The sequence below is a fragment of the Lacerta agilis genome, chromosome 6 (assembly GCF_009819535.1).
Source record: "Lacerta agilis isolate rLacAgi1 chromosome 6, rLacAgi1.pri, whole genome shotgun sequence".
Lineage (NCBI taxonomy): Eukaryota > Metazoa > Chordata > Lepidosauria > Squamata > Lacertidae > Lacerta > Lacerta agilis.
In genome coordinates this window covers 77,680,750-77,969,107 of record NC_046317.1, presented here as the reverse complement: position 1 = coordinate 77,969,107, position 288,358 = coordinate 77,680,750, and the positions used below count along the sequence as shown (strand labels likewise).

The 288,358-nt window shown below is 43.5% G+C and overlaps 5 protein-coding genes across 7 annotated transcripts; 3 read left to right on the top strand and 2 right to left on the bottom strand.

Moving 5' to 3' along the window:
* The first annotated feature begins 133,362 nt into the window (after positions 1-133,362).
* On the top strand, positions 133,363-143,308 carry KCNG1 (potassium voltage-gated channel modifier subfamily G member 1). 2 transcript variants are annotated; one of them, XM_033153548.1, is made up of 3 exons: positions 133,363-133,580; positions 139,145-139,953; positions 142,136-143,308. In XM_033153548.1, exons 2-3 carry the CDS (start codon positions 139,195-139,197, stop codon positions 142,904-142,906), a joined length of 1,530 nt encoding a protein of 509 aa, XP_033009439.1. In that variant the 5' UTR covers positions 133,363-133,580; positions 139,145-139,194; the 3' UTR covers positions 142,907-143,308. The 2 variants fall into 2 exon arrangements, with proteins under 2 accessions (XP_033009439.1, XP_033009438.1); XM_033153547.1 differs by lacking the exon at positions 133,363-133,580 and adding an exon at positions 133,938-134,174.
* Positions 143,309-167,891: 24,583 nt separating this feature from the next.
* On the bottom strand, positions 167,892-169,396 carry MOCS3 (molybdenum cofactor synthesis 3). Its single transcript, XM_033153544.1, has one exon. It carries the CDS (start codon positions 169,313-169,315, stop codon positions 168,002-168,004), a length of 1,314 nt encoding a protein of 437 aa, XP_033009435.1. The 5' UTR covers positions 169,316-169,396; the 3' UTR covers positions 167,892-168,001.
* Positions 169,397-169,471: 75 nt separating this feature from the next.
* DPM1 (dolichyl-phosphate mannosyltransferase subunit 1, catalytic) lies at positions 169,472-182,157 on the top strand. The gene is made up of 9 exons (XM_033153545.1): positions 169,472-169,621; positions 171,661-171,760; positions 173,013-173,046; positions 173,548-173,624; positions 173,745-173,770; positions 175,038-175,133; positions 175,612-175,680; positions 176,360-176,474; positions 181,812-182,157. Exons 1-9 carry the CDS (start codon positions 169,518-169,520, stop codon positions 181,914-181,916), a joined length of 726 nt encoding a protein of 241 aa, XP_033009436.1. The 5' UTR covers positions 169,472-169,517; the 3' UTR covers positions 181,917-182,157.
* Positions 182,158-198,274: 16,117 nt separating this feature from the next.
* ADNP (activity dependent neuroprotector homeobox) lies at positions 198,275-240,003 on the top strand. Of its 2 annotated transcripts, none has more exons than XM_033153542.1 (4): positions 198,275-198,393; positions 228,567-228,682; positions 230,887-230,979; positions 235,789-240,003. In XM_033153542.1, the coding sequence occupies exons 2-4, from the start codon at positions 228,575-228,577 to the stop codon at positions 238,921-238,923; spliced, it is 3,336 nt and encodes a 1,111-aa protein (XP_033009433.1). In that variant the 5' UTR covers positions 198,275-198,393; positions 228,567-228,574; the 3' UTR covers positions 238,924-240,003. The 2 variants fall into 2 exon arrangements, with proteins under 2 accessions (XP_033009433.1, XP_033009434.1); XM_033153543.1 differs by having other exon boundaries at positions 198,286-198,393; positions 228,570-228,682.
* Positions 240,004-242,782: 2,779 nt separating this feature from the next.
* Positions 242,783-287,796, bottom strand: BCAS4 (breast carcinoma amplified sequence 4). Its single transcript, XM_033153540.1, has 5 exons — positions 287,476-287,796; positions 278,873-278,944; positions 272,567-272,668; positions 271,830-271,964; positions 242,783-243,453 (listed from the first exon to the last, which is right to left on the bottom strand). Exons 1-5 carry the CDS (start codon positions 287,680-287,682, stop codon positions 243,349-243,351), a joined length of 621 nt encoding a protein of 206 aa, XP_033009431.1. The 5' UTR covers positions 287,683-287,796; the 3' UTR covers positions 242,783-243,348.
* Positions 287,797-288,358: the final 562 nt, after the last annotated feature.

The window sequence follows — 288,358 nt, the reverse complement described above, 5'->3', positions numbered from 1 at the left end:
GGGGATTATTGGGGATGGGGGGTTGCACATCCTATAAGCACCACAACTGCATATTCCTCCTACCTATTTAAAAACAGCATCACTGTTGCTGTTTATTGCTGCAGGGAGAATGTTTTGATGATGTATTGCCAGTGGAGACTGGGTCTTCCAGAAAGCCTCCAAAGAACAGAACGTACCCAGTTGTGCTTCTGCGTGTCTCTTTCCACACCTTCTTCAAGCTTCCAAATGCAGCGTGCAGAGCTGGGATGAGTCCATAAATATCCCTCCTTTCCTCCTCAAGGAAGGCCTGAATATTGGTATCTCAACAAAACAGGGTCATGATTATGAGCTGCCTCCAGGAAAAAAAAAATGCAGTAGGTGGACAATTAGATAACAGATTTCTGTCAAAAATATATTGCCAGGCTGCCACAAGTGATATGGTAAGGAACAAAGTTTTGTGAGGCTGCAGCCTCCTCCTTTTCTTCTCTCTTGTTTGCTGTTAAAAAAAACTCTCTCCCACCAGCAGTCCCAAAACTATATTTTTCTCTGTGCTGTGCACACCCTCTCTTTTATCCTTACAACAGTCCTGTGAGGTTGGATAGGCTGAGACTGAGAGATAAAGTGGTCATTTATGCATGCCGCACAAAAAAGAGGATACAGATTGCCATAAGATGTGCATTGTGAATTTATATGCATACCCTCCAACATTTTTTGATGAAATTTTCCTATTCCATAATAATAATATTAATTGTATTATTTATACCCCACCCATCAGACTGGGTTGCCCCAGCGACTCTGGGCGGCATGCAACATATATAAAAACCTAATCAAGCATTAACTTTTTTTTAAAAAAACAAAAAACCTTCCCTATACAGGGCTGCCTCCAGATGTCTTCTAAAGGTTGTATAATTACTTATCTTGGCTTGAGGGGGGGGGTCACATAACTCCATACCCTCCAGCATTTCTCCAATGAAAATAGGGACGTCCTAAGGATAAGTGGAATGTTCTGGTATCAAATCAGAAATTGGAATGGCTTCTGTAAATCTGGGGCATACCTGGAAAATAGGGACCCTTGGAGGGTCTGTATATGTAGAGGTTTGCATTTAGAGACAAAAAGATTACATCTCACCATAGTGAGGAAGACTGTGACCAGGTGTGCTGTATGCCTGGTCAGTCTCACTGTTGACGGGCAACTTCAAGGTCCCTCCTGCTCTCTCTTCTTAGGGTTATTGTTTTTAACTCATACTTGGCCCAGACAGCCATTCAAATAGAGGACACCATCAAAGAGAAGACTGCGCAAAAAAGGATGGTCCTCTACTTTAGGACATACACCTACTCTAAGGCAGAGACTCAAAGTCACCCAGTGAGTTTTGTGAGTAAGGATTTGCACTAGTCCTCCTGCTCCGGCTCAAGCACTCTGACCACCACACTACACCGGCTCTGATAACCGTTGCTATCTATGCACACCTTTTCCCATAAAGTAAGATTGGAACCACAACTTTCATCTTTCACACACCCCACAACATCATTTTTAAAGTATGAAAGAACACGAATTACCTGCCTCAGAGAGGCCCACTCCATATTTCTTCATGAACTAATGACTGTTCATAGCCTACGTCTGGAATGGAAGGAATCAAGTGTACAGCTGCAAATCACTCAGAGACAGAAGAGAGCCCAAAAGTGAGTGATTCTGCTGCATCTCTGCATCAAGACTGATTGAGCCATCCAATGACAGATGATTAAATGACTTGACAGATTACCTACCACCAGGGGAAACAAGGCCAGTGAAATGCATCACACAGAGGTTTCTTCTGCACTAGTTCTTTCGTCTGTGATTGCTGTTCTTCAGTCAATCATTTTTGAAGAAACCAGATGGTGTTGCTACCACTCGGTTGCATCCTGGTGCTTTCTGTGTTGTCCTCTATCTCTCCTACCACCACCATCAAATCTGTGGTGTTTTTTCCTCATATGAAGCACAGTTGCAGTGCCAGCCAGATGAATTAGCAAAATGCTACTGGAAGTTTTCAAGGCTGGTGTGCCTTTCATGGGTTCCTCTTTGCAGTTTCTACTGTTTTCTCTTTGGTGCATGTACCATGCTTTGTGAATAACTGGTTACCTGTTAATTGCCATGCTATTTGACTAAAAAAAACATAAATAAAACAAATAGGGGAAACTAGTAATTAAAGATCCCCTCCCTGACTGAAAACAGTGCAATTAAGGGACAATTAATCACCATCACCAGTAATTAATTCACCATCACCAGTAATGCTGGCCAAAAACATGGGCAGAAACTCCAAGGAGGAAGTTGTTAATTAACATGGCAGAGGATCTTAGGTGAATGAGACTTACTGTTGAGTGTATTATTTAAGGATCTTGGCTATGGGAACAGGTGTTACTGGACAATATATTTATAATGGCATATAGAACTATCATTTAAATTGTGCTTTCAGCCGTTTGCAGAAATGCCTCAGCAGCAGTACTAAATTATAGGCCAGTGGCTGCCAAACTCCCCATCCTACCCCACCCCACATACCACTTGAAAATTGTTGCTGGTCTTGGCAGACCACCTAATGGTTTTTCTGCCTTTGGTAGCAATTTAATGCACTATGCCAGATACTGCATGATTTTAATTGTATTTTATGGCTTCCTCTATTTCCTGCATTGTATTGTATCATATTACAATTTGCATTCCATATAATTCAGACTGCAATACAATAAAATACAATGTAAGAAATAGACGAAGCAATAAAAATCAATTAAAAATCCATGGACTACCAGTTTGGGATCCCCTGGAGTAGACTCTAATTTTATTTCCTAATGTGGAATTAACAAGAGAAAGAGTAGACAGCTCCCTCCTGGGTGATGTAGGAGATGTACCCATTATTTATTTCTCACAGCATGCTAGCTTTTCATCCAAGGTGAATCAACACCCTGTCTAGCAGTGTTGCTCCTGAAAAAGGTTCCACCCCAGTATAGAAGGACAACTACATAATTTATTTAGTTACTGTTATAGAGTGGCCTTTGGGGATGAGCAGATACTGAACTTGAAGAGCATGAGGAGGAAGCCTTTTTTTCTTTCCTGTGGAGAGGTAGAATTAGCTCAGTAAAAAGGAACGCTATTCCAAATCTATTATTTTTGTCTACGCCTTTCCCATTGCATGTGAGCCAATAAATTATATAGTTGGGCCTGCTCTCACTCTGTCCCTAAGCTAAAGAGGGTTATATTTATGGATAAGGTTGTTGTCTACTCAGAAGGAAGTTTCATTGACATCAATGGGACTTACTCCCAGGTATGTGGAATTAGGAGTGCAACTTAATTTGTTGTTGGCATCTGTTGTCTCAAGAGACAATGTAGTACGCCTCTGGGGGGTGAAGTCAAATGCTCTCCCAAGGGCGCAAGCCTGAGCAGTGTGTATGGAGTTCCTGAGCTGCCCCGACAACAAGATACATCCCCTCTTGGCCTTGCTGATGTGGTTCAAAAGAAAGAAGAGCAATACATTTGGCACCAGCTTGGATGAAGGAGTTGCCAGAAGGAGGCTTACAAGACACCACCCAACCATCTTAGGGACCCCACTCTGGATTTGTGTAGGGTTCCTCCTTGGACTTTTCTTCTCCCGAAGATGTCCTGCAAGGCAGCAGAGGTTTAGGATCAGAGTTTTCCTTCTCCTAGAGGGACTACATTCCTAGGTTGATGTGCCCCATCTGCCCCTCACTTTCCTCTACAGTACGTGAAGTAACCTCCTTCTTGACTGTTGGGACCCACTATTGGTCTTGTTCGCTCAATCCACCAGAGCCTGTCTTCACACGCAGGGGAAGTCCTTAACTCACAGAAGGTTTCAGATCTATCAGCTACCCTCCCCTGGTTTTGCTCGTCAGTCAAAGCTGTTTTCCGGGTTGCGGCCGCTGTCACATGCTGACAGCTTCTAGGAGCCACAGGTGAGAGCTGAGTGCAGGGTGGGGAATCAAAGCTGGACAAAGTATGCCAGAAGAAGCATGATGTGTCCCCTGCCAGAGGTGTTACCTCTCTCCTAACATCCCTAATAGTGCTATCCTAACTCCCACCACTTCCGGCAGCAGGGCTTTGTGAAGTGGCAGAGCTATTGCCGTATCCACAGCCCTGTTCCTCACGTCAGCCACATTGGAAAATCGAGGAGTGAAGGTGACTGGGCCTGAATCAGATCTGTCGTTGTCACATGAGAGCTGTGATACTGGCTCCACCTCTTCCCACTCTCAGAATGCCCCATTTGTGGGGTTCCACTGGCCCCTGCCAGTGGGTTTCCTAACCACCCATACATTTAGCAGTCAGAGGGAGGTCAGCTGACTAAGGGACAACTCTGTATTGCTCTGCCAGTATAACAGAAAGTCAGCTACAACACTGTACAAAACCTAGGTGCAAGAGTTGCGTGGGGCTCCCCGATCTTAGGACATATTATCAAACGACTAGACTAGCTGATAGAGATACTTGGAGTTTCTTCTCCCCGCAAACAGGAACATCACATACCATTAAATTTCAAGTGCAGTCATTAAAAAAAAAAAGAACATGATTGTATCAGACACAAATCTGTGTACCTGAGCCATTTTCACAGGAAAATATGTGAAAAGCAAATTGATTTCAGAATTATCTCCTTTTCCTGTATTCTATCATAATGAATGAACAAGTAGTTCAAAAAATATACTGGAGGAATATCAGACAGTAGCTGCACAGTAATCTTGTTGAATTAAAGTATCTTGTATAGAATTGCATAAACTTATCAGACTGTTGTAATGAAAATAGATAATTACAGACCTTCTTGGTACCAGAGTGCTTTTTTTGGATTAGACATCCTCATCTCACATTGTTAAGGAAATACTGCATGCTGAAGGAATAATAACCCTTTTGGGAGAAAAAGAAATTAAACCTTCAACTTCTTATAAAGAATTCCTGGAAAGATCTATCAGTGCTCCAGAACTTAAACACTGATAGTGATTTGTTACAAGTGAAATAGGAGGATAATTTTGTTACAGTAAATGGAAATGGATAATGGATATGGATTTAAAAATTCCTAGGGCAGTGGTAGGGAACCTGTGGCCCCCCAAATGTTGCTGGACTGCAGCTCCCATCAGCCCCATCCAGACTGGCCGATGGTCAGATGTTGTAATTCAGCAACATCTGGAGGGTCTCAGACCACTGTACAAGAACAACTGTATGTGCACACTGCAGAGAGAATTTTCTTCAAGAAGCAAAATCAGTAGTATCTGACTCTCTATAAATTACAAGAAATGAACTAGATTGGGAACATTGTTGAATGTGCATATTTTGCCCTGTCCTTACATCCACAAATTGGTAATTTATTCTAGGTAAGATAAAACAAATGACAGGAAACATACCATTAAACTCTTTGGTAGTTTCACCTGGTTACCTAAATTGGTAAAGGTAAAGGTAAAGGGACCCTGACCATTAGGTCCAGTTGTGTCCGACTCTGGGGTTGCAGCGCTCATCTCGCTTTACTGGCCGAGGGAGCCGGCGTACAGCTTCCGGGTCATGTGGCGAACCAGAGCAGCATACGGAAACGCCGTTTACCTTCCCGCCGGAGTGGTACCTATTTATCTACTTGTACTTTGACGTGCTTTCGAACTGCTAGGTGGGCAGGAGACCTAAACTGGTAGTGCTAATTGTACATTTATAAATGGGAGAAATAATAGCAGTGAAGCAAGAGCTTTATTGAATGAAGAGATTCTTAGAATCTAGGCTATTGCTGTCATGATAAAGCTTACAAATCCAGTATGTGTTCAGGACATAAGACAAGGCAATGAGACATTATTGGGGAGGAAATGAGTATTTTTATTATGCATTGGAATGACAAACATCAAGACAACATCAATCCGTATTTTTTGTTGGCACCTTTATGATTTTTGCTGTAAGCTACTCTAAGTTTTATAGATGTCATTATGAACACTGTATTGCTTTTTTTTTAAAAACAAAAACAAGTATATTCCAACTACCTTGAGAAACGGCCTGAAAAAAGGAAGATATCTGGGCAGTGTTCGAAACTCTGCATTTTGTGACAGGGAATTTCATTAGCACGGGCAGTTTCTGAGCTCTGGGTGCAGTACTGCGCCTAAGATTTCAGATTAAAACTACAGAGTGGAAGGAAAGGAGGACCTTTTCCTGCCTCCTCACTTCCAGCTACTCTCTGAAGACTGGAGGAGAGACCCTCTTAAGAATATTAGGAGGGTGGGCAGGGGAAGGACCAGACCATGTGAAAAATGAGCATAATATTTTAGCTGCAGTTGATTCATTTTCATCTTTGTACCGTTGTTGCACCCATAACCTAGGTTTAAGGTGCTATTTGTCTCCTAGCTTTCATATCTCAGTTTCTAACACTGTATCTCTGTATGTAAGACTCAAACTAGGTTTGGCCATAATTTGTAGTGAATGTTAGCTTTGGTGTATCTTAATACTTGAGATGCTCTAAAATATCTTGGAAAAAATGTTCCCAGCTTTCTCATTAGAACTGTCCTGAGACATCTGGGTATAGGGCGGTATATTAATTCAATGAATGAATGAATGAATGAATGAATGAATGAATGAATGAATTAGAACAGTGATGTGGAATTGGCAGTCTAGGGGGCATATGTGCCAGTGTGGTGTAGTGGTTAAGAGCAGCCCGCAGAGACTCCCGGGCCCCTTGGGGGAGCTCAAGTCAGGGCAGGGAGAGGGGCGGGTCAGTGAAGAGGGGTGTCACCCCTCCTCGCTGGCCCACCCCTCTCCTTGCCCCGGCTCCACAAGCCAGCCAGCGGCACAAAAAGCAGGGGCTATTTTGGCGCTGCCGGGGCGGAGCTGCAGGGGTGGCCAGTGAGGGGGTGACACCCCGCCTCGCTGGCGGCCCCTGTGGCTCCACCCTGGCAGCACCAAAAATAGCCTTAAAAAAAAAAGCCCGGGGGCAGGGCCACCGCCCAAAGTGTCACCCCAGCAGGGCGGTGTCCAGGGCGGGCCGCCACCCCCGCCCCCCCTTGCTACACCCCTGCCTACAGTAAGCCCACAAGCAGGCCCTGAACACAGCAGCGCTTTCCCTACTTATGATATTTGGCACATGACTAATTTGAGACCACAATAATGAGGTGTATAAATACAGAAGAATAAAATGACCTAATTGTTTCCAAACCTGGGTCTCCAAGCTGTTTTCGGACCACAATTCCCATTATCCCTGACAGCTGGTCTTGGTAGCTAGGGGTGATGGGAGTTGTAGTCCAAAAGCAGCTGGAGACTCAAGTTTGGGAAACACTGATAAACCTGATTCTGGGATTTAAATCATACTTTGTTTTGTTTAAAAACCATAGTGAAAATACTGATTAGTATTATTGCTGTTATTGATTGCCTTTGTATCCCATTCTTTTTCTTCAAGGAGCTCAAGGTGGTGTTCATGGTTCTTCCTCTCATCATTTAATTCATACACAACCCTGGGAAGTAGGTTAGGCTGAGAGGCACACAGTACGCTTCATGACTGTGTGGAGATTTGGTCTCCTGGGTCCTAGCCCAACATTGGCTCTCAAGCAGAGACTAAGCCGCGCTAGTCAAGTGCTTTGTACTGCAGAATGGCAACTGTAGTCCATATTAATGCTTGAGAACATCATGAGGGGTTAATATTTATCTTGAGTATGTTACCGTGCAATCCCTATGCATGTCAATTTCAGAATGAAGGCTTACCTGAGTCAATGGGGACATTTCCCCAGCTAAGCATAGAGAGATGGGGGGCCTTAATGCAGACTAGAAGAATGCAAGCATTTTATTAGCTCTATCGACAATGCCTCAAACTTCCAGCTGCACTGATCAATGACAAACTAATGATGTGGAGCAGCTGCTGACGTTGTTTTTTGACAGCTCAGCTGCAAAGGCTAATGCAGGACCTGCTTGAATGTCAATGATGTATTTTAGCTGGGGAGAAAAAAGTTTTGCAAACGCAAAACCTCTGCAAACAAATGCCAAGTAACATTAGTCACCGGAGGGAGTGTAGAAGCCGAGGAATGCAGCAGTATTTCTTCCTGGCATTCAGGGAGCTCCCACCATGAGCTTCAAACTCTGCGTGGTAATTGGGTGTCAGCTGATTGCAGTGCAGCCACCAATCAACTGCGGGCCGAGTTTAATAATGGGGAGCACAACCACAATCAAAAGTGTACTTTCCAATGCTGGCTGCTATAGACTGCTAATGAGAATACACAGTCAGGGAATATTAAATCCTTGATAAGCAGGGCTGCCAGTTTGAGGAATCTCACCTGCATAATATGAATGTTTACTAGGAGTCTCTGCCTCTTTCCACATTATAGTGGGGCCAAAGTAATCTAATTTATTGTCAATTCGTTGTCTACTCTTGTCTGATTGTTCTAAGGGTCAGCGGCGGAGCAAGCCGATTGGGTGCCTGGGGTGACGCATGTACCCTGTGCCCAGGGGCGAGGCCAGCCGGGGCAGGACGCTCCACGGGGTCTCTAAGGAGTCTGCCTGCCTCGTCCCACTCAGCTGCCCTAGAGCTGAGGGGGAGGTGGCAGGCAGACCGTTTGGGGCAGCGCAGAGCCTGCGGATGCCCAAGGCACCACGTCACTCCCAGGAGAGACGCATGGCTCAGGCGCGCTGCAGGCCCCGCATGAGTGCCACTTGGCATTTTGTCACACACCCCCCCTCAGTGGTGCCACCGGGGTCTACCGCCCCCACCACACACCCCTTCCTCCGCCCCCTGCTAAAGGTAACAGACCTAACCCGCTAGTCATCTGTCCAGCCCCTTAGTGAGGTCTTGCAATGTTCAAGGTGCCGAGGTCTCCCATGTGCTCCATCACATCGGTGCCCAGGAGGCACACAGATGAGTTCTGGTCCCAGACCCTATTCATACAGCACAGCAAACCAAGGAGCCCACAAATCCTACTCTCCCCTCCCCAAAGGCCCCAGCGTTTGCCTGAATTTGCCATGTGGTAATATTAGGCTGATAATCTTAAACAAGTAACAGAGTTCAACTAAAATCAACAGATTTCTTCACAATGCAGCCACCTTTTGGTTTGAAAAAAAAAGAGTGGGGGTTCGGGGGGGAAGCAAAATTTATGTTTCCCAGACACACGCGCACACAGGATTTAAAGTTCCCTCTGGCTTTTATTATGTTGGGAAAGTTTCAGGAAGAGTACGACATTTGTGGAGTATTGTCAGAACAATGCAGGTTTCTCCATCCACTCCTTCAGGCAATTATTTGGCTTCTGCAGCTTATCTTATGTTCTCACTCTGCATTTCAATTGCAACACAGTACAGATCCACAAGTCCCCAACACTTTGGCATTGATTTTCCCACTACTAACTGTGCAGAATGCATTTCACAGCAACAAACTTTTATTTTTTTATTTTTATTTTTAAAGGAAGAGACAAAAAAAACCCTTCTACAATCCCGCAAAAGGAATCTCTGAACAACTTTCAGCATCCCTAAAAAAACTACAGTTCTCATGATTCCTTTGGCAGCAGTCAATTACTACACTCTCCAAGTGTCCCTATTTTCCAGGGATGTCCCTGATTTAGAGAAGACGTCCGGGTTCCTGATTTGATCCCAGAAGTTCCTGCTTTTTCCTTAGGACATCCCTATTTTCAAACATCAGTAAATACAAAAAGAGGGTCCCAAACCCATTGCATAAAAAACAGAACAAGGTAAATATTGTTGTGTATTATTCAAGGATTATCATATCTGTATTACTATTGTCTGTATTCACATTAGGGGAAAGTAACTGCCTTCCTGTTCCCGAAGGAACAGCTACTATTGGTTCATTCAAGTTGCTGCATTTGGATCCTCAGTTCTTATTGGTTCCCACCAAAAGGCAGCTTGTGATTGCTTGAGATTGTTCCCTCCAAAATGTATCCTTTCTAGCCAGTCTTTTGTCTCTATAAATGTAGCTTCCCTCTCCTCAGTCTCCAGTCTGTTTGCCGTGAATAAGAGTGTTACATGAAGAAGCTGTCTCCTGCCTCCTGAATAATGGCAGAAGTCATTATACAGACTCTCCAAGTTGTCCCTATTTTCAGGAATGTCCCTGATTTAGAGAAGCCGTCCGGTTTCTGATTTGAACCCAGACGGTCCTGCTTTTCCTTAGGACGTTCCCTATTTTCATAACATCAGTAATACCCCCCCAAAAAAGGTCCCAAACCACATTGCATTAAAAAACAGAAACAAGGTTAAATATCATTTAACATATTAAAGTACAGAACATTATACTGTACAATGCAGGGCTCTCTCCTCATACTCTCAAAATAAGAGGACTTGGCTACATCCTGAGGCCCACCCAAAATAAATTGACCCTTCCTTGGCTCTCCTGTGAACCTGCTCTGGATTCTGCCACTTGACCCAGAAGCGTCTGTTCCCAGACCCAATACCAGAATTTATTTCAAGAGTTGACAACCTTAGTTGGCAGCCGTGCTAGGTTCCCTCTCTCTTTCCTCCCCCTCTTCCCTCCTTCTCTCCCTCTCTGGACTCAGTGCCATGTTCACATCAGTGGCTTGCATTGCAGCAAAGTCATCCCCGGCACTTTCAAGCCTAATTTGCATCGAGTTGTTTGCATCAGAGAGGGTGTATGGATGTCTCAACTCTAGTACACATGACTTTCCTGGTTTCTGGCCTCTCACAACACCTCCCCCACACCAAACACCTGCTCATTCAGCTGTCACCTGAGCTTGCACTTTCATCTGACACTGCGCAATAGATGTTAGGGTATGTTCACATTGCTCCTTACTCTGCGTCCAGATTTCTAGTCCGAATAACAATAACCACAATAATAATGAATTATTTATACCCTACCCATCTGGCTGGTGTTTCCCCAGCCACTCTGGGCGGCTCCCAACAGAGTATTAAAAATAGAATCAAACATTAAAAACTTCCCTAAACAGGGCTGCCTTCAGGTGTCTGAAGCTGGTTTGATGGGGAAATGCGGTTCAAACGCCGCATTTGTCAAGAGGCTAAGGCTCAACATGGAGAGGCAAACGTCGCATGCATGCAGTTCCAAAAATTACCTGTGGGAGTGTGCTGGATACAGAGCAAGCAGTAATGTGAACACACCTGTCTGCAAGATTCAGTACCACCAGGCTCTTCACTACCTTGGCTCTTACCTGTAGTGTTGTGTTCAGTATAATAACTTTTGTTTTACAGCAGAGGCACATACAGGCCCTCTTCAGGTAATCCACTGTGTAAGGCAGGGTGCTGGTACAGGCTGCCACTTCTTGCCCCCCCACCCACCATGGGAAGCTGGCTTATTCTGAGCCAAGCCGTTGGTCCCTCTAACAGCATTGTCTACTGCCTGGGAGCAGCTCTCCAGATCTTGAGATAGGGGTCTCTCCCAGCCCAACCCGGCGATCCTAAGGGTTGAACTTGGGACCTTCTTCATCCAAAGCAGAAAGTCGACCAGTGAGCTAGGGCTCTTCCATAAGTGTATGAGTATTCATTCTACAGATGGGGAACCTGAAAAGGACCAAAATAATTGCTTCTGTGGAAGTTGGATGATGAGATTCTGCCATAACTAGTGATCTTTCTCCCACCCGTCTTGTAAATTGAGACGGAATCATTATTATTCCAGAACAGCATGTTCCGAGTCCCTTATAGCTGTTAATCAGCCGCTGAGCAAGGCTCCCATTACATTTTATAACAATTGGCGGTAAAGCGTCACCATTAGCACTCCACACAGTCTTAATATTGTTCAGTCCATCACGACTGCTGGTTTATTGTGAAGGCAATCCAAAGTGTTCCCTTCGTTCCATGTAATTTGCCCATTTTAAGGGACAGTGGCATCATGCCAGAACTCCCGCAGCTCGTCCCTGTCTGGTCACTACTGCTGCTTCCTCCTTCCATCACCTGGAAGACGAAAGTGCCGTCCTACAAGGTGTCTAAGATGGACTAGCAGCAGGATGCTCTGTTTCCTAGCCAGAAAAGGGAAAGTGCCCATTAAGTTGTCAGCCAAGTGAGTAAGAGAACAGCAACAAAAAAAAAAAAATCACATATCAGCATTTGATTCACTGATGAGACAGTGAGCTCTCTTATAATATAACATGTGTTGCCTAAGATACTCTCTCTAGATCCCACGAAAGCGGTGGAAACAGATGGCGCTGTTACCTTAGATTTATGTCTAGCAATTATGCCCAGCCCAACAAAACAAAAGATGGCTGTTTCCATATTCTCTAAATGCCATGTATCGCAGTGTGGCCCATCTTGAATTTTATCTTCTATTGTCGACATCCTTCTGTCTCAAGAGACAATGGAGTGTGTCGCCTGGGGGGTGTGGTGTGAAGTAAGCAGCTGTATTAGCAGCACCGACATGACCTCTCAGGGCACAAGCCTTGGCATATGTGTGGAGGGCCTGGGCTGCCCAGACAAGACCTCCCCCCACCCCCCCAGTTCAGCTCGCTGATGTGGTCCAAAGGAAAGCAGAGCGATGATGATGGAGTTGCCAGACAGGAGGCGTACAAGGCACCATCCAGCCTCTTAGGTTGTATAAGGATTTACTCTGGATTTGCTAGGGTTTAATCCATAACCATTTCTTTCCCAAAGGCAGTGGGGTTAGAGAGTTTTCCTTCTCCTAGATGGACTACTTCACAGGTTATGAGTCCAACCTGCAGCAGAAATCTCCTTCGTGATCGTTGGATCCACTACTGGCTAGTCACTGGAGCCTGTCTTCATGCAGTGGAAGTCCCTCTATATCCTCTTTATCCTCTTGAAATGGCAGGTTTTTAAATATTGTCTCTCTCTCTCTCTCTCTCTCTATCTCTCGTGTGTGTGTGTGTGTGTGTCTATCTTGTCATTGAAATTCTACTCAATATGATCCAGAGTAGATTCCAATGTATATTTAGCAGAGTAAAAACTTAAACACGTTGCAGGATTCCCAAAAAATAGACCAGAGGCAATTATATTTCATCCAGCAGAGCTTTACCGCTACTGAAGGCAAATGAGCATAATGGTCACAAATCCAGTACATTCAGGATTGGCACAGTCCAGAGAAATCCAGTTGCAGCAGACTTAACTTAAACTTACAATAACTTGTAATAAGTCTAAACCTTAACACTAAGCATACTACGTACAAAACACCACACCAGAAAGAAGAGAAATAGAAAGAGAAAGTGTGAAACTCAGGCACCTTCTGGCCCATTATTATAGTCATCATGACCTTGACTGAAAGAGATAACAGAACCAGTTTAATCCAGCTGTACTCAGCTTCTCTGAAGGAATAACCCAAACATCATGAACCTTCTGCTTGCTTCTTCACACAGAGAAGCCCAGAACCCTCTTGAATTAAGTAGAATAGGAAAAATCTCTACACATCAGATCAATACTTTCTGCACTAAAAAATGCAAAATGACATATCTATCTACACAACGTTTTACAATATATAAAATATGAGTTTTAACCTATGATACTATACCTATTATAATTGTGTGGTAAGCCTGGAATGTGGCTTCAGAACAGAAGAAGAGCCCCTCTGAATCATGTAAAGGCCCATCTAGTCTAGCATCCTGTTTCCACAGTGGCCAACCAGATGCCTGGGGAAAATGATGTCATGGAGTGTGTAGGTCTGCACAGGGGCTGTTTCCTTTTGTACCGCCCTGATATACCTACTCAAAGAGCTCTTTCTCAAGGCTCTTGTCAGGCGCAATCTTCATGGGTCTTGAAAAAAAATTCTTGCATTGCATGAGATCCTGAAGAGCATTAAGTGGTGATGCATTATGGAGAGCAATGGGTAATTCCTGGCTTCATTCTAATTACACCAAGAGCTGTAAATCACGTCACTCTCTCTCGTTATGATTTTATTCATTTTGACTGCGGGGTTGAAGCATTTTTTAAGGCTGTCAAAATGGAAAGCAATGTTACATAAGACATCAAGTTTCACCAAGAAAATGCATTTTTTTAAAAAAAAATCTTGTCTAGAGTTGGACAAATAGACATAAGGTGGTAGAACTGTAGCATCTCAATTACAGCAAATGAATTGTGGCCCCACTGATATATATCAATTTTCTATGTCCTCGTTTGTTCTGTTTCACATTCAGGGTACCATCATGGTGGTGGCAGGATCCTGAGCATGCATAGGACTTGGGGATCCTGAAGCTTCTAAATCACTGTACCTGGATGTGTTTTTTAAAAAATGGTTTGTATGGTTCAAGCCTAGTTTGGTGATCAGGATGAAACCAGAGTGCTGCATGAGCTCCAGGCATTCTCCCAATTCATGATTGAGCAGCAAAAGTCCATGTGGCTAGAGATGTAAAAAGGCATCGTTTTCCTTTCCATCCCATATGCCGCACACAGCGCGTTTCTGTTTTGCTGCAGAGTGGGTTCCACAAAAACAAAGTTAGTTGTCTCACTCACTGTTCATTGTGACCAAATCTATAACATAATTGATTGTGTTATTTTACATGTTTCCTCACCATTCTTTTCAGTTGGGCTGGGGAGGGGGGGGGGAGACCATCAATAGCATTCTGACAAAAATAACAGCAGGAAACTGTGGATTGGGGAGGGGAGAGAGAGAAATAATGAAAACAGTATTTGCCTCCCTGGTTTCTGTTCCTGTTTGTAGATGAACGTGCAAGCTGGGACACTGGCGAATGGAGCCACTTGGCCGCCTGGAGCGGCAAATGCGGGGGCACACCCGGGGGGGGGTGTTGCTCCGCAGCACGGATGCATCATGTTCGTGACGTCACGACGCATATGCGCTGCGAAGCTCAGTCCATCCGGGCTGCTGCGCAACGGCAACCTTACCAGCTACCGCAGACACCGCACAGATGGGGTGCCGGGCGGTGGCTTGGGAGTCGTGGGGGTGGCCGAGTGTCACCCACCCTCCAGGGTGGCACCTGGGGCGGCCCCCCAACACCCCCCCTTTGCTCGCCCCTGGCTGGCACAATTTCTGGTACCTTTTCCCATTTCGACGAATCTCCAACATCCCCAAGAGAGGCATTAGAAGCATGGCTCATTGTGTGTGGCTTCTGATTGGAAAGACTGATGCTCACTGGGAATAGAACTCTAGTCCAAGCAAGACATGTTACCTGGGAAATGCATGAGCAGAAAGATTGCATGCACCAGCACTGTGGCAAGGCATCTTATTTAGGGTTCCTAAGGAACGAGTGTGTTGGGTATATTCAATATGAATTTAAAACACTTAATGGGTTCAATACGGAAAAGAACCTGGGAACCTGTGGCCTTTCAGATGTTATTGGACTCCAGCCCTCTCCAGCAATTCAACAATATCTAGAGGGCACTAGATTCCCAACGCATAGACTATGGAGTGGTTCAGATGCAAGGCCAAACCATAGTTCGGTGGCACACAAACAAGCAATAAGACTCAGATTGGTGCTTTTTCTCTTCATTCTGTCACATGCACACCCCAGCATACATCCATTCCCTCTCTCCTTTTCTGGTTAGAGGAAAAACAGGTTCAGGCAAACAGGCCTTAGATGCAGGAAGGAAGAGAGATGGGAGCAGGGGTATGGAGCAAAGCTTCTTGACTGCCTGTTCATGCAGCATGAGCCAGTGCCTTTTCAAACACAAGAGGGAGAATGATATGCAGAAGAATGCACAACCTTTCCTCGTCCTTTATGCTTTATCCTATCCCTATCTTGATCTTCGTATGTAACATCTGGAAGCAGCATATGCCTTCCGATTCCATACACCATGCAGTGTTATGATTCTGTGCTGGCACTGATGCATTAGATCCGAGATGCAGAGTGAAAAGTCCCCGGTGTAGCATTTTATTGGTTTCATAAATCAAAACTCAACAACAGATCTTTCTTTGCAATCTAAAATCAGAAAAAGATCCATCAGTTCCATTAGATGTAACTATTTCCCCTGTATAATACAGTGCAACACACTTCTTGCAAGTATTTTTCCTACTAATACATTCTTAGCTTACCTTGTAGTAAAGGCAGCTCCAGACTGGCCTAGTCAGAGGAGCTTCTGGGCCAGTATAAAGCTATTGATTCAAGGAACATATTTAGCAGAGGATTTGTGCAACAGAGGCAGATATCTGCAATCTTGCCCCAGCATTCAGATTCAGCCCAGGAAGGTAAAGCAGCTATGATGGGCTAAGGTCAGTGCAATTTCACAATGTGCAAATGTGTGCTGCTGAATATCTTCATGCAGGTGTGATAGCAGCCCCTAGTCGTTCTAATTAAGGACCTCTGCAGACCACACATACAGAAATCTCACAGTTAGCCCAAAGGTAGCAATAGCATTAGATGGAGTTGCCCTAAGACAGTGGTGGCGAACCTATGGCACGCGTGCCAGAGGGGGCACTCAGAGCCCTCTCTGTGGGCACACATGGCGTCCCCCCAGCACAGAGCTGGCAGAAGGCGAGGGCGGCGCGTTGAATCCTCAGCTCAACTTGGGCCATGTGCATGCGCAGAAGGAGCGAGATGCGATGCTCGTCAGGGTGCCAACTCTTTCCAAAACAGGAGTCACAGCCAGGACCGGTGCTAGGGCTTCTGGCCCTAGGCAGCACCAATCTTCTGGCGCCCCCGGCCCCCCACCAAAGCCTGCTTCTGGCACCCTAGGCAGCACCAATCTTCTGGCGCCCCCGGCCCCCCGCCAAAGCCTGCTTTGGCGGGAGGTGGGGGGTGGAGAGGCAAGCAGCGGTTTCTCCGCTATAGCGGAGAAGCCGCTGCTCGCCCGTCCAGCCCCCCGCCCCCCGCCAAAGCCTGCTTTGGTGGGAGGTGGGGGGGTGGAGAGGCAATTGCGCTGATTTCGGGTGCTGCACGAGCAGGACAGCAAAAAGCCGAAATCCCCAAACTGGCCCGTCTGCTGCATTGCCTTTAGGGCTCCTTTTGGTCAGCCGCTCCACGCGGGATACCCATTCCGAGAAGGCTCCTTCGTGGCCAGGGAGGTGAAAAGGGAAAGGCCAGGTGGGGCATTGGTCCCATTTGGATGCATGACAGTATTCCCAAGCAGGCGCTCGTGTTGTTTTCAGAGGCTGGTCGTGGATTCTGGGACTTGTGTCCGAGTAGAAGCGTCTCGGATGGGCTCGGGGGTGTTGGCAAACCGAGACCCAGCTAGGGGTGTTTTCCCTTGGGGAGCCTCACTGTGGGTGTCACTTTGCGATAATAAGTGGGTTTTGGGGTTGCAGTTTGGGCACTCGGTCTCAAAGGTTCGCCATCACTGCCCTAAGAGTTTGCTCCATGATGGATGGGGAGACTTGCTGCAGGAAAATAGGGTGTGTGTGTGTGTGTGTGAGAGAGAGAGAGAGAGAGAGAGAGAACTTTTCATTTCTCTTCCTTTTTTGTTTTAAGTGTGCATCTGCAGTCCAACACTGAAAAGAGCTTGCACTGTCTAGAATATCTTTTAAAAAGCTGTAAATTGCAGAACAATGCAACAATGGGAGGAGGTAGTTGTCTGTTGCTTACAAAGGTCCCCCTCCTACCTGCGTGTCTGTTTGTCCACATGCTCCAGATGTCATTGAACTGCAGCCCATCATCCCTGGCCATTGACTATGTAGCTGAGGCTGATCAGAACTGGTGTCCAACAACATTGCAACAGCCACACGTTCCCACACTGAAAAGCAGTAGCAATTTTCTGACAGCCATAACAGAAAGACCAGAAGAAACAATGCAGCTAATCAATAACAAGCGAAACCCCAGAATTACTCTCCAGGCTCATTTCTCCTCTGCAGAGGAGAAGCTGAACCCAAATATTTCATTCCTAGCAATGTGTATATATTTCAGGAATGGGGTGTGATTTATCCTACCCAGGGGAGTTTTTAAAACAAGGGATGGAGCCCAGAAGGTGATGATTGAGGCTGCAACCTTGCACACAATTACCAGGGAGGAAGTCTTGCTGAAGTCAACAGTACTGACTTCCGAGTAGACATGTATAGGCTTGTGCTGTGAGTGAGGCACATGGCACGGGGATTCCGACTGGAGATGCTTCTCACCAAGAGACTCAGCTCTCTCAGGGTCTTTGCCACTTTACTCTCCAATACACGAACACCTGATAAAGGAGTTCATGCATCGACCAAAGAATCCTAGGGTGATGGCAGATGTAGCAGAAAAAGAGAGCTCGCAGCTTGCCTCTCAGCATTAAGGAGATGCAAGTTTCCTCTTGCCTTTGCAGCTGGAATGACAGCTCTGCCAACTATAAAAGGCATAAAATGCCTTTTCATTTTATAATAAGGGTTGTAGTTCAGTGGCACAGCGAAGGTCCCTGGTTCAACCCCCAACATTCCCCAGGTAGTTCTAGAAGAGTCCCCTGTGTGAAAGTCTGAAAAGCTGTTGTAACAGCATAGACAATGCTAGATGGACCAAGGGTCCAGCTCATTATATAAGAGTAAGTCTCAGGGAACTTGGAGCTCTGTGAGGGGAATAGGGGTCTCCTAACTGATCACTGAAGAATTGATGCTTTTGAATTATGGTGCTGGAGGAGACTCTTGAGAGTCCCATGGACTGCAAAAAGATCAAACTTATCCATCCTTAAAGAAATCAGCCCTGAGTGCTCACTGGAAGGACAGGTCCTGAAGTTGAGGCTCCAGTACTTGGCCACCTCATGAGAAGAGAAGACTCCCTGGAAAAGACCCTGATGTTGGGAAAGATGGAGGGCACAAGGAGAAGGGGACGACAGAGGATGAGATGGTTGGACAGTGTTCTTGAAGCAACTAGCATGAGTTTGGCCAAACTGCAGGAGGCAGTGAAAGATAGGATGCCTGGCATGCTCTGGTTCATGGGGTCATGAAGAGTCGGACACAACTGAACAACTGAACACACAACAAACTCTCAGCCCTCTTAACAAACTGCAGTTCCCATGATTCTTTCTGGGAAACTGTTATGCATTCAGTGGTCTGTGTTTGCCTGAGCTTGAGTCTGGACTAGGGATTCTGAGCCCCTTTCTTCCGATTTGATACATGATATCCAATCACAGAACATTTCAGGATTTGGGCCACTGTCATTGGCCCTTAAACTCTGAGTTACGATTCATAGCTTGGAAGTTTAGACAGCCAATCACGTTGGGAATGGGAGTGGCCCAGGCCTCCAGAAATGTATATAAGCAGTTGTTTTGCCCCTGTTGTCCAGTTCTGTTGGTTCAATAAAGGTTCTTGCTGCTACCACTGTGTTTTCCTTCATGGGAACCCACCTACACTTCAGAAACACGACACGCTTAAAGTGGTATGATACTGCCCAAAATGTATAGCATAGATGGGGCCTTAATATACAGGCGGCGAACATTTTATGCACGTCCAATTGATGCATGATCACAGACACAGGGTCCTTTTGGAAGGAGGCAGAACGGGGCAGGCATAGGCATGCTCTACCGAGGCAAATGAGGGTGAGAAATGGAACCCTCACACAAATGGTCACCGCCTGTATATGAATGTTAGAATACACCAGCCTGAGATCTAATACATTCTTTCTCTTTGGAACTATTCAGGGTTGGAATCCTTCTCATGCTGAAGCCCTGTGGGAATAAGTGTGCTACATTTTCTCCCTTTACTGCCACATTTGCCCTCCCCGAGTTGGAAGGGTAGACTTCGGTGGGGAGCTTTCCTTCCCATGGATGCTCCCCATGGGATCAAGAATGCTGATCTTCCCGGGTTCTAAATCTTGAGTAGAAAAGACCATCCCACTGCAGATGTTTTACCTCGGCTTGTGAACGGTTATGAAGGCAGTGTAATGATCTTTGGCAGAGAAGCAAGCCCCAATAAGAAGTAATGACTCTCGGCAGTTTTATGAACATTTATTTACAAAAAGACACATCCAGAGCTCAGCTTCTCGCCTCCTCACATTTATGATAGTTGGTCAGTCTGAATTTTCACCCCTCCCACAGCAGGAAGGACGCCAAACTCCCGCCTTTCCCCTCTTGCCCTTCCGTTGCCTTCTGATTTTATCCAGATGCCTAGAACAGGGACTGAGAGGTTGGCCTGCCTCCTCCCCACTGCCACCCGACACAGACTCAGACCTCGGCTTATCTGCTGATGGCCTAGCGACGCTCTGGCTGTCTTCCAACTCTTCCTCTTCCTGAGAGCTAACAGAGTCTTCCCCGGGAAGGGGGAGTGTCGAACTGCCCTTTCTCAACTCTGTCATCCAGGTCTCATCTGCAGAGTAGCCCTTGTTCACTTAGTTCAATTTCTGAGCCTAACTCTTCCCCTGCGCTCTGGGAGACCACGTTCTGACAGTCAGTGACATTGAATGGGTAGCAAGTAGAGTTTGTTCCTGTTCTCCCTCACACAATTTCAATCACAAGAGGATCAGAAAGGCCCAATGCACTCTGCATATCTCTTAATATCCTGCCAGGCAAAATCTTCACGTGGAACAGAATGCTTCTGAAGGTGGTGTGCCAGATCGTTTCGTCAAAAAATTAGTGCTACTCACCAATTTTTTTTTCCTTTCCAAAACTGGATGTGTCCAATTAGTATGAGACTCTGGCTCTGCTTTCTGCCCTCTAAGCATGCTCACGCTCTCTTAAGAAAACTCCATCTGTGAGTGTTTAACTCCTTAGCCCGAGGATGGAGTCATTTTGGCACAAAAACACTTTGAGAACGTTGTTAATACTGAGCAAACGAAACTTCCGTCAAGAAATTTGCATAGGCCTTGCAAAAGGCACACACAGGGAGATGGTGGGCATCTTCCTAATTAATCAGTGCTATTATTCCCCGCTATGGAATAATGGCTGCTAAAGGATCCAATTCAGCCTCCACAATGTCATTTTAAGTTCCGGTTCTGGGTTTGCATATGGAGCTCATTTCTACCCTCCTCCTCCAACCCTTTTCTAGCTTGCCAGCTGGGCAACATTCCCAATAACTTTTGCAAACTGTTTTCTGACTCTCTGCTTTGCAAAGCAGGCAGCGGGGAAATTGTAAGTCAGGAGAACATTGGCTGTGCTGGTGCAGAGCCCTCAAAGGACCTACTTATGCCCCAAATTCCACCTACTTGTGGTTGTACGGCCCTGGGTTCTGCATATCCCGAGACTCCAGATTTATGGCAAGAATCTGCTGCCCTGGGCTGCATAGATGTGTCCTTATACCACCATGAGCATAATCTTAGAACTGTAGAGTTGGATAGGAAGACCCTCCAAGTTTCCCTATTTTCCAGGGATGTCCCGGATTTACAGAAGCAATACGGGTTTCTGATTTGATCCCAGAATGTCCCGCTTTTCCTTAGGAAGTCCCTATTTTCATTGGAGAAGTGTTGGAGGGTATGAAGTTATCCGATGCCTGAGCCACCTGAGCAGCCTTGTATAGTGAAGTATTAAAATGTTTTATTGTGTTTTTTATATATGTTAGAATCTGCCCACCATCTCCCTATGTGTGGCAACCCAGTCAGATGGGTGGGGTATAAGCAGTAAAATTATGATTATGATTATGCGATAGAACGTCCCTATTTTCATTGGAGAAATGTTGGAGGGTATGGATAGGCACAAGAGTCATCTAGTCCAACTCCCTGCAATGCAGGAATCGTTTGCCCAGTGTGGGGCTCGAACCCATGATCCTGAGATTAAGAGTCCTTCCATAAAATTCTAGTTGGGAAGAATAATCCTTTTTGTTTGTTTTTAGTCCCAAGAAGAGGAAGCATCTACACCAGGCGTCAGCAAACTTTTTCAGCAGGGGGCCTGTCCACTGTCCCTCAGACCTTGTAGGGGACCGGACTATATTTTGGGGGAGGGGGAATGAACAAATTCCTATGCCCACAAATAACCCAGAGATGCATTTTAAATAAAAGGACACATTCTACTCATGTAAAAACACGCTGATTCCTGGACCATCCGCAGGCCAGATTTAGAAGGCGATTGAGCCAGATCCGGCCCCCGGGGCTTTAGTTTGCCTACCCATGATCTACATAGAGGAAACATACAAAGTAGCACCAGGACCTGAACGGCAATGAAAACTAAAATCAAAACTGAAACTGCAGGGGGGTGGAGGGGGGGGAAGCAGAACTCTCACTGCACAATCTGAACACTGCAGCATTGAATGCAACCCATGGTCAGAAAAGATAACTGCAACAATAGCTTTCCCACCCTCCTGAAAATGCAAAACCAAACCCCTAAAAATCCCTTAGAAGCTCCCACATACCCAAGCCTTAGTGCAAAAACCTGTCCTCAAGCTCTAATAACATCTAGCCCTGCTAAACAAACAAACAAACAAACATCTGAAGAAGTGTGCATGCACACGAAAGCTCATACCAAGAACAAACTTAGTTGGTCTCTAAGTGCTACTGGAAAGAATTTTTTATTTTATTTTGTTTAAACAAACAAACAAACACCATTTTAACCAGTTCTTGTTCAAAACCTTTCAGCCTCATATTCCTATAGGCTTTTGTTGTCAGAGTGACACCAATTGGATTGGGCACCAACAGAATGGCATGTGGGTGTGTCAATAGTGCCTATATGAGAGTGTGGGGGAAATTATTTATTACTTATTTATTACTTGTTTATTACGATTTATTAAATTCCTGTATTGCCCTTCATCTGAGGATCACAGGGCAGTTTACAGTATAAAAACACGCAAATGCACAAATCTGAAGTAGTAGTAAAATGATGTCTTTCAAAAATTATAACGGGTGCTCACAAGATATCACACACAAAATGCACATCTGCAGATTTTTTGCAGCTCATCATCACTTGTACAATAATGATAGTGTTACAAAAGTTGAGTGCCATCCGCACTCTCTGCCGAGCGATAGCAAGAGCCCAGGGGGTTCCAGGCACTCACCCAGGGTTTGTGTTCCTTTGGAGAATTGAGGCATGGTGGAGACTGTTGTAGCTTTAAGAAATATGGTGTATTCACCTGTTTACACCTTCAGTCTGCATGGAGGGAGTCCAGATCTTACAGCATGCTCATTTTGAGAGGGGCTTGTTCCCCACAGCAGTGCTACCATGGAGTCCAAGGCATCTCTCCCAGCCAGCCTTCAGCTGGCCTGCCCAAGATGGATTCCAGTCTTTTCTCTCCCTTCTTCTTCCCAGTACCCCTTGCTCAAAACCTCTCTTTTCCTGTCACCTCAAACACACACCCCATCACCTTGGCAACATGTGTCTCCCCAGGCCAAAGGATCCCTCTCAGATGGCCCATCAACACCTTTTGTCATGTTAACAGATTTGCTCTTCTCTAGGCCAGCCAGGCTGATTTGCATTAAGTCAGCCCAGGGATTCCTTGTCTGGCACAGCTCTGCAGCTTATACTTACATCCATATCCCAATTAATCAAAATCCTACCATTTATGAATTTCTAGGGTTTAGGGAGGGGATGCAGGTGGCGCTGTGATCTAAGCCACTGAGCCTAGGGCTTGCCGATCGGAAGGTTGGCGGTTCAATAAATTTTATTGGTTTTATTCAAAACAAAGAACAACAAAACACATACAACAACACAAACACAACAATCAAGACATGATGAAAAACAAATACAAACCACCAGTAAAACACCAATAATTCTTTTTCTTGTTTAGAACAAAAAAAAAAATCTTGTTTGAATCTGTACTAGGTGACTTCCCCCGTTTTCTCCCCTTTGGTTCCACTTCTAATTTACTTTAATAACTTCTCATCTCTAAAATTTAAATCATCCAGAAAAAGAAAAAAAATCTAAACATAATTCTTAATATTTAATTTTACTTCAAACTAACCTATTACTTCTTAACTGACATCATACATCTTATTTCACTTAAACTGCTGCTAATAAAAAGATTAACATATCTCTTCACTAGTTCAAAATCTTAAAATCTTAACACGCCGACTTCAGGGTACCATAATAAACCATCCTAGTTATATTTTAAATATTTCACCCTATCCCTTTTCTAACCATTTTCCTTCGCCATCTCGGGGTCTCCCCGAGACATTTCTCCATCTTACACCAACACCATTGTCCAGAATGTCGTCTTTTCTTATAAATCCACAGTTCCAGACGCAGTCCATAAAAGTCCTTACAGGGAGCACCAGGATACACAAATCATCACCTTCCAGCATCTCCATTTCAAAGTTCCATTCATCTTCTAATCGTAGATACACAAATCTTCTTCCCATCACTTCTGGGCTCTCACCCCAGAATTGGATATAAATTGTCTTCTAATCCTGGGTCTCTCACCCCAACAGGATTTTTCATCTTCTCGGAGTTGCATGGACATTGTACTTTGCACTTCAAAGATTTCCTTAAGTTCCCTGCCAAGGTTTTCTTCCAGTTTAACAAAATTCTCAAGAGTCTTTCCTGTGGGATATAACTTTTCTTCGACATCCTGGTTCAACAAGTTTAATTTCTCATTTAGCAATTCTAAGTTCAAAAGAATAATCCTTTGTTCGTGAGTCAGTCCAGAGTCTAAAGCCAGCTTAAAAACGAAACCCAACATGGTAGAAGTGGACATAGGGTATCAGGTTTCAGTGTTTTTCCATCTTACAGAAGGTTGGCGGTTCAAATCCCTGCAACGGGGTGAGCTCCCGTTGTTTGGTCCCAGCTCCTGCCCACCTAGCAGTTTGACAGCACGTCAAGTGCAAGTAGATAAATAGGTACTGCTCCGGGAAGGTAAACGGCATTTCCGTGCATTGCTCTGGTTTCACCAGAAGCAGCTTAGTCATGCTGGCCACATAACCCGGAAAAAACTGTCTGCGGACAAACGTCGGCTCCCTCGGCCAATAAAGCGAGATGAGCGCCATTTGTGACTGGACTTAACTGTCAGGGGTCCTTTACCTTTAGGGAGGTCCCCCAAATGTATAATAGCAGAAACATAAATCCAGCATTCATCTTGCCTTTGTACCTCTGTCTGTCTCTTTCTCTTTTGGAGTGAAACCACCCAGCAAATCAATCCCCATTTCCATTTGGTCTCTCATGCTCCATTAGCATCTGGTGATACCACCAAGAACTTGAATGGAACGCTTTGCCATAGATGGAGCCTGTTTTACAGGATCTCTCCACCAAGGCCGCCACCATTCCCCTCCCTTCCTCCACTTATTAACATCAGCAGAAGCAGATCGAACAATTGCAAGCACAGACAGACCATTTTGAGGGGTGGGATTTTGCTACTGCCAAAATTACATGTCTGGATGTTGTTGATCTTGTCTTGTCAAGCAAGCTTTCCGCCCTCCCTTTAAAAAAAATGGTACCGAGAAAGGAATGGAACTACTCTCCCCTACACCAAAGCTTGCAATTACACAGCTGTGGGAGATCCATTTTTACAAATAAATAAATAAATAAATAAATCTCTATGTACTTTAATAACACCTCTGCCTTTCCACTGTTGTGTGTAGCACATGCTATTTAGAGGCTGTGTTCCTGCAGGGCCGAGAGAGCTTGATAATGGCAAGAGGCTGGCAAGAGATGTCAGAAAGGACAGCGGCAGCTTTGCATAGTGATTACAGCCAGGATATTACAACCTTAGATGAGCGTGCCAGGGCCTCCCCACACCCACCTAACCACAATCCAAAGCGTTTTTTGCTTCCACCGTGAAACCCCTTTCCCTTCTCTTGAGAAATTCTAATTATCAAAAGACGAGCTGCGGGGGACCCTACGGATCTTGTACATGCTCTTGCTGTGCTTAACAAACTGCTGTGCAGCAGGTTCCTGTTAATTAATGCCCCCAGATTTGCATTTGCATTGGGCCTAGCTTGATTACATGCTTTGTTCCCTTCCTTGCTAGAAGGGGAGAAGGCATTATTCTATTGCTGCGCTGACTTGAAGCACACGGCACTTTTTGACTCCGTTGATCACCGCAATATAAAATTCAGGCGCAGGGAAGCATTTTGTGGAAGAGAAATGGCTCGCCTGAGCCTGTGCCATACTTCTGCCCAGAATTCCATTATCTACTTGATGTTTGAAGATTTCCACCTGCTGCTTGGCTTTCTCACTGTTCCTTCGATGCTCAAGGCTGCCTAAACACATTCCCCCATCAAATGAACATGGAAAACATTTGAGTGAGGATCATTGGAGAAGTTGGATTTAAAAATAACAACCCCCAAACACAGTTTGTAACAAGGGATAGGGGGATAAATTTAATTCCATTCACATTTAAACATTATCTAATATGCCCACACCAAGACACTATGTGAAATGAAATGCAGCATCCTTCAAAATTCATTCATTCATTCTTCATTCATTGAATTTATATACTGCCCTATACCCGGAGGTCTCAGGGCGGTTCAGAGAAAAGATCACAATATATAAATAAAAATAAAAACAATAGCCCATAACATCCTCCAAAAAAGAGTCACATTTTTAAAGGGTATAGGATGTTGATAGGAGGGGAAAGGAGGTCAATCAAAGGCCTGGTTAAAAAGGAACGTTTTTGCCTGGCACCTAAGGTGTATAATGAAGGCACGAGACGAACTTCCCTGGGGAGAGCATTCCACAGACGGGGTGCCACTGCAGAGAAGGCTCTGTTCTATGTTCACCCTCTGGACCTCTTGAGGAGGAGGCACATGAAGGAGGGCTCAGAAGATGATCTCAGGGTTTGGGTAGGTTCAAATGCAAAGAGGCAGTCCTTGAGGTATTTCAGATTTTGCAATGCAGTTCTTCAGATATGGACAAATATACTGTTGCATGCATCCCAATCTCCAAACCACTAGAGAATCCGGGGTGCCTGTGCTTTCCCAGGGTTTAATTTCCTTTGAATGAAGGCCAATGTAGATTGTGGTATCTTTAGGCTATATAGTTTTATATTTACACGTATCTACAACCTGAGCATAAGATGCAGGACTCACAGCATCAACTCCAGCAGATCTTACTTCCCCGTTAGGTTCCCAGGGAGATCTCCAAGTCAAAGCTTTGGATCCAGCACAAAGCAGGCATGTCTCTGTGTCTCCAGCTTCCAACATCAACAAAAATTCCACACAATTCCTTTTTTGGCTGACTGTTCACCAAGCCTCACAAGGTGAGAAAAGGCCCACCCATTTGTCTCTGTGGCATTCTCTTAGGTCAAGGTTATATAAATGGAAGTACTTAACTGGGCAGCAAAGGACATTACCTTAATAAAGGAACTGGTTTGGCTGGTTCAGCAGGTTTCTTCTCATTGATTCTAACCTCATGTAAACAGGACGACAGGTTTGGAATGGACCCACAGGAATCATCCAGACTGACTCCCCAAACAACAGGGTAAAGTGTGCATATAAATGCATATATCTGTGAAAATAAAATACAAAATTGCATTATATTAGGGGGCAAATTGCTTGGGAAAAATGTGTACGTTAGGCAAAAATTGTATATTTGCACTAAAACATTGATGGATTTTCAGGAGGATTTTTTTTTAAATCACAGACTGATGTGGAAATGGGGGAGCTGAACTTTAGTCTGCAAGAGAGAGAAAACAAAACTAACAGGTCCATCCATCCCTAAAGACAGAGAGACATTTACTTCCATATCTCCATTACGAGTTTTAAAAAGCTGACAGACTTAAATTCCTTTATCAGCTGCCATCACTTCCCATTTTTGTTCCCAAGCCAGGAAGCACTTTAGAGCTCTGGAAATTGATCAAAAGATAGGGAAGTACATTTAGCAGCCCTCAAGTCTGGCCAGGTAAGAACCCAATTCATCCCTTCCTCTTACTTCTCCTTAAAAGCTTGATGCAAGGATGAACCATTAGGTCAGTTGGCAAGACAGATCCTGAATTAGTGTGATATTCTGTCAACTCCAGAGTCCTAATGTCAGTCTTTTATCAAAGGAGTCAAGATAAAGCAAGTAAGAGAAGGAGGAGGCTGCATAAAAATAGACAGCAATTTTATAACTAACATCGTACAGTTACTATCTTTAATCCAGTTCATTGCTTACAAAAAAGAACCACATCTTTTAATGTGCATTTGAAACTCCCATTACACTGCCTTTTAAACACCTGCTGAAAACCCTCCTTGTTCCACAAGCCATTCAAGTGGAGATTTTTTTATTATCATTTTGATTTTGTACTAGATTTGAAACTGGTTTTATATATGAGACTGTTTTATATGCAAAATTGCTTAAGATGTGAATATATATATCATTTTAATATCTTTTTATAGTTGGTGTTTCTACTGTTGAATCTGTTCAGGTTGTTTTATAGGCAGCAACTCAGACACCAAATACCAGTAAATAAATAGTTTATTTAGCATCCTAAGAAATTTATATTATGTACTATCGATTTATTTTCTCTTTTGCTGGTCTATGACTGTAATAAAGTTTATTATTATTATATTATTTAGCATCCTCTAGCAGTACCTTTAAGTCTCCAATCTTAAATCCAGTTTGTCTAATTTCTACAACAGTTTGTTATTGGTTTATTTTTAAAATTCATACACGTTTTCACCTGCATTTATCCTGATCCACTCCTCCTCATATGGCATCTTGCTGAATATTTTTTCCAGGCAATTTCCCCAAACGTTATCTTTCACCAATATATTCATTTTTATGTTCCCTTTCCCCTAATTCACAGACGGCTGTGCACTTTCCTTCCTGGGAGGTTTCTAAGCAGAGGTTGGATGGTCATATGTCATGATGCTTTAGCTGAGATCCTCCATTGCAGGGAGTCAAACTAATGACTTTTGAGGTCCCTTCCAACACTTAAAATGCTGTGATTCTATGAAGGTGTGTTTTTCGTGTTTGCACTGCAGAACAGAGAAGCATGAATTTCGAAGGACAGTTAACAATTCATTTCACATCTTGGTTCAGAAAGTGCAAAGTAGGTGTGTTTGCATTTAAATGCAAATCAAGCAAATTTTCCCTCCCAGCCTTGTTTCAAGCTAGGAGAGTCAGCCACCTTGCTAGTGCTATGGAAGAGAATGAGAACCAATGCTTTGGGGTTCCATGAGGGGTGAAAGAATCTTTCTCCAGGTGCATACCAGACTCATAATTAGCCGGTATGCAAGCTTCGCACATGTTCGCTGATGCAAAGGCAGAAACAAAAGACCCATTAATTGTATATATTTCCATATTGCTCATTCCTTTCCAGTGTAAGAGCTGCATCATTGATCCCACTGTGAGGGAAGCTCCCATCTGGACAAGCCCTTGCAGAAACGAGAGCGAGAAAGATAATTTTAGCAGAGGCATTGTGTAGAGAAAGCAGCAGGAAAAAAAGACCAGAGGAGAGGAGTTTATGATGGAAGTTAAGGCAGGCAGAGAAGGAGCGGGAGGGGAGGGGAGGGGAATACAAGTGCTTCTGTTGTGTGTGTTTTTACAAAGAACTAATGATAGAAATACAGAAGAGGCCTTATAGCTTAGAATGGTCTTGGATTCAGACAGGGTGATTTTTCCTAGCCCTACCTGGAGATGCCAGAGATTGAACCTGGAACATGCAAGCAAATGTTCTACCACTGAGCGATGGATCTTCCATTTAGAGTGCATGCAGCAGGGTAATGATGGCATTGGGTGCATGCAAGAATCATAGAATCATAGAGTTGGAAGAGACCACAAGGGCCATCCAGTCCAACCCCCTGCCAAGCAGGAAACACCATCAAAGCATTCCTGACAGATGGCTGTCAAGCCTCTGCTTAAAGACCTCCAAAGAAGGAGACTCCACCACACTCCTTGGTAGCAAATTCCACTGCCGAACAGCTCTCACTGTCAGGAAGTTCTTCCTAATGTTTAGGTGGAATCTTCTTTCTTGTAGTTTGAATCCATTGCCCTGTGTCCGCTTCTCTGGAGCAGCAGAAAACAACCTTTCACCCTCCTCTATAGGACATCCTTTTATATATTTGAACATGGCTATCATATCACCCCTAACCTTCTCTTCTCCAGGCTAAACATACCCAGCTCCCTAAGCCGTTCCTCATAAGGCATTACCAGTATTTCCGGCCTTTGACCGTTTTGGTTGCCCTCTTCTGGACACGTCCCAGCTTGTCAGTATCCTTCCTGAACTGTGGTGCCCAGAACTGGACACAGTATTCCAGGTGAGGTCTGACCAGAGCAGAATATAGTGGTACTATTACCTCCCTTGATCTAGATGCTATACTCCTATGATGCAGCCCAGAATTGCATTGGCTTTTTTAGCTGCTGCATCACATTGTTGACTCCTGTCAAATTTGTGGTCTACCAAGACTCCTAGATCCTTTTCACATGTACTGCTCTCAAGCCAGGTGTCACCCATCCTGTATTTGTGCCTTTCATTTTTTTTTTTGCCCCAATTGTAGTACTTTGCATTTCTCCCTGTTAAATTCATCTTGTTTGCTCTGGTTCTCTAATCTGGTTCTCTAATTTTGCCCAGTTCTCTAATCTGTTAAGTTCATTTTGAAGTGTGATCCTGTCCTCTGGGGTATTAGCCACCCCTCCAAATTTAGTGTCATCTGCAAACTTGATCAGGATGCCCTCAAGCCCATCATCCAAGTCATTGATGAAGATGTTGAATAAGACTGGGCCCAAGACAGAACCCTGTGGCACCCCACTAGTCACTTCTCTCCAGGAAGAAGATAAATGGTGTTGGCAGGCTGATAATTACAATAGCCTGCAGTCCTACCCGACCTATAGATCTAGAGCACATGACGTTGCATTTTGGGTATATTAAGATGGCAGGCAGCTACCACAAATGGGAGCCAAGCATTCTGGGTAAATGGAAATGGGAGCTGGGCTTTGACACCGTTGTTATTGGCATCCGTCTGTCTTGGGAGAAAAAGGAGTGTGTCTCCAGGGGTGAAGTCAAACCACAGGAGAACCACAGCAGCTGCAAAGACCAGTAACTCATAACTGCTGCCTCCTTGTTGTTTTTCCTGCGTTAGCAGCACCAAAGCGACCTCTTTGGGGCGTGAGTCTGCGCAGTGTGTGTGGAGGTCCTGGGCTGCCCAGATGACAAGACCCACCCCCCTCCTCAGCTTCGCTGATGTGGTCCAAAGGAAAGCAGAGCAAATGTTTGGCACCAGATTGGCGGCAGGAGTTGCTGGAAGGAGGCATACAAGATGCCACCCCAACCATCTTAGAGACTCCACTCTGGATTTGTGCAGGGTTTACCTCCTTAGCCTTATCTTCTCCCAAAGATGTCCTGCAAGGCAGCGGGTAGCCCCACTACTAAATTGCCACCAGCCCCACTACTAAACAGCTGACCAGGGGTCTGGTGGGCAGCAATACGGCTGGGTCAGGACTGTGGGGGGGGGGTCCTTCTGAGCCCCTGGGGCCCTTCCCCAGTGCCCAGTTTGGTTGCCAGCTGACATCAAGCCTGCAATTAATGATAATTAAATGAGTGTGAATGTGTAGTATCTGTTCAGGTTTTTAGACGCCAATGCTTTAAAAGAGCAAAAGTCTGAACGACAAACTGAACCTGCTTCTCATGACAAATTGCTATTCATGTTATGGCGCTCCTTGCAAAGTAGGTTATCTCACTGATGCAAAAGCCTCTGGGAAGAAAAGAAAAGAAAAAACTTTCAGCCTCACTAGCTGTCTTGTTAGGCTTATTGGCACATTGAAGTAGTGCTCTGAAATTGTTTTAAGTAATCAGGCATCACAAATCAGCTTTTTGGAGGGGCTTCATTAAAGCATAATGAAGCACCACTAATTACGCAACACATTTCCCAAAGTTCAGGAGCAATTTTCAACACTTATTCTGAGATTACTGATAATTATTACTGCAATAATCTGTGTGAAGCACTTTGAACACCTGAGTGATGCTGTCAAAAAGTAAGTCCTGTTGAGATCAGTGGGGCTTACTCTCAAACACCCAGCTATGTAGCATTGCAGCCTTGACTGTTGTACAAACACTTGTGGGCCTGTTGTCGTGGTCTAATTGTGGATTCCTTGCTTGAAAGTAGGTGTTCAAATCCTCCAGACCAGGATTAACAATTTAACAGATTTTATTCACGGAAGAACAGAATCAAATATCAGGCTGTGTTTGTTGATGGGTGAAGTATTACGTAGGCAGCTGGAGGAGGGGAGGACAGAGGGTGAAGAAATAGCTGTGAGTGGAGGGGGTGCTTTCCCCATCCTCTGCACCCCCTGGGAAACTCAACAAACCTGCTGTACCTGGAACTGCGCAGCCTGAGGAAGTACCATCCACCTTGGGAATGAGAGGCTAGGGTGATGCCTGCTGTTTCCAGGAACTCTTCTTGTTGTGAGACTTTTGTGGGTGAGCTGAGTTTGTTTGCACCCTGGGTGAGAACCCAGAGGGTGTGTCAGAAGGAAAACGAATCCATCTTGATTTAGATATATATTAGTCACTTTGTATATTTTATAAGTAACTGTGTATTTTTGCAATATTTTGCCTGTTGTTGCTTTAGTTTTTGTACACTGCTTATGGACATTTTAAATATATTAAGTGGCATGGAAATTAGTCAGTATGTATGAACTTTTTTCCACTCTTTCTGTGTAAAGAGAAGAGTCTCTTCTAGACCTGTGTGTAACTTTAAAATCCCATCTACCCTCAACTCTGGACTCAGGCACATTATTGGCTTTCATTCACATCCTGTTTATTGCTCTCTAGAATGGCCATCCACTTTACCCTGCTGAGTTAGTCATTTTCTAGGGCCTTTCCCTATACCTGAGGAATTTCCAGGTTTATCCTACCAGACCAACCCTAAGCCCCCTATCTACTTCCCCAGCCAGGTCCTATCTGGCAGTCAAACTCTCAAAATCAACCTTTCCATATTCCCGCCTTCTTTGTGGGGTGTTTCCCACCCCAGCCATGACTGGTTAAGAGTCTCCAGGAGGTTGGCCCAGTGGTCTGTCCATCACAAAGACGCCGTTGAACCTTGGAGCTTTTTCACCAGTGAGTGGCTCTCACACATGGAAGGACTGTGTCCTGCCTTCTTCAGCAGCCTAGGTACCAGACCCAATTCGTGCCCAATTACGAGATGTGCCTACGAATCTGCACCCCCACACTCTCATCCATTCCCCTCAAGTACAATAAATGGAATGAGGGGGGAGGGGAATGCGTCAGGTAATCTCAAAATAAAACTTCAAGTCATAGAAAAGAAAAGGATGGAAGGAGAGACAGGAAAATTACTTGGCAGGCGACGGAGCTTTCGTGAGGAAAAGCAAGGACATGTGCCCAAATGTACCTGGCATCCAAAATTGAAACATCTAAAGCTTCCCCTTTCTTCTCTCTCGCGTGATTGGGTGTGTTTGCTCTGCCACTGTGCTGCGGAAATGCTGCGGCAAGTCAGAAGCAAGGTCTGAAATGAAAAGAGCCAGCCTTGGGCACAAAGGGAATACAAATGGCTTGCTGTAATCACGCCTGTGCAGTGATATTTGCTGTAAATATGCCAGCTTGGAAAGGCTAAGCAAGAAGGGCACGCCTCAAAAGCAACAGCAAACGAGGCTCCTGAAAGATTTCATTATTAATTTTTTTATTAGAATCCTGACCTCACTAAGGCCAAAAGAAAAGTTTGCCATGACTTCGCGGAGAGAGGTGTCCTAAAGCCTTAGTTTGTTTGTTGTTTTAAACTAAAATAGAGTTCTTTCTGAAAGCTTGCATGGGTGCTTTGAATGCCTTTCGATGAAATTGCATTCGTACAGTAGGGCAGAGCAAACCACTGCAGTCTAAGGGACCTGGGTTGCGTTAGACAACAAACCACCATCAAAGGGATGGAGAAGGAAGGTGGAAATGTTCAGTCATGTGTGATTCAACCAGAAGAAAAGGAACACTGGAACACACGCACACATGTATCAACTGAATATAAATGATAAAAGGTGGAGTGCAAATTAAGAAAGCCAATCCATGGTGGGGGCTTTGATAATTTTTGGACGTTTTGGTGCAACTCAGCTTGCAGAAGAGGGGTTGCTTCTTGGGAATGTGGCATGAGGGACATCCACATTCCAAGATTCTTTTATATGTGTGTGTAAGGGGAAATATTCCCAGCCACAGTATGAAGTAATCCTTTTCATTTACAAACTCATCCTATGCATGATGGAGTACTTCTGCCTTCTCCATTCCTTTGGCTTACTTCACACAACTGCCCAGCATTACCACTCTGATTTAGAAGTCAGATTAACTCACGCAGCCTCCCCAACCGCTCCAATCCAAGTCAGATTACCACTCTGATTTAGAAGTCAGATTAACTCACGCAGCCTCCCCAACCGCTCCAATCCAAGTCAGATTAACTCACGCAGCCTCCCCAGCTGCTCCATAAACAACTCTCCACAGGGAGTGCTCCAAAAGGATAATTTCCCTTTGGTGCCACTCCTCTGTTTCTGGCCCATCAATAGCAAGCCACAGCCCACGGCTCCCTCCCTGGAAACCATCTACAGCTGTGGCAAAGCCCTTGCTCTTCATAGCTTGACGTCAAGCATTTTGCCCATCTCTAGAGGCACTCTCTCCAGCATGTCTTGCACTGTCCACCTCTGGGGTGGTGGCTAGAGTTGCTTTCAGAGTAGATCTGGATTTTCTACTCCAGTAAAACAAGTAGGCCTGTTGTTGTTGCTGTACTGCACAGGAGAAACCAGTACTGCCTGTGTCTTTCTAGGGAAAGACCGCAGCTCTGTGGAAGAGCATAGTTTTTTGGCTGCCTCGAGATCCAAAGGATCCCAGAAAGCACTGCTGGCAAAGACCCTTGCTTGATAACTTGGACATCTGCAACCAATCAGAATGCAATACCAATACTGTGGTAGGTGGGTGAATGGTCTCAGTGTGAGGCAGTGCCTTATATCTTTATCAGTAGGGGGAGCCATTATTTGTATTAATAAAAACTGATTGTACTCGAAAACTGATTGCTGGTTCAATTTTTGCCCTGAGCAGCTTCCATAATCAATCTGGTTCTGCTGACATAGCAATCCGATTTCATTGGCTCCCGTATAATTCTACATTTCTCATTCCTTTGGATTCAGCATCCAATATATCAGCTATGAATCTTTTAAAGAAGATCTATTCATCCGATGCCCAGTTTGCAAAAGACCTTGGAAACCTAAGAACTAAGAGATTCTGTCCCTTTAGATGTAGGATCAGAGGCTCCATATGGGACAGATGGCACATCCCCCCCCCCCGAGGTGGCTTGTAGCTTAGTTTCTCCACAACCACCCTGCAGCAGAAGGAACAGCTAAGCTTAGCTTCTATGTCAGAGAGCACTGTTTGAAACGGCAGTCCATGGTACACCCACACAAGCTGCCTCTTTGTTGGTGGAGTTGACAAAGATAAGCAAATGCCAGGTTTGTTTGTTTGTTTGTTAATTATTTCTGTGCTTGATGAATAGGAACCATCTTGAGGCTTTAACAGTAAGCTGTGATTACGACAGGAAAAGAACACAGGGCAGTGCTGCAAATGATTTCTCATACGTCTCTGACACATCCCATCAACAACAAAAGGGCTCTCAAGTGGATGGTGGCTGCAAAATTCTCTTAAAGGGCAAAAGGAACCTGACTGCCTCCACGAATTCGAAGAAGAAGAAGAAGAAGAAGAAGAAGAAGAAGAAGAAGAAGAAGAAGAAGAAGAAGTGAGTTTATACCACTGGAGTACTGCTTGCACAGCTCCATATGGATAATGGGGTGCATTCCTATCACTTTTAAAGCTGATGAATGATATCCAGTGTTTTCATGATCAGCAATGATACCGCAAAACAGAACACAAGTTTTTCCAATGTACAAATGGCTTCTAATGATGATTTTAATTAACAATGAGTTCATGTCATTTTTTAAAAAAGCTGCTACATTTGTGTTTTAGAGGTCTGTAGTACTGTTAAAAGGCAATGAACTCTAGACTGTCGTCAAAACTATTATCTGGCAACACTTCTTGTTTTGATGTTAGTTGGGCAGCAGCACAAGGAAGTGAATGAATGAATGAATGAATGAATGAATGATGTTATACATTTGTTTACATCAGGTAATGTTGCCATAAGTCCTCTTTTTCAAGGTCACGTCCTCTTTTTCATGGGTATGTAAAATGAGAGTCATTATAGTTAAAAGTAGAATTCAGCAAATGCTTCCTCTTTTTTTGCTCTTCAAAATATGGCAACCCTAACTGGGGTAGCCAGTGTTGGCACCTGCAGACACATATCTGCCCACAGAGGCCTTCTCTGGCATGCACAGGTCGGCCTCCCCACACTGAAATTAGGCTTCAAAGACACATTCTACTGTAGCTGATAGAACTGGCTGTGCTGTGCTTGGTTGCCACGTCCATCACAGTTTCTGTGGTTTGCAAATGAGCCCATGAGCCGAAAAAGTCTGGCAATTCCTGGTCTACTTCAGATGTGGGGAACCTTTGGCCCTCTGGATGTTGCTGAACTACAGCTCCACTGACCCCTGACTAGAGATGGAGAAGAAATTCAATTCCATATGCATTTAAAGCCAAATCTATAAAAGTAATACTTTCAAAACCAATATGCAAACTGAAGCAGCTCTCCTTCAAAATTCTCAATTATCTGAATTTTTCAATGCAGTTCTCCAGTGTTTACAAAAATGCATGTTATTGGGGGGGGGTGTGCATAAAAAATAAGATATTGGTGAGGAGGAATGCAAATGCATTATATCTGAGAAAACTGCTTACAAAAAATGTATATTAGACAAAACTGCATATAAGATGTGTTTGTTAGGTGAAATTCTTACTAAGATGCTGGTAGATTTTCATGAGGGTTAAAAAAATTCACAGTTCTGAAAAAATGTGGAGAACTGAAGATTGGGAAAATGAGAAAGCCAACATTGACAGATCCTTCCTTCCCTATTCAGGAGTATATCAGACTGTGGGCAATGGATCTTACTCCCGAATAAGTGTGCATGGAATTGCAGGCAACAAGTGTGTTAAAGTTCATTTTAACCTTAGGCAGCACTGATGTTGCAAAGATAAGCAGGCAGATCATTCTGCTCCTCTTTACCATTAAAAATACTTTTAAAACTAGCTAAAAACAAGACATAATAACTAAAACGTCTAATTAAAACAGTCTTGTAGGCAATTAAAAGTGCAGGCAGTCAAGACCCATGCAATCACACAGATGTCCAAGGGCTGGTATCAGCAGTGTGTTCTGCCAGAGCACTGGCACTCAGGACCTTGGCAGCCATGCTGGGTGCTGATGCTGGCCCTGCCAACAGTACACTTCATCACCATAGTTGCATAAGACAAACGCTTCCACTTGTTCGAACATCGCTGGCAAAGTCCAAGGTCAATGGGAGAAAAATCATGATATGAAGAAAGGCAGCTGGGAGGTGCCAGTTCTGTGATTCACAGAACTGAAGGTTAAAGATGAAGTGGACAAATCCTATACAACATGGAGAAGAATGCTACAGTGGAACCTCGGGATGCGGATGTAATCCGTGACGGAGGCACGTCCGCAACCTGCAGCGTTCGTAACCTGCAGCACTGCGTCTGCGCATGCGCAAGCAGCGAAACCCGGAAGTAACCCTTTTCGGTACTTCCGGGTTTCCCGCCGTCTGCAACCTGAAAACACATAACCCGAAACGTTTGTAACCCAAGGTACCACTGTATTTGAATATGATTCCAGAGCCTTCGTTTGATTTCTTCTCTTGTCTCTTGACCCCTTCAGAAGTGTACAGTGGGTGTATGCTCTGACTGGCTATTGATGATTCTCTGCACCAGCCGAATGGAAGATGACAAGCCAAACAGTTACACAAAGCACATCTCTCCTGGGTGCAAAAAGAAAGGAGCGGGGTTATGAAATCACACAGCTTGGCTGCTTTCGAACAGCCTATCAGGGCTGGCCATCACCTCACTGATATAATCCTAGCATTTAACAGTGTTCTCTTCAGTGTGCTGGTTCTCAGGGGAAGAGAGATAAGGGAGCGAAGTGGCGTGGGAAGTGAGGCATAGCAAAAAAAAAAAAAAAAGATCAACCTTGAAGGTGAAAATGCAAGGCTGCAACATTTGAAAGTTGGATTTCACTTAGTAAGCTCATCTGAAGCCAGTTTGTTTACATAACATATGTTGAGTATGTTCCTTGCTGCTTTCCCACTTCTGCCCCACTCCCCGGCTTCCTGGTGGCTATGTCCTCCTCCTCCCCCTCTGTAATTTCCCTTTCTCTGCTGTCTGTGGGGGATTCTATTAGCGGAGCACTATGGGAAGAAGCTGTGAACAGGTATTTGTATTACAGGGGTAAGTCCCAAGGGGAAGTTCTAAACTTTAAGGCAGGCTCGGCTCTACTGTTAGGGAGAATGAGGTGTCTGTCTTGGGCCACGGATGTTGCGAGTGGGTGAAGAGCTGCAAGACATTGGAGAACTGTGTGTGACCTATGGCTTAGTCTCTATTCCCCCCCCCCCGGCAAGCTAGCTTGGAGCCCTCTGGTGCAAGAAACTGTCTTATCACCAGTGTTGAAGTAAGATCATTTTTTCTACATGGAATCAGTGGCGTTGCTAGCCTCTGCGCTGCTGGGGGCGGCGGCAGAGGAACCCCCCTGGGGGAGGGGCACGACGCGTGCGTCGTGACGTCATCATGACGTCACGATGCACGTGGGTGCAGAAAGGGGGAATTTCCCCCTTTCCGAGGCTTTTTTTCGGCGGTGGGTGGTGGCCAGCGAGGAGGGGTGACAAGCGTGACACCCTCCCTCGCTGGTCGACCCCCCCCCGCCGAAAAAAGCGGCGGAAAGGGGAAAAAAGAAGCAGAGCCGGCGCTCTGCATTCAAGCCCCGGCTCTGCTTCCTTTCCCCGCCCCCCCCCCGCGGGTTTTTTTTGGCGGGGGGGGGTCGACTAGCGAGGAGGGGTGACAAGCGTGACACGCTCCCTCGCTGGTCGACACCCCCCCCCGCCGAAAAAAAGCGGCAGAAAGGGGGAAAAAGAAGCAGAGCCGGCGCTCTGCATTCAAGCCCCGGCTCTGCTTCCTTTCCCCGCCCCCCCGTGGGTTTTTTCGGCGGGGGGGTCGACTAGCGAGGAGGGGTGACAAGCGTGACACCCTCCCTCGCTGGTCGACCCCCCCGCCGAAAAAAAGCGGCGGAAAGCACCCCTTCCATGTGCTGCTGGGTGAAGGAGGGAGCAGCGGCGCGTGGGAGTGGCGGGAGGGGCCGCCGCTTCTCACCCCCACCCACCGCTTTTCACCCTGTCACTGGGGGCGTACCGCCCCCACCGCCCCTCCCCAGCGACGCCCCTGCATGGAATAAAAGGGGATATCTTGACTTTAACCTCAGGCAGCAAAATGCTTTGGACCAGCCTTCCTTTAAGGCATAAACGAAATTGTACAATGTGGTACACCACTGATTTCATGATAGTTCAGTCTTGGGCAGCTGACAAAAAAATGTGTATATATTATCTGGTGATAGGAAGAGAGAGTCAGTGACTTTGATGTGTTGAGGCCATTGCAGAGTTACCTCCATGCTTCTGGGATATGAGTTGGCCCAAGATTCTGCCTGTAAAGTTTTTGGAATTGGAGCTGGCATCAAGAATGAGCATGGTCATACATCTTCCAAGGGACAACAACTAGGGATGGGGGAGAATTTCAATCGGTTTGCATTTAAAGGCAGAGCTCCCTAATTTACACAATACACGAACCAAAACACAGCCATCGTTTGAAAATTGCACTTCTCTGAATTTTGTAATGCAGTTTTCCAGCCAAGTGATGTGTACAAAAATCCATATAAGAGGATAAAAATTGTGCACGAAAATCCACATATTTGAGAAAACTAACATACAAACATATGTTAAATTATGGGAAATTGCTTGCAAAAAAAATTCAGTACTGGGAGAAATTCGCACAAAAACACTGATGAATTTTCATGAGGTGTTTTTTTAAGTAAGCTGATGTGGAAACATAAAGAACTGGACTTAAGACTGGAAAAATTGAGAAACTGAAACTGAAAGCTTTGACCATCCTTATCTACTACCTAAGCAAGGGTCCCACTGACACAAGAGCCCCCTGGACCTGGTCCTGCTGTTGGTGATTGCATCCTACTTGGTCACCTGCCTCTTGCTGTGGCCCAGACAACAGTGATGCTGAGAAGGAGGAGCAACAAATCCCACTTCCTGTTTGCTCACTGACCCTCTGCCTGGAAAGTAACATTTGATAGCAATGAAAAAGATAATAACGGGGAGGAGGCAGACTTCCACTGATGGAGGAAGGACCATGGAGGAGTCTTTCCAAGGGGCCTCCAAAACCTGGAGCCAACATGAACCTCTGGTGACTTGAAGGCTGTTCCAACACTAGGTGCTGAAAATCTTGAGCTACAAAAAGTGCAGTGCTAGATAGCACCGTTATAAGAGAAGCCTGAAATTTATTAGCTGAATATTGCATGGGGGAAATAGACATTGTTTGTTTGTTTGTTCATCAGATATGCATATACCACCAATTCATGCAATATAACATGCTGATTTACTACAAAACAGCAACAGTAGAAAAAATGCTTTGTGGTTGTGGCTCCTCTGAGCATGTGCCAAGGACACCTTGTATGTCGGGCACCAGCCCTGGTAAAACCCTTTGCAGTGAATAAATAAATAAAACATTTTTAGGATTCAGAGATTTCCACATTGCACTGGAAAACAAGCAAGGTAAGTTTTCCACACTGGCCCCAATACATCCTTCTTGATACTAAATTGAGCTGCTTCGTGATGCTTTAACCTGCTTGCTTCCTGTGGTGCCTAACGAAAGATGGACCCCGTGAGAACTGATATTTCTTCATTTTTCATTCTGTCAAGATAAACAGAAACGAAAAACTGAGCATGTCCGCTTTGACAAAAAAAAAAAACCACAAGTAGCATTTCCCCCACAACCTCTGTAAGAAAAGAAAAGAAAAGAAAAGGTAGGTGGTTCCTGTGTAGAGTCAATTGGGTGCAATGAGAAGCAACGGGGCTCTGAGAAATGACACGGAAAATCCAAGGGGTGTGTACGGAGGAAGTAGTTTGGATCACTTAAATCCAGAGAAGTTTCTTCCCTATTATCACAGGAATCAAATGTTACTTTTTCAAAGTCATGCAAGAAAAATGGCTAGGGCCGACTCGGCAGTCAGCTAATATTAAAATCCAACTCTGCTCGAAGCCTAGGTTTCTGACTAGCTATAATGTGATAGCTATTAGCAAGAAAAATGAAGTGGAACACAGTTATAATAAGTGCATGACCAAAAAAGAAAAAGAAGGAGGAATAGTACGAACAAACTTATTTCTTGCTGTGTCAGAAAACACAAATCATGTGCACCAACCGCTGTACTTATCTTACACGGCTTAGAAAATGTTTCATAGTTTTGCTGTCTTTTATACATTCACACACCGGCTCGTTCCATTTCCCCAACTTTCCCTTGCTGATTTCTGCGTTCTGCGTTCAGCTTTCACGTGACACAAAAGCAACACCCAGAAAACTAATGGAAATCTAGCATAAGGCTGCATTCAGATGGAGGTTTATTTAATTTTCCTTCCTTGTTAGGTTTTTGGCTATTTTCCACCAGCAAGCAATCCAAATATTGGTATCCATACAGTACTGGTAGCTACATAAACGTGTTGCAGCAGTGATCTGGTAATCACTAGGTCGTCTTTAGCAAACAAGAAAAATTACTTTCCACGCAAAGATTCGTTTGCATTTTAAAACTCCTACTCTACTACACATCCCATGCTGCAGTGCAGTTTTGAAACATCCGTGTATATCTTATATCAGGGGTCAGAAAACTTTTTCAGCAGGGGGCTGGTCCACTCTCCCTCAGACCTTTTGAGAGGCTGGACTATATTTGGGGGGGGGGGATATGAATGAATTCCTATGCCCCACAAATAACCCAGAGATGCATTTTAAATAAAAGGACACATTTTACTCATGTAAAAACATGCTGATTCCCAGACCGTCCACGGGCCGGATTGAGAAGGCGATTGGGCCGGATCCAGCCCCCGGCCCTTAGTTTGCCTACCCATGTCCTATATGCTGAAATAACCATATGGTACCATGTTGATAACACTACAAATCCCTCCATGTACTGAACCCCAATGCTTGGAACATGCGTGTTCAGTACTGAGGGTCCGACTATTCTCGAGAAAATTTATTCCATGGTTCCAGATCAGCAGCTCTTGGGAACTTTTTTTTTTCCTTCTGGTGGTGGTAGTGAGTTGAACAGTACTAAAACATCTTTGAAGATAATGGTGAAGAATTATGCTGGAAGAACTTGAATATTCATATGCTAACTGTAACCAGCGCCACAATAGCCCAATTTTGGAGGGATCTAGCGGTAGCAGATATTTCTTACTGGTGCACGAAGCTATGGGAATCAGCCCTACTAGAAACATTTTCATATAAACTGAGAACCACTAGAGGTCAGAAAATAAGGACAAATTTACTTCTGTTTAGTATGAAATTATTGTTTATGTTAATAATGCGGAACATAACTCACCCCCTGGAAAACAAGGGATATCCATATTAATAGTGTTTTTATTTTTATAGATTTGTTATAATTTCTAATATTCTATCAAAAGACCTACTGATGTCCCTACCGCCCACCCCTTTTTTATCTCTGCTTCAATATTTCATACCTGTTTTCTGCTGTTATTTTGTTCTGTTTGATTTTGCATTTTTATTTTTTAAAAAAACGGGGGCGGGGAGAGAAAACGAAGGGCATGCAATTCAATATGGAAGATGCCAAGTGTTCAGAAAGAGCCTTGGCAATTCCTTCTCTCCACTCAGCACACTGATATGTTGGAACATCATGTTCAAATGTCCTGCCACTGTCATAGACTTGAGGACTTGACGTCGTCAGCGGCACAAAAAGTCACCAGGTGGAGCACTTAAACCTGCTGTTCATTTCAAAGGCTCTCCCCCCCCCCAAAAAAACCCCAACCCTGGGTAAATGGCATCTTGTTGCTATAACAACCAAAAGGGTGACCCATAAATAGAACAATTTTACAATACAGTTTGTTACAATGTGCCCGATGCAATCGTGAAAGGCAGCAGGGCTTTCATACCAGAAGGGGAAATATAACTCATGTATTTCCCGTCTCGCCCAACTCCAATGGAGTATCAGCCATCATTCAACAGAGATTCTCAAACAGTGGAGCACGGCCTGGGATACCTCGAGGGGAATATGGTATTATAAGGAGCAATGTATCCTGGGTAGGGATCAGGGAGAAATCTGGTTCAGTCTGCCTCATCCTCACTTTCCCAAACAATATATGAACCAAGCCACGGCCATCCTTCAAAACTTTGACTTCTCTCAATTTTGCACCACAATTCTCCAAGCAAGCAAGCCAAGTATTACTCTGCCACTGTTGCGCTAACATAAATTTTGTTGATTGCATCTACAAAAAAGAAGAAGAAAGAAATTGGGAGGGGGGCTCACCCTTCAACATTTTTAACTTGCGGTTTGTTGCCTGATACAATTTTCTTCACCCCCTTTTATAATGGTTCGATGCTGCTTTAATATTTTAATGTCTATTAGTTGACGTTTTATTTTGCTTTCTTTTAATATTCTCCTGTTCTGTGTGACACCCAGAGAGTGACTGTTACTGGGCACTGAATAAATGTAGAGCATGTGTAAATAAATAGATTCTGCAAGAGAAAAGTGGCATGGGGGAGTGGATTTTGAGTGGGAAACCTCAGGAAGGTGCAGGGAAGTGAATGGGCAGAGTGAGATTAAGTGAGCCACGTTTGCGAGTGAGCTATGTCTCCAGAGGCCAGGTGCTCAGGGCTGTGGGACCTGTGAGTTAGACACAATGCGTCTTTGAGGCTAACCTACCTTACCCAACCAGAGTTCAGGGGCTCTGGGAGTGGGTAAATCAGGAAAGCCTCCCTACTCCATGGGTAGGCAAACTAAGGCCCGTGGGCTGGATCCGGCCTAATCGCCTTCTAAATCCGGCCCACGGACAGTCCAGGAATCAGTGTGTTTTTACATGAGTAGAATGTGTACTTTTATTTAAAATGCATCTCTGGGTTATTTGTGGGGCATAGGAATTTGTTCATTATTATTATTTTTCAAAATATAGTCCGGCCCCCCACAAGGTTTGAGGGACAGTGGAACGGCCCCCTGCTGAAAAAGTTTGCTGACCCCTGTGGGCCTACTCCCTTTAACAGTGGAGCTCAGGTAAAATAGACAATGGTGATCCTGCTCCTCATCCTGGGTCCCTGTTTGGGGTTGGCTTACCCAAAGCAGGTGAACTGGTTACTTAGATTTGTTTCCTCCACACTGCTTTTTCTTCCCCTTCTGCAGAGATCCTTGTAACAATAAATGTGGCCCTAGCTCAACCCATACAGGGTGTATTGCCTTTTATTTCCTGGTTCTGGCCACAATGGCTGGAAGGGATTTTACATTATTAAAAATCATTCCATTGCTTTGAAAACCTGCCTCCACATACTTTGCCTCGGTTACCTGCATCTGAATAAGGGTATGGCAACTGGTTTGCAAGTGTTTATTCATGGATACCACTAGGGCATCCTAAAGACCGGCCACTTCCAGCCAACAGAAACTGAATAAGCAATATCAAGCAGGTATAGTATTTCTTCCCATTTTGAACCAACACCCACTACAGACAAGCAAACACTATGGAAATTATATTAAATGCAAAGCATACAGCTGCCTGCAGCTTAGGCTACTTCTAATTTAAACCACAACACTGACCATGGAATCAATCACTGGGACCACAAGTGCTTTAAAGACCAGCAATAAGAAACCACGGTTCAAAGGTGAAATGAAAGCACTTTGACCCAAACTGAATGTAGCATTGAACTCGGCAAATGAGCTCAACCAGTGTGGTGTAGGGACTAAAGCACTGTAATCAGGCCCAGGAAAGTTGGGTCCAAAAAGTGGCTCAGCCATGGAGGTGACTCTGGGACCATTATAGTCTCTGTCGGCCTAATTAAACTCACAGGGCTGGGTTTATGGGATGGTTCAGTGGTAAAGCAACTTTCTTGCATGCAAGAAATACCCAGCATATCCAGAGAGTTGGGAACTCCTGACTCAGTGTAAAAAAATACTGAGCTAGACGGACCAATGGTCCAGAATAAGACAACTTGCCAAGTTCCTATTGGGTCCTTTTTATCTGGAGATACCAAGGGACACCTTGGATTCTCTGCACGAAAGGCATGGCTCTGTCAATGAACTGCAGCCACTCCCCTAGGCAAAGTGGGGATCCTAATTTCCTGGGCAAGAACAAGTCAGTTTTCTGGGTTGGCAATAATGGCAAATGAGTTTGTCACAAACCTGGAAGGGACAGAGGGAATTGCAGCATACAATGGGAAGAAGGAATGTGTCAGTCCAAGGCTCATTCCAAACTCATTCACATAGCACCAAACTGTACTTTGCTGTTAGCTCTGAAGAGGGCTTACGTCTTTGTATAGGTCCAAAAATGGTCTGGTCCTGGCCAGACCACCCCCCCCCCCAAAAAAAAAAGCAGGGGCACAGGTACACAATGAAAACCTGGCTGGGAAACAAATGCCAGGACTGTGGTGAGGCCCAGCGTGAAGAACAAGAAGGCCTTTTGGCAGTTTTAAATTGCTGGAAATTTGTGCGACTGATTTATACACTCCTGCAGATAGATGCTCAATCATAAGTGGCTGAAAACAGATTAAGCGGCATTGAAGAGCAGCATGAATCACAGCAATAAAGCTATCCACAGTTCACTGAGTAGCTAACTGAACCATCAAGCAGATTATCAAAAGGAATAAGATGCTCACTTATAGTGGCCTCCTCCAGATACCAGCACAGACACACTTCCCAACAGCGGTGGCACTGAAGCAAACTCTCGGGGCATTTCAATTGGTCTGCGTAAATCATTCTGTAATATGAATGTAGAACATACCCCCCCCCCCCCTAGGTTGTAGCTGCTCTTTATAATTTTATGGCAAGGAAGATGAATGGGAGTAAATGCTTTCCTTTGGGGGCATTCCAAGGGCAGAGGTGGAAGTTCTTAGGAGGAAATGGAAGATAGATAATTGTCCTGCTGGTGTTCTTCAGTTTTCTCCTGGAAGGATGTTTGTCTAGAAAATTGTGTGTGTGTGTGTGTGTGTGTGTGTGTGTGTATAATGTTGCCCAACATGAATGTTGAGTTGGCCAAACAGAAGTGTTCCACTTTTATGAATTTGTATTGCTCCTTTCCACCAGCTGCCTTTGCAACCATTAGAACAGAACAATATATTATACGCATGCCAGAATTCCTGACTAGCTGGAATCCTGAACGAAAGTCGTCAAAAAAGCAACGCACGTTATTAGGAGCTGATTATTCTGAGCACAGAAATGGGAGGAGGGAGGACTTAACCCTTTCCCTGTCCATTGCTTCTTTAGTTTAAACCATCCTCTCCAGCTGCTTATCTCCCTGCACATCTTCACATGCATGTTTACCCGAACAAACTTGTACTGAAAATCCCTCTGGGGAAACAAGTTATTTGGAGTCAAGCGATGTGCAGCAGATAAACAGCAGGCAGAGAAAGGGTTAAGCTTTTCTTCCCCCTGCAAGTTTAGAAGAAGAATGAATTATCTTCCATTACTATTATCAGTAAGAATTTCCATCTCCAGCTCTTTTCGCGTAGTTTGCGCACACAAACATACCCTATATACTAACAGAGAACTTGTTTTCCAAGTGTGGGTGTTTATATACCCAAACAGCATCATTCCCATACAAGACGGAGGTACCAGCAGGCTCAGCAGAGCCCTGAGATTTGCAGAATTACAAAAATTCTGAAAGGGAAGGGACCAAACTGAACATGCTCAGTGGACATGGATCTTGGCTGGCTGCTGTGGGAGAGACAATGGAATGCCATGGTTGTCTGGATGGAATCCTGAGCCAGAACATTCCAAATGCAACATTTTAGGGTAGGTCTCATGTATGTCTATGTGTATGGTTATCAGGTTTCACTAATATTCTTCTTCTTCTTCTTTGGCAATCACTTGTAGCCAAGTAAGATTGTCTTCCATAAACACGGTTTTAACAATGAGTCCGTAAGTGACTGTGGAGGCCAATTCTGGATCCACATGTCCTTCCACAGTGGGGACATTGGTTTCCGGGAAGGAGTTGATCACAGTGTGGATTTGCCAAGCGTGCCTTCCTCTCAGGATGTTTCTCCCTTGCGTCCTGAGTTTGAGTGTCTTCAAAGCCCATGACACCTTTGGTAAAGGCTGTTCTCCAACTGGAGCGCTTGCAGACCAGTGTTTCCCAGTTGTCGGTGTTTATACTACATTTTTAAAGATTTGCCTTGAGTCTTTAAACCTCTTTTGTTGACCATAAGCAATACGCTTTCCATTATTAAGTTCAGAATAGAGTAGTTGCTTTGGAGGACGATAATCAGGCATCTGCACAACATGACCAGTCCAATGAAGTGGATTCACCGCTCGACACTAATATAAGGAGCAACTTGCCGGGAAGTTGTCCATCTTCATATAGCGCTGCTTCATTTCAATGGCATGGTGCAGGATAACTTTTATTGCATCCACAGCAAAGATGGTAGGTAACCTGCAATCAGATGTTGTTGGATTTCCAGCAGTCCCAGGCAGCATGACACCTGGGAACTAGTTAACATGGCTTACAGAGGAGTTAGAAGCTGGATCTACCCCATCCCTCTACCACCCATTCTGTCTCATTCGCCCATCACTAGCATTGCTCAAAAGAGAGAATAAGAGAGAGCCAGTGTGGTGTAGTGGTTAAGAGCAGTAGACTCATAATCTGGGGAACCGGGTTCGTGTCTCTGCTCCTCCAGATGCAGAGAATGTTAGCCGCTTTGAGACTCCTTCGGGTAGTGATAAAGCGGGATATCAAATCCAAACTCTTCTTCTTCTCCTTCTAAAAACCCCTGCAGTCCCATTGGTAAAGGGGGTGGGAGGTGAGAATGGTTCCTTCCTTACAGTTTCTTCATATTTAGTTTTCTTTTTTTAAATAAGATTTTTATTCATGTTTTCAAGGGTGGCTTTAGATTATGGAACTACATGGTTGGTAGCTATGGCTGCCTCTTGCAGGGGAGGAAGAGAGGAAGGGGCAGAGTTTTGCAGGGGATTTAGTGGGAAACCACAAAGTACATTTCCCCCTATCTGTCAGTCTCAACCCTGCCCTATACTGACTGGAGGCATGCAAGGTTGCTTATCCCCAACAGCAACAGCGGCTGGAGAGACACAGATTCCCAATCACTGACGGACAGTTTAAGGCACTGATCTTCAGCCGATATGTCAGGAGGGTCGTAGCCTGAACTATCACCGTATTCGTATATGGTTTTAAAAAGCCAGACAGGCAGAGAAGGAAAGACTCCTTGTGTGCATGCGGATTCCAGGTCTGAAAAAATTGAAGACTGCTGGCTTAAAGAATAGATTAATAATATTTTCCACCTTTATATGATGTGCCCACATGAGGTTGCTCAGCTGCACTGGTCATTTGAAGTGCACACAAAAGAACATGGAAAAAATACTACATCCTCACTGAGCCCTGTTTAGGTGCTTGCAGTGTTAATAGAAATTAAGTAAGGTTACACCTAAAGTCAGTGTGTAGACCTCTGCTTTTGAGGCATACCCAAATACCTTCTTATTACTATATTTATTTATATCCTGCCTTTATCCCAGAACCAGGACTCAAGGTAGCTTGCTTTTATATATGCATGCTGTTGGCACCCCATGGATTTCAGGTATCCTTTGCACCACCTTCCTAAGGTATGCTCCTACTTTAAATGAAAGCAGCTTGTTTTAGAGTTCTCTGGTATAATATCACGGTCTTGAAGCCCCTCTACAAGCCCTAATCTTAAACTGAATGACAAATGAAAAGGAAATCTTGTTTCTGAGCAATTTAGTCATGCCTGCCACAGGCAGCTGTAATCTAATTAGCAGTTATAGAAGACTAGATGATTTGTAGTTTCTTGGATAAAGGAGGATTTTCAAGGGACAATTATTAGGACTCCAGATGTGAGGTCTCAAAATTAAAAAGTGGGAGGAGAGAAGTGGGAGGGTGAAACAAAAAAAAGAGGCAGGAGGAGACTCCTACAAAAGCCTTCTTAATATTTTTTTCAGGATGGAGTTGATGGCCCAAAGAGCACACAAAACATCCAAGAGCAATAGAACTTGGTATTCCCCAAACTGATCTTCCCCACACTGATTCCAAAACCAGAGACAGAAAAAACTCTAATGAAAAATTATCGTCCAATTTCCCTTTTAAATGTGGATTATAAGATTTTTGTGAATGTTATGGCTACAAGATTAAAAAGAGTGTTGAAAGATTATATACATAAAGATCAAGCAGGTTTCTTACCAGGAAGACAAATAAACAACAACACAAGAATTATTGTGGATATTTTAGAAAAACTGGAAAGAAACATAAACACGGACGCAGCACTATTGTTTATAGATGCGGAGAAAGCCTTTGATAATGTATCTTGGACATTTATGAAAAAGAATCTGGAAAAGATGGGAGTTGGAGAAAGATTTCTAAATGGCATTAAGGCCATCTATACAGAACAAAGAGCAAAAATAATAATAAACAGTGTGATATCGGAGGAAATTGAAGTTGAGAAAGGAACAAGACAAGGGTGCCCTATCTCCCCTTTACTATTTATCACGGTCCTGGAGGTCCTGCTAAATATGCTACGAAAAGACAAACAGATAAAAGGAATTAGGGTGGGAGAGAAGGAATATAAACTACGCGCCTTTGCAGATGATTTGATGCTATCCCTACAGGAACCGGAAAGCAGTGTCCCCAAAGCCCTGGAATTAATTGAACAATTTGGACGCGTAGCTGGCTTCAAATTAAATAAACAGAAAACCAAAGTTTTAAGTAAAAATATGAGGGCAGAACAGATACAAAGATTACAAGATGGCACTGGACTCAATTTTGTTAAAACTGTAAAATATCTAGGTATCAATCTCACAGCAAAAAAATTGAACCTGTACAAAGACAATTATGAAAAACTGTGGACAGAGATAAAGAAAGATTTGGAGATTTGGACGAGACTGAAACTGTCGTTAATGGGAAGAATAGCAGCAGTTAAAATGAACGTCCTACCAAGGATGCTGTTTTTATTCCAAGCCATACCAATTTTGGACAAATTGGACTGTTTTAAAATATGGCAAAGGGACCTATCGAAGTTTATATGGCAGGGTAAAAAGCCTAGAATCAAGTTTAAGATCTTGACAGACTCCAAAGAGAGAGGAGGCTTTGCCCTGCCAGACTTAAAGATTTACTTTGAAGCAGCGGCCTTTTGCTGGTTGAAGGATTGGTTTAAGTTAGAGAACGTGGATGTGTTGGACTTGGAAGGATATGATAATATGTTTGGCTGGCATGCATACCTTTGGTATGACAAAGTTAAAATCCACAAAACTTTTAAAAATCACTTAGTCAGAAAAGCTTTGTATCAGGTTTGGATAAGATATAAAGACTTGTTGGAGAGAAAGACTCCTAGATGGATATCACCAGTTGAGGCCAAGGCCTATAAGAGACCGAATATGTCTGCAAGATGGTTAAGATACATGGATATATTGCAGCAAGAAGGTGACTCATTTAAGCTGAAAAGCTATGATCAAGTAAAAAGTCAAGTCCCCGACTGGCTGCAATATCATCAGGTTTATGAAACATTTAAATTAGACAAGAAAATTGGTTTTCAGATGGAAAAATCAAAACTGAAAACAGAACTGATCGAATCGAACTCTAAAAACCTTTCCAAGATGTATAACTTGTTGCTAGAGTGGCATACGAAAGATGAAATGGTTAAATCGACAATGATAGATTGGGCAAAAGATGTAGGTCATAATATCATGATGGATGACTGGGAGAGATTGTGGCAGAAAGGTATCAATTTTACTGCATGTAATAGTTTAAGAGAAAATATAATGAAAATGTTGTATAGATGGTATCTGACACCAGTTAAGATAGCCAAGATGAATCCTAAAATGTCAGATGTGTGTTGGAAATGTAAATCTTCGAAAGGTACCTTTTTTCATATGTGGTGGTCGTGTCCAGGGGTAAAGGCTTTCTGGGATAAGATTTATAATGAGCTTAAAAAGGTAATGAAAATTACCTTTAGTAAGAAACCAGAGGCATTTCTCTTGAGCATGACCAATGAAGAGATACCCAGTCAGGACCGAGTATTTTTTATGTATGCCACGACAGCGGCTAGAATTCTATTGGCAAGAACTTGGAAAGGGGAAGAGATCCCAACAGTGGAAGAATGGCAGATGAAGTTAATGGACTACATGGAACTTGCAGAACTGACCGCTAGAATCCGAGACCAGAGGGAGGAGAAGGTGTCGCAGGACTGGAAAAAATTCAAGGACTATTTAGTTAAATCTGAAAAACTGAATATTTGAGCAGAATTAAGCAAAAGATCGGCTTTAGCAGGTTAATGTTAGATAAAACTGTTTAGAAGAAAATTTTTGTGAAAATTTTTGTGAATGATTTAATTGTTAAAGAATATTTTAAGATATTGTGTTTAAGTCATGATGTATATTGGATTAACTATACTTAAGAGTATTAAGAAACATGGTAAATGTTAATGGAAAAAGATATAAAGTTACCCATAACGTATATATGATTTTGAAGGCAGTGGAGGGAACAGGGGAAGTCCCCTAGCAAAGAAGTTAGAAATAAGAAAAGTACAAAGATAGGTGTTTGTTAAGGTTTGTATGTTTTTCTTTATGCTTGTTGATATTGTTATTGTTTCTATTGTGTTTATGTATTGTGTTTTTATTGTGTTTATGTTTATGCTGTGTTTATTCTTTGTTTTATTGGAAAATAATAAAAATCTTTAAAAAACAAAAACAAACAAACTGATCTTCCCAACCTAAAGACCTCCAGTTGTTGTTGGAATAAAACTCCCATTGGCCCCAGACAGCTGAATCCAGGCCACTGTGTTGAAAGTTCATTTTAAAAAGGAATTAGGAATTAGTTCCCATTCCAGCTCACCCACTCCAAAAAGACATCTGGGACTCAGCTACATTAGTAAAAAAAAAATGTTATAAATGTGTTATAACACCCTGACACCAGATGGTGCTGTAGAGCTGAAATCAGAACTCTATGAAATTTTCCATTGTGAGCTTTACAACATTTTCCCCCAAAAGCATTTTCAGAGCATTTTTTATAGCTGTGTAGATGCAGCCCTAGTTGCCTACTGTAGTGGGGTGGGGGAGGCCCCGGTACCTGAGATGACCCAAAAGCCAATAAAGCTTCAGGGCTAGTCTAGTCTGTTTTATCCCATATTTTATGTTACTAATTTCATCTTATAGGCCCTTAACCGCCTTGATGGGGCTGTTCATGGACACTGTTGTTGCATTAGTTAATTGTTGTATTTCTTCGTAGTTGGGCAGTTGCTCCCAAACTTGGTACCAGAAAAATAACTGGCTTGCTTAAGCAACTTCTCTGCCTTCAATTCTCTTTTATTTCTTATTCTCCCTTCTGGTTTAGAATGGGGAATGCGCCACGTAAATAGATCCTAGATCCACAGCAAGAATGCTGGACTAGATAGGTCAATGGCCTGACCTAGCAAGCCTATCTTATGTTCCCATTCAATTCACAATGAATTCACATGGTCCTTGGCATTGTTTGGATTTTCAAAGCACAGGGAATTTCTGTATTTAAGTAGAACAACAACAGCAGTGAGAGATTTCACTTTCTTGGGTTCCATGATCACTGCAGATGGTGACAGCAGTCGCAAAATTAGAAGACGCCTGCTTCTTGGGAGAAAAGCAATGACAAACCTAGACAGCATCTTAAAAAGCAAAGACATCACCCTGCCGACAAAGGTCCGTATAGTTAAAGCTATGGTTTTCCCAGTAGTAATGTATGGAAGTGAGAGCTGGACCATAAAGAAGGCTGATCGCAGAAGAATTGATGCTTTTGAATTATGGTGCTGGAGGAGACTCTTGAGAGTCCCATGGACTGCAAAAAGATCAAAGCGTCACTTCCGGCGAGGTCGCCATCACGGGCGGTCGTGGGTTGCCTCGGCAGCGAGGCGACCCAGTCCAGCCCGGGGGTTGGAGCCCCGCCACCGCTACGCGGGGCTCCGGTGAGGTGCGGGAAGAGCGTCCCGCGCCTCGGGCTCCCCGGCGGGCCCGCTAGGCTCCGCACCCTTCCCTCGTTCCCCCTGTAAAGGGGGAGTGGGGGTGAAGGGAGCGCGGAGCTGGGCCATTAGGGGAAATGCCCCAACCGGGCGGAAAAGCGGCGAGTACTGGCCGTGACGAGCGACGACGTTCTCCCTGAGAGATGAAAGGAAAAGAAGCCCGGAGGTCGTGAGTACTTGATTGGATTAATTGCTGAACTTAAAGACTTAACGATCCGGGAGGCTTTAGACAAAGGAAGTCTGCCTCCCTCCCTTCGGTGGCAAGAAAATAACGGTCTTTGATACTGTTGCTACTGGATGGCTACATTGTTAAGATTTTTTCATAAGTGAGACCTTATAGATCTCCCTTTGGGGAGGAAGAGGATGGAGAATATTCCTTTTGAAAGTTATGGTCTTAGCACCCCGGTTTCAGAGAAAATGGCTGCGAAAAGTCTGAGTTGAAGTGGAAAATTACTGTTACAAGATGGACAACATTGAAATAGAAACTGAAATTTGATACCTATGCCCGTCCTCACCATGTTGGGCTTTGTTTTCGAAATTGTTTTGAACTCTGGATTAACTGACGAACAAAGGATTATTATTCTGAAACTGGAACTGCTTAATCAGAAATTGAAGGTTTTGAGTGGGGATATGAAGAAAAATCTATTTCCCACAGAGGAGACCTTTCAGGTATTCGATACTATGGAAGAGAGCCTTGGCAAAGAGCTGAAGGGGATGATTGGAATACTGAGAGAGATGGCTTGGCGACTCCCGGAAAAAGAAACGTCCTTCGGTGGTGGCAGCCCGGGGACGGCGAGGAATGTTATATCCAGCCCCCGAGGTGAGAGCTCGGGAGCGAAAGGCAAGAAATTAAGATTTTTACAAATAGAAGAAGAATGCAGCATTGAATGGGAGAAGCCGAAAGAAGATGAGCAGTGCACCCTGATGTTCGATGCAAGGTCTGTTGGAGACTGTGTCTGGTTCTGTGGATGTTCAAGAAAAGAGGACAATTTGAGGAGTGGTTCCGGTGTAAGATGGAGAAGGACATTAGACAGAGGGGGGATAGGGTGAAATGTGTTAAGTGCAGAATATAAATGGTTTGCTATGGTAATCTGAAATCGGAGGGATGAGACATTAAGTTTTATTTTATTTTTTAACAAGAAAAGGGATATTTTAAATTTCTATGTTACTAGCAGCAGTTTAAGGGAAAGAAGAATAGTTTAGATTTGATATAAGATTAATATGTTAAGATATAAAGTTATGTTACCAACTATTATGGATTAAGATGTTTGTTTAAATTTGAATTTAATTTTTTTTGAGAGATGAAGTTATTAAAGTAGAATCTGGATTTGGAACCGAAGGAGAGAAGGCAGGGGAAGTCAACTGTAAAGATTTGAAACTAGAATTTTTTTCATTGTGTGTGTAAAAAAGAAGAAGAATTGTGGTTATGTTTGTCTTTGTTTTGTATAAATGTGGGTGGGTGATGGTATTCTTTGTTATGGAAAAAACCAATAAATTCTTTATAAAAAAAAAACTTATCCATCCTTAAAGAAATCAGCCCCGAGTGCTCACTGGAAGGACAGATCCTGAAGTTGAGGCTCCAGTACTTTGGCCACCTCATGAGAAGGGAAGATTCCCTGGAAAAGACCCTGATGTTGGGAAAGATGGAGGGCACAAGGAGAAGGGGACGACAGAGGATGAGATGGTTGGACAGTGTTCTCGAAGCTACTAACATGAGTCTGGCCAAACTGCGAGAGGCAGTGAAGGATAGGCATGCCTGGCGTGCTCTGGTCCATGGGGTCACGAAGAGTCGGACACGACTGAACGACTGAACAACAACAACAGAACAACAACAACAACAACAATTTTATTATTTATAGCCCACCCATCTGACTTTGGTTCCCCAGCCACTCTGCGATGCTTACAGCACATAAAAAATAAAGGGTTGGGCTGCAAGATAGTTGGAGGAGAATGCCACATGGACAAGGGGGGATTAAAGGAGACACAAGGGGTTCACAATCCACATTAAGCCTGAGGTACGGACAGGGCTTGGGTCTTTTCAACTGTATTTGAGTTGGTACTGAGGTACATACTCTGCATTTCTCTTTTATCAGGAAACATGACTGGTTTCCTGAAGGATATAGCTGTGGCATTTAGAGTTAGAATGGCAGGTCTCTTAGATGGCAGCATTCAATTTTTTATTTTTTATTTTAATCTCCCCGTTTCTGAAAATGCTACAATGAAAACACAGCACTTCCCATTCAAAGCGGGCAAACTACATAGAACAAAAACATGCAGGGCGGAACAGCGCGGCTGCTCGTAATTAGAATTCATTCTTTCCTCTAGAGTGGAATCAGACATAATAGCACAAAAGCGTAGCAAGAAAAATAGCTTTTTAGATTTGCGAAGCCATCGCTGTAAATGCCCGATTCTATTTTTAACATCCGGCGCTGCGTCCTATGGTAGCATGTATATATCTCTGCCAGTCAAGGGAAGGAGTAGACATTAAGTGCTAATCATTAACTAAGATTTAAGATTGCGTTCACATGGATCATTAATTACCTCTGTAGGGGGGATATACGTGGGTAGGTTCTCTTACTAATCATGCACTTTAGGGGGGGAAAGTACAATACTATATTCTTATTAAACCTTACGTTTACAGGTGGGTAGCCGTGTTGGTCTGCCATAGTCGAAACAAAATAGAAAATTCTTTCCAGTAGCACCTTAGAGACCAACTGAGTTTGTTCTTGGTATGAGCTTTCGTGCGCATGCACACTTCTTCAGATACCTTTCATGCATGCACACGAAAGCTCATACCAAGAACAAACTCAGTTGGTCTCTAAGGTGCTACTGGAAAGAATTTTCTACTTTGTTAAACCTTACATGTAAGACTGACTTCAATTGCATTATGGAGGCAGCGCATGGGGTTTTGTTTTTCCCTGCTTTGTCTACCCCCAAATCATGTCCCCCTGCAAGCCAGAAAGGAGCTTTTGCACCTTTCCAAACGATTCCTCACAACTTGCACATTTTTGATCTTATAATTGTGTGTTTCATCTCTGCAGCCCCGTTGCCAAGGCTCATATTCCTCACCACCCCCGACCCGGATGAGAGCATTATGACGTTGCTTTGTTAGCAGTTCCATAATCCCCCTGCCTCGCCTGACTTCCTCGGTTCAAACCTGCTCAGTGCTTGCGTAGGGTAGAAAGATGCTACTTTGGGACTGCTGTCAGTGCGCACCCATTTGAAACTTTGAGTCCAAACTAATGCTTTCAGAGCAGGAAGATTTTAAAAAAAAATTATGCTCATGAGAAAGCTCACCTTTTAAAATTATTTTTATTCATTTCCTTAAAAAGACGATGGAAATAAGAAAACAAAAACAACATAAAACAGTCTATCATCTATCATCCAAGTTCATTTCCTCCCTTTTATTCCCCTTTTTCTTTTTCCACGCAGAAGTTCCCAAGGGCATGGAAGTTCCCAGCCATCTCATGAGAGCCAGTGTGGTGTAGTGGTTAAGAGCTGTAGACTTGTAATCTGGGGAACCAGGTTCGCGTCTCCGCTCCTCCACATGCAGCTGCTGGGTGACCTTGGGCTAGTCACATTTCTTTGAAGTCTCTCAGCCCCACTCACCTCACAGAGTGTTTGTTGTGGGGGAGGAAGGGAAAGGAGAATGTTAGCCGCTTTGAAACTCCTTCGGGTAGTGATAAAGCAGGATATCAAATCCAAACTCTTCTTCTTCTTCTTCTTCTTCTTCTTCTTCTTCTTCTTCTTCTTCTTCATGTTTCATCACCACTTTTTATTTTTTAACTGCTACACTCGGCTCACCAACACTACCAAACCCACACCATTGCTATCCCCCCTTTCCCCTATGCCTGACCAAACCCCACCCCCCTCCGCACCTTGCCCCACCCCAGCTTCCTCCAAACCCCAAACCTCTCAGTTTGCCCCCAAAAAGCTCTTCCTCCACAACATGTTAATTTTCCCTCTCTTTGAACATCACTCTTTCTTCAGCCAGCCACCTGCCCTGCTCACTCGCTCATCCTTGCTGCAGTTGGCATGGCTGTGACACGCTGGGAAGGTAGAGTAGAGAGAAATTACTGTCTCCCTCTTTCTGATTTAATCACACCAATGAATCTAGCCGACAGGACTGGGCCAGCTCAAGACATTTTTCTGCCTGAGATGAAGGACAAGATGGCGCCCTCCTCTGAGATGCATACAGAAGCCAACTGGACTGGCAGTGGAATCTTAATGGCAAAAGGGCAGGGTCTTCCACTGCACTTGAGGGCAACAAGCTAGCGTAGGGGGTACAGGGCCGGCCACATGGCACTCCAAGCTCTGGCCATTCCACCTACCGAGGCAGCTGCTGCCCGAGGCAGCTGCCTCACTTTGCCTCATTGTAGGGCTGGCCCTGCAATAGCAGGCCACGTAATAAATAAGGTGACATCTCAGTGGCAAAGTAAATTCAAGAAGTAGTATTCTCATTCTGAATGGAAATCCATCTTTTTTGCCCTCTTAAGAGCAACCCCTCCTCTCAAAAATAATTACCCAAAGGGGGGGCACTTTTCTACAGTGCTGAAAACATTCACAAAAAGCACACTTTTAGATCTTGTCTTCTACTCCCTGTGGTTTAAGGGTTCCCTTTTTCATACTTTAAACAATTGCATTTTTACAATATTGCCAACTTTCCCCATTACAGCAGTGATGGGAGAAGCTACAAGTGGCAGTTTCCCCTGCCGTGAACAAGAAACTTCTCAGGATCTGAATCTGGCAATCCTGTCAATGACCGGGAGCCCAATGTGTTCATGCACTTGTCATGCAAATTATAATTATTATTCTTTTTATGTCGCAATATGTCCCCCTAGCTGATAATTATGTTTGAAGAGCTAATCAAGCAGCCCACATTTGCCATTCTAGCTGGTCACCTAAGACTTAGGTGAGCATCTTAAGCAGGGGCACAATCCAGATTGAAGGCGTCCTAATCTTACTTGTCATACATTTCTAGCAAACAGCAGAACAAAACTGAATTCTGCCTTTTCTCTCTGGTGTGACAGTTTGGAAAATTTATTCACTGATGAGATAGTTTTGAAAAGGGGGGCGGGAGTGGTAGCATAATAAACATTCTGAAATCAGTTTCATTCTTAAATTGTAAGAAGCAGCAGTTAAATGGCTTCTTAAAGAGGTGGTGGTGAGGCATTATTTTATTTAAAAGACAGGAATTTTTAATTGGCTACCCTGGATGGGGGACACGGGTGGTGCTGTGGTCTACACCTCTGAGCCTCTTGGGCTTGCCAATCAGAAGGTCGGTCCCAGCTCCTGCCAACCTAGCAGTTCGAAAGCATGCCCCCCCCCAAAAAAGTGCAAGTAGATAAATGTGCACATCTCTTGATTTCCCACCACTGACAGTGGAATCCAGCAACTCCTTAGAGGTTAGGTGTAACATACCGTATTGGCCCGAATATAAGCCGCACCTTTAAAATTCAAGGGGGGGGGGGAGACAATACCCAAATATAAGCCGCTCCCTTAAAATTCCGCAGGCACTCACACCCATTCCGTTTTACCGTATGTCTGTATTGTAAAAGCCAATTTTTGTAAGGTTGTGAACTTAAGCTGCACTTTAACTTTTCACGGTCAGAATTTAGGGGGAAAGTGAGGCTGATATTCAGGCTAATACAGTAATACAAAAAAATACCTGGTGCAGGGCAGGTCTTTAAAGTAGTAATCAGGTAGGCATCTCTGGTGAAGCATTCCACAGCCATGGCACCAGTGGGGTTTTTTTCCTTTCCCCTAGAGAAACAGGTGCCGGAACTCTCCACAAACACCTCCCTTGTTCTCTTAGAATGGCAATGGCACCCACCTGAGAAGTGTGTTCAGCTGGAAAAAAAAAATCCCTGCATTATAGTACCATTGCTGAAAACACCTTTTCTCTCAGAGCCAACTTCCCTACTTCATTCCTACATCTCCTGCTACCTGATCCTATTAACTGGAAATGCCAAAAATTGAACCCAGCACTCTCAGCAGGGGCGGAGCGAGCCAATCTGCCACCTGGGATGGCAAACATCAAGGCACCCCTCCCCTAGCGCACGTCGTGACGTCACGGCGCGTGCGCAGCCTCCAGGGTGGGCTGCGCATGTGTGGACATGCGCAGTCCACCCAAGATGGTGGGCGCGATCAGCCAGTGCCCCTTCCGACCGGCACCGGGCCGCGCCGGTCGGAAGGGGTGCCGGCCCATCGCGCCCGCCATCTTGGGTGGACATGCGCAGTCCACCCAAGATGGCAGGCGCGATGGGCCGGCACCCCTTCCGTGCGGTGCAGACGCTGTGCTGCTGTTCGCGCGTTGCAGCCTTTTAAAAGTTGCCGCGCCGTCGATCGCGGGGGTGGGGCCTGCCCCAAGAGTGTCACCCTCCCCAGGGCGGTACCCGGGGCGGCCCTCCCCCCACCCCCTTGCTCCGCCCCTGACTCTCAGCATGCAAAGACTTAGGCCCAGGCCACACTCTAGCAATAATGATCCAGTGCAAATTATTTTCCTTTCATAAAAATTTGAAAAGCTAAGGCAGTTTCAGATGGGGAAGGTTTGTCAGCTGGATGCCTGGTTTTGAAACAGCATTATTTCATTCACAGAGACTGGGGTAAGGAGGGAAAACAAGCAATTTTGTGTGTGCGCGCACACGCACACACACACACAACACACATTACCACCCACATTGAACCTGACAACCTGTTTTTGCAGTTCGTAGAATTTCTGTTAAAACGCTTTGAGTTGGTGAAGTATTTCATTCTCACCCGTTTAAAACACTTTAGGACGAGCTACATCTCTTTCTTTACAAAAGGACAACTAGGGTTTTTTGGGGGAGGGCAATATAGATCAGAACCATCAGAAATCCTCACCCTCCCCACATGGAATTGTAGCTCTTTGAGGGGAATAGGGGTCCATTACTGTTTAAAGTGATACAATACTGCTTTATAGTACAGAAGAAAAACTTTCTGACTGTAAGAGCTGTTCGACAGTGGCACAGACTCCCCCGAAAGGCGGTGGACTCTCCTTCGTTGAAGGTTTTTAAAGCAGAGGTTGAGTGCCCATCTGTCATGTATGATCTAGCTGAGATTCCTGCATTGCAGGGGGTTGGACTAGATGGCCCTCATGTCCCCTCCAGCATCACAATTCTATGATTCTATGAGATCGGAAGACAGAAAAGTAAGGAAACTGCCCAAGTTCCTCCACTCAGCCTCTCACAGTATGTCACTTTTTGAGTGAGCTTTCGCAAGTGCAAGAGAGAAGGGATTTGTTTTCGGCTTTCGTTAGCAAATGTAATTCTACCAGCGTGTTTGGGTCTAAGGACTTCCAGCTGTCAACCACACCACCCCTGAATCTGGGACAAGCTAGCGTACAAATCCATCGGACCACTTTCTTGACTCTAGAAACGTTTTGAATCTGTGCAGCTACCAAATTCAAAGCAAGAGTTTGCAGAGATAATTTGTTTCCAAAAACCCAAATTGCTCTCATTCAATTGACTTTGTAAAGAGCGGTACTTGTAGCGAGAAAATGTGTTTTTTTTAATGGCTTGCACCAGGCTGCCAAAGCCTTTCCACCTCTCCTGAGGAAAGGGCTCTATTTTAGTGAACAGAAAATTGATACAAGTGCTTGTAATTCCTCAAACATACTTAGAAAGCGCGCCACTTATTTCCATCAAAATACATTTAGACAGGGCAGGAAGCCCTTGAGATGGCAATGAGTACCTAATCAGAAAGGAGGTCAGTTTCCACTAAAAGCTCATAACGTGAACTGCCACCGGATTTCCAACATCTTGAGTTCTCCTCAACATCAACCCATTTTAGTGGGATGGTCCAGTGTCCCACATTACAGAGTCTTCTATCTGAAGGGTTGTCACAGTATAGTTTGAATATGTCTTCTCTTCGAATGCCTGTCCTGCACAAATCCAGACAAATAACTCTAAGGAGGGAAAGCAAAAAGAGCCTTAAAGATGCCCATCCAATGTCTGCACCCAGAGAGCAAACTAACCAGGCACACACCTGGTTACAGTCTCCCTGTGCGCACGTGCTTGTGTGCACGCGCAAACACACGCCAAAGATGTGCATTGCCTTTCTATTTAAATTATAGCCATTATTTCTAAATTTGTATCTATGCAAATAAATTAGAATGTGCAAAATGTATGCAAACCTGTGTCGTCTTTCGTCGCCTTTTTCGGCAAGTAGATACAGTGGTGTTCCCTGCCACGTGTTCCTGCCCAGGTGGGGCTGGTGGTTGCTCTGTCCTGCTAGCACAAGTTCATGCAACTGTTGAATGTACAGGCTTCTCTGCTGGCTATGGAAGTCTCTGCCTTGGAAGAGTCTGGTCGCCTCCCTCTGCAGTGCTGTTCAGATGGTACGTGAAACTTAACATAGGACCTGTAACAAAGAAGAGCTCTACAAGAGCAAAACCCATAGTTCTTGCCAAAGGACTTCTCCCTCCTATCTTACTCCCACCAGTGATCTGCATTCTATTTATTTTTCCAATTTATAAAAATTGATTTTACAATTTTAAGCACTTTACAATATCGTTAAATTTTCATCCTCCCCCCCCCCTCACTGGGGGAAGCAAATTTTCACTCCCCTCTCTCACCGGGAAAGACAATAAACATTTCACATTTAACAATAATTAACATACTTAATATCATTGCTTAGGCCTGGCCCAATTCTGTAGGCCAGATATTCTTCCTTTCCTCAAATTCATTTTTCCGTTTACTTCCTCAGGTTCCCCCCCCCCGTTGAATTCATTTTCTATCCTCTTTACAGTTTTCCAAATTCATAGACATATCTATTTTTACCCCAACATTACAATTTTCTTTCCATTTCCTTACCTTTTTTTTTAACAAAATCATATAACACTAAAATCATTTTCCTCCTTATTTTACCAATCCTATTTCCATTTAAGCTAACTCCTTTTATTTTCTATACCTCGTCTCCTAGCTTCTTCTGAAACTGTCCTAAATCCTTATCAATTTCCCTTACTCCAATCTAATTTTATACTCCTAAATTTCTTCTTTTCGCACCCTTCCCTTCCTCCGGTCTCAAAATATTTAGCTATTCTTCCCCAGTGATCTGCATTCTAAAAGTAGGGAACCAGACATTTCATTTTGAGACTTTAAATACATGAACAGAGACAGCTGGTGCTTTAAAAACACGCACTCTGGGGTTTATCATCCTGGTCACCACTACAGTTTCTTGCCTGTGTTTAATACCTGCCTGACAGAAGGCTTGCCTCATTTGCCAGCTCTTAGAGGCCAAAACAAGTCTGCATTTTCCATCTCCTTCCAGGGTCTCCAAAGCATGCCATCTGCAGTGCTAGTTCTTTCAGTGACTGTCAGTTGTGGTGTCACCTAAACAGACAGCCTTTATACTGCACCCAGATCTCAATTAGCGCACCCACAGTTCTCTTCTTGTCTAGCTCCATCTGCAGCAGGCAGCACTGCCACACAGCCAGCTTAAACCAAAGATTGCCTTCCTATTGCATGGAGGGTGGGCAGCAACAGACAGACACAAATGCATTCCAACATGTATGTTGCAAACTCACTTTACTACTTTCTCAAGCTCTGGGAGGAAGACCCTTCATTGCCTACAGACAGCCACCCAATCTAAAACAACTCCTCACCCACAATGATACAACAACAGGACTCAACATGGACACTGGTACCAGAGCCTGCAATAAACCCAGATGCCAACTTTGCTGCTACATAAACCCGGACAACACCATTACTGGCTCCAACAACATCAGGACTATTTAATTGCTCATCTTCCAACATTGTATATGCAATCAAATGCCAACAGTGCCCTTCAGCTCTCTATATTGGACAAACAGGCCAAACCCTACGCCAAAGGATAAATGGACATAAATCTGATATCAGGAATCACAAGACAGAGAAACCAGTAGGAGAACACTTCAATCTCCCAGGACATTCTATAAAAGACCTCAAAGTAGCTGTCTTAATACAAAGGAATTTCAGAAATAGACTGGAAAGAGCAGTGGCTGAATTGCAACTGATCACCAAACTTAGAACCATGGAGAAACCTGGTCTGAACAAAGACATTGGATTCTTATCTCATTATACATGACAAAGCTATCTTTAGCCATCTCACCCCTTGCCTTTCCCTGTAAGACCCTGTAAAAATTGCAGTCGTTAACAGTCGTCAACAGGTTTTCCACACAAATCAGCTGATCACCCATTCCCACCACCCTTCTGAGTAATACCCCTCCCCGCTCCCTCACTATATTTAAGGGTCTGGTGACTTCCGTTTCAGTGTATCTGAAGAAGTGTGCATGCGCAAGAAAGCTCATACCAAGAACAAACTTAGTTGGTCTCTAAGGTGCTACTGGAAGGAATTTTTTAATTTTATTTTGTTTTTACTTTACTACTGTTTGCACTAGGTCATATAAAAAGGCATAGAGTCAGAAGTAGGGATAAGCAGATACGATAATTTTGGCTTCTCTCGGCTTCTTGTCTTTCCATTCTTAAATTCGGTTCATCACATTTCCACACCCTTTCGCATGTGTTTTCTTAAAGTCCTCATGAAGACACACCAACGTTTTAGCGTGAATCTTGCATTAGAACTTGTGGAAGGAAGCTGAATTTTGGAAGATCCAGGACAGCTACAAGAAAATACTTTTTCATAGTATGTTGGAGGGGCTGTTGCTGTTATTGATACAGATATATACATGTATCTTTATTTTAGACCTTATTATGATTTATGTGGAAATTATTTGATTTGGTTGTATGTGTTTTGATGCCTTGTTTATTGTTTAGGACTACTTTTGTTATGTTGCAATTATTTGTTTTTCATGATGTAAGCTGCCTTGAACATGGTTTCGAACTATGGAAATGCAACATACAAATAAAATTATGTATATGTGTATGTAGTTAGACTATTGCTCCCAATAGGAGGGAGTGCTGCCCACCGGCTTGGATGACTTTAAAAGAGGATTGGGCAAATTCATGGAGGAAAAGGCTACTGCTGGCCACTAGCCCTTGGCTGTGCTCTGCCCCCAGGACTGGAGGCAGCAATGCTACTGAATGCCAGTTGCTGGAAAACACAGGAGTGTACACACACTTTAGTATGTGCCTTTTTTGTACATTGTACACATTTGTTGGAGAATTGCAAATTTCAATTGATGGTTCCTTTTTCTGTTCTCATATTGTGTTAATTAAATGCAAACTGAATCCAATTTCTCCCACACCCCTAGCTGGAGAGAACCTTGAAATACACTTAATCCAGGAAGTGGGAACCTTTTTCAGCTCATGGGTCACATTCCCTATGGGACAATCTCCCATGTGCCTCATGCAGACAGAGGACGGGACCAGAGGCAAAAGTGGGTGGGGGGGAAACTAGTACGAATTTTAACTTTTTACAGTAGGCTCGTTTCTATACACAGCTCTTAAGCCCTCATCCAGGCAAGCAAGAAGAGCTCAGGAGCACATTCCAGGCAGGCAACACTCAAGAAAGGTGCAAAGCAGGTGTGGTCTGAGGCAAAGCCACATGGCTGAGAGGAGAGCCCTGATGGCAATACTGAGGGACCTGGAAGACCCTCTTAGGCTCCTGGCAGCTGCCCAGCCCTGACGCCAGCCCTGATACCAGCTCCTGACGCCAGCCCTGATACCAAGCCTGTTTCAAAGAGCTATGTTCTGTGGGTCAGGTGAGTGAAAACATCTGACGCCTCATAGACAGAGATCTATGAATTCCACCTCCCTTCGTGCAGTTTCAGAGCTGAAGCAAGGTGACAGATGGAATCCACACACTGAATAGAGGCTTCAGAGAGCACTCAAACATGATTAGCCTAATCAACCATTAATTCAGTGTCTCCCCTGTATAGCCTGCACCCCAAAAGGGGTGAAGTTCACAGAAGTAGGCCAGCACAATAAAACGGAGACACTGAAATTACCATCATCATCAGAAGAGCCTCAAATCTCTCACACAATTACACCTTTTGAAAAGGCCTCTGTTGAGTCCCCTCATTTTGTCTGATGTCAACGACAATGCCTTTGATTTAGTCCCTTTTTTATTTGAAAAGCATTTCTCATTGTCATTCAAACACGCTTCCTTTCCCTTCCCTGGAGCAGCTGTTGTATTTCCTCAAGTCAGTTAAAAATATATATATATAATTATTATTATTCTCATTATATGAGATTGGCCCATTTCGTCTCTTACCAAGAGAGGGCACTGGGAAGCATCATCAAAAGAACAGCTGGGAAAGAGCCCTCATGAAAACAATCAAATAATTAAACCTTAGTGATAACAAAGAGTCCTTGAAGAAATGCCACAGCCCATGGCATCAAAAGTGATCGTAGGCATGATTAGAGCAAACTTCCCCTTCATCAGGACTGGGAAAGGAAGAAGAAGAGGAGGAGGAGGAGGAGGAGTTTGGATTTGATATCCCGCTTTATCACTATCCGAAGGAGTCTCAAAGCGGCTTACATTCTCCTTTCCCTTCCTCCCCCACAACAAACACTCTGTGAGGTGAGTGGGGTTGTGAGACTTCAAAGAAGTGTGACTAGCCCAAGGTCACCCAGCAGCTGCATGTGGAGGAGCAGAGACATGAACCCAGTTCACCAGATTACAAGTCCACTGCTCTTAACCACTACACCACACTGGCTCTAGGTACCGATATTATTTATTACATTTTATATCACAATTCTCCTCCAAGGAAATCAAGGTGACATGCATGGTCATTCCCTTCTCTGTTATTTTATCATCACAACAACCCTCTTTCAAAGCCAACCAAGCTGGGGGGCCAACACTTCCTCTTGTGAGAGTAAAATACTGTGGTTTCTGCCAAAGGCTCCTGGTTAGGCACAGAGAATTCCCTGTTGAGAGATTGCTAGTCCTTTCTCACAAGACTACACACAGTGCGCACAGAAGAAGAAAAAGTCTATAGGGGCACTCCTAGTTTCTTGACCAGTAATGCAGATATTGAGGGCAAGAAAAAAGGTTAAGCATGCAGTGGAGCGCAAATTTGAGGCAATGGGTGGAAAGGTGATACAGGTTGGATGACCAGGTTGGATGGCCATCTGTCATGGATGCGTTAGCTGTGATTCCTGCATTGCAGGGGGTTGGGCTAGAAGATCCTTGGGTTCCTTCCAACTGGGACATGCTGGGGTGTGATCTATGGAGGAGATAAACAGCCCAGGAAAGGATTTGGCGTAGCCATCCTTGTAAAAAAGAAAGCCCTGGATGGTTGCAGAGTTTGCATTTTATTCGGATAGGCTCCACACCCTGAGTTCCTTTGGGAGGAAAGATAGCATATAAATTGAATAAATAATAATAATTAAATTCTCTATTTAAAACATCCAGGATAGGAAAAACAAGTGAGGTCAAATCAATGCAGATACATATTAAAAACTGGGAATTCATACTGGGTGAAAAGCCAGGCATTCTGTGCAGAGTTTCTATTGAAGTTTCTATTAAAATGAATAGTGATATTACTCAGCAAATAAACTACCAGAGCTCAGAGTATTGGAGTGTAGAGAGAAACATTATTTCTGAATGACAAATGGTGCAAAATACCAGACCATATTACTTTGGGGACTCGGTGGGCCAAATAGTGCCAGATGTTTAGTGGCGGTGATATAGATTTTCAATTTTTAATTAAAAACTAAGATAAAAGAATAATAAAAAAACCGTGATACAAGTGCTGGCAAAGGTACATATGAAGACAAATTCAGTCTCCATTGTGCTTCTTGGGGGATATAAATTAAATGTACACTGTAACAGGCAGTTTTATATGAGCAGTAGTCCCTTTATGGTTTTAATTAAATGTCACTCAGTCGAGTCAAATCTTTTTCTTCAAAGCCTCTAAAAAGCGCTCAGTCCTTCCGGGGCGGAGTGGCGGGGGGAATGATCACAGGCATATGAAGGTCTATGAAACTGCATTTTGAATGCACTCTGAAAATGCTATCCATAAAGATGTAGTACACTTTTGCCTAACCAGAAATCTGTGGTTTTTTGTTTACAATACAGTTTGGTAACATGTGGCCCTCCAGATGTAGTTGGGATTACAGTTCCCATCATCCCTGACATTGACGAGGTCTGATGAAGGCCACCAACATCTGGGGGTGCCAGGTTCTCCATCCCTGGCTTAAGGAGTGAGAAGTAGATGGCAGAAAGAAGAGAACAAAGAGGTGGAGGAAACATTCCCTGTAGCCGACCCACAGAGTTGGTGCTTGAATGATTTGCTCCTCTGCCATAAAAACAGCCTGTTTCAAAAAGCAAACCATGAAGCAACATTTGAACATGGCTAAATCTTGTTTTTGTCCATGGAGTTTTCTTGGCAGGGATGGAGTGGCTTGCCAGTTCCTGCTCCAGGTGGATCACGTTTAGTCAAAACTCTCCACTATGACCTGTCCATCTTGGGTGGCCCTGCATGGCATAGCTCATAGCTTCTCTGAGTTATTCAAGCCCCTTCGCCACTACAAGGCGAAGGAGTTTTTGAAGGAGTTTTTGAAAGATTGAGGGTATAAGGAGAAGGGGACGACAGAGGACGAGATGGTTGGACAGTGTTCTCGAAGCTACCAACATGAATCTGACCAAACTGCGGGAGGCAGTGGAAGACAGGAATGCCTGGCATGCTTTGGTCCACGGGGTCACGAAGAGTCGGACACGACTAAACAACAAAATCTTGTTTTCTTTTCAAGGTCAGTGTCTCTAAATGGTCTGCTTAAGAAAGGTAGAATTATATTTTCTGCCTCTTTTTTTCTTTTTCTTTTTTGCATTTTGAAATGAGCTGTAGCAGGCCTTGGCTCTTAGCCCACAAAATCCATTTATTGTCTAGCACTGAAAGGAAATGGGGGAACATTGGTATTTTTATTTCTTGCAAAGGAAAAGAAAACATTGGTACATACCTTGTTCCTAGGGAATTACGATTTCCAATTCTCCATACAGGGACTTCAATCACTCTGCTGTGGCACCAACACCTTTCCAAATCTCAAGGCTATCATCACTCATCATTTGGAACTGACAATGTATTTGCTATTTTGAACTTCTATGCCAGACTTTACGATCCTAATTCCATGGCCTACTTGAGTTTGAATGACTTCACTGCTACAAATCTCGTAAGTCAAACATTTTTTATTTAGCTTTTAGTTTTTAAACCACATCGCAATTTTTCAAGGTAGGAATACATTATATGCAAAATCCTCTTGTGAGTTTTACCATCTAGAAATTCTAAACGAACAACTAAGATTTTTGGCAACAGTAAAAAATCTAATGGCCTTAATTACTGAGAGATGCTTTTCCTGGTGGCTTGGAATGCAACCTTCAGAAGTTAGCACCCATCACATTTTCCAGGGCAGAGGGGCAATGAGGGAGCAAAATGTGGTTTTGTGGTTTGAAATGTCAAGGTAGAGAGCTCTGAGTTGGCTGAAGTGCCTTTGGGCACTCTTATTCTGCCTGAGAAGCATGGTTAGCCGCTATGCTGCCTACGAAAGAAGTGTATTTGTTTCCACTATGCTCTAGTTGTGTTATTTGTAAGCAAAGCCAATATTAGATAGGACCCCAGCACTCTCTCATCCAAAACAACCTAAGCTTCATTTTTAAGTGGGGTACCATATTACCAAGGGGAGGGGAAATGGATGCCACCAGTGAGCCAGTTCTAGAATTGGCCCAGCATCCATGAGCTACTTTAGACAGGTAGGCAGGGTCTCCAGCCTGTCAATCATCTGCCATAATGCGGTCTTTGATGCTGCCAAGATTCCTGCAACATGAATAAGTGAACAGAGTCAAGGAATTGCGAAGTAATCTGGGCCTTATTAGCTTTAGGAGACAAGAGCATAATATTTACTTGCACTTTTGAAGCAGCAGCCCATTTATGGTACAACTTTTGCTCACTTTTCAAACAAGGCAAAATGAACCAAGGCAACAGTCTGTGTGAGAAATTGAAACCTTTCACCAGTTCACACCACCCACCACTTTTCAAAAGAGGACTAACCTGAATTCCATTTCTTCCAACCAAAATTTGTCCCTAATATACAGCTGCTTCATCTTTGAACTCCCCCCCCCAATTTTGCCAATAATCATTCTTCAACACAGACACTCCTTTAGCCACACACACAGAGAGAGAATTAAATCTTTATTTCTCAAGACCGTATTTTTGTGCAATTACTCAAAGAGGGAGACCCACTGAAAGACTTCTTTTATTTTTTATAATTTTATTATGCCGTAATACATTCAGTTACACATTTCTATCAGTTACATTATATCCTTCTTTATAGTACATTCCATGTCTCTCTATATAAATAAAGATTCTGAATTTTCTGAATTTTCACCCCTAAAAGACTTCTTGAAAGATGGTACTCTGGTCTAGGGATGGACAAATCTGTTAATTTCTCATTTTTCTAATATGCACTTTGCTCCACCACTGCATCAGTTTTTGAACTTTAAAAAAAAAAAAAGTCTGCGTGTACATTTGTGCACATTTTATGTGCATCTCTCCCAATAATATACACATTTCTGAAGCAATTTTCTGAATTAATTTCTGAAGCAATATAATGCGTCTTGTACATTATTTTCACTAATATGTATTTTCCCCTTATACATTTTATTTTGGTATTCTTTTTAATTTTTTGTTGAAGAACTGCATTGCAAAATTCAGAGAGGTGAAGATTTCATTCATTCATTCATATTTTTATCTGTATTTCCACAAAAGGAATCATGCTCAAAGCTGCTTTCAACAAAGAAAACTGGAAAACTTCTCAAAATCTCCCATCGCAAGAACAATTTCATAATAACATAACAAGGGAGCGGGACAGTTTCACCCTCCCGTGATGTTGGTCACAGTCCCTTTGCAAATGCAGTTTTAAAGGATAGCTATGTTTCAGTTCAGGGATTTACGTAAGTTCCCAGTAAAATGCAAAGTGAACAAATTCATCCTTCATCCTTATTCTGGGCACATTTCTCCCCACATATGATTTCCAGGCTCAATGTATCTCACTTCAGTGGAGGAGAAAAGCCTGCTTGCTGCAGTTCCTGCCAGCCTTCTTGTGGCTTCCCCAGGGCCTCGCTTTCAGCAGGTAGGAATTACTTCTTTGTGTCTGTAACACAAAGGACTTTGTTGAATAAATATATTGAGTGAAATCCAGTGCTAGTCATACGCCGAGTAAACCCATTGAAATCAGTGAGTGTTTTCTCCCATCTGTTTATTTCAATAAGGCTACCATTCTATTCTGCCTTGGTCAGACCACACCTGGAGTACTGTGTCCAGTTCTGAGCACCACAATTTAAGAAGGGTATTGATAAGCTGGAATGTGTGCAGAGGAGGGAAACCAAGATGATCAAAGGTCTGAAAGTCAACCCTTATGAGGAATGGCTGAAGGAGATGGGTATGTTTAGCCTGGAAAAGAGGAGACTGAGAGGAGATATGACAGCTATCTTCAAATATCTAAAGGGCTATCATATGGAGGATGGAGCAGCAAGCCTGTTTTCTCCTGCTCTGGAGGTTAGGACTCAAACCAATGGATCCAAGTGACAAGAAAGGGGATTCCAACTAAACATCAGAAAGAACTTTCTGACAGTAAGAGCTGTTCAACAGTGGAACTGTCTCTCTCAGGAGCTTGTGGGCTCTCCTTCCTTGGAGGTTTTTAAGCTGAGATTGAATGGCCATCTGCCATAGATGCTTTAGCTGAGATTCTTGCATTGCATAGGGTTGGGTGAGATGACCCTTGGGGTCCCTTCCAACTCTACCATTCTATGATTCTATGCTTCTATGAGTATGACTAACATTGAGTATAACCCATTAAGGGGAAGCCAGCAAGCACAGGAAGCCTTCTTCCCTAGCCCTATATCCCAGGAGAAAGACAAGCAGGTCATCAGTTGGCCCAGAGCCCAATGCTATGCCAGTTCTACCAGGTCTTTCTGCCAGCCCTACCAGGCAAAAACATAGAGCTGTTTGCAACATGTTGCTTACCCTGCATAAGCTGCCTTGGGTACTAGCCTGGCAAAGCAGGAAGAAAGACAGAACCAAAGTGCAGTGCTGGAGCATATGTGTTGAATACACAAGGCTGCCAACATTGAGTCTGGTCAATCTGCTTGGAGGTCATGAGGGAATGTGTGTCAGGAGCAGTGCTGTCTTCCACCATTCATGTTGCTTCATCTCTCCCTCAGTTGCCCACCTCTGCGCTTGCCAACCACAAGCTATGACTAGCTTCCTGCTTGCTGAATAAGGTAGAAGAGAGGTGGGTTAGTGAAGGGGCCAATGGAGTATTCTGTCCTGGTATACAGAAGTTTCATGTGTTATCAACATACAGCAACAGAGAGCTGTGTACATGTATGAGTCTTCCCTGGCCAGGAATCAGAGTTCGGCTAAAGGGAAGCAAGTGGAAGTCCTGAATATTCACATTTCAATATTTTGTTTGCACTTAGCTGTAAATCAACATGCAGGTGAAGAGAGGGGGAGAATGCTTTTTAAACATTAAAAAAGGCTGCACTATAAAATGGCTTTGTATCTTTTTCTTTAAAGGGTCTTTTAGCCCTGTACTACCCAGAAAGAATCAAGCTATAATTTCCACCATGTAAGTGCTCAGTGGGTTCAGCTGACCTTTAGAAAATATGTTCCTTTCTTTCAGCCCTTTCCTTAATGACTAGTTGGGGGTTTTTTTCACTCAGAGGCCCACTGGGTGGTCTAGGACTGCCCGTTCACAGCAGGAGTCATTTGTACAAAGAAGAAGGAATGAAAAGGGAGGGGTTTCTGCTTGCTTTTCTGCAACAAAAAAAAGACCACACATGCATTGACGATGGAACATCTCCATGAAAGGGGTGATGGCAAGAATTCAAGGAAAGCATGATTAGACAAGATGAATGAGTAAAATACTGGGGTACTTTGGGATGTCTCCCCCTTTCCCCCTTTTTTCTTTCCTGTAGTGACTATTTTGCTTATGAAAACAGGCAACAATCCTGCAGTTGCTCTTTGCTCACAAGAGTTCTATTCGCTGGGATCAAATCTCCCCATAGGATGGAGGGAGAAAGTCACATTGGGTTGTATTCTACTAAATAAATGCACAAGCAGAACTACTTCCTCTTGCACCATGGGACTTCACTTCCTTCCCCACCTATCCTGCCTGCTCATGCACCCTGTTCCAGAGTCTTGTGGGGGAACCCATAACAGAGTCAGGGGGTGCTTTGGAAGAAGAGAAGTGGAAAAAAATCCCTGTTGTGTAAGACAAAGTCATTCCACTCACTTGAAGTGCTGCTTGCTGCTACACTGAATGTGACCCACACCTTCCAATATTTGTCAGAAAGGAATTCGAGACATTTGTAAAAAGATCTGTGTTAAGAAGAGAAAAAGTGGGAAGAGAGATTGATTGTTAAACCTCTTGTGAAGGTGTGAGGGAGGGAGGGAGGGGGTCCCTTCGTAACTCTCTACTGTGGGATGTAAAAAGAACAGGGGCAGTCTGTGGCGTTCACCAAACTTCGGATTGGCATAGAAGGTGTTAAAAGGGAAAAACCAGTAAGAACCTTGAGGGGGCGGAGTTATGTGGGCTATATAAACCCCTCCCGGGGAAGGAAAGGGGTTCTTTGGTTCTTAGTTCTTTAGGTCTTGGGTTCTTAGGTCTTTTGGTTCTTTAGTCTTGAGTCTTTGGGGCTTGTTGTGGGTATTGAGAGCCTGGTAGAAGGGTGGCAAGGGAAGGAGTAGGAACAAGGGTGGGAGAAATCGTTGGGCACTGTTGTTAACAAGAACACAACCAAGAAAGTACTGTTTATTCAGAAACCACATGCGTATGTACTAAACTTCAAATAAAACAGTTTTGTTCCAATATTCTCCTTGCCTGAACTGAGTGAAGTAAATACCAGACAAACTGGTTGGTGGCAGCGGTTAATTAATAAAGTGGTGAGTGCAGGTATCAACGGACCGTTAAACGTCTGGGGGACCTGTGCAGGTGGAGCGAACCGCCACAAGTGGTGGCACAGCGGTGGGATCAAAAAGTCCAGTGACTGGAAAGAGAGGAGCAATACACCTGGAAGGGGGAGAGGATAAATCTGGAAAGGATATTATCCCGTCCTAGGGTGTAATTGTGGAGACTCTTGATCACCGTGAGGCTGAGAAAGAATTAAGAACTGGTGATCTCAAAAGTTATTCTGACAGAAAGGTTTAAGTTGTGGTCGGGGGAAAGTACGCTGGAAAAGGTTAGAGAAAGAACCTTAGGCGTGACTTTGAGACCATAGTCTTGGAGAACCTAGCCCAGAAAACAGAGAGAGAAAAACGTTCTTTTCTTTAATAGACTGTTCGAACTCCTATTTTTAAGAAAATGCCACCCAAAAAGACTAAGAACCCAGTGAGAGAAATCTCTTACGAAAGCTCTGGTGAAGAGAATGGGAATCCTCAGGGGGAGGAAACTAGAGTAGAAGAAATGACTACAACCCCACCCGAGGTAGAGGTTCCACAGTTCTCAGAGGATTTTGAAAAGTGGAAATTAGTACAAGAATATAACTTCAAATTAGAGCTTGAAAAATTAAAAGCTGAGCAGGAAAAAGAAAAATTAAAAGCTGAGCAGGAAAAAGAAAAATTAAAAGCTGAGCAGGAAAAAGAAAAATTAAAAGCTGAGCAGGAAAGGGAAAAATTAGAAGCAGAGAAAGAGGAGCGAATGAGGGAAAAAGAAATGCAGTTTCAATTAGAAATGAGAAGATTGGAAGTGACTGCAATAAAAAAGCAGAATAACAGTAACAATACCAATGGGCAAACACTTGTGAAAATAGAGTTAACACGTTTCCCAGAATATAAAGATAGATACCCCACAAGCATTGCAGTAGCTCCACGGTTAGGAGATGAAATTAATGAAATCCGAGACTATGTGTATGATGGACCCATATATGGGGGGAGGAATTGGGAGAACAATAAAAATAAAACTGAACAAAATCGAGGAAAATTTACCTCAGACTCCACTAAGGGAAATTACTCATCAGAGAAGGGGCCCAATGAAAAGACATCCCTACAATCAGGGAGTGCTGAGGGAAAAGTTAATGAACCCAACAAGACAGATCCTCCTGAAATCTTTTGTGGGAAATGTGGGGAAAAGGGACATCGGAGGGATGAATGTTGGCAAGGAAAAGAGAAAATAAATAGTCCCACAACTATAAAGAAAACATTTTGTGTCCAGGCTGTAGAGCAGGGCCCAACTGATTTGGTTGTCATGGCAACCAACTGGAATACAGTTGAGCAGGGGCCTAAGGAGATGGCTGAGGCCAAGGTGCTACATTGTAATACAATCCAACATGATGGACACCTATTACAAAGTGCTGGGGAAAACATTTGGGTAGAGGAGAACAGATACCGTGGGCTGAAGGATACGAGGTCACAAATCACAATCCTTCACCCCGAGATAGTAAAATCGGAGGCCATCATTCCTGGGAAGACTATAAGAATAAAGGGAATTTTCAAACATCCTGAGGCACTACCGATGGCAAAAGTTAAAATTGGATATAAGAGTTGGTCAGGACAGTGGGAAGTAGCGATCTCTGAAGAGATTCCCACTGCAGTCCTTATTGGCTGGGATATAGTAGAACATGTGCAAAGTGCTTTTATAGTCACCAGAGCACAAGAGAAGTTATTGTTGCCCAGGCCTGAACAAAATGATACAGTTGCTGTAACAACTAAGGAAGGAGAGCAGCTGGGGGGAAGGGTGTCTATGGAAACAAGAGACGCTTTATTATTTCCCCTGACTAATAGTCAAGCCTCAAACTTTGTGGAAAAACAAAAGGAGGATTTAGAGTTAAAACCCTATTTTGAGGCGGCAGAGATAAATAAAACCTTAACTCCTGAGAGTCCAGAACAATTTAAGTTGGACCAAGGTTTATTATATAGAGAAATTCTTATCAACCCAGCAAGGGGTGGTGGTGAGATACAACCACGATTGGTGGTTCCAACTGAATATAGGGGCAAGATCCTGCAAAACACACACAACAGTGTGTTTAGTGCACCCATGGGGATTAATAGCACAAAATACCTGACATTCAGGATGGACGATGAAATCCGTAGTGTCCAACTGAATGCATCAAAGCCAGTTAAGTCACTAAACCATGAACCCAATCTAGACTACAGTAGGCACGTTGTTGAAAAAGCCCGTGAAGTTGGTAAAGAAGGGTATACCTGCAGTGTGACCAGTGACCTATCTGTGAGATCAGTTAGAACAACTAGTCATATTTATGATAAACCATTCCGCAGTTGGAAATATAGAAAGAAAAACGTCCTGGAAGTTATAGCTGACATGGTGTCCCATCAACTTTCTATGAAAGTGAAAGTGTTTCCTGCACTAGAGATTGTGTGGTGGGAAGATGGGTACCCTGCTGCTTATGCAACACAAATAAATGTCCAAGATAAACGTGGTTACACAGCGTTAATGTGGCCACCACAGCAAAGACTTTAAAAAGTAGTCTTCAAATTGCTCAAAGTGGGAACTGTTAAATCAATACAGAGCAAAGATGGACTGACAGCAAAGGAGATTGTTATGAGCAATAAGCAATCAGAGCTTTTAGCCTACTTTCATTAAGTGATCACGCTTGTATAGAAAGCTTCAGCAAGCTGACTAAAAAAGAAGCTATCCATAAATTTATGAAAACAGTTCCCAGTACGTTTAAAAGCCAGACAACCAGTTCGTATGCAGCTGTTGAGGACATGGAGATGTGTGTACAAGGCCTCGAGCTTGAACCCTTAACAGAGATCCAGAAGGAGGGAGAAGTTGGTCCAAGAGAGCTTTTGACCCTGAGATACAAGGACTCCACACAGCTTGGAATCCACAATCGTAACAGATGCATCGAGTGCAGGGATCGGAGGTGGACTGTGTCATACGGCAGAGAAAAGACTGGTGCCAGAGAAAGATTCTTCTTACAGCGTTTAAGGACACTAAGGAGTGTGAAAGTTCCCTTAACATCGTCGCCGATGCCCTATCCAGGAGACCGGAAATGGAAGAAGAAGAGTGAACTACTGAAAATAACCATAGTAAAATTGTATATATGTTGTTTTGGGGGGTGGACATCCATGAATAATGAGGTATGTTTATGTGTATCAACTGACAGTTGATCAGGAGGTCACTTGGCAAAGTGAACCCTCCTGAATCAAACTTTCTAAAGGGGGGAGGTATGTGGCGTTCACCAAACTTCGGATTGGCATAGAAGGTGTTAAAAGGGAAAAACCAGTAAGAACCTTGAGGGGGCGGAGTTATGTGGGCTATATAAACCCCTCCCGGGGAAGGAAAGGGGTTCTTTGGTTCTTAGTTCTTTAGGTCTTGGGTTCTTAGGTCTTTTGGTTCTTTAGTCTTGAGTCTTTGGGGCTTGTTGTGGGTATTGAGAGCCTGGTAGAAGGGTGGCAAGGGAAGGAGTAGGAACAAGGGTGGGAGAAATCGTTGGGCACTGTTGTTAACAAGAACACAACCAAGAAAGTACTGTTTATTCAGAAACCACATGCGTATGTACTAAACTTCAAATAAAACAGTTTTGTTCCAATATTCTCCTTGCCTGAACTGAGTGAAGTAAATACCAGACAAACTGGTTGGTGGCAGCGGTTAATTAATAAAGTGGTGAGTGCAGGTATCAACGGACCGTTAAACGTCTGGGGGACCTGTGCAGGTGGAGCGAACCGCCACACAGTCAAACCCAACTTTTTCTAGAAGGTTGTCTCAGTCCTCAAGCCGGAACTTCCTGTCTTCCTGGACTGAGACAAAACTTCCTTATATGGAACTTTACAGTTGGGAGCGGCCAACTGTAACTCAGGCCGGGCTCCATTTTGTCGCTCGTCAGTTGTCGTGTTGATCTCTCTCTCTGACAGTTTAAAAGCAGCATTACTAAAAATGTACCGTTGGCACTAGGCCAAGAGTAGAAAAGGGGGACTTTCTCTCATAAGGAGAAAGTCACCACATGTATATTGTTTAGCAACTTTTAAGCCTGCCTCTAGGATCCTATGTGTGACTAGATGATTACTTGTGAGTAAACATTTTTCACTTGACCGAAGACTGTGAAGTGTCTTATTGAAAGAGGGATCAAAAGGGGAAGACACCAGGATAACATTTTTATGACTCTAGCGAGTCTAAGCAAACTATTCGCTGTGCATGTGAGGTAAAAAGGGAATGTTAGCTCTGCTGATATTATCGAGCTTGTAAACGCAAGTTGGGATAGGATATCTAAAACAATATATCCTCTCCCACATCCCTCAACATTCCCACATCTACAAGCTACACTTCCCAGGATTCCTTGGGAGAAGCCATGACTGTTTAAAGTGGCATGATTATGTTTTTAATGTATAGTGTGGATCAGGGCTCAGCAAACTAAGGCCCATGGGCTACAAGCAGCCCACAGGGGGTCGTTTAACCGACCCCCGAGCCACCCCCAAACCGAGCCACCCGCTCGACAAGTCCCCACGTGCTGCGCTAAACCAGCACAGCTTGGCACAGGGACTCGCTTCCGCTGCACCGGAAATCGCGTCTGTGCATGCACGGATGCCGGATATCACATCTACGTAGACACAGACGCCAGAAATTGCGGGCGCACACACTTACGCGCACACACTTACGCGCACACGCAATCTGGCCCACGGAAGGATAGCCTCTGGAGTGAACCGGCCCAGGCGAGGTAAACCTTGCTGACCCCTGGTGTGGGTGGAGCCTTTGTATTATGCCTAGTTTGGCAAAATGTTCCTTTTAAACCAGGCCTTTGGTTGATTTGATTAACATCCTATGCCCTTTTAAAATGTGGCTCTAGATAGATAGATAGATCAGGCTTCCTCAACCTCAGCCCTCTAGATGTTTTGAGACTACAATTTCCATCATCCCTGACCACTGGTCCTGCTAGCTAGGGATCATGGGAGGGCTGAGGTTGAGGAAGCCTGTGATAGATAGATAGATAGATAGATAGATAGATAGATAGATAGATAGATAGACAGATGATAGATAGATATAGGTATATCTCTAGATATATAGATTTGGCAAAATATTCAGGCCATCGGGTGTGGAACGCTGTTTAAATCTGAGAAATCAAGAAGAGAATACGATGAGGCACCAGGAATTAATTGGAAGCAGGCTTCTCGAAAATGTGAGGTGTCAGATATTTCTATCTGATAAACTCATGAATTATATAACAAACATAATCTACCAGAGTATGAAGGTCAGAGGCCTGCAAATCCTCCACTGGAAAATGTTCTCTATGAAGGAAGAGCATATGTTTTCTGCCAGTGGAATTCTCTAAATTATTCTGATGCTATTTTCAACCTGTCAGCTTTGTAACACAGAAAACTCATTGAAGCCTTGTTACCCTTCACAGAGTAATCCTACACACCAGAGTTAGGCAACATGGTACCCTCCAGATGTTTTAGACTACAACTCTCATCATCAACTACCATTGGCTTTGCTGGTTGTGGCTGATGGGAGTTGCAGTCCAAAATATCTAGAGGGGGCCACACTGGCTACTCCTGATATAGACACATTACACGAAGGATAGCAGGGGAGATCACTATCCTGGCAGAACAGCTGCCATATTCTATACCTGCTCAGCACAGAAAGGGAGCAAACACACAGCTCATAAAACCTCCAAATAGCATAAAAATGGCAGACACACAATCAGCATCCATTGGTGAATCAGGGACGGGGACATTGATGCCACCTTCACCTGGAGGGAGCCAGTTGGCTCATGGGGATGGTAACACTTCTCTAGCACACATACTTTGACATCACAATACACAAATCATTCAAAGAGGCCACCTTCAGCACCCTGAATCTAACAGCCTCACTGGCCCAGAGAGATATGGCTAGGTCCTACTCATCCATACTGGAAGGAGTTCAATTCCCCTAGCAACACACAAAGGTAAGGAAGAAGAGCCCATACGACACAGTAAGTCCATCCTCTGGCCAGGATGCCTGTGACGAGAGCACACACGGGTCCCTTGGGGCAAAGGTGTGGTTTATGCAATTTTACAACAGTAGACATTGAGATGAATGCCATTTTTGGCAGAAGATGAACTGCAGTGGAACGGAAGCAGCGCTGCATGTGTCAAATACAGGGTGAAACAGAGAACAGTGCTACCTAACATCCTGAGCAGCAACCTATAGTCACTCAAGTGCACAGGACACTGGATGGGGAGAAGCTGCGAATAAGGCTCCGCTCACCTGTTGCAAGCCTAGGAAAAAAACCAGTCCTACCAGAAGCAAATGAGAGGGAGCTTCCATTATTTACATGGTGGTGAGCCTGAGGACCAGAGGCAAAAGCAGCCCTCTAAGCATCTCTCTCTGGTTGTTGGAGTGGTCCCCAGCCCACACAACCCTTACCAGCCCTGCATTACGCCCCAAATGTTTTTGCCCAGATAGAATGTGTCCTTGACCTCTGATAATGCCTCGTGTTTGTCTGGATGGAGGATATTGCAGGGTGTGTGAGTGTGTGTAGAAACTAGATTATTGCACAAAGGTGAAGATTGCATCCATTGCTCCATCTATGGGTGCCTCTGACCCAGCACAGGCATGTGGTCTTTGGAAAGTTGACCAGAAAGGAATGCAACCCTAACCTGAAAGAGGTTCCCCACCACGGCTGTACTCAAAGCTACACTACAAACACCCCAAAGTACAGTGGTACCTCGGGTTACAAACTTAATTCATTCCGGAGGTCCGTTCTTAACCCGAAACCGTTCTTAGCTGAGGCACGCTTTCGCTAATGGGGCATCCTGCTGCCACTGCACCACTGGGGCACGATTTCCGTTCTCATCCTTGGGCAAGGTTCACAACCCAGAGCAACTACTTCTGGGTTGGCAGAGTTTGTAACCCGAAGCGTTTGTAACCCGAGGTGCCAGTGTAATTCCATAACCACTTAGCCACAGCAGCAAATAAAGGATAAAGATGCCATGGGTCATTTGCCTTTCCACAGCCAGTGGTGGTTGGCAGAGAAGCGTAGGCAGGCCAGTGTTGCTCACCTGCCTTCTGAATGCCAAGCACCATTGCTGGTTCCTGAGATGAGGTGGGTCAGGGAGCCCAGCATGGTGCAGGTAGCAGGAGCATGGCATCTGCTCTGCCACCATGGCCGCAGCACAATGAAGTCCCTGCACCTCACTCTAGCCCCTTCTCCAGAACCAACAGTGATGCTCGGCACTGGGAACACCATCAAAGCACATTATTTCCACGTCAAAGAATACCGGGAACTTTAGGTTGTTAAGGGTGCTGGGAATCTTAGGGGAGGGGAAATATGATTTAAATGCATTCCGTGTACGTAGCCACGGAGTAAGTTTGCTTGTTCCCTGTGCCATCTCATCCCACCCATGACAACAGCCTGTTTGGACCGTTCCTCCAGCATAACATCACCAGCGTACTTTACGTAGTGCCAGCATTGCACTGCTTTTGCCAAATCCTGGATCTCTTCAGCCAGCATAAGCTTTGGATTGTTCTGTGAGCCTTTTACCTCCTTATCCAATACCTCAGCGGCTTTGGAATTTGAAACCCATTGCTTAAGGAAGCAGTTTACCCAAAGAATTCTTAATTTGCTCACAGAAACTTCCCCCTGGTTTTAGATCCACATTTATTTCCCACCTAATTCTTTCAGCCCTGCACTTTTTCAGATCTTTTATTAACATTATTAAGCTCACTGAGAGAAGAGATATCATAAACAAACTAGATATTCTCTTGCAACCCCGTGTGTTTATTTTTAAATCACCCTCCTTGTTCCAAAGGAAGAAAAACAAGGTCTTATTAATTTCGCATTCAAAGTCAGCCAACATCAACACTGTCACTTTCCAGGTAATTTATGTTATTAAAAATAGAAATGGTACCTTAAATATAGCACTATGAGGCAAACAAGGAATGAATTTAAGCATCAACTAAGTCATCACATACCTAAACATTCGTTTTGGAACACCAGCTGACAGTATGTGTGGTTAAAAATTGCTGAGACAATAAGTATGAATAATTCTCCTTCATGTTTACTGTGGTAATTGGGTTATGATTTGTAACTTATTTTTGTTAGTCCTCTTATGGCTAAACTAGGGTCAAGATTTGACCAATTCCTAAGCAAGATGGAAGGGGCAGTCTATTTCCAATTCATGTAATTTTCACATGTCTTCGTTCATAAGCTTTCCCTGTTCCATTTCTGTCTTCATCTGCAGGTGTTGTTTTTTTAGAATTCACATGAAAAGTCGCATTTGAATATCTATATTTAACACATCGTTAATGTAGTTCACACACACACACACACACACACAAATATGCATTTCTCAACCTATTTTTTCTTTTAAAGCATACTTTCTATATGTATTTCATCCTAAAATAACGTTTATACAGTTTTGTACTTTTAAAAGCCATTAACTCCAACACAAAATTTGGAGAAACGTGGAACTGGAAGAACAGCTGTGTTGAAGTCCATACATGAATCTGAGATGTGGAACTGAAACCAACTTTGCGAAGAACAAATTCCCCAAGTGTGTCCATTTCCAACTGCAAGAGGCATAGGCTCCAGCTCTAGGGGGCCCTGGGTGCCAGGGCACACACAACGCAGGGCTCTGCCGCAACTTCCAGAAATTGTGTTGGAGGTCTTGTGAGGCCTTGGACCTTGCGACTCCCTGCAAGGTCTCAGAAGTGACATTCGAGGCCCTGCCAGGCCTCTGAACATGACTTCCAGTATAAACCGGAAGTTGCGTTGGAGGTCTTGTGAGGCCTCAGACGAAACCTCCCAAACCCCGTGAGGCCTCAGAAGAGCCACTGCGCTGCCGATGCAATGTGACATCATGACATCACGTTACGTCACAGCTGCCATCAGGCACCCATATAAGATGTAAGAAGTGGGTCCTAAGACCCTTAATCCCGCTCCTTTAAAATACTATCTGAACAAAATTGGTGAAGCAGCAAGTAGTTTATTGAATACAATTGTTCTTGCAAGAGTGGGTGTCTAAAGTAGGTACTCCCCAGCTTTGGCAAAGCATAAGCTTATATTCCCTATACCAACCAGATGTCAAAGCAGTGGTGTAGGAAGGGTGGGGCGTAGAAAGGGCGGGGCGTAGGAAGGGCGGGGCATAGGAAGGGCGGGGCGTAGGAAGGGCGCTCCGCCCTTGGTTTCCAGGGGAGGGGTGACACTCCCCCGCCCCTCCCCTGCCGCCCAGCACCCCGTCCGTGCTTCTTTACGGATGGGGCTGCCCGACCCGCTGCTCATTCACCGGCTCGCAGCAGCGCCGGCCGGATCCACTACGTATACCCGGAAATTCTGGGCATGCGCAGTGCATCCGACGTGCCTCCATGCCGCCGCTGTGTCAAAGAGAAAAACAACTACCAGACTTTTAGAAGACATCTGAAGGCAGCCCTGTTTAGGGAAGCTTTTAATGTTTAACAGACCATTGTATTTTAATATTTTGTTGGAAGCCGCCCAGAGTGGCTGGGTAAACCCAACCAGAGGGGATGAGGTGTAAATAAATAAATAAATAAATAAATAAATAAATAAATAAATAAATAAATATTATTATTATTATTATTCCTGGGGGACGCAGGGGGACACATACCCCTAAACATTTTGTGGATCTTTGTATTTTTTGTCCATTTACCGTATTTATTTCCCCCCGATTTGAACTATAAAATGTTGATTTTCTTGAGTCAAAATGAGAGTACCTCTAAACATTTTTTTAGTTTACACATCCCTTACTCTGATTTCGGCGACCCTCTACCTTTATTTACCATTTCCCTTGTTTGGTCTATGTTCTTATGCAATAAGGGACCCAAGTGGTGCTGTGGGTTAAACCACAGAGTCTAGGGCTTGCCGATCAGAAGGTTGGCGGTTCGAATCCCTGCCACGGGGTGAGCTCCTGTTGCTCGGTCCCAGCTCCTGCCCACCTAGCAGTTCAAAAGCACGTCAAAGTGCAAGTAGATAAATAGGTACCGCTCCGGCGGGAAGGTAAACGGCGTTTCCGTGAGCTGCTCTGGTTTGCCAGAAGCAGCTTTGTCATGCTGGCCACGTGACCCGGAAGCTGTCTGCGGACAAACGCCGGCTCCCTCGGCCTATAGAGTGAGATGAACGCCGCAACCCCAGAGTCGGACACGACTAGACCTGATGGTCAGGGGTCCCTTTACCTTAACCTTTACCTTCTTATGCAATTACTTGCTAAGCCAAGCAAAAAATACTGCATTCTGATCATAAGCTCTAACATCTCCAGTTCACAAGTGTGAGTTGATCTGGACTGCCGACACTTGTCTACTTCTTGCAACCACACCCAGACCACAAGCTCTAAATATCTCCAGTTGTCTAGACTGCTGACATTTGTCTAACTGTTACATTTGTGTGTGAAAAAGCAACACCTTCATTCCTCACACCCATAACCAGGGGCCTAAGTCAGCACCCTGGTCCCCTGGCAAGAGGCAACTTATGAAAGCCTCCTGAGCTTAACAGTCATGGAATGAGGGAGGTCCTCTGATGGATCAAGAATTGGCTAAGTAGCAGAAAGCAGAGACTAGGAATAAATGGACAGCTCTCAGAATGGAGGGATGTAGAAAGCGGAGTCCCCCAAGTATTGGTATTGGGACCAGTGCTTATTAACTTGTTCATAAATGATCTAGTCCTATGAGGAATGAGGTGGCCAAGTTGGTTCAGGGTCATTAAAACAAAAGGATATTGCAAATATCTCCAAAATGGCCTCTGCAAACTGAGGGAATGGGTGGTTAATGCAGTTCAATGTAAACAAGTGTAAAGTGATGCGTATCAGGACGGAAATAAAAATCTTAATTTCTAATAATAATAATAATAATATACACTCATAAACATATACACTCATGGGTTCTGAACAGTGACTGACCAGGTACGAGACTTTGTGGTCGTAGTTGTTGAAACTGTTGACCCAGTGTGTGGCAGCTGTGAATTCCTTGCTAGGAATTATTAGGAAATTAATTGGAAATAAAACTGCCAATATCAAGGTTTTGAGCAGGAGGCTGTTCTCTCTCTCTCCCTCTCCCTCTCACACACACACTTTTAGTCCATAATAACATCTGAAAATAGCTGTACAAAAAGCAGTTTATGATTGACAGGTTTACACACACACTTTTTCCAATACAAGGCCTAAGCTATATTTGTTGTCATAACCAGAAGAGGAAGCAGTCTTTACACAATTAGCTTCTTTATTACAAGAGCCTCGAAGCATAATTTATTCATGGCTTCTTCCATAATATTCTTTTAATTAGTGGTAAAAAGTAGTAGTATGCTTCGCAGACAGACTAGGCAATAAATTAATAGGTATAGAACGTTATTTAATTACTGTGCTCAGTTATCTTGTTTTAAACAGAACTTGTATTTTTTTAAATACACTCGAACAGACGACCAGAAATATGCTAAATAAAATCACACCTTAAAGTATACTCTCTCCTACTTTCATTATTCCGATTTTATATGTCAGTAAAAAAGAAAAGCAAAAATCCTTTCTTTACAGTCACAAGAAATTCACCTTTAGATTCATCTTTAGAATGAATCTGTTGGATTTGGTGCAAGGAATTTATTTCATCGTGACCTGGAGTAGCAATGGGACACCTGCAGCCCTCCAGGTGTTATTGGAGAGCAAGTCTCATCATCCCTGGTCATTGGCCATGCCAGCTGAAGTCCGCCAACATCTGGAGGGCTACCCCTGATCCAGAAACATATGTGAATTAGAAGAGCGAAGCTTATCATTGTGAAAGGGTAAAGGTGCTGTAGAGGAGATTGTCTGGATAGACAATATCAACCCATTTTTTAAATTTGACTTGGGGCACTACAAACCCAGGAAAGGGAGAGAGAGAGAACAAAGAGCCCTTAATGATTCTGTGCTACTTGAAATTATTCAGCCACAGCGGTGCCAACACAGGATGTCACTCAAAGTCAATGTAATTCCAGCTGCAGGCGTTTTTCGCTTGTGTCATTGCACCAACTACAATGATCCCTGTTAATCCAGTGCAGTCCCTGAACTGCTTTCAGGCAACAAATACATTGGGAACATGAAAAACACTAAATCCAATAACCCATCGAGTCTGGTGACATGTTACACTCCCCCATGAATGCCAAGATGATCAAGGGTCTGGAAGCTAAGCCTTACGAGGAGCGCTTGAAGGAGCTGGGTATGTTTAGCCTGGAAAAGAGGAGTCTGAGAGGAGATATGGTAGTCATCTTTGAATATCTAAAGGGCTGTCACATGGAGGAGGGAACATGCTTGTTTTCTCCTGCTCTGGAGGGTAGGACTCGAACCCATGGCTTCAAGTTGCAAGAAAGGAAATTCCGGCGAAACATCTGGAAAAACTTTCTGACAGTAAGAGCTGTTCAGCAGTGGAACAGACTCCCATGAGAGGTGGTGGACTCTCCTTCCTTAGAGGTTTTTAAACAGAGGTTGGATGGCCATCTGCCACGGATGCTTTAGCTGAGATTCTAAAAAGAATCCAAATAAGAACTCTGGCCAAAAAAATTTAACCAAACAACATACGTTTACTCGTGAGTAAATTCAAATAAAATATTAATTCTGTAAAGAGTTACAGTCTTAAATCAAAGGTAGTTTCATATTGGAATTTTCCTTGAGAGCCTTTTAGAGATTGATGTCAGAGCTTCTCCGATGCGTGTCAGATGTATTTTAGTGTATTAGCTGAGATTCTGGCATTGCAGGGGGTTGGACTACATGACCCTTGGGTCCCTTCCAACTCTATGATTCTATGAAACGTGGCCATATATAGCAAAGCTCTACCGTTTCAGAATTCTGTCAGAGATAGCCAAAGAGTTTCATCAGGAAATGCACATGGAAGTCAGAGCAGCTGGCCACCTTTCTCTCCCTGTTGTTTCTGCTTATGAGTAGAACCACCCCCTGCCTATATTCTGTATTAACAGCCATCTCCATCCCTCTACAGTGAAAAACATGGCACCAAGAAAGCACCCAAACCTTAAACATTATGAGCCAGTGTGATGTAGGGGTTAGTAACAGCAACTTGGGAGACCTGGGTTCACTGGCGTAGGAATGGCGGGGCATAGGGGACAGGGCGCCCCAGGCAGCGCGATCCCGGTAGGGTTCCATCTCGGCTGCCCCCCCATGCTGCGCACCGCGCCACCCCGCCCCCACCTGCTTCCCGCCCCCAGTGCCGGAGCATGAAGCTCCACCACTGCCTGGGTTCAAATCCACACTCAGCCAGCAAATTCGCTGGGTGAACTTGGGCCAGCCACCTACTGGTAGCCCAACCTTCCACACAGGGTGGTTGTGAATGCAAAACTGGGAGTGGAGAACCACGCATGTCACACTGAGGCTGGATCTAAACACATCACAGAAGTGTTTCTGTTAAACACTTTGTAAGCTTTCTATGAGAAATCGGGTTGGTAAAAACGGAACTCCACAGTGCCACCTGGTGTCACAGTGTTACAATGCATATACAACGCGTATAAAGCGCTTTTTCTTTACAATCTAACTGAGTCTCGTGTCCCTTGCAGGAAAGTTGGAGTATAAATTGGTACAAAGTATGGGATGTAGGCTCAAAAGTGTTATATGCCACCCCAATCTCCAAGCAGTGAGAGACTCCAGGGGTAAACAGTATTTTTAACATTGTGTATAGGTTGGTCTTTATATGCCATTGGTTTTGGTGAGAAAAATAGAACGAGAAAGTTAATTGTATTGTTGCATGCCACCCCAATCTCTGAGCGGTGTGAGGCTCCACAGGTTCCAGGTGCTTAACCCGGGGTTTCTTTGGAATAAGAGACAGCAGTGACTGCAGTGTCTTTATGATATACAGATTATTTGCACATATATACAAAATCTGAGCCTATGATGGTGGTGTTCACAGCATTAACACCCGCAGAAGGTCTTGCTTCTCCCATAGCCACAGCCTTCAATTCCAGCAGAAATCAAGCGTGTCACTCTGGGTTTTGTCCTTCTCACCAACAGCCAGTGGAGGGGGCCCCACCCATTTACCCTCTAGCACAGAGACACTTCCTTTGTTACCCTAGCAGCCAATAATTAGGGAGCATTACCAAGAAACCCGCCTGGCTACTTTAACAATGGAGTCCTCCATTGGATTTTAACCCTTTCTGAATCCATGAATTAGAAGGGTCTCAGGCATGCAGCCTAACACACATAACCCGCCAACTCACGACAATACGTTAACTCTCTCTTGCTGCAATCACTGATGCTGTAAAATACTTGACTTTTGCTGGTTTGTTCTCTGTATCTCTGTATCTCTCATAATTCTTTTTAATCTTTTCCCGGAGTGCTTATCGCTCTTATATATTACCGCTTAGCTATCACTGCAAACATATTGCTACCACCCTTCCACGTTTTGACAAGCCACATAAGGAGCAAAAAGTGGCTGTTTTTTGTGAATCATAATGAGCCTCCCCAAAATAACCAAGACAGTGATTTTTGCAAAGCTTTACCGGTTAATGTAGAAGAAAAAAGAAAAAAGAAATATATCTGACATTTTTAGGTTTGCTAAGAACCTCTCCCACATGCGAAAGATTGCTCTTAATGCAGGCCAAAATTAAGTTCTAATAGCCCACATTTTCCCTTAATTGTTCCGAATTATCATTGCTCTTTGCAGAAAGGCTCTCAGGTCTGGTGACTAGGCAGCAGATAAAAAGGTTAGAAAACATGTACCTGACAAGTGCATCAAAACTCAAAGCGAGTGCTACCTGCTTTTACAAATTTCTGAAAGGTCGGTCATGATGAGGCAAGTTTGCATCCTCAGTCAGCATCATCCTTTCGTGTAATTTTGTCACACTTACTAGAGAAATAATGGCAAGTGAAGAACAGGGTAATAAGTTTATTATTAGCTATCACACAGGATAGGCACACAGGACTAGCCTCTAATCAGGACTCACTGGTGGAGGAATGGGGGCGGGGGAAGCGCACCACTCCCAGCAACCATCGGGGAGGGGGTACCATCGTGGCCACCCCCCGGAATGCACTGTGCACCCTCCCCCACCACGCCAGGTGCCACGCCCCCAGGACATACACAATGCCCCCGCGGGTGGCATGCCACGCCCCCGGGATGCACACCACACCCCCCGGGATGTGTGCCAGCCACACCCCCACCTGCTCTCTGCCCCCGGTGCCGGAGCATGCAGCTTCACCACTTTCAGGACTGGCCAGAAAATATTGTCGCCTCAGGCACCCCTGCCACACATCCATTCTTTATATACCGAAGCCAACTGGGCAGGTGATGAGTCAGCACATTCCACCACACCTGAGGGATGCGGGCTAGCTTAGAGGATGCTGGGCATGCCGTGTGGTACCCACAGCTCTGATCTGCAACACCTCACCACTGCTGCCTGCCTCCACCCCCCCCCCAAATGATTTAATTATCAAGGCCTTTCCATAGGGAACTCTAAAGATCATCGCTCTATGAGGAGAATAAACCCTTTAGAAACTACAGTTCCCAGGATGCTTTGGGGGGGAGCCATTACTGTTTAAAGTAGCATGATACTTTAAGTATGTAAAGTACAGATGACACACATGTGGGCTCATAAATGTACTGGGTGCCATTTTAAGAACGGTCTACGCAGTGCTATTTTTCTAGAAAAAAGAGGTGCCAGAACTCACCATGAACGCTTCTCTTGTTCTCTTAGAATGACAATGGTGCCCATTTGAGAGGTGCCAGAACTGAGTTCCAGCAAATTCCAGCTGAAAAAAAGTCCTGGGTTTACGGATATTTTTTCAATATCATTTTGAAGCTCCTCTCTCTCTCCCTCCCTCCCCCCCTCTCTGTTGTATTTACTACTTTCCCCCATTTCCCCCCTCTTATCTGACCTGAGCATTAGGGGCTTGAGGAGAGGGGCTGTCAACCTGCAGCAAGACCCTCTGGCATTATCAACTGCAGCTTAAACCTCAGTTTATCTTTTCAGCCAAAAATAAATCCACACTAATAAAATAAAATCCCTTTTCTGCAAAACCAGTTAAAATAACAGTTACCTTAGCGACATTTAAGAATTCATTGCAGCCCCTCCCTGCCAGCTATAATGTCAACATGCCTTTGATTTAGGAACGACAGTTCCTATGACAACTGATGCATGTAGATAGAAGAGAGTCTGGACTCTCCCAAAATGTCAAAAGCGTATAGGTTAAAAAAACAGGAAGGAGCGGAGTATCCAGTGCAAATATAGTCTATATGTGTTTGCCACCCTGGGTTCCTTTAGAAGGAAAGGCAGTATATAAATTCAAAATAAATAGTAATAGTAATGCCAAACTTATCCATCAGATCTGGAATTCTGCTTGAAAAACTCCAATCAGACTGCTTAAATTAGTTAATTAGAATGCCATATACAAAATATCTACAGAGGGTTCGGATACTGGAAGACAGTAGGTGTACAAAGCAGAAGAGGGAATGAAGAGAGGGGCCAGAGCCGTCTTAAGGGGATCTGCCGCCCTGGTGCGGCTATCCCTCCGGCGCCCCCGCCATGCCGCCTCTCCGCCGCCTCCCTCCCGCGCTTGCCGCCCCTTGGGAGGGGGGTGGGCGAGCGGGGGATGAGGGGCGTGGCGCTGGAGCGGCGCGGGGCTCTGCGCGCCCTTCCAGCGCTTCCGGGATGGGAGGCGAGGGCGGCCGGCTCGCGCTCCCGCGCGCAGCCGGGCAGCTCGCGCTCCGCGCGCAGCTGGACGGCGCGGCGCGGCTGGGCAGCTTGCGCTCCGCGCGCAGCCGGCCGCCCGCCCGATGCAGCGCGAGCTGCCCAGCCGCGCCACGCCGTCCGGCTGCGCGCGGGAGCGCAAGCCGGCCGCCCTCGCCTCCCATCCCGGAAGCGCTGGAAGGGCGCGCAGAGCTCCGGCAGGCGCTGCCAGCGGGGCTGGAGGGCGGAGGCGCCCTCCAGGCCATTGCGCCCTGGTGCGCCGCGCCACCAGCCCCAATGAATGAGACGGCTCTGAGAGGGGCTGAATCACTGGAGCCTCGATGTCCCAACAGTCTCAAAGTAGGAATTACCGAAGCAGCTCATCCATAAGGACAGACACACACACCCCACACAAGCTGGTGCCGTGCTGTTGCTTGCCGAGAAGGATAGTGGAAGAGGAGATACTGGGGAGTTTGACGAGGTGCGGGCACGCCAGCAGGAGCACTGGATTGGCTCTGCCGTCGCACCCACACTGCGCTGACCTCCCTGACATCTCCACCTTCTCGCTGTCCCAATGTGTGACATTGTCATTTCGTAGTGATTGAATGGCAATCCATTTTATTGACAGAGATGGGGAACTAGCAATCATGAATGAAGAACAATATATGGTCAGCTCTGCGTACCTCAACATCTTTTCATCGGCTTATGCTAACATTAAACCAGCCACTGATACATGACATTTGCCTCTGTGTTGTTAGATATGCCCCTGCTGCCCAAGAGGTGAAAAGGGCACCTGCAGGGGTTTGTTTCATTTGCATATGAAGAAGAAGAAGAGAGGAGTTTGGATTTGATATCCCGCTTTATCACTACCCGAAGGAGTCTCAAAGCGGCTAACATGCAAGTAAAACATGTGCTCTACCAGTGAGTGACGTGATGGCTCCTTGCTAAACCCTTCCCAAGTTTGTAACTTTTCCCAATAAACATATGATTGGACACAGTGGAAAGCAGGTTGCTAGTCCATATGTGCCGTTGCTCTGTTCTAGCAGGAACTCGTACGCTTTCTTAGGGGTGTAAACCATGCCAGATCACCTCTCAAAACAGTTTTCCTGAAATACATCATGCAACCTTTTTGTTTCATCTGAGGCAAATGATTTCAACCAAAGTCCTATTGAGGCATTCACCAAAGTTGCATGTTGTAAACAATCATATGAGTGGGTGCAGGAGAAGGCTGCCACGCTCTGCCCCTCTAGTGCAACTTCATTATTCCATGTACAGACCCTCATTAGTCTTAGAGTGAAAATTTGCAGCAGGGAGTCTATTCTGCTCACGGGCCTGCCAAATCAGGGTTTCAAATGATGCAGGGAGCCTCCAGAAGCAGAAGGTGTTTCCTGCTTCAAACTCTCACCCTTAAACTCATGGAGAGTTCCAAATTGAGTAGAACTGATGTGCCACAGGGGGTAGATCTTGACAGCGCATACCCCACGTTCCCCTGTATGATTCCTTACATGAAGCTGCATTGAACAGCCAAATAGGGCTACAGACTGATTCCTACACAGAGGTGTCACGATACACGAAAGCACTTAAAGAACTTACATATCTTAGGAAGAATTGCATGATAGGTTGCATAGGAGTCAAAGATACACTTGCTCTTTACTAATCATCCATATCACTTTTTAAATGCTATCTCCCATCCAAAGGACACGTTCACTCATGTTTTTACAGTGGGATCCAGCTCGATCCAGCACTGTGATTACATGACTAACGAGAGCTACGCTAGTGACATTTTGAAATATACACATCGCTGTGCTTTACTTTTGTAAAACAATAAGCCCACCAGAAGAACAAAATCAACAGATGGCTGGCAAACAACATCACTGAGAATGATGTGCTCAGAGGAGGTGGCGGTAATCCAAAATGATGTGCAGATTGCAACCTGAGTGTTGTTGAAGTCAAAAAGGCAGTGTTTCAAATGACCTCAGTGGACTTCAGAGCAAGTTTCTACAGTCCTGACAAGTATATAGGTTTAGTGCTGTGTCTGGCATAACACAATTCTCAAGATCTCTTACCTCTGCCCTCCACATTCATCCATATGAATACACACACATACACTTTCTCAAGAAAAACAGCACGATTTTCCAAATGGTACACATTCTCTCTTTCCGATTCCGTCCTAGTAAATATCATTTCTGTTTGCATTGTTGAGCCCCATTACAGCTAAACTGCTGTTCAGAACCACCAACTGGTCCTGAATATGACAGCCTGTTGCCCAAGAGATATGGATTCTGACAGTGCCTGCACTTTTAGACTTTTTGTATCTTTTGTACAACTCAAAGACCTGGCAATTTCATCCTTTCCCCCCCAATTGCCCGTCATCCAAATAGTGATATTTTAATCCAACGCTATTCACTGCCTTCCTTGTTACTCTGGAGAGATACAAAGCTATTTGTATTGATTGAACACTCCTAGGTGGGCGGGTTTCACTCTTTAAAAAACACACACACACACAATCTAATATTAGGCTTTGTATGTTGCAAAGTAAACTTTTCCCCACATGTAGGGCAAGCGGTTTCTATAGAAACGAATGCTTTTCCCATTCTACATTAGAGTTGCTATAGCAACATATCAAGAGTTATAGAAATATGTAAGAGAAATTAACTTCTCAATCGTGTTCTCCTCCTCCTTTTTTCCCCTGTGCCCCTTCAATTTTCTGACTTTGAAGCCTTCATTTGTTCTCATAGTTTTCGAGTATGCAAGATGTTTTCCCAGAACAGAACAGAACAGAAAAGCAGTTCTCACCAGGTCCTACTTCAATTCATGTCTTCGTGTGTCTCTTCAGCTGAATTAAATGACCCACTCCAAATGGACTGAACACTTCATGCAATGTGTTCAGGTAACAAGCCCGGATCAGCTAAATTGTGCCTATTCAGAGTGGAGTACCTAGTCACAGAACACGATTATAATAATATAGTTATATGGCGGGCTCCAAAAGGTGACTCACACTATTGTGTTGGAAGAGCATATGGATTGAAATGTTCATATGCAGGAAGGTGCTGGCCTGTGGGCAATAACATGGCCTTGTGTTTTGCTTTACAGACTGCGGTCCTCTTAGGTAAGGAAATATTTGTATTATCCTTCCTTCACTCCTGCTAGTGAGTGATGTAGCAGAGCAAATCCCCTCTATATTCACCAAAGCTAGTTGATTAGATTCATTTGAATCTTTACAAGATGACTAATCCAATCTGGCTTGCCCAGATGGATTGCTCCTGGTGTCCCCCCTTTCTCCCTCTTAAAATACAATAAATACTCACAAGTCTGTCTTTAAAAGTATAACAATAAGTTTACTCATAAGTTGTTCACAGTTGTTCACAGTACACATCCTAGAAGGTTTATGCTTCAGGTTACAAACATATAATGTGGTTTACATCCTTTGTGAGGATGGGCTGAAGTGCTGCTGGCTGAGAGCCAGCAGACAACAAAATGGATGAGACTTAACTGAAAGTTTTTTCTTATTATTGGTTTACAAAAGTATGAGCCATCTCTCTCTCTCTCTCTCTCTCTCTCTCTCTCTCTTCCAAGTAACATTTTTACAGATCAGTTTCATTGAAAGTTGAATCAAACAGAGAACAAAATGGCTGTGTGACTCTGCTTTTATAGAGTCACAATCATCTGCTGAGTCACTTATAGCAGGAACAGGAAGTTACACATCCCCCTGTCTCTGTCCACTCTAGGTAGTAAAGCATGTTGTAATTGATAATTAACTATATTAGCAGCAGACAACACAGACATCCTGGCATTGATAAGAAATTAACACATGTAGTGTGATAAATATCTACCTTGCTGTTTTAGAACTGAACCCCTTGATGAACTGTGATTCAGTGGTTTCATGCAGCCTCTCCTTCTGAAGCTCTTTTGTTCAAGTATGGCCACTTTAAGATTCATTGCAGGATATCCTGAGAGGTTGAATTGTTTGCCCACTCTTTTTTGGATATTGCTATTTCTGATATGACGGACTTGTGTCCATCTATTGAACTTTTTCATAGAGATTGGCCAGGATGTAGTTCACAAAAGCTTATGCCGCAATATATTTGTTGGCCTGTTAGGTATCACAAGAGTCTTTGTTGCTCTTGGGACTTGTGTTTCTCAGAAAGATGGTCTTCATGACATCATTAGATGCTTTCTATCCCAGCCTAAAGCCAACAGAAACAAGGTTTTAAATCCTTCTCTAAGCCAAGCATTTCTTGCATAATCAAAATCCCATTACACCTGACATCATTAAAATTACGAATTGACCTAGCTTTTGATTAGTATTGCTGAATTATGAATAATACATCATTGCTGAAAATGCCGACTTCTCCCCCTTTCCTTCGTCTCAAAAACTCGACCGTTGTGAGAATCCGGTGTGTTTTGTTTTGCTTTCCAGTTTAGGCTTCAAGCTTCTAGCCGTCTCACACTGATAACAATTGCAATGACTTTCATGGAATTGCTACAGAATAAGAAGTGACCTTCCGGATAAGGTCAATGTTCTATATCGTCCAACATCCAATTCACACTATGGCCAACCAGATGCCTCTAGGAAACCATCAAGCAGGACTTGAGCACAAGAACAACTCTCCCCTCCTGTGATTCCCAGCAACTGGCATTCAGAAGTTCTAATGCCTCTGAGAAAATTAAGTGCTTTGAGGATGGCAACTACTGGTTACTTCAAGGCAAATGCAGCTTAGAAAGTTCACCCGAATCTGGCTAATGGGCCCCACAGGAATAATAGGCCAGGGGGGTGATAGAACCCAACTGAAATGCATTTATATCTGTTGGACTTACAATCTATGAAATTATATTCAGTAATGATTAAAGAACCAAACTCTCACTAGAGTCAATTAAATGTTATTATGTCTACACACTGCCAGGCTGTAGCTTTTCTTTCCATATAATAAAATTAGGGCAGAAATAATTGGTGGCCTATTTCAAATATGTTTTCTTATTGTTCTGAGCATGGCTTATGAATGATAAACATCGCAGCTTCCTACATGCTTAAAACAGCTAATCAATAAAATTATAAATCAATGAATTACACGTATAATAAAACCGCAACTTATGGGGAATAGGTCATAAAACCACAAGAAGACCACCGCCCCGTGGTCTTACTTTCCCAAGAGCATAATTTCTCACCCAATGTTTCAACCTGGTCTCCAAATTATTTCATAATTATATCAATAGTGGCTGGTCAATTAAAAAACGTAAATTAAATTCATTGCTTATTTGAATAATAGTTAAGGAAATAAGCTTGAAAAAGATGTAACGTCCTATTTACTGCATCATCTGGAAACTCACAAAGATGGGAGCTGCCTATTCAGCCAGAAAATGAATTAGTCTGGTTGTATATGCTGCTTTCTTACATGCTTTGGACTGTACGTATTAGATTAGTTAGTCTAATATGGTTGCACTTCCTAAATCTAGTAAAAGTTGTGTGATCCAATTTCCTGAAAAATTAAATGAGAGCAGACCTATATCTTCTTTTCTTTTTTTACCTTCACTTCCATGGACAGGGTTGAGGGTGGAATGAAGTGTGGGAATCAGTACATAAATAGTTAAAAGAGAGAGAGCTGCGACTGACCAGATGGTGAGAAGAATTTAGTTTACACGAGAGTGAAGTGGGAAAGAAGCTTGCTCAGCCTGGCAAAGAGTTTTTTTTTTTTTGTTACATTGCATGCTATTAAGGAATCCAACTGAAATCCCAGCTTTCATCTGGAAATGTTGAGGTCTCTTTTATTTTGCATCAAATTTTGCCACTGGAAGTAAGAGGAAGCTGGCTCAACACCACATAGCTGCATAACTTTCAAAAGTCCTGAGCACTTCCATTTTCTGGCTTTTGGTCAATCCCACTACTGCAAGGGAGGGCAGAGGCCACTGATGTTAATCTATTCATTGGAAATCAAAAACCCCTTGTGGGACAAGCCTGAACAGTCTCATTCTATCCAAGACTGGAGTGTGTTGTGATGCGACATCAGCAGCTGTTGACATTTATTCCATAATTCCAGTGGCTCTCCTTTAAAACAATATCCCCCCTTCTCGAGGGCTCAGATTGCACTCACTGCCACGATGCTTTTCCTTGTGCTTTATGAACATCTGAAGATCTATCGTCATCATCATCATCATCATCATCATCATCATTTTAATTTACTTATTTGGTTTTTGAAATTACAGCTTTACAATCACATATCCAACATACAACATAAAAACAAGATTCCAAAGAATCTCCTGGACTTCCCTCCTCCAAGATTTGGATTATTATAAAAGATGCAGGAGGAAATGACTGACAATAGGGCCCACAAATGGGAGTAGGGCACCTGAGGATCTTTTAAACTTGCAGAATCTGGTTCTGTTGTATAATCAGTGGCAAAATACCACATAGCCATTTCTGACATGGTATTATATACAGTGTTAGTATAGCCATGGCAGGTCTGAGTTTTCCATGTGCTAGTTTACAGTTAACTCACAAATAAATCTGTGCCTTCTTCACAACATTATCCAGCTGGATAGAAGATTAACTGAAGTAACGCTTTCTGCTACAATGCTGTCATAGATCTAGGGTGCTAGAGTCTGCCAGTGAATGGTTGTTGTTGTTGTTCAGTCATTCAGTCGTGTCCGACTCTTCGTGACCCCATGGACCAGAGCACGCCAGGCACGCCTATCCTTCACTGCCTCCCGCAGTTTGGCCAAACTCATGTTAGTAGCTTCGAGAATACTGTCCAACCATCTCATCCTTTGTCGTCCCCTTCTCCTTGTGCCCTCCATCTTTCCCAACATCAGGGTCTTTTCCAGGGAGTCTTCTCTTCTCATGAGGTGGCCAAAGTACTGGAGCCTCAACTTCAGGATCTGTCCTTCTAGTGAGCACTCAGGGCCGATTTCCTTGAGAATGGATAGGTTTGATCTTCTTGCAGTCCATGGGACTCTCAAGAGTCTCCTCCAGCACCATAATTCAAAAGCATCAATTCTTCGGCGATCAGCCTTCTTGATGGTCCAGCTCTCACTTCCGTACATTACTACTGGGAAAACCATAGCTTTAACTATACGGACCTTTGTTGGCAAGGTGATGTCTTTGCTTTTTAAGATGCTGTCTGGTTTGTCATTGCTTTTCTCCCAAGAAGCAGGCGTCTTCTAATTTCGTGACTGCTGTCACCATCTGCAGTGATCATGGAACCCAAGAAAGTGAAATCTCTCACTGCCTCCATTTCTTCCCCTTCTATTTGCCAGGAGGTGATGGGACCAGTGGCCATGATCTTAGTTTTTTTGATGTTGAGCTTCAGACCATATTTTGCGCTTTCCTCTTTCACCCTCATTAAAAGGTTCTTCAATTCCTCCTCACTTTCTGCCATCAAGGTTGTATCATCAGCATATCTGAGGTTGTTGATATTTTTTCCGGCAATCTTAATTCCGGTTTGGGATTCATCCAGCCCAGCCTTTCGCATGATGAATTCTGCATATAAGTTAAATAAGCAGGGAGACAATATACAGCCCTGTCGTACTCCTTTCCCAATTTTGAACCAATCAGTTGTTCCATATCCAGTTCTAACTGTAGCTTCTTGTCCCACATAGAGATTTCTCAGGAGACGGATGAGGTGATCAGGCACTCCCATTTCTTTAAGAACTTTCCATAGTTTGCTGTGGTCGACACAGTCAAATGCTTTTGCGTAGTCAATGAAGCAGAAGTAGATGTTTTTCTGGAACTCTCTAGCTTTCTCCATAATCCAGCGCATGTTTGCAATTTGGTCTCTGGTTCCTCTGCCCCTTCGAAATCCAGCTTGCACTTCTGGGAGTTCTCGGTCCACGTACTGCTTAAGCCTGCCTTGTAGAATTTTAAGCATAACCTTGCTAGCGTGTGAAATGAGTGCAATTGTGCGGTAGTTAGAGCATTCTTTGGCACTGCCCTTCTTTGGGATTGGGATGTAAACTGATCTTCTCCAATCCTCTGGCCACTGCTGAGTTTTCCAAACTTGTTGGCATATTGAGTGTAGCACCTTAACAGCATCATCTTTTAGGATTTTAAATAGTTCAGCTGGAATATCATCACTTCCACTGGCCTTGTTGTTAGCAAGGCTTTCTAAGGCCCATTTGACTTCACTCTCCAGGATGTCTGGCTCAAGGTCAGCAACCACACTACCTGGGGTGTATGAGACCTCTATATCTTTCTGGTATAGTTCCTCTGTGTATTCTTGCCACCTCTTCTTGATGTCTTCTGCTTCTGTTAGGTCCTTTCCACTTTTGTCCTTAATTGTGGTAATCTTTGTACGAAATGTTCCTTTCATATCTCCAATTTTCTTGAACAGATCTCTGGTTTTTCCCATTCTGTTATTTTCCTCTATTTCTTTGCATTGTTCGTTTAGAAAGGCCCTCTTGTCTCTCCTTGCTATTCTTTGGAAATCTGCATTCAATTTCCTGTATCTTTCACTATCTCCCTCGCATTTTGCTTGCCTTCTCTCCCCCGCTATTTTTAAGGCCTCATTGGACAGCCACTTTGCTTTCTTGCATTTCTTTTTCATTGGGATGGTTTTCGTTGCTGCCTCCTGTATAATGTTACGAGCCTCCATCCACAGTTCTTCAGGCACTCTATCCACCAAATCTAAGTCCTTAAACCTGTTTTTCACTTCAACTGTGTATTCATAAGGAATTTGATTTAGATTGTATCTTACTGGCCCAGTGGTTTTTCCTACTTTCTTCAGTTTAAGCTGGAATTTTGCTATAAGAAGCTGATGATCAGAGCCACAGTCAGCTCCAGGTCTTGTTTTTGCTGAGTGTATAGAGCTTCTCCATCTTTGGCTGCAGAGAATATAATCAATCTGATTTCGATGTTGCCCATCTGGTGATGTCCATGTGTAGAGTCGTCTCTTGTGTTGTTGGAAAAGAGTGTTTGTGATGACCAGCTTGTTCTCTTGACAGAACTCTATTAGCCTTTGCCCTGCTTCATTTTGAACTCCAAGGCCAAACTTGCCAGTTGTTCCTTTTATCTCTTGACTCCCTACTTTAGCATTCCAATCCCCTATAATGAGAAGAACATCCTTCTTTGGTGTCATTTCTATAAGGTGTTGTAAGTCTTCATAGAATTGGTCAATTTCAGTTTCTTCAGCACTGGAAGTTGGTGCATAAACTTGGATTACTGTGATGTTAAAAGGACTGCCTTGGATTTGTATCGAGATCAATCTATCATTTTTGAAATTGCATCCCCCTACAGCTTTCGCCACTCTTTTGTTGACTATGAGAGCCACTCCATTTCTTTTACGGGATTCCTGCCCGCAGTAGTAGATATGATAGTCATCTGAACTGAATTCGCCCATTCCCGTCCATTTTAGTTCACTGATGCCTAGGATGTCAATGTTTATTCTTGCCATCTCATTTTTGACCACATCCAGCTTACCAAGGTTCATGGTTCTTACATTCCAGGTTCCTATGCAATACTTTTCTTTACAGCATAGGACTTTCCTTTCGCTTCCAGGCATATCCGCAACCGAGCGTCCTTTCGGCTTTGGCCCAGCCGCTTCATCAGCTCTGGATCTACTTGTACTTGTCCTCCGCTCTTCCCCAGTAGCATGTTGGACGCCTTCCGACCTGAGGGGCTCATCTTCCAGCGTCATAACTTTTATATGCCTGTTGTCTTTGTCCATGGAGTTTTCTTGGCAGGGATACTGGAGTGGGTTGCCAGTTCCTCCTCTAGGTGGATCACGTTTGGTCCAAACTCTCCACTATGACCTGTCCATCTTGGGTGGCCCTGCACGGCATAGCTCATAGCTTCCCTGAGTAATTCAAGCCCCTTCGCCACGACAAGGCAGTGATCCATGAAGGGGCAGTGAATGGTAGAAATTAATAAACAGTAGTGTGGTAGGAGTTCACTTCTACACTACCGCGATCATTATCCAGGTGAGGCCACCTTTTAAATAAACCACAGAACCAAGGAAACTGTTTTCAAGTCCAGCATCCAGATTAGGGACCTGGTGTTTATTATATCCGTTGCAATAGGACAGAGCTCCCTCAACTCAACGTGCCAGCTAACAAGGTCTGCCCTGAGGCACAACAAAAGTAGTTCAAACACAGCAAACAAAGAGTCATAAAACATCTTCACATACATTAAGAAAGGTTACAGATCATGGGATAGATAACATGTATGGCAGGCTTCCTCAAACTCGGCCCTCCAGATGTTTTGAGACTACAATTCCCATCATCCCTGACCACTGGTCCTGCTAGCTAGGGATCATGGGAGTTGTAGGCCAAAAACATCTGGAGGGCCGAGTTTGAGGAAGCCTGATGTATGGTGTCTTCCTGCTCTCCATTTCCCCCAGTATCACCTTGGGGTTGACCAGAAGTGCATAGACCTTTTGCCCATTTTAGGTATCAGTTGTCCCACGTTGCCCTGGCAACCTAGCCTATTATTTGATGCCCTCCTAATGCCCCTGCCTTTCATTTCGTTTCAGCTGCTGTCAGAGGCGTAGGAAGGTCAGGTGGTACCCGGTGCGGAAAATTTCTTGTCACCCCCCATTGATTTTTTTTTCCCCCTACAAAAATGGTTTTACGTTATTTCATATTTTCTTACAAAGGAATAATAACAAGTAATAATAATAATAAACTTTTATTTATATCCTGCCCTCCCCGGCTGAAGTTGGGCTCAGGGTCACTAACATCAGATACATAACATTGGTATAAAATCAAACAATAATTAAATTACCTCCTAAAAACATCTCAAAATCAAATTAAAGTCTAATTAGATGGCTTTCCACAGGGTTAGGGTTGGGAACAGTAAGTGCTCCACTGAACTGAAATTTCAGCCTTCACGACATAGGAAAACAGCCAAGTAAACAGCTATTTTGGTGGAGGAGGGTCAAGATATTAACCAATATGCATGAAATTTCATATACAGTGGTGCCCTGCTAGACGAATGCCTCGCTAGACGAAAAACTCGCTAGACGAAAGGCATTCGCTAGCGGAAGGCTGTCTCACAAGACGAATTTGTCAATGGGCTTGCCTCGCAAGACGAAAAAATTGCTGATTATTTTTTTCCGTCAAACTGCTCTTCCCCCGTTGGTGCTTCGCAAGACGAAATTTTCGCTATACGACAGCACTCGCAGAACAAATTAATTTCGTCTTGCGAGGAACCACTGTATAGCTATATAATCCCTAGTATAGTAAGATAAGACCTTTGGAGCAGGCATTTTTAAAATAGGTTTTTTATTAACCACCCTAGTAGGGCAGTAATTGTTCCTTGATAATTTGTCACCGCTCCATTATGGAACGTGGGATAGCCCCCTTCGCGCGCACGCCCCCCTTGCTAGGCCCCTGGCCGCTGCCTTCAGATGTACATGTTCATTTCAAGTGCTTCCAAGTCAACCCTGCAATTAAATAATCTCCCCACACACACACACACACACAATTCTTTCAAGCGTCTTATGGGGATACTTTCCCAGGTTCACAAACCTTAGAGAAGAGGCAGTGAGCAAAATCGAAATGGAAGCATCTGAGACACAAAACACAATTGAGCATTTGAGACACAAAACACAATCCCTTGAATAAGAAAATCTTTTTCCTGGGAAATGAAATCATGGTGACTAACAAGAAGGATGGCATGCTTTTTCATTTCTGGCAGCTTCTATCCCCTTGAGAAGATGATTGGGAAACAACTAAAATGAGCGAGATCTGCCGCTTGGGAATCTCAGTAGAGAAAATGACCTGGAGTTTCATGTTACAAGAGGCCAAAACCAAGCTAGACATCCTGAAGAACCAACTAATATATGAATTCCCACTACCCTGAATTACAGAAACACCCCAAATGATGGAATGCTCTCATTTAGGGCATCTGTGCATTACTATTAGACTGCCGTCATTCTGAGGTCTTGGCAAGACATGGTCTATGGGTGGTCTCCGCATGTACAATGACAACATCCAAGTATCTGTGGACAGAGTAACATATAGTCACCAAGCTAAAAAAGTTAACAAGGTGGATTTACCCACATCAGTTTCAAGCTACTGATAGAAATTGTGCAGATTTGACATCAAGGCTTTAGTCCTTGGTGCCTTTGGCTGGTGTGCTTTCTCCCCACTGCCCCCCACCCATTTCCCATTCCCAATCCATGCATGTGTCAAATACTTGCCATATAAAACAACTAAGGAAGGACATCTATTTTTACCGGTGTAACATAGGCATGCAGATTGCCTGAACATTTAACTTAGCATGCTAGCAGGAGCATGTTGCCTAAGGAGATGCTTCACAGGAAGCGTAAGATCCTTATCCGAAAATATCTTGGAAGAGAGAGAGCTTACAGTATTTGAGAAGTTACTTACGAAAACAAACAGAGATAAGTAAAAAAAAAATCAGCTTTTACTTAAATTAAATACAGAACAGATAACAGAATACATCGTGAAGGAAGCACAAAATGCTAGGCAGAATATTCCTTTGGATATTTGGGGAGGTCTCTGGAAATCATCTCGTAAATTTTCATTAAATACGAGCATAAGAGAAAATGCTTCAAAGGCATCAGCAAGCAGTGCATCATTCTAGCAAAAATAAGCAAATTTGGTAAAAAAAAATGTCAATCTTTGTGCTGGAAATGTCCCGAAGAGTTGGGGGCTTTTTCATATGTGGTGGAAGTGTAAGATGATGGACGGTCATTGAAAGATAACAAAAAAAAACAATTTCCAAAGATTTTAGGAGAGGAGGTCCCACTTCACTTTACAGTATATGGTTTTTATTAAATTATGTTGAACAATCAATGAGGTCAGAAGATAAAGAGCAGGTTTCTTTTGTGGCCACTATGACCAGAATTCTCTACATGAAATACTGGAGTTTACAAGCTGTACAAAAAATTAAAGAATGGGTTGAAAAAAGGGGGGATTTCACAGCTACAAATTCACATATTTTCTAAAATATTGAGAAAGAACAGAGAGAAGAGAACCTCTTGGCAAGGTGGCTGAAATTTATTGATCTTAGAAAGAGATATGGTTTAGAACAAAATAGTATTTATGGATTTACAATGCACTAATATTTGAATTATGAAAAATAGATACAGACATGTCTTATTTATTATGATAAATGTTCATGAAAAATGGAAATGATGTTTTGGATTTTCCTAATTGGGGAAGATGGAGCATATATATATTTTCCTGTTCAGCTTTTGGCTAGCAACATTATTATTGGATTAAGTAATTATGGTTTTGTGGAGTACTCTGTTATGACTAGTAATCTTATTCCTCTGCAATAAAGCTATGTATGCTGTTAAAATGATAATGATGGTGGATGATGAGAATATATTTTGAACTTCAGGTAAAGGAAGTGATTCTCAATTGAAATAAATAATACTAATAGGAGGTGGTATTCAACTAAGTTTTACTCAAAATAGACCCATTGAAATTAATTTACACAACTAAGTTATTTCCATGAATTTAAATTGTTTACTCTGAGCAAAACTTAGTTCAATACCACCAAATATATTAGATAGAAAATATTTAATAACTTTGATAAAACCTGAGTATACGTGGTCTTTCATGAAGAAATGCACTTATCTTAATTACATATCCTTAATAAAATATCCTTAATAAAATAAAGATTTACAACTATTAATCAGCACTGAGCCCCCTTTTGAGGAAGACAACACTGATTAACATCTAGTTTAAAATGTATGCATCTGCTGTTACTGCATTTCTTGACCATATTTGGCACATCCATTCTTGCATATCAATCCATTAAAAGCAAGCTATTTAGTTTAATGTAAAAAGAAAAGCCATGGGTGAATCTTTTTGCCTAATTCATGGGCACTGCTTATGTTTACCAAGCTTCCCATAAATTGGCATAATTGCCTACATTGGTGTGGGATCTGAACCACCAATTACATTGCTTTGTTGTTGTTAAGTCGTTCAGTCGTGTCTGACTCTTCGTGACCCCATGGACCAGAGCACGCCAGGCACGCCTATCTTTCACTGCCTCCCACAGTTTGGCCAAACTCATGCTAGTCGCTTCGAGAACACTGTCCAACCATCTCATCCTCTGTTGTCCCCTTCTCCTTGTGCCCTCCATCTTTCCCAACATCAGGGTCTTTTCTAAGGAGTCTTCTCTTCTCATAAGGTGGCCAAAGTACTGGAGCCTCAACTTCAGGATCTGTCCTTCCAGTGATCACTCGGGGCTGATTTCTTAAGAATGGATAGGTTTGATCTTTTTGCAGTCCATGGGACTCTCAAGAGTCTCCTCCAGCACCATAATTCAAAAGCATCAATTCTTCGGCGATCAGTCTTCTTTATGGTCCAGCTCTCACTTCCATACATTACTACTGGGAAAACCATAGCTTTAACTATACGGACCTTTGTTGGCAAGGTGATGTCTCTGCTTTTAAAGATGCTGTCTAGGTTTGTCATTGCTTTCCTCCCAAGAAGCAGGCGTCTTTTAATTTTGTGACTGCTGTCACCATCTGCAGTGATCATGGAGCCCAAGAAAGTGAAATCTCTCACTGCCTCCATTTCTTCCCCTTCTATTTGCCAGGAGGTGACGGGGCCAGTGGCCATGACCTTAGTTTTTTTGATGTTGAGCTTCAGACCATATTAATAATTAATAATAACATCGCTTACCAGTATGAAATTTTCCAAGCAAGTCCACTAATCTTCCATGATTCGTTTCAATCTTTAGGTTTTATCTCCATGGTACTAAAATGGTTTGTTCAAAGAAGGCAGCCAAGTATGTCTGGAACATGCATTCTGAGAACTGCAGCTAATGGCAGAAAGGTTTTGAACGGCAGCAGCCGGTCTGGTGAGGCTGAGCTGCCCTCCTGATACTGGCATTGCTGAGGTTGACCTAGATGTTGGCAAATGTCCCACCCGGGGTCAGTTGTGAGACTGCCCCGAACCTGGAACAAAGCCTTGTGCACATTCCCGGCTACGCAAGACCGGTGGCACATTCAATATGCGATTGTTCCCCAGTGTGAAGAACAACACACACAATCCATTGATGAGGCTTAAACTATTTATTATAGGTAAATGCTAGCCAGCTCAGATACTGAGAGCTGTGCATAAGAGCATCTAGTATCTCTCGAGCCAGAACTGAAAGGAAAGTACAATAACATCAGATGCGTGAGAAAGCAGATATAGGACTACTGGCTTTCTCACAGGATAAAAACAGACACATGTTACACTGGCCTCGCTGTTGCTTTTGCAGCTCGGCATGTACAAATATCCCAACACTAGATGGCATTGGGTGGCGCAGGGTGGAGCCAAGGTCTGAGCTGCATGCAGGTGCCATGGGAGCGCTGGACTGGCTCTGCTGGTGCATCTGCACAATGCTGACCTCACTGTCGCCCTGCTGCATCCCACGAAAGCTACAGTGACACATGTGCCAAGTGGGTGGCTCTGCCCAACCACATTAGCTGCTACTGATTTTGAATCGATCACAAGAGGCAAAGCGACACAATTCTGTGCCAAAAAAAATTCTCCTCCCGCCCAACCATTCTCTACCAATTAACGAGTAAAGAATTTGCATTCAAAAAGGGAAGGTGAGGGTGTTCAGGGTTGTTGTTGCACTTAACTTATTTTAATCAGAGAAATGTTGGAGAGTATGGGAAACCAGTTAGATGGCTTGGACTCCATCTTCCATCATCTCCAGCCAGCATGACCAATGATCTGGGATGATGAGAGCTATTGTTCAACAACTTCCTGGGGGCCTGTCTTTGCTTTAAGACACCGTATTGTGTAGAAACTGACTTTATACAAACTACAGCTCAGTTGGTAGAGCCTGAGACTCGTGAGACTCTTAATCTCGAGTCATGGGTTCAAGTCCCAAGCTGGGCAAAAGATTCCTGCATTGTAGAGGGTTTGACGACAGGACTCTCGTGGTTCCATCCAACTCTACAATTCTATGGTACAGCTCAATGAAGAGAAGAGTTTGGATTTGATATCCCGCTTTATCACTACCCGAAGGAGTCTCAAAGCGGCTAACATTCTCCTTTCCCTTCCTCCCCCCCAACAAACACTCTGTGAGGTGAGTGAGGCTGAGAGACTTCAGAGAAGTGTGACTAGCCCAAGGTCACCCAGCAGCTGCATGTGGAGGAGCGGGGACACGAACCCGGTTCCCCAGATTACGAGTCTACCGCTCTTAACCACTACACCACGCTGGCTCTCAATGAGGTTTGTTTGAAACTCTTAAGTATGGTAACATAAGAGAACTGTATTTAGTGCATTCGTTCTTTTCACTATTATCCTATGTTAGCACATCAAGGCTCTGACAATGTTTGTTATCTGCTGGTTGCCTAAGCACAACAAATATCAGCAGCTCACTCCCACTTAACTACTTATCAAGAAGATGGTTCTTGGATGTGCTTGCTGCATGTTGGCAGCTAGTGTTAAGTAGGTACAACCAGTTCCATTTTGAGGTTGGCACGGAATATTCCTAAGGGTTTTTTTCCCTCCCCAAAAAGAAATATTTATGGTCATGTTATAAACACTCTTGCTTTAGAAGCCAAAGCAGGACTGGATTTGGTTGAGAAAATTAATTATTGTGTATAGGTACAGAGCCTGTTCAACAACGTGTTATTGTGAGGAAGAACAAACATACAAAAGAATGCTCCCTTTTTCAGCTGAGAAATGGTGGGGGCTGTGATTTCAGGGAGCCTTTCTCAACCTGGGGCTCTTCAGGTGTTTGGGGGCCACAATTTTCATCGACTGCAGGCAACATATGCCAGTGGTCAAGGACAGCAGGAGACATATTCAGGGGCAGCAGTTTGGGGACAGCTGCTTTAAGACTTGGGTGTTAGTAAGAAACAGTTCCCTTCTTCCAATGTCATACACAGAAAGGCACATTGAACTTAATTAAATTAGTGTCTTATGATTTGCTACTGTCCACAGTCTCTCTGCCAGCCTGATATACAAGCCAGTTCAAGAAGTATTTGCTTGGCCAGTGGCTAAAGCACTAAAACCATCACAGCAAATTGTACTTTCCTGCAGAATTTGTTCATCTCAGTCAAAAGGGAAAGCCCTGCCAGTACAGGAAGTTGAGAACTTGATTTTAAATTGCAAAAAAAAAAAAAAAAAAAAAAAAAAAAAATCACATTTTCAGAGCACAGAACATTTTCATATCAAGCGTTCCCATCTGCAAGAATAGGGATGATGTTAGTGTAGATATTACATAATCTCAGCTTATAACTAGTTTCCAAGTCACAAACAGTCAAAGTAATAATAATAATAACAATAATAATAATGATAATGATAATTTATTATTTATACCTCACCCATCTGGCTGAGTTTCCCCAGCCACTCTGGGCGGCTTCCAACAAAATATTAAAAATACAATAAAACATCAGACATTAAAAACTTCCCTAAACAGGGCTGCCTTCAGAAGTCTTCTAAAAGTCATATAGTAGTTGGCATTTCCTTGACATCTGATGGGAGGGCATTCCACAGATGGGCACCACTACCGAGAAGGCCCTCCATCTGGTTCCCTGTAACCTCACTTCTTGCAGTGAGGGAACCACTGGAAGGCCCATGGAGCTGGACTTCAGTGTTTGGGCCAGACAATGGGGGTGGAGACGCTCCTTCAGGTATACTGGGCCGAGGCCATTTAGGGCTTTAAAGGTCAGTGCCGACACTTTGAATTGTGCTCAGAAACATACTGGGAGCCAATGTAGCTCTTTCAGGACCAGTGTTATGTGGTCTCGGTGGCCGCTTTCAGTCACCAGTCTAGCTGCTGCATTCTGGATTAATTGCAGTTTCCGGGTCACCTTCAAAGGTAGCCCCACGTGGAGCGCATTGCAGTAGTCCAAGCGGGAGATAACTAGAGCATGCACCACTCAGGCGAGACAGTCTGCGGGCAGGTAGGGTCTCATCCTGCGTACCAGGTTGCATTTATTTTATTGGGAATAAATTCCAAGAGTATAGAAAAACAAAACGAAAAGCAGACTCTTGTAGTAGCTTAAAGACAGGATACATTTTGGGTGTATTCAGATGTGGAGGTCCTTGTGTTCATTTTCCTGATTATGATGCTCGTACTTCTGCCCCAGTTTTCAATGTTCCTTTTACACTGCGTTATCCATTTCATTATGGAACTATAGCATTTTGATACCTCCATGTCACACCAAATTTCATTCACACCTGCAGGCATGGTGTGACACAAAAGCAGGTGTCCTCAGAGATGTCACCACCCTTTTGGTGCATGTGTGCTTCTGTCCCCCGTGGTTCCCTCATGAAAATGGCAGGAAAGAACTGTATACTTGAACACCACTCCCATTTTTCATCACATGGTGAAAACAGTGGGAAAATTGCAGTGCAAAACTCCCATGATTTTCCACGTTAACAGAAGTTGCAAACTGATTTTTTTTTTCCTGGATACTGTCGGAACACGCCTGGGGGGCACACACAACCCGCGAATCGAGACAAACCTCTCCGGTAGTCTTCCATATGAAGTGCAGCCCGGGAAGTTCACAAATCTTCAGTCCCAGTGACACAAATCAGGACATATGTGCACACTCAATCAGCAGAGTATAGCAGAAACAAAGTGGAGCTTAGGTGCGGCATTCTAAGTAGTTTATTAAGCAATATATACAGGACAAAGCAGGAGGGACGCGGGTGGTGCTGTGGGTTAAACCACAGATCCTAGGGCTTGCTGATTAGAAGGTCGGCGGTTCGAATCCTCGCGATGGGGTGAGCTCCCGTTGCTCGGTCCCAGCTCCTGCCAACCTAGCAGTGCGAAAGCATGTCAAAGTGCAAGTAGATAAATAGGTACTGCTCCGGCAGGAAGGTAAACGGCATTTCCATGCGCTGCTCCGGTTCACGAGAAGCGGCTTAGTCATGCTGGCCACATGACCTGGAAGCTGTACACCGGCTCCCTCGGCCAGTAATGTGAGATGAGCGCCGCAACCTCAGAGTCGGACACGACTGGACCTAATGGTCAGGGGTTCCGTTACCTTTACCTTTACAGGACAAAGCAGTGTCCTCTCACATCTTCTCCAAGAGAGAGAGAGAAAGTACAAAAGTACAAAAGTACAATACAGCGGAAGAGATAAGACTGACTTCCGTTCTCACACTTTCCAAGCCTGGAAAGTAAACACAGACATGTGATGTAACAATCACACATCCAGCAATGGGAGAATGAAAATGCTGACAGATACATAGTCTGCATAGTCTGGCGTTGTGTCTAAATCTATCTCATCTTACAAACCAGTCCCTAAAACAGTCTCCAGTCTAACTACAGACTGTCTGCTCTACAGTAGTTCAGCTGTTTCTCAGTCTTTCACTTAGCTCTGATGTGTGTGACATTCTAAAAACTGGAAAGGGATTCCAGGCCATTACAGAATATTCCACTCCTTTCATTAAACTTCTGGTTAACCATCAGGCAAACCTATTGAGACTGACCCATTTGCAAGGCACCCAGACTCATAACAATATGAAGAACTAGCACAGACTAGCCCCATCTCAGATAGTTTTACTCACTGCAGAGGGAGGTACTATCAACATTTTTTGGCAGTAGGGAGTGGAAAAACCTCTTAAATTTTAAGTCTCACAAATAGAAATATGTCTGTTTTCATCTTCATCATCAGAAAAGGAAGCCACTAACATATTTTATTGGTCCACTTCAATACAGAGCGGTAGATCAATTGGTTGGCATAAAAGACAATTACAAAACACATTTAATAAACACGAAATTAATCCTATTGGAATCTGACAATACTGTAATTAAGTTAATTTTGCCAGTCAAAAAATAAGCAAGCCTCTCTTTCCAGGAATTCTCCCAAGGATGCTCGCCTGGCGCCTTCATTACACACCTTTAGGTGCCAGACAAAAATGATTCTCTATAACGTGGCCTTTGGTTGATTAACACTTTATGGCCTTTTAAATGTGCTTGTGGGGGGAGGGGTTATTGGATTGTTTTTGTTTTTGTTTTATTGTGTATTTTGTGTTCTCGTTTTGTATTTTTGTGTTGAGAACCGCCCTGTGATCTTCAGATGAAGTATACAAATATCATCATCATCATCATCATCATTTAATGCCCCCTGTCAAGTAAATATAGTTGATTAACTTACTCACACATGGTTTCAAACTAGAGACATCAGCGATCAGCAAAAGAGGCATGAGTTTTATATGTCAGTGTATTGAAGCAAAGGTTGGAGAGGAGCAAGCTGGAGGGTTTGTCTAATCTTGTTGCTCTTTTTTATCTAATATGATTCTTCTCTGCTGGTTTTTCCTAACTGCTAGACATATTATAGGCACTGTAAAATTATTTACAGTTATTAAAGGAGGATAAATGATGATAACTCCAGTACTCTCTCTTCTCCAAAGGAAAACGACTTTGGAATGGCTGCTCCTAACTTTCCACCAAGCAGAGAAGAGAGAGGAAAATATAAGAGAGTCTTGCTGTCAGCATCAATACTTTGAATCTTTTAACTAGTGAAGACGTCCTAATGCAAATCAACATGTTTCTGAGCCTGTGTATATATTTTTGCATTTATTCTCTCCTTACATGCAGTTTGTGCTGTACCCTTTCGAAAATAGCAGCCCAAAGAGTGACCCAGGCTTTGCATAATTAGCTATTGTTGAAACGAGCCGACTGTTTAATGAAGTTCCAACTCACAACTGATGAAAAACAAAGAGAATATCTGAGACCTGCAGAAAGCTAATCAACGTTAGACGACAAAAGTAGGAGGGCTAAACAGACCGATTATAATAGTCAATCCTTTGTTTTAAACCCCGTCCGTATATATACAGTTGCAGGAAAGACACATCTGGATGGATAGAGAACTGATTTTCCAGTCAAAGCCCAATATGCCAAGAAATGAGGACAGTAAAAGAGATGAAATAGTAGGAAATAAAATACCCAGCATTTCATGGGCCTGGGAGGCAATAAGCTAGTTCATTCATCATTTTGCCTGAGATCAAAGGCAGAGGGAAACGTATGCCCTGAAAACTTGCGAATAGATGCCACACAATGGCTTCCAGTTTGTTTCCGGGTCCATTCAACGTGCTCACGTTGGTGTTTAAAGTCCTAAAACAAGTTAGGCTACAAATATCTAAAATACTGCCTCCTTCCCTACAATCCATCCTGGGAATTAAGATAAACAGAGGGTGCCATTTTGGTAGCTCCATCTCCCTCAGAAATTCAGGGGACTGCTCTGGGAGAGGGCATTCTCTGTGGTAGCCCTTAAGATTTGGAATTTCCTCCATACAAAGGTGCTTCTGGCAACTTCTCTATATACAGTGGTACCTCGGGTTACAGACGCTTCGGGTTACAGACTCCGCTAACCAGGAAGTGGTTTTTCCAGGTTAAGAACTTTGCCCCAGGATAAGAATGGAAATTGCACACCAGTGGCGCAGCTGCAGCTGGAGACCCCATTATCGAAAGCACACCTCAGGTTAAGAACCATTTCAGGTTAAGAACGGACCTCTGGAACGAATTAAGTTCTTAACCCGAGATACCACTGTACAGCTCTCTACTAATGCTGAAGACACATCTCTTTACGCTGACTTTTGACACCTGATATGTGTTTTCAGGATCTACACCATGGGTAGGAAAACTAAGGCCCGGGGGCCGGATGTGGCCCAATCACCTTCTAAATCCGGCCTGCGGACGGTCCAGGAATCAGCGTGTTTTTACATGAGTAGAATGTGTCCTTTTATTTAAAATGCATCTCTGGGTTATTTGTGGGGCATAGGAATTCGTTCATTTTTTCCCCTTCAAAATATAGTCTGGCCCCCCACAAGGTCTGAGGGACAGTGGCCCGGACCCCTGCTGAAAATGTTTGCTGACCCTACGCTATTCCTGTGACTGTCATCCATTTCGTAAGTGGGTGGAGCAATGAATGCAAATGTTACATTTGTAAAGCAGTCTAGTTTCTACCCACACTTACACAGCCCTCTCTATCCCCCATATAAACAAGCAAAAGGCATTGTGCTAAACCATGCTTTAGTGTGGCATGCAGACATGGTCTCCGTATACCTGACTTCTCACTTTCACCACCGCTATTATTACCCTCATCCCCAAGCCCTGAACCACGTGGTTGAAATCGAAGCCCAAAAGTTCCTCTTTTTCAAGCTCCGACTTTTCACCTTCTGGCACAATTGCAAATGGACCGAAATATTAATTAATTTGCATTAATTAATGAGATAAAAATGGGGATAGGTGCCTGAAAGACAGGACGCGTCAGCAAGTTTACAAAGGCAACTGTCTCAAGATAGCAGTAAGGTATATAATTGGCACAGTCAATTAGTGCAGTCAATTGGAAGGCCTGTTAAGAATCCTGAAAGGTTTAACCAACCAGTAGACAATTAATGACTTGAAAACTCTCTTCTTAATTCTATTTATAATCCTGTTATATGCATCGGCGCATACTTTTCACTATTCTTGCTGCATTTCTTATGCCAGAGGGGTGTGTGTGTGTGTGTGTGTGTGTGTGTAAAAGAGTAAGGTAACAGGAACAGGACACTTGCCGAGAAACATTTTCATGAAGTGCCAAAGGAGTGTTTAAACCTCCCATATGAACGGATTCTCCCCATGTGTTTGTCTCACAAAGTAGTCCTGCCCTGAGGAGTTGTTATTATTTTCTTGTTATTCTTAGATTTATAGCACAAAATTTCCTCCAGAGGAGCCCATGGCGGCAAGTTAGGATGGGAAACCTCATCAACTGTTGGCCAAGATAGTCACAATTAACAGGTGAGGAGCAGTAGTACGCAGAGTGGCAGGATGTGCAGAATTGCATGGAGAAGGGATGCAGCAAGAGCAAGTTGACCCCATCTGGACGGCATTGGGAGCCATCATGAACCATCTTTGTGTGTGCAATGATAGGCCCTGATTTAATAGTCACCTGTTATAGTAGGACTAGAGCCCCACAAAAAGTAGGTAGTTAGCCCAACCCACCATGTGGTATTCTACTCCCCTTGCCATGACTCCACTGGCAGAGGAAGGGGAGTGTGGTGGGAGCGGTCCGCCCCGGGTGTCATCCCTGAGGGGGGTTGACATCAGAACACCCACAGCTACTCGCCACTTGCTGCGGGCGGTGCCCCCTGGGACGCTTGCCCCACCCCTGGGAGCACAGCATGTGCGCCGCTCCGGGTGCCAGAGCAGCTAGCTCCGCCTCTGCATGATTCCCTGGGCTATAGGCCAAGCTGCTGTTCTTCAGCTGGTGGTGTAGGTGGCGTGGGTGGTTCCCCAACCACTACATGGCCTGGTCTACATGTGCCACAACAGCAGCAGTACCTGTTGGGGTGGTCGCTGGGAGGCAGGACAGGCCCCCAGGCAAATGACATATACGTGCTAGTCCATCTCTCCCATCTGCATGCCGATCTGGAGATCCATCAATCTTCTTCCCCGATGTGATTCCGTGACTCATGTCTTGGGACGTGAGCACACATTGACATAGCAGAGCCAATAACAGCAGAGCTAGGCTTGAGGCGTGAGTACTAAACTACTTTTATTATATACAAATCAGGACAAAGGAAAAACGTGGCTCCTCTCTTTCTTCTTCCTCAGAGAGAAGGGAAATACAACAGTACAACAGAGTGGAACAGTGTAAAAACAACATCCGCTCCCATGACTCCATCAGTGATGGAATGTAAACACAGAAATGTGATGAAGCAATCCCACATATCTGAAAAGCGGGGGAATGGAAATCCAACATCACCACCATACAAATATATGGTTAACAGCTAAGGAATGGGTCCCCAAATGCATGTTTGGGTTAAAGGGATTCCCAGTTCTTTAAAAGTTGGGCAACTGCTATCCTAATCCTACCTTGCCTCCCAAGTATGTGTCTGAAGAGATTAATGCTGGAACATCCCTTCCTCCTTGAGATGTTTTCAAGGCATCATCTTGCCATCAGCAGCTGAAATAATAATCTTGTTTAGCAGGCTATAATCACCCTTCACAGTCTTGCATGGAACTTGGGGCAGCGGGAGTAGAAATCTTAATTCTTGCGCCATGTTAAAAGCTGTGTATCTGATAATAAACTTCCATCTGTAGCAATCAAGGGAGGGGGGATTGTAATGGAGAATGAGGAGTGACCCAAACACTTCAAGGAAATTACTGCACACAATTACGTGTGAGGTCGTGATTCAGAAAGGTCAATCTTTTGATGGTTTATAATTGCTGTACTTTGAGGGCAGTATTTAGAAGTGGTATTTAAACAACAACAAAAAAGCTTGAAAGCATTCAGCTGCTGGAGGCAGGATGTTGAAAGAGATGGACCAGGAGCAGGGCCGTCTTAACCATAGGCGCCAGGGGTGCGGGGCACCCAGGCGCTGGGCTCTCAGGGGCGCCAGGGCCCGAGAGTTGGAGTCCAGGGAAGAGTCCATCCGTCGGTCAGAGCGCTGTGGCGGGCTCTTCTGCTGCGGGCGGCTCTGCGCTGCAAGTTCGGTGGCTAGCAAGCCAGTAAGGCGCTGGGGCTGCCGGCCGGCTCCGCCCTCCTGCATGCCTGGGATTGGCGTAGGGCCATGGAGGGCCACAGGTTCCCCATTTCTGCTTTCAGATTATATGATAATAGTTTATATTAATAATTTAAAATAATATTAACATAAACTGGCTTCGGTCATTGTGCCAGCTTCTCTGATGAATGCAGAAAATAATCTCTGTTGACTACTGAAGCACAATTTTAACGTATTTAGCTAGTTTTCACTTAACTATAGTCCAGGAGGGTATTCAGATTTTTAAAAAGGAATGTTTTCAAGTTGCTTGCTTGGTTCTGAATGAGCCGTGCACTGCAGATAAGGCACAGTGAATACTTTTCAACTCTGATTTTCTTCTTCATACTTGCATACAACTTGAGGATGCTATACCTTTGTAGGATCCTTCCAGGAACAGAAACCTGGATTAGATGCTAGATTTGATGCCACAGCAAACTCCAGCATGGTATCTCCTTGCCTTCACACATACTGCAAGCACACACATACAGATTCTTAGGCTACTGGAATGGGAAATTAAATGCAGTATCCGGACTGACAATCTGAACAGGAACACTCCATCCTGCAGCGTGTAGTTGCATTTGCGAAATGTATCTGTGCATTTGCCAGTCTCCAGGATTATTGCACAACCAAGAAGCAGAAGTAATTTTAGGCCTATATAGACAGAAACTGGATCTGTGTTTGCAAAGGATGGAGAGGAAGTCAACCACATTTCCATTTGTTTCATGGACGTAAGCCTTTCGTTGATGGCAGAGAACAGCCACAATTTTACAGTAAATTTAATCCCTTTGCGCTTCTCATTTTAAACCTCTGGTGCATGTGGATATTTATAAATGGGTGTGGATGTGAAGACAGGGGACACCAAGAAGTTTATCTCCTTCACTACTAATATTCAGGGACATCCAATGAAAGTCATTGGCAAGAGATTTGGGACAAAAGAAAGTAATCTGAAAATGATTGACTCATGGAAATTAGTGTCACAGGACTGGTGTGATGAATGCCACCATTAGTTAAGATGGTTTTTAAAAAGGTGATTATACAAATTAATGAAGGATGAGTATATGAATGGTTATTGGTCACAAAGGCATATGCCACTGAATATTAGTTGCTTGGGAGGAACAGCAGCAGCCTGGTTTGTGGGCTTCCCCAGAGATGTCTAATTGGTGACTTATGAGAAATAGAATGCTGGACTAGAAAGACCTTTGATTTGATCCAGCAGGGTTCTCCGTATGCTTTTATAAGCTGTATTTTGTACAGCTGGAGTGGGGAAAGCAAAACAAAGGGCTCCTCCACGCTATTTTAAAAAGCCTCTTTTTTCCAACCTTCACCTGTCCTCTGTAGTACATTGTTCTTTTAATTCTTGGTCTGGCAGGAGGGAGAAAAATCATTTCCCACAAACTAAAACCTCATTGTCAGACTTAAAATGTGAAATCTACAAGCTGCAAAGATTGCGGGTTATTTGTGAGCACAAATGTTTGAAGTAACGTCCTTTGCCGTGCTGAACCAGTGGAGCAGGTGATGATAAGAACCACTCTAACAAATGCAGAACGGAGGACAGATTATGCAGCACAAGCTATCTTTTTGTTGTCGGTATATGAGGTATATGCTGGTGCTTCCGCACTTATAAAGAAGCCCTGTTGCCAATAAGTGCTTTCTATTCCCTTTGGTTTTTGTAGGAAGGAATTTGCATTTTCTCCTTCTTGATTACCTTGCTTGACATTTGCAATCTAATAATGGGGCAGATTTATCTCAGAAATGAAAGGTATTTACTTGGGGAAAAAATACTTGCAAATAATTTGTCCCAGTTTAATCAAGTTTGTTTTAAGACAATTGCTCATAAAAGTATTGGGCTGCAATCCTAACATAAAGCGAACTTAAGAAAAGCCTGCTGGATCAGGTCACTGGCCCATCTGGACCAACATCCTGTTCTCACAGTGGTCACCTAGATGCCTGTGGGTCAGTGGCATAGCATGGGTTGCCAGTGCCTGGGGCCACACAGGGTTGGGAAATAGATGGAGACACATGCGCATTCAACCGCCTAACAGTGTCTGCGTCACCCAGGAGATTATAGCCACAGAGTTAAGAAAATAAGAGTTCTTCCGTTGTCTGGAGAGGTCATTTCCTGGTTCACATCAAGAAGCTGTTTTCAACAGAGCCCAGCAATGAAATCACACAGATGTATTGGAGCAGCACCAGGTGTTGAAATTGTGCATCCCTAACAATTTTGCACCCAGGGCAACCAGCCATGCCATGCCATTGCTGTGGGTAACCTGCAAGCAAGATTTGAGCGCAAGAGCATTCTCCCTTCCTATGCTTTCCTGTAACTAATATTCACAAGCACTGCTGCCTCTAACTATGGAGGTAGAGCCTAGCCACCACAGCTAGTACTCTTCGATAGTTCTCTCCTCCATGATTCTGTCTAATTCTCTTTTAAAGCCATCCAAGTTGGTGGTCCTTGCTGCTTGCTGGGGGAACAAGTTCCATAGTTGAACTGTGCGCTGCGTGAAGAATTATTTACTTTTCTCTGCTGAATCTTCCAACTTTCGGCTTCCACGAACTATGAGAGAGGGAGAACTTTTCTCTTTCCACTTTCTGCATGGCACAACATTGGCTACCCCTAACTTATAGGGTGTACAAGCAAATATGATCATGGTGGTGAGTTTTTGTTTGTTTGTTCTGCCCACTATCATCTCTGGCTAAACAGGTTTTAAAGGTTTTGGTAGTACTTCAAAAACTGTTGGGGCAGTGATTACCCCTGCAGCTTTTAACACCACTGTAGTGAGAGGAAGCAGCAACTGAATAATGATGAGCTGCTTCCAAATTATTAAGAGCGGGGAAATCTGGTAACCTGAACTGTGAGGGATAAATTTAGCTTTTTCTCCTTATAAACTCCTCTCGCTTTTCCTCATAAATTGCCTGGCACTGTACTGTTTGTACAACCCATGCAAGGTGCCCCAACTTCTCCTAACTTTTAAAAAAAGGAAAACAATGTTCCCGTTTGATATGTGCTGGCATAAGATAGGCTAAGCACAGAGATTTCTGGTGAGTGTGTAGATGGGAGTTTTTCCAAGTGAAAGCTCAGAAAAGTGTCAAGCAACCTTAATGGCTGGCACACTTCCAAGGCACTTTTTCACAAATCCACAAGGAATGTACATTATAATTTGCTTTGCTTTTTCAGACGCTATATTTCTAATAGAATGACAAAACATGCAGTGCAGTCCTATGCATGCTTACTCAGAGGTATATTCAGTTATGATGTGGGTTTGGGCCAATCCAGAGTCCCTTCCAGAGGGCCAGTGTGGTGTAGTGGTTAAGAGCGGTAGACTCGTAATCTGGTGAACCGGGTTCGCGTCCCCGCTCCTCCACATGCAGCTGCTGGGTGACCTTGGGCTTGTCACACTTCTCTGAAGTCTCTCAGCCCCACTCACCTCACAGAGTGTTTGTTGTGGGGGAGGAAGGGAAAGGAGAATGTTAGCCGCTTTGAGACTCCTTCGGGTAGTGATAAAGTGGGATATCAAATCTAAACTCTTCTTCTTCTTCTTCTTCCAATTCTTGGTGTCCTGTACCAAGTATGTATGGGCAGGGGCGTAGCTAGCGGAGGGGGCACCGCAATGATCTGTGCACGGGGGTGCCACAGGGGGGTGCCACAGCAATCCATACATGGGGGCGCCACAGCGAGCTGCCCACGGAGTCTGCCTGGCAGACACAAGCCCCACACTGCCGTTTCGGGCAACGCGGGGCCCTGAGCCACCGTGTCACTCCCAGGAGAGATGTGTAAGTGCCGACCCCCGCAGTGTGCCATTTGTCACCCCCCTCAAGGATGACACCTAGGGCACACCGCACCCCCCCTTCCTACGCCCCTGAGTACGGGTAAGAATCCAATAGAGGATTCTATTATTGAACTAGTCTGACAAGGAACATTCCTTGTTATTCACAAACGTGCCTAGAGAGCTGGTGTACTGGTTAGCATATCAAACCAAGGAGCACTGTAGTCAAAATCCCTTTCTGCAAGGCCCCAGCTCTCTGGGAAATCCACACACAAAGGCCTTCCTTCTCCACAAACTGAAGTCAAATAAGTACTGTGTGTTCTGCAACATTTGTCCCCACGATATCTGAGAGCCAATTTTCCTATTAAGCCTTTCTGTATCTCCCTTTCATCTGATTAAGTGCATTAGTCAGAAACAGATAGGATATTTGCCATTAACTTAATAAGTATTTGTCACCCTAAATGATGTGTTTAGAATAAGGCTGCAGTGAAATTACACACCATTATAGATGACACCATATCAGAAATATTCTATACACAGATTAAAATGCACAAAGAGCCTTTTCTCTGCAGCTATAAAAGCCGTGGTTCCTCCCAGGCTTAAAGTGCAAAGGATAAAATAGCTTTGTCCATTTTGTAAGACGAGAGCACAAGAAGCCCCCTGCTGGATCAGGGCATCCTGCTCTCCCATACCCTCCAAATTTTCATTTCCCAGGGACAGTCCTGGAATTACTGAAGCCATCCCAGTTTCTGATCTGATCCTAGAATGTCCCAGTTTTCCTTTTTTCCTTCCCTCCACATCTCGGAGAACAATTAAAAGTGGTGTGTTTGTTTTGTGTGTGTGTAGGTGCAAAAACGGAATCCTGTTTACACTGAAAATAAAAATTTTGCACCACATGAAGGAAATGGTGAAGTTGGCATACGAAGCCCTTCCTAGAATTTTGAAGGAAAATGTCACCAATCCACTTTAAATTCAATTGCAATGCTTCAGCAGCCTGCCATTTTTTAGGAAACGTGTAGAGTGTTTGTTCCTTTATTGTAAATGGAGTTTTACACGGTCTACTGAGAAGCAAGTCCCATTGTATTCATTGGAGCTGACTCCGAGGTAACTTGGTAACTTGTGCAGTCAAGTTACTCTGCAATCCTAAGCATTTTCCCTCAGAACTGAGTCCCAACGAGTTCAATAAGATGGTATGTTTCTGATCATTCTCACAGTTTCCATTAGGCTGCTGCTGCTGCTGCTGCTATTACTACTACTACTACTAAAGGGTAAAGGTAAAGGTACCCCTGACCATTAAGTCCAGTCGTGGACAACTCTGGGGTTGCGTGCTCATCTCACTCTATAGGCTGAGGGAGCCAGCATTTGTCTGCAGACAGCTGGTCATGTAGCTAGCATGACTAAGTCACTTCTGGCAAACCAGAGCAGCACACGGAAACACTGTTTACCTTCCCACCGGAGCAGTACTTTTTAACTACTTGCACTTGATGTGCTTTTGATGTGCGTTGGCAGGAGCTGGGACCGAACACAGGGAGCTCACTCCATCGTGGGGATTCGAACTGCTGACCTTCCGATCAGCAAGCCCTAGGTTCTGTGGTTTAGACCACAGCACCACCCACATCCCTTTTACTACTACTATATTATTATTATTATTATTATTATTATTATTATTATTATTATTATTATTATTATTATTATTACCTACCTTTTTCCCTGACACAGACTCAAGGCAGCTTACAGCTAAAAAATTTATTTCATTTCATTTATCTGTTGAATAAATATACAATCCCTTCTCTCACACATTTTTTCTTTACAATAATCCTGTGAGTTAGTGAGGTTCGCTCAATGTGACAGGGGGAATTTCTGGAAGGCGGTGGATCTTCGGCAAGTAAACAAAGAAATCGTGGTTTTCTTGGCGTTTTCGTAAAACAAAGCTCAACAATTTCAGAGTGTCCTGGTTTTTACTTTTTGAAATATGGCAACCCTACCTTACAGCAGCTGTGCCTTCACAAAGTCCACCACACTGATGGCTGTCCATCCTCATGGACCCTTCAGGCCCATTGAATTTCTGCAGCCACAACATAGCTGGCATCCACCATTTTGTTTTTCCCACAATGCCCCAGATGTTGTGTCAGTCCATGGCACTGAGGGAAAAAGAACAAAAATGGCACCCGACCAACACCTCTGGGACATTGTGGGAAAACAAAATGGCGGGTGCAAGAAGGCTGTTACTCAGCAGAATTGTCATTCCTTACAGCTAAAAAGAAAAAAATGGACAACGGCTGCATATACATCCTACACATTTAAAGCAGTTTACCTCTCACAGAGCTACAATTCTTAGAACCCTTATGATCTATTTTCTAAAAAAAAAAGCTCAACTTCAAAAGTACCTCAACAACTTTTTTACTTCTAGAAATATGGCAACCCTGAATGTGCAGTACCAAAAATCTAGCCCGCTCCCTTGAAACTTAGGGGACCCACCCACATAGGGGAAGAGACAAAGAGTAATGTGCTAAGGGACCCTCAAACCTGCCCTGAATCTATTGATTTGCTTTTACCCATATATTTATGCCCCTGTCCTGATACAAGTTCATGTTCTACATATTCATTCCCATAAAGGACTGAATAGCATTTTCCAGGGAGGGGAGGGTAAACCTCTGCAGTGGTTGAACTGCAGAAAATAGGCAAGCTTGTTGCCCTTGATAAGCAGAAAATAGGCATAGATAATTATAAGGGCGGGGGGGATGGGGGACAAGAAGAGACATCAAGGCAGATACTTATTTTTAGATAAAGACTTGGAGAAGATTTATGGTACAATTACTATGAAATACCATTATCAGATTCTTGTGTCTGCTTAATAAAGTCCTTATTTTAGAATAATGTTTCCTAAACTTAATTTGTAAGGGCAGGAGTCATTAACTAGATAGCTAGACTGCATTTCATGGTAATTTTGCCCTATGCAAAGACGTATGTGCAGAATAATCACATTATGTATGTCTCGCATCTTGGTGCATTATAAGAACGATAAGAAGCACAGACACTGTTTGAACTTCACGTTGTCTCTCCCCAGTTCATTGTTACAAATATCCGCCCCACGCTAAATGAATTCATTATCTTCCTTATTCATGACCCTCAAATTTAGATTAGAGTCAGTCTAACTGCATGTCTTATCTCCTCCTCAACTTAAGACCGTACAGGCCAGCTACTCACAGATCCTTCCTAAACTTGATGCTCTTGCCGGTTGGGGAACTAAAGACCAACTAATTTTGGACATCTCCCAGCCCCTTTACCAATTAATTAATAATTATTGCAAAAAGAGAGGGGGCGGGAAAGCTGCGTACTCCTGCCTGGTTTGCGCTCCAGATTTTATTTCCTTTTCTTTATGTTACGTTGTTTTTTAATTTCTGAAATAATACAGAAACAGACAGAATGTTGTCTTTCAGGAGCAGGTAACTCTAGCAACAAGTGCACAAGTGACAATTGAAGTTAGAGTTGTATGGCCGGAGGGGGTGTGTGTTTGAGGGCTCTCACCTCCAGTACTTTGGCCACCTCATGAGAAGAGAAGACTCCCTAGAAAAGACCCTGGTGTTAGGAAAGATGGAGGGCACAAGGCGAAGGGGACAACAGAGGACGAGATGGTTGGACAGTGTTCTCGAAGCAACTAGCATGAGTTTGGCCAAACTGTGGGAGGCAGTGAAGGATAGGCGTGCCTGGCGTGCTCTGGTCCATGGGGTCACGAAGAGTCGGACACGACTGAACGACTGAACAACAACAACAACCTCCTATTAAGAACTTTTGGCTAGGGGATTTTTTAGGAGCAAGGCCATTTCAGCAGTAGCCCCCAGGGCCTTGAAATAAACTCCCAGAGAAGGAAAAGAACACGCCTCTCATTTATTTCTTGTGGGGGGGGGGAGCTGAAGACCATTTGCTAATTCAGGCTCAGAGCGTGCAAACCTATACACCAATATTCAGAAGTACGTCCCATTTACCGTTCAGTGGGGTTTACTCCCAGATAAATGTCGACAGGACTGCAGCGTTGCGAGGACTAAAATGAGGCTGCAGCAGAACCAAATGATTTTATGACTTGCTTTTATCTTTTCTTTGCATTCCACTTATTTGCTTGATCATGCTGGCTTTCGCGGCGCCTGTCAGGAGCTGTTTCAAGCAGAGAGGCAGAATATGAATATCCTAAGCAAAGGAACAAGTAACTTTTGCGAGAACTCAGAGGTATGGTTTGTAGAGTTTAACTCATGGCGCTCCTGTTTCACCTCCTCCCCGTTTTGATCCACACACTCCTTTCCTGGCCCTTCTCTAAATAGTGCTAATGATGGTGCAACGTTATATCTGTAGTTAATGGCAGGGATGGGGGATAAATTCTATTCGGTTGGCATTTAAAGGCAAACTTACCTACTTCACAAGGTACGAACCGAAGTTATCCAGGCCAAATAACGTGAACAAAAGTACATATAACTATAAATGCATACAACATTCGGAAATGCACTGCAGATGGGGAAATTGCAGATGGGGAAATATTAGGCAAAAGTGCATATAAAAATGTGCATATTTGGAGAAATTCACACTAAAAAGCTGGTTAATTTTTATGAGAACTTAAAAAAATAAATCACTAGCTGATGTGGAAATATGGAGAATTGCAACTTAAAGAAAATGAGAAACTGAGAGAAACCAAGACTGAGAGCTGCACCCAATCCATTGCAGCAGCAGGTTATGCTGATACAGACATAATACTGGAGTTCCATGCAAAGACCAGCTGTGGGGGAACTCTGGCTCTCCAGTGGTTGCAGATTCCAACTCCCATCAGCCCCATCAAGCATGGTCAATGGCCAAGGATGATGGGAAATGCAGTTCAGAAACATTTGGAAGGCCTAATTTCCCCCACACCCGATTTCGACTAAACATTAGGTGGAGCTCCCTGATGGTGCGAACTGTTTTGAAAATGGAACAGATTGCCTCTGAAGGACTACCTCTCCTTCATTAGAAGTTTTTAAGCAGGTGCTGGAAGGCCACCAATCAGGGATGCTACGGTAGTAGATTTCCTACATTGGCAAGGGAATGAAGTAGATGACCTCACGCCTCTAGGATTCTAAGGTTCCCTGGACTTCCTACTGATCATATAAGCCCAATAGGAGGAGTGTGAAACAGTATTACTCTCAAACAATTAGCCTTCTAAGAAGCTGTGCCAGTCTCAAAACAATGTCAATTTATTTCTTGGTACAGCCTTCAAACTAATAAAAACCGGTATATTTCAAGTTTTAAAAAATGAAGAGCAACACAACTTGAAAGGCGTAATGGAGCAATCATTCACACTGCCTAAGTTAACAAGCAGAGATGAGATACAAAGGAATGGCAGGGAACTTTCTCATGAACAAAGAGAGGATCACATTGTCACACAACCACATTACAGATATGAAAGAGGATGGGAGAAAGGAAAGCAGTGCAAATGTAAGAATCATTCCATAATGAATGGGATGAAAGGAGAAGGGAAAGGTAAGTTGGGTAACACGAAATCTGTAATATAGCTGGGCTTATGACGAATAGCTACAACTAGGCTTCTAGGCTATGTGGCTCAGTGGGACAGCATCTGCTGTGTATGTACAAAGTTACAGGTTCAATCCTCACGGTCTCCAGGTGGGGTTGGGAATGTCTCAACTGGACCACCAGGGGAAGTGAAACTGTTCATGGTGTGATATCTCATAAACAGGGTTTTTTTATGGCGGAACTCGCTGGAACTCAGTCCGGGCCCCTCTCAGGTGGGCGTCATTGCCATTCTAAGAAAACGAGGGAGGTGTTCATGGGGAGTTCCGGCACCTATGTTTCTAGAAAAATAGCACTGCTTATAAAGATGTGTTATCACTCCAACCTCATCCTATGAGTATTGGCCAGAATCCAATACGAAACCATTCTAACAAATTGTCAGCACTGTTAACACAGATTGTCAAACTTTTGAGTTGACATTACGGGCAATGGCAAACAGAGAAAGACATGAAGTGAATGGTTGAGAGCAAGAGGTACAGATAGATAGATAGATAGATAGATAGATAGATAGATAGATAGATAGATATGACGCTCGGGTTGTGAATGTGATCCATGCAGGAGGCACATTTGCAACCCGCAGTGTCCGTAATCCGCAGCGCCATGTCTGCGCATGCGTGGGTTGCGATTCGGTGCTTCTGCGCATGCGCGAAGCACCAAACCCGGAAGTAACCCATTCCAGTACTTCCGGGTTCGGCATGGTGTGCAACCCAAAAACACGCAACCCGAAGTATGACTGTGTATGCAACCCGAAGTATGACTGTGTGTGTGTGTGTGTGTGTGTGTAAACACTCCTCAAACCATAGCAAACCTTATGGTTTCCATAATAGCAAACTATATTCAGGGTTGGCCTGCCCATAAAGCGGAGTGAAGCAGCCCCCTGCCCCTGCTGCTGCCAGGATTGTGCAGTGGTGGCAGCTTCTGGCAAGATCTTGCGAGGTCTCGTGAGATCTCACGGAATTCTCATGAGGTCTCGCAAGAGTTCTGTGGCGTCTTGCAAGATCTCCCTGGAAGCCACTGCCATGCAACCCTAGCGAGTGAGGCTTTGACGGGGTGTGTGGCACAGCAATCACCTCAGATAACAAAATGGGCCAGCCACCCCTGACTATAGTACTAATTATACTTCCCAAGACATGTTTCTATGGCAGCAACAGCATTCTTCTGTGTGCGTTCAAGGGAATTGCTACCTGTAACATACATATGAAAGCATCCCACAAGCTCATTGCTTCTTAATCACACTTTCTCGTGCTTCTCACAGTGCCTCTGAGCATCTGATACTGGCTACTGGCAGATAAAGGAAACCACTAAGTGGGAGGTTGGTTTCCTCCAGCTACTAGGGCTGTTTCAATGTTCTTAATCAGGAAGAAAGGAAGTGTCGTCATCTGTGTCTCAATTTATGCTCAAGCGGTGCATCCTGTGGGTATTTTGCTGTTGTTGTCGGCATCCATCTGTCTTGGGAGACGATGGAGTGCGCCTCCAGGGGTGCATGCCAAACCACCAAAGAATCACAGCGCCCATTGTGGCTCCCGAGACTGTGTTGCCTTCCACATTGTTTTTGCTGCATTAGCAGCACTGAAGTGACCTCCTTGGGGTGCAAGCCTGGGCAGTGTGTATGCAGGGGCGTAGCAACGGGGAGCGGTGGGGGCGGGGCGCTCCCGGTGCCATGTCTCTGGAGGTGACAAGGCATGCGGTTTGCCGACGTCGGCGCTCCAGCACCGCATGTACGATGCCGGGATCCTCTGCTTGTGGCTGCAGCCACATGTAGAGGATCCTCCGTTCGCGGCTGCAGCCGCGAGCAAAGGATCCCGGCACCGTCTGGAGCGGCAGCGCCGGCAACCCGCTACGTAGTGTGCATGCGTGCTACGTAGCAACGCCACACCCCCGGGTGCACATCATGTTTGCCACTCCAGGTGCCCGAGCAGCTTCCTACACCTCTGTGTGTATAGAGGTCCTGGGCTGCCCAGATGACAAGACCCCCCACTCGGCCTCTCTGATGCGGTCCAAAGGAAAGCAGAGCAATATGTTTGGCACCAGCTTGGCTGCAGGAGTTGCCGGAGGGAGGTGTAAAAGGAACCATCCAACTGTTTTAGGGAATTCACTCTGGCTTTGTGTAGGGTTTGCTCCTTTGCCTTATCTTCTCCCAAAGATGCTCCCCAAGGCAGTGGGTACCTGTGGGTATAAAAAATCAGAATCAACTGTGGTCCCAATTAAAGAGCACCTTGATCTATGCATCAGTAGATAGCCTTTGTGGTGAGTGAAGTAGGGGAAATCTTGTTCTCTCAGACTCCAGCATGCGTCTCAGGCCCCACTGCACACACATGTGCACAAACCTAAACCGGCAGCACTTCTGACTTGATCCGAGTATAATATTTCCAGGTTCAGTGCGATGGGGGAGGAATTTTATTCAGTTCACATCTGAAAGCAAACTTACCTAATTCACACTTCCTGAAACAATATGTGAATTGGATCACTGCCACTCTTCAAACTTCACACTTCTCTGAATTTTGCAATTATATTTAAGTATTAAACTCAGTCGTTAATATCCCACCTTTTTCTCTAAGGAGCTCGTGTTGGCGTACATGGTCCTCCTCCCCCCCTCCCCATTTATCCTCACAATCACCCTGTGAGGTAAGTTAGTCCGAGAGGCAGTGACTGGCCCCAGGTTACCCAGCGTCAAGTGGGTAACCCTCGTCTCCCAGCCCCTAGTTCACACTAGCTCTCAACACAGACTTCCAGTCAAGTAATGTACAGAGCAGAGCTTTCCACACTTTTCATGTTGGTGACACGCTTTTTAGACATGCATCGTATCTTGACACAGAAATTCAGTTTTGCAAGCAAAATGGAGTCAAACTAACCCCTTTCCAGCCCCAGATGGAGCGCGGGAAGCATTCGCACAACACACCTGCACACTGCAGTGGACACATAAATTTGTCACGACACACAGTTCGGAAAGCTCTGCTGTAGAGAAATGCATATAGTAGGACAAAGTGCACATGCAAGTGTATGTAAAAGTGCTGACCTTTAAAACCCTAAACGGCCTCGGCCCAGTATACCTGAAAGAGCATCTCCAGCCCCATCGTTCAGCCCAGACACTGAGGTCCAGCGCCGAGGGCCTTCTCGGTAGTGGTGCCCGCCCTGTGGAATGCCCTCCCATCAGATGTCAAAGAAATAAACAACTGTATGACATTTAGAAGACATCTGAAGGCAGCCCTGTTTAGGGAAGTTTTTAATGATTGATGTTTCAATGTATTTTTAACCTTCTGTTGGAAGCTGCTCCGAGTGGCTGGGGAAACCCAGCCAGATGGGTGGGGTAGAAATAATCAAATTATTAATATTATTATTATTATTATTACTATTAATATTATTACCATTATTATATATCACACATTATACTAGGGGAAATTACTTTGCAAAGGTGCATTAAGCGAAGTTGCATATAAGAATGTGTACATTATGAGAAATTTGCTCTAAAATGCTGGTGACTATTCATGAGGACTTTTTTTTTTTAAGGGCAAACTGATGTTGTATTTTAAAACCGGAAAAATGAGGAAGTGAAAGTGACAGATTCACCCATCCCTGGTCAAAATATAATAATACAATAGCCATAATGCATTATCTCAATTAACAATGTCAATACAGCTCAACAATTAACAATTAGTTTAAAAAACAGTAAAGAAAATTAAATGAGTGTAATACTAGAATCATAGAGTTGGAAGGGACCCCAAGGGTCATCTAGTCTCTATGACCCATCATTCCTCTCTAGGAATCAACTCTATCACTTTAAAACTTCCCTTTCCAGGCAACACTGCCTTTTTTTCAACTTATTTTCTCTCCTTCTCCCTCCATGATTGGGAGTGCAGCGAAAAAGGAGTATTTAAACCTTTCTCCTCACACCTTGGTCCCAATAAAAACACACTCCCCAAAGCTTCAAGCTTAAAGCAAAACAGTAATTAGGTGCTGCTTCATCATTATCGCATGGACTGCAAGAAGATCAAACCTATCCATTCTTAAGGAAATCAGCCCCGAGTGCTCACTGGAAGGACAGATCCTGAAGCTGAGGCTCCAATACTTTGGCCACCTTATGAGAAGAGAAGATGCCCTGGAAAGACCCTGATGTTGGGAAAGATTGAGGGCACAAGGAGACGGGAACGACAGAGGACGAGATGGTTGGACAGTGTTCTCGAAGCTACTAACATGAGTCTGACCAAACTGCAGGAGGCAGTGGAAGACAGGAGGGCCTGGTGTTCTCTGGTTCATGGGGTCACAAAGAGTCGGACATGACTAAATGGCTAAGCAACAACAACAAGGTACTACTGGACAATTTTTTAATATATTTTGACTGTGTCAGACCAACACGGCTACCTACCTGAACCAACAACAGAACTGATATGGTTCTTAAACATTGCTGGCATAGAGAACCATCATTCTGGGTTGCTTTTTCTGGTTTGCATTTACTTTTTAACATTCAAGCTAGCACGTGGCATAGGGGCAGCCGCCATGTTGCTAACTACAACACCCACCAGCCCTGACCACTGACCATGCTGCCTGGGGCTGATGGGAGTTGAAGTCCATTGACTTCATGGGGGGCACCATGTTGGCTACTCCCGTAAGTGAAAACATCCAAGAAACCTTAAGCCCTTCAAATGTTCTCCTTTCCTTTCGTTACAGACTTGGAGATGATCTGAAAACACGTCAGGGACCAGCTTCTACAGTCATTCCCCCCCCCCCCATGAGCTTGGGTCATAACTGTTTTCCTGCTGAATAATATACTAATCCTGATCCTCCCCTTCCAAAAAGCAATTCCCTGAAACGTATTATGGCTTCGTAAGCTTCAATTCCTGTAAATACTCTTGTTTTGTCTTTATTGGAGACAAAGCCTATTAATATTTTAAACGAATAACCCTTTGCTTTTCATTCTAGAGATGCTTGGGGTTGTTCTGCACCTGCTCTTCTCTCGCTTTTACAACAAATGTTTACATCACCTGTACCGCAAAGATACAAACGGCTATGTATTTTATTAATTATTGTGTATTTGCAGCCAGCTCTGTTGCACAGGCTCGAGGCAACAGCAAGATGATTAAAATGCAGCAATGAACTATATGCCCATTGCAATTCAATTAGTTGCTCAAGACACAAAGTGTTTCAAATCACCAACCTTCCCTTTAAAACCTGCTCCCAGTAAAAAGGCCTTCCGATGTTTCTGAAAGTTGCTTGAGCTTTCAGGAAGTAAAAAAAAAAGGACATGTGGTTGACATGCGTACATAAGAGGCTGGTCACTAGGGCGAGGTGGAGCAGAGGGTGGGAAGGAATTTGCAAAATAAGCTAAGGCTGCCTTATCAGGAGAGTTAGGACAGTAACCAATGTGAAGCCATCCAGGCAGCAGGTCTCAACACTCCCATTGCATAGCCAATGGTCAGAGATTGTAAGACCTGTAGCTCACTCAACAATGCCTGGATGGTATCATGTTGGCTACCCCCGATTTAAAAGTAGGTGGGCTGTTCCCCAGCTTTCAATAAGGCAACCCAAGTTGAACAAAAATGCTTGTAAAGAATATGCCAGAGAAGGACATAGAGCGGATGGAAAAGACCACAGGCATAAAGGTATGCCAGAAAGCAAAATATCTAGGGGTATGGATTACCCCCAACAATATAGACTTGTTCCAGAATAATTACACTCCGACATGGCACGTCATAAAATACAACATGGAGAAGTGGAGCAAGTTAAAATTGTCCTTATTAGGGAGAATAGCAACAGTGAAAATGATGGTGCTCCCTAAACTTCTGTTCTTATTCCAGACAATCCCAATACTGGGGGGGGAAGACAAGTTGAAAGAATGGCAGAGGGAAATTGCGAGATATATTTGGCAAGGCCAGAGACCAAGAATTAAACATCTAAATATGATTGACATCAAAACAAGAGGAGGACTGGCCCTGCCGGATATAACCCTGTACTATGATGCCGCCTGTCTTACCTGGCTAGCGGAATGGTGCAGATTAGAAGATCTGGAAATGTTAGATCTAGAAGGATTCAACCTGAGATTTGGATGGCATGCATATCTAAACTATGACAAATATAAGATTCATAAAGGTTTCTCAAACCATATCATAAGAGGCTCCATAATGAAAGTTTGGCTAAAACATAAACATTTATTGGAACAACATATGCCATGGTGGAACTCCCCATTAGAGGCCCAAGAGAGAAGATGCGGTGCTCAAATGACCAAATGGCCAACTTACCTAGAACTGTTGGTAAAAAAAGACAAAAAATTAGAATTAAAACCATACGAAGACTTAAAAAACACAGTAAAGGATTGGTTTACCTACTACCAACTTTTTGAGAGGTACAAAGTTGATAGTAAAATAGGATTCGAAAAAGAACCATCGAAATTTTATTTAGAAGTGGTAAACTCCAAAATAAAAACTCTCTCAAAAGCATACAGGATACTGTTGGACTGGATAGTCATGGAGGAACAAATAAAAACCTCAATGACACACTGGGCACAAGACGTAGGCCAGAACATTATGTTAACTAGATGGGAAAACCTATGGAAGGTGAACTGGAGCTTCACAGCTTGTAATTCAATCAGGGAAAACATGATTAAAATGTTTTATAGATGGCATATCACCCCTTACAAACTTTCCAAAATGTACAGGAATGCAAGTAAAAACTGCTGGCGGTGTGAAGAAGTGGGGAACTGGTATCATCTATGGTGGGAATGTAAAAAGATAGAGCCATTCTGGAGTGAGATTCATTTAGAAATTGAATCAATATGTAACATCAAATTTAAAAAAACACCGGAAGCCTACCTTATAGGCATAACAACGCCTGAAATTCCAAAGAGGATACGAAATTTCTTTTTATATGCCTCCACAGCGGCTAAAATTTTAATTGGTACAAAATGGAAAAGTGCGATAGTGCCAAACAAAAAAGACTGGATTAATAAAACGCTAGAATATATAGAACTGGCGTATTTAACAGAGAAAATTAAAGACAATCCGAAAGAAAAATTTACAAAAGAGTGGAACGATTTCATACTATATCTAAAGAAAAGGTGCAACACCAATACAGTGGTAATTATAGAATAGCCCCTGCCGTACTATAAAGCGGGGGGGAAAGGAAAAGGAAAAGAAAACGGAAGCAAAAGACAACATTAAAAGAATAGTTTTCGGGCTTAGTCTTAAAAATACACATATTGAAAGTTTATGCTATATTAAATTTAATGAAGAGATAAAATGGGAAGCCTCAGGAAGAAACTATGAATAATTTCAGCCTTACTGAAGCACTCAGGAGGCTAGAAAAAGACATTATTTTTAAAAGAATTTACTTAATAAAAATTATTCGGATTAAAATTATATGTAATCATATTCTTTAGTGTAGGTAAGTGTAATGTGTATTGTGTATTTGTATTAAGTGTTTGTATGTATTTGTATTATGTATTTATATGTATTTGTATATGTGTATGTGTATGTATATGTAAGTTTGTAATTTGTTTATTAAAAATTAAAAAAATTAAAAAAAAGGCAACCCAAGTTGAAACAGTTTGCTGCCTGCTTAGTTTTCCTCTTCCCTCTTCATTCCTTTTTCCTTTTGTGTTGTGTATTTTAAATTAGAAGGCTGAGAACAGGGACTGTCTTATTCTTATCAATAGTTATATAAGCTGCACTGGGAGCCTTTTTTCCCTTAAGGGGCAGGGGTGAAAATGCTTCAAAATAAATAAATAAATTGCATCTAGAAGTCTTCACCACTGGGCTTTACAGAGGCCACTAAGCTTAGAACAAAACAGTCCTCCCCTTCTGCTTGTGTAATAAAAAGGATGCCGAGGTGCCACAAAGCTGGAATCACCCTGTTCCACCTTCAGCGTCGCTGCTGACTGCAGAACGACGCTGGGTTTATCTGCAAGGACCAGGGAGCTGGTAAAACAAGCTTTCAGCTTCAGGATTCAAAGGAACAGAAGGTAAGGTAGCCCTCAAGCAACAAACAGTAATGAAAGGGGGATTAAAATTTTCTTCTGGCGTGAAATCTTCAAGGAGGACAGACCAGTTCATTTATTCAGGAAATCCCTTGCTAGTTTAATATGCAGTTAATTTATGGAGGCGGGTGGGTCTCTGTTCAACATCTTTAGGGCATCTATTTCTCCACCTGAATTCGCTGGTGATGGTATGGAACACTGCCCAAACAATATTGCAAAACGCTGACAGAAGCAGTCTAGCATCAAACGGGCCATATTTCAACATCCTGTTACAATTTAAAAAAAAAAAAACAAGTTGTCATGCTTCATGTGTAGCCTTCAGACTGGAAAAAAAAATGTGTCAGAAGAGGGTCAGTGCCTATATAAACTCTTTAGTCCTGCAAAAAACAAAACCCTTAACCTATATGATTTGTAGTAAGGGCTATGGAATGCAAAGCTTGGCAATGGCACCAAGACTGGACATATAAGGTTCTGAAAGCTTCCTGAGCCACCAAACCAGTAAAGTAAATATGCACTGTATATTCTATAGCCAGTGTGGTTTAGTGGTTGGGATGCTACACCAGGACCTGGGAGACTAGAGATCAAACCCCTGGCATGCCATGAAACTCAATGGATAGTCTTGGGCCAGTCAGTTTCTCAGCCTAACCTACCTCTCTTGCTCCGGAGGAAAGATGCTGTCAGTCAGAGAAGACACAACTGGAACCTATGGACAAATAGCCTGACGCAGTATATGGCTGCTTCCTGTATGTTGCATCAACTGAACCTCTGTCAAAGAAACAGGCCTGTCCAATGAGCAGGAAAAACTTGCTCTACTGTCGGAACTAAACCAAAGTTTTCTGGATTCTGGTCCAAGCCCACAGCTGCAGAATCAACATTTAGCACTCATGGATGGCATTATATATATATATATATAGGCGTGCCTGGCGTGCTCTGGTCCATGGGGTCACGAAGAGTCGGACACGAATGAATGACTGAACAACAACAATATATATATATACACCTGAATTAATTCCCCACCCCCACCCCAGTTTAAAAATCGTAATAACTCAAAGGTCACGTTCCTCAATTTCCTGGAAAATAAAAGAAAATTCATGTGGTGTGCCATTTCCAAAGCTCCTGCACTAGTTTAATTGGAAGATCTTAATTCTGAAACTTATTTTTGAGCTTCCAGAGAAGCAAATTCTAATTCAATTTTAATGGTCTCGAATGGGTTTTGTACGACAGATTCCAACCCGCCCGCCCCCCTCCTTTGTTAAAATTGTTCTTTTTTTAAATATAGCCCTAGGTTGCCTCAACATGTGTCGAAAGTAAGATACAAGGGCTTTTTAACAAAATTAAGGGTCATATTATAAATAGGAGGGGCATGGCAAGCTACACATGTGCAAGAAGCCTGCTGTTCAGACAAAAACAAAAAAATGCATGAAATCCCTCTGTCCAGCAAAGAAGTCAGTCTACAGCGATGCAGCGTCACCTAGTGGCCCAAGTCCACAACGACTGCAAGAGTTTCTGCAGAGAGTAAATACCTGTATTCGCAGACAAGTACTGTACCTTGGACGGAGACTTTATTCAGGAAACGGCATAAAGAAATCATTTTACTTTTCAGTGCATAGTTCTTGGGAGCAAGACCCCCTCTGTGTTAAAAGTGGATCAGCGTTGAGTTTGAGAGGGGCTGTGGGCCAGTGGTTAAAAAAACAACAACAAAAAACCCCACATGCTTTGAATGTATGAAAGTCGCAGGTTCAGTCCCTGTTATCTCCAAGTAGACCCGAGAATGACTCCTGCCTGGAGAGTCAATGTAGACTCTCCGGTTGGGAGGGCCAACTTTTGGTGGGTTGTTGATTTTAACAAAAATATATCCATCCATTTATTAGCCCAGGAATATGTTAGAAGCGCCGCCAAAACGGCCTCCCACACAAAAATCCACTCCCTGCAATCTCCCCCACGCCAAGCTTCTTTCCTCATTTCAGTGTTGTAAGGGGGGGGGGGTGCGCGCGCACTGTTAAACGACATGGGAATCAGAAGTCCTTGTTAAAAGGTAAAGGGACCCCTGACCATTAGATCCAGTCGTGTCCGACTCTACCGCAAAACACTCTACCAGCAGATCTCGAACTACCCTGCGCTTTTCCCTGATCCTAGACTAGCTGCTACACCGACCACGCGATCCTATTCCACGCAGCAGAATCTGCACAGGGATGGCAGCCGCAACTGAACTGCATCACTAACACACTGCAGCGATTTGATGGGGGGGGGGGCTCCTACAGAAATTGCTTTCCGGAGTAGGCTATGGTAGGGCCCGGCTGGGGTGGAAGATGCCGGCAGCCTCACACACAAAATTCTAGGCTATAAGGCGTTTGCGAGAGTGGGGGAATTAATTCCTGGTATATACGGTGAGGCGTACACGCGTGCCGCTCCAAAAAGGAAAAGTGTCTCCACGACCGTGTGTTTGCGCGTGTGTCTGCTATGGTTCACTGCAAACCTGACCTCTTCCTCTTCCCAGTTTATTCCAGTTTATTTAAGCCTTTATGTGCTTAGTGGATTGAAGGCGGGTTACAAAAAGATGCATACGTCGTTAAAGGGAAAATTAGCTGTGGAAATATATCGCCGCTGAACGATATGGAGGCGATCTACGGAACGAGGGACGCACTTTCACCTTAATTGCATGCGGCAGAAAGAGAGAGCTGCGCACACGCCTGAGTCAAAGCCCTGCCGCCGGGTCTTCCTTCTTTGCAACGCTTCACTCTTTGCGCTCCCGCGGAAAGAGAATCGAGAGCTTCCTTCGTGGGAGCGGCGCTCCAGCCTGGAAAGGTGGGGTTTGCTTATCTTATTGCATACTCACGTTCCGCGGGGATGCAAGTTGCACGCCCACTTGTTGCTGTGTGTGTGTGTGTGTGTGTGTGTGTGTGTGTGTGTTCGCGTTCCTGTTGCATGTACAGACCTGGATGCGAGAAACGTGCGCTGGCTCTCTGCCAAGCAAGAGCACGCGTCCACTGGGATGCGCGCATGGGCGTGCAGACCTGTTGCAGGCAAGCGCGTCTCGGCACCCGGTGCGCGCAGGGCGCACTTGGCCGCCGGCTGGCGCCCTCGCCAAAGGGCGGGCGCGGAGGGTCGCGCACGCGTCGGTCTCGTGTGTGCAGGGTGTGGCCTCCGCCTTTCCAGACTCGCCTCTCTTGCGCGGGAGCCATACCCCAGGCCGGGCTTCTTTGGGGGCCGGAGCCGCCGTTGCCATGCCCGTGCGCTCTGCTTCCAAAGGGCGCCAGCCGAGGGCGTCCCGTGGGCTTAGCCCCGCCGCCGCCTGCGCTCCCGAGTCTCCTTCCTGGTTAGCGGCGCTGCTGCTCACTCCCGGGCTGTTTCTTCACCTGCTTTGCCCGCCCAGGAGGAGAAGCGAAGCGGCTGTTGCAAGTAAGTGAGCAGATCCCCTCCCTCTCTTCGGTTTCCTCCGACAGGCGATCTTCGAGGCGCGCAGTTCCTCGCCGAACTTCCCGGGCAAGTTTCTCGGGGGGAACTTCCTTCAGTTCCGGGAAGCAAACCAGCGGGTCGGATTGGGGAATCCGGTATTCGGATCCGTTGCCGCTACAAGCTTTTGGGTCATTCGGGGCTCAAAGCGCCTAATGCAGTTTTAGAGATCCCTTAACGGCGATTACTCTGTTTTTTCAAGCCCACAAGCGCGGAGATTTAAGGGAAAGTGCCGGCGTGTTGTGTGTCGTCCGTCCCCCGTCCCCCCCCCTTTGCGCACCTCATTTAATGCTCCTGGTCTGCTTTGATTTTCGGCCCCACGGACACTTGAAGAACTACTACCAGAGCTGGTAGTAGGATGGTGTGGGATGATGAGAACAATGGTGAAATATTTTGATCGCCATAAAATTATACACACATTCCTCTAACATCAGTCACCGTGTCTGGGAACGGTGTACTCTTTTGGTGAAGAACCGCTTGCTCCTGCTTTTTTCCCGCCCCCGCTATCCCATAGGTGTGTGGTCTGATTTTAGGCACGTTTACTGAGAACCAAAAGCCTCCCTCTCCCCAATAATTCGGTGGGATTCACTTCCAAAGCATGCATGGGGCTGTAGCTTCAATTTTTGATCACTCCCTTCTTTTCCCTCTTTTCCACCTTCCACAGCCCCAAGGCAGGCCTCTCCAAACTGCAGCTATGGAGCCCCACCACTACAGCAGGTTGAATTCCATCTATCACTTGGTGCAGGCTGTTAGGTATGACTTGGGTGCTTTGGAAACCTTGACTGCTGCATCTGGTACCTTAACTGCATTGGATTCCATGTGCAAAACCCCAAAGCTCTTTTATTTTCACATCCCCAAACAAGACTTCTTTGCTTTGCTTGGAGGGACAGAAGTGCTTTGGAACTGAACTTCTTCAGTTGTGCACCTTTGAAAGCCCAGGTCTATGTCCCCTCAATTGTTTTCCTTGCAATCAGTTGAGTGACAGCTATATGTGTCAATCTTTGTGATAAACTTTGCGTATTATTGATATGGCATGATAGTGACATCAGTTCTCCTGCCTCCGGTACCACACTCTTGTTTTGTGTCGGATGCTTTCTCTCAGTTTAAGCAGTGTGGTGCATTGAAGTTGGGAAGGTGAATGAATTTCATACTGATACTTTAATTCTAAGCTAGATTTTTTTGTTAAAACCAGCTTTGCTAGCTGTCTTCATCACCGATTCATCTCGTTTGTCTGCTCTTTGTGGTGTTTTCTGTTGCTGAAAATCATGCGTTTTAGCATTTCACTGTTCTAGTTCTTGAGGTACATGTTAATAGCTGTTTTGCGGCTTGGTAACAATTTATGCAGGAGGACGTAGCCTATCTGAAATAAATTTGCATGGGAAATGGTCACACTCCCATCCCATCAACATCCAGCAACAATAGCTCTGTAGTTGGAATTAATAGCAAGAGTGGATTCTCTATATTTGCAGAACAACCTTATCGGAAGAAATACTGTTTTTCTGCAAAATGTATTCCTGCTGCTTAATAGACTTTCTGCAAAGCCCAAATTTCGACCACTATTGAATACGTGTGTTGATTTTCTCCTGTTCTTTAGGTACGGAATTGTCCTGCTCCAGTTAATAGCTGCAGTGAGATAGTTAAGCACCGTGTTTATTTTCAGATACTGTAAAAACTTGGATATGCTGATGGGCTCATTTTGCTATGCCTTTCAGGTCTGCCTTATAGTGAGCAGCAAAAGTTTAAGGTGACCTTGTCAGTGTGCAGATCCTAAATCTGCCAAATCAGAATTTGTGAGGTTGCCTTGAGATGGGAAATGAGCTCTTTGTGGTGAGGTTTAAGGTATGTTTCAACTATTGAAGAACAATCTCTTGAACCCTAAACTTCCTTTGAGCTTTACTGAGTGTAGCGTACATAGATAAAGCGGTGGTATGTTAGAAGAGCCCCCTTGGATCACACCCAGGCCAGCATCAACATCATGCAAACATAGAAAGCTGCCTTATATTGGCACAGATAAGTGGTCCTTCTAGCTCAGTACTGTCTACACTGACTGGCAGCAGCCCACCCAAGATTTTAGACAGTTGTCTTTTCCAGCCCTAGCTGGAGATTCCAGGGATTGAACCTTTGACTTTCTGCATGAAAAGCAGTTACTCTACTACTCAGCTACAGCCGTGCTTCTGTTGCTTTCCAGCAGCTGTTACTCAGAAGGAGGGATGGAAAGATTTGCCAAGTTTGAGATTTTTCCAATCCTAAATTCAGCTGTCCACGTTTTGCAGCAATTTGTGATTTACTCGTTGTTTTTTAAATCATGGTGAAATTCTCCTAATGAACACATCTTTGTATGCAGTTTTGACTAATTCACACATTTCTGCAAACAATTTCTCCTAATATGCATTTTTTTTTGCTGTTTCCATGTCTAAGCACATTTTCACCTAATATTTGCACTTATTTGGTTGGAGAACTGCACCACAAAATTCAGTTAAGTGTGAATTTTGAAAGATGCCTGTGTTTTTGTCCTTGTTTCAGATAGTGTGGATTTGATAACTTCAGCCTTTAATGCGAACCAAATCAAATCCCTCCTCCATCCCTACTCAGAAACATGCTTCCTCTGAAACCTGGGGGTTACATACAGGTTTCATCAATTGATTTTTCTTCCTGAAGGAAAAGTCTTTCAATGAGACCTTCAGAGTGCTTAAACAGCAGATAGCTTTAGTTTCTTGTAGCAATGCTTTTTATTTTATTTTTTGGCAGAGCCCATTCATTATATTGATGCTTAACACTGCACCAGGAGATGCTTTGCTAGGGTGGTGGGTGGAAATAATAAAACGGTAGCTAAGACCGTGTCAGACGTCTGTTCAGACTTTCATGACTTGCTGCAGAACCCCAGTGCATTGCAGTTTTCAACCATGGAATGAATCAAAAATTGCTTGCACTACGGAATAGTAACAATCCCTTTTTTTGCGAGTTTGGTGATTACATCAGAGATGCACTGCAGAAATCCAAATGCTGCAGAGGGAATTTGGAGGGGTGTGTGCAGATGATCAAGAGTGGAATGTTAACACTGAAGTTGCTGCTTCCGTTTCTTGCTGTGGAAAGGGCAAGTGTCTCCGGTCTATTTAGCCTGGCATCGTCTTAGATTCTTGCAGATAAGACGACTGGTCACACAGCTTTGTAAATCTGATAGCTTGGGGGGGGGGGAATCCTTCATCCTGCTGAGTCTGATGAGTTGCTTAGGAGATGTGCCTATGCATGTTTACAGAGAAATCTGTGTTCAGTGCTGCTTATTCCCAAGTAGGTGCACATGGGATTGTATATGCATCTCCCAAATTGGCCACTCTTAATATGGTCTCTGTATGCATCCTATTTGTTCTCATGTGAACACGCACAGAAGAAGCACTGCAACACTGTTGAATAAGGAAGCTATTCAGCAAACTTTTTCCCAATTAAACAAATACAGTGGTACCTTGGGTTACGTACGCTTCAGGTTACAGACTCCGCTAACCCAGAAATAACGCTTCAGGTTAAGAACTTTGCTTCAGGATGAGAACAGAAATCTGGAAGCGGCGGCAGTGGGAGGTCCCATTAGCTAAAGTGGTGCTTCAGGTTAAGAACAGTTTCAGGTTAAGAACAGACCTCCAGAACGAATTAAGTACGTAACCAGAGGTACCACTGTAATAATTTTTATTATTTATTTTTTATTATTTATACCCCACCCATCGGGCTGGATTGACCCAGCAATTCTGGGCGTCTTCCAACTAGCCCAAGGTCACTCAGCAGCTGCATGTGGGGGAGCGGAGACACGAACCCGGTTCCCCAGATTACGAGTCTACTGCTCTTAACCACTACACCACACTGGCTTAAAACATCAAACACTTAAAAACTTCCCGATAGAGGGCTGCCTATTCAGATGTCTTCTAAAAGCTGTTTATTTATCTCCTTGATATCTGATGGGAGGGTGTTCCACAGGGTGGGCACCACCACCGATAAGGCCCTCTGCCTGGTTCCCTGTAACTTCACTTGTCTCAGTGCTTGGTGCTGTATTCGCTCATAGATTGAATTGATGGCAGCCACAGCCCTTCATGCAAAGGACCAAGGTGTTAAATGCGGTTTAGTCTCCACATCCAGAGAACAGTAACAGAGAACAGAACCCTTTGTAGAAAGATGCCCTCACACTGCTGGTAGATGCTATAGCAGGTGAAACAATCTAAACATCTTGAAAACACAAGAGACCCACACAAACCTGCAATATACCTTGCCCTACGGTAAGCGAGATGATGTTGGACTCCAACTCTCATCATCCCCAGCAAGTATGGGTAATAGTCAGGGATTATGGGAATTGTAGTCCACAACACATCAGCTACCCACTGATGTGGTCCAACCCTGCCATCTTTCTTGGCTGCCGCCCAGTGGCTGCCTCTGGTAATGTCACCTTCTGTTGTGTGGGCAGGTCGGTCCCTCCCCTTACCTGGCCAATCCCCTGGCAACACCTCCCCAGGTGGGATTGGTCGATTGGCTGAGGTAGGCGGAGACCTCCAGGAATCCAGCCTGAGCAGGATGAAGCCAGCCCGAAATTCCAGGAGCCACACTGGGGTCCAGGGGCTGCATGCAACCACACAAAAGGCACCCCCATTTGATGTGGGGAGCGGTGATTTCTTACCACCATTGGCCCCAGGTGGCTGTGCTTTCATCCCCTCCTGCATCCATTGCCATTTCATTGGTGCCTCCTATTTTCCCGCATCAAACCATTAATATGCCCTCATCGCAAATAGCTTCTTTGTAGGTTTCATACTTCATTCCGTGCACACACCGCTTTGTTGTCTCTCTCATCCCTTCCGTTGGCTGTATAAACAGTACGCGGTGCATGGGGGAATGTCGCGCAAACCGAGACCCTGAAATGCCTGTTTATTTTTCCGTTGCAGAAATCTGTAGCGGGAGCAGCAGAGGGATGTGAATCCACCTGGTGACCAAGATGACTCTCTTACCAGGCGAAAATTCGGACTATGACTACAGCGCCTTGAGCTGTGCTTCGGATGCCTCCTTCAACCCCTCTTTCTTTGCTGAAACAGAAACGCTCAAGGGAGTCTTTTACCAAAGGGCCAAACTCATCCACCCCTCGGAAGAACTATACGGAAGCATTCGCCCGGAAGACCGGAAGCATCACATCATCATCAACGTGGGTGGCTTCAAATACTTGCTCCCGTGGACCACTCTGGATGAGTTCCCCTTGACCCGCTTGGGGCAGCTGAAGTTCTGCAACAACTTTGACGACATCCTCAACATTTGCGACGATTACGACGTGACCTGCAACGAGTTCTTTTTCGACCGTAACCCCGGGGCGTTTAGGACCATCTTGACTTTCCTTCGGGCAGGGAAGCTCCGTCTCCTGAGAGAGATGTGTGTGCTTTCGTTTCAGGAGGAGCTGCTGTACTGGGGCATCGAGGAAGACAACCTGGAGTGGTGCTGCAAGAGGAGGTACCTGCAGAAAATGGAGGAGATTGCGGAAATGAACGAAGCGGAGGATGAGTTCGCGGACGGCGAAAACCAGTGCGAAGCTGTGGCGGAGACGAAAGCCGGGCGTTGCATGAAAAGATTGCAAGACATGGTGGAGAGGCCTCAGTCTGGGATTCCTGGGAAGGTCTTTGCCTGTTTGTCGGTGCTGTTTGTGACTATCACTGCCATCAACCTTTCTATCAGCACCATGCCTGGCTTAAGAGAGGAAGAGGAGAGAGTAAGTTGATTTTAAGATGCGTAGGGAGCTGTCTTCAGGCATGTGGGGGGAAGCCATCTAAATGGAAAGAAAGTTGGTGTGGTGGTTTTGCAGGCCATCAGTGCATCGCAAAAACCTAGTATGAGTGGACACGCGAAGCTGGTTTTTAAAAAAAATGGGTGGAATAACAAACTTGGAGATTCATTTGCAAAGCTGCTCCATGATCGCGGCCAAACAACCAGGGCCTGTTCCTACTTCCATAAGGGTAGGGGTGGGCAACCTCTACTTCTGCCTCACTTCCTGACTTGACGAAAACCAGAGGGAACATTGCACTATTGCCACAAGAGCCAGTAGAAAGGGAGACAAGTACATGCTTGACCAAACCACAGTGCATACACCTAGGGCAGTGTAGGGACCCTCTAGGGGAGCAACCCTCTAGGGCTAGATGTGGATGGCGGGGGTGGGTGGGGGGGAAATGTGCATTAGGGTATCTTTAAGATCTGCCCTTTGGTTCTTGAATTGAAAGGGGCCACGACTAATTCTGCTCTAAGACCCTGTCGCCTGGAGTCCTGTGTCCTGTTCTGGGTACCGTACTTTGGCGAAGGATATAGACAAAATGGTTCAAAGGAGGGAAGGAATGATGGTCAGGGATATGGAAAACAAGTCCCATGAAGAAAGTTGAAGGAATTGAGTAAGTTTAGACTGGAGAAGAGAAAACTGAAGGGGGGTGGGGTGGGTGATGGTACTGCCTAAAGGGCTGTGACATTAGGGCATAGCTGTCAACTTTTCCCTTTTCTTGCGAGGAATCCTATTCGGAAAAAGGGAATTTCCCTTTAAAAGGGGGGGAAAGTTGACAGCTATGCATTAGGGATGCTCACATATTGCATTCAGCAAGTGTACATACAGCTTATGCATACAAATAGCTGTGCTATGCAAATCAACAAGTGCACTCTCACACAAACACTTGTGCATATGGAGAGAGCTTGCACCCGTGTTCAGTGTAGCATGTGAAGAAACATACCGAAGAGGAGAAAGACTTTATTGCCTCGGTAGTGGGTTCTTCTATACTGGAGGTCCTCAAGTGTCTGTTGCAGGATGTTCTCTGCTTCCCACTGGCTTCAGGGAGTGAAGAGTTAACCCTCCCTGCAGAGAAAGAGAAGGGGCAGCAAAGAGAAAGGTTGCAGCTCCACCTGCTTCTGCTTTCAACCCCTGTCTGTCTTGGTATACTGCCCTAAACATTTTTTTAAAAAAAATTCCTACCCTTGATCATAGAATCACAGAACTATAGAATTGGAAGGGACCACAGGAATCATCTAGTCCAAACAGGAATCTTTTGTCCAAGGTGGGGCTCAAACCCACGACCCTGAGATTAAGAGTCTCGTGCTCTGCCAGATGAGCTATGCCAGCTGTACAACTTCAAAGTGTGGTTAACACAGCAACATGAACAGGCACAGTCACATCTGGCTATGCAGACAGCTAGTCATCAGCAATATTAAGCACAGGGTTACTATCACTGCACCAAAATCACTCAAGCATCGAAGAAAGTGAGGGCATGATCACACTGGGCTTAGCAAATATCCAGAGTCCAGATTTATTAAAAGGGTGTAGCTGGCCATGTCTAAGTTTAGCATGGTTTATGTAATAAGGCAGTTTATAATATAAATCTGTAAACTTTTTTATATAAAAAATGTAAACTCTGATGAAACTTGGATAACCTGTCCTGGCAAATCATGTGGAAAATTTGACAAGAGCTGGTAGTTGCTGCCCCACAGAGCTGCATGTTCTAAAGCGAAATTTTAAGCCTAGTGAAATTTTAAGCCTAGTGATGCTAAACAGGATTAATGGGGTTGGTTATGTCCTAGGAAGGGAAAACCAAGTAAGAGAAAGATGTAGGTGATTTTGAAGCACTTTTAAAACAGCCAGAACACTGCATTTTAATCCATTTTAGTATAAGTTGCAGATCAGCAAGGAACGCTCTGTTGTATTGTTGAGAGTTTTTCATTTTGAAAGTCTTAATACCCAGAAAGGTGGCCTTAAAATATTTTTTAAAAATGAATACATAAATGATAAAGTCAAGATGCAGCACATACATAGACTTGCATAGGTGGCTTTTTAAAAGCATTGGGCAAACCTCTGTGTCCTTAGCAAAACATTTCTGCCAGCCGCTTCACTGCTCACGCGTTCCCCTTCTCTCCCACTCCAGGGCGAATGTTCTCAGATGTGCTACAATATTTTCGTGGTGGAATCCGTCTGTGTGGGGTGGTTTTCCTTGGAGTTCCTCTTGAGGCTCATCCAGGCGCCCAGCAAGTTTGTGTTCCTGAGGAACCCCTTGACCCTGATCGATATCGTCGCCATCCTCCCCTACTACATCACCTTACTGCTGGACAGCACTTCGCTGGGCAGCAACAAGAAGCCGACCTCCGGCAACATCTACCTGGACAAGGTGGGCCTGGTCCTCCGCATCCTGCGTGCCTTGAGGATTCTGTACGTCATGCGTCTGGCCAGGCACTCGCTGGGCCTGCAGACTCTGGGGCTGACGGCCCGCAGGTGCACCCGCGAGTTCGGGCTCTTGCTGCTGTTCCTCTGCGTGGCCATCGCGCTTTTCGCGCCCCTCTTGTACGTGATCGAGAACGAGATGGCGGACTCCCAGGAGTTCACCAGCATCCCTGCCAGCTACTGGTGGGCCGTGATCACCATGACGACGGTGGGATACGGTGACATGGTACCCAGGAGCATCCCGGGTCAGGTGGTGGCCCTGAGCAGCATTCTCAGCGGCATCCTGCTCATGGCCTTTCCCGTCACGTCCATCTTCCACACGTTCTCGCGCTCGTACATCGAGCTGAAGCAAGAGCAGGAGAGGATGATGTACAGGAGGGCGCAGTTCTTAATGAAAACAAAGTCCCAGTTAAGCAACGCATCACAGGGGAGCGGCATGTTTCCGAGCCTCCCTTCAGAGACCAGGAATGACGGCTGAAACGGAAGTTTCCACGTCTGCCCTGTTGCCGAGCAAACAGTGACAGGATTTCTTTCTCTCTCTCTCTCGCTTTTTTTTTAAATCTCGGCATTTGCTTCTGGAGGCGTTTGGGAGAGATGGCATTGTACAAATAAACACGCAAAGGGCTTTTAGCCATTATGACCGTAGGGACTTGGTTCATCATTATGTTGTATTAGCATTGCTGTTAGGGGGTGGGGGTGGGGGGGTAAGATTGTTGCTTTCCAGTAGGCTGCACAATTTGGGATCATGAAATGGAGATTTGTTTATTTTTTAAAGTAAGAACAACATGCATCGTTAACCAAAAGGAGAACAGTGTAAAATTACATACTGGGCACAGCTGTTGCCATTTGTAACGTAAAGAGGCAGGCCGTTTTCCAAGAGGGAACCGACTGTGAATGACAACATTTTGATCTTTCGGTTAATTGACCTTTTGTTGTTTGTTTTTACCAAACCTTGTGAACTATAACATCTCGCAGATCCAGATTAATCCTTGGATGTATAACCCCGTTGTTTGTACTGGAGTTAGGAAGTGGGGGGGGGGGTCACATCTGAAGCAGACCTGGGAATGTTTTATTTTCTTGCTTACTTTCCCCCCCCCTTAGTTTCTCTTCCACTCGCTGACCTCCCAAGCTTCAAACACAGGACCCATCAAGCGGTTTTGGATTATATTCTGAAGATAAAGCAATAGCAGTGTTTTTCAGCTGTAATTTAAATTGCAGCAGCAAGCTGCTTGTTTCTAAGGCTACATCTCAGTCAGGGCATTGCAATCCATGGACCTTACAATTCTCATTGGCCCCAGCAAGCATGGCCAGTGGGAGGGGGGTGATAGCAGTTGAAGTCCTACAACTTACGGAGGACTACCAGTTCTCCATCCTACCTTCAGTGAAGCACCCACTTACTGCTGAGTCAAGCAGCATTTCCTGATAGGCGGTCAGGCACAGCCCCAGTGTCGCTGGATGCGATTTCTCTCTTCTGCGATGTGGCTCATTATGTAAAGTGTCTCATACCCAGTTCCATCGTGTATCCAATACCAGCACGAGCTCACAGCTTGCTTTTAGCACCATTTCCCTTCAGACTGTGGTTAGGCATAGATAGGAGACTTTGGAGGGAGGAAAAACGCTTTTTAACCCCTCCCGAGTTCTCGTGTGCATTATCCTCTGAACATTTATGAGAAAACATACGGCAGTCATCCTCTTGTCTCCAGGATACTGATTGTGCTAGATTGACCTGATACAGCTGTACTTCTATTCCACACCCTCTAACGTTAGTAACACAAAGCTAGATAACAGAAAATCCCGACAGAATATGCACCCAAATGCCACACAAGTCATTGTCTCACGGTTGTTTTCTTTTGCACAGGATAGAAGGAAATAAAACTCGCTCTGTCTTAAACCAGCTCCGTTGCCAAAATTACTAGTGTGATAGCTGCAATAACTTCTGGGCATATGGCTCCTTTCAAGGAGCAAAGGAAAATACCGGAAACAGTTGCTGGAAATGTAGAAAAGAGGATATTATATGAATGAGTCACTGGAAACTTAGTAAGTCTCCCATGAGTGAAACCTAAAAGGCGTAAAGCATTTTGTTAATTGCCTTGTCCTTCCTTAGTGTGGTAAGTGCATCATAGCAATTGGATGAAATATTTTTAGAAGACACACACCAACACCAACCAAGGGTCTGATACAAATTGGGTTTCTTTTTCAAGAATCTGGGCATTTTTGCCTGCCTGGATTGCACCACACGCTTAGCGAACCAGCTGCGTGACTTGGCCACAGTCACAAAAAAATGGCTGTGTTTCCGCTGAGGAAATTCACAGCTTTACCACATGAGCCCTTGCAATTCAGGCTTGCAGTAAACTGCTCATACTCAAGTAACACAGCCAGTGCGCTGTGTCCAGTTTTGTCAACCCTGTTGGACGGCAATGACTGCCTGGGATTGGGAAGCAAAGATTACCCAAACAATTTTTTACAATTGTGTACTGGTTCCTTTGGTATCTTGAAATGGTTGCTCTGTTACACACCCTATAATCAGTGGTTATCAGCCTGTTCCCTGGAAGTTTTCCAGCAGTGGCCCAATGAGAAGGCAAACAAGCTTCCCAGAAATAAAGTTAGCACTCCGCAACAGGCCCTCTGCGATATGCAGTTTCAGGGGAGCATATTCTATTTGTGTAGGGCAGTGGGGAGGACCGAGAGGCATGACCATAGCTTTGCATGAACAAAATAGACCGCCCCAGAATCCTTTGCAACATAAGAGGTTCCATGGCAAATATGTAGAAGTGGTTCTTCTGCAAATGAGTCTCATCCTGAAGGTTTGGTGTTTGAATATCACTGTTCTATGGACCCCTGGATCTCCAAGCATTTCTAAGTGGTTCTCCTTCTTAAATGCTCTGTAATTGCAAAGTTCTAGTTTATTGACCCAGACCAGGCTTCCCCAAACTCGGCCCTCCAGATGTTTTGAGACTACAATTCCCATCATCCCTGACCACTGTTCCTGCTAGTTAGGGATCATGGGAGTTGTAGGCCAAAAACATGTGGTGGGCCGAGTTTGAGGAAGCCTGAACTAGACCATAATATTAAGAATCCACCTGATTGCCAGCTAACTAGACATAGCTATTTATTTGTATTGGCTTATCACTTAATGTGGAGGAAAGCAATGTACCTTCCCGGTATCTTGAATTCATGTTAGTATTAATTTGCAAGATCAGGTCCCAAAATGAAAATTTGACAGGTTAGAAGCAAAATACTAAAATGATAGGTTGCTGATTTACAGTGCAGTTGAGAATATGATGGGTAGTTTCATCCCCTTGTGCATACATCAGCAATACCTTGTAGTATTTCAGATCTGTGTCGTGCTGTCCAGTCCTCTGTGCAGACATTTATTCTAAGTCTCATGTGTTCAATGAGGTTACTCCTAAGTAAATACTGTATGTATATTATTTCAGTCTTAATGACCCAAAAGTCAAACTTCAGAGTGAACTGGGGTTTGATGGTATTCTGCAGGGTTCTGGATACCAGACCTGCCTGCCAGACTAGAGCTGCGAATTATGCACTTTTACTGGGGGGTAAGCCCCATTGAGCACAGCAGGAAGTAGTTCTGAGTAAACATGAAGGAAGATTGTGCTGTCTGAAATAAGGATGGATTTGGCTTGCTTTGGTTTTGTATCTTGGTAACAAATTACTTCTAAGTGAGGAATCTGTTCTATGAATCACTCTTTAAGAAATTGCTTCTCTTCCCCTTTCAAAACACCAAAATGAGACACACTGTGGCTTCTTACACTGAATACAGTTTATATGTTTCAACTTTCATAACATATTTTGTCCCACTGCCAGCTATGAAGATTTTTAAAAAGGGGTGATATGATGTTGTTGTTGTTCAGTCATTCAGTCGTGTCCGACTCTTCGTGACCCCATGGACCAGAGTACGCCAGGCACGCCTATCCTTCACTGCCTCTCGCAGTTTGGCCAAACTCATGTTAGTAGCTTCGAGAACACTGTCCAACCATCTCATCCTCTGTCGTCCCCTTCTCCTTGTGCCCTCCATCTTTCCCAACATCAGGGTCTTTTCTAGGGATTCTTCTCTTCTCATGAGGTGGCCAAAGTACTGGAGCCTCAACTTCAGGATCTGTCCTTATAGTGAGCACTCAGGGCTGATTTCTTTGAGAATGGATAGGTTTGATCTTCTTGCAGTCCACGGGACTCTCAAGAGTCTCCTCCAGCACCATAATTCAAAAGCATCAATTCTACGGCGATCAGCCTTCTTTATGGTCCAGCTCTCACTTCCGTACATTACTACTGGGAAAACCATAGCTTTAACTATACGGACTTTTGTCGGCAAGGTGATGTCTTTGCTTTTTAAGATGCTGTCTAGGTTTGTCATTGCTTTTCTCCCAAGAAGCAGGCGTCTTCTGATTTCGTGACTGCTGTCACCATCTGCAGTGATCATGGAACCCAAGAAAGTGAAATCTCTCACTGCCTCCATTTCTTCCCCTTCTATTTGCCAGGAGGTGATGGGACCAGTGGCCATGATCTTAGTTTTTTTGATGTTGAGCTTCAGACCATATTTTGCGCTCTCTTCTTTCACCCTCATTAAAAGGTTCTTCAATTCTTCCTCACTTTCTGCCATCAAGGTAGTATCATCAGCATATCTGAGGTTGTTGATATTTTTTCCGGCAATCTTAATTCCGGTTGGGGATTCATCCAGTCCAGCCTTTCGCATGATGTATTCTGCATATAAGTTAAATAAGCAGGAAGACAATATACAGCCTTGTCGTACTCCTTTCCCAATTTTGAACCAATCAGTTGTTCCATATCCAGTTCTAACTGTAGCTTCTTGTCCCACATAGAGATTTCTCAGGAGGCAAATGAGCCATGATAGCCATGTTCAAATATATAAAAGGATGTCATATAGAGGAGGGAGAAAGGTTGTTTTCTGCTGCTCCAGAGAAGCGGACACGGGGCAATGGATTCAAACTACAAGAAAGAAGATTCCACCTAAACATTAGGAAGAACTTCCTGACAGTGAGAGCTGTTCGGCAGTGGAATTTGCTACCAAGGAGTGTGGTGGAGTCTCCTTCTTTGGAGGTCTTTAAGCAGAGGCTTGACAGCCATCTGTCAGGAATGCTTTGATGGTGTTTCCTGCTTGGCAGGGGGTTGGACTGGATGGCCCTTGTGGTCTCTTCCAACTCTTTGATTCTATCATCAACCCTTTGCAAAGTACCGTCTCATTTCAGTCTTTGAAGTCAGCTTCATTGGAACGACAGAATTATTTTAAACTTTTTTTAAAAAAAATCCCCAGCTCGATGTTTGCAAGTCCTGAGAGTCTTTTTAAAATATTTTGCTTTCAAACAGCATAAACAGCTTATGCCATTCCTGTGGGGGAAAAGGTGGTATAAGTTAACATCCAAACTATATACACACAAACATATATGAACCTCCAGGTTCAAAGACAGTATGCTTTTGCGTACCAGTTGTTAGAACAACAAGAAGAGAGGTTTTTTTTCCTTCAATCATAGATTGTGAACTTCCCAGAGGTACCTGGGAGGCCATTTTCAGAAAGGATGCTGGAATAGATGGGCCTTTGTTCTGATAGAGCAGTGTTTTTCAACCTTTTTTGGGCAAAGGCACACTTGTTTCATGAAAAAAATCACGAGGCACACCACCATTAGAAAATGTTAAAAAAATTAACTCTGTGCCTATATTGACTATATATAAAGTAATTCTCTTGAATTTTTCAATTTTTCCCACGGCACACCAGGCAACATCTCGTGGCACACTAGTGTGCCGCGGAACAGTGGTTGAAAAACACTGTGATAGAGGCAGTACGAAGCAGTAATGCTTCTGATTGCCAGTTGATGAAAACCACAGGAGGGGAGAGTGCTCTTGTGCTCAGGTCCTGCTCTTAGGCTTCCCATAGGCACCTGATGCTCCACTTTAAGAACAGGATGCTGGACCCCTGGCGAGATCCAGCAAGCTCTTACTTGGTTCTTATATCCAAATAGTTTTTCATAATCTGCTTTTGGCACAGACAAACAATGTTTGCCGGAACCTTTCACGTAAAAACCACCACAGCGATTCAAGATGTCTCTGAAGCAAAGATGTCTCACAGTGCAATGGATTTTCATTTAATTCTCTGCACCTCCTAAGCGAATTGCTTGCTGGATCAGCAAACCTGTCCACTTCCATGCTTTGGCGTTCTGGGAAGCTTAGCGTTATTAAACAAGAGTTTGCCCACTGCCGGTGCAAAGAGCATTCTCTCCAGGGTTTGGTTCTGGTTTGATTGTCATGTTTTTCAGTCTTTGCTAAATGGGCAGCCAACTTTTTAGCTGTATCTAATTCAACAGAAAGTATTTGTGCTTGACTGAGTCATAGCTGTATGCTTCGTTCAATGCATATGTCGGGGAAAGGAAACGGGCATGAATTGTGTATGCATAATCTGTGTGGGCAGAGTTTTCCAGTCTGCGTTAAATCCAGAGTTGTCGAGGGGAGCAATGCTGGTCTCCACCTTGTGCTTTCTGTTAAAGGGTTTAGAGTTTAAGAGAATCCTATGTGAGGTTAACTATTCCACACATAATATACAACTCACAGCATGCACGTTAATCACACACTAATTCTCAGTGCTCCCATCATGTAAGCACTTGCTATGCGCAAAACTCAGAGGATGAAATCCATTTTTTCTTGGCCCAGACAACTAGCTTCTGCAGGAAACCCATCAGCCAGTATGAATTTCAGCCAATTATGGCTGTGCTTCAGTTTCTTCATTATCATCATCAATGGTTCATGTTCCTTCTAGGCCCCGTGTGTTTTCATGCAGGTGTTTCCTCCCGTGCATGGGGTGCATTATGGGATTTGTAAACTTAACCCCATACAAAGACCAGAGACAACCAATGTGCTGCCCTCCAGATGTGTTTCAACTGCAACTCTCATGACTGTGAGACTAGGGAGCTGGCATCTAACAACATCTGAAGGGCTCCACATTAGCTACCCCTGCATTAGACATAGCAGCAATTTGTCATTAAGAAGTTTTCTGAGTTGACTGCTATGTCCCATTGGAAGAGCTCTGTACATTGTGGGTGAGCAACTTCACCTGCCATCCACTCCAGCCAGCACAGGCAATGGTACAAGATCATAGAATTGTTGAGTTGGAAGGTACCACATGGGTCATTTAGTCCAATCCCCTGCAATGAAGGAATCTTGCCCAATGTGGGGCTTGAACCCTCAAGCCTGAGATTAAGAGACTCATGCTCTACTGACTGAGCTATCGCAGCATGACTGTTGTTCCCCACCCCTGCTGTATGTGTTCAGCATACAGAGAAACAGTGCAAGTGTTCATATTGTATGCTCAAGATCTGTGATGTGGTGCCTGAAGTAGCTTGATACCTGAGATCCCTGTATGTCCTTGTTATGATACCAGATGGTCCCAGCTCAGTGAAGTACTTAACACAGGATTCATATTTAGATCTGTTAATTCAAGGCTATTGGGTAGTAGTCCGCATATAGAGCTCTCCAGGAAGTTGAACCTCGTGTTCAGAGCTTAGTAGCTGTGCAGCTCAATAGAGCCCCTGATTGGCATGTCATATGCTGCATGCCATGTATTCGGGTCTATTTTCTCTCAAGTATTGCCGAACCAACAAAAGCAGTAGATTAAGCTCCTGCTTAATCACACCACTGTTCAAGGGGTTCAAGTCTTGAGCTGTAAAGCCTGCAGGGGCTCCGACTGACCATATCTGAAAGATTAATTTATCCTCTTAAGATTAGCTGAAAACATCTTTTCTGTCTATTCTGTGGGTGTGCTATGCCTCCATGCCAAGATGGTTAGAGCGTGGTGCTGATAATGCAAAGATTGCAGGTTCAATCCTCTTATGGAACAGCTGCATATTCCTGCACTGCAGGACTAGATGGTCCTCAGGGTCCCTTCCCACTCTACAATTCTATGATTCTATGGTTCCATAACAAAGACAGAAAGCTGGCTCTTATAGTCCATGGCCAGTGCATCAAATGAGTTGAATGTGTGAATTGGCAATCACAGAGCTATTGCCACAGATCGGGCTCCCAAATTGGCCCAAATGCAATGTTTTTGAATTGTGTTCATTCATACAAGGTGCTTCCAGTATGGGCATTTATTATGAGACGAGCTCTTGCCCATTTTCTGCTTTATTAATAACTGAGGAGGTTGCCCAAACAGTGTCTCGCAGTCTAACCTACCTCACAGAGTTGAGTTCAGTTGGAGCCTGAGTTACAATACTACTGCATTGCCTACGCGTCTACAGCAGGTGTGGGGAACCTTTGGCCCTGCAGCTGCTGCTGAACTGCAGCTCCCATCAGCCTCAGCAAACATGGCTGGCCAATGGCCAGAGATGATGGGAGTTGGTAGTTCAGCAGCACCTGGTTCCCACACCAGGTCTATAGCACCTTTGCAAGGGAGGAGGAAGGACAGAAAAGTAGGAAAAAATGGTCCTGCCTCCACTGTCCCCCTTGATCCCACCTCCAATGTCCCCCTTTGCCACCCCACCAGCCACCACTGCATTGCCCTAGGCTGAGCAGTGGATCAGTCAAGTGGAGGAAGAGCCATAGCTCCCTGGCAGAGCATATACTCTGCATGCAAAAGGTCCCTGTGTCAGCCTCTAGCACAGGGGTCAGCAATCTTTTTCAGCCGTGGGCTGGTCCACCATCCCTCATACCATGTGGTGGGCTGGACTATATTTTGAAGGGGGGGGGGGATGAACCAATTCCTATGCCCCACAAATAACCCAGAGATGCATTTTAAATAAAAGCACACATTCTACTCATGTAAAAACATGCTGATTCCTGGACCGTACGCGGGCCGGACTGAGAAGGCAATTGGGTTGCATCCAGCCCCCGGGCCTTAGGTTGCCTACCCCTGCTCTAGCGCTTCCAGGTAGGTCTGGGAAAGAGATCAACCTGAAAGCCTGGAAAGTCACAGCTAGCCAGTGTCACCAGTGGTCTGACTCAGTGTAAGGCAGCCTCCTTTGCTCCCAAGAGGACTGCTGGACAGAAAGGGTTTCAAGGTTGATCCTGGTAACCCAACCCCCTCCCCATTTCCATCTGAGGCCCTGAGTAGGAAGTGAAGGCATTCTCCCAATACCCAAAGCAATATAGACCCTGCACAACGCGATACTCTACATTCCACTTCCAATTGGTAAGAGTCCAGAGTAGTTGGAGGGCTTGAGCTACGTGTGGCTTGCAGACACTGAATGAAACAGAGAATCAGGGGTGGTCTTTTATTTATTTTTTTACTATCACAAGCACTGCCAAAAATAGCCCATGAGTATCCGTGCTTGTCAAGGTGACACAATTTTCCTGCACCTGATCTTGCCAGTGCCAGCCTTTCTCTTCCTAACCATGTGTCCTTGGGCTGAGTGCACACCACACATTTAAAGCACATTCTCCCCCTCCCCAACAACTGAATCATGAGCATTGTTTGCTGTTGGTGCTGGGGATTACAGTTTGGCAGGGGGGGGCAGGCAGGTAAACCAGTTCCTAGGATGTGGAAGGGGCAATGTGTTTTAAATGTATGGTTTGTATGCAGCCCTTGGCTTCCTAACTTTACAGGCTGCTACTTTTGGCATTGGCTTGCTTCTGCTGCCTAACGTTTCAGCTCAGAGTGGCAGCTGGGTCCGAGCCAGGATGCTTGCCAAGTTGCCTGATGATTTATTGGCTTCTTAATATTCTTATTCGACTCGTTCAAAAGGAGTGCTCCTCATCTAAGCAACAGCCTACGAAAATGTACAGCTGAAAACCTTGGTGGGGTTTCTCTTCTTTACCTTTTCGTAACTTTCAATATCTCGCCTGAATATTGTTTTGCCCTTTTAGGATTTCTCTGGGCTCTGGTCTAACTCTCACTGGGGTGGTAAACCTGTGTCTAGACTCTGGTAATTCAGAGTGAAGGTGAGGCTCACATGACTGGATGCTCTGCCGTAAGTTAAAAAGAAAACCAGGATCTCGGGGATGACCTTTTTCCCCGACATCTAGTTTTGTGTGTACAAAGCCATGGGCAGTACTAGTTAGTTATAAGGCTCATGACACAAATCTGCATAAAAATTGCACATGCTAATTTTACATAATATAGCCTCCTACATCAATTGCCTCCGGTCAGTGAGTTTTAGGCCCAAGTAATCACTCCAAGCGTTCCAATAAGTTGTTGGTTTTCCTGCACAGATTTGTAGAGTTACCTTTCTCCACCTCTGTCCTTTACCTGATGACAAGTCATGCATCAGCAGGTATTTGGGGGACCAAGCAAGAGAACTCCACAATGTCTACATCCCATCACATTCACCATGTTCCTGTGCATGTTTACTCAGAGGTTAACAGGCCTGCTTACAATAATCACTCAGAAACTTTCAACTACTTCAAAATGCATTCATCAAACAGTAGTGCCTCTGCATTACTCCTTCTAATAACGAACTCGTATGGTTTCATGTCCAATTCTATCATTTTGGTAGTGAAAAAATCTCTCAGAAGTAACTTGGCAGCCTTGTACTTGCAGGATTGCCTAAGCTTCCAGATGTATACAAGTCTGGAATTTAAAAGAAAAGAAAAAAACGCTTTTAAACCCCAAAATGGGATTTTTAGCCACCATTGCTCTAGTACCTTGAACAGGGCTTTCAGCTGGAGAAATTTGCAGAGATTATCTCCACAGGTGTGAAAAGCAGAACCTGCCGTGTTCTGTAGATCAAGCTCCTATTAACTGTTAATAGTGTAGGAACACACCAGGATGATTATTTCTGGTCGGTTGGCAGCCAAGCCCTCATCCAGGTGACCCTGCCATAGCCTAAAGAAAGATTTAGGAATTTAATTAGCATTAATGAAATCTCCCTCTTCGTTTCCTTCTGGCATCAATTTCCCCTTCTTTCTTCATTCCTTAAACCAGCATAACGCAGAACCCTCCACAGCAATCACCATCAGTGTCAATACTGCAGGGCACACCTGATAAACTGCAGGCCTGGAAGGAAAAAAGTGGCATGTTGAGCTCGCATTAGACTAGCAGCAGCTGTGTCTTCTCTCTGCCTAATAGGAATATCACTTCCTTTCCACTTTTCGGACCTGCTCCCGATACAAACGTCAGCTAAACAGGAATGAAGAGCCCAGCCCTACTATCCGTTATGCTTCTGTAACTTTCATCGGTTTTCACAAGGCTTCAGGCTAAAGTCAGCTAGGTAATTTTAGACCCTGGACTTAATGGTCTTATGTGCATAGTTCCAGGTGCTTGTTTTATTGTTTTTAACTTCAAAAATGTAGTATCATTTCCTGCCACAAAATTGTGCATGAAAATGTGCTTAGCTTCAAGGCAGCAGAAGCAAACAGGTTTTTATTTGTGTATTCGTGATGGTGCTAAGATTTAAGTGAGTTTAAAATGCAAAACTGCACTTACTATCTTTCTAATGAGAGGCTGGCAAACTCTTTGGGGTGGTTTTGAGGTTTTTTGTTCTAATGCAGGGGCGACTTGCTTTTTTCAGGCTGAGGGTCGTATTGACCTGTGGTCCAACCAGAGTGGGGGATGCCAAAGTGGGAGTAGCCAAACTGTAAAACTGGTGGTGGCAAAAACTACGGTTCCCAAGGCTGTGGGTAGGAATGGGGGAGAACTTGGATTCAGCTCCTATTTAAATGCAAACCTGCATAATCTTCGCTTACTGGACCAATATGTGAAGCGAAACACAGCCATTCTTCAAAATTCGCACTCATTTTAATTTTGCAATCCACTTCGACCAGCCAAGTAATGTGTGCAAAAATGCACAAACTCAAATAAAGGTGCCTACAAATCCATGCATTTGTGAAAACGGCATATAAAAATGCATTATATGAGGGGAAATTTCTTTCCAAAACTGTATCTATTAGGGGAAATTGCATAGAAAATTGTGTATATTAGGAGAAATTCGCTGATGGGTTTTCGGGACTTATTTTTAATAAAAATGCAAATTGATGTGGAAATGTGGAGAACTGCAATTAAGATTGGAAAAACAAGAAACAGAGAAAGCAAACCTGACAAGTTCACCTGTGCCTAGCTGTGGCACCTTGACTTCGGACTGGAGGTTCAGCCACAGATGTGCTGCTGGTTGTTTGTAGTTTGGTCCTTCCTTAAAGGTAATGGGAAACCTGACCGTTAGGTCCAGTCGCAGATGACTCTGGGAATGCGGCGCTCCTCTCGCTCTATAGGCCAAGGAAGCCAGCGTACAGCTTCCGGGTCATGTGGCCAGCATGACTAAGCCACATGGAAACGGCATTTACCTTCCTGCCGGAGCGGTACCTATTTATCTACTTGCACTTTGACGTGCTTTCGAACTGCTAGGTTGGCAGGAGCAGGGACCGAGCAACGGGAGCTCACCCCGTCATGGGGATTCGAACCACCGACCTTCTGATCAGCAAGCCCTAGGCTCTGTGGTTTAACCCACAGCGCCACCCACATCCTTGGTCCTTCCTTATACATCAGTAAATAAGCCCAAGACCTTGAATGTAAGCAGCCTTACATGAAGCATGCTGGTAAACAAAACACCTGCCAATAAATTATACACAAATAGCCACAAGAGCATCCACTACATACTGAAGAACTGTTGGGGGTGTTCTCTGCTCTGTATTACATCTTTGTAACAGCCTGAAGCTATATTTCTTTCCCAGGTTTTGATTATATAAAACCTCACACTGGTGCCCCCAATAACATTCTGAATGCGTGTCTTTGGGGAGCCACAACACTAGGTGGCTGCAGAATACCAAGATACAGTGTCCTTGCTCCTGTCTCAACAAACCAGCATGTGACTATATTGCTCCATCTATTGCTCAGGGTCCTCTGTAAGCACCAATATTTATTAATATGATTCAGACATGGCAAAGCACAGCATACACCTTGAGCCCATGACTGCTCTCCCAGAGACTGTAGCTGAAGAGTGCCTCACCAATTTGGGAACCTTGGCCATTGAATCAAAACTTGCAGGAAAATTAAGCTTTGGTGATATTGTTGAATTATTTGCTAATAGAAAAGTCTGCAAAGCCCTGTTAAATGTGCTGCAGGCCAATAGACTGAAGATCAGTCATAAGCAGTATGTTTTCATTCAAATGTAATAGCACAGCTTATTAAGTAGTTTAGTAATGTATCAGTGCTAAAAATGTTAAGTTTATTTATTTTCACACGGTTTTGTGAACAGTGTTGTTTTTAATAAGCGTATTAACTATCCCATTCTGATAAATGCTGTTCATTTATTTTCAGTCTTTCCCACCCTAAGGGAAACCTAAGCCACTTCAAAACTTGTTTAAAGAAACTAGCAACATTTGGCTTGCAGGAAGATTTAGGGAGGGCAGTCTTTGATCGTGCATCTTGCCCCAGGCCCAGCGCCAGCTCTCATCTGCCAGCTTCCACTGGGTCCATCACTAGACACCAGCCAGCTTCCAACCAAGGATAGAAGTTGCCTTAAAACTGCAATCCCGCTCAGGAAGACCAGGCAATGCTGAATGTTGCAGCTGTTACCTGCTGTGTTTTGTTGGGGAAGAGATAAAAGGCAAGAGCTGAGGAGGCATCATCAATAACCTCCTTAGGCCTCACAACTGTGGATACAGTGATTTGTGGGCCATATTAAGCCAAATCAGTGGTTCCCAACTGGTGGTGTGCAGACCACAGGGGGTCCATGTAACCCACCCAGAGGGGTCCATAGCACATACCCATCAGCTGTCCAAGACATCCTGTTCTGAGGGGCCATGCTCTCACATGACAGCACAGTATCCCAAAACATGTGAGATAGTGGCCAGACAGGTATCTCATGTGGGGTCATGGCACCCCAAAACATGTGTTTTGGGGGCACCGTGCTGTTACATAAGTCATGTGAGATGCACATCCTGGTTGTTGGAGGGTTTGGTGACACCACTTACATAACAGAAACTTCCACAAAAGTATCAACATTTTCAAAAGTAAGGGGTCCATGGCTTGGCTTTTGAAAAACAGGGCCCTCGCAGTATTTAGCTAATTGGGAACCACTTATCTAAATTATTTATAGGCCACCCCTCACCTGTACTGATTCCACGAAGCAGCATTCCATAAAACTGTTGTAGGGGCCCTTGTTCAGCACAAGGGCCACACTTCTTTGTTGGGAACCTTCCAGGGGCCACATGCCAGCAGTGGGTGGGGGCCAGAGACAAAGAGGAGTTGAGCAAACAAATTTGATTCTTGTCTTTGTACAGGGGGCTCCATTCCAGCTGTGCAAAAGAAGGGAAATCTATGCACTCTGTGGGAGTGTTTTGTGTTGTTGTTTTTGTATTTTTGTGGTTTTGTCTTGTTACTAGACTGCATCTCACATTGCTGCTTTATATGCCTTACAACACACACACCAACAGGAGGACAAGGAGAGCTTTTGCAAGCTGAAGGAGTAAGGAGAGAGGATGGGGCTTGGGAAAGCTTCAAATAAATCAACATAATCACCTCGTCAGTAGAAACGCCATGTGGTTCCTGCAAAAGAAATGGAGCAAGCAACCTACAAAGCGGATTTTTAGACAGTGCAAATGAGGCAGCCTTCTATCCTAACTGTACAGTCCAAGCAAAACTGGAACCTGCAATAAGTGTTACAGTACTTATTTTTGCATCTTACACTGCCACCTTCAGGCCCTTTGCAGAAGTTTTAAAAATATTTTTTTAATTGCTGTAAAAATGTATACCAAGTGATATGATAGAGTATTAAGAGTCCTGAGACTGAGAGGAGTAATACTGCAGGAGCTGCAACATTTGCAGGGGGGGTGGGAGGGCGGTGGAATAGATGGATGAGTTCAGAGGCCCCTATTTTGCTCCCAGAGCTACTTTTCACAGGGAACTCAGGGACTGGTAGTTCTGGGAGGGGAGGGGAGTAAACTAACCCTACCCAACTCTTGGCCCCCTTAACAAACTACAGCTCCCAGAATGCTTTGGGGGGAGCCATGACAGTTTAAAGTGGCATCATAGTGATTAAAACATATGGCATGAGTGTGGCCTAAGAAGCTGCCAGAGAGCAGATTGAGATTGGTAGGGCAGTGCCCATCCACCCTAATGGAGCAGCCTCCACTCATGGAGGCTATTTCAGCCATTATGCCAAATGGCTGAATCTGGGCTAGCAGCACAATCCCACTTCTCTCTGTGTGTTGTGTGTGTATGTTCACTCAGATATGATTAGTATTTATATCTACACCAGTAGAGCTATTCTTAAATAAAAATAACTTATGGCACGGCCAGTTCCCACAACTATGAAATAAAAAAAACAGAGTCCTTCCGATGCTTCACAAAGTTTACCTTCCTCCAGCAGAGAGGACTAACTCTACCTTATGTGACAGCAATTTTATATTATTATTATTATTATTATTATTATTATTATTATTATTATTATTATTTTGCTGTACAGGATTTAGTCTTATTTTCAGCATCTGGGGTCAAGGAGACCTCCATTTGTGTAAGAGGGAACTGATTTCTCAAGGTAAAGTCATGAGAGGAAGAATTTTAAATTTGGAGACGGAAGCAGAGTTCTTGTTCCTTAGCAACTGCACAGATACATTTGGTGTGTTGGGCGGGGCGGGGGGACAGCAGTTATTTTGCAACAGAGGGGCCACGTGTCAATGTCTGCAGGAGCTTGCAACAGCGCCCAGCAATTTGTTCCTTTTGTGGTTGATTGTGAGTGACCCTTGGCAGTTGGACACCTGAAGAACAACTGTTATTTATTGCTTATTTGGCCAGAGTCAGTTTGAACACTTTGGGTGGGGGGGGGACATACCGAGTGCATTCAACAAGGTATAGAGAGGCCATGAGTAAGGCATCCTCAGCCCCTTAGTTGAGAGGAAGTGGGACTGAGAACTACTAATAGGAACTTTTTTATATATACAAAGTCAGGCCCTGGGTCCATCTAGCTCCCTATTGTCCACTCTGACCACTGCCAGTGGCTCCCGATAGGCTTCAGACACATGCCCAGCCATGCCAACCCATGATGCCAGCCTCAATCTTATACAGTGAGATACTCCCTCTTCCAGTCTCTGTCTACTTTAAGTTATTTCACCAGAGCAGGGATGTGGTGGTGCCGTGGTCCAAAAACCACCAAGCCTCATGGCTTACTGATCGTAAGGTCGGCAGTTCAAATCTGCATGACGGTGTGAACTCCCCTTGGTCTGTCTCAGCTCCTGCCAACCTAGCAGTTCTAAAGCATACCACCGTGAGTAGATAAATAAGTACCGCTGCGGCAGGCAGGTAAATGGCGTTTCCATGCGCTCTGGCTTCCGTCATGGTGTCCTGTTGTGTCAGAAGCGGTTTAGTCATGCCGGCCACATGATCCAGAAAAGCTGTCTGCAGACAAATGTTGCCTCTCTCAACCTGAAAGCGGAGATGAGCACCGCACCCCATAGTTGAATTCGATTGGACTTTACCGTCCAGGGGTCCTTTAACCTTTATTTCACCAGACTGCAAAAAAGGGTGAAGAATTGCTGAAAGAGGTGCTGAGCAAAATCCAGAGTAGCCACACAACCCAGTAACAGTGTAGGACTTGCAGAATCAGAAATAAAGACCTCAAAGGAGAGAGGGAAATTGCCCTATGCCAATCAGACCATTGGCCCATTAAGCTCAGTGGTTCTGCACTGGCTAAGCATGGCTCTCCAGGGTTTCAGGCAACAGCCTTTCCCAACCCTATCAGGAGATGGACAGGGATTAAACCTGGGACCTTCCGCATGCAAAGCAGATCCTCTATAACTGAGCTACAGCCCTTCCCCTGGTGGGCATCTGGCTAGTAACATATGTTGGCATGCCCTGGCATGTTGAAGTCCATCCTTGGATGAAATCATTTCCTTCGTGTTTGGGACTCTCCAGGCTTAATTAACATTTGACCTTAAGCTTAATTATGTGCTCAAAGTCTTGAGCTGTCCAAGGCACTGTATAGTTCTATTTGTTTTCGAGCCAGTTCCTCCACAGACATGCTGTGGAACTAGTATTGTGAAGAAACACACATGGAAAATATTACATTGGTATGAGAACTCTGCCCAGGGCAGACATAATTTTTTATGAGCAGCGAAGGAAGTGTCCCCCACTGTGTTCAGTACAACATGCATTTCTGCACCAAGAACCAGGATACATTCTCAAAAGCTGGTTCTTCAAGCATTTGCTGAGGTTTAGTATGAACTGAAGAAAGTATAGCAATGGAGGGCACCTATTGGATAGTACCTGTGACATCACTGAATGCATCTTGCCACCCACCCCAAATTCCAGAGCAGGTTTGCAATGTTTTGCAAGATGCTTTTCATTATATATTATATATGAAAATATTATATATAGAAGAATGAAAATATTATAGCTATAAAAGTATGTATGTTGTCCTTAAAGTGGACAGCCTACTTGATACATGAGGGAAAGGCAAGATTGACTGCTTAAGCAGCATGTAGGTCTGGCATGTTGTAGAGCCAGAAAAACACCTCAAGGAAAAGGTCCACTATGACCACTGTCAAAGTGTTTCTCTTTTGGACCAGAACAGGTCATACTGCAACTCATAAAGACTGAATTCCACAAGTTTCCTTAAGAGAGAAAGATCCTTTCAAACTGAAAGCTTTACATTTATCATTATATACTCTATTATGGCATTTATACTGAACCCAGGAGGAAATTTTTCGATGACTTGGCTGGTTTTGATAACTTACTTGTAAATAATTCACTTTCTGCCTAACCAAGAGAAATATGTTACTGTCAGAATTGCAATATTTCCTTGGCTGCACAGAAACTGAGAACAAAATGTATTGCAACAAATGCCATAAACTGTCAAAATGTACATATGTATTAAGATGTGTCTTTAAACATATGGACTGCCTACCATCACCCTGTTTGCTTGTTTTCACTTCTGCTACAGTTTAAATTAATGCTATATATTATTTGCAAAGAAGTCTTGTAACAATGTAACTGGTTAAACCAGCTGTTCCTATTTGGGTGAAGTTCAGTTCCCATCACCCCCTAACCATTAGATACACTGACTGGGGCTGGCAGAAGTTCAAAAACATGTGAAGGTCACCAATCTGGGAAATGCTAGGTTCAACTGTTGGCCTTCATTCAGCTTCATTCAAGTGAGGTTACAGGAAACCAGACAGAAGGTCTTCTCGGTAGTGGTGCCTGCCTTGTGGAACCCCCTCCCGTCAGGTGTCAAGGAAATAAACAACTACCTGTATCTGACTTTTAGAAGTCATCTGAAGGCAACCCTGTTTAGGGAAGTTTTTAATGTTTGATGTTTTATCATGTTTCTAATATTCTGTTGGGAGCCGCCCAGAGTGGCCGGGGAAACCTAGCCAGATGGGCGGGAAACAAACAAACAAACAATTTTTTTTTAAAAAAAAAAAGGTTGACTACTGGGTTAATCAAAACATATTTTGACTGACTGACTTGGATAGGTCAAATGATTCAACCTCAATCTGTTAACCGCCACCCATCCTACACAGCCAGGTCCTGTATCTATAGCAGTGACCAGAGGAGGAACGATAGGTGGTAGAAGTGTAGAGAGAATAAACACCATGGTGCATCCGGACACCTTCATCTGCCCCAGCTGCAACAAAACACGTCTCTCCTGCATTGTTCTCTACAGCTACATAGCCTGCCCTTCCCTGGCTCAAAAACAAAACAAAAACAAATAAAACCTTGTGTGCATTTCTCCCAGGCAGAAATTGTTGTTGTTCAGTCATTTAGTCGTGTCCAACTCTTCGTGACCCCATGGACCAGAGCACGCCAGGCACGCCTATCCTTCACTGCCTCTTGCAGTTTTGCCAAACTCATGTTAGTAGCTTGGAAAAGAATAGAAAGTTCTTTCTACTGTTCCATTAGAAGACAATAAAGCAACATAGCCTAGAAATAGCTATGAATCCAGTACAGTCTCCGTGTTCTATTTCAAACTTTTCTTTTTTTATCTAAGTCAGTGAAAGATTAATCAGGCTCTGTGCATAACAAATAACGTCATGTGGATAATTAATCAAGAGCTCTAATAGGCTTTTCAATGCTCGGAGAAATATCCATTCATTCACCTAATTATATGAAGAGTAAAAGTCAGCGCCAGAAATTTCTTCCATAATTAGATTAAGTCTCTTGGTCCTGATACTTTTTAAAAGTTTACATCAGCCCCTGCCTCCTTATTTCTTACATTCTTTTAAATCTGGCGAGTAAAAATGGCTCATCTTAACACTTTGCTTGAATCCCAGAAGAACAATATACCCTTTAATATTTCACAGGTGAAATCTGCATATTTTACAACACCTCCAAGTTTGACTATCAGAGGACTCCACCGTTCACCTCTGGCTGCTGCTCTGTTTCATTAAAAATTTACTCAGCAATTGCCTGACCTATGAAGCAGTGCAGAACAAGCATAAGTTTATTCGTTCCATTTATTTCCTGCCTTTACTCCGAGGAGGTAAAGGTGCTGTGTGCATAGTTCTCTTCCCCAGTATCCTCACAAGAACCCTGTGAAGGAGGTGAGACTGTGACATAGTGACTGGCCTAAGGTCACCCAGTAAGCATCGTAGAACTGCAGAGTTGGAAATGGCTCCGAGGGTCATCTAGTCCAACCCCCTGCAATGCAAGAATCTCAACTAAATCCAGGTGGGGTCTTGAACCTGGGTCTCTTCCGTCCCTTTTGGCCTGGCACTCTGACCAATACAACACACTGGCTCGAGTAAATTTAATAACGTTCAGTAGAACATATAGACCCACTTACAAAATAGCTGCAGCTTAAACTCATCTAAATAGGCAGCGTTAAGGATTGTAGAAGCACTGGCATTTCTGTGTCTCTGTCTATTTTCACAATGTGCACTGGGGTCAAGGTGCATCTGTCAAACTGAGATGAAGCTTCTAGGGAACGTGGTAAGGGAGCTGAGCCCCCAAGAGCGGCAGCTGTACTACATATTTGAGCAAACATTATTTTTGAAAGAAATCCTCAGCTGTTTCCCAAATGAGAAAAAAAAGGAACAGAAAGTACTTGAATCGGGAAGAGAAACGAAAAAACTAGGCCTGTTGGAGTGTATATGAAAGTGCATAATTTTTACGATCCTCTTTGTTGTTTTGAGATCCAGCATGTTTTTCAGATGCTGCCTATAGTGAGCATGCTGGCTGAACATTCGCTTCTACACCGTTCCCGAGGACAGCATTGTTATCTGTTAACAAGGCTCATGGGGTGCTGGATTTTATAGACTAGCAGTACTGGAATCAAAAGAACCTTTACAGCTGACTTCAATAAAATCAGGACTTCTAGTCCCACTGCTGTATGAGAAGTACTGAGAGCAGGGGAAAGCTCACAGTTAGCTGCACAAGTACATTATGCTGAGTAATGCATGTGCAGGAAGCAGCTTGGTTTTCAGCAGTACAAATTTATAGAGCAGCAGGGAAGGGATAAGGAATTTACCCTAGTATGCATCACATCTTGGCATTTACTTGTGAGGAGAAAGGAGAGAAGGAGCAATGGTCGAACACTAGGTGGTTGTATCCTGTTGTTGTTGTTGTTGTTGTTAAAATTCCTGTACCATCCTTCATCCAAAGATCACAGGACAATTTACAATATAACGCAGTGGAGCTCCATGGGCATGATGGGACTTCCATTTCTTCTTCCTAGTGTTCATTCCTCAACCCCCAGAGCTTATTTTGAAGGTGCAAGAGAGGAAGTCCTGTTGCCCGCATGCAAGTTCCTTGTGCCAGCAGTGATGCATTAGAAACGGCTCTAGCCAAGGAATCCGAGCAGGAACAGAATAAGTTCATTGGGTCCAGAGCCTGGCATGAGGCATATGTGAGCAAGGAGCAAGTGTTCATCAATGGAAGATTAAGGTGGAGTCTGGGCCAAAGTTGAAGTAATGGGAGAATGGGTGCAATTAGTATAGTTTCAGCTGTCCAGGAATTCAGCAAGAGGGTGCCACACACACCATCCTTAAGGTATAGTTTTGTATGTCATTTTATTGTTAGGCACAAATCAGCATGGAGTAGGAATATGGGCACTGTTTGTGGCTTTGTCTTGGATCTGGCTAGCATCCCCAGAAGGATGGATACTAGAGATTCCAGAAAGAGGGAAAAGTCCCATTGAAACTAACCTCAAAGCCTGGTAGATCAACTGTGCACTGTAACAGATAGATAAAGCAGGATGATAAGGTTGTCAGAAACTGAGCAAAAGAATTGTTTTAGCTATTTAAGATCTGTAGGTGTGTCAGTAATGTTTGTCAGTAATGCTTGAGTTATATACTAAATCTTTCCAGAAATTGGGGGGGGGGGAACGAACGCTCTGAAAGCTCAATTCGCCTTTCCCCCCTGGATTAGTACTTTAATCAGGATTTATAATCCTGATGCTTTAAGGGCACAACATGAAAATCTGATTCTTTACATTTTGTGGTAAAGGTTATCCATACAGCAAACAATCTTATTATTTAAGAAACCTCCCCAACTTTCTTTGAAAGTTAAAAACTAAAATGCTTTAAGTACTGGGCGATTTTAGGTAGGACAATTTTTCCCCTAATGGGACATGAACTGAAGCATCCTGAATATCCAATGGCCTGAAAATTAACCAGCATTTGTGATCCTATTGTGCCTGTGCTACTTAGCACCATTCATTCATTTTAATGAAATCTGCATGGCCACCTGCAGCACCACACTTGAAATGAATGCAGGCAACACAGAAACTTTTTGCTTCATTCTTTTCTCTTTTTTAAACTGTCTGCATCCTGTCATTAGGCTATGTGTTGCTTTTGAACTGCTAAATTATACATACCAAATTGCTGCTGTCGATTTTATATGATTTGCACAAAATTCCAGTCCTCCCAAAAGAACTGTCTAAAACGAAGCCGCTCATTCTCATCCAGTGTACTGTATTGAGATTCCCGCCATGCAAAGTTAATCATGTATTACCCTGCAGCGCCACCTAGCAAATGTTGATTTAACTGTGCACTTTAAAATGCAACTTTGCACTAGATTTCACTACAAGCAATTTACATATTGTACTATTCCCGTGATGTAAATCTGCTGTTAAGTGTGTATGCGAGGGTTTTACACAACAGCCATAACACGTAGAGCCAGCTCATGTGTGGGCTGAATCACACTAAGAAGTGTCCAGGTTACTGCCAGTCACGGCTGCTGCCATCCGTCTGTCCCGGAAGATAATGGAGATGTGCGCCTTTTGGGGTGAAGTCAAACAGCTGGAAGGGTACAGTTCCTGCTGTGGCTGTAGAGGCTGAACCAGGAGGAACCAACTGTCACAGAGGAAGGCATCCGGTTGTGCTGCTGCAGAAGCACAATGGTGTTTATTTTCTCTGCACTCTGTGCTGCAGTCATTCCTTCTCTGGTCACTATGGATGCAGGACCTGACTGCCTGTCTCCAGGCACTGCGGTCGTCTGCAGGGAATTCCCACATGGCAGGGTTGATGTTGCCAGTCTTCATGGCATGTTTGCAGATATCTTTGTAATGCAGTTGGTCTGCCAGTCATTACCAAGGAATTTACTGCAGAGGTACAGGCTTGCTACAAGATGTGCACAATGGGTGGTATTAGCCACATTGTAGCAAAAGTCTGTAGAAACCGCCAGTGTAGATCTACAGGTACAAAATGTAATATGGAAAGCACGAATGCCAATAGCGAACATGAAAACACACATTCAAATCAACCGTAAGAGTCAATGGTTTCTCAGGAATGTAATTGTAGTGATATAAATCTAAGATTGCAACATAATTCTGAGTTGCAACCTAGCTAGGCCATGTTTCTTGAACCTAGACATTTAATTACACAAATGTCTAAATTAGCAAGATCAACTGATTGGACTGTTGAGATTATGCTATTTATTACACACATATCCTAGCATTCATCTAAGGTCATGCAGACAGATAATGGGGAGGGGTGGGTGTGTAAGGTATGCTCAGCTTCAACTGTAAAATTGCAAGTGTCAAGTCTCTAGCATGCGGGATAAGGGCACTAAGAGGAAGAAAGAATGAGTGTAATATCACAGCCTATTAAAGCTGTTAGAAACATTAACCATTTTACAGTTAAGCCATATAGAGTGGTATCCAAGTCAGAGTCCAAGTAGAAACACTGAAATCCATGGGATTCAGTTAGTCATAATTAACTTGTCCACTGATCATAATGATCTACTCCAAGATGACTTAGTCAGGTACCATCCATATCACTTTGTATTTTCCCCTAATCTCCCACAGCTTGGCTAAATACCACTATCATGTTCTCTAAAGCAGTGGTTTTCAACCAATGTGCCGTGGCACCCTGGGCTGCCTTGAATGATGGTCAGGTGTGCCGCAGGCAACACTGGCCTCTGTTGCTCTTTCCTTTCCTCCCTCCTCTGACGCCCACTCCCATCCCTGCCTTTCAAAGACTTGCACAACTGTTTGTTGCAGCAGCCCTGGCTACAAGCTCCCCAGGCAAATGGTGCCTCCGGGGCTTGGGTTGCCAGGAGCTGAGGTGTTTTAGAGACCAGGGATGGCTGTGGCAGTTGCCTGGAGGACTCCCAAGGAGAGGGGAGATTGAGGCTGAGGGAACAGTCCACAAGGGAGGGTGTTTGAAAAAGGGTGAGAGGCTGCCAGCTTGGCGGGCAAGGGATGACATACAGGTACCGGTAACTGGGCTCCTGAGCCCCACAGGGGTGCCACAGAAAGAATGTAGTTGGTCAAGGGAGCTGTGAACTCAAAAGGGTTGAAAACCCCTAATCTAAAGTGTCCAAAATAGATTTGACTGAATTTCTAGTACACATGCACTCCACCCTGCAAAAAGTAGCCCTATTTCATTTCATTTAGAAAGAAACAGGATCACAGTCATAGCTAGTAAATGTATGAAAAGGGGACAATAACAGTATAGGAATACTGTATAACAGGAGACCCAGTGCCATTAGCATGCATGGTGCTCAGTACTTCAATCTAAAAGACTAGATATGCTTTTCTGTTTAAATTTTATTGTAGTATTCTATTGATTACGGCATGCTTCCATATTGTCAGCTGCCTCAAGAATTATTGTGACTGAGGTGGGATATGAATGTTTTAAAGTTGTCACTGTGTAAAAGTTCACTATTTAAACTCATAATCAGATTTTAAAAAAAAAAGTTGATTTGGGAATAATAAACTCTATAGCAAGCAACAACTGAGAGGGACTCCCCAAACTCCAGCTTTCATATTCATATTTCTAATGCCTGTGTCTGCAAAGATATATTGGGGGGGGGGAGTGTGGACAGTATCTGTTCAACTATCAATAATCACATGGCTCTCAATCTCCCTCCTATTGTGACCTTTATTGCACAGCTGTTTTCTGTCCCAAATCTCCAAGATCTGTTTGACATCATGAACTCTGAACACATAAATGTATTCACAAGCATTTGCATTGCTTTTTCTATGTTCAGTGTGCCAAATTATTTTTATGTATTTATTTTGCAGCACTGAGGAAACACATGTTCCGTTAGCATTCTCCCAAGATCTGTTAGTTGAGTAAACATATGAGCTTTGAACTTCATGCCAGAGGAAATTTGCACACCAGTACAGAAGTACAGACAAGGAGATGAATAGTACAGTACACAACGGACACCATCTTCTTGTTGTACAGATAACGGCTCTTTCTGAAATCCACTACTAGTCGGGTTCAACCAGATATGAGGGAGGAAACCTCAAGTTATTGGTTATATAAATGTCTTCCTCCAAGTTATTTAGGAATGCCTCTCTCGCATGATTTTATAACTCACAACCAAGTAGGTCATAAAGAAAAGATGGAGAGACTTGAACTAAAGGAAGAGATGAAGTGCTAGATAACAAAAGCTCCCAGCAATAGTGTGTGGGGGAAAGCAAAGGATATACCGTATATAAGATGTAAACCCCATACACCCAATAAGACTCAGGAGCAAATATTATCCAAGATATAGAAACAGCAAATGGCATCCAAACTGATACAGTGGGATGCAGCAAAGAGGGAAAGAAGGAATACTGGTACATGAGAAAATTGAAGAGTACTCTCTCTCAGTTTAACAAGGCACAATACTTGCACTCTCTCAGCTTTGTTAAGCAAAATAATTACTAAAGACACACAAGGGAAAAGATAATGAAAAGTGAAGAGGAGACTGCCATTTTCAAAGTGCAATATCATTTCCAAATTTCACTGGTTTGGTGATGTTCAATGTATTTGATGATACATAGATAGAACCTGATATATGCCTAGATATGGCTTTTGTCGCAGCTTGAGACAAGCAGCAATACTAGTAAACATTACAAATTCAAAAGTAAAGATGTAAATAAACCAGATTATGGAAGCAATTCTTCTGAAACGCCATGAGTTGCATCTAAGATTTTCTCATCAGTAGATCCATTAATTAATTAAAAGCCCCAAGTGATGTCCATTAATTTCATTGGGTCTACTCTGACCATGACTAGCATTGGCTACAATCCCATACGACTTTTTAACAAATTGATGCGCACACACATTTGTCTTTTATAATAATAATAATAATAATTATTATTATTATTAATAACAACTTTTTTCCTAAAAAAGAAATTTCATATATTCCAAAAAGGCTTCTGCAGGATTATTACAAATATTTTCAGCGGCAACAGTAATCAGTGAAACACTTGGAATAAAAACAGAACGCTATCGCTCTTAGAAAACATCAATACTGGGGGAACTCTTCATCAATTTTGCTAGCCCACGCCATCAGCCCTCCCCTGATATCCTTGACAGAAATGGGACCTAGTCCATTTTGAGACAACCCCTGCAATATTCGCACAGCCTTCTGAGAGTCATTTCCCAATTTGCAGACCACGTAAAGGGGGAGAGCTGTGCCGTCGCCCGCCCCTTGCCTCGCTTCGTGTATCCTCTGCCGCAGGGACTTCAGGGATCCTTCGTCTCCTCCTTCCAGCTTACTTAAGGGCACGTGGAGGGAATGTGGCAGGCGGCAGATGTCCACTTCCACCGGCGGGCGCACGTCCACCAACACGTGAGGAGCCCGGCTGTCCAGGACCCTTTTGTACTCTTCTACTGACACCCTCTCCTCGCTGCTCAACAGGTGCAGCGCCCGGCACTTGTCCGTGGCCGATGACCCGCAGAACTCCTCGTAGTCCTGGAGGGTGGTCACCGTGGGGCAGTCCCCGCACACGGCGCACCTGGGGTCCCTGGGCCTCAGCTTGATGTGGCGGAACCTGCCTTCCAGGGCGTCGAAGAGCAGCATGGAACCGTGGCACGTGGAGCCCATGCCAGAGGCGATCTTGATCACTTCCAAGGCCTGGAGGGTACCGAGGATGCCAGGCACGACCCCCAGGACCCCACCGTCGGCGCAGTTGGTGACCGTCTCCGGAGGGGGCGGCTTGGGGAAGAGGCAGCGGTAGCAGGGGCCCCCTCGGTGGTTGTACACCACCAGCTGCCCTTCAAGCCTGAGGGCGCTGGCGGAGACCAGGGGCTTCCCGGCCAGGACGCAGGCGTCGTTGACCAGGTAGCGGGTGGGCACATTGTCCGAGCAGTCGGCCACCACGTCGTGGTCTCGGACCAGTTGCAGGGCGTTGCTGGGCGTCAGGGCCAGCTCGTAAGGCACGCAGCGCACCCGGGAATTGAGCTCCCCCAGCGCCGAGGCCGCCGAGCGCGCTTTCGGGGTGCCCAGGCGGCTCTCCCGGTGCAGCACCTGCCTGTGGAGGTTGTCCAGCTCCACCACGTCCGGGTCCACCAGGCCCAAGCGGCCCACGCCCGCCGCCGCCAGGTACTGGGCCACGGGGCAGCCCAGCCCTCCGCAGCCCACCACCAGCACCGAGGATCCCGACAGCCGCAGCTGGCCGCTCACGCCCAGCTCCGGGAGAACCAGCTGCCGGGAGTAGCGCCGGATGTCCAGCCGGCTTAGCGAGAGAAGAGGGCCTGGCGCCTCCGCCTCCAGGGACTCGCCGCCGCCGCCGCCGCCTCCCAACACGCTCCCCTCAGCGCGCTTTCCCGCCGCCATGATTTACCTCAGCACCTCACGGAGAGGGTAGAAACGCCTCAGCGGCGAGCCGCGGGTGTTTATTGTGAGGGAGGAGGCGGAGGAGGCCTCGCCTCTTCCGCTTCCTCGGAGCTGAGGCGGCCGGTTGGCACGCAGGCGACGTCGGCTCGGCCCTTGCCAGGCCTCCGCCTCCTCCTCCTCCGCCTCGTCTGCCGCCGCCATCATGGCCGCCTCCCGGGACAAATACTCGGTGCTGCTGCCCACCTACAACGAGCGCGAGAACCTGCCGCTCATTGTGTGGCTGCTGGTGAGGAGTTTCGAGCAGAGGTGACTGAGGGGAGGGGACCTATTTCGTTTCAGCGACTTAACTATACAGTATACAAAAAAGCCCCTAATGCTAACGAGCTCCCCCCGAAAAAATCCGCCCCGTTTCTGTACTCCGCGTTAGTTAATCTGGAATAACTAGCCCCATCTTCAAGACCCCCGCCGATCCGTTTCTTATCGTCGCCGTTGCAAATTAGAATCCTCCATATCGTGGGCATAAGTTATTCTCCCGAGGCCGTTTTAAAGGTGTTGGGGGTTATGAATCTGTGGTATATGTACCCCGAAGTAAGGGTATGATGGTGTTGGGTCTCCTTAGTTTCCAAGGGTAAAAGATGTATCTGCTTCGGGTTTTTTGGGGCGTCATCCTATAAACAGGGTTTTAAGCATGCGTCAGACCCATTACGCCCCCATAGAATATGTTGAAACATGACTTTTTGTTTGTTGTCTTAGAAAAGCTAGGACTTCGCAGGGCAGCCCTGTGCCTGTAAATCTCACTGTGTCCTATGGGGTTTTCAGGCTTAGTGGAGTGTGTGCATAGGATTAAAGCCTGGCAGCACAAGCCTATGCGTGTCTACTTGGATGTAAACTTTCATTCGTGTCCAAGTGAGACTTCCATCCAAGCAAGTGTGTCTAGGATAGGAGTGAAACCTAAACATTATTTCCCCCTATCTGCATGTAAACTGGATGGTGATTTTCCAGGGACATTCTTATATTATTATGAAAATCAATTTATTAATCACCTTCTAAACCACTGTGTCAATGCAATCTGTAGACCAGTTTATGTGTACCTGTAAGTGAGTAAGCATAAAGAGTGTGGATTTTGTAGGTTTTCATTAAGAAGTCTTTGGATTCTTGCCTGTGGTGAAAAATTTCAGTCTGTTTTCACAGACAGAGCAAGCGGTGTGTAGATTGCCAGCAACTTCTCCTGAAACATGATTTTTCACCAGCTGTAAGCACATTATTGCGTGTTGATCAAGAGCCAAAATCCAATCTGATAGCTTTATTTATGGAGTAGTAACTTACTTATTTGGAATGCTGGTTTTAAGGGCCAGATCTCTTGAATGGGACATCTGGAGTAGTATTTGTGAAATACCGGTACTACTCTTTGCCAGTATTATTTGTGAAAAGGATCTAGGGGTCTTGGTAGACCACAAGCTTAGCATGAGTCAACAGTGTGATGCAGCAACATACACAAAAAGCTAAGGCTGCATCAACAGAAGTATAGCATCCAGGTCAAGGAAAGTAATAGTACCACTCTATTCTGCCTTGGTCAGGCCAGTACTGTGTCCAGTTCTGGTCACCACAGTTTAAGAAGGCTATTGACAAGCTGAAACATGTGCAGAGGAGGGTGACCAAAATGATCAGAGGCCTGGAAACCAAGCCTTAATGAGGAACAGTTGTAGGAACTGGGGATGTTTAGCCCAAATAAGAGGCTGAGAGGAGATACAATAGCCATCTTGAAATATCTAAAAGCCTGTCCTATGGAAGATGGAGCAAGCTTGTTTTCTCCTGCTCTGGGGGCTAGAACTTGAACCAATGGATTCAAGTTACAATAAATGATATTCCATTTAAACACCAGGAATAACTTTTTGATATTAAGAACTGCTTCCCTTAGGAGGTGATGGACTCTCCTCCTTTGGAGGTTTTTAAGCAGATGATGGATGGTCATCTGTCACAGATGCTTTAGTTGAGATTCTGCATTGTGGGGGTTGAACTAGATGACCCTTGGGGTCCCTTTCAATTCTAGGATTCTAATCATTCAGTATCTGAATCAGGCAAATGCTTGAGGCAACTGTGACCCATGAAATGAATAACCAACACTGATCAACAGTGCAAACCCTACCATTACTCTGCGGTATTTACTTGGAGCAAGGGCACTATGAAGCATTTCAGTTCCATTTTGAGAGGCGAGTGCACTGTAATAGAATTTATAACACCATTTACCTTTTATGAGGAACCATTGGCTATTTCTCTGTTCCCCTACCCCCTTTCATAATACTTTATATACTTTAACTTTAAAATGTAATTCTCTATTTTTTCAGTGGAAATTATTTCGAAATTATAATAATAGATGATGGAAGTCCTGATGGGACACAGGAAGTTGCTGAACAGTTGATAAAGATTTATGGATCTGATAAGATTGTGAGTCATATGTTTATTTTTTGCCTTGACTTGTTAATGTTAGTGCTTAATAACATTATTAGCATTAAGGGATGAAATTAGAACGCATGGATTATTTGTTTTCTTAACACTGAATTGTTTACCAGTTTATTCAGATTGATAACATGGGTAGCAACATTGGGAGTACTGTAGTTTGAATTAGCATATTTGGATGCAGTTTTAATTTTCACTTTATAAAGTTGTGCTAATTCTTAGAGTTGTCATTACTTGACCTCATAGGATGCTCTAATAGCTGTCTGTGAGAAATCTACCAGATACCACTTTCCCCATACTTTTTGCATTGTGACACACAGAAAAGTTTGTCATGTTCACCTCTGCAGCAGAGGATCCAGGTGCGGTGTTAGCAATGCTTCTTCAGCTGCATATACAGTGGGTGATATTCAATGTTGGTTGTAGTCTGAGTAGATCCATTGAAATCAGTGGACTCTACTTGTCCGTTAATTGCAATGGGTTCTACTCTGATTGTGACTCATTTGGATATTATCCAATACATTTTCATCCATTTGATACTGTGCCCACTCATATTGGCAGAATTAAGTTCTTAAAGGTACTGTATATATGCTGCTGAATACCTCTTGATGAAGTGTTGCTAAGAAAAATTGGAAATGCATGATTTTTAAATCATGCAATACATATTTCTGATAATGAACAAGCTTACTCGCACTAAGCCCCTGCAGTTTTTATCTCAGCGCCAAAGAGAGCATAGATGCATGGCAGGTCTATGTTCTAACCCTGCTAGTCAAGCCTCCCTTACCTGTATTTTGAAGTGCTTGGTGGTGAGCCATACTTTAGGCTAAGGGGTGTGTGTGACTTTTTTGGCTATTTGGGCTGAAATCAACAAGTGGGTGGGCTGACCATCTGTCAATCACCTGAAATCACAATGACTTCAAAGACCCAAAGTCAGGACTACAAAGCACCACGCACAGCTGATTCAGTCAGCTTCAGCTCTGTTACCCATCTTCAGCAAACCATATCTTCTAAACTTGGTTTACAGCTCTATATTCTATAACTCTTTTGATCTGAATTAATGTCTGTGTAATCCAAATGTTAAAGGCAGGTTGCTCTGTAAATATGGAAGTGTAGCAATCCTATCTGAGAGAAGAGCAACTGTGTGAATGTTAATATTTAGCTGAAATAATAATAAAAAACCTACAGTCATTGATCATTTCATGCAATTAATCTGTTACTCATTTCCTCCACTGATATGTTACAGCTTTTAAGACCCAGAGCAAAGAAACTTGGATTGGGTAAGTATTCATTAATTTGAGGATTTACAAGTTTTATATTCCGACCTTGAATTCCCAGGGCGGTTTACTATTTTAAAAAGCATAAGTTTAATCATACCTTTAACTCTGTTGGTTGGCGTGTTGTGTTGGAAACTTGGAAAAAAATTACATATGTATATATACCTTTCTGGGAGTAGGAAGGCATATTTGTTGGTTTTCAACAGCATCCTTCAACATATCACAACCCCAATTAAATAATAAGCTGGACCTACATAATTTTCTCTAACCACGAAATTACACTGTTTATCCCCAATTTGGGGTTGTAGTAGCTGATTGAAATCCATGCATGTGTGACTAACTGCTGCCCGGGACAAGCTGGAGTGGATTGCAGATTGATCAAGCAGCCATTTAATAAAAATGTAGGGCATTTTTAAAATCCATATGTTGACTTTAAAGAGAAGCTGAATCATACATGATTCTGAATGTGGGTGACAGATCTTGCTTTTGTATCATTTACACCAGGGAGTGCTTACATTCATGGAATGAAGCATGCCACAGGAAACTTCATTATTATTATGGATGCTGACCTCTCACACCATGTAAGTGTTTCCGTTGTATCTGTGCATACATTTCTTTAGCCTTTATAGAGTTTTCTTTATTTAACTTGCATTGAGCTGGAGTATATTTTCATTTTCCCACATCTCTCTTTTGTGTTTCAGCCAAAATTCATTCCAGAGTTCATCAGGTGGGTAGTATTTTAAATATTTTTAGTATCTTTTTAAATATTTCAGTCAGATCTTGACATTTATTGCCCAGGTGCATAGGAAGCTGCCTTATACCAACTCAAACTATTTCTCCAACTAGCTCGGTATATTCTACACTGACTGGCAGCAGTTCTCTAGGGTTTCAGGCAGAAATCACTTCCAATCTTAACTGGAGATATTGGGGAATGAACCTGCAACCTTTTTCATGTGAAACAGATGCTTTGTCCTGCCTGCATTTACATTTGGTACATTAGCAATGGGCAATAGGTTGAACAATGAAAGAAATCAGAAAAGAAGAGTCTAAACTTTAATTTTTGACCAGAATTGGATAAAGTTTGCAGCAAGGTCAGAATCCTGCCAAACTTCACAAGGATAGCAGCACAGAGGTGTGAAAGCCCACAAAAAAACCTCTTAAAATTGTGGTGGCAAGGGGGAACATATTCTGCCTATGCTTTTGAGTTTTTCTGAAAAATAATGAGTTATGAAATATTTTCCTCCAGAATGGTGAATAAAGTTTTTAAGGCTAGGTTTTCATAAGTATACTGCCCCAGAATGATGTCTAAAAACTGTGCAACAGGTAAACTTTTATGTAAACTATGAACAGTATTGGATTCTTGTACACCTAAAGTACAACTCTCAAATGCAAGAGCAAGAATCATTTTTGCCTCTAGGGGGCACTGCCATTGTCACAAGAGAAGGGAGAATTCAGGGTTTTCTTTGCTTGTAGGCATCCTTTTGTGGAGGTAGTTGGCGGGTCTGTTTCTGTCTTATTCTGTCCTCTTGACTTGACCTCAAACTTGTTATCGTTTGATACATATGAAGAAGTGGAAATTGAAAGTGATTAAATTTATTGAGTCTTGCTCCCCACCCCCTTCTCTCCGCTATTTTTATGGAAACAAGTGTTTTGTGTGCTTGAAACAGTGGGGGACTGGAGGAGGCATAGTAAAACAAAGAAAATTATTATAATGTTGATTATTTCTTCTGTTATTATTTTTGCCTGGTCCTCATAAACTGGCAAAACTTAAGGTGGGAAGAATTAAAAGGGATTAGTTTCCCAGTTGAAATCACTCCCTTTTACTACAACCTCCTAGACCCATCAGTCACAAATGGACCCTTTCCCACCCCTTCTCAACTAAGTGCTTTCCTTAAGATGAATTTATTGTATTAAATTGGACCTAGATTACTGGAAATTAATAGATTTTTGTTAATGTAATTGTGTTTCCCTCTTCCTCTCAAATTTTTATGTAGAACACAGAAAGAAGGTAACTTTGACATTGTGTCTGGAACGCGATATAAAGGAAATGGAGGCGTGCATGGGTGGGATTTGAAACGAAAATTGATCAGGTTGGTAGCTACTTCTTCCATCATTCAAGGTCTGTGATAGAAAAAGCCACACAAGAGGATTCTGAGTTATGTTATTAACTCTCATCCTCATTCTTTTGTACTGTTCCAGACTAGTCTTTCATTCTTGCTTGGTCCTAGGGTAATAGCATTTTTTGTTGTTTTCATCCTACTTTGTAGATAGTAAACCTGTGGGCAGAGATTTGATTATCTTTTATTCTTGTAATTCTCCTTGTTGTGTTTGGCAATATATAAACAATTTACAAATTGGGATAGATAAATCTTTTTTGTTCAACATGCTTCTTTTCTTGGCTTGATGTGAATTAGCAAACTCTTCCAAATTGTATTGTATTTGGAAACTCTTCCAAATTGTATTGACATCGGCCAATGTTATTATAGTGAAATCCCTCTATAGAACAGTTCGTGATTTTTCAGCATTGGATTCCGAATGTTTACCAAAATTCCTTATCTTTCCTGGCAGCCGTGGCGCCAACTTCCTCACTCAAGTTCTACTGCAGCCAGGTGCATCCGACTTAACAGGCAGCTTCAGGTGTGTTGCTTTTAGAGTTGCATTCAGCTTTCAAAGATGAGCAGTAATATATTTGTAAGGTCCTTGGGGTGGTTGCTCGCGAGTAGCCAGGCAAGACTCCAAACCGTCTTTTAACAGGTTTATTGTGCATGCTATTTACAGTGCAGAGCTACACGTTCATGTCTGTATCAGTCACTCACAGAATCCGGGAGTGGCCCCTTCCGGCTGTGACCCCAACATAAGAGTTTAGGTATCCCAAATCTCCGCCTCCCCTCCTTGCATTTCACCCCTCTGCACACTTGGGGCGCCGGAAATGGTGTGTCTCCCTCCTTGCCCGCTGAGTGAGGGGAGTGCAGGGTCTCTCCAACATCCCCAGAGCCTCTGTTCTCAAGACCCAAAGCTGCCTGCCCCTCCCCGCTGGTGACCTCGCTGTTTCCTCCGCTGGAAGAGGAGGTGCTGCTGGTCAGGTGGGGCCGGGGCTCTCTGTAACATCCCAAGAGCCCTTCCACCACCCTGCGCTGAGCTAAGGACAGTTCCCTGACAATATTAAATTAATGGTCAATTTGAAACGGATAATAAAGTCAGACACAGATTGAAATGGTAAAACTTGTTTAATTTTGGGAGTAAAGACTGCAATTGTGGAGTGTTTGTATAACAGAAATATTTCAAGAGGTTTTGATTTTATGTACTTGCTCTGTAGGTTATATAGAAAAGATGTTTTACAAAAATTGATGGAGAAGTGCATCTCAAAAGGATATGTTTTCCAGATGGAAATGATTGTCCGGGCCAGACAACTGGGTTTCTCTGTTGGAGAGGTAAAGAATGTTACTTCGCAAACACTACATTTTACATATTATAAATTTACCTGACGGATAATAGAATAATAATTGGCTAACAGCTGCAAAATGGCCCAGGAGGTGTAATAAGCCTGAGAACTACTAAATCAAATATTGTGACAGAAATTACACAAATTATGTAATGCGGTGAGGAGCTTGGCAGTCAGCGACGTACAAATGTAGGCTTGTGGTAATTGCTGTTAAAAATGTGAATATTTAATTTGTTTAACATCCTGTACTGAGACAGGTACCTGCTTGAGTTCCATGTGTTCACAAAAATGTATTTAATTGGGCCAATAATCCAATGATCTCCAGTCATAACCCCTAATTCAGATCAGTTATACAGACACAGTGCAACTACGAGTTAGTTCTCTCCAACCTTCCAGCAACTATGTAGACTTGGACTGTCAACTTAATTGCTAATAATGAATTAGGGATAAAAGTTAATCCCTATCTATGCCATAGTACACTGGAAAGCCCTAATTAACAAATGTCTACCTAATATGTACCTAACTTTCAACAGTCATTACTTATTTTAACAAGCTTTAAACAACAGCAGGTGTGGGTGCTGCTTTTGCAGATGAAAATCTCTTCTTGGCACCCTCACACAAACATGGTGGCCAGTCTTTGTTGTATTTTGGGAAGTTGTTTGTTCACTATGCATTTGGACATCTCTTAAAATATTGGGTGAAATTCAGTTGTAGTTCTAAGGAAATCATTCCTTCCATTTCTGCTTGCCCTATGGAATGATCTCCCCTTGGCTCCCCCAGTGTGTTGTCCTGGGCATTCTCCCAATCCTCCAGAGTGGATTTGAGGGAGGCATGGGGTACGAGAGGGAGCGGGGGAACCCCATTGCACTAATGGGAGTCTTTGCACTGGCTTCCAGTAGCAGAACAAGGCAGTTGAATCTCATCCTTTGTAACCAAATTTTGCATGATGGTTCCTGACATCAAGGAGCAGGTTTTTATCTATGCTTAGATACCATTTGATGCCATTTTGAATCAAGATAATGGACTGAACCTTTCAGAACTGCACTGATTTTAATCACTGATTTCAAAATTGTACTGATTTTTTGGTTTCTTAGGATTCCCAAACAGGTACAAGACTGCTAAGAAAACAAACATGTTTTATGAGATTATTATTTTTTTAGCATAAGCGTTCTAGACTGTCTCATTCCACTACTTTCCAAGCTGCTTTTTCCTGCACTGGCAAGAGCCTCCAGTAGGAGTCCCAGATTCTTTAGCAATTCTGTCTCAAGACTGTGCCCTTGTTGTCTGTGAAGCAACTGAAAATGTACTAGACAAGCCTTTGCCTTTGGCTCTCCATTGGCAGAAAAAAAAACTACTGCCTAGAGATGCAGCAACTCATGTTTGGCAGAGCTGCATGTGTGTGGGAAGCGTGGTTTTTTTCCATTTCTGCTTGCCAGCTGATTTCTAGTTGAGTATGCCAACTGAGAGTACCTAGCCAGACTTTCTGTAGATTCCACCGTCTGAGTTTGGGCCCTTGGGTATTATTTAACATATAGTCTTACACATTGGAATGTTAAAGTTCCTGCTTCAGTATAGTGAAAATAGCTGGTGTTCTAAAGCATTGCAAATCAGTGTTTACTATATTTAAATGACTAGCTACTGAATTAGAACCATGTGCAAAAGTTATTAAAGGAGCAGCACTTCAATATGTTTGCTACAAAAATAAAATGCATGTTAGGCTTACTGGTAATCTTATTTAACACTTAGAAGGTATATACAGTAACAATTTGCCTCTCTTGTTCTCACAACAGCCCTGTGAGGTAGGTTAGTATTGTTCCCAAATTACAGATAAGGTGTTCAAGATGAGAGGTACAGTGGTGCCTCGCAAGACGAAATTAATTCGTTCCGCAAGTCTTTTCGTCTTGCGGAAATTTCGTCTTGCGAAGCACGGTTTCCCATAGGAATGCATTGAAATTTAAACAATGCGTTCCTATGGGAAAAAAGTCCAAGCCTCCTGCCGGCGAGCGGGGAAAGCAAGCGGCAGAGCAAGCGGCAGAGCGACCGGTGAGCGGGGAGAGCAAGCGGGGGACACGATCCACGGCGGGAGAAGCCAGGAAAGCAAGCAGGGAGCAGGATCCACGGCAGGAGAAGCCATCGGAGCAAGCAGGGAACGCAGTGGGAAGGCAGAAAAGCAAGCGGGGGACACGATCCATAGCGGGGGAAGGCAGAAAAGCAAGCGGGGGACACGATCCACGGCGGGAGAAGCCAGGGGAGCAAGCGGGGAGCAGGATCCACGGCGGGAGAAGCCATCGGAGCAAGCAGGGAACGCAGTGGGAAGGCAGAAAAGCAAGCGGGGGACACGATCCATAGCGGGGGAAGGCAGAAAAGCAAGCGGGGGACACGATCCATAGCGGGGGAAGGCAGAAAAGCAAGCGGGGGACACGATCCACGGCGGGAGAAGCCAGGAAAGCAAGCAGGGAACGCAGTGGGAAGCCAGAAAAGCAAGCGGGGGACACGATCCATAGCGGGGGAAGGCAGAAAAGCAAGCGGGGGACACGATCCACGGCGGGAGAAGCCAGGAAAGCAAGCAGGGAACGCAGTGGGAAGCCAGAAAAGCAAGCGGGGGACACGATCCACGGCGGGAGAAGCCAGGGGAGCAAGCGGGGAGCAGGATCCACGGCGGGAGAAGCCAGGGGAGCAAGCGGGGAGCAGGATCCACGGCGGGAGAAGCCAGCGGAGCAAGCAGGGTGAGCGGCGGCAGCAGGAGAAAGCTGGGTGTGGGGAGCAGGGGCCGCAGTAAGGGAGAAGCCGAGGCTAAAATGGCGCCGGACCTACCTCCTCCCTCCCGGAGCGGTGAGTGTTCTGGGGTTTGCGGGGAGCAAAGGGCAGGCTCGGGAGCCGAGGGTAGGCTCGGCTGCTCCACCTTGGAACTTGTGAGCCTCTACGGTGGGAGGAGGCGAGCTGCCGTTTCCGGTTCCCGCCACTGCTGCCGCTCTCCTTGCAGCAGCAGGTTCCGGCTTTTTCTTAAAGTGGTACCGCGCAAGACGATTCGTTTTGCGAGTCACGGCCATTAAAAAATTCGTTTTGTGAATCACCTAAAAAATCGAAAAACCCTTTCGTCTAGCGGGTTTTTCGTCTTGCGAGGCATTCGTCTTGCGAGGTACCACTGTAGTAACTTTCTCAGGGCCATATGAATTCACATGCTTCTCCAGATCAAGTCTAGTATTCTGTTCATTGGACTGTGCTAATTCCCCTAACAGTGTTATCCTATGCATGTTTATCATTGAATATTTCCTGCATTCAGTGGATGTACTGTGTTACTTTCAGATAACACCTGTCACTGCTTTTGTAAAGGGTCAGTCTACTTAATGTGCATATATTAGCTCTCAATTGAATTGCCGGTATTTGTACTTTTTGCGTTTTGTTTCCCCCTTATCCCACTATTTACAGCCATATATACCGGCAACTGAGAATTTACACTTCATGCATCTGATAATAAACCATGCTAGAATAAAGTGTGCTGGTTTTTAAGGTGCTACAAGAGGTAATTGTTGTCTGAGGCTAGTGTGTGTAGGATTGTAGCCCAAGTATGTATCCCTTGGAAGTATAACACTAATTGCAGATATAACACTATTTAACTACTGTTGAGATGGTGATGAATTCTGTTGCAATATGGAAAACCCACCACCACATAGATGGGGATGCTGAAAAGAAAGCCGAACAGGATTTTCTCTCTGCTTTTCCCTTTGTTTAAAAGATTTATACCCTGCCTTTTGAACAAAGAGTTTTAATAATATTTTTGCCAGGCTGTTTGCAAGACCTTGACTTTAACATACAAACTGAAGGAGGGCCTCTCCCCATATCTGCTCACCCAGGCCTCGACACCTGCAGAGAAGGTCCTTCTCATGGTCACATCAACAAATATGGCTCATTGGGTGGTGATGTGAGATAGGACCCCCTCTGCAGTGCCACCAGATCTGTGTAACTCCCTCTCTTTGGAGGTGTATCCCTCACTGATGTCTTTTTGTTCTCAAGAGTCTTTTTTTCACCAGCTGTTTGTGGGTGGAGTGTAAGCCAGAGAAGTAATTATTTATGCCCACTTTAATTACTTTTTCTGTCTCCTGTAATTGCTGATGTCATTGTTCTAATCTAGTGTTTATACTGTTTTCTTGTACTCCATCCTGGGGTCCAGCAGGATGAAGGATAATATATAAGCTCAATAAATGTTTTTTTTAAACAACAACAAAACAATTTAAATCATTAAAACAACATAACAGACAGAATAACATAACAGGACATTTTGCTGCAGAAAATCATCAGATTAAAATGCTGTCAAAAACCTGAGTGAACAGAAAAACTTTCAGCCAGTGCTTGGAAGACCATGTTAACCACAAGGAGAAAGGAGAGCCCTAACTATTCTTCTGAGCCATTGGTGCTTCTGCCACCACATGCAAGATCCAGTCATGCACACTAGGAACATGCTTTTACAGGAGATGATAGCTGAGATGCTTTGGATTAGAACTAGATTTTGAGAGTGAAAATGGCTATGATAACATAGCTGCCATTATTTCATACCTTCTCACCAGGGGCGTAACAAGGGGGGCGAGGGGGCGGGCTGCCCCGGGTTCCATAATGGAGGGGGTGACAAATTATCAAGGAATAAATTTTTTTGAATTTTTTTTTAATGCCTGCTCCGAAGGTCTTATCTTACTATACTAGGGATTATATAGCTATATGTGAAATTTCATGCATATTGGTTAATATCTTGACCCTCCTCCACCAAAATAGCTGTTCACTTGGCTGTTTTCCTATGTCATGAAGGCTGAAATTTCAGTTCAGAGAACACTTACTGTTCCCAACCCTAACCCTGTGGAAACCCATCTACTTAGACTTTAATTTGATTTTGAGATATTTTTAGGAGGTAATTTAATTACTGTTTGATTTTATACCAATGTTATGTATCTGATGTTAGCCACTCTGAGCCCAACTTTGGCCGGGGAGGGTGGGATATAAATAAAAGTTTTTATTATTATTACTTATTATTCCTTTTTAAGAAAATATGAAATAACGTAAAACAATTTTTGCGCGGGGGGGAATCAAGGCGGGGGGTTGACAAGAATTTTTCCGCAGCAGGTACCACCTGACCTTTCCATGCCTGGGGGGGGGGACAAAAAATGTTTTGCCCCCGGGTACCAATTTACCTTGCTATGCCCCTGCTTCTCACCAAAGTAGATTTTATTCTGGACATGATGCTAGATGGAGCTGAAGTGGCCCTTTTTTCTTTCTATTACTTCTTGAACTTGTTATGTTAAAACTAAAATAATTTTGTGTTCTGTTTTTTTAATAGGTACCTATATCATTTGTGGACAGAGTCTATGGCGAATCTAAATTAGGAGGCAATGAAATAGTTGCTTTTTTAAAGGGACTGTTGACTTTGTTTGCAACTACATAATTTATTAAAGAGAATCTTCCTAGCATTCCATATACCTTTGCATTGGACTGAATAAATTATTTTTATATGGGATAGTGGAATCTTGCTAAGTTTTCTTGTGGCTATATATAGAAAATCATTGCTAATTTCTGATTTGAAGAAAAAATACAGTGCATATAATTCGGGCGGCATTATTTATTAAATGTGACTAATGATCACTGTGTAATATTTACTATTAAAAAATAAAGCCATTCCATTTAAATTGTGTTTAAATTTTGGGTATGTGTGGGGTGAGTACCTCCTCCTCTGAATGGAGTAAGCTATCTGCAACCTTCTTTAACATTATATTCATTTTTTAAAGATTCACATGTCTGCTGGGGAAAAAATGGGCCTATGCATGTTAGATTTCTATGCACATAGACCACATTTGCACGTTGCATCCCAGGGAATTTGTAGGTGGATCAAATGCATTTGTTCCTCTCCAATGTGCATAAGTCAGAGCAACAGAAAATACCATTCAATCTGCTCCTCCATGTATTTAAATTAGGTGCATTTGGACCAAGCAGGATCACACCCCTACCACATGAGCTGATGTGGGGAAGGCAGGTCCTATTTAGTGCTCGGTGTGGTTCTGCCTCTCATGGACCCAAACCCAGTGCTAAGCAGCCTTGCTTCTTCCTCTCCCATATGGCACAGAGGAGAAACAAAACTACATTTTGCAAGCAACTGCAGCAAAGCGAAACAGTCACACTTGCAAACTGCAGCCTTGTTTCTCCTGTCCTTGTCAATGGATGGGAGGCGACAAACAACCACTTTGCCAGCTCTAGTTTTCCCAAGCATTGAACATCCCTTGAAGTGTGGTTCCCAAGGGAAAACCCCCATGCAAGTCGCCAGGCTGTGGGGGTTCCTTCAGAGGGAGTGCTGCCCCATCCAGGGTGGGAAATCAGCCAGTTTCTTAGACACAAGAGCCACTTATCCCTAAAACCTACATCTTGCCAGGATTCAAGCCTAGTTTATTTCCCAGCATCCCCTGGTCCAGGGCCTGCACAGCCGCCTGTGGTTCAGATGTTGTGGAGAAATAGAGCTATGTTTATTTTATCAGCATACTGATGGCACCTGACCACAAATCTCTTAATAACTATTCTCAACAGCTTCATATGGATGTTAAGCAGCATAAAATGCCCTATGGCATAACTGCTAGAGGTCCAAAAAAACACACTCGCAGCGCTAAACCTTCGATTTGGACCTTTAGGTAGGTCCTGAACCACATTATGTAATTCATAATTGCACTGCTTTGGAAAATTACTATCCCTCTATAGGAATTGTGGCTGGTCTTTAGCTTCCTTGAGCATTTTTATGCAAAGGCAAGGCAGAAATTTTTAATAAATAATGTTCGTTTGGGATGAGATAGGCAAAAAACTTCAGAAGCACTTTGATATGGACACATGTACAGTATGGCCTATTTTTCATGGGTGCACCTACATAAGATTTTTTGCAGTTAAATACAACATTGCATACTTCTCTGAATACAGCTAGTGCAGTAATGTCTTCCTGGCTGTACACTTCTCCATATTTAGATTACTGCTAACATTAATAGAATCCTAATGTGAACTGATCAAGGAAAAACAAAACAAAAAGTACACTCTGATCCCCGCCAGTAATATTTTGTGCAGTATACCTCTGCCCTTCAAGAGAGTTTGGTTATTTGTAATTCATAGTATACATGAAAGGAATATGGAAATGAAGCTCCAGAGTTCAGGCTATATAGAATTTCAAATTATCTATCCATGAATGGTTAGGTTCTCTTTTGGAAAATACAGCAGGCACACAAGTACTCTACTCCCAAATTGTGATTGTATTGGAGCAGGGATAAAACTACAACCAGATCTGTTACGTTTGTGTATAGTGGTGAATGCAAGAGAATAAGGAGCTTGCTGTGGTAAAGGTAAAAGACCCCTGACAGTTAAGTCCAGTCGCAAATGACTGGGGTTGCGGCGCTCGTCTTGCTTTACTGGCCGAGGGAGCCGACGTTTGTCTGCAGACAGTTTTTCCGGGTCATGTGGCCAGCATGACTAAGCCGTTTCTGGCGAAACCAGAGCAGCACACGGAAACGCCGTTTACCTTCCCGCCGGAGTGGTACCTGTTTATCTACTTGCACTTTGACATGCTTTCAAACTGCTAGGTTGGCAGGAGCTGCGACCGAGCAACGGGAGCTCAGCTCACCCCATCACAGGGATTCGAACCGCAGACCTTCTGATCGGCAAGCCCTAGGCTCTGAGACCAGCTAAGTTTGTTATTGGTATGAGCTTTTGTGTGCATGCACACTTCTTCAGAAACAGAAGTCACCAGACCCTTATATATAGTGAGATGGTGGGGATGGGTATTACTCAGAAGAGTGGTGGGAATGGGTGATTGGCTGATAGGTGTGCTAAACCTACTGACAACTGTTAAGGGCTACAATTGGTAGATCACTGCCATTTTTAACTCTGTGAGTAGATCACAGTCTCTTGGAAGGTGGCCACCCCTGAGCTAGATGAACCCTGATTAGTGTGAAATGCAAACGGCAGCGAACTGACAATTATCTTAAACGTATGCAAAATAATGACAGAGATAATTCACAAAGCGGTGTTGATAACAGAAACATCCTGGCATCCTTAAGCCTTTTGAAACATGTAATGGGAAAAGAAAATAAATGTCAGTTATCTCAACTCAGGCCCCAGGTGATAGATTTGAACTTCTTGATAAGTTGTCTTTTCACTCTGGAGTCTCCCTTTGAAGTTCAAGAATGGCCACATTAAGGTTGGCAACAGAGTGCTTGAGGGCACTGAAATATTATCTAAATTTTGCCCTTTCTGATATCAGAGTTGTGTCAATTTATGCTCACACATGTAAAATGACTATTATAATAATGGTTGTATTATTGTAAATAATAATAATACTATTATTATTATTATGACAGCGAACTCCCCCCTTTTGTGGGGCTTTCATTTCAGGTCATTGCGCACTTGTGTGAAATTGCATATGATCAGAACACCCATTGAAAAAGCCTGCAAGCAGCGGTTTGACTTCACCCCCCCCCCAAGATGCGTACTCCATTGTCTGGGGAACCGGGTTCGCGTCTCCGCTCCTCCACATGCAGCTGCTGGGTGACCTTGGGCTAGTCACACTTCTCTGAAGTCTCTCAGCCCCACTCACCTCACAGAGTGTTTGTTGTGGGGGAGGAGGGAAAGGAGAATGTTAGCCGCTTTGAGACTCTTTCGGGTAGTGATAAAGCGGGATATCAAATCCAAACTCCTCCTCTTCCTCTTCTTCTTCTTCTTGAAACAGACAAATGCCAGCTACTTCAAGATTAAGTATATATAGCGTCACATTTTGAAAAGGAGATGAGGCCACATCTGCGCTATATACTTAAAGCTGTATCATGCCTGTTTAAACAGTCATGGCTTTCAAAAGGAATCCTGGGATCCCTAGTTAGCTAAAGGCATTGAGAGTTGTTAGAAGACTTCTGTTCCACTCAGAGAAGCTGTACGCCGGCTCCCTCGGCCAGTAAAGTGAGATAAGCGCTGCAACCCCAGAGTCGTCCGCAACTGGACCTAATGGTCAGGGGTCCCTTTACCTTTACCTTTTAAGGTGCTACTGGAAGTATTTTTGTTTGTTTGTTTCAGACTCTTGTGTTGGCTTTGATGTGCATATGCTCTTCCTGCACATGTGGGAACAGCATATGCACATTTCATTTCGGTCGAGGGACATCTATTCATTTCAATTCATTTTAGTCAAGGGACATCTATGTAGAATGGAAGAAAAATAAAGGCACGGAGCTGCATTCTCCATTGAAGTAAACGAGGAATGTTTTGTAGCCAGGGAAGAACTCGCAAGGAAATGCCAGTTTGGGCTGTTTTACTCCGAGCTTCAACTCCCTGTGGGTACAATGGAAGCAACAGCCATCTCTCCCAGGGGTTGTCTCAAAGCCCATGAAGCCACCATCATTTCCTTCTTCATGCAGTACATCGTCAAGCTATGAAATTCGCTCCCCAAGGAGGCAGTGATGGCCACCAACGTGGATGGCTTTAAAACAAGATTATACAAATCCATGGAGAGGGCTAGCTGGCTATTCCTTTTCCCCTCCATAGCTGGAGGCAGCACAGGAGGGGGGAGAGTTGCTCTAGTGCTCCCATTCTGCTCTCTGGTTTCCTGGCCGGCTACTGTGAGAACGGGATGCTGGACAAGGCTGGCCATTGGGATATCTACGTAAGGAAGTAAACAGAACATATGACGTGTACAATGTTTTGCAATCTTTAGCTTTGCAGCATGCTGGTTAAGTAGAGTTCATACCTGGCATAATCTCAGGGCTGCATGGAGCGACCGAGGCAGCTAAAGGATGCAAACTGCAGCAGTTGCAGATAGGGCTCTAGAAGGCAGTGGTTCACACACATGGTACCACAATGTGAGCATGGTCCATCTGCAGACAAATACTCGCAAGGTAATATTCCTGCAGGGGCCAACAGCGAGGGTTCAAATGTCATTTCAGGAACAAAACTCAATAGGTGGCCTTAGACATGGACGTGGGCAGGGGTGGGGGGGCAGCTGCCCCCCCCCTAAATCAAGTAAACAAATAATATTTAACTCAAAGTAGAAATAATCAGAATATTTAAAATTGAAATGCTCACTGAGGTCACTTGTGAGACATTCGAAGGTAGCCCTGTTTAGGGAATCTGTCAATGTTTGAAGTTCTATTCTGTTTTAGTGTTCTGTTGTGGGACCCGCCCAGAGTGGCTGGGGAAACCCTGCCAGATGGGCGGGGTATAAATATTAAAAATATTATTATTATTATTACTTGTATGATCATAGAATCATAGAGTTGGAAGAGACCACAAGGGCCATCCAGTCCAACCCCCTGCCAAGCAGGAAACACCATCAAAGCATTCCTGACAGATGGCTGTCAAGCCTCCGCTTAAAGACCTCCAAAGAAGGAGACTCCACCACACTCCTTGGCAGCAAATTCCATTGTCGAACAGCTCTTACTGTCAGGAAGTTCTTCCTAATGTTTAGGTGGAATCTTCTTTCTTGTAGTTTGAATCCATTGCCCCGTTGATGTTGCGGTGCATTCTAGCGATGCAACTGACAACCCGACTGAGTGATAGGTGTGGCTTCGTGTCACAGGTAGCTCGGTTCTGGAACAGGTCAGGTGGGTGTCCTCCCTGCCCCTGTTAATTCCTGGCTATGCCCATGGCCTTAGACAAACCATTATATATACTTAGCATACCTCCTATGTAGGGACAATAATGGTCCTGGCCTAACAGTTGGGGCTGTTGCAATAATGATGGGTACAATTATCCGTGAAGCACCTTGAACCCTTGAAATGCTTGTCTAAACAAAGCTATTATTAATAGCATATATTTGGAGTACCACTGATGGATTGTGACTGGCAGAACATGTGTGGACTGGTGGGAAGGCCCACAGGCTGTTTAAATCCTTGGCCATGTATTCAACCTGTACTCTGAGCACATATACGCTTTGCACATACTGGATGTTGTCCCTATGGATGGAAGCCAGACCACCCAATCTCAGAGGCAGTGAGCAGGTTCTCCCTAGGTGAAACACTCCCTAGGTTGTTGTTGTTGTTGTTGTTGTTGTTGTTGTTCAGTCGTTCAGTCGTGTCCGACTCTTTGTGACCCCATGGACTAGAGCACGCCAGGCACGCCTATCCTTCACTGCCTCTCGCAGTTTGGCCAAACTCATGTTAGTAGCTTCGAGAACACTGTCCAACCATCTCATCCCCTGTCGTCCCCTTCTCTTTGTGCCCTCCATCTTTCCCAACATCAGGGTCTTTTCCAGGGAGTCTTCTCTTCTCATGAGGTGGCCAAAGTACTGGAGCCTCAACTTCAGGATCTGTCCTTCTAGTGAGCACTCAGGGCTGATTTCTTTGAGAATGGATAGGTTTGATCTTCTTGCAGTCCATGGGACTCTCAAGAGTCTCCTCCAGCACCATAATTCAAAAGCATCAATTCTCCGGCAATCAGCCTTCTTTATGGCCCAGCTCTCACTTCCGTACATTACTACTGGGAAAAACATAGCTTTAACTATACGGACCTTTGTCGGCAAGGTGATTTTGCTTTTTAAGATGCTGTCTAGTTTTGTCATTGCTTTCCTCCCAAGAAGCAGGAGTCTTCTAATTTCGTGACTGCTGTCACCATCTGCAGTGATCATGGAGCCCAAGAAAGTAAAATCTCTCACTGCCTTGATTTCTTCCCCTTCTATTTGTCAGGAGGTGATGGGACCAGTGGCCATTATCTTAGTTTTTTTGATGTTGAGCTTCAGACCATATTTTGCGCTCTCCTCTTTCACCCTCATTAAAAGGTTCCACCATTTCCCTTTATTTTCTCCGCAACAGCACTTTATTCTTTATTCTTTGTCCCTGCCCACAGGGTTGTGATCTGTGTTTTATTTTTCCAGCCTTCCCCATTCTGGCGCCATTCAGATTCCACGGACCACAACTCCCACTAATCCCTGACCATTTGTGCTGATCTGGCTAGTGCTCACTGGAGTTCTAGTCCAGAAATCTGGAGGTTCGTGGAACAGCAACCCAAATGATAAAGGTGGAACAATTCATCTATGACAAGATGTTGCAGTTTTAGGGACTTTTTCATTTAGAGGAAAGGCAAGTAAGAGGTGACATGATAGAAGTTTACAAAACTATACATGGAATGGAGAAAGTGGATGGAGAAAAAGCTTTTCTCTATCATAATTCTAGGACTCATGCACATCCAATGAAGCTGAATTTTGGAAGATTCCGGACAGATTTTTTAAATTATCCGTTCTATTGCACAGTTAAACTATGGAACTCACTCCATGATGGTTATGTTCTGTCTTCACTGTCACGAGGCATGACTCTGAACACCACTTGCTGGAAGCTGCAGGTGGGCAGTGCCCTCTTGTGTTCATGTCCAACTTGCAGGCTTCCCACAGGCATCTGCTTGGCCACTGTGAGAGAAGGACGCTGGACTAGATGGGCTATTGGCCTGATCCAGCAGGCTTGTCTTATGTTCTTAGGATGAAAGAAAGTCTTTGGTGTTTTAATTTTTGTACAATGCTTGGGAATTTTAAGAACAAGGATAAATAAAAGTAAGGGTACAGTTAAGAGCATGGGTAGGCAAACTAAGGCCCAGGGGCCGGATCCTGCCCAATCGCCTTCTAAATCTAGCCCACGGGCAGTCCGGGAATCAGTGTGCTTTTACATGAGTAGAATGTGTCCTTTTATTTAAAACGCATCTCTGGGTTATTTGTGGGGCATAGGAATTTGTTCATCCCCCCCCCCAATATATACCGTGTTTCTCCTAAAATAAGACACCGTCTTATATTTTTTTTCGCTCAACAAAACACAGTATGGCTTATTTTCAGGGGATGTCTTATTTTAACCGTGTCGCATCGGTACGCTGCATAGCCACGCCTCTCCAGGCTGTTTTAATGGGAGGTACCACGTCACTATGGCTTATTTTCGGGGTATGGCTTATTTTTGGGGAATGGCTTATATTTCACAAATGCATAGAAATCCTGCTATGGCTTATTTTATGGCTATGTCTTATTTTAGGAGAAACAGGGTATATATAGTCCAGCCCTCCACAAGGTCTGAGGGACAGTGGACCGGCCCCACTGCTGAAAAAAGGTTGCTGACCCCTGGTTAAGAGAAAGGGTGGCTCCATATTTAACCAGCCGTTTGTCAACCTTATCTGTCAGTGTTGTGGGTCCTCCCAGCAGCAGGCTCACGACTGCCATTTTAAATTTCCCACAACATCCTGGAGAGTGCAGTTTAGTGTCACTCCAGGGTGCAGTCAGAAACCAAGATGGTGGGTCCTGCTGTTCAAAGTGCTGGGCGCGGATACCAGGCCTGCTTAGGAACATTATTGGGGAGGAAGGAAAATCTGCCCTCCATCCCCTAGTGTTTCCTCTGTCCAAGCAACTTTCCCCACCACCTGAACACTTTGTTCCACATTGCAACCCATTTATAGTAATATCTGCACGGTCCCCTCTGCTAGACTGAGATGGAAATGCTGGGATAATGGAATGATATACTAATAACTTTCATTCATATAGGTAACCATATTATAATTAATCACATATATTAAGGATAATGATTATGCTTACCAGTACAGTGATGCTAATGGCATGCTGTATAAAAACACCTGCTATACAGCCACAGCGGGTGGAGCTGTGGGTTAAAACACAGAGCCTAGGGCGGGGGTCAGCAACCTGCGGCTCCGGAGCCGCATGCGGCTCTCTGACAGGTCTCCCGCGGCTCCAGCATGCCCCCTTTCAATGCCCTTTCAATAATAATTAAATGGTTATCGGCAAAAAAAAAAAGGGCCAAAAAAACCATGAATAATCCGCATCAACGTTGAACAGCTGGGCGGTCTTTCTCAGCCCTCTCGGGGTTCCCGAGGACAGACCCAAGATTGATGTCCACCTTGACCACTCCCAGAGAGAGGAAGCGACTTCTTCACACCAATAAGCGTGTGGGGAGGGCTGAGCTTTTACCACCTCGGCGTGCCGATTGGCAGGACAGATCGCCCGCCTTGGCGCATAGGCTCGGAGCCGGGGCCTTACCGCCAAGGTAGCCACTGAGGATGAAGGCGGGAGGCGGGCACGGGAGAGCGATGCTTCATCCGGCCAATGAGCCGCCGGGATGCCTATTCCTGTTTGAGGGGAACGTGCCAATGAGGGTGGCGTTAGGGCGGGGAGAAGAAGGAGCTGGGCTTTGCGAGTTATCGAGAGAGAGAGAGAGAGAGAAAAGAGTCGGGATAATAAAGGCGGTGGGAGGTGGCGGCGGTGATTGGAGCGGCCCTTGTTCTGAGCGGCCCCTGTCGGGCGGAATCCTTTTCAAAGTGGCCGCGCGGAGGGTGGAGCAGGCGGGCCAGGCGTCGCCGTGACGGGAGGGCGGTGATGGTCGCCGACAGGATGAAGTAGAGCTGCTTTGGGGCGGCGGCGGTGAAAACGTCCGGGCTGCTTCTGAAACCTCCGCCAACCGGTGCTTCGCCAGCGCTCGCTGCGGGCGGTGTACATGCTCAAGACGGCCCCAAGGGCGGCTCGGGGGCCCGGAGCCCCGAGGTCGGCGCACTGCAGTGCCTGGCGTGATTCCCCCCCCCAAACCAGTTTTTTGCTTTTTGGCTTTTTGCCTTGCTCTCCCACCCCCCCTCTTTTTCTTCCTCCCCTCCTTTTTTAATCCAAGGGGAGAAATCCCATTTTTAAAACAAACAAACAAACGAAAAACAAACAAACACCCCCCACAGCTGCTGCAGCCACTCTATTTGAATTTTTATTATTACCCTTTTCTCCCTCTATCCCCCCTTTTTCTTTTCTCTTCCCCTTTTGTTTTTGTTTTCAAAAAAAGGAAAAAGAAGAAAAAGATTTCCCCCTTTATTTTTATTTTTTAAACTACTACATATTTTTAATAGATATTCTCCCCACCCCACCCCACCCCCAATTTATATTTTTCCACCCCACTTTTCCATTCCCACCCCCCTTTTTCTTTCTTTATTAGGTCGCTTGCCAACCTATCTTAGAGGGGGAAGCCCTCTCTCCCACCCACCACCCCCCCAAAAAAACAACTTTGAGCTGAACCCCAAAAAACGGGGGTAGATCACTGCTGAAAGTAGATCACAGTTTCTTGGGAGTTGGCCACCCCTGGTATAAGACATGTAACTAGAAAAATTTTTTTTTTAAAACCAAGCAAATAATTGTAATAACTACTGTAATAAAGCACTGTTATAATTATATATAATTTCCCTAAAATTTTGGTTTCATTCGCCTTTCCGTGCTGAAATGTCACAACCTGAATGACCATGACTTGCCCCCCCCCCTAGTTTTGATCCTGGGTACGCCCCTGAGTCAATGCAAAAAAGTAATAATTTATTCTTGTTGTTTTTACTAATTATACTTTGCATTGGCTCCTATACGTTATTTATTATTATTGCATTAAGGTAAGAAACAATATATGCAGCGTTATATTTGTTTTAAATGTCGCAATGGTTTTGCGGCTCCCAGTTGTTTTTCTTCCCTTTGGAAACGGGTCCAAGTGGCTCTTTGTGTCTTAAAGGTTGCAGACCCCTGGCCTAGGGCTTGCTGATCAGAAGGTCAGCGGTTCAAATCCCCGCGACGGGGGGGGGGAGCTCCCATTGCTCGGTCCCTGCTCCTGCCCACCTAGCAGTTTGAAAGCACATCAAAGTGCAAGTAGATAAATACGTAGGTACCGCTCTGGCGGGAAGGTAAACGGCGTTTCCGTGCACTGCTCTGGTTCGCCAGAAGCAGCTTAGTCATGCTGGCCACATGACCTGGAAGCTGTACACCGGCTCCCTCGGCCAATAAAGCGAGATGAGCACCACAACCCCAGAGTCGTCCGTGACTGGACCTAATAGTCAGGGGTCCCTTTGCCCTTATACAGCCAGAGCAGCAGCATCAGTGGTACGATGGAACTCTGTTATTATTTTATTTATTAATTAAATGGGTATACTGCCCTTCATCCGAAGATCTCAGGGCAGTTCATAACATAAAAATACAAAATAAAACCAGAAAGTACACAATGGAAACAAGAACAAATCAAACCAATACTTCTCCTTCACAAAGACATTTAAAAGGACATAGACTATTAATCAGCCAAAGGCCTAGTTGAAGAGGAAAGTTTTCCCCTGGTGCCTAAAGATGTATAATAAAGGCGCCAAATGAACCTCTCCCAGGAGAGCATTCCACAAATGTAGAGCAACTGCAGAAAAGGCCTGTTCTTGTGTTGCCACCATCTGGTTCTCTCATGGAGGAGACACATGAAGGCCTCATATGATGATTTCAGGGTCCGGATAGGTTCATATGGGGAGAGGCGGTTCTTGAGGTATTGCGGTCCTGAGCGGTTTAAAGCTTTATAGCTCAAAACCAGCACTTTGAATTGGGCCCGAAAACTAATTGGCAGCCAGTGCAGTTGCGCCAAGACTGGCATCATATGCTTAAACTGTCTTGTCCTAGTGAGCAACCTCACCGTCAAATTCTGCATCAGCTGAAATTCCCGAACTGTCTCCAAAGGCAGCCCTACATATAATACTTTGCAGTAATCTAATCTAGAGATTATCAGAACCTAGGTCACATTAAGTTAGGTTAACCCTGCCCAGATAGGGGCACAGCTAGGCCACCAGCTGAAGGTGATGGAAGGCACTCTGTGCCACGGAGGTTACCTGAGCCTCAAGCAACAGCAAAGGATTCAGAAGTACCTTCAAGCTACCTACCTGCTCCTTCGGAGGAAGTGCAAATCTATTAAGAGCAGGCAATCTCCCATCCATTCAGTCTAGGGAGCCATCCACTAACAGTGCCTCAGTCTGTGCCAAAGCAGTCTGTGTGCCAAAACTGGGCCTAAAACCCAATTGTTCTGCTCATATTATTGTTACTGCTGTGTGTGGTTAGTATTTTCACCTCTTGAGCCACGCTGTTGTGCATGCTTGACATATTTGCATGCACAGTGCAATTATGTCACAGTTGCACTGTCCTATATAGTTAGTAATCAGACTGTTACTGCTATTATATGGTTACTGTTAGCTAGAGGTATGTAGTGTATGGTTGCAGCTGCTGCTATGTGTGGTTGCAGCTGCATTACCCCTGGCACATCTGCCAGCATAGTGAGGGGCTACTAAAGCAGTAGTCACTTATAATAATACCTTTATTGTCAATATACAACCTGTGTACAATGAAATTAACTTGCAGTATCTGTACCGTTGCAGCTTTTTAAAAATTGTGACAGTTGAAATGTCCTTAGAACGGCTTCCCCTGTGGTGTTTGGTCTCTAATTCGGCAATATTGAGCGTTACTGTCAAGTAGTCACCAAAGATTGGCCCAAAACATTTTGCTGCACTCAACGTACAGTAATTGTATTACCTGATGCTATAGGCGTGCCTCAAGATCTCTTGCAATGTTCAAGAAAATGCTGAGGTGCACCTCTGAGATTATGCACTGCTGCCACAATACCACAGCTTAGGTTGCTTGTGTAGTCATAGAACTATAAAATTGGAAGTGTACTGTGAAGGTTATCTATCACAACCCCCTCCTTAATGCAGGATGTAACCATAACATCGCTGATAGATGGTTGTCCTGCCTTTGCTTAAATACCTCCAGAGACAAAAAACAAACAAACCACCATCTCCGGAGAAAGCCTTTCCACTGTCAAATAGTTCATACCGAATTGAAGTTTCTCCTACAGGGTTTAGCTGAAATATGGTTCTCTGCAATTTTCACCCATTGGTTCTAGTCCTGCCTTGTGGAGCAACCAAGAACTAGTCTTCCCCAACCTACACAGCAGCCCTTTAGATACCTATCATGTCTCTACTTAAAATTATCTTCTCTAGGTTAAACATACTCAGCTTTTTCAATGGCTTCACATAGCACTTGAATTCCTGACCTGTTATTGTCTTTGTTGGCCTCATCTGGACATACTCCAGGTTTGCAAACCTCCTTCTTACAACGCCGTGTCCAGAAATGGACAGAGTACCTTTGACGGGGCCTGACCACTGCATGTTGTTGTTGTTGTTGTTGTTGTTCAGTCGTGTCCGACTCTTCGTGACCCCAAGGACCAGAGCACGCCAGGCACGCCTATCCTTCACTGCCTCTCGCAGTTTGGCCAAACTCATGTTAGTGACCACTGCATAATGGAGTGTATATGCATCTGTTAATGCAGCCTTAAGAGTGTATTAGCTTTTTTAGCAGATGTACCACATTGGTGGCTCGTGTTCACTTTGCTATCAGCTACAACATCTTGATCCTATACTGCATTCTGTATTTTTTATTTTTAGGTAATGTAAATGCTTAGTAGCCCATGCCAATGAAATAAAGGCCTGTCCAAGAAAAAACAGCACTGGTATGGTATGTGTTAATACCACCGTGATGTACTGCAGTTCACCCATTCTCTCTTGATAATAATAATAATAATATTTTTATTTGTACCCCGCCCATCTGGCTGGTGCCAATGCCGCATACTTATGGGTGATCACCATTGTTATGGAACAAATCTGGCTGTGTGTTACTGGGAGGTGTGAGGCACACTACTGGTAGCTCACAACACAAAAGGCTTCTGCTGCGTTATTCCAAGAGCAACCACCAGACTGTGGTACAAGGATGCCTCTGCCACCCTGTGCTCCTCACACTCGCTCGTGCACTAGTGCAAAGGCGTGTGACTAGCAGCTTAGCGGCACGAGGTGTCAGAATGCTCGCTCAGGTGAAGCTAGGGTCACGTGGCGGGCTCACTCCCGAGTCACGTGGCAGCGGGCTCACTCCGGGCTCTTCCCCCTCCCGCGAGCCACCTCTTCCTCGGCGTGGTGACCCCCTTCCCCTCCTCCCCTCAGGGAAGGATGTAGTGCCGGCTGGGGGCGGCGGAGGGATAAGCGGGCGGCTCCGCGTTCCTCTCTCTCCGGCCCCAGCCGCAGGGCGCGGCGCCTCCTAGCGGAGCCGGGGCAGATCCCGCCGCCGGCTGACTTTCTCGCGAGAATCCCCCCACTCTGACGGGGTTATGTAACCCGCTCCCCTCACCCACCCACCTACTTTTTTAAAGGGCCCGCTTCTCCTCACGCCGGGAGGGGAGGCGCGACTGAGGGGAAAAAAGCAAGTCCCATTGCCGGGGTCCGGCCTCCTCCCGGCTCAATGCCCCCCACAGGAAGGGGGGTTGTGTGTGTGTGCGCCCGCGAGTCCCCCTCCTCTCCGGCCGGACAATGAGTCCCATATGCTAATGAGCGCCCCGCGTCACTTCCGCTCTTTCTCGGCCGCCATCTTGGCCAGGGCAGGTTCTGGGCAGGAGGGACCCGGCTGTATTGTCTGCAGGGCGCCTAGGGAGCCCCCCCTCCCCTTCCCCGCGGCCCGGAGCCCGACGCCCCTCGCCCCGGTGACGGAGCCGCCGCCGCTGCCGCCCCCTCATCCCCGCTGAGGGCCCAGCCCCCGCCCTGCCCCCCGCGCAGCCGGCCCCCCCCCGGCGCAGCCCGCCATCCAGCCCCCTTTGTCTCCCCCGCACCGCCGGCTCCGCTGCCCGCCCGCCCGCCCTGCCGGGAGCCGCTAGCAGGAGCAGCAGCGCCGCCGCCGCCGGGGGAAAGAGCGCCCGCCGCTGCTGAGGAGAAGGAGGAGTGAGCGCGAGACCCAGCCAGGTAGGTGCCTGAGCGCGCGCGGGAGTCCCGCGCAACCCGCCCTCCCTTCCCTCGCCCTCCCTTCGCCGCCGCCGCCGCCTGCTTTCTTCCTCCTCCTCCTCATCCTCCGGTGCAGCCGGGCCCGGCGGCCTCCGATGCTCGCATCTTTGCACATGCCGCTAAGAAGCAGTCGCTCCCGGTCCCTCCCTCCTTTCTTCCTCTTCCTCCTCCTCTTCTTCTCCATCCGTCCGAGGCCGGGTTGTAAGGCGCGGGAGGACGCCTCCGTAGCCGGCTTCCCTCTTCCCTCTCCCTTGCTCGCCTTAACTCCTGACGCCTCTCCGTTTGCATCGCGCTCTCTCGTTTTCTCTCCCCTCACCCCCACCCCACTTCACCTCCCGTTCCTTGCAGGGAGGCGGCACATGGATGTTGCGCCCGCCCGCGATTGTATGGGCTGCATCGTGGACCGATGAAGGAAGGGAGGGAACGAACGAACGAGCCGGGCGTGGGGGGGGGGGCAAGAGGATGGCGAATGCAGCCCGTCCGCTCCGGCATGCATGCTCGGAGATTCGCCTTTTCCTCCGGCATGTGCGCTGGAAGGAGAGGAGGTGGGGAGGAGAGGAAGCGAGGAAAGCCCCCTTCGACTGCAGAGTTGGCGCTGGAAATTTAGAGCAGGCTGCGGTGCAATGAATGGAGAACGGCCGCCTTTGCGACCCCCCTCCCTTTCCTACTTAGAGGTGTCGGGTGTACTGGAAAAGGCGGGATTCGTAGCTGTAGCAGAGTAGCAGCTCCAAGAGAGTAACAGGCACCCATCCACCCCCGTAACTCTTGTTTACTGCATCCATCCCGCGCAGTAGTTCTTCTAACCTATATTTCAGACAAAGAAGAGGGAAAAGGAGGTTGTATTCTGCTTCTGTCGCAGAAAAACACCACCACCATGCACTTTTCCCTCTAACGTGCCTTTCTACTCCGGTGTTGTGACTATTTATGTATTTGTCCGTCTCCCCCATCCCCAGTTCAGTTTTACTTAGGCGTGTGCGTAATCAGTGCGTGGCTTCATGTTAAAACTACCGTTGCTTGGGGTTTGTGGCCATCGAAGGAAAAAAATACCAGCCCCCACCCAAACTGCACCGCAGCCAAGTCGGTGGAATGGAGAAATGAGCATGCAAGTCAGTAGGGGGCGCATTCTTTTCACTGGGTAAGGCTGCTGCAGAGAGGGGGGGAGGGCCCCAGATGCACGGAATGGAGTTGCCACACAGCGCCTTCTATAGGCCTGGGAAAATGGGCCTATCACTGCAGGCTCAGTTGCTCTGACAGCAGCACAGGCAAAGATTTAGAGAGCAGAGAGCATTGATTTAAAGAATCTGGCCACTTCCATCTGCTTTCCTGGAAAAGGATGACCAAAAGTGTCATCCTGATGTGGTACCTAAAATATGTGCCGTTCCTGATGCACCTTACCTCCTTGAAGCTTTTGCTAAAAGTCATGGAGGTTGATTGTGCCTGTGCCACTGAAGCAGCCTGATGGTAGTTAAGAAGTTGCTTCCCAAAATCAAGGTGGTGATTTAAAGGAAGGGGATGTAACTACAATGCAGTGAGGATGCTTTAAGGCTTTTCTAGGTTTAACACTAAACTTTGTTCCAGGTTTGAATATAAAACTTCATGATGAGTAAAGGAACTACACTTCAACTCATTTGTGATTGGAGATGCCATGTGTATTATTTACTTGCATGGCTGTTTCTTTTGTGGTGCAGTTCATGATAACAGAGATTGTTAGGAATTTCCAAAGATTCATTGCCTTTCCTCAAGCACTGTTTTTTGTTGAAGAAGTATTGCAGATGTCTGTGACAAATATGTGATAGAAACTAGAGTTCTTGGGGAAAACAAACAACTCCTACAAGTTCATCCTGTGGCACCTGCCAATTTTATTCTCAGAATTTCAATGTTTAGTGGAGACAGTGTGTCAGATAAAGAAAAATGCCACATGTGCAGTATGGTGTGACCTACATTTACATTATTAAGTGCCTCCCTGATGTCATTGCTTTGTGTTATTAGAGTACTAAATTCAGTTTCTTGTCCCAGGATCTCAAACACCACTTTCTTCACCTGGACAGAAGTGGTTCTATGTGAAAGGCTCTGGTGATAGGTGCTAAAATGAAACTTGAGAACTAGGCAGAAGCTTTAAAAGCTTAATTAAAAGATAGCTGCTTTAAAAGCAAGACCAAAATAAGTCTACTAACATTTTGTGTTTGTTCTAGAGTGTTTTGATGGGAACTGGAAGCAGTTGGATAGCAACCAATCAACACATTTATTACAATGTGCAATGAAGCCAGAGCATCCTAGAAAAATGAAAGAACCATAGCTTCCAAGTACTGTATGTCTGGTTGAGGTTGCTTCCTTGAACTATGGCTGTTTTAAAAAATGACAGTGTTTTCAGTGTCCAGAGTTTAAACACCTGTCAGGAAAGATGTGCATTTTGTCACAGTTAATGTACATTGCAGTTAATAGAAATATTGAACTTAATTCAGACATCTGTCCATCACACTTGTATGATTCTGCAGGAATTCATCCTACTTCATATTTTCTTACATGTGCTTTCCCCCCTTAATGTTGAGAAACATTTTCATTCCTTTTCTGCTTGATTTTTTTAAGATTTAGAAAGTTTCAGCTGTGATAAATATGCCAACTGTGAAATTTGACATATTTGCTTGCAGGAATATTTTGGACAACTGTTCTACTCTAGTGGTTTAGTAACCGATAAGGAATCATTCTGATAGGGTCATGAAACCCACTTTGAATTGATATGATTCAGTTTAGACTCTATTGCCCCCAAACACTTTCATACATGTTTAAAATTACGAATGTTGGAAATCCCAGGAGAGATAATACTACATAGCCTAGTTCTGTATTGCATGATGCTGTGATGTCTAATAAACGAAATGTTAAAACCATTTTACTTGAATTTCAGCATGTGGTGTCTTGAATCCTATTCTACATGCAGAAAACTACTCAGCTACAGCTTATTTTAAAGTCAAGTGTTGTTGGTTGGTAATGGCAGAAGGTAGAAAATGTGTCATGAAACACACATTTTTTGCAAGTTTTGTAAAATAATTAAATTAAAGATTTTATTGGTTTACAAAAGTATGAGCAATGTCTCTCTCTCTTTTTTCCAAGTAACATTTTTACAGATCAGTTTCATTTGTTGAGACATTAGTGTTATATTAGGAAGAAAAGGGAGAAAGAGGTGGAGGGGGAAAGTGAGTGGGAGTGGGGGCTGGGTGGCGATGTTTCTGTTTTACTTAATATATGGGGGGCAAGTTTTGTAATTTTAAACAAATCAGAGTGGTGTAATCAAGAAAAAAGTAAATGCACAGGAATCCAGAAAGAGTTAGTGACCGTTGCTGCAGAAAGCCCCCCCCCCCAGGTAAAACCCAAATATTTTGAACTTCCCAAAGTGTAGGAAAGGAAAAAACAAAGATGAATTTTCTTGTAGTGCTCTCATCTGATGCACAAAGTTCTGTAATCATTGGAAAAGGATTGAGCATAGTGTGTGTGTATGTGAAACACTTTCATAAACAAGTATTTTGTTGGCACCCAGCAACATCGGTCACCTGGAATGGGATGGGGAACATACATTTTCTCTTCTCAACTCCTAATTGTAATTTGAGATGGGCAGGCAGAGCCCTACTTTGCCTACAGTTAGTGCAAAGCAATACTTGAACATTTCAGATAGTTGTGAATGAAATACGCACATCTCAGTGCTGTGGGCAGTGGTTTTGAGACATTTAAGATACAATACTTTTAACTGGACTAGTTAAAAATATTTGGATTGAAACTTGCAGTGTTTCTATGTCAGTTTGGTAAAAATCCTGGGTACGGCCTTGTTTTATGATGCAGGCTGTCGGGTGGCAAAGTTTAGAGCAGTGTGCATCTTTTGCATGCACAAGGCTGTGGATGCAGTTCCTTGTTCCTCCAGTTGAAGAATCTTCTGCATTGGAGCAGGGAAATACCTCTGCCTGAGACATTGAGTTTTTACCCATTGTAGTGGGATGCATAGTCAAGCAGGTCTGACTCGTAAAATTCAGCATTGTTTTATTCTTATTCTTATTAGATGAATTGTAAATGGACATTAACACCAAAGCAGAAAAAAAATCAGTACAGTGGTACCTCTGGTTACGTACTTAATTAGTTCCGGAGGTCTGTTCTTAACCTGAAGCATCACTTTAGCTAATGGGGCCTCCCACTGCCACCGCTGCCCAATTTCTGTTCTCATCCTGAAGCAAAGTTCTTAACCCAATGTATTATTTCTGGGTTAGCAGAGTCTGTAACCTGAAGCGTCTGTAACCCAAGGTACCACTGTATCAGGTTTGAAGATCTGCTGTCAGACTGCAGTTACACTTACCTGGGAGACTCAGTAAGACCTGCATCTAAGTAAACATGAATAGGATTGTGCTACAATTCACTTGAAAGGCCAAAAATAGAAGTACATTAAACATTTTACTTGAACTGTGTACATGACAGAGCACCTGATTTTTTGCCGGTACACTTCAGCCAGTGAAGACATCTATGCCATTCAAAAGTTTATCATGAGGGTTGAAGGACCCTCTGGTACAATATAGGATATGGTGTAGAGGGCTTCAATTAGTATGGGGTTTGGTGAAAAGTGTGTGTTTTGCCTTAAAGTTATTCTGATAGTAGGCCACCACTGAATGCAACTTCATGCTTCCCTGAAATAAGCCACTGTCAGTAAATAACTTTATATGGTCAGATCGGTGTAGTTATCAAATAATATTTGGTGTTTATATACTTTGCTTTTAGCTTCTATATCTGAATATAACCTATCTATGTTTATTAAACAGAACAAACTGCAAAATGGAATTGTATTGTGATGTCAAAATAATTAAACAAGTATTAAGCAGTATGAAAGTGTGATCATGTACACAGTTACTTGTTAGTCTTCTTGAATTTACTGGGATTTGCTCCATCATGTGTCCAAGCCAGTGTGCTTGAAGCCCTGGAGATTTGTACTATATTTTAAAATGAAGAAAGGCAGAAAGTATTGAAACTAATCGGCTATGTGTGAGTGAATGTCTTATGCTTTAGCTTGTTATGTTTTCTTTGTCGTTTTCAATAACCTTTTTACTGTCCATGTGCCTGTCCTTATCTGTTCCTCTCTTGTTTGATTCTTGGGCTATATTTTTCTTTGTTGTTGTCACCACGGGGCATAAGAACACAAACAAATTTTGTTGGACCCAACTATCCATTCCATTATCCTGTTTGCAATAATACTTGCTTATGGGTGCTTTATATGAAACAGCCACAACTTGGTCCAAGATGGGAATATACTGTATTATTGCTTGCTTGTTCAGGGGCCTGGTTCATGTGCAATGTTCCTGTGTAACCTAATCATCCAAGCTTTGTTTTGCTGGAGAGTTTGAATGCTTTCTCTCTACTCCTCTCCTCACATACCCGGTTGCAGGAGTTCCTTGTTTGTTAAATAAGTTACCCCATGAAACTGGCTGAAGCACTCCCTAAGAGAAAATTTGCAACTCATGATCAGTTCAGACATCATGGGAAAATTGGTTTAACAAACCAGGAAGTGTCTTCTATAGCCAAGGGGTGGGGAGAAAAAGGAAGTGCTTGAGGTCATCAGTTATTCCTGCTTCAGTAAACCATAGTTTGGACTGGGAATGTTGCATCAGACCTAGCCAAGACACTTGATAGCAGAAAGGTCAGGAATACACAGAGGAATGCGTACCATAACTCTTTCATTGTGATTTCCCCCCAGTTAGATTTTTGAAGTCAGACATCTTGTAGCTCCCAAATTACATTGGTCATTACTATGCTGTGAAAAGTATGCCTACTTTTCTTAAGTTCACTGCAGTATTAGACACCCTTATTAGGTACCTTATAGTTTCTAGGTCTTGCATTTGTCCTTAGTACCCACAACTTAGCAGCAGGGAAATAACATACAATTGATGGTCTACCATTTAGGGTTTTCTTCTGGCATTTCTACTCTATTTTTTCATATGAAATAGTGGCTCCATAATGCTTTGTTTTATTTTTCTTGCACTTGTTCTTACACCCTCTCTTCTTCTGCCATAAATCATTACTATACTAGTAATGCCCTAGTATGCACTATTGATATACATAGAAACATTGATGTGTTCTGAATTGTTTCCGGTTCCTTTCTTGTTAGAAATGCAGTGTTAGGATGAAGTGGCTTTAAGCAGTGATTACAGCCAAAATAAGTACTTTGTGTAAGATAGGTGTTTCAGTAGTTATTAGCCATTATAGCTAAATGATAGCAAATGTCAGGGGCAAATAGAGGATGGACATTGTTTTCCTGCCCTGCTTGTGCTTTTACAGGCATGTATGTCTGACCACTATCAGGAATAGAGTACTGGAGATAGATCTTTATTCTGGTCAGTAAGATACTAAAACATTTCCTTCATAGAAATGAATGAAAACAACCTTTAATTTCAACATCGGGCAAAAATTTGTTAGGAAAGTGTATTGAGTAGTATAGTAAAATGTTTACAACGATGGGTAGAATTCAGTGTTGCACTCTTCCAGTTGCTCTATGTGTCCAAACATTTCAGCTTGTCAATTGGAATACTCTCCCCTCTTTCCCTGCCTGCTATTCTGAAGGTCCTCCCTTGAGCCAGTTTTGGTGGGCATATGAGCAGGAAGCCCTGTTGCGCAAGCTGAAGTCCTTGCACATGGCTTCTGCTGATGGAGCTGGTTAGGTGATTCCCACCCATTTAAAAAAAATGGCAAGCTACTTTTTGCATTTTGTCTTTATTACTATTTAGTAAAGCACCCAGAGAGCTAATTATGAAAGTCTGAGAGTTCAGCATAAAACTATGTAGGACACAAACCAGCCAAAGGTAAAAAGTTTGAAGTTGTACATGTTTGGATTGGGAGAGTTCAGCATGTATTTCATAGAATCATAGAATTGTAGAGTTGGAAGGGACCCCCAAGGGTAATCTAGTCCAACCCTCTGCAATGCAGGGATCTTTTGCCAATTCCATCCTATATACACTTACCTGGAAGCTAAGCCCCACTAAGTGTATAGAATTGCAGGCCTAACTGTCCTGTTCAAAGTACTTACCTATGGATAAATTGTTCTCTTGAGTATTTTACTTCTTTTGCAGGGATTTCCACCCTGCTCTCTAACCCTAAATGGACTTTCAGAGGAGCCAACAATTAAAAACCAGTAATTTAAAGCAAGCATTTATTTAGCATGTCATGAGTGCCCAAAGCTATGTATGTTAAATAATCACAGTCACAGCAATCCTGAATTAACAGACTAGTACAGTGGTACCTCCGGTTGTGCACGGGATCCGTTCCAGAGCTCCGGTCGGATCCCGAGGAATTTGCAACTGGAGGTGCCTGTTCTGCGCATGGTGTGGTAAAGCACTTCTACACATGTGTGTGGTGCGTAGAACACTTCTGTGCATGCGCGTGTAGCGAAACCCAGAAAAATACTTCCGGGTTTGCCACGTGCGTAACCCGAAGGATACGCAACCAGAGGTGTGTGTATCCAGAGGTAACACTGTATTAGACTGAAGTTGTAAGTAGTGTGCCTTCAGCTGCCCAGAAAATTCATGGCTGAGATTGTAGTAAGTAGGCTGGGCTTTAGTTGTAGACAACAAGAGATTAATGATACGTTAGGATAGGGTACACTGCAGTACACAAGTTCTTCACCCTATTGCAGTTCCGTACATGTATTCCTAAACAGTGCAGCACACCCCCCCTCTAATGATGATGATGAGACCAGTTACTTGCCTTGTTTTCTTAGTGCAAAATCTCACAGAAGCCTAAGGCCCTCCAGTTGTTATTGAACTTCAGCTCCCATCAGTCCCAGCCAGCAGTCAGGGATGGTGGGAGTTGTGGTCCAAAATATCTGGACCAACACATGTTTCCCCCCCCGCCGCCGCCGCTTATGTCGTGACTGTTTGAGATACTGATTTGCATTAGTATTTAATTTGCACCAATAGTTGTCTTCATTTCTGTTGTGCGTCCTTCAGTACAACCCCCGTGAAACAAAGAGTCACAGGTAGAGTTGTCAGAAAATGCTCATGGCGGTGTTTTCCCTTGGCTTGCACCCATGTATTTGTCTAAGCAAGTACATAATTGGCGAAGGTAAAGGACTGTTCATAGGGATGAAAAATGTGTCTTGTGACCTGATAGCAAAGCTGCCTACGTTTTGAAGAGACTTTGCATGTTTTCCTCTTTACACGATAGGAAATACAAGGCTTTAATTTCCACAGCAATCAGTGTGATAGCTTCATGAAAAGCAATACGTAATACAGATTGCTCTGCAGCTTAGTGCTTCATAAGGAAACAGTTAATTCCTTTTCTGTTAAGAAGTTAGGATGCATGCCCGCTAGATGGCGTGTCAGCTGCCAGTGGAAAATTCCAGAACTCGCCATGAGTGAGAAATGTATGCAAGTCAAAAGGATTCTGTTTGCTAGGCTGCAGAACAGATGGGAAGTCTAGACCAAAAAAAAGGAAGGTGGTCTTTATAGGTTATGTCTGCCTTGAAGCCCTCATCAAAGTCCTTCCTTTTAACATGGCAATCAGATTATGTATCAGCAATTGTCTAACCTGTGGCTCACAAGTAAAATAACCTTGGTGCTGAACATACTTTAGTGCCTAAGCCAATAGGGTTTTCTGCGTTCCAAGAATCCTGAGCCCAGCCCATGCTTGAGTGTAAGCTTTCATCCTTCCATCCTCCTCTGTATTTAACTGGAAGGTTTCGTGAGAGTTGGGTAGTCACAAAAATTCCAAGGGAAGTGTTTAAATAAACTTGCAACTAGAATCCTCAGAGTTAGTGTAGTTCGTCTTGAAAAGCGTGTGCCAAATAACAGTTCACGTGTTTCTGTTTAAAAGGCTTCCTAGCAGAGCAGTAACCCTGGGGCATGAAGTAACCAGTAGTGTCAAAGGCACAAAAAGATTAAACCCTCAAACATTAAGCGGCAATTTGAAAATTGCAGTCTTTTGGCCTAAATGGCGCTTCCTTTACAAGCTTCATCTCTCTTGCAAGCTGTGCTTGTCAATAAAAACTTTTGAAGGAATAGTGCTTCTACTCCATAATTTCTTAGAAAACTTTCTAACTAGTGGTTGAGCCCTCTATAAATAGAAGTGAAGCTTATTTTGCTTTGTCTTTCAAAATAAAAGCAAAGTTTTATAGCTGAAAGTAACTTCACTTTTACACAGTTATAAGGGGTTTTTTTTATAAGTAATTCTAACTAATTTCACTGTGAGTGGTTAATATATTTTCAGAAAATACATCTACGGACAGAGGGAGAGGATTGCTCCCCCCCCCCAATGCACATAGTAGGACTGTAGCAAGCGCATCCTCTGTTTTGAAGTGATGTTTTTATGGTAATCAAATGCCTTTTCATGAAGCATGCTGTGTTGCTGAGTGAAACTGATGAGTTAAAAAAGTAATTTAAACTCGTGGCAGGATGGTGGTGGCTTTTATCCGGACAGCTTCAAAGTAAAGTACTTGCTATTAGAATGAATTTCTGATCCAAGTGGTTCTTTGAGGGGGTGCACCAGTGTCTCCTAAAAATGTTACTGTGCCATAGTACAGTGGTACCTCTGGTTATGTACTTAATTCGTGTACAATGAGTGTCACACTCCTACATCAATATATTTCTTGTATGTAGAACCAGTGTTAGCAACTCAGATAAATAACCTAATCACCAAATTGCACCTTAAACCTATGTTACAGTTGCCACAAAGGAATGTCTAGGCACCATTCTTTTTAAAAGTCTTCTTCTTTTTCTTTTTCTTCTTCTTCCTACTACTACTACTACTATTACTATTTTCATTTCTATGCTGCTTTATATATTAAAGAAAAGATCTCAGAGCGGTTTACAACACATTAAAGCATCAACTAAAACAATCCAGAATAAAACAAATTGAAGCTTCAAGGAAAATATTTCAGATGCTTCTCTTAAGTGGCATTTTGCTTTCCGCATATTTATTTACCTACTTAATTTATATAGCTGCCCCATAGCAAAAGTGCTTTAGGAAGCCAGTGTGGTGTAGCAATTAGAGTGTTGGACTAGAACTTGGGAGATCAGGGTTCAAATTCCCACTGAGTCATGAAGCTCACTGGGTGACCTTGGGCCAGTCACAGCCTCTTAAGCTACCTCACAGGGTTGTTTTAGGGATTAATTGAGGAGTGGGGTGAATCGTGTAACACTCAGAGGAAAAAGGTGGTATATAAAGGCAATGGATAATCTCTTCTGCTTACCTGCAGATGGAGATGTCAGTTGCCAACCTGGCATCCAGAGATCTACATGTGGTTGCAGTTGGGCTTCTGCCAGTTGCAAAATGCTCCTGGCACATGGCTAATTTCCAACACTAGAACAGCTTACTGTGATTTGGGTTGGAGTAGCTGAAGGTGGCAGGTGGTGCTGTGGTCTAAACCACAGATCCTAGGGCTTGTGGATCAGAAGGTCGGCAGTATGAATCCCTGTGATGGAGTAAGCTCCTGTTTCTCGGTCCCTGCTCCTGCCAACCTAGCAGTTCGAAAGCACATCAAAGTGCAAGTAGATAAATAGGTACCGCTCCGGCAGGAAGGTAAATGGCGTTTCTGTGTGCTGCTCTGGTTCGCCAGAAGCGGCTTAGTCATGCTGGCCACATGACCCGGAAGCTGTCTGCAGACAAACACCAGCACCCTTGGCCAGTAAAACGAGATGAGCGTCGCAACCCCAGAGTCATTCACGATTGGACCAAACAGTCAGGGGTTCCTTTACCTTTAAGTAGCTGAAGGTGAAGGTTATATAGGGTTATGCTTACCTTTTCAGAGTGGCTTTAAAAATATTTTTCTCCTATAGATTAATCTGCTCTGCCATCCTAGTTTAACTGTGCTTCTCTTGTAACCTGTTAGCATTTGTGTTGCTTGGGCTATTTTCTGTAACTGTCAAATTCTAACCTTTACCTGTATTAGCCAACATGCTCTGTGCTAAGGCTAGGCTGATGAATGAATAGTGGACGAACAACGTAGACTATATGCTGTTGAACATTTTTAAATTATTGTTTCATAGCCTGAATTTCTTTTGGTCTATGACCAATATCCGAAGAACCACGACATGTTCCAGAAACCCAAAGTGGTTTTGGATGTTTATATACAGCAGTAGCCCCTGTCCCCTGCAGTGTAACAAACTGCTTTTGCAACTGAGTGGATTTTCAGAAGTGTGTTTTGATGAGACAAAGGAGTAATCCGTTCAAAGAAAAATAAATGAGTTGTTGGGGCACTAGTACAATTGTAGCTAGTACAATTTGGATGCCTGGGCTTAAGAATTTTTTTCTGGATGCTGGCTCATGTGTTTAAATTTCACATATGGTTTTAAAGCTACCATGCCACAATCATGTATGCTATAGTGCCTTGTAAGCAAAACAGATTGACTTGAGTGGAGGAGTCTTGTAAGCAGATGACCTAAATCTAATCTCATGAACAGTCTTGGCTTGTTTGGTGCTTACATCAACAACAGTGTTAAAAACTCAGGTAAATAAGCAAGGCACCAAATGACTCCTTAAACCAGGATTACAGTCACCAAAATGGAATTCCCAATTGCCATTTTTGGGCCGGGCGGTTTGAAAGTTGTATTTTTCAATACAACGTTTTGGTTCCTGAAATTTGTTCTGATTATGCAGATAAAATATCACAGATAGAATTCTACAGGATGTGTGGTTAGTGTTTGAAAACAGGCAAGATCCAAGGATCTCCAGGCATGCACCTCCAGATGTTGGGCGCCATCCTGGTGCCTGGGCATCTTCACTTGGTCACACGTGGCCAATAGCCAGGTGCAAAATGTGCCTGACAAATTTCGATTGCTTATCAACAGGCTGATGTACTCTAGAACAGTGTTTTTCAACCACTGTTCCGCGGCACACTAGTGTGCCGCGAGATGTTGCCTGGTGTGCCGTGGGAAAAATTCCAGCCAGAATATCAGCTTTGTGTTCAGCCAAACAGGCCCTGGTTGCGCACTGAATAAAGTATTTTATAATTTTTCATATTTCTGTTTACTTACTATTTCATAATAAAGTAATTATAAAATACTTTCTTTATGTTTATTTGATTCCTATTCAAGAGAATTACTTTATATATAGTCAATATAGGCACAGAGTTAAATTTTTTAACATTTTCTAATGGTGGTGTGCCTCGTGATTTTTTTCATGAAACAAGTGTGCCTTTGCCCAAAAAAGGTTGAAAAACACTGCTCTAGAAACTTCGTTATTTCAGAAGGAAAGTTAATGATCCCAGTTAAGTGAGTCACATAAACCTCTATTAGCTTGAATGGTTCATGGAGCCAGTCCAGGCAAGATGTATTTGCTTGTCTAGTGTGTCACCGTTATCCGAAGCTATTCTGCTTCCTGAAACTTCTGTTGCCTGTTGTGCCTGGAAACCTTTCCCAGAATGCATTGTTTCCCTTACTTGATTCAAATCCCTGCTTCAAACTCATATTTTCATGATGGTATTGGAACAATATCAGTGATCCCATGCCCTACTGTAACCAAGCCTAAGTCCCCAGAATTGATATTAGAATAAGTAACTGATGCAAGTTGCAGTAGAAGCAGATGCATAGCAGTGATCATTTCTGCATTATTTCGTAGGAAAAAAAGTCATGAGGGGTGCTTGTTGAAGTAAGCATGCTGCAAGTCAGTAGAGTTGTTTAGCCATTAGCAAGTTCTGTAGACATTATCTACTCATAAGGTGTACAGATTGATAATGCTCCTGCTACATAAATGCGCTACTGCATGTAGATATGCTAACAGTTCCGACTTCAGCCGTAAGCCCTTTTAATTGGAAATGTCCTCTTGTCCCCAGAAGAAAGGGGGAATCACTTGGTTGTCACCTCAGCACTAGAACTTTCTTTAGGATGACTGTACTCCAACAGTTGTAAGATTTCTGTCCTTCTAAAATCTCTATGGAAATCAGACATTATTCAACTTCCATTGAAAGGACAAGAAAAGCTGCACTAGTTTACCACAGCCTGCTTATTACTTACAGACAAAAGCCTGTTTATTTTAATATGGCTGTACTTAGATGATTGTTTCTATGAAATGTGTCCTAGTTGTGCTCCAGATCTCTATTTTGATTTTAATGACCGAGTATGTCATTATGTACAAAGTTGACTTAACTTTTAGAAATACTGCAGGTCTATTCCTTCATTGCCTGGGACTGTCAACCTCATCACATAGAGTTGTGGAAGACTTACTGGGATGGGATAGTGCATTCGGAAGCCCTATTCGTGAACTTGGGATAAAAGACTATGATCTTGAAAGAGGAGGGCATGCACACAAGCCTGGCTAGAACATCCCTGCATGTGCTGGTTCCACTTCCTTCCTTTGCATGTTCAGTATGAAGATCTGAAGTGACAGTCTCTCAAGTAAAGGCTTTCTGATTCCGGGGAGGATTCTAAGCAAGCTTGCCCATATGCACTTAGAATCCCCTTCAGACTTCTGTGCTGAATATGGAAAGCTTTGAAGTGGAACCAGTGTGTGCAAGGATATTGGGGGCAGGTTTTGCGTCCCTCTCCCCACTTTAAGTCCACAGCCATTATTCCCAAATGCCTGAATAGGATTATAGCCATCAACAAATTCTTCCTGTTGGTGCTTTCTCTGAAAGCATTGGGAATTAGTTAGCTATTAACTTAAGCATGCATAGGTTTAAGTGCTGTGAGCAGCAGTGGAGAAAAGTAGAACTAAAGGCATGCTAATGTATAGTAAAAGTATAGGAGTCAGTGTTTTGATGAAATCTCAAAAAACAATTATAGGTTGAGATGCTACCCTGCTATAAGTACTAGTCTACTTTGGATTTGCTTAAAATGTAGGCTAGTAATGAACAGACTGGCATAAGACTGATAGCATTCCAATTTATTGAATACTTAAGTGTTCAGTATGCGTATAGATGAACTCCTTGGCTTAATTTTCAACGAAGTATTTTGCTGCATTGGCAGATATGGATTGGCTGGTGTGCTATGTTTTTGTTCCAAGTAGTTACTTTTTTTAATAGTTCCACTTTCTACTGTAGTATGCTTTTAGAACTAATTGTCACAACCATAACTCTAAGGCTTACCTCACTTTAATTTTATTTTATTTTAACACTTGGTTTTGTTTAGGAGGATATGAACTTTTGCCTATGCGTGTGCTGTGACCTCACATAATAGGCATAATACTCGCTGAAGTGGGAGGTTCAGTAAGGACAATGATTTTTTGGAAGCTTTTGCACAAAATGTCCTCAATAAGTCTGAAACCAAAGCACCATTAATTTTGTACATAAAATGTCCGTATTATGTGCACTGAATAATGAAAAGAGACTTTTAAATGTTCAAGAATTGGTACTGCACCCAAGTGGTTTGTAAATGAATAGTTACTTTGGGACGGGTAGGCAACCTAAGGTCAATGGTCCACAAGCGGCCCATGGGGGTCGTTTAACGGGCCCCTGAGCCGCCCCCGAACCGAGTTGCCTGCTTGGCGAGTCCCCATGCGCTGCGCTAAACCAGTGCAGTGGGGTGCAGGGACTCACTTCTACAGCGCCGGAAATCGCGCCTGCACAAACACAGATGCCGGAAATTGCAGGCACATGTGCACACAATCCAGCCCATGGAGGGATCTCTGCTGGAGTGAACCGGCCCAGGTGAGGTAAACTTTGCCGACCCCGGCTTTGGGACATGGGCTTTCATTGCCTATATGAAAAGCTGGCAGAGATAACTTTCTGGGAGCTAAGTAATGTGGTGCAAAGAAGAGAATTTCTGTTTCCAAAGGTGCTTGCACAAAACCAGCGGTAAAGGAGGTGTGCTATTGATGTTATATGAACTCAGGCACCGTATAAAAGGTTATAACTACAAGCTATGTCCCTCTAGTTCTCACCATTGTTTTTTTTAATAAAATAAAAAAAACCTTTATTTTTCCAAATACAATGCAACCTAGAGAGTTGTAAGTAAATGAAGAAATCAACCATCTCTGACCCCAGTGTACAAAACTTTGGAACCAAAAGAAAAAGACCCACCCCAATCCTGGCAATACAATTAGGCAACAAATCGATAAGGATAATACTGCTTGAAGCTGCTGAAGGTTAATCAGGGAAGCAATGAGATTAACAACCAAATTGTGAATGAAATAATATGCAATATTAATAGGCCATGTTGCATTATAACTCCTGTCATAGTGACAGTCTCAAGTCAGTATTGTTTAACAATCCTTAAGGTTCCTTAGTTTTCAAGAAACATTGGTTTGAAATCTAGGCTGGTTCCACATGTGTTGTTACTACCCTGAAATTGACAAATGTATGTAGAAAGTGATATGACTGGCTGAAGTTAATTAAGCAGTTTTGAAAACCTATTTAGCAGCATAGTAATACTTGAGTCACCTTTACAAATAAGCAGTGTTTGAAGCACAGATGGTTGAGTGTCTCTGAATGAAGTTGCTCTTACACAAGTTGCCAAGTTAATGCATTTTAAACAGAGATGTAATTGCACCTGTTTGAAAGTTTAATTGAAATGTTTCCTAGTTTGAGTTCCATATTTATGAACGAATCTAAATACATTTGCTTTCTTTTAAACTAAAGAATTCATTTTTGCATCTTCATTCACACAAGTATTATATTCCTTGTAATTAATCATTTCTCCAGAATACTATTGGCACCAATTTATTGGGGATGTTTTCAAGATGAAATTTGCAACAAACTTTACAACAAACAACGAAGTTAGAATGTGACGAAAGTATTCTTTTAGGCAATAGGCAAATTAATGGTCTTCCCCCCTCAAATAATTCCTACTGCTGCATATGCTAGAGCAGGGCATAGAATCTGTAATGACTTCTGGCGAGATACTGTTTTGCTTTTGTAGACTTGTGGAAACTATTTTGTAGCACCCAAGCCACACAGTAATTAAATAGGGATGAAGTGTGTGGTAACTCAAGAAGAGGCTTGGAGAAGGGGTCTCTTAACCTCCCTTTTTGTCAGCTGTTGCCCACTCATCTGCAGCAGCATTGGTATCTTCTGGTTTTGGTCCTATTGAGTCCCAATCTTTCTTGATAATTGGGTCTTGTAAACAAACATTTACATGTTTAAACATTTACCTGTGAGAGTTTATTTCCTGAAATGTAATCCCATGCCGTTACAGGAATGTGTATATATATGAACAGCTAATGTAGTTCCTTGCCATGAGTTTGTTGTCCTGGGCAACAGTAACATGTGAATGAACTATAACATTAGCTCTGTCTTTGCATTTGTTCTTGTACATGTTCCTGGAACTGTGGGAAAGCAACTGCAGTGCTCCCGTAAGTAAGTGTGAATTGAATCCTGGTGGACTGCTTAAAATGGTATGACTAAAGGAAATAAAATGCAAGTAGGACTTGAGGCTGCTTCCTCTTCCCACACCCCCAAGATTATTATTAGTGTCATGAGTTCCGTGGTGGTGCTGGGCTCAGGAGTGGAGGGTAACATTGGAGTGGGTGCTGAAACCAGGGAACAGAGATTGGAGAAGGCCGGTACAGTGGTACTTCAGGTTACATACTTTGCTAACCCAGAAATAACACTTCAGGTTAAGAACTTTGCTTCAGGATAAGAACAGAGATCGTGCTCTGGCAGGGTAGTAGGAGGCCCCATTAGCTAAAGTAGTGCTTCAGGTTAAGAACGGACCTCCGGAATGAATTAAGTACGTAACCAGAGGTACCACTGTACTTAGCCTCTCCCAGGACTCCTATCTACACTCTTCCCTTCTGGAAAGAGGAGCACAGCAATGGGAGGGCATTAGCCCACCGCTAAGGGTGGAGGAACCAGTGTCAAGGGGACGGTACAGCCTGGCTGGCCAGGACCCAGAATTGTTCCTGTTACTGGGAACAGACATATCCTCCCAAATGCAGTGCTCCTTTGACTAGGCTTACCTAAACTATTATAATCTGAATTGGGGCAACTGGAAAACGTATCTGGTACCAGATCACTAAACATCTACTAAAGTGTCAAATTATGCAGTATGAAGAATAATTATCTCTTGTCTATCCTGAAACTGATAGAAGATTCAAGGTAGGTAAGAGATCATTCTTGTTCCTACTGCATAATTTGACAACGGTCACATCCCAGGAAATGGTTTCAGCTGGCTGGCTAAGCCAGTTGAGGGTAGGTGATGGGTCTCAAACCCTCAGTGAGTCAGGGATGTGTCCTGCATGCAAAGACAGATTCTGATGAATTGAGCAGACAAGACCAATAGTGGGCCAAATGGTCAAGAAGGTGGTTTCAGCATGTGCTATAGAAGGAAGTGAGGGGCAATGGGGCTTGTCAATCTGGGAAACTAGCCAGTCTACAAGAAGAAAAACCTCCACTGCCCTGTTAACTATACTCATTTGTGAGAAAGGCTTCAGGAGTAAACCCTGAGAAACAATCCTGGCAGGCTGTGTGATTCTTCAGTGGTTTGACTTCACCCCAGAAGCACACTCCATTGTGTCTTGAGACAGACAGATGCCAACAACAGGTACCAGTTGCCCCAGTTGAGATTCAAGGAAATAAACAACTATCAGACTTTTAGAAGACATCTGAAGGCAGCCCTGTTTAGGGAAGTTTTTAATTTCTGATGTTTTATTGTATTTTTAATATTTTGTTGGAAGCCACCCAGAGTGGCTGGGGAAACCCAGCCAGATGGGTGGGGTATAAATAATAAAACAACAACAACAACAATAATAATTATTATTATAGTTCAGGTAAGACAAGCTGAATAAATGAATAAGGATGGGAAACACACTATCATAAGAAAGTTGGGTAGGGTACTGAAGGATAAACAAAGGACAGGCTGAACATATGCCACCAAACTTGCTAATTAATAGTCAGAAAACTGAACAAAAGCAGCTGCTTTTGACATTTTGCTACCCTTCCCTGTGAGCACTCTGATTAGAAAGGGTTGGGTGAAATTCTAGCCTTTTATTGGAAGCTGAAGTAGCCATTGAGTAAACTGTAGGTCCCCTCCTCACCTCCCTGGCAATTTCCTTATGTGGTAGTGTTTTCCTTTTTTGCAAGCCTTTGAGACCAGGCTGTTTGGCTTTCTCAGAGAGCATTTTGAGCTCCAGATTGGTTCAGAATAACTTGCTTCAGACCAGGTCCGAAACACTGCGAATTGGCCCAATTAGGTTCAGAATTTGAGATTCATCCAAAGTGGTCTTGCAGTCCCAGTTACAGTGTCCAATTTGAGAAAACACGGCTATTCTTGAAGATTCAACCTCAGTTTCTGCGCTGGTGTTTGTCTTTTAGTTTGTAGCTTTAATCTTGATTGAAACACATATTTATTAAATTGGAATAAACTGGAAAAGTTTATAGTATAAAATGCAAGCTACGTGTCTGGTTTAATAAGTTCATTTCCAGAGGGGTAGCTACAATAGATGAGGTTTGTCTGTTTCTTTTAAGGTGTGGTGAAGCACAGCACAGTAACATGTTCTGCATTACTAAAACAATTTTAGGTATCAATCTGTAATGCTATAATATTGCTATATTTAGGATTTAGAGCATTCTGGCCTTATTTATTCAGTTACGCTGTTCAGGTGTTTCTGGGTCCACCTTTTGATGATACCAGCTATTATGTATAAACTGATTTTAAACAGAGTTAAGAACTGAACTGCTTTTTATGTTGCTTTTCCATGGGAGGTTATTACAACATTTGTTTCCAGATAAACACAGGAAGTAGTGGAAGGAAAGCACTTGCTGTGATAAACTGTTCTTAACCAGCCAGCACCGTCTGCAATTCAGTGTTTCATGTTCTGACACCCACAGTCTAGTAGTTGTCTGTCGGCAGGAGCCACAGACGGTTTCCCCCTAAGAAATTCAGTCCAATTAATAGTATTAGATTAAAGCTGCATACTTTCTAGCGCTTGTTATGTTTTGTCAGTTCATTCTTGCTTTTCTCTTAACAACTGTTTGTGGTTTCCTGTATCATAATGAACGTGGGAGGACAATGCCACTACCTTACGTACATTAGCTTGGTCTAAAGGTTGGGATGAAAAATTCCTGACAATTTTATGGTGCAGAGAAATTCAAAGGGGAAGTGGGATCAAGAAAGTAGAGAAGAGTCCCCCTGTTTCATAATACTGAAACGTGGGGTCACTCACTGAAATGGATAGAAGGTTTAGGAGACACGAGATAATTCTTCACACTGCATAATTTTGACAGTTTAGTTGATTTGTAGCCATCTGATACCAGATAGTTTTCCAGTTGTCTCAGTCATGACTATAATAGTTCAAATGTCCCTAGTCAGGCTGCTCTGACCTTCAGAATAGCCTCTGCTGTAGTTTTGAAGGTGAAATTATCCTGAGGAAGTCTTGCACTGAAGAAGTGAAATTCTCTAACCTCAGGGTACATTTGTTTTGAATGCAAATTGGTCCTTTAAAAAAACCCTATGTGCACATTGCAGCTTGGGTATGTTGCTTGAGTCACCTATGTGCCTCAGTGTCTTGAGGTCCAGTAATGAATTTTTTTTTTATTCAGTGTTTTTTATACTGCTTTTGAAGCTTGTTTACATAATAAATGGCAGCTTAAAACTATGTTCCAGTAAAGTTGTTTCAGAGTCTCCTCAAGGGATGGGCTTTCACATGCAGATCTTGCAGATGCACCAGATTGTCTACACAGGTTCTGTCTGTCTTGGATAGCAGTCCTCTCAAGAAGTACCCAATCCTACCCCCAAACCAAATTTGGAGACAGATCAGACAATTTGCAAGGGATTTCTCTTGCCGCGCAGCTCTTTCTTCAGGTGGAAGAAGTCTGTCACATTCTCCACCCCCAAAAAAGATTGAAAAATGGGGGGAAATGATTATGAAATAATTTATTTTAAAATGGACAAAAAATTTAAGACAAGCTTTTCATATACTTACTGCACCTAAATGTTTTCTAAAACTGTGTAACAGGAAGTCTTGTGTGAGTTGATGTGTACACTATCAGATTATTGCAATTCCTATACACCCAGGGCGAATTCGTCCTGAATTGTACCCTGAGAGTAGCACTCTCAAATGCAAGAGCAAAGATGATTTAGTGCCTTCTTTGCTTGTGAGTTTTGTCTCGTTGACATAGTTGGTGGATTTGCTTCTGTCCTCTTCTCTAGGCATTGAAGGATTGAGAGTAAGAGAAAGTACAGAGCTACATAATTTTGTTTCCGTATAATTCACGCTGCTGCAAATATGTTGGATCCAGAATTCAAAGGCAGAAATGTAAGTGACGATAACATTGCTTCTGCATTTGACTGGACTACAAAACACACAGCACACTTAGGGCTTGATTTTGGGACAGTACTTTCAGATGTTGCAGAGTACAGGACATCTCCAGGTATTTGGCCAAGAAATTCAGTTTGGGATTCTGCCAAGCACTATCACTCTTGCACCATGGTGGCAAAGCAACACAGGTGTTAACTTTCATTTTAATTCTTCAGCAACATAAAAGTTCTGTGCAAGGTGAAACAATTATACTTAGAAGTTTGACTTAGCTGACCACTATATTGTTTGTAATACCTAACATTCCTGGCTCAGTAGACCTTTGGGGCCCATATCCTCATCCCTCACCCCGTCCCTTTCTCTCATGCTGGCTTCAGCCCTGGTCTCTTTAAACCAGGGGTCAGCAAACTTTTTAAGCAGGGTCCACTGTCCTTCAGACCTTGTGGGGCGGCGGACTATATTTTGGAAAAGAAGAAGAAGAAAAAAGAACGAATTCCTATGCCCCACAAATAACCCAGAGATGCATTTTAAATAAAAGGACACATTCTAACTCATGTAAAATCACGTTGATACCCGGACCATCCCCGGGCCTTAGTTTGCCTACCCATGCTTTAAACCATAGTCCCCTGTTAACACCCACAACAGGGAACTATGGCTTACTGTTTATTTACTAACAAGGATCTTAAAAGCAGTTCTATCCTGGTTTGATGTTGTTGTTTGTAAACTGTCCCACAGCTCTTCATTTTAGACATTAAAGAGAGCTAGTATGCAAGAAGAAATGCATGGTCTGGCTTATTAACCCAGAAATTATTTAGCCAGAAATATTACAAATGAATTGGCCTATTGTTTTCTTCAGGTCAGATCCAGAGAACCATGGCTGAATTTCCACACAGAAATGAACCTCTCACAAGTGATGGGATTGAGAATTAGGAGAAATCTATTTTGCTTATGCAAAGTTTTTGTTGTTTTTGTTATAAATATGTGCTCCTGTAATGAAGTTGAATGAATTTGGTTTCCCATTCTTTTATATTCTGCCTGCTGTGGCAATTTCTGAAATACCTTAATTGAGACTTAAAGATTGCTCCTTTAACAGTTTTTAATGCTTCAGGTATAATATGAAATGCTTATAAAAAGAAAAAGTAATCCATATAGGGCTCTAACAACTTTGCTAAGCACTGCCATGCAACTTGTATATTTAGGCTGGTTCTTAAGTGATATAATGAAGCTACATTTTCATTTAAGATTTACAAGCTGGCCCAGTCCAACTGACCATTGAACAGTTTTGACTGTGGCTGGCTTTATTCCAGCTCTTACCTAAGTAGGCAGTAGTTGTTAGTGTCTACATAAGGTCAGAAATCATTACTATGTAAACAGTGTATCTTATGATAGATTATTTTATCAAAGCATCACTATGAAAATACTAACAACTTTGTATTTGTTGAAATTGCTTTTTTTGCAGGCAATAACATTTATCTAATTGCGCTACTACAAAATGTATTGTCAGTATTACTAATGTAAGAATGCCTATTAACAGGCAAAAATGATTTCTAATTACGTATGTGCAGTGCAATCCTATGCATGTTTGCTATTAGCAAGAGCCAGTTGTTGTGTGATAAGAGTATCAGACTTAGGACAAATCCCCACTTAACCACAAAGCTCATTATGTGATCTTGGACTAGTTACTGCTTCTGACCCTGGCCTACTTTATAGGGTTGTTGTGTGGATTAAATGAGGAGGGGGAGAATCATGTAATGCCACATTGAACTCCTTGGAGAAAAAAGTGGGATATAAAGACAATAAACGAGCAAGACTTGCTCCCATGTGTATTTAGGATTTCATCCTCAAAGTGAAGTACAGAATCAAATTACAAACAATATAAACATTGGAAGACAAAAACACATACTGAAAACAGCATTAATTCCCACATGTTCATAGTTTCATCTGATCTGGTAAGAACGCATGAACACTGGGAGTTTGTTGATTCTTTATGTATCATGATTGTAAAACTTCTATACCAGTGTATGCACTTTTAAGTAGTGATCAGGTCCACAGGTCCATCGAAAGAATAGATGACAATACAAAACAAATGAATTACAAAACCTGATTTACAAAATTGAGGAACAAAATTGGTGACAGACCATGCATTTGGCACCAGTAAACCTCTTATGGGAGGCTGTTCATAACTTCAGTGCCACCACCAAAGAAGGCCCTAGTTGCCAGCCACCTCACTTCATTTGGGAGAGGCCCTCAGAGCAGCATGTCTGACTAAGATATTGAGGATTGGGTAGGTGCATTTGGGAAAAGGATGACCTTTAAAGCAGCCTGGACGTTAGGCATTACAGCAGGGAATGGGAACCTTTGGCTACCCAGATGTTAGATTACCAATGCCATCATTCCTGGCTATTGAATACGTTGGCTAGAGTTGATGGGAGCTGGAGTTCCACAACATCTAGAGGGCCACAGATTCATCACCCCTGCTTTAAGGGCTTTGAAAGTTAAAACCAGTTCTTTAAAAAGGGGCCCACAAACTAACTACAAGATATTTTGCGGCTGGCAAAGCAAAGGAAAAATCTAGTGTCTTGTGACTTTGAGCAAGCTGCTCAGCTTCTGTAAATGAAAGAACTCTATACAGGAATAAATATAAGTGGAGATCTGCAAACTCTTGTATATTTGTGTGTTGACAGGCCCACTTGTTCTCAGCTATACGAGCCTAAATTTGAAAAAATAAAACTGCTAGCACATTTGCAAAGCTAAGCAGGGTCCGGTATGGTTTCGAATTAGATGCAGGACTATTTGTTAGAGATTCCTGCATTGTGGGGCAGGGCGGGGCGGGGTGTAGGACTAGATGACCCTTGGGGGTGCCTCCAACTCTACAATTCTGTAATTCCAGGAAGGTACCAATTTCAACTTGTTGCTTCAACATTTTCAAAATAATTGTCCCCCTGACCTCTCTTAAAGACATGTTGAATCCAGTTGGTGTCCTTGCACACATGGAAGGGCTTTTGGTTCATTGAAGGCATCCATTAATGGAAGACATGGGGACAACTTCTGCCAAGTTTCCTTTGCCTGTGAATCCTCAGTGCCACTGCCCCTGCAAATCAGCCCCACAAAATTGGGGGGAACCACCCAGAACATGTTGGAAGGTGGTATGGAGAGCAGCAGGGGAATGGGGGAAATCAGCAAAAATCTCCTTCTGTGCTTCCCTGTTAGCTGGATCACCTCTGCTAGATCAAAAGCCTTTCTGTAAACACATGATTACAGATTGGATTCCTCCCAGTGGAAACTAATTGGACCTGGCTGGTGCCAGAACAACGTTTTAAATAGGAATTGAGAAATCATTTAGGATATGGCCTTGCTGCTGCTACAACTACCTGTCTTAAAAACAGCTCCATTTTCCCTCTGTGTTGTGGGATGGTTGTGTTTTTAAAGCTTTTTTGACTAGGAATGTTCCATGACAGACAGGTAGCTGAGCCAAGCCATACCCGAGATGCTTCATTTCAATCAGATGAAGATAGAATTCTCAGAACTATTTCAGACAATGCAGCCTACCTACCCCCGAGGCTTCTATTTTGTTGAATTGATCTGATTTTTTTTAAAGTGCAATTTAAAAAAAACCTCCTTTTGTGGTTTTTTAAAAAAATATTATTAATTATAATAAGGTCCTGGGATGGGTTACAGCAATTAAAAATACAGTTTAAAGTGGTTTTAAAATGTGCAATTAAACAATTGCAAAAAAGTAGGGTTAGTCCTGAAAATAAACATCTCAGGTGTCAAAAGCCAGGGTAAAGAGGTACATCTTCTGCATTGCCAGACGCTCCTCTGAGGGAAAGAGTCCTACAGTTTTGAGGCTGCCACAGAGAATGCTCTCTTTAGGGCTACCACCATCTTGAGGGTGTCAGAACCACCAGTGCCATTTTCATTACCTGAGATGGTCTGTAGAGAAGGAGGCTACCTTTAATGAACCATCTCATTTAGATCTATGGAGACATCCTTGCTACAACCCATTCTCTGAAGTTGTCTTTGAAAATATACATTTGATCATGTCTAACTGCAAAAATAATGTTGAAACGTATAAATTAATGGTGGTTGATGTGCTGAACATTGCCAATTCAAGAAACATTTGAATCTGCCTTGTACTTTTAAGACCATTGATCCATCTAGCCCAGTATTTCCTTGCTCTGATTGACTGTAGTTCTCTTTGTTTCTTTTTTTCTAGTCACTGCTACCTGAAATTCTTTAAGAGGTGGTGCTAGAGATACCTGCCCAGCACTAGCCATAACCTAGAATAGATGGCTTGAAGAAAGACCGCCACTTCTTTTCAGTACAGAGATAATGATCTGCTGATAGATCTAGCCCAGAATTCTCTACTCTGACTGGTAGCATCTCTCCAAGATCCTAACCAAAGACCACAGTCAGTAGAGCATGAGACTCTTAATCTCAGGGTTGTGGGTTAAGCCCCACATTGGGCAAAACATTCCTGCATTGCAGGGGGTTGGACTAGATGACTGTTGTGGGTCCTTCCAACTCTACAATTCTTTGATTATGCTCATGGTGGTATCAGGACTCAGCTATGCAACTCAGGGTTTTGGCCCCTTCTAACTGCACAATCCTATGATTCTTAGCTCTGCTTACCCAAGATCCTATGTGCTAAATGTGCTGTTAGAGAGCATTCACACAAGTTTGATTGAAGTGAAATACAGTAGTACCTCGGGTTAGGAACTTAATTCATTCTGGAGGTCTGTTCTTAACCTGAAACTGTTCTTAACCAGAAGCACCACTTTAGCTAATGGGACCTCCCACTGCCGCCGCGCCGCCAGAGCACAATTTCTGTTCTTATGTGACTAGTTGTTTATGGGTCTAAAGGACAGTTCCTTTTCAAATGGGTCGTGGAGAAGATGCAGAAATCAGCAGTCTAGGATGATAAATACTGATATTTGATCTTTTAGAGAGGATTATTGGGGAAATAGCAGTCTATGATCCCTGACCAAAAGCCTAATATATTTTGCACATGAGCTGCTTTAGTCAAATGGACTTCCTCTTGCTTTAGTTCCATGTGAAGCTACTTAGGATGCTTAAATGTTGCTGGATTAGATCAAGGGCCCACTTAGGCTAGCTCACTGACTCCAACCTTTTAAGTATCTGCGTTCTAATATTTTGGGGTGCTAGAAGTCATTTCTGTACTACAAGGTTCCTAAACTTGAATAACTAGCTGTTGTTGCACTACAACTCCCATCATCCCTTGCTAGCAGGACCAGTGGTCTGGGATGATGGGAATTGCAGTCCAAAACCAGCTGGAGACCCAGGTTTGGGAAGCCCTGCTATACTCCACATAGTTCAGTCAGTCTTAATAAGCAACCCTTGAGATACGGCAACATGATATTACAAATGTGGGCATCATGGGCACATAACACCGTTATGATGGTAGTTTTCTTTTAAATTCTTTCCCTTATCCCCCCCCCCCCCATTTTTACTACCAAAGCTCATTAATGAGATACCTAGTGAGCTTTGTATTATAACCTCCCCCCCCAAATGTGGCTGTAGCCACTTTTTTAACCTTTTCAGAATATTTGTATTTAGGATATTTGTCTCTCTCAACATCACTTAGACCAGGGATTGCCAGGCCAGCAAGCTCCAGGTTGCAGGCCTTTGTGCATTTTTGTTAGGGTGGTTTTTTTTTGAAATATTATTAATAATAATAATAGGCACTTCCTTCATCTGTGATGGGAGAGGTGCATGTTTGGCTGTGTAAATGTGAACATAAAAAAGAGCGTGTGGGATCAGGTCAATGATCTATCTAGTCATTGTGAGAAACCTGCAAGCAGGATTTGAGCACAAGAGCGCTCTCTCCTGTGGTGAAGTGTATGTGTGAGAGAGATACAGTGGTACCTCCGGTTGCGAACGGGATCTGTTCCAGAGTCCTGTTCGCAACGTGAAAAGCCTGCAACCTGAGGCGCCGTATCTGTGCTTGTGGGCGGTGCGATTTGGTGCTTGTGCGCCGTGGGACGCAACCTGAAAAAACGTAACATGAAGCGGACGTAACATGAGGTATGACTGTACTTGTGTATCTGTGGTGTGTATGTATACAGTTGGCATGTATGAGGAGGAGTGGGTTAGCCATCTTGTGCATTTCCCCCCTCTTGGGGAATGCTCCCTGACATTAGACAGCAACAGACAGCATCAGGGTATAATCAATATTGTGTGATTGCCACTGTCAGCATGAGCAGGACATTGATGACTTCTCACAGGAAGCATGAGGTGGGGCAGGAGCAGCAATGACTGCACTCTCTATAGTTTTCTGTTACATTACGCCCATCCCCAGCAGTCACAGCGCTGTCTTCAAATTCAAAATTCACCTGTTGATCCAAAAAGATTGGTGACCTGGTAAGCCTGTCCGATCGTTGCTCACTTCTCCCTTCCCTGCTAATCCCTTTCTTCATCATGCTTACATTACCTGTGCCTGGAGTTCGGATCCAGGCTTGGTAACAAACAATTGTTGAGGGTATTTCTTCTTCACCAGCCAGTTTGTTTTACCTTGAAAGCCGCATCAAAAGTGTATTAAATAAATATTTGAGAAGAATTGGGAGACTAATAATTCTGCTGTTGGTTCAATTCTTCAAGAGCATTCACGAAGCAAGATCAGAATTCTAAGCAGAGAATGCATTGTATTACTTTCAGAGAAGAGTTGGTTCCAGGCAGTCACGGTAGCATAAGATTCTTCAGTCATATGGAAAAAGATTTTGGGTTCTAGATTGGAATTGTAACAGGACATGTAGTGAAGAAATGTGCACGGGACGAACAGTTATTTTATTTTATTTGCTTCAAAGCTAAGCTGGGTCCAGTATGGTTTCAAGTTGGATTGGGGACTGCATGCTGAGATTCCTGTATTGCAAGGTGTTGTACTAGATGGCCGGAGGGGTCTCTTCTATGATTCTATTATTGCTTTGTAACTCATCTTTTCCAGCTGCACTTTGTGAATATAGGTCATATTGAACCATTCTAATTCAGTGAAACCAGCTACCTTCTTCACAAGTGAACCGTTGTACCGTTATTAGCAAAATGCTCCGTGAAGGTAAAGATGCTTCTCTCTCCAGTTGTGCAGAGATGAAAATCACAGTACTCACAACCAGAATGAGGCGTGCACTAAAATCTTAAATCCTCTGAATGCTATGAAGTGATCTTATGCCCTTATAACTTTTTGTGAGTACACAAATAAAGCAGCTCCATTTTTTCACCGACTCCAGCGTCTTAAGGTGGTGGGGGTTTTTTAAGCAAGCATTTGGCCTTTGTGAATCAGATCTCTATGCATGTGGTTGCTCACTTCTTATCCAGTCAATGTATTTGTGAGTTACAGGCACATCAAGAACATTAATATGTTCTCACACAAATGAAATGTTCATGTGCAAGTGTATAATCTTTTAATTGCGGTAGAATTATAATAAGGTAGAACTGATACTGTGAATGGGAAACACTTTTGTATTCCAAGGGAACCTGCTTCATTAGGCAATCGGTTGCACAATATTTTTTCCAGAGTGGCCACTTGTAAACATGTGATGACAGCTTTTTTTGGGGGTGGGGGAATTAGTCCTTCAGTTTTGCAGGATAGAATCCCAAACAAAAATTTAAAATAAATCCTAAAACGTGGGCTGGGGGGGGGGGAAATGATGCTAGTAAATGTGATTACTACAATTTTGCTGGTAAGTACAAAATCTACCAGACAACTAAACATTTACTGGAGTGTTCAGAAGCTCAGATAGTCAGAATTCTCCCGGCGAGTGTGGATTTTGTGCTTCACAACTATGCAGGTTTCTAAGCTACCTTATTTAGTGTGGTCTCGTTCTGAATGTCTGTTTCTGCTCTGGCCAAACATGTTCTTGGAAGTGACCTGTTTTGTATGAAGATGCCCTAAATACTGGTCATGCATTAGTGTTATTGCATTAGGTGAAAATACTTGAGGGAGGTGGAGCAGAGTGTGACTCACTGAGAGCTTCAAAGAGCAGATGAAGAGGACTGCAGTTGATCCCACGGGGCTTGAGATCCCCCCACCCCTGCTCTACAGAGACCAGTAGCTACAAGTGGTTTAAAAACACAGCTCATCTTGGCAGGAGTGGGCATACATCTGCCTAGCAGGTAGTTCTAGCTTGAGGCAAGCTGCTTTTCAAAATAAGCACTTCTTCATGGTTTGAATGAACCAGATTCTGCAGGTGCATTATGGGAGGTCTTAGTGTTTGCAACCTAGTGTAAAACATCTCCTACATGCCCCAGGCAAAACCTTCAATCCTGCCAGCTATAAGAATGAAATTACAAGGGCAGCACAGAGGTGGCTTGTTCACAAACACATGCAAGCACATACATAATGGACAGCCCTTAGGCTTTCAAAAATAAAAATTGCTCCTCATCAAATATACTCGAGTATAAGTCGACCCAAATATAAGCCGAGGCACCTAATTTCCCTACAAAAAATGTGGGAAAGCTTATTGACTCAAGTATAAGCCGGTTCACCTTTGCCACTGTGGTAGAGGAGGAACGAGCAGCCCAAAGCAGACCTTTGGGCTGCTCCTTCCTCTTCCTCCTTTGCTGCTGTGGAGCTCACCCCGTCGCAGGGTTTCGAACCGCCATTCTTCTGATCAGCAAGCCCTAGGGCTCTGTGGTTTAACCCACAGCGCAATGTTCCCTTGTGTTATACAGAGAAGGCTGGGATCCTGTCCTGTTTAAGCAGGATCCAGGGAAAGTGAGCATACTTCCTTAATACTTCCTTAACTGATAGGCTTTCTGCCTTCTGGGGTCTAAAGTTTGCATTTATGTGAGCAGTTCAGGAATGGAACAAGCTGCCTGGGGAGAGTAAAGAACCACCGTTCTTGTACACTTCTTAAGGAATGGTTGACTTGAGTATAAGCCGAGGGCAGCTTTTAAAGCACAAAAAGTGTGCTGAAAAACTAGGCTTATACTCAAGTATATAGGTACTAAAATGGGGGTGTCCCCAAAGACTGCATGCCGTGGCGGACTATGGGCCACATGGCTGTAGTAGGCAGGGCCTGGGCTCCCCCCCCCCCCCGCCTACTCCCCAACTTAGTCTCTCGTACTTATCCTTCCCCCAGTGTCTCACTGTGGAGAGAGAGATGTTTAAGCCTTCTCTCCTGGAGCACTGAGATCCAATAACATCTTCCTCCCTGCTGCAAGCTGGTGGAAATATTACATCTGGGCAGTGCGAAAAGGAGGGCACATATGTTGGGAATTCAGTGAACAAGCCATTGTGTGCATCTTGCACATCCTGGATTATTTGGACTGGAAACAGCTATGCAGGAGGGGTGGGGGCAAGGGAGGTTGAATCAGCTGGGGAGGGAGGCTGCAAATTGCCCACGTGCCATTATGAGACTCTTTGAATATAGTGGATGGAGTTCAATGTCACGTTCCTCTAACCATTCTCTCCTCTGCACTGAGCTGGGGGTTCTTGCCCCCTTGAGCAAATTTTGCAGGGTGTGTTGGGGGAAGAGCGGGAGGGGGCAGCCCTGTTGTACAAGTGGAAGTCCTTGAGCAGTGCTTCCACTGATAGGGCTGGTTAGGTGAATTTCACCCAGAATGTTTGTTGGGAGACTAGTTCATGGGTGACACAGGCATATGAACAATAGTGATGAACTGTATAATATATTGCAAGTCAGATACACTAAGAGGGTTGGCTGGTTTGTTGCATGGTAGAAACAAAATCTATTTGTTTCTCCACTTAATATGAACCAAAAGAAAGACTTGAGTTCTGCTCATTCAACTTTTGAATGTTTATTGGCCTTGTGTGTTAATTCTGGAGCTTCTGTTAGCTTCTGTTGGGAGGGCAAACAGTCCCAATTTTGATAATAGAATATACATTTTAATTGTTCTGAGGATACAGATTTTCTAGAATTGGTTTTTGCTTCTTTTGTAATTGTATAATTATGAGGATGCACAATACTAAGTACAAACAGCAGATTGTAAATCGCCACCCTCCAGCTATTGTCATAATTATGGTAAGTGGTGAACTTTAACACAGAAAGTCTATTGTGTGTGCTTATTCATACCTGATATTGATCAAATACTTTCTCAATTTCCTTATAATCTCATTAAGACATAAGGTCCACTAAGGAGCAGTTTAATGTTATTACAGTGGTACCTCGGGTTACAAACTTAATTCGTTCCAGAGGTCCGTTCTTAACCTGAAACCTTTCTTAACCGGAGGTGCGTTTTTGCTAATGGGGCCTCTTGCTGCCGGTGTGCCGCTGGCGCGTGATTTCTGTTCTCATCCTGGGGCAAAGTTTGTAACCCGAGGTACCACTGTATATTCTTCAAATGCATCATTCTATGGGCTTGTAGAAGGATATTTTAACAACTTTAGCAGTTGTCATATGCTTGGGACAGCTGATGCATTTATTTATTTTCTACCCTGCCCTTCCTTAGAAATGTCCAACTCTTCGTGACCCCATGGACTAGATCACACCAGGCACTCCTGTATTTCACTACCTCCCACTGCAGCCAAATGCTAGGGTACAATTGCAAGAATGTTTAAAAGTCTGCCCAAATGGTAATATTGGGGGAGACAGATGCACCTCAATAGAGGAAGCATTTTGTAAAGTGGGAATTAAGATTAAGCCACTGCTTTAAGTTGTAAGTATTGGCAGAATGCTGATGCAAGCAGTTGAAATTCAGATTTAAGGTTCTGATGGAGTTTGAAAAAGCCAAGTTGTTGATTAGTTATGAAAATGCTGTATGGGTTATGGGAGTGGAGTGGGATGTGTAGATAGGGGTGAGTACTGCTGCAGTTTTGTGTTTGTGTGTGTGTGTTGCACAATTAAGAAATAAGTTTCAATAAAGTTTTGTAATTTGAAATCCCTGGAATTTGTCATAGTGGTTTCTAAATGAGACTTTTCAGAAGAATGAGTTGAATTCCCAATCATTTGGATTTTGAGGTTCAAACGCTTTGTTGTTTGGTTGTTGCTTTGATCTTCTAGGTAGTATTCTCTTGAGCTCATTGTTGAGCTGAGCATATTTATCAGTCAGACTCCTAGCCTATCGTTGCGTGCCCATAGCCCTGCTTCCTTCATGCACTAGACTGAAAAACTGAACTCTGCAATTTCACTAAGCTAACGTAGCCTGTTGACGAAGAGGGTAATGGTGTGAGCAATGGCTGATTTATGTGTTCTTCCCTGAAAATGGAGAACTTTATCATGACATAAGAAAAGAGTTGATGTCGGGCACCAGCCATTCTATTTGCCACAAGAAGTGTGGGACTCCACCGAGGCACATGTGACAAGGGGCCGCAACTTCCTCGCAACTTCAGACCTGCAGAAGTAGGCAGAGATAATCCTGGCCGTTGCTTAGCTGTCCTTTCTACCTTCCCAGCTCCAAAGTTGGAAGGATGGCCAAGGCATGTACATCAGCTGTGTGGAGTCATGCAGGCAACAAAACAAGCAATATCCTAAAATCGGCCAGCCTTGTATTTTACAGAGCAGACAAGGGAAGGGTTCAGGGGAAAGGGTGGGATATAAATTGAATTAGTATTAATTCTGAAGGTGCCTTTGATTCTTTCTCTGCATTGACCCTTTTCTCTTGGGAAAGGTGAGTTGTGTGTTGGAGGCCTTTTCCCCTTCCCTCCAGAAAAGCCACTTTCCTCAAGCCAGCCAACTCCCATTTCTAAGGGAGAAGAACTGGTGATTACAATTTTTTGCTTTTATTTGTATTTGAATTTAATGATTAAATGTTCATAATTAATTTAGATACTTTTCCAATAAGACATTGGGCTGGGGTCACCTAACAAGTCCGGCTCTGAGGTGAGCGCGAACTCCCAGAAAGTGTGCAAGTGTGCACTGCAATGCTTGCACTGATGTCCCCCTGAGCACAACATTGAATTCCATCCTTTGTAGTTGTCTTTATGTGTATTATATGTGCATGTAAACAATTGACTTGGCCAGCAAAGCCAGCCAAAAACTGTAGACCATTTGTTAGAGTAGCATTTTTTGTTGGGATGAATTTGGCTTTTCCACATGAGAGAGGGTATGTAACTATTGATCATAAAGTTGGATGTGTGTGTTTTAGACCAAATCTGGACACTATATTCTCTGTTCCTGTAAAGTTTTTTGTTTTGTTTTTTAAACTTTTTCTAAAGTTTACTTACCTGGCTCAACTTTGAAAACCAGCTGGCTGAACAACTCAGTTTATTTTGAACTGCCTAGAATCTGAGGGATATGAAGTGCATAAATGTAAACAGAAAATTGAGTGATAAGAGACTTTTTTATATGAATTCAAGCACTTTGGGACAAAACATTTTCAGTAAATTATCCCCCCTCCCTCTTCTCTCCCCTCCTCCCAGTAGAAACTATGTTCCAACTTCCTGTCAACAACCTTGGCAGTTTAAGAAAAGCCCGGAAAACTGTGAAAAAAATACTAAGTGACATTGGTTTGGAATACTGTAAAGAGCATATAGAAGTAAGTAGAATTTTTCATTGAACTTTTGGGTTGCCGTTTAAATTGAAGGGCTGTATCTTCTGTTGGGAATATTATAAACTGAAATGTGAAGTTTCAGGAGAACAGTGATGGGCTGGTATTACAAAAGTGGCATGAGTTTTTCGCTTCTTGGCTGTACTTACTCATCAAGCCAAAAACTGTGACTATCTGCTTGGCTGAATGGTGGCCAAGGGAGCCACCCCACCAAGGGTGTCACCTCCTGAGAGACAGAGACATGGAGCCTTTCCACCTAACCACTGCTTGGTCTCCTTGTGGGAAAGGTTGGCGTTGGCTGGTTTAAGTCTGTGCTACCAAGACACACTGGTTGGCCTCTGGATGGGGAACCTGTGTCACATGCTGCACTTGTAATAGGGTGGTGCCTCTTGGGAAAGAGGTCCAAGGAGTGTTGCTGAAGAAACGCCCAAGGAGTTGTTTCAAGGCAAAAGGATGATCCCTGTGTTAAATATCACAGCATTAACTGTGGTAGTCTGCAATGATCTATTCTAGTAATGTAGTACACGTGCCTTAAACTGCTTCTCCCTCTGCAGTGGAGAACCTCTTCTGCCTACTGAATGGTGGAAAACCAACTGAAACTGAGGTGGTACGGCTAGTAGGCAGGAAAGGAGAGGGAGAAAACTGGAGATGCTACAGAATACTGCTTATTGCAAGCCCAACACGTTTTGGAAAACCTTGCTGGAGGGCATGTTTTTATCAACAGTTCTGACACACCAGGGGTTACTGAGAATTGTTGCTAAAATCTGCCCTTGAGAAATGATTCCCCTCCCCTCAAAAAATGCATTGGGCTAAAAATGAACGCTGTCTTGTAGCCCTTCGAGTCTCCCCTCCCCCAAATCTTTTTTTTGTCTGCTGAATTGTGAATCTGACTTTTGCATTTCAAAACCATGAAGCTGCAATACTAGATTCTCTTGTTTAGCTACTACCAAAGTTTTAGATTACTTCAATTAAATGGGTGTGTGTGGTTTTTGCATATAACCAACAAAATGGATTGATGTTAATGCCCAATTTATCAGTAATAAAATAATCAACGATGGACACTGTGTTTTGTGTTCACAACTGCAGCATTTAGAAGCAGCTATGATTGATTTCATTGGGACCAATTTAAGCATGAAATACTTTGAAAACTGGACAAGTTATGCCACAATAAATTTGTTGGTCTTCAATGTGCCACATGCCTCTTGCTTGTGGACAAACGCTAAATGCATATTTGGAAAAATGTGGGCTGAAATTTCATGTTCTCTGATTTTTCATACAATCATTTCTATTTTTTGTAGTCTGGTATATAGATTCTGCTCCTACACAGGACAGATCTAGGAGGATTCTAGCCCTCTAGCCAGGGAACTAGTGCTCATGCCCTCTCCTTTTGAGGAGGATTGGCAGTGAGAGCAGCTTCATGCTCTGTGATCTTCTGATTGCCATGACAGCGGCATCTTGGAGAGCATTCTCAGTAAGGTTCCCACTGAGCCTAGCTTTTTAGAGACTACTCTTTCTATTTCTACGCCTTTCACTTTAAAATACAAATATCCTGTCAACACACAAAAACTACCATACTTTTCCGTCTATTAGATGCCCCCATATATAAGACTCCCCCCTATTTTGGGGGGGACTCAATTTTAAGAAAATGAGGGGAGATGGCCCAAAGTTGTTGAGCCTCTCCCCCCATGCAGCTGCAGGCAGGAAACACTCCCTAGATTGTTTCCCGCGTGCAACAGCATCGAGGGAAGTTGCACTCCAGCCAGCCAGTGCCCCCAGATCGCTCCCTCTGCGCAGCGACATCTCCCCCCCCAATGCCACTATCCGTGTATTGTGATTATCTGTATGACTTACAGATTTCATAAAAAAAATTAAACAGACTTCGTAGGGGAAAGCGAACAGGGGCCAGACAGATTTAAGCAATTTAAAGTCATCTTCATTTCAAAGGAATGTTAAGTACCTGTCTTCTATTGAAGTGGTTGTATCATGCCCTTAATTAGTAAAAAATATCTATGCATTAATTAGTAAAAATTATACTCCCTGGGAAGTTTTCTGTTAATGAGCCCTTTTATTTGTAATTCTTGGTACCTTAATAATTGTTCTTGAATTTTCAAGATCTTAAGAAATGAATAGGCAATCATTCTGTGGTTTGTTATTTCTATTTATGCTTTTGTCAATCTTTTCCACTGTTGCAGGATTTTAAGCAGTTTGAACCCAATGACTTCTATCTGAAAAACACTACATGGGAAGATGTTGGATTGTGGGATCCTTCACTTACAAAAAATCAGGTTGGTAATAATGTGGAAAAATGACCTTAAATCTGAAACCAATTAAGTTTTGAATCGTGTTTTTATGACAAAAGTTAAGTGCTTTACAACCTAAATTATTTCTGTTTATGAAAGTAATAATTCCCACTGATTTCAGTGAGATTTATTGCAAGATGTGTGTGCGTAGGATTAACAGCCCAGATGTCAGCAAGGGTGGGACAGAAGAAAAAGAGTGTTATAGTATTATGGGGGCTGCACTGTGGTGTCTGTGGAAACTGCAGTTGCTGAGTGGTGTCTCAGGACTGAGTAGGTCTGTTGAAATCTTTTGGACTTGAGTTTGGCAGTGAGTATGACTTAGTTGGTTATTACCACTAGTAGTTCAACATATTGAAGGAATTTAAACTTAACTAGCAAATTTGGTGCCCCTTTAAGATAAGCAGAATTGAGAAAGAACTGACAGCAGGTAGTTCAATTCTGATATACTACCAAAACATAGTTAAAGAAGCTTAACAATGGTTTGGTGTGTCTGAATTGACAAAGCATAGTGTATACAGTGAGGGAGGAAAGTATTTGATCCCCTGCTAAATTTGCCCGTTTGCGCTCTGACGAAGAAATGACCAGTCCATAATTTTACTGGTAGGTTTATTGTAGCTGTGAGAGACAGAATAACAGGGAGACCCCAGAAACCCAGAAGACAAAAGTCAGAGATTGATGTGCATTATAATGAGTGAAATAAGTATTTGATCCCCTATCAACCAGCCAGATGCCTGGCTACCTGGTATCTTCACTGTATGTAACGAGCTGAGATTAGAAGCACCTGCTGTAAGGGAGAGGTCTTACCTGTAATCCCACCTCGTTACAGTACCTGTACAAAAGGCACCTGTCGACAGAAGCAATCAATCCAGCAGATTCCAAAGTAGCCACCATGACCAAGACCAAAGAGCTGTCCAAGGATGTCAGGGACAAGATTGTAGATCTGCACAAGGCTGGACTGGGCTACAAGACTATTGCCAAGCAGCTTGGTGAGAAGGTGACAACAGTTGGTGCAATAATTCGCAAATGGAAGAAACACAAAATAACTGTCAACCTCCCTCGGTCTGGGGCTCCATGCAAGATCTCATCTCAGGAAGTTGCAATGATCATGACAAAGGTGATGAAGCAGCCCAGAACTACATGGGGGGGGGACTTGTCAATGTTCTCAGGGCAGCTGGGACCATAGTCTAAGGTTACCGGATTTTTTTTCAATAAATGTGGGGACACTTTAAATTAAAAGAGAATTTTTTTTAAAAAATATTAAGAAAAAAAGTCACCACAACAGATCAAAGTTTTTTTAAAAACTGAGCTGGCGAGGAGGTCCTCTGTGCGAGTGGGCAGACGGCACCCAGTGGGGACCCTGAGATGCAGCCGAGCCTCCTGCTCTCGCTGCGGGGCTGCCCCAAAGCTTCCAGCCACCGCCGGCTGAAGTGATCCAGCGCTCCCTGCCGCCGACAGATCGAGCCCAAAGCTTTTGCATGAACACACCCACCCCACACCGCTTCTTTCTCTTTCTCCCCCCAGCCCATCTCCCCCCATCCCTCCTCCTCTCCTCCCCAAAGCCATGCAGCCGCAAACAGCTAAAATGGCCAGTGGTGGCAGATCGAGCCTTTAGATTATCTCCTTCACGTTTGGTGCTTAGTTGTCTCTAATCTGCTTTTATTTGCCAGAAGCCCCCCTCCCCTCCCACCAGCTTGGGTGGGTGGTGGTGGCGCGGAGGCAGAAGAAGCAGGGTGGTTGAGAAGAGGATAATATATATGTGTGTCCCCCACCTATATTTTTTGCTGCCGCCGCTTCTATACATGATAATATGTTTATATGATTAGCTGAGCCCAGGGGTGGGTAAAAGAGAGGGGGTGGAGATTGGCGGAAGAGGTGGAGGCTGGAGGAGGCTCCAGCTCAGAGCTAGTGGAGAGTCAGTGTCATGACTTTGCAATTCCCAGTCATACACAGAGAGAGAAGTGCATGGACGAAAGGGAGCTGGCAATACAATTCACTGGGATTTTTCTTTTTTTCCTTTTCTTTTAAGGGCGATTTCACTCGCCCCCTGTCTTCCTTTGCCTCTCTGTCTCTCTTCCTTTCTCTCCCCATTGCTTTGAACGTGACCAGCTTTGCTCTTGATCTCGTTCACGGGGCAGCAGCAGCATCGAGGAGAGGGGAGAAGCAAAGAGGGGGAGGGAAGTGAAGCTTGAAGAAGGGTTGGAACTCGATCCTGCCAGAGGTCAGGATGCCATCCAGGGAGATGTAAGTCAGGCCAATCGAGAGAAAGGGAGTTTTCTTTTTGATTTTCCCTCTTGTGCGTGTGCCTGGGCTTTGCAATCACAGCACCTTCTCCCCACTTTGCCTCCCTGCCAAACAATTGAGTTGATTCCAGCTGCTCCTGTTGGCGTCGTTGTTTCCTGGGGACATTTAATGAAATCTGGGGACATTCCAGGATGGAATTTGTCCGGGGAAACTTTGCAAATTTGGGGACTGTCCCCAGAAACCGGGAGCGTGTGGTAACCCTACCATTGCCACCATGAAAAAAGTTGGTAACACAATACGCTGTGAAGGACTGAGATCTGGCCGAGCCCACAAGGGCTCCTTGCTCAAGACAGCACGTGTACAGGCAAATCTGCGGTTTGCCAATGCACATCTGAATGACCCAGAGGAGAATTGGGTGAAAGTGTTGTGATCAGATGAGACCAAAAATGAGCTTTTTGGCATCAACTCAACTCGCCGTGTTTGGAGGAGGAGGAAGAATGCTGCCTACGACCCCAAGAACACCATCCACACCGTCAAACATGGAGAGGGACATATTTTGCTTTGGGGGTGTTTTTCTGCTAAGGGTACAGGACACCTTCACCGCATCGAAGGGACGATGGATGGGACCATGTATCATCAAATCTTGGGTGAGCACCTCCTTCCCTCAGCCAGGGCATTGAAAATGGGTCGAGGATGGATATCCCAGCATGACAATGACCCAAAACACACAACCAAGGCAACAAAGGAGTGGCTCAAGAAGAAGCACATTAAGGTCCTGGAGTGGCCTAGATCCAGATCTTAATCCCATCGAAAATCTGTGGAGGAAGCTGAAGGTTCGAGTAGCTACACATTAGCCTCGAAATCTTACTGACTTGGGGAGGATCTGCAAAGAGGAGTGGGACAAAATACCTTCTGAGATGTGTGCAAACCTGGTGGCCACCTACAAGAAACGTCTGACCTCTGTAATTGCCAACAAGGGTTTTGCCACCAAGTACTAAGTCTACTTTTGCAAAGGGATCAAATACTTATTTCACTCATTATACTGCACATCAATCTCTGACTTTTCTCTTCTGGGTTTCTGGGGTTTTTCCTGTTGTTATTCTGTCTCTCACAGCTACAATAAACCTACCATTAAAATTATGGACTAGTCATTTCTTCGTCAGAAGGCAAACGGGCAAATTTAGCAGGGCATCAGATACTTTTCCCCCCTCACTGTAATAGGCCAACAAACTAGAGCTGGTAAACCATAATTTAGTTTGCAATTATGGTTTAGTATGATTAATGAATTGACAGACCATAGTTGTGGCCTTTTGTTTTCCTTGCAGAAGCTGCTGCACGATATAGAGGAGTGAATCTGTAATTTATGAAACTAAGAGGGCAGAAAATGAAAGCAGTCTAACAGCCTTGAATTATGGTTTGCCTGTTGTGTGTTTGGAATCTCAAAACAGTGATTTGAGTTTCACACTAAGTTTAGCACAAACCATGGTTCAATGTCTGAAGTGTCAGGATATATTTACCAGAGTAATCTGAGTTTATCTAGTTACAGAGTGTATCACATTGAAAGTCTGGAAACTTTGATAAAGCCATAATTAGATGTTGCACCAATACAGAGACACTCAAAAGAATTTGTGCATGCTTAAGTATTTATCACTGCTTGAGAATCCGGTATACGCTGATGAATCACTGGACTGGTTCAGATATAGTGGGAAACTGCGCTTTTGTTTTATGAGAACATGTGGTGGCACAGCTTAGGTTTCTGTGCTCTCCCATTCTCTGTACATGAGAAGAGGAAATGGAAAGCTGCTTTCGTTGTTGAGCTCAATAGAAGCCATGTCCTGGTGTTTTACTGCTGTGCATGCTAACACTCATGTGAGAGAGAATAAGAGCACCCTTAGAAGCCCTACTTCCTCTGAAGCAGAACTTTTTTTCAAGTCTTACACAACTTGGGAGGATCAAGTTCTGAAACTGGGAGCCTCCTTTACCTGTGGAGGTTCCTTACACAATTAAAAACCCTTAGTTTGAAAGTGATGTGGCTCTATGAAGCTTTCAGTCTCATCAAGCACAAAGTTGCAGGGGAAGGGTGGAGGAAGCATGCAGCCCAAAGCTCACTGCAGCTCGTTCTCTTAATGGGAAACCATGGTTTGTAGCATATGCTAGCCCTACTCAGAGTAGACCCATTGAAGTTAATGAACATGGCTGACTTAGGTTCATTAATTTCAGTGGGTATACTATTCTGAGTAGCACCAGCATAGGATACAACCCATGGCTTCCTATTACGTCTTAAGCAGGCAGATGTCTTGGTTTGTAATGCTTGAATGATCAAAAATAAGGAAGATGCATTTCTCTGTGGTCTAGGATTAGTCTTCATTCTTAAAGACTTTCTATGAGTTGCCTGATTTTTGCCAGCTTAAAAAAAGAATGTTAAATGGATGATAGTTTCCTAAGTTTGCCTTGAGGCTGTGATCCATTGAGTCAGAAGGATTAGGAAAGGGAATGCAAATCAAATGCAGTTTTTTCTGTTACTTAAGTTATCTTTTTTGTTTTGTTTTTAAGGACTATCGGACAAAACCCTTTTGCTGCAGTGCATGTCCATTTTCCTCAAAGTTCTTTTCTGCCTACAAAAGTCACTTCCGGAATGTTCATAGTGAAGACTTTGAAAACAGGATCCTTCTCAATTGTCCCTACTGTACTTTCAATGCAGACAAAAAGACTTTGGAAACGCATATTAAAATATTTCATGCTCCAAATGCCAATACACCAAGTGGAGGCATCAGCACTTTTAAAGATAAAACCAAGCATGATAGCCTTAAACCTAAGCAGGCTGACAGTGTAGAACAAGCTGTTTATTACTGTAAGAAGTGCACTTACCGAGATCCTCTCTACGAAATAGTTAGAAAGCACATTTACAGGGAACATTTTCAGCATGTTGCTGCACCTTATATAGCAAAGGGAAGTGAAAAGTCACTCAATGGGATTGTACCCTTAAGTTCCCGAGAAGAGGGCATGATTCACTGCAAACGCTGCCTTTTTATGCCGAAGTCGTATGAAGCTTTAGTACAGCATGTTATCGAAGACCACGAGCGTATAGGATACCAAGTGACAGCAATGATAGGGCATACAAATGTGGTAGTTCCAAGATCCAAACCTTTAATGCTAATTGCTCCAAAACCACAGGATAAAAAGCCTATGGGACTTCCTCAGAGGATGGGTGCGCTGTCCCCTGGAAATGTCCGATCTCTTCCATCACAGCAGATGATGAATCGACTGAATATACCAAAGCCTACGTTAAATTCTGGAGGAGTAAATATGATGTCCAACGTTCATTTGCAACAGAACAACTATGGTGTGAAATCGGTACCAAGTTACGTTGGTCACACGGGAGGAAGGCTAAGTTTAACAGGTAGTTCTCCAGTTTCCCTATCCCAGCAGTCTCAATCAATGAAGCAGTATTCCCCAAGTGGAAACGGGCGACCTTACCCTCTTGGAGGGGAACCAAGATCGCAGGCTACAGCAAGGTACTCTCTTCAATCTGCCAACTCATCTTCACTTTCATCAGGCTCACTGAAATCAACATCATTAGGTCAGTCTCAGGCAGCATCCAGAGTATTAGCCCAGTCTACACCCAAGCCTCTTGCCGTTGGCCCTATATGTACCACTTCTGCCAATACTTCATCAACTCAGAAATGGAAGATTTGTACAATCTGCAATGAGCTGTTCCCTGAAAATGTGTACAGTGTTCATTTTGAGAAAGAGCACAAGGCTGAAAAGGTGCCCGCAGTTGCTAACTACATCATGAAAATACATAATTTTACTAGCAAATGTTTATACTGTAATCGCTACTTGCCTACTGACACGCTGCTTAACCACATGTTAATCCATGGTCTGTCTTGTCCCTACTGCCGCTCAACGTTCAATGATGTTGAGAAGATGGCTGCTCACATGCGAATGGTTCATGTCGATGAAGAAATGGGGCCCAAAACTGATTCCACGTTAACGTTTGATTTGACGTTGCAGCAGGGTAGTCACACCAATATACACTTACTTGTAACTACCTACAACTTGAGAGATGCCCCTGCTGAATCTGTCGCTTACCATGCTCAAAATACTGCTCCAGTTCCTCCAAAACCACAGCCAAAAATTCAGGAGAAGACAGATGTACCTGTAAAAAGTTCTCCTCAAGCAGCAGTCCCCTACAAAAAAGATGTGGGGAAAACACTATGCCCTTTGTGCTTTTCAATCCTGAAAGGACCCATTTCTGATGCACTGGCACATCACTTAAGGGAGAGACATCAAGTTATTCAAACAGTTCATCCGGTAGAGAAAAAGCTTACATATAAATGTATTCATTGCCTTGGAGTGTACACGAGTAACATGACTGCCTCAACTATAACCCTGCACCTTGTCCACTGCAGGGGTGTGGGGAAGACTCAAAACGGTCAAGACAAAGGTAATGTTCCCTCCCGACTAAACCAGTCTCCAGGCGCAGGACCTGTGAAACGTACTTATGAACACATGGAATTCTCTCTGTTGAAGAAAAGAAAAATGGATGATGATGATTCCCCTTCCGTCTTTGAGGAGAAGCCTGAAGAACCTGTAGTGCTGGCTTTAGATCCCAAGGGTCATGAAGATGATTCTTACGAAGCCAGAAAAACATTTCTCACCAAGTATTTCAATATGCAACCGTATCCCAGTCGGAGGGAGATTGAAAAGTTAGCTGCCAATCTCTGGCTTTGGAAATCCGACATTGCTTCACACTTCAGCAACAAAAGAAAGAAATGCGTTAGAGATTGTGAAAGGTATAAACTGGGTGTCTTGCTAGGTTTCAACATGAAAGAATTGAACAAGGTTAAACACGAGATGGATTTTGATGCAGAGTGGTTGTTTGAGAACCACGACGAAGAGAATTCCAGAGTCAATCCTAGCAAAACTGTTGATAAAAAGATAAACCTAGAGAAAGATAATGAAAGTTCTTCAGACAGTTTTGAGAACATAGAACAGGAGTTCAATGAAAGCAATAGTCCATTTGCAGAATCTGTGTCTAACTCTGGTCACAAAATATCTATTAATAGTATAAATGAGATACCAGATGAAAGCATATCTAAGGAGACAACCGAGGAAGCCACTTTGGAGTCTCCGGAAAAAATAGACCAAAAGGAGGATGGAGACCCAAAATACAAAGAGAGTAGCTCTGCAGAAGAACCAACAAAGCTGGTAGCTGAAGGTTCAGACAGTGAAGGTGACCAAGAAGATCAAGATGATCCCATTGAATGGAAAGTAGAAGCATCGCCGTCTGAAAGCGCACCTGGTTCTCAGCATGTGTCTGACTTTGAAGATAATGCATCTGAAGTGAAACCAGAAACTTGGACGGATGAATCATCCCAAAGTGAAGATGCTACTAATAGTAAACCAGTTGAAGAAACTAAAGGTGCTGCCTCCGAGAGTGATGAAGAACAGTCAAAGTGGAAGAATAGTTCCTATGGAAAAGTGGGCGAGTTTTGGTCCAAGGACCAGTCACAGTGGAAAAATGCAACAGAAATTGAAGAGAGCTTGTCAAATCAGCAGATGGAGTGGCAGAACAGCACAATTGACAGCGAGGATGGAGAACAGTTTGACAGTGTGACTGATGGGGTTGCGGAATCGATGCACAGCACCCTAACTGGGGTAGAGCTGAGTAGTCAGCAAGCATAAGCTGTTAAAACTCGAGACTCTGTATCCTCCACTTGACAACCGTCTAAACATTTTCATTTCAGAACGACTGCTAAAGTTCATTGCAAACTGGTACTGCCTTTTGAATGCAAGGTCACCTGGTTAGTGGCTGCGAGGCAGCCGCACCGATTCCAGTTCTTATTTCAAAGTATGCTGTTGGCAAATCTCACTTGAGAGTATCTGCTGTGGCGAGCACAGTAACTTAATGTGAAAATGGATATGTTGGTGGCTCCCAGTTGCTCACTGAAGAGAAAAGCAAAGGTTTTATTTTATTGGCATTTTCAACATATTTCACTCTGTATATGTTCAGCTGTATGTCTTTTTAAACATTACCCTTTTTCACATGGTAGTTTTAGGGCCAACATATGAGCTACCAATTCAATGTGTATAGTAGGACTCTGGGGAAATTGTTTTTTTCATGTATCATTCTGAATAGTTGAAATGTATATTTGTACAGTCTTTTAGACCTATTCAAGTGATGCTTATGCTATTGTTCTTGTGTACCCATCATAGATTTGGTTCTTTTTTTCCTTTTTTTAGTGTTGCCCTGCTGTGTAATAAATGCTGTATCTAGTTTACCTAGCAAAAAGCTTGAAACTGCTATAGTAAGAATTTTGACAGACTTAGTTTTTGCACATAACCTTGTACAATCTCAAAACAGAGGCCAGCAACATAAAAGTATATCTGGACTCTATTGTATTATAGAATTTTCTTGTTCTTGAATATCCTTGACATTACAACTGATGACTATGTATTTCAGAGCCATTTTCTGAAATCTTTTAAGCTAAAAAAAATCACATGCAAGAAACAAGTTTGCAGCTACTAATTTTGACACCTTTTAGATCTGTATAAAAGTGTACTGTGTTAAAGCAGCATACGGAAATGAGTGCTGCATTTTTGGATATTTAGTTTTATCTTTAGTTAACACCAACATGGTGTTGTATTCATTTATACCATCTAATATATGACACATTGTTGTAGTATGGATAATTTGTGATCTTTATTTCCCCTTTGTATTCATTTAAGCATCTAAATAAATTGCTGTATTGTGCTTAATGTAAACATTTGCTTTATTACAAGGTCTTCATCCCTCATTCTAAAAATTCTGCTTCATTATGCTGGCTTTTGTTGAAAGGAAGCAATCTTGGATGATGATGCCTTGAGAAAATGAAAGATTTCTGCTGGAGCAGTCTCATATAAATCACAATAGGTGGCCTATATGGGAACGAATCCTATGGAGCCTCAATCAAGTAATAGACAAATACAAATGTGAAAGACTATATAGGTTAACTGATGTGCAGATATGCAGCACAGCCAATTTAAAGTTAAGCATTTTAAAGTCCCATTGCTTTCTGTGGGGAAGTTAAATGTATGCTTAAAGATGGGGCAGATGAGCAACATGAAGATAAATTAAGGCAGTAGTGAGCATTGTAACTTTGGAAAGTGTTCACATATCACATATTTCTACTACAATTCATGCACTTATCAGCAAATGTTAAAAGTAATATACCAGGAGCATCTTATTCCATACTAGGAGTGAATACGTAATGATATAAACAAACAAACAAATTCCTTCCAGTAGCACATTAGAGACCAACTAAGTTTGTTATTGGTATGAGCTTTCGTGTGCATGCACACTTCTTCAGATATCTGAAGGTATCTGAAGAAGTGTGCATGCACACGAAAGCTCATACCAATAACAAACTTAGTTGGTCTCTAACATGCTACTGCAAGGAATTTTTTGTTTGTTTTGACTATGGCAGACCAACACGGCTACCTACCTGTAACTACGTAATGATATGTATTTTCCCCTAATGATAGGCATAGAAACAAAATACTCAAAACATCCCAGTTTCAACTTTGTTCAGACACCATTCTGTTCAAGTGACACAGCTTACTCATTTTCTCAGTTATTGAAAAATGTAAATGCTTTCCCCTTTTTCTATGACCTCACTTGTGTGGAAAGAAGCTTTTTAAACATCTTGGTTTTGCTTCATTGTGTTGCGATGTGCTGGAGTCAAGGATGAATCTTGTTCTAGCAGGAAACAGCAAGAATACAACCTGGGCAACTGATAGTGGTGGACTCATAAGGCAAAAGCTCATAAGAAACCTTACAATCGTTATGGTGATATATATAATGATGACTACTTTTGCAGAGGAGGGTAAGTTAGTCTGTATATTTGCAAGTTTTTTTCGTACCGGTTCATGGATATAAGCAGGTATTAGACAAGCTGACAGTTCCTGGCAGTTAATCAATCAGGTATTTGGAGTTTACCACAAACAATTAAGTCCAGCTTGCATATTCCAGGCCACAGCCTGCCAGGAACATAAAAGTATATGACTTGCACTGGTGCCCTTGAAGCAGGTACTGTTTGTATTCACTCCCTCTTAACCTTTTTACAACCCCCCCCACAAAAAACCCCAAATCCTTTTTGCTAGAGTTCTCCCTAATGTGTCAGCATAACTTTTCATAAGTTCTAAACTACTTCAACAGGACCTACTCCTTTTCTGTGTTTCATTTTTGGTTTATTCCATAACTGCTTCACAATTGCAGCATAATTTGTGTAAGTGTAATGCAGCACCAATGTAAAAAAAAAAAGATATTAAGTTTTCACACTAGGTTTTTTATTTTGTGCACATGATAGTATAAGAACAAGCCAGGTGTTCCATCAGATGTAGGCAACATGATTCTAAAGACATTTTTGTGAGCCTTCTTGGGTAACCTTGGATGAGCAAGATTGCTTTCATTTTATATTGCATTTATGAAAATCAATAGATTGCAGCAGTCTGATCATATATTTTTAATATAGCCCTCAGTATTGATCAATTCACTCGAAAGGATACAGTCGTTTACTTCTGTAGTCTAAAATCTACATCTCCAGAAATTAGCAATAGTTGTCAATGTGCATCGTTAGTTGTGCATGTCTTCAATGTTCTAAACAGTCCATTGCTGTTATGAGCAAAACCAATGGAAAGAGCTGGAAGGTCCTAAGGTATGAGCTCCTGTAATCGCAACATCTTCAGCAACAGTTGTGTACATACACTGTATAAATACAGATACACAGCTTGTTCTTAGCTACATGACAATTTAGGCATCCTGGCAGTGTCATTCATTTCAGTAGAAGCAGAACCATACACAAAAAGGTCATGTGCTGATCAACTGCCTTAGTTAAAATGAGTGTTAATTCATTTCATCCCATTTAGGGAAGTACCTTGTATAGCAGGAGTCCCCAAACTAAGGCCCGGGGGCCGGATGCGGCTCAATCGCCTTCTAAATGCTGCCCGCGGACAGTCTGGGAATCAGCGTGTTTTTACACAAGTAGTATGTGTGCTTTTATTTAAAATGCACTTCTGGGTTATTTGTGAGGCATAGGAATTTGTTCATTTTTTTTTCCTTTCAAAATACAGTCCGGCCCCACAAAAAGTCTGAATGACAGTGGACCGGCCCCCTGCTGAAAAAGTTTGCTGACCCCTGTTGTATAGAGGGATCAGAAAATGGCTTTAAAATTGCATTTAATGGAGAGCTGGCCCAAGACATCTTGGCACCTGAGGCAAACCACAAAATGGTGCCCCCCCCCCTCCCTGCCAGGGAAGAAGGGTGAGTGAAGATCTGTATCGGGAATAAGATCTACACTGGGATCTGCTGTCTTGTGGATTCTGCCTCAGGCAGCCTCACCTTGCCTCATGGGTGGGCCAGCCCTGTATATGAGCAGTACCCTGCTTCATATAGGGGAGTCTGCATCATATAGCTTATATGTACTGCTTCTGATTGCTTATACCTTTGTGGTTGAGCTTGTAACCAAAGATTCATGCCTCAAAAATAAGACACTGGATGCAACGGTCTCTTTAGTGCGTATGATGTATTTTAATTTGCTTGTTTTGAACATGCTCTGGTTCAATAACAAGCATTTTCCAGAACTAAACCATTCAAGTTACATTTCAGAAGAATTTTGAATATATGTGCTATTTGGAGGGGGGCGGTAAGTAAGATTGTGCCACTTTAGGCAACTTTCAAAATAGGATTTCTACACTGCAGCAGCCTTGGTATAAATGAAAGATTGTAGCAGTTAGGCACAGAGTAGGAAAATAGCTTCTTGCTGCAATCCATGGTACTTAAGGTAAGTTTCATCCAATTTTGACATCTTAAATGTGCTATTCCTGCTTTGTTTACATAAACCTGTCTCATGGAAGCAAAGCAACAAGAGTGTATAAAGTCTTTGTCATAGCGCAAGGACCATCAATACTTGAAAACGAGCAAATCTGGGGATTAGTTTCTCCCTTATGGGAAAGATAAAAAAGCAGAAATATTACCACTCTTCCCTTCTTTGGTCTAACATCTATTTTACTTTATCCCTGTAGCTGTTCAGATCAAGTTCTCTCAAATGCTAGAGACAATTAAAGGCAGCCTTAGTGGTTCTGGTACTTGCTGCCTATATATTTGATAGGAAAATAATCTTCAGTTCTGTAGAGTTCTGGCAGGCTGTAAGTGTGCTGTGAAGCTGTGGCATGTTTCTGAAAAAGAAGAAAGATTAGTTCTCCCTCAGCTAGTCACCAAAGAATTATATTTTAATTAAATTGCTCCTACCTAACAGATTAAATCAAATTTAAATGTATATTGTACATAATATCTTAAGTGGGAGTGGTCTTCTGAGCATCAAAAATAAAATTGGAAATTCTGAATATTTCCTATTGCTGTAACAAACTAACGGTAAAAATTGTTTTAAAAAAAGCCACCCAGAAAATAAGCTCTAGTCCCGTTAGCAGCATGAGATTCCAAATGAAAGTTGATGTAAATCTAAGCCTGAGTTGCCTGCAGGTTTTACTGGTCAGGGGAAGAACCAATTTTGTGATGAATTACCTCTTGAACTTTTGTTAAATTACTGAAAATCAAGTAATCTGATGTTTGATTTGGTGCAGAAGATGGCACCTATCCTGGTGGCAAGTCCTTCAGGCACCTCAAATCTTGCTGCCTTTGCTTTGTATCAGCCCTGCCTCTTAATCTGTGGATGTATCAAGTTCTGTTGTACCATTTGAAGCTTTTGTTTTGTAGATGTATTTAAGCTCTTGGGTCTTTGTTCCAATTCTGTGCTACTTGCAGCATTTAAACAGTAAATTAACACTGAAATCTTTCTGTGAGTGAAAGACCTTTCTGGCTTTTCTTCCATCTAGGCCAGGCATGTCCAAAGTCCATTTAGGGAGTCTAATCCGACCCACCAGTCGGTTTAATCTGGCCCTTGTGGCAGTCAATCTCCTGGGGTAAAATCCTTTTAAAAAGGGCAACACCTTTGGTCGGCCCTCACGCATGTTAACTTCATCAAATCTGGCTCTCTTTGAAAAAAGTTTGGGCACCCCTGATCTAGGCAATGACCAGAAGTAACTTGGGGGAGGTGATTGCTAGAGAACTGGTGGGTGCAAGAAGAGTTTGTATTAGCTTGGCAAACATGGGTTTTTCAGATTCTAATGCCGCCACCGGCAGACTTGGAAGCAGAATGAAATATATTCTAGAAACATCCTCTTGTTTCCCCCCCCCCCCCAATATCCAAACTGGACCATGCTGGCAGGAAGATGCAGGTCAATCCATCCTTATTTCAACCTGGCCCTTTGGAATTAATGACTTTCTGAACTTGTCCCGTTGGGCATCTGCATCATTGTCACAGTACCAAGCTTCATCAGACCAGGCTAATTTAACCTAATGGTGTTTTTCCCCTCCCAAATGTGGCCACTCAGATACTGAGCTCACAAGCAGGGCATGAAGGCAATAGCCTTCCCAAGTTGTCTGTTCCCAGCACTATCTGCCTCTGAAGGACAAGAAAAAAACAAGTTTCTGTTCTGTTCTGTTGTATAATAACTCAAAAACTTCTGCTTTCTTTTACATATAAAACTGAAAGGATGGGTAAGTCTGTTTAGAAGGGGCTGGTTCTGGATTGACAGGATGGGGGTATTTCTAATTCTTGTGCACCGCTTGAATTTCAAATGTGAGTCTGAAAGCACATTTTTAGGCATGGTTACAGTACCTGGAAATAAGTCAAATTGTGTTTTGCTGGACTTCCTCTCTAGTAATTAGATTCAGAATTGCAGCTTTCAGACTTTATGAAACTTCAGTCCAAGAAAGAAGCTTAACAAGATACTTGAGGACAAGAGAACTGAGGCACAGGGTAGTGAAATCTGCTATACTACCAGCTGTCGGTGAAAGCCTATTAGGAGGGTCTTCTATTCTTAATCACCTCCAGAAACTGGGCAGGGGGAAAGGAATGAACAGTCAACAGGGCCTGTGAATCATTACTGTCTCCTCTTCAACATTTACCGGGTAATTACTGATGGCTTCCTAGCTACAAGAACCCTTAGCATTTCCCCCCATATACATATTTTTTAAATGCAATTCATTATGAATCTCACTTCGCCATTCCCAACACCCTAGGTCAGTGGAGACTACCACAAATCCTAGATGTATAATAAAAAGAATCCATATTTTTTATCATGAAGAAAAATTAATTCCATTTAGCCATGCAGAAGCACTCTCCTGACAGCCAGAGGTCTGTAATGATTACACATCTCAGTGGAATTCAAAGCATTTGATTCATCTATAAAGTGGAACAGGTTGATAGCAAACTGGACCCTCCCACTGTAGTAAGGAAATCGTAGCTGTGGCAAGGTAGGTGACTGCTTGAATAACATTCCCTAACCTTACAAAGGAAACCGTTAATACTGGCCTTTTCTCCAGTGGTTCTAGAGTGGTAGTTTTAACTTATGGAGAAGTATCTCCATTGCAGCAAAAGTGACACCAAGGACCTCACCTCAGTGCCCAACCCAGCAGGTAGCTTTATTTCATTTGTGCATCAAAGAGAGAGACCCTTTCTGGTACCTCCAAAGCCTGAGAGCGTTCCTGAATTCAGATGACCGCCTTCTCCTGGTATAGTTTCTCGAGCTTGGCAAGAAACCTTCAACACAGAGCAGGAAGGCAGGTGGCTGGCACCAGAGCCAAAAGGCTGGCGAGCACTGCAGTTCCTTTGCAGCTCTTTGCTGATCTCCAGCTTTTGCATCCGTAGTGAGGCAAAGGTGCTCCGTCACAGCAACCTGCCTTTCGCATTGCATGGCTGCACTTCCCATCATTGCACAGAGTCTCCCTGCGGGCAAAAAGCACTGAAATGCTGCAGAGGAGGTTTAACTGATAGTGGCACATCTCCGTCACACAGTCAACACCCCCACCCCTGGTTCATCAGCCTCAAAATGGCATCGCGCCACAGCTCAGTGAAGGCTGTTGCACATCAGCACTGAAACCAGCACCTAGTGGCTTCCTCCCGACGTTTTCTCTTGGTGACTCAGAGTCAGCAAGTGCATGGGAGGATTGCTGGTCTCGGCTTTTTCCATCCAAGCAGCCCTCCTTCCCACTGAGGTGCTCGATCAAAAATGTGGAAAGAACACTTCTGCAGTACTGAGGCCTAATTGTGATAAAGAACACCAGTGCACTAACCCTCCCCCTCCGGAGGCCCAAGTTTGGAGTGTGACCAGTGTCTGCACCCAAGGGGCAGCAGCTCAGATCAGAATAACATGGAAAGGGCAGGTAACGCTGTGTAGCTTCTGAGCTGGCCATTCTCTCTGAAAAGCAGCAGTACTGCTACTCAGAAGCTGAGCCATAGGTTGGAACAAGTCCCCATCCCCTTTATAATGCTATTTTTGTGTTCAAACAATTAACAAGATTGGGCACTATCCCCCTTATTGCCTAAAGACCACACCCTTCTTTTCATTAGAGCATTAAGGTTACCAGTTGACCACGGTTTCATTCTGATGTTCCAGCTTCTCTATTCTTCTAGCAAGTTGAAGGGAATGGATGCATTTTGTTACCTATCCCGTCTTAAAGCAGCACTGGCCTACAGGTGGCCCCTCCCTCTGTTGCTGGCATTTCATCAGACAGTGCAGCCAATGGTCAGGGATGGATGATAGGAATTGTAGTCCAACATCTAGAGGGCCACTTGTTCCCACTCTCATGTAAGGTAAGCTAACTGGTAGCATGAGTGCCAAAAGGCTTTTCTGGGCCCAGTACACTGTACATGGATTGCATTTTCTGCATTCACAAATGAGACAGATTTGCATATTATTTGCCATATGCAAATTTGCACCCTCTTCTGCGGGTGGAGCTGGGCCACACAGAAGGAATTGCTTTTGGTAGACGCAATGTTGATGGGCGAATCTTTCCCCATAATTGGATTTCCATACTAGAAAAGGCTTCCTTTGCCTAATTTGTGCTTGCCACACTGCTGCTAAAGGCACAGGAGGCCTGCTCTCCTTCAGTCCCACCCTAAAACATGCAAAGAACAAGTAAAGAGAAAAAGCAACAAACCATTTGGGCAACCTGGTAATACATTTTTTTTAAAAAAAATAACTCTGTATATGTGTAATATAGCATCCACAGGCAAAAAAGGGGTGATGAGACAACAGAAATAAAAACACAAAAGCCAGCTATAAATTAGCACACACCTCCCTCCTGATTGCTACATTCCACTTGTGATACTGTACAGCAAAGCACAACTAAAAACCAGCTTGTCAACCTTGAGAAACAACAGTCTGAGCAAACGCAGTTTCACATTCTAAACTCGCTTTCTGCCATGAACCAGCCACCAACTCTCATAACAGGAGGAAGCATACAATGGCTGCAATTCTAGTCCCGCTTAACTGGGAGGAAGCTCCACTAGCTTCAACAGGGTTTACTTCTGAGTAGAACTGGTTAGGACTGCACTCTGTATCGCAGGCATCCAATTGTAGTTCTTTTAACCAGACAGGTGCCTCTTTGTACTAGGGAGTGGTTTTTGTTTTGTTTTTTGTTTTTACCCTCCACCCATGAAGCTCCAAGACTTCCATTCCAGCAAACTTAATCTGACCTGGTTATTGTATGTTTACTAAGATGCACACGTCCCACTTGTATTCAGCTGAGCTTTTCCCCAGGTTGATGTGCACAGGAGACTGATTCCTAAGAGGAGTTACCTTAGGTCAGTCACTGGTAGTGGGAGACCAGGGAAAGCAAAACACTACTTTTTAGTTTTCACTATTCGCCTTTTACTGTTAAAATAGGAAGGAAAAGCACATCTGATCAACATCTTTCCTAATAGCTTGCTAAAAAATAAAAGCTACTCCCACTTTTCCAGTGTTCTGCCCCAGTGGCAAAGCCATAGGATTTTTAAAATGTGAGATTAATTTTTTTTTGTTATTAATATGCTTTATAGCGTAACAATCTCAATTTTGGGGTTTTCATCAGCTGGACGCCATAATCATCACAATTACAACAAACAAAGGCTTGACATAACTCACTTTGCATGTCATGAGTCAATATCTCATATATTAAACTCCAGTAGCTAATGAAAACAATTGCTTAAATAAATGGACTTTTCCACAATACTCAATTTTTTTGAGTTTCACCTGTATATTTAAGTTCTGCTTTGTAGTAATACTGAACCCTTTTGCCCCTTACAAGAAAGCCAAGACAGCAATCCTGTACCCACTTATCTGGAGTAAGTCCTGCTAAAGGGCAAAGGAAGATGAGGGGAAATAGTAGATCTTTAAACTTTCAAAAGGAAGAAAATGAGCCAGAACCAGGAAATAAAAAATTGTACTTGATGGGGAAACAGCAGCTCTTAATATCCTAGGCATTCCAACCACCTGGTGTCCAAGTGTGCATTAGCCAAAAACAATGAAAGGTGGGAGCAGCCAGCCTAACTCATCTCACACAAATCCCTCAGAAGTTTGCCTGCACATTTTCCTTTGCATCTTCCCTTAAGCCTAGTGACTTCACTTTTTAAAAAATAAAATGAAAGCTTGCAGTCCAGGCCCCCTGCTAGTCCAGCACATCACTGCCCTCTTATCTGCCTCTCGGCAGCCATGAGTGGCAGAAGTCACACACTCACCACCAGGCATTTTCAGGGTGGGGAGGTACTTCTGCCTGAGATGCCAATGTTGCTGACAGCCAGCAGAGTCAATATTACACTATATGTGCCATTATAAAAACAATTCCTTGTATCTATTTTTATTTATTTATTTCATAGAATCGTAGAGTTGGAAGGGACCTGAGGGTCATCTAGACCAACCCCCTGCAATGCAGGAATCTCAGCTAAAGCTTCCATGACAGATTTATTTATAGAATAAATGAGACCCCTGGGTATAGGGTGGCATATAAATTGAATAAATAATAATATATCGCCATCCCATAAATTACTATCCAAGTTTGTATAATCTAGGGTTACCTCTGCAATACACTCTGTTGATACTGTTCAAGCAGTGGTGGGTCAATATATATTATCCACACATTCTGGAACTGTCAACTAGGAATCCACTGTCTTCCAAGCCTACGACCCATAAACACTAAACTGTTGAAATCCTTCATACCTTCTGCTATGAGACAATTTGCTTGGGATGTATCAATGAAATTGTTATCTATGGGCTAAGTAGTTCAGTCAGGAAGGGCATGTGAGTGGTATTCTTGAAGACCGCTCCAAAGAGAGACGCTGAGTCTAAAATAGCATTTTTTCCTAAAGATATTCAGATAGGAAAGTAGTTCGTCAAACAGTACCATGGGGCAATTCAGACAGATGGGATTTTTTTATGTTGGTGTGCCAGCCATGGTGTTGCCCAACTGTCTTACGACCCCTAGACTTCTGGTGCCAGGCTAAATTAAGGCAAATAAAATGATTATTCACCCACAAATACTCACGTTCTCAAAGTCTGAAACATTTTCTAGGAGCCTATACATTACTTACAGCTTTCACTTTCCATTTTGTTCATCTCTACTCCCAAACACTGCTTCTTGAGAAGACAAGGAAACTGAGAAACAAAGATAAAATACCTACGCTGTATTAAATCACTCACTCGATAAGACTAACAAGGGAACTGTATTTTCAAAGTTACATCCATACTGAGGTCCAAGCAGCTGGAAAGATTAGTTCCTATTTCTCCTGGGGTTCACGGTCTAATAGCTGCTCAACAGAAGCAAAGAATAAAACATACACGGGGCACCTTGGCAGAGGCAGGTCTGTTAACAGCACAAAGTGACAGCAAGCAGCGCTAGGCCAATTGTTAAAAAAAGGTGAGAGGCCACATCACAGAAGATCTGCACAAAATCAGCAGGGTTTCCTGTCCACATAACCACCATTCTAGGATTAGACAAGATTATCTGCTTCACCATATACAGGTGAAACTCGAAAAATTAGAATATCGTGGAGAAGTCCATTTATGTAAGCAATTGTTTTCATTAGCTACTGGAGTTTAGAATATGAGATAAGACTCATGACATGCAAAGCGAGATATGTCAAGCCTTTGTTTGTTATAATTGTGATGATTATGGCGTACAGCTGATGAAAACCCCAAAATTGAGATTGTTAATTTGGGGTTCTCATCAGCTGTACACCATAATCATCACAATTATAACAAATAAAGGCTTGACATATCTCGCTTTGCATGTCATGAGTCTATCTCATATATTAGTTTCACCTTTTAAGTTGAATTACTGAAAGAAATGAACCTTTCCACAATACTCTAATTTTTCAAGTTTCACCTGTAACTCTCCTCATACTTCAGTTTTAAGACCAAAGCTCAATCAAGAGGAACAATTCCATACTTTCAATATCGTAATCTGTGTTTGTGGGGCAAGTAGCTTTTTAAAACAAAAAACACCTTAATACGAAAGGAATGCATACCCAACATCTACCGGTATTTCTAGGTATAGAGGGTCAGACTCCTAGCACTTTTGTGTTGGATTTCCCCTGAGTCATCAGTAGTTCGTAAGAAACTCCAAGGAAGTGGGGAGAGGGGAATGTTTACAGCATCTTTCTCCGTGTCTTCATTAGTCACCAGCTTAAAAGGGGGGGAATGTGTTTATTGAGTTAATTTTCCTTTATCAGCTGGTTTGGAAGCCTGTTGTCAGACAGAAAGGTGGGATATCAATATTTTTAAATAAATCCAAGGTAACCTTGGGATTCCCAACCCTACGTAGCAGTACATTTATAGGAAAGCATCAGCAGATGGGAGATGCTTCATGTGACTTCTCACGACTAATTCTCTATAAATGTGTCTTCCTCCCACTGCTGTTTTCACACACACACCACCAGGGCCGTCTTAACCATTGAGTCTACTGGTGCAATGGCCTGGAGGGCGCCTCCAGCTGCCCGACGGAGCGCGAGTTGGCTGGCCGCGCCGCGCACTCCGGATGCCCGGCAGAGCCCAGGAGCGCAAGTTCGCCGGCCGCGCCTCATATACTTAAGACGGCCCTGCACACCACCATTCCCTTCTCCCCTAAGCTAGGCTTAGAAAGTGTCAGAAAGTGTTGCTGGTTGTGAACTCAGGGGAGAGAAACTTGCAGAGAAATCATGGGCATGCAGGGAGAAGGGTTCAATACCCTGGCCCCACAGGATCTCAGAAAATGCAGGTCTGGAATCAGGCATTTGCCAAAGTAACATGTAGCTTGGTCCTTGACTAGACATTGTTAAAATTCCTTCCTACGTTTACAGATTCTAAAGGGCCCTGTATAACCATTGCCTATGAACTGCATTCTACAAAGAACCTCAGTGTAGGCGGAGTCAGAGACTAATGGCACAAACAGCTTGGGAGTTGGCAAACTGCCAAGAAGAGGCCTTCTGAGTACTTAGCAAAGTGAAATGCAGATTTACTTAAGCACATATAAAAAGTAGTGGCACAGGAAGGCAGAAAGTGGGTGCCATGGAAGAGAGTTTTGGTGCCGTGCTAAAGCCCAATGCACTGGACACAAAAGTTGTAACCTGAGCCCTTTCTGCCATGCAAAATCAGGAGAAACTTGTGCTTGGAGGAGAAAAGTCAACAGGTTATGAGCATCTCCATCACCCAGTAAATTTGGATATATAACCAAACACCCAACACTTTAATAAAAAGGTAAAGGGATCCCTGAACGTTGGGTCCAGTCGCAGATGACTCTGGGGTTGCGGCGCTCATCTCACTTTACTGGCCAAGGGAGCCAGCATACAGCTTCTGGGTCATGTGGCCAGCATGACTAAGCCACTTCTGGCGAACCAGAGCAGCGCACAGAAACGCCGTTTACCTTCCCGCTATTTATCTACTTGCACTTTGACATGCTTCCGAACTGCTATGTGGCCAGGAGCTGAGACCGAGCAACAGGAGCTCACCCCGTTGCGGGGATTCAAACCGCCAACCTTCCGATCGGCAAGCCCTAGGCTCTGGTTTAGACCACAGCACCACCCACGTCATCCAACACTTTAATTAGTGTTTAATATAATATAATATATTATTATAATATATAATATAATATTTAATATAGTATTAAGGATCACGGTAAGGGTAGGCTAAATTAGTCATCCTTAATAAGCACAACATCTTTATGAACAGTAAACAATGACATTCTTTAAATTCTATCACTGACCCTTTCCAACTTGGAATATGAGTTTAGAAGATATACAGTTTTGGATTTTAAATTCCTAAGGGTCACACCCCCTGACTTCCTTATGAGGCTTGAATGTGGGGAAGAAATGGAAAAGAAAGGTTTTTCCTCAATAACAACAATAATAATAATAATAATAATTCCTCCATCCACAGCAGAGAAAAGAAGTGGGGGGCTTCATATCTGTATTGGAGGTAGGGAATGTGAAACAGTGGCATAGAGATTGGCTGCATGGCAGGAGACAGGTGCCATGGAAAACACCAACCACCGGCTGATTGCACAGAACTGAGCTCATCTCCATAGCAATTATGGAGCCTTCATTAAGATACTTCTTACATAGTTCGAGGCTTTTGAGGGTTAGAGTTTACTCTGAAAATAAGAGCCAAGAAAACCATAAAGGCACCAGATGCTAGATTCTATACTTGAAATCACAAAACATATATATAATCACACAGCCCCAAACCTGAAATTGGGAATCAATCTGGCAGTCCTTACGACATTAGGGACCTCTGCTCGGCTCAAGATCCCTGGCTTCTCCTCTTTTCAGCCACGAACTTAGCTAAGCTTTCCTATATGATGTTGCCAGAAGCGACATGTCTATAAATGAGGGCCTCTGCTTGTTTTCTATCTGCTGTATGTGATCAACTTGACAGTCTGTATCTGCTGGCACTCTGGGCTTTGTGCAAGGGCATTTTGCTCTAGTTTCTAACATAGACTGTGCAGCGCTGCCTCCGAACGTGACACACTTGTGCTGAAAGGAAGAAGGAAAGAAAATGTTGAGGTCCAAATCAGAAAGCGCTTTAACATGCTCCATCTGCTGCATGGTCCCCCAAGTGGAGGGCTATTCTTATACCCACTGCTGTGTCTGTGGTATCCACAATGGCAGACAGCTGCAGAGCTGCAGTTTCCCAGCTGATGCCAGAGGTAGTCAGTTAATGAAAAGTCTCAATTAACAGCACCAGGAGGCAGGCCACTATTCTCCACATTTACACACAGAGGGGAAACTAAGTTCAGGGAGGCTACCATCCCCGCTCCAGTTATAGATCAGAGATTAATGCATGACCCAGAATCTCCTGGAGTCAGATGCAGGAGAAGTGCTAACTTCAAATGAAGGGGGGGGGGGAAATCGTGCTACACCGCCATGAAAAGGAGCCACTTGTGCAAACAAACTCTGCTACTTGAACCCAAAAGGGAGGGGGCGATACAAAAAGGTCAGTGTGTGGCCTCAAAACCATCCTGATTCCCAAGAAAGGCAGAAAACTCAGACCCTGAAATAATGGAGAACTGTTTGTCAATTAAAGGGTTAAGCAGCTGCAACCCACACCCCAGGGGTCCATATAACTTTTTTTGGGGGGGGGGGGGAGTGGTCATATTGGTGCACAGATCCTGGGGAGAAAAAAGCCCATTCAACATGACATAGCATTGCCAGCTAAGAGGGAATAAAAATAGTCTTGTGTATGACTATGTGAAAACTCTCTCTCTCACCATAGAACTGGCACTGCAGCATGGATGGGGGATGGGCAGCCAGAAAAAGAAGCTGCAGTAATCATGGCGACTCCTGCAGGCTGAGCTCTGCTAGGTAAACTCTACAGTGAAGCACTGTGTAATAGCAACCGCTGGCCACAGCAACTGCAAAGAGAAAGAGCTAGAATTTTCCCGGCAGGCCAGGAAAGCTTTGCTCCTACTGGCCAGGAGAGAACACCCGCACACAAAACGCACGCACCTTTCTTGTCGAATTAGAGGCAACAGGAGCCTCAGTGTTCTGCAGGTTAAGTGCAGTTGCACAAGGGCAAAGAAGTAAAGGCGGATTAACTCTCAACCGGAGCAGAATGCGCAGCAAGGCTGCCATTACGGCAATGGGATCTTTGGATGTTCAACTGCTTCTGTTAGCAGGAATGTTCATCTACCAACAACCATTCTGAAATAGCTTATTAGTGCCCGATTATTTTAAATGAGCTACTCAAGAGTGACTAGTGCAAAAGCTTAGATTGCAGTGCCGTAAGGAATGGCCTGCAATCCATGCAATAGAATGTAATGATACTCATGTGCAAATGTACTGACTCATCTCTAACTATTAAAGTTTTTAGACTTTAATAGTTTGCTAAAAACAACTGTAGTTTGTTCTGACCAATCTGTTGTTGTTGTTTCCATTCATATTCTGTCCTTTATCAAAAGATCTCAGGGTGGTGTACAACATTAAAAACATACAATTGTGCCATTTGTTTGGTTCACAGGAAATACATAATGACAACGACCAGCTGGTAAAGAAAACGTAAATGGGGGTTTAAAAGGTGGGGGGGGGAGTCTCTTCCCTTCCCCTTAAACCTAATCTTCCTTTGATCTCAATGTCTCCTAAAGGCTTCCGCCCTCTTTAAGCCTGAGCGAATGGAATTTTGACATCAACTTTGGTCCAGGAGGCAGATCCTTCTAGGGATCTGGGCCATGGAGCCAAGAAGGTTCCCTGCTCCTTCTTTACATGATCCCACCTATTCACCTTGGCTAGGGAGAGCCATTCAAGATGAGCCTGCCTCCTTGATCCATCTGGGGGGGAAGCCGGCAGAAGCTTCCACATGCTTCAAGAAAACAGGTGGATAAATAGTACAGAAAAATAAATTCTACACTTTTCTAACCCATACCAAGGTTGACGTTACTGGTAATTAACCTAAAGGAGTCTGATTACTAAATACAGTTGTACCTTGTCTCCCAAACACCTTGGTACTTGGACGTTTTGGCTCTCAAATGCCACAAACCCAGGAGAGTTCCGGTTTGAAAACTTTCTTTGGAACCTGAACGTCTGACGGGGCTTCTGATTGGCTGCAGGAGCTTCCTGCACCCAATTGGAAGCTGCGCTTTGGTTTCCAAACATTCTGGAAGTCGAATGGACTTCACCACATGAGAAAGCAAACTGCCAATAAAGGGTCATTAACCTATTCTCTATTTCATTGGAGAGATACCGGTATTTAACTGAACTTTAGGGGGAAGGAATAGAGAAATTCAGAGTCTTCTTGCATGTTGTGCTTCTGGTTGTTCTGCTCATGTGTAAAACGCCATTTTGAAAGAAAAAAAAAACTGTTTGCCAGATAATGAAACTTTGGAAAATTATATTTAAAATAATATTGAACATGTTAACTATATATGAAAATGAAAAATGTGTCTGTAGGTTGACTTTTTCATAAAATTACCCATCCAACTATAAACAATTGCTTTCTTCCAGAAGGAAGTCTTTGTATGGTAAGCCACTGCCTGCCTGTTCTAGATAATGAAAAGCATGTGATTCATATATCATCCCTCTGTGTTGCCAAAGGTTTGCCTCGGTTTAAGTATGAATATAAGAGAAATGCACCCCTTTTAAACTAGGGGCTAGGCTTCTGAGTACTATTTCTACTTCTTATTGAATAAAAACTAGCTAGAATAAAGGAGACAAACATCAAAGAAGACCATGTTTCCAAATCCCTGATATCTGAAAAGTTTGTGATGGGACCATCCATACAATATTTCCAAAATATGATTGTTGTCAGCCCGATCAATAACAATCTACACTATTCAGTGCCTTCATGTTTAGAACTTGTCAGTTGAACATATTATTATTATTATTAATTTATTATTTATACCCCGTCCATCTGGCTGGGTTTCCCCAGCCACTCTGGGCAGCTTCCAGCAGAATATTAAAATACAATGATTCATCAAATATCAAAAATAAGAAAGCACATCATCAGATACAGGGGAATGTTATGATGATCGTATTTAATCTGCATTTGCTAAGAGCCCAATCACTGCAAGATTTATAACAGCTTAGGGTACAGGAAGCCATGCACAGCTGCGCTGTATTTTTTATTGTGTTTTGGAATGCCGTGAATATTTGCAGTTTCGGGGTGAACAACAAAATTGCGCATCCACTTTCCCCAAATGGCAGCAGGTTTACAAATACTACCAGATCTGTAAAAAAAGAAATAAAAGAGGCTGCTTCATCGTGCAAGCTGTTGTGCATTTATGTCAACCGCACCTGCAGCGCTAACAATGATAAAGATCTGTATTAAATTATGGTGCTGTGTTTTTGAATGGGCAACATGACAAGCATATGTGATGCACATTAATGATTGAAATCTACTTTGTGAAAACGGCATAGCCACTTTTGTGGACAAATGTCACAATCGTGTGATGCCAGGAGACACGAAAGCAGAAAAGGCTGTGGAAATAAAGGGAACAGGTTTTGCACACCCTTGTTAATTTTCATCGCCTTATTAAAAGTGAATGATTTACATTGTGGACAAATGAACGCATTGAGAGGAGGGGGGGGAAGCTGGTTTCAAAACTTCACACTCCTCGGTTATTCCACAAGGACTCATTGATCGCCCAACCTCAGCACATATCAAATATTTCAAGTGGAACAAATTCATTAACTTGTAAACACTACTTAACTAGCTGCAAGTCCATGACAGAAGCCTACATCATTGTTAAAATCAGCGTCTAGGGGCAAGGATTGCGTTTTGTGTGTTAATACTTGCCATCTGTTCATGTTGCATTTTCACCACAGGGGGGAAAAAATGGAATGGCAAGAGAGTGCTTCTAGCTTATGAGGAGCTACTGTTTGTGTAGATATACAAAGTTGAATGAAGCAAAGCAGACAAACTCACACCACATGGAAAAAAACAGAACCTGAGCAAAGTTGAGTGGCTTTTCAAGGTATTGCTTGCGCCTTACAACCACCACACTGGGAAATCCTTTGGAGGGAGAGAGAAAGGGGGGAAAGTGCCTGTGCATATTTGATACTCCAGACAGCAAGAAATTTGCCTCAGGGAAAAGCTCTGTGGAGAGAGTTGGGGGAGGTGCGGTGCGCTGAGAGCGGAGCGAAAATGCCTTGTGTTGGGAGGCAGGCGAGAGATCAGCCAAACGTTATGACTCCTATAGGCCACAGTGAAGAACAGCACCTTTGCTGCAACCACCATTACATCACAGCCAGAGAGCTGCTAGCAGCCTACAGAAAATGGCCATAATCCTACCCAGCCAAAAGCAGACGCAGCAGCACACACCCCACTTCTCGCCATGCGGCTGGAGACTTACATAAGTGCTTCTGCTCACCGGAAATAATTATTGCCTTGAAAGCAGTTGCCCTTTGAAAACGTCCATTTTTAAGCAGAAGACTGGCCTGTTGCTATTGAAAGCGTGAGCCTTGGTTTAGCCAGACCTTAACATGTTATACTCTTCCCACTCCCCTTGCAGAACGCTGGTTTTAAGACTGTGCAAGGTATTCCATGCGGCATCAGGTCGGCTGATCTTATTATATAAAGTCCTTCAACGGGGAAACATGAAACGGACCTTTGGAGAAGAACACAAAACTAGCATGCAGCTTTATCAACAAATTGGTTTCCTTGGGGCTTTTTGCTACCAAACAGGTCCATAAGAATGTGTTGCTGTTTTTAGAGTTTGGGTAATAGCAGTTTTTGATTATGAATTGAGGAACATACTGCCATTTTGTAGGTGTTCAAAAGGACTGCAGAAATATTTACATTCTGGGGTGTTAAAACCAAAGCAAGTACATCTCTGGTAGGTATGTTGAGTTTGAGAATGTTCTCATGTCCCATCTAGTTTTTTTAATTCCTCACTTGCATCTCTTCTGTACACTGCAATCTCATTTCTCCATTCAGCGAAGTATCCTTGTTTATCATTATGAAAGGCAATGGTGCTAGACAGAAGTCTTGAAAGAAAGAAAAAACAGATTGAAAATGAACCCTTCTTTGCAGGAAAATGATAAGTTTCATAACCTCTGTTCATAAATTTCACATGGTATTGACTATTAAAATACTTTAAACAACTGACAGAATAAAGGGTTTTAAAAAATATATATCTTTGGAAACTTTCTGAATGGAAAAAATGTATTCAATACATAGCCATTCATTCACCACTAGCCAGACTAAAGTATAACATTTTCATTTTAAAAAACAACAACATGGGGCACAGAAATACAAACTTTGCCCTCACCAAAAGTAGTGTTCTGATTCACAATATTTACCGTAAAGCTTAATTAAAAACCCCAGCAAAATTAAATTCACAATTCTTCACCAGCAACAGGCAACAAATATTGTTATGTGAGATTTTAAAGAAATAGCCTCCCAAAGTGAGTTTCTCATATCAATATGTTCCTCAAAGATAAAATCCATGCCACCTTTTTCTGATTTAAAATGGAAGCCATTGGCTTAAATCTTAAGATCAGCTAATTTAAGGAAGCCCAAACAAAGAAAGTCTCCTGTCTCTTCTTCCCCTCTGCAACTACTCACGACCCCCAAAATACCTATTCGTAGGGTTGGTGGAATGGAGCATGGGAACCTTTCCTGTCAACTTCCTGAAGTTAAGTTATTCTGGGATCCAAGCTAATAAGGAATTCTCACCTCAAATGAGCCCCCCATCCTTTAAGGAAAGATAATAGCTCAGTGCTAAAGCACAGAAGGTACTTGGTTCAAGGGCTGGGAAAGAACTCTAAAATTGTGGTGATGTGCTGTCAGCCAGTATAGATGACACAGTGGTTCCTTGGAAGTCGAACGGAATCCAATCTGGAAGTCTGTACGACTTCCAAAATGTTCAGAAACCAAGGTGTGGCTTCCAATTGGCTGCAGGAAGCTCCTGCAGCCAATCAGAGGCCATGGAAGCCACGTCGGATGTTCGGGTTCCAAAGAACGTTCACAAACCGGAAAACTCACTTCCAGGTTTGTGGCATTTGGGATCCAAGGTACGACTGTAATGAACTTTGGTCTCTCAACGTAAGGCAATTTTCACATTTGTATTTCTACATGGTCATACACAGACAGCCTCCTCTGAAAGCGGTAATGCTGCTGCATCTCTGTATTGAGAGTGATTGCATACTCCAATTACAATGCTGCGATAGGACAAAAATTTACACACACCCCTACCCGTGAGAGTGTGTTAGAAATGTTCTGAGGCCAAAGCATAGGTGCAACATGCACCCTACTCCAAGGTTGATATTTTGGGCTCACCGGAGCCTGTTTAATTTAGCCTCATGGTGCACTGCATAGTTCTCTAATGGCAGCAAACCGTTTTGGAATGACAGCTATAAATTGCTAATCAGAACTTTATTCCATCCCAAGTCTCATCAACAACGGCATGACTTTCAGAATAGGGTTGCTATTCTCGGCTTGAGAGTGAGAGGGGAGTAAAATAGTGATAGTAAGCAAAATGAATGAAGGGAAAGAAATCAGTCAAAGTGTAGCTGTCCAAGAATGTTATTTCTGTGCTCTTACTACCACATTAAGCTTTTTAGAAGCAGAACAGGGCAATCTGAATCAGCATGCCCTCTTTCATATTTACCTTCCTGCTTCTTTGTCAAAATCCTGAAAATCCGAAGGGGGAAGCAGAGAAGAGGAAACCGATTTAGTAGTTTTTCCATTACTTCAGTCACCCTTACTAGTAACAGATTCCAGATGTTTATAATCCTAAACAGGGACAGCTGATACATCGGAGAAGTGGGGTGGGGGTGGGGGTGGAGCAAGCCCCACCCAGACTGCCAACAAGCCGCACAACACGAAATACATAATAAAAACAAAGTAATAACCCCCTTCCCACAAACAAATTTAAAAAGCCAAAGAATATTAATCAGCCAAGGGCCTGGTTGTAAGGAAACATTTTCACCTGACGCCTAAAGATATGTAATGAAGGCACCAGGCAAGCATCTCTGCAGAAAGCATTTCACAAATGGGGAGCCACTGCAGAAAAGGCCCATTCTCATGTTGCCACCCTCTGAACGTCTCGTGGAGGAGGCACACAAAGAAAGGCTCAGATGATATACACGCTTTCAAAACTTGTTCTAAACTTTGAAAAATGAAGTGCCTAACATTTCAAAAAAGCAGCAGAGTTCTATTTCCAGCAAGGCGGCAGCGACTGCACTGGAGAAGTGTTGCTAAAATACCTTTCTAAAAAGTGGTAGGTGTCCAAAAAAACATGACTAATCTGACCTAACCTAAAGTGGCAACACCGCTCAGGAAATGGCATAGGAGGGGTCTAACCAGAGGCATGCATCAAGTTGAGTTGGGGGAGGGCGAGACAGGAAGGCAGCAATCAACTCCCCGAACCAGACTGTGAGAGGCAGGGCTAAAGTGAAATCCTAGCTAGAAGCAGAGCTGTACAATCCATGCAGATGTGCTCCAATACACCCTGGGAAGGAATTTTAGTATTTACTATACCGCACCACAAACTCAAAAGCTGTGCTACTGCCCTTTCCAAATGAGTCACTTAAATGATTTTCAGGAGATATATCACTTTAAGATGTGTCTGGGGTGGAGGTTTCTGGAGTTTGGGTCATACATATTAACTTTCATTATGGGTGCAAGTTTCCAGCCAAAACTGGAAAATACAAAGGAGGTAATGGACACCTAAGGGATGTCATTATGGCTGAAAACTATGGCTCATTTAGCCACAAATTGCAATTCCAACAACCTACCTGACCAGCCTATAAACTCCTAGCAGTAATTCTTTATTGTTATTAACACAACTCTTTGAGCACTCGTGTGAGAAGAAATAGTCCACCTTTCCCCAGACATAATTTGAAATCCCTCTTGAATTGACAGAAACCTCTCCCCCCCACACACACACCCCGGCCGCCGGCCTATAAAACAATCCAAAATAGTGGTGGTGGGACTGACTTGAGATCCATATATAGTTAGAAACAGAATTAGAGATCTAGCCTCAGAGCATAAAATGTTGACTAGCAGACAAACAGGATGGGAGGGGGGGGGAAGCTAAGTAGCAAGGAATATCTTTAATGATAATGTAAACATTGTTTGCTCTGTGCTGATTTATTTCATGACAATCCTTGCTACTGTTGTTCTAGTTAAAGTACAGTAGTAGAACATTAGCTTTCTCCTGTATCAGCAACGAATCCATGCAAATGAATGCCAGATGTTTAACTGCAGCTCCGCCCCCTACGTGCATCTCACTCACACACAACTGCGAAATAAATAAATAGTCCTTCCCTTACTCGGGACTGCTGGTTGAGCGAGGGAAGGTGGCCTTCGATTGATCAGTGGCACACCTTCTCCCTGCCTCTGTATCAATCCTGGCCAGCCGCTGCATGCAGGCTGTACAGGAGCCCTGAGCAATTTCCAGGATAAGTCTCTCCTCCCCCCCCCCTTCCCACATGGCCTCCCTATTAAATGGGGTGCTCCCCAATTTATGTGATTTCAGAGGCTCGGATCGTAACCCCCGCAAAAGGGGGGGGCATCTGTAATTAGCAATGGCAACTGTTTGCAGAGACAACAAGGCCCAGATCAAGAATGTAAGGCAATTCCCTTCCTTTGTAAATATGCCTTTGCATGGCTGGAACATATGCAGACACTTAGTCAATAGTGCTGCAGAAAACACTGTCATGCTGCAGTCCCAGCAGAAGGAGCAGCTACAAAGGGACACAGGAAAAGGCATGAGACTCCCAACCACTTTCCTCTGGAATGAGTTATGTTTCCCTGTTGTAGCTCATAGATATCGATGCAGCACGGGACAAGCCTGACAATGCAATTCATAAGGCACTCCCCCAGGCTGAAACATGAAGGCAGGGTTGTGCTCTACCAAATCCGCTGGGAGGCACAGTAAATGCTAAGATAATCAACTGCGGAGCTAGAAATAAAGTTAAAATATTCACATAAAATACGCTGTTTTATTATACTGACCTGATATCAAATTCATATGATGGACTACTGTCAATAATAAAATAATAATAAATAATAAAATAATAAAATAATAATAAATAAAAAATAAATAATAATAATAATAATAATAATAATAATAATAATAATAATAATAATAATTTATACCCACCCATCTGGCTAGGTTTCCCCAGCCACTCTGGGCGGCTTCCAGCAGAATATTAAAATACAATGATTCATCCAGTCTTAAAAGCTTCCCTAAACAGGGCTGCCTTCAGATGTCTTCTAAAAGTCTGATAGTTGTTTATTTCTTTGACATCTAGTGGGAGGGCGTTCCACAGGGCAGACGCTACTGAGAAGGCCCTCTGCCTGGTTCCCTGTAACTTCGCTTCTCGCAGTGCGGGAACTGCCAGAAGGTCCTCAGCGCTGGATCTCATGTGTCCGGCCAGAATGATGGGGGTGGAGATGCTCCTTCAGGTATACTGGGCCAAGGTGATTTAGGGCTTTAAAGGTCAGCATCAACACTTTGAACTGTGCTCGGAAACGTACTGGGAGCCAATGTAGGTCTTTCAGGACTGGTGTTATGTGGTCTCGGTGGCCACTCCCAGTCACCAGTCTAGCTGCCGAATTCTGGATTAGTTGTAGTTTCCGAGTCACCTTCAAAGATAGCACCACGTAGAGCGCATTGCGGTAGTCCAAGTGAGAGATAACCAGCGCATGTACCACTCTGTCAAGAGAATCCATGGGCAGGTAGGGTCTCAGCCTGCGTACCAGATGGAGCTGGTAGACAGCTGCCCTGGACACAGAATTGACCTGCGCCTCCATGGACAGCTGTGAGTCCAAAATAAAGAAACCACATGCATAGTTTGATACCATATTGCAGAGATTCAGCACCAAAGAAACTGGACTTTCTTGATGTATAGTGCATCCCCACATAACAGCATCCACCCGCAGAAAAATTATGAGGATTGGAACATTAGGTCGCAAAGTCCACCTCAGTTCTTTCCCTTCCTTTCAGGGATCTGAAGATCTACATTACCTTATACTGGGGAAGAAGGACAACAAGCCAATGTTGTACCGATGTAGCACAAAACTGACATGGAGAAGTTCTCAAATTTGACTCTGGTGAGTTATTCCAAAGAAAAATGTGATCAAATCCAAGACTGAGTCGAGTTTCCTCTGCTCTCAACAATAGGTCAAATAGGCCAATGGAAAAGAAAAGTAGCAATATAATTGGGGGTTTATAGCATAGTGGCAGCTAGGGGTGGGTGAATCTATCATTTTCGGTTTCTCAATTTTTCAATCTTAAATTCAAGTCTCCATATTTCCGCATCACCCTGCATTTTTAATAACAGTCCTCATATAAATTCATCAACATTTTAGTGCAAATTTCTCCTGATATATACATTTGCTTGCAATTTTGCCTAATATATGCATTTTTGCAAAGCAATATCCCCTAAAATAATGCATTTTTTGTGTTATTTTCAGTAATATGGAAATTCGTAGGTGCATTTTTATACTCATTATTTGGCAAGAGAAGTTTCGGAGAAGCTGCACAATTAGGAGAAGTGCAAATTTCAAAGAATGGCTGTGTTTTGGTAAATGCAAATTAGGTAAATTAATCTTAAATGCAAACTGAATCCAGTTTCTCCCCCATCCCTAGAGGCAGCTCGGCTGTATTGCACCAAAATAGGATCTTTGAAATCTGATCGTGACATTCCATTCTAGTGATTTCATTATGGTTCGGTCTTTGGGAGCTGAAAACATGCATTTTTATCATCTGTAGATGGGCAGCAAGTGGTCTCATAGCATCTTGGTTTCAGAACTGTCTAGAAGCTGTAGTTTTAATCAGTTCTCTCTAGTTCTCCTGAATAAAAACGATGTCCTTCTGTCAGCCAACGTGTTCTCAAAAGCAACAGAACTATCTGTGTGTTTTTTTTTTAAGTGTTTAGTTATGCAGGATAATGCCTTTGCCAAAAAGACAAAGCAAAGTCCATGCATTGCACATCAGATGGCTAAACAGCATATCAGATGGCTGAATCTGTATTGAAGTTTTTGAGCATTTAAAAAATGTGAACGCTGGAGCAAGACATGCACACTTTTGCACCACCCCCTTCAGCCACTACAAGTGGATTCTCTCTCCAATGTTTAGTGAAGCCAGGGCAACTTCCGGTCCAGAGTTCCTGAAGAATGCTAGGGGGGGGGGGGGAGCAGAGACAATAGTATACAATGCTGATGTGCTGCTCTTCATAAACAGAGAAAGAATGCCAGAAAAGTATTGCAGTTGTGTATATTGCCTCAAGGCTCTTTAAGGCCAGAATACAGCACACATAGACAGATTAGCTGCAACTAGCTGCTATTCCACAACACATGGAAGCAAACAACACAAAGGGGGAAAGCCTCACTCCAGAAAACTACAAAAAAGGCTTCAAGAAGAAATGAAACTTGATGTAAAGCACCGAACACACGTCTGTTCTAACACATATGGAACAAAAGTCTACATTCTATTTTCTGATCTAGATGATCCCAAAGCTGCAGACCTGCACCAATGGGTAACAGCCACTCTATCAATTTCTGGCTTATTTAAGCTCTACTCTCACCCTCAGGGCACAATAATTTCCACAAGCATCCTCTCTGACTTGTCTAGATTTTATTTCAGTCTGTTCAACTTAATCCTTCTGACCAGCTTTAAAACACACTGGTGAAGGACGGAAAAGGCAACTCCAGATATGTAATAGAGATTAATCAGCATATTGATTTTTTTTAAAAAAATTGTTTAATAATTTTTTCGATACAAACATCAACCGCAAAAGACACATACAACAAAAACCATAATAACACAATTTGACAATTCAGATTTGGATACACCGATATACCTATGACTACACATTTTTAAACAATATTTTCCCACCTCAATAATCAGCATATTGATTACAGCCAGGTCTCTCCCAGGTGTTTAACTTACACATTTAAAAGCACTTGTGAAAGAACTAAACTGTGTGGAACACCATGCACCAAGTTCCATTGGGTTGAACCTGTGTCTCCAAATATCCAGTTTAATTGGACAATAAAACTACCAGAGACCAACCCCCAACCCCCAGACCAGAAAGGACAAATCACCCTTTAGAATAGCATGATCCTCTGTAGAAAAGCTGCTGAGAGGTTCAGCAGAAAAGTATTCCTCCTGTAGATATCCAGGAGCAGATAATTCACCAGGGCAACCTATGTATTCTTTGCCCCAAAATGAGGTCTGATACCAGACTAAATAGTGCATCTTTCCTCAATTATTTTCAAACACATCTGAAGTCGCTCTACTACCAACTGCTCAAACAACTTCTTTAAAGACTGGACACAGGCCTATAACTGGCTAGATCGTATTTCTTAAGGAACTGGTTTGCTTTTTTAAAGGAAGGGCAAGTCACTACTACTTTTACAAGAGAGATAGTCTTACCCTCCTTCAAAGGTGATGATAATTTGATGATAATTTGCCAGTCCTGGCTGCCAAACTACTAGTGGGAACCTTGGGCCCTTGAGATGTTGCTGGATTCCAAAGCCTATCAGCCTCAGCCAGCAAGGTCAGTGGTCAGGGTGATGGATGTTATAGTTCAACAACATCAGGAGAGCCAGAGATTCCCTCTTCCTGCTGAGCAAGTAACTGTTGTCTCCCATTTTCTGATTATTTCCTTTCAGTGAACACCAGAGCCTATGAAACACCAAGTGAGTGAAAAATCTGGATATTTACAGGAGAGAAGGCTACCTCTCTGTAGTTCCCAGCCATGCACCTCCAGTTGCCACCTCTCCAGAGCAGTTTAACTGAGAAGAGGAAGAGAAGGAAACTTAGGTCTCCCATTTGCTATCCTAAGAAACTGCAACTTACTGCTACTTCCTCCTTGTCCTACACAACTGCAATGGGGCAGAAGTTGGGGGGGGGGATCATGGGAACTGAGATATGGGTCTGGAAGGTAGCTAGGGGCAGGGCACACAAATATGAGGTATTCCAACCCTAAAATGTTACCTGAAGTAGCATTTGAGAGTTTGTTACCTGAAAGCTGTGAGAATCAGCCATGATCAAGATGACTCAGAAATATCTCTTATGTATTCAACAGCAGCAGTTGTTAAAAGCTCCTCTGTAGATTGCACACAAGGACCCCTAACCCTTACTTCTCTTTCCTGGAGGTTTCCAGCATTGCTCAATATTGCTTCTGTTAGCCTCCTGTTTTTCATGCACACCAGAGGCAGCTTCTCTGACACTTTTCCAGTGACCCGATAAGAGACATCAACAAGCTTCTGTTGGCAAGTAGCCAGATCTTTGAGAGTGTCATATGTGCAGTGACAGCAGCAGTGACACAGCAAAAGGGGCATGGGCTCAGGTGATGCATACCTGCATTAATCGGCTACAGGGCTGCCACTTTTAAATCTAGAAAATTATGGACAGTCTAATTACATTGTAGCCTTATTGCAGGCCTTTCCGTTAACCTTGGGTTCTTTGTTGCACCCGGGGGGGGTGAGGGAGGAAGGAGTCAAAAAAAAAGACACTGAGGATTTGAAATAGAGAAAGAGTTTTTATTCCTGTCATTTAGAATGGCAGGAAGGCACCCGCGTGATAATTCACAGCGAACTGCCCCGAGCATCAGTTGCATACAGTTTATATAATCTTCAAACCCCTCATTCCCCCTCCCCAGGAATCTGCTTCTTGCACGTCACACCATTAGTAACATTCTTGAAAATTCCTGTTATCAAGGACTTATCTTCAAGGCAAAAGGTCACTTAGCGTTGAGTTCGTTCCTGGTGCACGCCTGTCTCCTTGAGTGGGCTCCTCTTGATCTATTCCTTTCCTGGCTTAATATGCCAGTAAGGAATGCACTACTAATCAAGGTTCATATCTATCAGAAAAGGTTTCATCTAAACAGGTTACAGAAAAGCTTTTACTTAAAGGGTTTCAGCCTTGAGTTCATTATTGGGTGAAAATTCCTGTCTCACACTCTTATCTCAAAGTGGGGGTTAAGCAGCCCCTGGCTGCCCCTGGTACCTCCCGCCTTTCCCTCCAACCGGCAGGACCATCCATCAAAGAATTATCCTGTCTCTGGCTATCTGGCAACTCTTACATCCCTCAGCCAGGAATTCCTGTGCCATCCAGGGAAGGGGCGCTCCAAGGAAGGGGTGCTTTTCATTGACTAATGATATGCCAGAGAGGTATGCACTAAGAGAATAAGTTGCACAAAGACAGAGCTTACAGTAAAAGCTAAATATTATGCCAATAACATAGAAATATTAAAAAGGCCATGCAAATAGTATCAAATAAAAGCCAGGCAAATAGTATCAAATAAAAGCCAGGCAAATAGTATCAAATAAAAGGGGCTACAGACAAAAGCCAAAGTTTTACAAACTCAGGTAAAGTCTAAATACCATTTATAGAGAGGCTAGGAATGCTACACATCAGTAGAAGCTACATGTCAAATAAAAGAACTTAAAAAGCATTAGAGAGAGAGAGAAAGAATCTCAGTTTAATAAGGCTTAAAAAGGGAGAGAAGGAAGATCAGTTAAAAGGACTTAATTGCATAGAGAAGAAGGTAAAAGCATAGAGAAGAAGGTTAGTTGCATAGAGAAGAAGGTAAAACTTACATAGAAGAAAGAAGATCAAACTATCCAGGGGAGGCTTCCAGAACTCCAGTTATTCAGAGAAGGCTTTCCGTCTAAATATCAGTTAAAAAGACTGACTTTCAGCTCAGAAAACTGAGAACTCCAGAGTAAGTTGAAAAACTCCTATTCAGAAAAAAAGCTTGCGTCTGTATACTGACTTTCACAGAATAACTGAAAGCTCCAGTTATTCAGGGGGGCCTCCTCGTTCAACTCAGAGCCAGGTATGAGATAAGGAGAGGAGAGAGAGAAGGAGAAAGGGGGAGGAAGCCCCCTCCCTTAGCTGCCCGCTTCTGGATTAACAGTATGTCAGTAAAGAATGCATTAGCAGACAAGCTCTTGGCTAAAAAAAATTTTTCCCCCAACTTATACAGAGAGAGAGAAAGCTAACCAAGAAAGCTTGGTTACAAACAGACTTATAAACTTATAAACTAGAGAATTAAAACTCTCCCTCTTCAACATCAACTGAGGCAAAGCTGGGAGTACATGCAACCACATATAAGCAAGTGGTGGTTTTCTGACATACCCTTATTAGCCTAAGCACAACTTCAAACTAAGGTTGGGGTTGTTGTTGTTTTTTTGCATACAATATTTGTGGAATTCAAAAACTTTCATGTGTTGCCTTAAGAAGCCCTTCCTCCCAAAACAAAAAGATATTTTTCAAACTGATGACACCAGGGATTCGCTGAAATATGGATAACAAGCATCTACTTATTATAGACAGAGCTCCAAAATATGAACAACTCAACATGGCCATAGTGCTACCAAATATCTGCAGTATACTGTAGTATTAGACTGTCCAACCATATAGGACAGGTTGGGAACCTGAAAGCCAGGGGCCAAATGGGGCCATCCAGGTTATTCTATCTGGCTCTTGAGGCTTGTAGGGGGCCCTCCACTCATGAGGGAATGCAACCCTTGGGCTGGAAAAAGGACAGCTCTGGTTCTGATCCGCTCTTAGCCATAAGCCTTCGGACCAGTCACTATTTTTCTGTCTTGTCTACCTCACAGGGATGTTGTGTGGGTAAAATGGGCAGTGAGATAACATTCCATTTAACTTGGGAGAATTAAGAGGATGGGCTTTAGGGAGCTGAGAATGCAAATTATTGTCTGTGTGAAAACCAAAACTCAGCAGAATACAAATAAAAATTATCATGGAGTGCTTTGTCTACTTTATTAACATTTATATTCAGCTGTTGAATAAGCTTCCAAAATAGTGTAAAAGCCATATTAGAATTTTGATTACATACCTGCATGGTTGATCTGTCACTGAAAAGATTAACTAGTGAAATAATAAAGAGAAAAGGGCAGAAACATTGCACAAATAAAAAGGAACAATGTCCTAAATATATGGGGGAGTGATCTTCCTCTAAATGTCAAATGCATTTAGCAGTAATTCAAAAGCAAATCAAAAGCAATAATTTCCAACATAGGTTTGAAGAAGAAGAAGAGGAGGAGGAGGAGGAGGAGTTTGGATTTGATATCCCGCTTTATCACTACCCAAAGGAGTCTCAAAGCGGCTTACATTCTCCTTTCCTTTCCTCCCCCACAACAAACACTCTGTGAGGTGAGTGGGGCTGAGAGACTTCAAAGAAGTGTGACTAGCCCAAGGTCACCCAGCAGCTGCATGTGGAGGAGCGGAGACGCGAACCCGGTTCACCAGATTACAAGTCTACCGCTCTTAACCACTACATCACACTGGAGCCAGATGCGAAATATTATTGCATCTAGTGCTCTGGTGGACTGGGATAAATATTTTTCTTTCGTGAGCAATCAGAAAGATTAAACTGTTGTGCTGTCTTACACTGTTTTGCATGTACTGTACATGTGTGGATGCATATGTACTGAATACACAAGCAGGAGGAGAAGTTAGATTTAGGTATGTTCCAGAGTCAACCTTAAATCTAGTTTCTTTAATGTTCCAATGGCTTCAACAAAACATTTTACTCATTCAGTTCCAATTCAATGCAACAGCTAGATAAGTTTTAAAAATAACTTCCAAAGTCAACTGAACTAGGATTTCTGACCTAGCTGTTACAGCCCAGATGACCTTGTCTGTCTCTAATGTGGTTTAGCTAGTATGATATTGTGAACAAGAAACCTAATCTATCTCAAAGGACTGTTGACAGAACAAGTAGAAAATATTGCACACTGCTTTGAATTCTTTAGCAGAAGGATAAAATAAAAATGCAATGTTTAAATGCTGGACTTGCTTCTAATCCCAAAAGTGACAGTAAACATAAGGCTAGGGTTTCACACAGACACCATAAGTCAACGTGTTACGATTCATGCAGTGGTAACTTTGCACAAGTTCACACATGAAAGTTCACCATTCATTGATCAGGTGTTATCCAATCTGATGCTCCTGCCCACATCCCCACTACTATCCCTCTCAGCAAGCAGCAGTAATGCTCAGCATTGGGAAGTAAGGCATGCAGTGTGTGAATGTTGCTAACGTGTAGGGAAATGCAGAAGGATATTTAACTTGAAAGTACATTTTTGCTAATATAGATTTTCCGTTTGCATGGCAGCCCTATGTAAGCAAAACACTTAGCCTAGTATGCAAAAATGGCATTCTTTCTGCATTTCCAGAGTTGGGTGCTGTACCGAAAATACGTTATGCAGCTGTATGAATGTGTCCTGAGCAACATAACTTCAGCTAGAAGCCCATTTTAAGTATCCCTGCAGTAGCAATGATTTCGCATTAACTGACCTCTGTGTTGGCACTTCAGAAAATTAAACAGGATTTTATTTTATTTTTAAAGCAGACAAATTGCTTTAAAGTTCAAGGTGAAAATAACCTCAAAAAGTTCATCTTTCTACAGCTCTTTCAAATGTATTTGTAGGAAATACATTATATTTTAAACTATAAGACATCCGTCCACAATTCTTTTCTGTTTAAAGATGGCAGAGCTTTTAAGAGCATGGTAAAATGAGTCATTAGCAAGGAACAGCACAAAACCACATTCACCTACAAACAACCTGACTATGAAGTCATCTCACCACAGAGATGACCTGGCAACAGCTTACTATGCTCTAACAAAATCCAGGATAGACTGCTACAATGAATTATACATGGGGCAATCTCTGAAAAGTGTTTGTACTTTCAACAAATTTGGCAGCCAACCTTTTAACCAGCACTGTCTGCTACGAAAACGATACTCCACTGGTTAAAGATTTGTCAATGGCTTCTGTGCTGTTTCTGAACTCAAGTCAAAGAAATGGTGGCAATATTTATAGTGCTAAACAGCCTGAACCATAGTACCTAAAGAACATCTTCTCCCACATGAACCTGATTGACAAATTATGTCGGCTTCTGGGGACCCTTCTCTGATTGCCCAGTCTTCAGAAATTAGGGAGAGGACTATTAGAGATGGCATTTTTTGAAACACTACGTGTTTACTTCATGCCTTCATTGTTCTCTTTTGGGAGCCAGGGAGAAGTCTGTGCTATTCTCCCGTACTTTTAGGAGTCCTCTTTTTTACTGCTCTTCTGGTCTAATGAATTTATTGAAATTTATAAATTTTGTTTAATTTCTATTGGGTTTTGTCTTCGTAAGTGCTTTCTTTAGATGAAAGGTGGGATAAAAAATTGTAAATAGATAGATAATAGTTTCTTGGGTTGCCTTTGCAATGCCTGCACAGAACTTGGCATGAAAAGAGACTAATCTGGCGATTAAGAAATGGAGGTGTGTAAGGTACATACTCAAGAGTACTTGGGTAAGTGATATGAGCCATCCTTTTGTGGTCAAAATAGTGGTTACCGGTATATCCCAATGTCTCAGGTTCACAAAGTGCTGCGGACTTGAATTCTAGCAGTGGTATGATGGACCAAATAATCATTTTATCGGGAAGTGCATTTGAGGCCACAAACTGCAATTCTAAACAGGGCTCCGTGTCTCTAAAAGTGATTCTCCACCCGTCGCCAAAAAGCATCAATTCCAGGAAAGAAAGAAGTACATAGCAACATTCCACAACACCCTGTTAGCAGTTAATAATTTCATTGCTTTATTCCACTGTATGCAAACCACTCTGGGAGCCCTTTTTGGGCTGAAGATTGGGGTAAAATGCTCTAAATAAATAAATAAATAAATATAAACAAAGAGCAACACTGGATGAATGAAATAACTGTAAGGAGGTTATTTCAACAGGCATCCTCCCTCCTTCAATGCATCACAGAACTTTGACACTTACTTTTTTAAATGAAGGTATAGCTACTGAGCCAAACAGCTTCTGCACAGTGTAGGGAAAGATGGCATGAGCCTTTTCTGCCTCGAGGACTTGTTCTTCTAGGAAAGAGACATGGTGTCCTGCCATTTTCACAAATACCTAGAAATTTCAGAAGAGAAATAAAGCTAAACAGTCTCTTTTTAAACTTGGTTTTAGTGCTGCCTCAGTTTTATATCCCAGCTTTAAGAACATCTCTCCAGGGTCCCTGCTTCCTCCAATAACTCAGAGTAGTTTTTTGTGAGCAACGGTCATGCTAAATCAATGTACGATATGTGAAAAGAAGAGGGCTGTACCAATTCTCCTCCTAGTCCAAGCAAAATTACAACGTATAAAACAGAAAATAATATTTAGAATTTATTGGACTCCACTACATCTGTACAGAAAAGGATTTTCGAAAGCAGCATTTTCCTGGAGATGTAATAAGGATAATGCTTCTTTAAAATACATGTTTTTACAATGTCCTATACTTATAAGGTTTTGGGAGATAGTAGTGGATTATGTAAACAGGAATGTATTCAAAAAACATGCAACAAGAATTAAAAGATTCATCGTATCAGTCCTGCAGAGAGTTAAATAATGTTTTCATGTTTCTAGGCATCAGCACCAGATTTTTAAGCTCACTTTTAAATCTTCAACACAAACGCAGAAAAGAACTTTCACAATCATAATCTTCAGGACAATTACTTGATGTGATAACAAACCTCTAGCTTATCCACTTTAGTATAGATGTTGTTCATTTCTATCACCTTGGCTTTAATTAGTGGAATTGCCTCATCCAGGAGTTGGGATGTACTGCTTCTAATCTGTATAGACAAAGGGGGGGGGGAATCTGTATCAGAAAGCACTAACAATAAATACCAGATATCTTTCACTCACTATTTATAAACAGAAGAACTATTACTGTGCTTTATTTATTATATCAGGACTGTGTACTTTCCTTAAAGTTAGCTTATACAAATCTCCTGATGGCCTCCCATTCAGTCCACACCTACTTATCCTCAATGATGCTACAGTATCAGGTGCTCCGTAATGAATTGAGAACCACACAAATATTCTCCAGATGTTGCTGGACTACATCTCCTGTTACCTGATGGGAGTTCAACAACATGGAGAGGACCACTGGTTCCTTACCTTTGCTTCTGAATCTGGGCATATGGATTTGCAACAAAAAAAACACATGTGCATTATTTTCACACAACAATATAGATATTTGGCTTTCCGTGCATCTTTGTAGGAGAATGAATGTCATGTGTATCAAGTGACCATTGGGCATTCCCTAACTGACAATTAGTTGCCTTCAAAGCTATCCAGTGAAGAATCTGCATAATGCTAAGATAACATATTCTTTACTATAGCACTGGGGAACCTGAAGCGCTCCAGATGTTGTCAGACTCCAGCTTCCATCCGTTCCACATAGCATGGCCAATGGTCAGGGAAAGTGGGGGTTGTAGTCATAAAACATCTGGAGGGCCTCCCATTTCCCACCCTGCTTTACACCAACAAAATATGAAGCAGACAAAGTTGGTATCATCACCATTTGACATCCCTTTGACCCAGGTCTTTGTTGTCCAAACATTTACAAAAGCAGCAGAGCACTTCACGGACTAAACAAAGTTATGATGACATAAACCATGGGCAGGCAAACTAAGTAAGGCCTGAGGGCCAGATCTGGTGCAATCGCCTTCTAAATCTGGCCCACGGACAGTCCAGGAATCAGCATGTTTTTACATGAGTAGAATGTGTCCTTTTATTTAAAATGCATCTCTGGGTTATTTGTGGGGCCTACCTGGTGTTTTTACATGAGTAGAATGTGTGTTTTTATTTAAAATGCATCTCTGGGTTATTTGTGGGGCATAGGAATTTGTTCAACCCCCCCCCCCCCAATATATATATAGTCCAGCCCCCAACAAGGTATGAGGGACAGTGGACTGGCCCCTGCTGAAAAAGTTTGCTGACCCCTGGCATAAACTCTAATCCATGAAATCTTATGCTATAATAAAAATGTTAGTATTTAAGGTGCTTCAGAACTCTGTTGTTTTTGCAGCAGCAAACAAAGCATAGCTGTCTGGAAATATTTAAAAACCATTGGTTCAAGGACAAGGAAACAGAGCAGAGGTTAGAAACTGACCCTTAATTTACCAAAGGTAAGCAAGCGAAGGTTGCTTGTTAATGTTGAAAGAAGCAACCTCAAAAGGCCTTCTGCAAAGCCAACATAAGTATATTGAAAAGAAATGCAGTTTGAAATGTAGACAAAAGATATTAATCTACAGAAGAACACTGAAGGCAAGCCCTATAAGGTCAAAACAGGCATCTTCCTCCAGATGGAGAAATGCATAATCAGTACAAGAATCATAGAATCATACTGTTGGAAGGGACCACGATGATCATCTATTTCAATCCCCTGCAATGCAGAAATCTGTTCCTCAAGAAGTAGAACACCTTTTTTGCCAGAGATTAGCAGGTTGAATTAAGAACCATACCAACCAAGAAACCAACATAGAAATATGCAGCAAGCCCTTATTTACTCCTCACCCTTGCACCCCCTTTGCTAAAAGAGAAATTCCATTCTATCCTCCCCTCTTAGATAAAGGGAGAGTGTTGTGAACTCTGATGGGATCTTCTCTTCCCTCCTCCCTTCCCCCATGGCAGGTTCTTGAAAAATAAGATAACCCCTTTTCTCTGGGAGACGGGAGTAGCCAAAACAAACTGAGCAAGGTAGGTCCTCCTAACTAGTGCAATTGGTATTGGGTGGGTGGGTGAGAAGAGAGAGCAGAGGGTTCTGTGTTTATCAGGGAAACAACCAATGTGAGAAAGTTGCCACTGCTACATGGGAGAGAATGCCTTTGATTATTATTATTTTGATAAAGAGGAGGATATCTGTCACTTCAAAATACTTTTAGAAAAAACATCGCTTGATATTTTTGTTTCTTCTTGCCCACATTATTTTTGTCCCACTGATCTGACACAGGATGAGAGAAGGCAGTAAAGTCTTTGTGTGTGCTGGTGTGTGGGTCTGCCTGTCTTGAGACTGAATGACGGTTCTATTTTCCCTTTCCTCTTTTGTGTCTACATATTTCCTGCAGTGAGCCTCAAGCTTGCACAACCTGCCCTTCCCAGCCAACATGGCGACAACAATTACGCTAGGTATTTTCACTTCTGTTTTAGACCAACCAGTTTGCTGTGACATTCACACTCAGGCAAACTGTGGTACAGTGGAACCTCAGGTTACATACCGTCCTCCTTACAAATGCTTCAGTTAATGAGGTCCGCTAACCCGGAAATAGATGTCCCTAGTTGAAAACTTTGCCCCAGGATGCAAGCGGAAGTCACACACTGGCGACACAGCAGCAGCAGGAGGCCCCATTAGTGAAAGCGTGCCTCATGTTAAGAACGGTTTCGGCTTAAGAATGGACCTCCAAAATGAATTAAGTTCATAACCGGAGGTACCACTGTAGTCTTAATTATGGCTTGTGGAAACAAGTCAACTTCAAAAACATAGGACTGGCTCACAAGTAACACTAAACCAGCCTTCACAGACCCAGTGGCCTCCTGACGTTTTGGTCTACAACTCCCAGTTGGTGAACCATATGCCGCACCATCAGGAGGGAACCAAAAAAACGAAAGCAAAGATGTAGAGATCCCAAAACATGACTGATGGATGCCAAGATGGACTTAGGTATAAAACAGCCTAGTGTGCCATTCTACATCTAAACCCTTCTGCTTCGTAGATTAAATGAAATAAGTCTCACCAGGTTTACGATGTTCAGCAAATCTAGCTTCCCTGGGCTAGAAATCATTACATCAGTAGGCTGTTTTCTAAAACCCTCAAAACAAGAGGCTTTGCTGATTAGTTCTGTTTCACACACCCTGCTGATCAAGGCTCTCACATCCACAAATATGTTAATTTGATAAAAATGTATGGCTGTGTAAAGAAAATCTGATGTCATACATGTCTAATGTGATGGATCTCATTTTATATATTTATATAACCAGCACTATGAGTTCAGCCACATCTTTGCCCAAAGATTGTTTAAAGTTAGGATTTTCATAAATCATAGGAACCAACAAATTTATGCTAATATATAAAGAATCATTGAGCCCAATAATTTTAACAACTAAACATACCCAGAGAAACAGGATACTGAAAGTAGTGAAACAAATTAATGTAAAATGTTTTATTGACGCACTAATTAAAATGATGCATCCATTTCTTCATGACAACAAACAGAAGACTATAAATCCCTTGGTTTGTTTTTATGTGCAAAAATTGGAATGAATATGAAAGATGACATGAAATTTTATTGGATACTATTTCATACACTGCTGAAAGGAAGCTGCCACTACAGGTATTTAGCACTGCCAAGCACAAATTCAGCAGACTAAGCATAATGCTTTGATGCTGCCAGATCAGGTCAATAATTTCTATACAGCCTAATTATTCATACTTCAGATTCTCCAAAAATGTTTTCATGGGTAAAGCAAAGATGAAGCAAGCAAACAAACCCCCATTGAGGAAAGGAATGGGGGCGGGATCTTGAGGGAGCACTCAGTTTATTGAACCAACTTAAGTGATTTTTGAAAGTTTCAAATAGCTTAAATGCCAATAAAATGAAGTGTACCTCAAAACTCAGTATAGGCAAAAGTTTCAATTAAACTTTCCCTATAGTGAAAATGAAAAAAGAAGTGGCTATTCCTTCAGTGGCCCTCAAACTTGCAAAAATATTAGAACCACAAACTCTAACCATTTTGTTTGAACAGTTCCAAGCTTGAAACTTAAAGCACTATAAGATTGATCAGAATAAACCTTTGGCCACTTGCAGAGTTGAATCAATTTTCCGCATTCAATGCAACATTAAATCAGTAACAGGGGAGTAAGCAACACTGCCCCTGTTCCAGCTGTTATGAGTAACATAACTTTAAAGTCCCGAGAATAGTGGTTTGCACAATTCCAAGCACTGGTACTTACCCTTTAAAGGCAGCCCTACATGGCTTGGGACCTGGATAATGCTTTCACCTACATCAAGCAGCCTAGTTACAGGTAGGTAGCCGTGTTGGTCTGCCATAGTCGAAACAAAATAAAAAAATTCCTTCTAGTAGCACCTTAGAGACCCACTAAGTTTGTTTGCATGCACACGAAAGCTCATACCAATAACAAACTTAGTGGGTCTCTAAGGTGCTACTAGAAGGATTTTTTTTGTATCAACCAGCCTGTACACTAAAATCTTCCCCAAAGGCCTTATTCTGGGTGCTGCCGCCACCATTTGAAGCAAATGGGAGAGGGCCTTTTAGTTGTGGAGTGTCTTGCTTGCAGAGCCCTCTCCCTATGGAGGTTTGCCTGGCAAGAATGCAGATGTTGTTAGATTCCCAGGCTTTTAACCTCCACTGTAATTTTCTCCTGCTGCAATAGTCACTGTTTTTGCTTGTTACTGTTAACCAAAATTTTGAAATGAAGGCAGTGTAAAAATGCTGTCTGCATGTGATAAGTGTTGAAAAGAAATGGCAAAACTGCACTGGAAACCAAAAATCAGATTTAAAAAGAAGCAGGATTTTAATTTACTCACCTATGGAGAGTTGTTTTGTTTCTTCAAATCACACAACTGCTTTCCAACTTATGTAAACATTTAGACTAGTATCACAACCCTATCCATGATTACTCAAAAGTATACTCCATTCAATTCAGCGAGGCTTACTTCCAGGTAAGTGGGAAATTAGGATTTTGTGAGCTGCAGATGTCACAGGGAATTTAGAGGTGGCAGAAGCCGGATGGCAATAGTTAAACAGAAGGCTAACTTACTGTTTCAACATACAGTGCTACCTCTGGTTATGTACTTAATTTGTTCCAGAAGTCTGTTCTTAACCTGAAACTGTTCTTAACCTGAGGTACCACTTTAGCTAATGGGGTCACCCGCTGCCGCCAGCACACAATTTCTGTTCTCATCCTGAAGTAAAGTTCTTAACCCAAGGTACTACTTCCGGGTTAGCGGAGTCTGTAACCCGAAGTGTTTGTAACCTGAGGTACCACTGTACTAATTATGTTACAAAAATATTTGATGTCTTTATTGGGAAGAGCTGCTGCAGCATTGCTGCTTTGGGTGGGTTCAAGACATGTCATAATTTTCTTCATTTGCACTTGCCTAACTAATTCCTACTAAAAAGGAGCCAAGTTGGGCTGCTGTGACAACATACAGCAATTCCACTTCTCCTAAGCATTCCCAAATGCACTGCATATACAGACAGCAGTGGTGAGGAAAGATGCTGATAGCATTCTTATCAATTACAGCTTATCACTATTTTGTCTCAAATGAGTTTGCACCTTGTGGCAACCAGATGACTATATTATTATCAAAGCTCTTATTCAGCCACCGCACCCCAAGTCTTAAACCATCAACTGGGGGGACGCCAATCATCGTGACAGGTCAGCATGGAACCTCCTGAGAAATGCGCTTTGCGACCCCACCAAATAATAAGGGCAGCAGTGCTCACAAGCAACTTTTTCCCAAAATGACCTTTGGGTACCTGTTGCACTGAATGCCACTGGACTTTTAACTTCTCTGGAAATCTAGAAGAGGGAACATACAGAACAGGGGGGAAAGATGAACCTGTCAGAGTGCTTAAACAACAAAAGCCAGAAAGGCATGGGGATGATCTAGGTTCCTCGGGTTGTGTGTGTGTGTGTTGTAAGGAGCACATTAAATTTACAAGCGGAGAGCACTAGTCTAGGCCCTTAAATATTAGTGCGCCATAGTGCCACCTTGTGGCTAAACCATCGCTGCAATAAAAAACCATTTCAGGGAAGGTTGTAATCAAGATGGCTGCCTGGGGAAGAGAGAGAGAGAGAGAGAGAGAGAGAGAGAGAGCGTGTTCCCTCCCTCCCGTCACCACAGCTGCCTGCTGCCTTGCCTGAGCTGCATGGCTTCTGAAACACTCACAAGATGGCCTCCACAGGAGCCAAACAGAGACAACAGTTACAGTGTTCAAGGTCTACAGAGGTGGAGCTAAGTACATACCAGATCAGTCATGCCACAGAACTCATCCAGTCTTATTAACATCTCTTCTATAGACTCCTCTATTTCTTTCACCTGGAAACAAACAAATAATCTTAAGGAAGTTGCATCTATGAAAGAGCGAGGTGATCGCCTTCCAAGAATAGACATTAGCACGGTCTGCATTTCAATAAAGTTCAGCGATGCCACTCAGCTATTAAAATCAGACACTGGTAATCAAATAAAATAATCATTTGCCATTTAGCAATTAAGTGTCATGTACAGGCATGCAGGCACAAAATCAAGGTCTTTCAAGAAATAGGCTACATTTTCAAAACAGATCGCCTCTGAAGTTTCAAGAAGGCCCATGGCAATTCTCAAGCATAAGATACCTTCACATTTTGAGTATTTCTGCTGCTTGGTCAGTCTGCACACATTATAGTTGGTATGTTGCTGAGACATAGGTCTACTGTCCAAGCACAGATCAATTTTTAAAAATGGAAATCACATTTAAGCTGATGGTGCTGTTAAAGAACCCAAATTATTTCTCCATTTTACAGTGATCACCCTTGAGAGCAATTTAAGACAAATACAAATCTTAGTTGAGCTTTTAAACTTGGGTGTTTACTTCTTTCAGAGTGGGATTTCCAAGGAAGTATTTCTATTGTATAATTAGCAAAAGCACCAGAAACTCTTGGGACAGCATGTTGTGGAAAGGAAAAGAAGTGAGAGGAGGTTTGGCCACTCGCAACATCTACCTTCTCTCTTTTGTGCTGATGGAAGTTTAGAACCTCTTCTGTGTATACTTATAGAATGGTGACATTTTCTCTAAATTTGCTCTTTGGAAGACAATTTCAGAGTTAACATTCTCAGCAGCCAATCATTCACACTTGTAAAAGTTTGAGCACTTTAAAAATTGAACAGGTTACTTAGGGTCTTGAAGTGAATATAAAGAGAGAATCCTGGTGAAAACTAGTTTTCTCTACCCACCTCTGGATCATCTTAGAACTGGTGTAGACAACCTGGGATACAACCTCAGATTTATAGCCTACCCCACTCAGGGTCGGCAAGTAACCATTAATTTAATTACTTTTTCCATAGCATTTCCCAACTTAACCCATAAATAATATGGTCTGAGTCTTAACCACAGTTGACCAAGGCTGGTAGCTTTGTCACAAACTGCCCTCATGCCAGCATGGATACCTTGCCTTAACCATGGCTCATGCTAACTGAGGTTGCTGTGTTAACCATCGTTCCAAAATCATATTAAGTTCCACACTGACTGCCTATTAGCTTCCGAGCCAAGTTCAAAGATTTGAAGCTGACATTTCAGGCCCTAAACAAGCTGGGACCAGTTTAGCAAACTTCCTGCCCCAGTACGGACTAAGGGTGGTATCCAACTAACCCATTCCATCAGTGCAAGGATTTAATACAGAATAAGTGAATTAGGGTTGCCCACTGTTCAAGATCAAAACCCTCTTTATAATTTCATATAGCGGTTTTGCAACAGAGTTATTACCCCTTGGGATTAAAACACAATAGTTATAGTATGGGGATGAAAAACTATAAGACTGAAGGGATTTAGAAAATCTGTTGATGGAAAGTTTTTCAGTTCTGAAACATTGCCACCAATGTGAGATATTGCAGACTTGTCTTTAAATGTGTAGACAACACCTATCAGAGCACCTAAACATCTAGGTAAACCAATAGCTTTATCTTAAAACAAGGAAACAAAAGGTATTCATAGGGAATTATTTGAAGAAGGCACTTCCTATAATGTCTCTGTGCAAGTATTCAAAGAAATATTCTGATTATTTCTATACAGATTTCTATATCACCAAACATTAAAAGAAACCAATATGGGCAGTGAACAATATAAAATGATTAATAAGATTACTGTATATTCTGGCGTATAATACTACTTTTTAATCCAGGAAAATATTCTCAAAAGTTGGGGGTCGTCTTATACGCCGGGTGGAGAATCTGCGGTCGAGTATATCTCAAACTCTATATTTTAACTGGAAAAGTTGGGGGTCGTCTTATACACCCAGTCGTCTTATACGCTGGAAAATATGGTACATCAAGAACTCAACAAATCAGAATAACAACTCAATTTAACTGGATCACTTCTTAGGGAAAGCATGGGCAAACAAATATGTTTTAAGTAGACACCTAAATGCCAATACTGTAGGCACATGACTACTATTCACTGAGAGCAAATTCCAAATAGCAGGCGACACAACACTAAAAGCCATTTTTTTTGTGTGGAATTAAGAGCATGCAGCACTACTTAAGAGCATTTATTTCAAAGATCCAAGTGACCAGGCAGAGGCATATAAATCATAGTGATCCCAATTTGCTTGGGGCTTTATTTGCTAAGAGAAAGACTTTAAACTTGGCCCGCTAGCTTACTGACAAGTCGGTGCTGTTCTCTCACCAGTGGTGTTACATGTTGGTGAAAGGACTCCTCCTTGAACAACTTCGCTGCTGCATTCTGCACCAGCTGCAGCTTCCAGCCAACTTAAAGGAAAAGTGCACATCGAGTGCATTGCTGTAATTTATTGGTTGCTGACCTTCTCAGGGTTATGGGCACATTTCTGAGAATGTATTCTGTATACCAAACATAAAATGGCTACGATGCAGTGAGGCACAGCACAAAATAGCTGCCGCATCCAAAGGCGCAGAAAAAGAGACATGGCAACACAATTGTGCAAATATGGAAAACTTTAATTTAAAAACTGCTTGAAACATGCAAACAGCCAAACACATTCATAGATCTTCCTTTCCCAAGCATTACAGTCTTATCTGTTGCTGGTGAGATGTTGAAGATTTAAAGCTAGAATAATATAAATAAAACCTGTTTCAAAATTATTCTTGAACTCGGTTATTGCATGAATATAAATACATACACAATCTATCACAAATGAAAATATTTATTTAATTCCGGCTAGCTAGTAATCATGGTATTTTTATTATTTAAATAATTTTTTATTCCACTGCTCAGCCAGAAAAGGCTCCCAGAGTGGCAATACGGGTTGCAAAAAAGAAAAAGAATAAAACACAGAACCTGACCTCAGTCTTACAATCTGGAAAGGCATGGCACAAAAGGAAAATGAATTGGGAGGGAGGAGGAAATGATCAAATGCATGTAGCAGTTATTCGTTACAAAAACACGGACACACAGAATAGAAGAGAAATAGCTGATGAGAGACAACACACCAGAGTTGTGGTTGAAAAACACTGCCCCAGCTTTGCTGACTGTATGGACTATGCTTCCTTTTACTGGTGAGAACCTTTTGAAAAGCACAGAATTTCACTTCAAGGAAGACTAAAAACAGAAAGAGTTGTAAAACAATGAACAGATTTGCTACTCTCACAAACTGGGACCACACCCATTTTAAATTATTCTGTCATCCATGCAAAGGGGGGGGGGAGATCTTGCAAGTACTCAAAATGTGCAAGTACTGTGGGTATGTGGCCTTAGGTTCTCACCTGTCTTTGGCATTGCTCATTTAGTCCCATTAACAAAAACTCAAATGGAAGAGAATCAGAAAACAACAGCAGTGGCAGGTTGCATTAATGTTTTAGCTTGTGCCAGCAGCTTGTTTGCTATATAATATAATATAATGTAATGTAATGTAATGTAATGTAATGTAATGTAATGTAATGTAATGTAATGTAATGTAATACAATACAATACAATACAATACAATACAATACAATACAATACAATACAATACAATATAAGATACCAGCACTATCATACCATTGCTAAAGCCTATACTGGTACTTACTACATTATTTCACCACTTCCTGAAATTAAAATAGAGCAAGTATACTTTTGCAAGCATGAGGTTCAACTACATGATATGTCAGTTACTTCTAGTGCTTATAGATTCTATGAAAAAGAACACTAGAATGTATGTATAGGAAACAAAACCATGGTTAAACCACAGCAAAATGAATACTGAAATGAAGGTCCATAGCTCAGTGGTACAGCCCATTGCAAGCAGAAGGTCACTACTTCAATCCCAGCATCTCCAGGTAGGACAGGAAAAGACTCCTGCCTGAAATCCTAGAGAGCTGCTGCCAGTCAGTGTAGACAATACTGAGCTAGACAAACAAACAGTCGGACTCAGTATGAGGCAGCTTCCTATGTTCCTAATGAGAGTTCATAGCGTTTTACCCATAGCAATGTCTAAGTCAAAAGCAAGGAGTATTTGATGTTTCTTTCAGCTTCCATTTTAGGAAAAAGTTTATTGAAAAGCTGGAGCCATGGTATTTTTAGATTAAAATCCAAGGAGTATAATCTACATCAAATCCATTGCAGGAAACCTATAGCTTCACACCTGGAGAATCTTGAGATCCAATCATATAATGAGATTGGTTCCTATGGAAACATGCCGAGTTACATGTTTCAATATTTTAACCTTGGGGATTTTGTGTATCCTTCCTGTCTGAGAGTTGGATTAAAAAAAGAACACTATTAAATCATTAAGGAGATTCTGCACATACAATATTCATACAATATTTTAACATCCTTGGCATCGTTCTGTACATTGCCTTGAGCAGTATTAGACATGTGACTTACACATACAGTCATACCTTGGAAGTCAAATGGAATCCGTTCCAGAAGTCCATTCGACTTCCAAAACATTTGGAAACCAAAGCGCTGCTTCTGATTGGCTGCAGGAAGTTCCCGTCTGACATTCGGCTTCCAAAAATAGTTCGCAAACTGGAACACTCACTTCCAGCGTTTGGGAGCCTAAACTTTCAAGAACTAAGCTGTTCAAAAACCAAGGTACGACTGTATATTAAACAACATTTCAGGGGCAGGACAGAAATTGTACACAATTCAAAAATTAGTAACTGTGCACAGTTCTATGCCAAGTGACACATTTCAGTCATGTAAGACCCAAAACTGTAGCACAAAGGGCTTTAGCATCTCTATATGTGGCACCACACGAACCCTGCAATTCCCCCAACTGGAGGGGTCAAAGGCACATTTGTATCACATTCAATTCAGACAGAACCAAGGTGCATTTAGACTTCTTTTTTTACCAAGATAGATCTGTACACTCTGTAGTTAGTAGCCATGGTACTGGAATTACCGTATATGGATTCACTTGGTCACTTCAGAGTAAAAAAAAGCAGGGTCTAAAAGGCACAAATAAAGCAACACAGCTTCAACTATACAACTTAGCACTGCAGCCACCATGGAATGAACCCTTAAGATACAATGAGAAGGCGGGGAGGGGGGAGCATGGACCCCAACACAGCCTTCATCCTATTCTCTCCCTGGGCCAGTCTGGGCACATTCAACAATACTGCTGCAAATCACAAAAACAGGAGAGAGATGCTGAACCTGTAGCTCATTCGTTCATCTTTCTCCTAGTGACTCTGAAGGTTTGTATTTGTCAAAGTACCGTACATTAAACACACAGAACATTTTCAAACATCTGTATGTGGTTATTTAATGTGAATCTGTTAAAATATGCATTAAAAATAACTATTAGGTGAAAGACAAATTAACACACACAAAAACACAATAAACAACGAATCTTTTGCAACCTTCAAAGCTAATGGATTTCTCTTTCCCCTTCTATTTTATTATTGTTTTTGCTGTATTCTTTTTATTCTCGTTCCTTATGTATGGTTTAATTGATCTGAGGTGGCTAAGCCACAGCCCCCCCAGACGTTGCTGAACTACAACTTCTGTCAACTCTGGCCACTGGCCTGTTGCAGTATGAACCCCTTCAGATATACTGTGCAGATGTGCTCTAGCACAGTGTTTTTCAACCACTGTTCCGCGGCACACTAGTGTGCCGCGAGATGTTGCCTGGTGTGCCGTGGGAAAAATTGAAAAATTACTTTATATATAGTCAATATAGGCACAGAGTTAAATTTTTTAACATTTTCTAATGGTGGTGTGCCTCGTGATTTTTTTTCATGAAACAAGTGTGCCTTTGCCCAAAAAAGGTTGAAAAACACTGCTCTAGCAGCAGCACCATCTGCAACAGCAATTTGCTGCAGTTGCTCCACCCAAGGAGTGATTGCTACTGTTGATTCACCTCTTCTTGCTTCATATCACAGATAAACAAAAGGTAGCACTGCCAACTCCTGGGCACTGCTCTTTGTGGTGTCTGTCCCCACCTAGTTGTCTAACTGTAGCAGATGGAATGCCAACACAGAAAGGAATCAGGGTGTATTACCTGTGACAGTACAAATTTGGTATTTTCTCAACTCCACTGACAGATACCTCCTGCTCTTGAACTGTTTCTATCCCAACTTGTCATTATAAACCTGCTATTTAATTTAAATAACTGGTACCTGAGTTTGCTTTTTTATCTTTCCTCCCTGTCCCTTTCCCTTTTATGTCATGTCTTTAAAACTATTAAGAACAGGGGCTGTCCTATTTTAAATGACTGGATATAAGCCACTCTGGGAGCCTCCTGGCAAGTTACAAACACTCTAAATAAACAAATAAAAAAAATTATACTGCAACTATATACATGCTGACACAGAAGCAAGTTTGGGTGCATACAGCAGCATACTTTGCAAGCACAAGGTCCCAGTTTCCATCCCTGGCATCTATAAACATCTTATACTCTGTGTAAGGCAACTTCTTGTATTATTTCTAGATAAACAGGCACAGCACTATAACCTTAGGATATAATTTTTATATATATAATGTTAACTGACATCTGCAAGCAGATGTGTCTCTGCGTTGGGAATTCTTTAGCTTTCCTATACCTCAACAAGCACTGAAGGGAAGGTGGCTGTCAGCTTTGGTGGTGTTCATAGCTGTTTTATAAAAGAAAATGTGATTAAGCTTTACTAAGTAGTTGTTGTTTTTTACTGCATTGAGATTTTCTTTGAATTTCAGCCACCCAGACAGCCCAGCTTGGTAGAAGAGGTGGGGCAGAAATCTTAAATAATAAAGTGGTTTGATTTGAAAAGATAAAGGCTGCCTTCACCAATCACACATGCTCCCAGTTTATTTATCTGTTCTTCTAAAAATAGCAGTGTCAAATAAGTTTGTGTATAGCAGAACCTCTTTGCCTGACATGCTAACTATCCATTCCTCAATTATTTTCCACGCAGCATCTACCGGTATGTATTAAGACAAACCATCAGAAAGCTACCAGTAAATTTTCATGTATTTTAATCTCTGTTGGAAGCCGCCCAGAATGGCTGGGGAAACCCAGCCAAATGGGCGGGGTACAAATAATAAATTATTATTATTATAACTAGTTCAAATTACAGTTACAGGTAGGTAGCCGTGTTGGTCTGCCATAGTCAAAAAAAATAATTTTAAAAAATCCTTCCAGTAGCACCTTAGTGACCAACTAAGTTTGTTCTTGGTACGAGCTTTCGTGTGCATGCACACTTCTTCAGATACAGTACTAAAAGCACACGAAAGCTCATACCAAGAACAAATTAGTTGATCTCTAAGGTACTACTGGAATGACTTTTTTATTTTGTTATTTTGTTTAGTTCAAGTTAATTACTTTGGCTCCACACAGAATTGCTTTTACAGAATTAAGACTGCCTTTCTGGACAGCTGCTATAAGAAGCTGCCTTTGGAACAGGGTTTGTGAGTGGGTTTAAGAGTTACATAAAATGTTGTTGACTACATTCCTTTATATAAAGATTCTCATTTTAAAAAATCAGGAAAAGTTGTCCCACCAAGTGGGAGTTGAGTGTACTTATTTGTTTGTTTATTTAACATCTTATATACTACTTGATTGTTGTAGAAGAAACCTCAAAGCAGCTTACAAAAAAGGTAACACAATAAAATGATCACCTAAAATATTATAACCCTAATTAAAAGCATACAGAAAGTCAATACCAGAATAGATTAAAATGAATTAAAACTCATACAAACTTTCGAATTATCTGCGTAGGCTTGTCTAAATAAGAATGTCTTTGGCAGGCGCAAAAAAAAAATACCATTGTGGAACAAGGGAAATAATGCTACCTTGTGTATTTTCTCTATTTGCACTGGCTGCCAGGAAAATAAGACCCAAATTTGTGCCTCAACTCTGAATGCATCCCCACCCCACAGCTTCCCTTTGTTATGGCTTAGCTTAGAATTATAGAATTTCACAAGGGTAGAGCTGAAAGGGACCCAAGGGTCATCTAGTCCGACCCCCTGCAATGCAGGAATCGCAGCTAAAGCCTCCCTGACAGAGGGCTATCCAACCTCTGCATAAAAGCCTTCAAGGAAGCAGAGTCCATCCCAAATGGATCTTACTGTTAGTTTAGTATTCTATCGTGTGTGTTTGTATCTGTGTGGTACACACACACACACACACACACACACAAAATAATATTATAGGATACAAAAACTGGCATCTATCTGTGTGTGTGTGTGAACGTATACACCCACCACAGACACGCGTCACCCCCCCGTAGCGTGGATTCCAAATTCCCAATACGCCTCACACATCCCGCCAGAGACAAACAAATCCAACCCCGCCCGCCCCCCAAAATAATATTTTGGCGGGAACCCCACCGCTGCGCCACGCCCACCTGTCCTTCCCACCACCGTAGCTAAGCAACGCTTCCCCCCTCTCCCCGCCGCGGGCGACCCCTGCAGCCGCGGCCGTTAACCGCCCACGCACCTCCTCGCGCCCCGCCTCAGGGGCCAGGTAGAGGGCGAACTGGCGAGCCTCGCGCTCCTCTTCTTCCGCCTCCTCCTCCTCCTCCGCCCTCATCTGGGGCTCCCCGTGGCCGCCTCCCTCCTCCTCCTCCTCCACCTCAGCTGAGGGGGGCAAGGTCGTCGACGAGGCGGAAGCTTCCCCCCGCTCCGAGGCCGCCGCGGTGCTCATGGCGGCCGCCGCTGCCGACAGTCGACTGGGCCCGGAGGCCGCGGGTAACGGCTTCTCCAACCCCGGCTCGGGATCCCGCCGCAGCCAAGCGCAGTCTGCCGGATCCGAAGCGGCTCCCTTTTTTCCTGGGGCCGCAGGTCTTCCGCGGGGCGAGCTCGGGGCTCCCCCTAGCGGCGGCGGCGTGGAACTGCTGCTCCTCCCCGCCCAAAGGGGGAGAGAGCCGAGCGGAGGCGCCCCGTATCGCCCTCGATTTTGCCTCTTTCCCCCTCGCAGGGGTGGGGAACCTGTGTCTCTCCAGATGCCGTTGGACGGCGGCTCCAATCGGGGCCAGGGTGGGGCAGCCACCTCGGGCGGAGGAATCACAGGCTCATAGAGTCGGAAGGGACACCGAGGGTCATCTAGTCCAACCCCCAGCATTGCAGTAATCTTTTCCCCAACGTTGAGCTCGAACCCGCGATCCTGAGATTAAGATTCTCACGCTCTACCCAACTGAGCTAACGCAAAGGCAGCACCTGGCACAGAGAACTGTCGGCACAGATATCTCGACGCCTTGCGCCACCAGCACACAAGCTAGGGTAAGGGATGCTATGCCTGTTTTGCATCAAGCAGTAATTACCTAACCCATGCAATAACCAATAGCTCACCATATGTCTTTTTGGAAGGATCAGTTGACAAA

Bases quoted from the DNA above. Each gene is read 5' to 3' on its own strand.
- KCNG1 (XM_033153548.1), top strand. From the start codon at position 139,195: ATGACTCTCTTACCAGGCGAAAATTCGGACTATGACTACAGCGCCTTG. The intron at 139,954-142,135 runs GTAAGTTGATTT...CTCCCACTCCAG, and splicing joins TAAGAGAGGAAGAGGAGAGA to GGCGAATGTTCTCAGATGTG.
- DPM1 (XM_033153545.1), top strand. From the start codon at position 169,518: ATGGCCGCCTCCCGGGACAAATACTCGGTGCTGCTGCCCACCTACAAC. The intron at 171,761-173,012 runs GTGAGTCATATG...GATATGTTACAG, and splicing joins TTTATGGATCTGATAAGATT to CTTTTAAGACCCAGAGCAAA. The intron at 173,047-173,547 runs GTAAGTATTCAT...CATTTACACCAG, and splicing joins AGCAAAGAAACTTGGATTGG to GGAGTGCTTACATTCATGGA.
- ADNP (XM_033153542.1), top strand. From the start codon at position 228,575: ATGTTCCAACTTCCTGTCAACAACCTTGGCAGTTTAAGAAAAGCCCGG. The intron at 228,683-230,886 runs GTAAGTAGAATT...CCACTGTTGCAG, and splicing joins ACTGTAAAGAGCATATAGAA to GATTTTAAGCAGTTTGAACC. The intron at 230,980-235,788 runs GTTGGTAATAAT...TTTGTTTTTAAG, and splicing joins CTTCACTTACAAAAAATCAG to GACTATCGGACAAAACCCTT.
- BCAS4 (XM_033153540.1), bottom strand. From the start codon at position 287,682: ATGAGCACCGCGGCGGCCTCGGAGCGGGGGGAAGCTTCCGCCTCGTCG. The intron at 278,945-287,475 runs GTGCGTGGGCGG...GTTTGTTTCCAG, and splicing joins CTGAGGCGGGGCGCGAGGAG to GTGAAAGAAATAGAGGAGTC. The intron at 271,965-272,566 runs GTTTGTTATCAC...TGAAATTTCTAG, and splicing joins CTAAAGTGGATAAGCTAGAG to GTATTTGTGAAAATGGCAGG.
- MOCS3 (XM_033153544.1), bottom strand. From the start codon at position 169,315: ATGGCGGCGGGAAAGCGCGCTGAGGGGAGCGTGTTGGGAGGCGGCGGC.